Source organism: Cydia pomonella, chromosome 17, assembly GCF_033807575.1.
Source record: "Cydia pomonella isolate Wapato2018A chromosome 17, ilCydPomo1, whole genome shotgun sequence".
Classification (NCBI taxonomy): Eukaryota; Metazoa; Arthropoda; class Insecta; order Lepidoptera; family Tortricidae; genus Cydia; species Cydia pomonella.
Genome location: NC_084719.1, coordinates 11,970,047 through 12,242,546, shown reverse-complemented (window position 1 = coordinate 12,242,546; position 272,500 = coordinate 11,970,047). Strand labels below are relative to the sequence as shown.

The 272,500-nt window shown below is 38.0% G+C and overlaps 9 protein-coding genes and 1 long non-coding RNA gene across 19 annotated transcripts; 6 read left to right on the top strand and 4 right to left on the bottom strand.

Annotated features, from left to right (window-relative positions):
• Positions 1-12,942: 12,942 nt before the first annotated feature.
• Positions 12,943-75,899, top strand: LOC133527139 (bumetanide-sensitive sodium-(potassium)-chloride cotransporter). The gene is made up of 20 exons (XM_061864027.1): positions 12,943-13,298; positions 41,124-41,265; positions 41,446-41,749; positions 51,013-51,084; positions 51,464-51,644; positions 51,736-51,992; positions 54,439-54,547; positions 55,127-55,266; positions 65,283-65,504; positions 66,126-66,357; positions 66,726-66,847; positions 67,224-67,359; positions 68,342-68,553; positions 68,920-69,161; positions 70,003-70,223; positions 70,484-70,644; positions 70,781-70,938; positions 72,012-72,151; positions 72,615-72,748; positions 73,026-75,899. The coding sequence occupies exons 2-20, from the start codon at positions 41,252-41,254 to the stop codon at positions 73,137-73,139; spliced, it is 3,171 nt and encodes a 1,056-aa protein (XP_061720011.1). The 5' UTR covers positions 12,943-13,298; positions 41,124-41,251; the 3' UTR covers positions 73,140-75,899.
• Positions 75,900-77,584: 1,685 nt separating this feature from the next.
• On the top strand, positions 77,585-98,463 carry LOC133527157 (bumetanide-sensitive sodium-(potassium)-chloride cotransporter-like). Its single transcript, XM_061864051.1, is given in 20 exon segments — positions 77,585-78,815; positions 79,232-79,344; positions 80,256-80,342; positions 81,056-81,236; positions 81,881-82,140; positions 82,555-82,663; positions 85,259-85,398; positions 85,957-86,148; positions 86,679-86,910; positions 88,231-88,352; positions 89,002-89,137; positions 90,490-90,581; positions 91,164-91,280; positions 91,540-91,775; positions 91,962-92,344; positions 94,356-94,489; positions 94,997-95,148; positions 95,447-95,580; positions 97,265-97,398; positions 97,619-98,463. Coding segments are annotated over 20 exon segments (3,123 nt in total). The 5' UTR covers positions 77,585-78,757; the 3' UTR covers positions 97,730-98,463.
• On the bottom strand, positions 98,457-205,762 carry LOC133527141 (tyrosine-protein phosphatase non-receptor type 9-like). Of its 3 annotated transcripts, XM_061864031.1 has the most exons (15): positions 193,490-193,698; positions 193,017-193,238; positions 192,256-192,345; positions 190,069-190,209; positions 122,591-122,799; positions 119,896-120,008; positions 115,887-116,010; positions 113,226-113,302; positions 109,440-109,626; positions 108,258-108,421; positions 106,299-106,528; positions 105,926-106,080; positions 105,596-105,672; positions 105,287-105,444; positions 98,457-101,786 (listed from the first exon to the last, which is right to left on the bottom strand). In XM_061864031.1, the coding sequence occupies exons 1-15, from the start codon at positions 193,550-193,552 to the stop codon at positions 101,715-101,717; spliced, it is 2,082 nt and encodes a 693-aa protein (XP_061720015.1). In that variant the 5' UTR covers positions 193,553-193,698; the 3' UTR covers positions 98,457-101,714. The 3 variants fall into 3 exon arrangements, with proteins under 3 accessions (XP_061720015.1, XP_061720014.1, XP_061720013.1); XM_061864030.1 differs by lacking the exons at positions 98,457-101,786; positions 193,490-193,698 and adding an exon at positions 205,458-205,762 and having other exon boundaries at positions 105,074-105,444; XM_061864029.1 differs by lacking the exon at positions 98,457-101,786 and having other exon boundaries at positions 105,074-105,444.
• Positions 141,869-147,538, bottom strand: LOC133527138 (uncharacterized protein K02A2.6-like). Its single transcript, XM_061864026.1, has 2 exons — positions 147,084-147,538; positions 141,869-145,819 (listed from the first exon to the last, which is right to left on the bottom strand). The coding sequence occupies exon 2, from the start codon at positions 145,806-145,808 to the stop codon at positions 141,957-141,959; it is 3,852 nt and encodes a 1,283-aa protein (XP_061720010.1). The 5' UTR covers positions 145,809-145,819; positions 147,084-147,538; the 3' UTR covers positions 141,869-141,956.
• Positions 205,763-205,915: 153 nt separating the features above from the next.
• On the top strand, positions 205,916-207,921 carry LOC133527151 (large ribosomal subunit protein uL23m). Its single transcript, XM_061864045.1, has 3 exons — positions 205,916-206,139; positions 206,232-206,511; positions 207,692-207,921. The coding sequence occupies exons 1-3, from the start codon at positions 206,126-206,128 to the stop codon at positions 207,848-207,850; spliced, it is 453 nt and encodes a 150-aa protein (XP_061720029.1). The 5' UTR covers positions 205,916-206,125; the 3' UTR covers positions 207,851-207,921.
• Positions 207,922-208,528: 607 nt separating this feature from the next.
• LOC133527152 (uncharacterized protein CG13380) lies at positions 208,529-210,527 on the bottom strand. 2 transcript variants are annotated; one of them, XM_061864047.1, is made up of 3 exons: positions 210,479-210,527; positions 209,443-209,671; positions 208,529-209,085 (listed from the first exon to the last, which is right to left on the bottom strand). In XM_061864047.1, exons 2-3 carry the CDS (start codon positions 209,659-209,661, stop codon positions 209,008-209,010), a joined length of 297 nt encoding a protein of 98 aa, XP_061720031.1. In that variant the 5' UTR covers positions 209,662-209,671; positions 210,479-210,527; the 3' UTR covers positions 208,529-209,007. The 2 variants fall into 2 exon arrangements, with proteins under 2 accessions (XP_061720031.1, XP_061720030.1); XM_061864046.1 differs by lacking the exon at positions 210,479-210,527 and adding an exon at positions 209,744-210,462.
• Positions 210,528-213,153: 2,626 nt separating this feature from the next.
• On the top strand, positions 213,154-218,175 carry LOC133527153 (uncharacterized). 3 transcript variants are annotated; one of them, XR_009800829.1, is made up of 3 exons: positions 214,735-214,749; positions 214,851-215,049; positions 217,901-218,175. It is a non-coding gene; the product is annotated as an uncharacterized LOC133527153 (long non-coding RNA). The 3 variants fall into 3 exon arrangements; XR_009800830.1 differs by having other exon boundaries at positions 214,833-215,049; XR_009800828.1 differs by having other exon boundaries at positions 213,154-215,049.
• A 661-nt stretch (positions 218,176-218,836) lies between these two features.
• LOC133527142 (uncharacterized) lies at positions 218,837-246,292 on the bottom strand. Of its 2 annotated transcripts, XM_061864032.1 has the most exons (14): positions 246,046-246,292; positions 245,845-245,957; positions 245,488-245,633; positions 244,935-245,095; positions 244,293-244,360; positions 243,810-243,972; positions 240,937-241,127; positions 240,009-240,095; positions 238,812-239,316; positions 237,248-237,286; positions 232,432-232,637; positions 232,117-232,239; positions 231,859-232,015; positions 222,081-223,577 (listed from the first exon to the last, which is right to left on the bottom strand). In XM_061864032.1, exons 1-14 carry the CDS (start codon positions 246,134-246,136, stop codon positions 223,489-223,491), a joined length of 2,139 nt encoding a protein of 712 aa, XP_061720016.1. In that variant the 5' UTR covers positions 246,137-246,292; the 3' UTR covers positions 222,081-223,488. The 2 variants fall into 2 exon arrangements, with proteins under 2 accessions (XP_061720017.1, XP_061720016.1); XM_061864033.1 differs by lacking the exons at positions 222,081-223,577; positions 237,248-237,286 and adding an exon at positions 218,837-218,967.
• Positions 221,253-222,087, top strand: LOC133527149 (mitochondrial import inner membrane translocase subunit Tim29). Its single transcript, XM_061864044.1, has one exon. The coding sequence runs from the start codon at positions 221,399-221,401 to the stop codon at positions 221,966-221,968; it is 570 nt and encodes a 189-aa protein (XP_061720028.1). The 5' UTR covers positions 221,253-221,398; the 3' UTR covers positions 221,969-222,087.
• A 167-nt stretch (positions 246,293-246,459) lies between the features above and the next one.
• On the top strand, positions 246,460-271,343 carry LOC133527144 (protein groucho-like). 4 transcript variants are annotated; one of them, XM_061864038.1, is made up of 18 exons: positions 246,460-247,038; positions 247,176-247,273; positions 247,613-247,676; positions 247,760-247,804; positions 249,429-249,566; positions 250,048-250,080; positions 251,791-251,904; positions 254,346-254,459; positions 254,718-254,825; positions 255,276-255,329; positions 255,876-255,989; positions 256,311-256,447; positions 257,519-257,780; positions 258,000-258,179; positions 258,601-258,679; positions 259,135-259,299; positions 259,771-259,970; positions 262,382-271,343. In XM_061864038.1, exons 1-18 carry the CDS (start codon positions 247,003-247,005, stop codon positions 262,487-262,489), a joined length of 2,049 nt encoding a protein of 682 aa, XP_061720022.1. In that variant the 5' UTR covers positions 246,460-247,002; the 3' UTR covers positions 262,490-271,343. The 4 variants fall into 4 exon arrangements, with proteins under 4 accessions (XP_061720022.1, XP_061720019.1, XP_061720018.1 ...); XM_061864035.1 differs by having other exon boundaries at positions 246,460-247,044; positions 254,718-254,816; XM_061864034.1 differs by having other exon boundaries at positions 246,460-247,044.
• The last annotated feature ends 1,157 nt before the right edge of the window (positions 271,344-272,500 follow it).

Here is a 272,500-nt window from a genome sequence, read left to right as displayed (position 1 = left end):
AGGTGGAATACCACCCATAGGCGTTAACAATTGAATCCCTCACTACGCTAGGATTCTATTTTAGAATACCTCGTTACACTCAGATTGTAATTATAAAAACCTTCACTATTTCTTTTCTTAATTTATTTTTATTAAAAGCACTATTTTCAAAATGATCTGCAGATACATGTTTCAATAAATGTAACTTTTCTATGGGAAGATGTATCAGGTCTTCGTTCCCAACAAATTTAACCCACTGCCTGCATCTGAAAACATACAGCCTTGGTTATGTACAGTTTATATTCCAAGTGTTTGCTAATGAGATGATCAACTGATTATTTAGCGCTAATATGCATCTATAAATCAAATCAAATATGTTAAATAATGACCATTAATGCATAGAAGATAGATAATTTTCCACTGAAAATCTTCGACGAATTAATTTTGTGTCATATTGCATGCAAGTTCTCAGGAAATTTCACATATTTTATTTAATTACTTACACTAATATACAAATAAACATTCAATTATCGATAGTTTTAGTACATCCCTAGTTCACAACTAAAAATAATATAAAATATCAAATTTTCGATGTGTTTAAAGCCTGCTGCACCAAAATAAGGTCAAAAGTATCTAAAGCAATACGTACCGGTCTTTATCCAAGGGAAATTTCGCCATAAAATCCCTTTTTTCGTGATTTTCTCGAGTGGCTCGCTTGCCACATATTTCACACTTAGTAAACCGTTTTCTCGGTGGCATTGTAACAAACTCGTTCTTTACTCTGATCACGGTTCACTATTTTCGATATTTTCACTAAATAATAAAGAAATTGCACGAAATACCCGAACAAAACATTGAAGCCTTCATAACAAACAAAACAATTAGGCTGACAGTTGACTTGATGTAAACTTGACAGAATAAATAGCACTGACGTTTTATTTTTCTTCGTTGGCACAGATTTGCGAAACAAGTTCCATACAAAACTTATTTTGTTCCTAGTTGCGTCAGCCTGTAGTTACCCTTTGGTTTATGTGATGTGATAGTGCTGCCCTCTAGCGGCACAACATTGCATAATTTTATATCCCATGATAGGTACTGTACTGTACCTTATGGCAACTGCAAAAGGTTCAGTTTTATATGGTATGGAAATTCATAAATAATCAATTACTACAGTAAAACAAAATTTACAACATACAGCCAGCAGCGGGTCTGGTGGGCAAAATGACATACTTAGACGCGCTTTTGCCGTCTTAAAATAATTAGATTAGGTAAAGGAATTGGATTTTTTCACCACACCAGCTGGTAAAGACTCTCTTGCGACTGTTCGAAAGCTGACCAGAAAGTTGCAGTCGAGTTGTTTCCTTATGTTAGCTGGTAGAATTGACTTTTAAATTATGATTTTTAATGATAAATATTTAATAGCCTATTGACGTTCATTTGGTTTGATTTTATTTGATATCTTATAGGTAGTTGATATCTTCTTCGGATTGGTGTAACGAGAAACTTTGATTCACTCGGGGGGCAAAATTTGTTTAACTCTTGTGCCTTGAAACTCTCGCAACGCTCAATACTCCATTTTTATAACCACTCACTACGCTCGTTGCGCCTGAGCCCGCCAAAACTTCCAAACAGTGGAATCTTGAGCGTTGCGAGCGTTTTCAGGTAGGTGTAAGCATAGCGATGTGGGTAGGTATGTATGTAAGTACGTCCTATTTATTTGGTTTTTATACTAGGAGACAATCCTCTTTGTGATTATAAGTTTTTAAAAGCACCTACCTACAGAAGAAAATTTTGAAATCGTAGCTATTTAATATTAATGATTTCAGGGATGCCTAAAATCAGATGTCTTTGAAAAGGTCGCTTTACGCAGATCTCCCTCTTTCAGCTCAATTAAAATGTCATAGACCTTAATTAAATGCCAATTAGACATCGCCAGGGTTCGCGTAATCATATCGGTGGGGTTAATAGACGTGGCGTCTTGGCGTGGCGTGGCCAGCGCGACGTGAACTGGCGTGAACCGACCTACACCGGTGGATGCCGCACCGACCTCGACACAAGCTGTTACTTAAAAAAGGCCAGACCTGCTTTAGATCATTCATGCTCATACGACTTTTGACTCCTAAGAACGTATTCCGACAATTCGCTACGACAGCCCTTTTATGTGTCTTCCATAAATGGACTTACGAATTACTTGGACGAACATTTCGAAACGCATAAGGCCGAAGTGACGTTTCACACCTTATTTAATATTTCAAGAATTTTAGTGGGAGTATCTTGTCTCGCCAAACATTGTGGCTTATTTGGAATGGGCGCCAATTTTGGTGAGAAAAAGCAAATTAGAAAAATTCTAAAGACGAACAGAACTAAACTCGCCTACCTTCGGTTATCCTGAGAACTATTAAACACGTAATCGGTAGGTAACCATTCCTTTAAAATCCCAACTCATTCACCGCTGAGCTACGGTCGTTGCCAATAACATGGTTTCCCGGTATGTAGAGGAAATGCTTGGTAGAGGCAAAACGACAACATGTGATTAGCGCTGAATGGATTAAGGAAAGCATACTGTGGATTTACCCAAGTGATTTTTTTTTGTGGGGAAAACTTGTATTCCCATTGTTTTCCCGCAATAGCAGTACTCGCGTATACGCTATATATCTTACTCTTCTAGCGATACTTAGCTCGAGGAAAGGCTCTTTTTCATTTCATTATTTGAACATCCTGTTTTTTGCGGGTACGGTTTTCTGCAGGATCCCGATTTATTAGTATATGTACGTGCAGTATCCCACAAACAAACGGATCCTGCTGAGAAAGAGATCGAAAAAATCAAAAGAAACCTGGCATAATATATGTACCAGATACTATAGTACTTATCCGGCCGAAGTTTCGAGTTGAGCATAAATCATGTGTTGGCGATGGTTCGGCTTCTGCGGAAACTGGAACAAAATTGAACCTTGGGGTCGGTTTCTGTCGGACACTACCAAATAGCGAATAAGTAACCACATTGTGGTCTGTGCCAATAACTCAAGGCGACAAGATTGGCCCGATAATCCTAAGATAAAGTGACCAAATCAATTCAAAAAGTCTTCCTAAATAGCTGATAAGTAATAACTGAGGTTGAAGACTCTTAAAGCCATCATATAATGAAACACTTCCATTGTTCCGTTTCCGCCAGTTTCCGGCGGCCTTAATCTGTCGATCATTTAGTCCACCTGACCGGTGTCCTTTCCGACTGTTCTTAGTAAGTATTTAGATATTTCATCCGAGGACGTTCCGAGCATATATATACCATAAAAGATTCTTAACTTTGTCTACTCTTTTACCACTTAAAAAAAAATCCGCTATTTACATGTGTGTTAGATCAAGTTAGCTTAGTGTTAAATCAAATTCTGAATGTCCAGAGCCAGAACTTCTGATTCTGGATGTCTTTCAGAAAATAAATAAAAAAGATCTTAGATCTAATTATTGCACTTTGTACCAGTAAAAATCGACGAAGAACAAAAACAATGTATTAGCATCTATCATCTCCATACATTTTTAGGGTTCCGTACTAAAAAGTTACAAAAGGAACTGTCTGTCTGTATGTCTGTCACATCTCTAAATATCTCGGAAACCACCTAAGGCTTAGGTCCTAAGCTATCGATTTAAAATTTTGAATAGTCAAGAACAACGTTAACCCGGACACAGTTAAAGTATTTTTTTTTTTTATAAACGTATATAGGCTGAATTATTATTATTATTTTATGGAAAAAGCCCAATATGAAGAGGGGGCAAAATTTCTAAATCTACCCTATATTTAGTGGTCAACTGAGCCCGCGGGCTGAGTCGCCCCCGAAGGGAAAAATAAGTGGCACTCTAAGCAAAAGCAAATGGATTTTTAGAGGACCGGACTGTAGGGGAATCGACGATGAGGGAATAGACATTCGAGGAAAATAGGAACAGACATTCGGGGACGGTTGAGGAATGGACAATAAGTGAATTAGACCTAATGGACCGCTCCGGGGAATTGACGATGAGGGACTGGACATTCGGGGAAAATAGACATTCAAGGGAATGGACTTTCAGGGAACAGACATTCGGGGAATAGACGGTTGAGGAATGGACAATAAGTGAATTACACCTAATGGACCGCTCCGTTAGTGACTAGGTCTAGTGTAGGGGAATATTTGAAAGAGCTCAAATTGGACATTCCAACATTTTGTTTATTTCGTTATCATAGTGAACAAGATTTATAAAGGAAAATACCACCCAACCAACTATATGTGTTTCTTGAAATTTCTATGAGATTACATTAAGGACACCTTTATTCAAATAAATAAATCGTTTCACATGATAGAGAATTATCCTTGAAAAAGCAACATACTTACTCTTTGGTGAACTTCGCGCAAATTCGTTAGACAGTTTGCGGATAGATGGCGCTGTATACAATTATACTTAGTATAGGTACTTCTGATCGAAAGTCTTTCAAGTTTATAGTTACACGAGATAATTCAAATTTTGTACGGAACCCTCGGGGCGCGAGTAAAAGGAATTCGCGCTTAGCCGGTTTTTTTCTTTTCGTTTGGCGCTTGTTGATCTGCGATTATCAATTTGACTAAAAATCTAAGCAATCGAGAAAAAAATCTCAGTTGTTACCATTGGCACCTAACAACTTGGTTGTAGGTAACTAGAATAACCCGAACTCATCTATGGCATATTTTCCTTTTGAAAGCGAAAGAGATGAGTTTGTTATTAGACAAACATGGGCCTGACTTCATCGCACAATTAAGAAACGTTATTAATTTCCAGTGAGCAGCAGTTCCATCCGCGGCTTCTCTGACTCCTTAAAGAGTCGCATAAGTTGCTAATTTGAATGTCATACATCATAATTAACATTATGCCCTGTTTACACGCCAATGGCTTATTAAAGGCTGTGGGCAATCTAGTTGTGGCTAATGAACAAAATGATTGATACCAAAGATTAGACAGAAATATTGTAAGTAGGTTTTATTAAACTCTGTTATGTAAGGGGTATGGCTAAGTAGGAACATTTAAGGAAATTGCATGGCATAGTTAATTTTCGTATTTTTTTTTCATAATAAATAATTAATAGCGTTGTTGTAGCACGCACATTAAAATCCACCAAACAATTGAAAACTATGACATCAGTTTCGAATATCGATCGTCCGGACATTATATTACACAAATTAACTAAGTCCCACAGTAAGCTCAATAAGGCTTGTGTTGAGGGTACTTAGACAACGATATGTATAATATATAAATATTTATAAATACTTAAATACATAGAAAACACCCATGACTCAGGAACAAATATCCATGCTTATCACACGAATACATGCCCTTACCAGGATTTGAACCCGGGACCATCAGCTTCGTAGGCAGGGTCACTACCCACTAGGCCAAACCGGTCGTCATAGGTCGGTAGTTATGTATGAACTCAGACAGGCCCCAAGGTAAGTGTACACGCTCTTAGGAGCCTCGACAGATTAAAATAAATCATTGGTTAAGAGCAACGCACGGATTGCGGAGGTTGCGGGTTCAAGTCCTGCCGGAAGCGTAACTTTTTCCATTTTTTCCTTTAATATAAAATTTGCAGTATCGCTCGCAGACGTATCTGATTGTTGTCTTGTTGTTGTTGTGTTTGTACTTTAGTATGGGTTAGCACATTGTTACTGGTGAATTCTCAATACAATTTGAGATTCCGGTGCCGTTAAAAGATGTAACCATCTTTCGGTAGATGTTGCTTTACGCCACCCCAAAGGCGTGTATACATAAGGGAAGGAATGGAAAGATTTGCGAGGTCCTGGTAGGCTTTTCGTAGCTCAATTGGTTAAGAGCAACGCACGGATTACGGAGGTTGCGGGTTCAAGTCATGCCGGAAGCGTAACTTTTTCCATTTTTCCCTTTAATATAAAATTTTAATCATTGATTATCTCCAACATTTAGTTAATTGGAATACGGGTTTCTTTGAGAACGTTATTTAATTTAAGCTGAGGAATTCACCCTTGAAAATAAGGGTCTTAAAAAAAACATAATGGCTACTTATGTTATTATTATTATTGATAATGTATTATGTCGATCGCACGATCGACATAAAGTGCATAATACAGAACGATGTGTCCCGCCGAGTTTCTTGCCGGTCCTTATTGGGATACCCTCCAATTGAGGGAGGATTTAAATCTTCTCGGGTTAGAGGTGTAGGGTTAGAAAGCCGGTGTAGCTTTATTTGACGTTCATAAGCGCATTGAAATATGCCTATATACTTAAATATCTTTATCTTTATCCGTGTAGTCTGCCTTAACTTTTTGAGCCATCTATGCTGATGCTGGTCCATTGGTTGGCGGGGAGTTGGTGGGCGGTTTCAAAATCGTAAAAAATGCCCGCCGTCCGCAGGGGCAGGCTACGGAGGGTGGCGCAGGCCCTACATTTACAGAAGACGCCAAAAATATGCTGCTGATTTTATTATATGGGGCGGACCAGTGTGCCAAATATTCAAATACGTCTCTGCATATCCTATCCTGCATAGGTAACCTGACACGGCTGGACTCTGAAGTAACTACAAAAATCTGCTCTTGGGCTACCACAACCCTGACCCGAACGTTCATGATGAGAACAGTCTGCGTACGCGCGTGCATGTCGTCTAAACAAGTAATTAATCGACACCAGACTGATTAGCGAACCAGGATTATCCTGTTTACGTTACGGCGTGAATGGGATGCGCATTCGCGACGGTTAGCGCATTATTTGTCACGAGATGGAAAAGTAACACGAGTACCAACCTATCGCGCTCATTTTGTCATAGCTGACATAGGGAGGGCAAGGTTTTTCAGTAGAGATATATAATAATAATTCAGTCTTTATACGTCCCGCTGCTGGGAACTGGCGTCCTCTTGTGCACGATGGAACTGGGTCAACTGGGGTATACCTAGTTCCCACGCTAGACCAAAGCGGGTTGGAAACTTCCCATACCATGTTTGTACGTGGTTTGTACCTTTGAATTCTTCGCGGACATACTCGTACTTTGCCCGTGATTTAAGAAACGGACACAATCCTGGTTGTTCAGATTTATTGTCATTGAATGTGCAATGTAAGTTACCTATTATTATCACCAGATCTGTTCATTTTCCCTAGGTAGGTAGATATTTCATAAGCGCTGGTGGCCTAGCGGTAAGAGCGTGCGACTTGCAATCCGGAGGTCGCGGGTTCAAACCCCGGCTCGTACCAATGAGTTTTTCGGAACTTATGTACGAAATGTTATTTGATATTTACCAGTCGCTTTTCGGTGAAGGAAAACATCGTGAGGAAACCGGACTAATCCCAACAAGGCCTAGTACCCTCTGGGTTGGAAGGTCAGATGGCAGTCGCTTTCGTAAAAACTAGTGCCTACGCCAAATCTTGGGATTAGTTGTCAAAGCGGACCCCAGGCTCCCTTGAGCCGTGGCAATATGCCGGGACAACGCTAGGAAGAAAGAAAGATATTTCATAAGTTGATAGATTGTGACTGCTCCTAACTTAGGGAAAACTTTTTTTCTCCTAATTGCTCGGAAATGTTCACCTTATTGTAGCAAAAATAGTACGGGAACTTCTTTGTTATGGTCAAACTCAAATTAAAAAAATTCAAACCATTATTGTCGTGTTTTAGCAGACGGGAAGTTATTACTGTATTGTTTTTTAGGGTTCCGTAGTCAACTAGGAACCCTTATAGTTTCGCCATGTCCGTCTGTCTGTCTGTCTGTCTGTCCGAGGATTTGCTCCGTGGTCGTTAGTGCTAGAAAGCTGAAATTTGGCATGGATATATAAATCAATTAAGCCGACAAAGTCGTACAATAAAATCTAAAAATTTAATTTTTTTTAGGGTACCTCCCCTACACGTAAATTGGGTGTGTTTTTTTTTTGCTTCAACCCTACAGTGTGGGGTATCGTTGGAAAGGTCTTTCAAAACTAATAGGGGTCTTCAATAAACATTTTTTGATAAAGTGAATATATTGGAAGATAATCGGTCCGAAAAAAAAAATGTGTCCCCCCCCCTCTAACTTTTGAACCATGGGTTCAAAAAATATGAAAAAAATCGTGGAAGTAGAGCTTAAGAAATACATTAAATGAAAACTATAGCGGACATGATCAGTTTAGCTGTTTTTGAGTTATCGCAAAAAGTTTCTCCTTCATAGTAAAAAGACTTACTTTAATTAGGTACTGATTATGCAAATTTGCCTATTTGTTTAACTCGGGTGAAAGGTAGTAAAAAGACGTACACCCACAGTTCATCCCTTGATTAACAATTTACTATATTTTAAGCTCCAGTTTAGCTTATTGTGACGGAAGAGTAACTACGCGGCTGCGTCTGCGGGCTGCGTCTACACGACCCGGTCAGCATCATTTCAAGCTACTTATATAATATAGTCGTGTAATACCATCGTGTATGATCGTGTGAATACTGCTTAATAAGATCAAAGACGATATAATGTACATATCCAGAACTGACGGCAAGAGACCGGACGGGATGTCCCTGATTCCGTGGAGTATGGGACGGGTGCTGGTGTGGGATGCAACGTGTGTAGACACACTAGCCCCGTCACATCTCCACTGAACTTCCGTGAGGGCAGCGACAGCGGCAGAGGCGGCGGAGAACGCCAAGGTAGGAAAGTACAGGGGTATCGGCGCCGAGTACAATTTTATTCCATTCGGTGTCGAGACCCTTGGTCCGTGGGGCCCTGGCGCTCTGAGTCTCTTCAAAGATCTGTCTAAGAGACTCAGAGACCCCACAGGAGATCAAAGAGTTGGCAGCTTCCTCGCTCAACGCATCAGTCTAACGATCCAGCGAGGAAATGCTGCCAGCGTCTTCGGCACTATGCCGCAGGGGCCATTTTTAGATTTATTTTAGATTTAATTTAGTCATATTTTAGTTTTAGTTTATATTATTAATTGTTTATAAGGTTATATTATTGTATTTAATATTCTAATAAGCATTTTTTAATTATTAAAATAAAAATGATATGTACATATATTTTGCAAGGATATCATGTGTGCAAATACAGTTTATATTTATTGTACAATTAAAATATATTCATTGAGCGAATATTGAATGGAACTGAATGACTGAATAGTTGTGCCTTTAACTTTTAAAAAATAATTAAAGAGGGAAATTGTTTTTGATGTGAAGGTTCGATTTAAGTGCTGGTTGATGCATAAATTATGATTATTTTACCTGATTTCCTCGCATGTTTGGAGAAAAGCACTATATATGCCTCGGCAGGAACAGCAATTCGTGGATTCGTCTTCTTTGTCAAATAAAATCGAAACTCATCCACAAATTGCCCTTTCCCGACCTCTGCAATAATGTACTTTTACACGACTAAAATGACAACCGGTAAAAAGTCAAGTACCTACTTGCGACCTCCAAAAGTTACTTTAGTGTTGGCATTTTCCAACATAAGTATTTGGTATCATCACTTCCGAGGTACCTAGGCCCTCAATGTTTCTCTTTTTCAAGCCGCACCAATCTAGAAGGTTTTCCCAATAAAATTACATATATTCCAAGATGAGTCACATTTTCCGAAAGTACAGTTTAATTTGAACGTTAAATCGGAATTCTGAGCTTGAAATTCTATTGACACATATGTGGTCGATAAATCGTACTATGCCAGGAAAATGGTTAAAATAGGTAGAAGGAAATCATTTGATATTTACCAGTCGCTTGTCGGTGAAGGAAAATTTTATGAGGAAACCGGAATAATCTCAATGAAGCCTAGTTTTCCGTCTGGGGCAGGCTTAAGGTCAAGTGGTGTCATATTCTAACAGTGTCTCTGTCGTGGCTCGATCTTAGAATTGAATAATTTAATGATGTGGGAATCATTTCATGAAAAGCTCGGTTGGTGACATCATAAAAAAGTCAAACCTAACCTAACCATTTTTTTTTACCACGACGGGGGCAAACAAGCATACGGCCCGCCTGATGGTAAGCAGTCACCGTAGCCTATGGACGCGTGCAACTCCAGAGTGACCAATTCTAAAATAATATTTCATGGAATGATTAAAATCTATGATCTGGCCACATCTCAAACCAATTCATCAACTAAATGAAGGGCATGCGTTATTGAAAAATAAAACTTAGGTCATCTGAGGGTTGTTTGTATCACAATCCCAACATTTCTCCAACTCCCATTAGGGAATAAGTTAAATTCACAAACTTATCATTAAAATTATTATGTTTATTAATTAGCAGGGCCAGATTTCCGCCTAGGCCCACTAGGCCCGGGCCTAGGGGCCTAGGCAACCTAGCAATGGTTTTGAGATGGAGAAGGGGGCCACCCTAAATTCCAAGTACTACACCAAGTGCCTAGGGGCCCGGGGTCTCTAAATCCGGGCCTGTGAATTAGTCTATTTATATTCCAGTCTCCCTGTGGACACACCCAAATTTAAGAAATATACAGCCTAATTTTCCGATTGAGCCTTTATCCGCATTTATTAAGTTGAACGATAAAATGACCCATTTGATGTGGCATTGATCTCAAATCTTGGCCTACACGTCTGCAGTAGCATTATTGGTTTCAAGTTAACATCCATTGACATAGGACTCGACTCGATCACTCTGTCGAAAGTCCAAGCTATCACGGCGTTGGTGAGTGAGATCATAGAGAAATAAGAAAGCTGAAAGTGCTCACTCCATACACGGATAAAAAAACATTCATAATACGAGTATGTTTAAGCGAGCTTTGCTGCGATAAGTTATTAACAATATAAGATTTACCATTCCTCCTGGTCATATAGGTAAGGGTAGTAGAGTACGGAGTGAGATTCTTATTTTTCTATAATGAAAGAAAACATGGTACAATCGCTATGAGATATATCGGAGCGTTAACGATTGTGACGTTGGCTACGCGGCCTGGTGTTAATCGAAAAAATAAGCTTTTTAAATTAGCAACGTGTGTACATTACGCTGTAGCTGCCTCAGTGGACGTATAATGAAAGCAATTCTCGATTTGACATACATGTGATATCTAATGATGTACAAAATATGTCTCTTTTTGACAGCACTCGCTTGACTCGGTATAACATACTCGTATGAATTAGGTAATGTGTTGCCTCTTTTTGTTAAGCATAACGTTTTCTTTATCACGTCGATATCGTCGGATGAAGGAACCTTTAGTGGAAACCTGCTGACTAAACTCATCCATTATATCACATTTAGGTAGGTAGATTATCTTCCTTTTTATGATCCGCATTACCTAGCGAAACGCATTTGTAAAATAAAAAGTGTACCAGTAAAAACTGACTTCAGTGGAGTGGTGAGTCAAATGAACGAGGTATTTTATTGTGACAGAGGTTTTTTTAACACCACAGTGACAGACAAGCCCATCGCTAGCCGATGGCCAGTGGTCCGATGCCCCAACACGCAACAGTCGTAACAATTTAGAATTTAAATAGTAAATTGGAATTTATTTCGCGATAAATCTCCTTGTCTAGAAATCCTAAATGATAAGGCAGAACGGCTAAAGATTTATTATTTCTTACAAAGGCTTATCAAAGTAGACTTATCTCAGAAGACTTAAAACCTCCTTACCTACCTCTAGGTACCTCTAAGTACCAACACAACAACAACATAACAACACATACAAGTAAGTACTAAACTAGTTAAACTACTTAGATACCTCTAGGTGTGCAGGAGCTATCCGACTAAATTAATAATGTGTTGTCTGGTCGCGTGAAAACAAGTGTAGGTACCTAACAAAAAAACTCACAGAAATCATAGGTAAAGCATGCTTATGACTTCTGACGGAGGATTGTTTCAATTGACTACCTCATTGGTTGAACTAGAACTCTTCTGAAATTTCAAGTGGGAACACTAGGAACAGACGCTACGAAATAAACTTTACGAGCAGTTCTCGTGGAAAGCCGGAACTTAAATCATAATAAACCAAAGTTTCATAATCGTACCTACGAGTTGATTTTGAGCTCGTGCCAGACCTATGAACTCATCATATTTAAAATAATGAATAGAATCAGACGTTACTTTGCGGAAATCCATACTAATTAAAACAAAAATGTTACTTTGGTAATCCGCGAAACGATAACGTGCTAGTCAATCAGTGGCGTTATACTTACTTGCATATGTTTTACATGCAATTATTGTTCCCTCCCTCTCACCGCAAAAATAAATACGCAAATAAATATAAAAAAAACACCACCAAAATGACAAAACTCGACACGTGTTTCGCCTCTCTGATAGGCATCCTCAGGAGATGTAGACGGTCTGGCGTCCGACAACTGAAAAGTCAGTTTATGGCGTGTAAAAATACGGAGCATTAATTGCATATAAAAATCGGCACTGATTGACTAGTAAGTTATCTTTTCGCGGATTATCAAAGCAATATTTTTGTTTTAATTCGTAACATTTAAATCTACTTCGTAATCGTTTCTACTCATAATAGAGCGATGCTCTGTATATAATTCATTCTAAAACAGCAGAAAACCATTTTATAGCTATAGTGTTTTTAAGAAATATTATTGTACTCGTATGTTAGTCTGTAAGGGCCTCACTTGCCTAAAAATATTTATTATTTTTTCAAAGGAATGCGAGTGCCCCCCTTACATAGGGAAGTACATAGGCGTGAGGGCATCCCTCTTCCATACTTGTGCATGTGCATTCCTCAAAAACATAGGTAAATACGCTCCGCGATTTTTGATCCATTTAGGTTCCAAGCTAAAATGGTTGTTTAATACTTACCTTATGGAATATCCAATTTAGTTAGAACCCTAAATGGCTCAACAACCACGGAGCGTTGACTGCTGCGTATTCAGTTAGAGTATTTACATTTGTTCAGCATTTATCAGCAAAGTTGAATGAGAACTAATTTTCTACTAACTTTCAACTGCTGGCGAATGCAAACGAATGAATTCGCATCATATCCCACCTCATAAATTGGGCCTTAGCTTTATCCGAAGTAAATATACGCTGGAACTAAAAATAAACATGATGGCTGCGGGAAGGCTCGCTGGAACTGGAAGAAATCTTGTCATAACTAGAACGAAGATTGTTAATTAAAAGTGTCTGGTGTAAGGGCGAGTTGTGGGCTTATATAGGGTCGCTGGAAGGCTGCGTCGTCTTTAGCGGTCGTCGCTAGCAGCCGACCGGACGCGCTGCGGTGCCGCTCGTTTTAGCCGCAACATCGCGAAACGGAACGCCGGTGCGCGAATAAAAACAATAGAACATCATAAAAAAAATACAGATTAATTATTTGATTTGTGACTGACTGTGTTTGTGAAGTGAGTTTTTATTGGAATCGGAAGTTTTAATTGTCTGTTCCCAAAAGATACGTTTTAAGGTGAGTTGTGATTGTTTGATTTTTATTATCTTGCGGTTGCGTCTATTTGCCTGGCACTTCTGAGTTTATAGCGAGGTATTAACAAACATTCAAGATAGTACGGCGAGGCACATAACTCACATTAGACACATACATACACATACTTTAAAAAAAATACAATTGTTACAAATATTCAAAAAGTTGGAAAAAAAAATCTTGATTAAAACTGAAACTAAATGAAGATTAAAAACACGTGAAACTCAACCATCCATGACAATAGGCGAACGTCCTTCTGAATCTGATAAACAAAATGACAGCACCTTGAAAATTTTAACCCTCATTTGGCTAAATTAATGAAGAATATAAACAAAATGTACAAAAATGTGGGTTATACGTTATACAAATTATAACTTCGATAACTTGGTGACAGATCTTAATTTAATCCTGGCCAAAGTACCTAGTATGGAAGCGGCTCAGCTAATAAATTTATGGTAGGTACAAGTCCTTAGTGAGTTCATCATAAAATAACATTGGCAAAATGATGTAGATACAAGAACCGGTAAACGGTAAGCGATAGGCTATTTACCTAAGGCTTCTTATCGCTTTGAACGATACCTATTCAGACATCTTTTGAACATCATTATTTCCAATTATCCTCACCTATCCTCGATCGCTAAAGAGGTTGAGTAGGTAGGTTTATTATATTTTTTTCCACGTTTTTCATATCTTAACGTTAGCATTATTTTGGTGGAATGGCAGCATATCTTAGTAAACAGAATCGGTACTGGCATTTTCAAGTGGTCAACTAAAATCCGTATTATAAATTTTATTAACTCCAATTAATTATTTCAACTAAAAACATACATATATGTAAAGTTCCTCCAAGTTAACTAACTAGACCACTATAATACTACGATGATGAGAGCGTACATACTCATAAAAGTACAAGTTAAAACTACATCAGGCATTTAAAAAAAAATGGTTTTAAGTAGTTGCCTTGATAAAAAAAATTAACAGATGGAATATTGGACATTTTTGTAGACAGACTGTTGTACTTATAATCTATTACCTACCTATATAATACCTCTTAAGTATCCAATATTCATTAAAGGAAGTCTCAGAGAGACTATAAATACTTTCCTACATAGATATATTAATATCGCGATCGCGATAATGCAAGATGGCATCAAGATATGTTATCAATTAGGTACTGATAGCTTAAACCACTTAGGATAATTCAGATCACTATAAACACCAAAGAGTATAAGAATTGAAAAGTCTGAGAAAAAAAGTGTTTCGATTTAAACAGCTAATGTACATAGATGGCGCTTTATAACTCCGTACAAGTTATGCAGCATTATGTAGCATTAGCTTTGATTACACCTAACGAATAGAGTAGCGAGTCAGTCCTCTAGACCAAGCTCTGCCAATGTGCAGGAACTCGCGCTGTCTGGCGTTTCCACTGGAACGGAGATGAGAGAAGGCGTGCGGGAATCAACCAGTAGCATTAGTTCTCTTCTTTTGTAATCCTGTGGAGCGCCACAGGAGTATGCACGTCAAAATCAAAATATTATTTATTCAAATAGGTCTAGCATAGCAACAAACACTTTTAAATTGTCAAGTTGTACAAATATCATCTTATCTAAATATCAGAGAAATTTATTAATGCGGTTATTATTGTTCTTTAAAAGTATTGTATTATTATAGATATGTCAAACATAATAATACGAATTTTAGAAAAGGATAGTCAAACACCAAAATTGTATAAAACTTACTAGTCTAGAACCTTTCTAGAGTCTTCTTCTTCAACCTAGCGTTTTCCCGGCCTAACGCCAGGGTCCGCTTTCCTACTTAATCTTCTCCACTTTGCCCGATCTTCGGCATCCTCAGATGTGAGATTGTTCTCTTCCATGTCCGCTCTCACGACCTCCAGCCAGCGCTTCTTAGGCCTACCGCGGCCGCGTGATCTAGGGCCTTGGACAGTGAGGTTGAGGCATCTATTTCCGACGTAGTCTACTGGTCTGCGGCTTATATGGCCATCCATACCATCGGAGGCGACTTTCCTGCAGCTTATCCGCTACGTCACGAATTCCAAGGCTGCCACGGATGTGTTCGTTACGTATGCGATCTAATCGCGTAACGCCACACATCCATCGCAACATCTTCATTTCGGTGACGTGAAGCTGCTGGACATGTCTTCCGAGGACAGGCCAGGTCTTGCTACCATATAATAGGACTGGGCGGATGATGCTCTTGTACACAAGGCCCTTTAGCTTCACCGGTATCCTAGGGTCGCAGATGACACCGGTTACTTCTCGCCATTTTGCCCAAGCAGCACTTATTTGGACTTGGACGTCGTGATCGATTTCACCAGATTCGTGCAGCACGGAACGGAACCAAGGTATTTGAATTTATTCGTTTTCACGACAAATTCGTCTCCTACCTTTATGGGGTCGGGGTCCGTGCCGCCACATGCCATGTACTCGGTCTTCGCAACATTTAGTTTCAGACCGCCATTCTCTAGCGCACCCTTCCATTTGTTCACTTTATGCTCCAGTTTCTGTTTGTCCTCATCTGTCAGTGCAATGTCATCAGCGTACATCATAAGAACCTTTCTAGAGTAAAATAAATAAATCTAAATCTTTCTAGAATAGAATTCAGTTATAAATTTTATCATTATTACCATAATAAATAATTAATTATTTTCAATCACACTAAATCCCACGGTGTATCATCATTCATGTAGTCTTGTGTGCTATAACTATAATAGGCTTTAGAGATAAACTTACGTTTTACATAATTTGTCCTCTCATCTACGCTCTATTCATTTGTTAAAACATGGCGCAGTACAGTGCCGTCTAATTTAGCCATCAAATTCAAATCCACGATTTTCTTAGAATTTACAACTCTTCTGTAGTCAATAATTCTTTGCGGATAAATTACCTACAAGTAATTAAGACGGTTGCGAAGATTTTTCCAGATTGTACCGTTTCTAGTGAAAGATAAGGGATATACTTACGTAACATAGGCAACTATTTTCAAGAGTGGCAGAAGCATGTAGATGCTTTAGAGTCATGTCATGTCTCTACTTATAGTTCGACAATGTGCTCCTATTTTTTTTTTTTATATTTTAAATACCTTAGATTTTCATTCTGTTGCAGATTTTTTCTGTCATATTTCGATAAAATTTGGTTGATAGATAGTTACCTACCTTACCTATTCTATGCAATATCCATTTCAATGTAGGTTTGTCTTGAAAAATCTCCCTCTGTGTTTTGAAAACGTTTGGTATTTTCGTAACTCATCGCAAAAGAAAATTACGTGCCTATAATTTTTTTCTCGACAAGTTTAAATTTATTTATTTATTCCGACCAGAATGAAGCTCTTCACCAGCCAAATTTGACCCAAAACTAACAAAAAGAAATCGACAACAAAATAAAATCGGCCCGTGTATATGCACGGCCTAGTATAAATAGGTACTATACTTAGATCAAGCTAAGTTGGCAGCGATTTTGATAGTGCAAACTGTGGAAGTGTTATTTAAACGTCATAATGTCATAGGACTTTGACCTTTAAAGTTTAACTCTACCTAACTTCTGCCAACAAATCCGCAGTACCGAAAGGAAAAAGCCCCATTCTTAACTTAATATTATAGCTCATTTATTTTGTTATTGATATTTGATGTTTTTTTTCTATCTTGACATTGTATAATTATAATTAGTTGACGATCATAATATAACTTTATGTAGATTAGCTTAAAATAATTTATTTTGTAATCGAATATTATGAAATAATAAATCTAAATCTAAGTCAGTGGTGGGCAAAGTACGGGCCGCGGGCCAGCTCCGGCCCGCGCAAGGCTTTCATCCGGCCCACCGCCGCCGGTCCTTCGAAACAATTAGTATATAGCTCGAGAGATAACGGTTTCAAATCAAAATGTATTTATACTGCAGTTCCAGCCCTCCTCGGATTTTTTAAATTTTCTGACCCCCATGAAAAAAGTTGGCCACCACTGATCTAAATCATACATTTCTCGTAAATACCTAAATATTTTTTTACCAAATTGAACCAAGGAATGAGGCTAAAACAATTAATGTTGACTCTCAGTCTCGCTTCGGTCTAGTTTGCTGACGATTTTCCGCTAATATGATGATGATGAACCACAACTTACTGAGTTATATTGTTATATATAGTAGGTATGCGAAATTTCACAGCGAAAAAACCCCTTGTGTGTTGTCAATGTCATTAGACATCGCACACTAAACTTATGATACAACCGATTCTTTTAAACAAGGAAACACACAAGTTTAAATACCTACCTACTGTATCAACCCTAGGGTACCTATGTTGTAAACATTAAAGTTTAATATATTATTATTTGACATGTACTGGCATTTCTAAACTTTAAGGCCAATCTAGACGGAACAATCAAATTACCAATTAGATCATAAATTAAATTGGTATTTAATTGTAAATTTTATCTAGCCTTCCACGCGTAGGTTTACAATATAGGCACAATTTACAATAGTAGGATCGGCAAGCCTTGAATTTCATGTTTTCGTTCGCACTGTACAATCAAATTGTCCATTTTATCAGATTGTCCTAAAATTGTTATGTGACCTGTCGCACGCACGCTTAAGTATTTAAATGCAGTCAAACTGAAACCTTCAACAATGATCAATATTTTTATGCTGTTTCAGTCGCACTGATGCGCCTTAGCTTGATATTTGATATTTGCCTAAAATGCAAGAAGCTCAGTTTCTTTAAGAGCAATTCCTAGCTGAGCAACTTTTCAAATCTCGAATTTTTGAAGCTATGTTTCTGTCGCGCTGCGGTGAGCGGGAGCGGGAGCTATCTAAGTGTGAGTGCGCACACACAGACGCGAGACGTAAGCGCTCACTCATTGCGCGCCGTTGCGTCGACATGTCGACGTCGCCCGCGAGCCAGACGGAATTCATCCTGCGCTGCCCGAAGCAAGTTGTTTTTGGTCTCATATCACAGATCTCATATTTTGATCACATAATATTGTTTTTCATTTTTATATTATACTGTATCTATTAATTACCATATAGGTAAAAACTGCAAAAAAGAATGATGTCCCTGCTTCGGTCGTCGTCGTACAGTCAAGTGCAAAAATATGTATCGAAAGAATCTTCTCATAAATATGGTACTACGCTCTTATTACACTGGTATAAGATGCTATGAGACATATTTTTGAGTAAGATGTGTACACCCATATTTTTACACTTGACTGTACCTATCCGTGACAGTAAGTTGGGTGTGATCATGGTGTGTTGTGAAATTTTGTAAGTAGGTATAAATATATGGTTAAACTACAATCTATTTTACTTGTAGTACGATGGGGCTAAACTTGGGTCGCCTTATTGAAGAACGTATCGCAATGACAATCTGAGTAAAGTATGTTGGGGTAATGCCGGACAATTTTGGGACCAATTGAGAGAACTCGTGAAAAAACGTTTTTTCAAGATCTTAGCACATGATAGATTCTTGAAGTATGGAGCAAATCGTTAAATAATAACCGTAGATTCGGCCTGAATTTTGGTAATCTTCAATATAGAACGGTTTCAGTTTTGTACCTGTGTAAAGATGAGACATACTTTTTTTAGGGTAACGAGTGTTTTGCCATCAAGGGAGAACATAGGATGGTGAAATAAAAGTTGCTTCTAATGGAAAGAGAATAAGATATCACAAAAAAATAGGTCCGGTTTCTACCCTTCTCGAATGTATATAAATTGCAGCCACCAATAATTACAAACTTAAAAGTTGTCATCGAAAGTTTTTAATTCGTATTTTTGAATCCGATCTTAACCCTGATACAAAAATTGGTAAAATTGTGGCTCTCAAACTTTGATACTTATGTCAGAAGGAAATTGTGGCTCTCAAACTTTGATACCTAATATAAGGCAATTTGATATGTAAGCAATGTGCTAAGAAACCTCTTATTGTAAGGTTTACCCGAAGTAATAAAATAAGAAAAACGACTAAAATAATAGATAGGTTTCGAAGTTTTGACAATTTAAGATCTCGTGAACTGTACAGGTTTAGTGAAAGTGTAAATGTATTGTTTATTGAAAGGAATGTACTGGAAGATATTACGTGCTTAAGTAGGAGGGACAAAAATCTAAATAAAAAAATAATCGTGCTCAGTCATTTCATTTTTAATGAAGGTCGCCAAAAAAATAAGAATCAAACTTAGAAATCAAAAAGACTAAGTAGTTCTTTAAAAAGGTCAAAGTCACTGAGAGCCCATCTTGAAGTATGGAAAATAAGTAAAATTGCGATTTTATTGGTATAATTTTGAAATTATATATATAAGTAGTTGATATACAATCTTTTTTTTAATAAAATGTAAGGATCGTATGTAAAGAGTAAAGTAAATATACAGGAAAAGGGAGCCCTCTTGAAGCATTTTAAGGAAACTAATTTCGAAGCCCTATCTCTATTTTGTATCCGAAACTAGCTATGTATGTATGCGTGCACATCTACATATGCATCTGTATGTGTAGGTACTTTATTGCAAAAAATTGCTCATTTGCTATCTATTTTACTCGATTTTGTTATAAAATTCAACATGTATCATCATCTCTATACAATATAAATACTCTTTATTGCACACCTCAATAAAAGAAAACAATACAAAAGAAAACAGAAACATAAGCACAGGTAAACAACATGCGGTCTTATCGCTAAAAAGCGATCTCTTCCAGGCTACCTTTGAGTTGCGGAAATTAAAAAAATGACATTGTCCGTAAGTAGGTGTACATACACATACAATATACATACATACAAAATAGACTCCCAAAATCTCTTCGTTTTGATTTACCGTCGCGTTGGTAGTGGTACTGGATAAAAATAATGGTACGAAAGTGTGATCAAGAAAACAATAAATGTGATAATTAAGTAGGTCAGTAGGTAAATTGAAGAAAATTTAAAGTTTGACAATCACTGCTGTTTTTTAAATAGGTAAAGATCGGGTTGTTTCTCTCGGATCTTTACCTGGAAGGGTCAAGATCGGATATCGGTCTGCAGCAGTCCTAGGTCTGTTTTGATTGGATAGTTATATAAAAAATATCGAAAAAGAAATTATACATTAAAACAAAAACAGTTTCGTCACAATACGCAAAATAAATTACAGGGCGAAGATCGGATAGAAGAAAAAAATTGCGAAAATATCTTGCTCCCTGTGATTGCGCATAGCACAAGCCCGACGCCCTGAGCGACGCGGGGACACTGGCAGTCGAGGCGTAATGAAATGGCATCTTACACAATGTTGCCAACATTAAAAAAATAAAGCCAAATTAGGGAGACATGAATGTCCTACGTTCTTCACCCGCATCCGGTATTTACCCAACATACCTACCTTAATCGTTGAACCGCCGCATTTCAAAATGGCCCTTATTTTGATATCGGCTAGCCGTATTGTAATACGGTGGATTATACAATACGACTGCGATACTTATATTATATATAATTTCCCTCGTTAATGTAATTTCATTTTTGCTATCTAGTGGCAAACATCAAAGTAAGTAGTTATCTTTTACTTGTGACGCACAAGTGTGAGCAATGTAAAATACTATAAGTATTTCTAAAAAAAATTGCCTTGTTTATTGTGATCATACGTAGTAAAAGAAATTGTGATTAATTGATTATTAAATTCGCAAAATGCTGTCGTTTTATTTAAAATAATGAAATAATTAGACCAGTTCCGAAAGTACCGGGAAATCCCTGTTCCTATTTCCACCAGTACCGAAAATCCCGGTTCTTTAAAACAGTACCGGTTCTGCAATCCCTAATAAGGATGTTATGCCCATCACTAATCCTTCTGTGTACGTATATTTATAAACTGTCTCCGCCTCCAATTCGTGCGATAAGGACAACTGCAGCTCGGACTAAAATTCACTCGCAAAAAACTCAAAAATCGAGGTTTCGCTCTCGACTGTTTCCTCCTCCAAAACGCAACCAATCATTATGAAATTTTGGAAATTGCAAGAGGAAGAAATAATCTATGCCGCTATGTTTTGATTTTTTGGATATTTATTGTCATATTTGTATACTGTGCCTTTTTTTACAGCCAATTCAATTGAGCCGTTTTTGCGATTTTTGAGGCGCTGTAAGTTTCTTCAAAATAAAATAATCCAAAAAAGCAAAACATAGCGGCATAGATATTGATGATATTGATCTTATTTGAAAAAATCATTGCTCTAGGTTCAAAATCCAGGGAGGAAATAGTCGAGAGCGTTTGTATGGAAAAATCACCACTAGGAATTCCTCTTAATTTTCGAACCACAGAAGGGAGAAGTGTGCGCCGTCCATGCACGTGTTGTGAGAATTGTGAGACGAAAGAACTCTTCCGCAATTCTTTGAAGATCGTATGCAGAGTATCGGTAATCGATTGTCCGATTGATGACTCAACGTTAATTTAATGATCATTGGCTATTGACAGCCTTTTACGTGATTTTTGCGTACTCCTTGAGAAATTGATAGACGTCATGATGGCTACTCGTGTTCGATGCGGTCGGTGTAAATCATCTAACCGCGTCATGGCACCGCCGCAACAACCGCACTGTAAATAATACTGTCGTCATATTGTCTACCCGGAACACCCTGCGAGTCCTAGGTGCCTTCTCAAAGAAGAAACTGGTTCAACAACGCTTGCCTGGGCTTAATTTAATTTTAGTAACATTACACTCATTTCAGATGAAATTATACTTGCCTAATTTCGGTAACAGTACAATTAAGTTCAATTAATTGCTTATTTTGAAAAGTCTTGTATTAATGAATACTAGACATTTAATATCATATTAACGAACCAATTACAATGACTTATCGTTATTATACTTACTCAAACTCGTATCTGATATACGTATCTTATATATAGATACGAGGTGGAGTAAGTAGGTATAGCGATGCTGTCATAAAATTAAGTCCCTCGTGCAACAATGTAGTAAAAATAGTATTTATAAAGTGTCTTTATTATTCTTATTAGTTATTAGATGTAGGCTGGGGACAACTCGGTTATTTTATTACATAACTCATAATAGTCATAATAATACTTAATAGAGTCATTAGCGACATAATATACTGTCACTTACGTGAAGTACTTCCATTTTGGGTCATGTTCAATGTTATTATGCGTAAATCTCCTATTTCTCTTATTCCTGTTACCTAACATCTTACGTCACCTTTTGGGGTTTATCAGGTTCATAGCGTTCGAAAGGATAAAACGAAAACGAAGAATTGGCATGATAATTTCCTCACTGCACCGAAGAGTGACTAGATTACGATCAAGATATACTTAATATCTAACGTTACTGCAAAAACACCGTGTTTTTTTTTTCTGTTGATATCAAGGGTGCATCCCTGACCCAAGTAAACTTTCGCAAAGACACCGGTATTCTAATTAACTCCATTTCGGGGATAATCAATAATTTATTTTTATCTTATAAGGCCCCTATGAGCGTGTACACTTGCCTAAGGGGCTGTTTACATTACATTAATATAATATCCGTGTTACAGCAACGTTATATGCAACTTTTAATTACTTTTAATGAAAATGAAGTAAAAAAAAAAATATATATATAGGTATATTTTTTAAATTCACTATGCCATTTAGTTTCCTTAAACGTAGTTACCGATACCCCGCAGTTAACGGAATTTAATAAAACGCGGTGTATAAAAACTGTAGAGTAAAAAGTATTAAGCCTAAAAAGTTTGGCTTGCCACCTCTAGAACCTCCCGTAACGGATGTCGAGGGGCAAATCGAAAGTTTTAGAATAGAGAAAACTGTGTTAAGTAGGTAAATGGGTGTTTTAACTCTTTCAAGCGTAATACAAATTTTCATTATTATATGATTACCCTGAAACGCACACGGCTCATTCTTCCAAATTCCTTTTTGTATGGGAATTTAAGGTCCTTAGAGAAATGGTGAGATCGATCGAAATTAAAGTTTTTTTACGCTAAAATGTTCATGCATAATTTTTTTACTGAATGCTGAGGGATTTTAGATTCTGCTGATATGCAACTTTTTTGTCAGTCTTTTTTAGGGATTTTTTATTAGCCACAAAAGTGCAACGTAAACTTTTAGCGTCGCTATTGAATGGCATTCTTCTCTATGATCATCCCTTAAAGAACTACAAATACTAGCATGCAATTACATTTGAAATTTTAAGTGAAGTTAAACAGTCGTACGAGAACTAGGCATCAATATAAAAATATAACTGAAGCTTATTGTAACTCTATTGTTGGCTGAGCCTATGATGAAAATTGTATAAAAATAATAGGTTACACGAAAAAACCAAAACAAGTCCGCAACGATTTTGATAGCATTCGGAGTGCAAGTGTTGTTTATACGTCATAATTTCATAGAAGTTTAAAAAAAACACTTGCACTGCGTGTGCTATCTAAATCATTGCAAACTTATTTTGGTCCAACTCTATTAATTTTGATCAGATATGCCCGCAAATGTAAAAAAGAGAGAGGCAGATAAACGGAGAGACAGCGGGGGCTTAGTTAATATGAATCTCTTTTTCAGCCTTCGGGTACTAAGGAACCCTAAAAAGAACACAGCCTTGATGAACTAACTACGTAGTGCAATATGTCAACGTCAGTACGGAATCAAGGCGCGGTCGCAGTTTAATCAAGCTATGGGTTCATATTACTAATGAGTCTACTATTGCATTATTACTGAAACATCGCATGTACCCTAGAACAACCGTTATATTAGGCTGCATAATAGACTGTTAAATAAAGCATTGAGGTCTATTCTAAGTGTGTATCTAATTCTAAATCATAATTTATACAAAAAAAAAAAACAAAAGCCACGTACGTTTTTAACCAACATTTAATTTAAATGAATACAAGTTTTGATCGCTAACTGTATTTTTTTTTGCACATCATCCCACCATCACACCTCCAGAAAAAATGGCCAGTAAGGTTCAAATCCTGACGAATCGATTACTTTTGCAATCTTGTTGATGTTTGTTTGATTACTAACAAGTGATAGGTAGGTAGTGACAGGCAGAGGGAAACATCCACGTGTTTCGTAGAATTCAATGACTTATTTACCAGACGCCAAGGGCGGTGTCCCGCCCGCCCACATCACACATATTTTCTGTAATAAAGGCGGCTTTCATCACATGTGACGGGTCGATTTATCTTAAAAGGAGAGCTTAACATATTAATTAAAGATAGCTTAACATATTAATTTTCATACGGTCAAGTAAATTAATTTTAGTACCATTTCATACCTCCCTTCCTCCCTCCCTCCTCTGTGCCCTCCCGACGAATCCTGTGTTGCGGATATGAATGAATTTGTAATTATTTTACAAATACTAATATTGATACCCAAGCATGCTAAAGAATCTAAAATTGAACCACGAACGTAGCGAGTGGTTCGAGTAGTGGCATCTTCAGCTTTGCGAGTTACTCCGAGTGAAACACAAAATTTTCTACCACAACAACGCGAGGAAAATACTAACTATGAAATACCAAAAAAATCAAACCAAATCAAATCCAAATGAACGTAATAAAAAAAATATCATTCAAAATCATCATTTAAAAGTCAATTCTACCAGGTAACATGTTGTGCCTTCCCAGTTGGTGTAGTGAAAAAATGTATAAAGATACTTACCTAAAATGCTTTCGGTACAAGAATCTGCTTCCCTTTAAATACTTTTACAAGCTTTAGCCTACTGTTAATACAGTGGCTACTGCGTCCTGCGACCCCGTGCCTCGCCCTCCTCCTATCAACAGGTCAGCTTCGTCGTGGATACATTTTAGAACGTATACCTCGGAATTACGATTCGTATTTGTATACCTTTGCTTATTGTTGCCCACTGAACGTGCACCTGTTGAACCTTGTTATTCCGAATATGATGAACGGGTTTCTTAAGTGCTTACTGAAATATACGAAACGATGAATAGGCAATTAGGGGTTGAGGAAAAAACGTGAAACAAGGAAATACGTTATGATGAAAGAAAAAACCCGCGCGAAATCGCCCTTTCATACAAAAGTAATACCTAGTCCTCATTTTCTTTCCTGGATATTAATATAACTTTAAATTTTAATGCAATTTGATGAAGATAAACCACAGGTAGGTAGATATGCCCGCTTCGTTTGATTTTTTTTTAATGTTTAATTATTTTAAGAGTTGGGAGCATTTAAACATTTGTATGAAACGTATTTTTCGTTCATATGTCTAAAGCCCCATGGTACCTACATCAAAAACGAGAATTTACATCGAGATCTCCAAATCAAAACAATAAACCAAGAGGTGTCAGACACCTTAGACAAATATAGTAAAAGAATGGAGAACCACCCAAACTTACTCGCGAGAAACCTGATGAAGGAACTACCTAATACAACTTTTACAAGGCTGAAGAGAAGAGCACCTCAAGATCTTAATCTAAAAATTCAACGTCTGGTACTTAGACGACGGAACCCTAGGAGGCGACGTGAATACTGTGCTCTCTGATTTGTCTTTTGTTAGGAGCAGTTTCGAAAATATTGGTTTAGATTTGAATTTCAGCAAATGCGAACTCTTTATTCACAAATCTTCTTGTACTTTGACCGACTTAAAACCCAAATTTGACGATCTGGCTCCTAATATAAAATTGGTAGACAAGGATTCTCTTTGCCTCCTGGGTTCTCCTATATTTGAAGAATCTTTTCCTGATTATGTTTCTAACTCTATATCTAAATTCAAAAGTCACACGAATAGTTTACTCGAAATTAGCCCTCATTATGCTCTTGTGATTCTGAAATTCTGTCTTTTTGTCCCTAAATTTACATATGTGCTCCGCTGCTGTCCTTTTTGGAAACATCAAAATTTATTGTCGCCTATAGACGATTTGATCAAAATTAGTATAGAGACGATTCTAAACATTCAGCTGAGTGAGCCTTCCTGGTCTCAAGCGTCCCTCCCTATTCGGTTCGGAGGTTTAGGAATTCGCAAAATTTCCAGTGTGGCTTCCCCAGCCTTTTTGGCATCCATTAATAGCACGTCTGGTCTCATAGGAAATATCTTAAGGGCTTTGCCCACAAACTATGAGATTACGGGCTTTGAGGATGCTAAAAATGCTTTTAAAATTGCTTGCCCGGGCAAACAATTTCCAGACAACCCAAAATCACAAAGGAGCTGGGATAATATTTACTGTGATTTAACTTACAATACTCTTCTAAACAACTGTACGGGTCCAGATCACGCGAGACTTTTGGCGGTCGGAGCCCGGGAAGCCGGCTACTGGCTACATGCCCATCCTTCACCTAATACTGGTACTTTCTTGGATCCGACCTCCCTAAGACTGGCGACTGGTTTGCGACTCGGGGTTTCGGTATGTACGCCACATATATGCTCTTGTGGCACGGACGTGGACCGACTGGGACACCACGGATTATCTTGTCAAAAAAGTGCAGGTCGTTTTTCAAGACATGCGTCGCTTAATGACATAATCCGTCGATCTCTTGCCACCATCAATGTGCCTGCTCTTCTTGAGCCAACTGGCATTATCAGGGATGATGGCAAGAGGCCTGATGGGGTGTCCTTGGTTCCTTGGAGCTTGGGACGGATGTTAGTGTGGGATGCTACCTGCGTAGACACACTGGCACCGTCCCACCTCCAACGGACTAATGTAAAAGCGGGCGCAGCGGCGGAAAGCGCCGAAATTTTGAAACGTAATAAATATAAGAGCCTCGGTAGAGAGTACCATTTTGTACCTTTTGGCGTTGAAACTCTAGGTCCATGGGGTCCCAGCGCGCACAAGTTTTTTGGAGAAATCGCGAAACGTCTGGTTGACGTAACTGGTGACCGAAGAGCTGGCGGCTTCCTCGCACAACGTATCAGTATTGCGATACAACGAGGAAATGCCGCCAGCATCCTTGGTACAATGCCTCAAGGGCCTCTTTTAGATATAAGCTAGTTATAGTATTCATCTGTATATATCCATTATGTATATTGTTATTGTCAATAAATAGATTTATTATCTAAAATATATATAAGATCTTTTTTTAAATTGATGGGCGTATCAAAGGATATCGCACCACGCACGACCTCCAGCTAAATGTCAAAGATAGCTTGCAGGATTAAAAAAAATATCAAAAAAAAAAATGTCTTATAATAATAATAAACCGGTCAATTGCGAGTCGGCCTCGCGCTAAGGGTTCCGTACCATTATCTATAAAAACGGCAAAAAAAATCACGTTTGTGGTATATGCCCCCTTAAATATTTCACTTATAATCAAATGTTTGCCGACCATCACACACTCGTATCGACGTTGCGAAACTTGTTTCATAAAAATAAAGTTCAAAATGATGTAGATATTTTTAGAGTTAACCGCTACTGAACACGAAGATGAGATCATTAAGGTAATAGTCACCATTCACGTGCTCTTACAACAATAAATTACTTGTGCTGTCTGCTGTACTTAAATGTACCTACGCTATTAAACACTTGTCGTTTTCTTTTATACTGCCAAGGTATTATGAAGATTCGTTAGGACAGATTCGCAATTTCCATTACAATAACATTGAATAGTGTGAAATAATCACATTGAATATCATGAATATCCTTATTCCGCTCTAACATAACATCTCGCCAAAGAAGGAACGCTTATCTTCATATAGGTACTTATTTACGTGTTAGACCAAAAATAAACACTTGCTAAGTGCTATTCTTTTATCCAATAGATAAGACTATAACAATAGGGCCTCTGCGCTGTTGGCTTCGGCCCCACGCACGCCTCACAAAACAAATAACCTTACGAAAGTCGAGGACGTCGTAAAGTATGTGCGAGTAAGTCCGGATTCACCCTGAGGGTCGCGAAGTTGGATTTTCAATTCTTTTGTGGTGAGCGTTCCGACTGAACGTCTAGCGACCTTCACAAACGAGGAGTTTTGTCCGAAGGGTGTCTAGTTTCGGCGGTTCCGCGGCCGACTCCCTGACACAGTGGAATTGCAAAATGCATCGCAGCCATAGTGTGTCTTTTAGTTCTTAAGATATATTTTATAATACAGTGAAACCTGGATAACAGAGACTTCAAGGGATCTGCCAATTTGTCTCACTTAAAGAGGGAGACCACTTACCCAGGGTCTCAGTTAGCCAGGTATAAATAAATTCCTGTCTCATTTACAGAGGGTTCCATTAGTAGAGGTGGAAACAGAAGTTATTTCAGTTATAGAGGTGGTTAGAGATAGTAAGTTATTTTGTAAACATCATGTATGAGTTGTAATCTTTAACAATAAAAATAAGGTAAAATATCCTTCAGAACATTGAGTGAACTTGTAAGTCTATTTAAACATTTTTTTCAATTTATTTTTAATGATTCTACAAAGGATAGGTTTTGTCATATTAAATTTGATACAGGCTTTATTGCGTCTCACCATTTTAATAAATCGTAATTAATTTTTGGTTTTTCATGTTACTTATCACGATTTTATCTTTCGTTTCTATAGTGTTAACTATTTAAACTGAGTAAATAAAACTTGGAGACCTTTAGACACAATGCGGAATTTTTGGGTAAAGTAAAACTAGTAAAAAAACGAGAAATGATCTGGAATAGATAGTCCTAGTTAAAGAGGTCGTAGATGGACGTTATCTCAGATACAGAGGTCGATTCCTATAACATTCTAGAAAAACTATTGAGTAAAAGTATTATTACAAATATAGTCTTAGTAAAAGAGGTAAATACACTCTCTGTCTCAATTATAGATGTAAATGTGGTCTGTTTTGTCTCACTAATAGAGGTAATTCAGTGCTAAAGTATCGGGACCGCACCATGACTCCCAGCTATGGAGGTTTCCCACTTATCCAGGTCCCACTTAACCAAGTTTCACTGTATGTATGCTATTTTTATGGTTTTTATCTATGGGCCCATAGTTGCCTGAAAACAAAGATTTTTCATTTCATTTCAATAATTATTCAGCCTATATACGTTTCACTGCTGGGCACAGGCCTTTTCTCATGCGCGAGATGGCTTAGGCTATAGTCCCCATGCCAGTCCAAGACGAATTGAGGACTTCACAATCTTCACATACACCTTCAAATTTCTTCGCAAGTGTATGCAAACCTGCATTCCTCACTATGCTTTCTTTCACCCAAAAGCTAGTAGCTAGCTTAGCCCTTTCTAAGAGGGCAGTATATCAGTATACCACGTACCCGTCCTTACAATAAATTAATAGTTTAAAAATCACTAGAAAAACACGCTTTCATGTTCAAAGTCCATTACGTGACCTTTCTCACAAGTGCAAACACGACTATGATACGATATTCCATCATGGAATTCCTGTGCCTATCTTCTGGCTTCATCATCAGACCTTAAAACCTAATCGTGGTCAAACTTCATTAAAAGACTTTTCTAACAAATCCAAACACAGCTATGATACGATGTTCCATCATGAAGTTCCAGTTCATATCTTCCGGCTCCATCATCAGATCAGTTCGACAGTACCATATTATTGTATTGTCATCAGAACTACATACAGCTGCCAATTTTCATGACGCTACGATCCTTGGAAGATGGTTAAATTAGTTACCTTAGATTCCATTACATAGTTAGTTTTGTTAGTTGCATACAGGTGCGGGGCCTAATACAAGTTCGAAATATTTGGATTCTATTGTCTTTATCCCTTTCATGTCATTAGCAAAACGAAAGAGACAAAAAAAGTGCATACGTAATTCAACGGTATATTGACGGTTTATAATAGACCCCCGAAATAAGTCAGACCGCATCGTTCCAAAACACCCTACGAGTCTTCATTCGTAATAATTAATTAATGAAATAAAAGTTTAAAATTTAAAAAGAGAAAATGTTTTTTCACGTCAGCAGCTCGAACAAGGATAATTTGCTGCTTAAAAACAGTGAGCAAAATCGCATTTTGCTCACCGAGTGAGACAAAATAACATTCACGTGACCTTTAGATTCGAATGTCATTTCAACGTGCGGGGCCTAATACAAGTTCGAAATATTTGGATTCTATTGTCTTTATCCCTTTCATGCCATTAGCAAAAAGAAAGAGACAAAAAAAGTGCATACGTAATTCAACGGTATATTGACGGTTTATAATAGACCCCCGAAATAAATCAGACCGCATCGTTCCAAAACACCCTACGAGTCTTCATTCGTAATAATTAATTAACGAAATAAAAGTTTAAAATTCAATAAAAACACCATATTTTACTTATTTTATTATACAATCAACACAATGAACTTATACAAATTTACGCAATTGTTACGCAGTAAATAATTCTACTTAACTACTTTTAACGATCTCTACTATAGTTGACAAATAGTAGCATCCGCAATTCGGACCGGATCTTACAAAGTTTTTTTTTTACAAAAAAAAGTTGTCGATTGAACTGTCAATTGATGTTCGTTAATTCATTATTTTCGTATTATTTTATTGAAATTTCTTTCGTTTTGTTTTATTGCGATAATTAAAGTTAATTGTTAGAATAACTTGAGAAAACATGAGTGAAATAGTGATCCGTCCGTCTGGATTACATTTTTTCAGGTTGTATTTTTTGATGGCTGACTGACGTGAAAAATTTTGTGTACTACACGAGATCAAAGTTATTTACATCTCGTGCGCTTTTGAGTCTACGCTCAAGATTCTAAGTTAGATTCACTCGCTACGCTCGTGAATCTATTATAGAATCTTTCGCTTGCACGGGACTCAAAACAAGCACTCGAAGAAATATCAAACTTTGCTCTCTTGTTGTACAAATAACTATTCCACTACTAAATATTTTCCATCCTCCATGATTCTTTAAGTATGTTATTAACACAATGAAAACTAGGTTTATAGGTTTTTTGTTTTCAAAATTAGCAATAATATTTTTTTTAAGCAAACGGCCCTATTCGAAGAATGAAATACGGAAAAGATAAGATAACGATAAGCTCTGGTTTAGATAAGTTCTCAATTAGATATCGTTTGTATGTCCTATAATTGACAGAAGCAGCACGAGTCGGGCAACCAATGTCACTTTGACGTTAGAAATATCTTATTGAGATCACAGAAGAATCGAAATAAACGTCAATTTTGACATATCGTTTAGTTATCGATATTTTCAATCTCTTTCCAAGATCTTAAGCATCTCTTAATCATTCTTCGAATTGGGCCCAAAACCTATAAACCTAAGAATATATTATGCTGAAGCGATAGACATCAAAATCAAAGCGATTTGTTAAAATTTAGTTAGTGGAAACCGTTTTCTCCTGAAATGGAAATTTCATAGATAGAAAAAGTACCGTTATTTCGTTAGGATAGCAAAGCTATTCTTTCCTCTTAAACATTGATCTGGGGCCCGATTTTTTAATTTTGAGCGCTCGATTTCGACACTCGAAAATCTATGGAAAACTACGCAATGTTATTTTTGAAGTACGAGCGATAGAAATTAGTAATCTAGTGGTATTGACCACTCGTTTTCAATTCTATTAGTGGAATTTAAATGTCTAGTATTGGAAATAGCATTAAAGGGAGAACATGAAAGCGAGCGATCGAAATTCAAAAATCGGTTCCTTGTTTACGCTGTAATGTGGAATAGGAAGTGGCATAGCATTACGCGATTCTTATTTAGGCTCAGAACAAAGTGGTATTGCATACATAGATACATATTAAATAAAATAAATATTATAGGGTCATTCCTACACAAATTGACTAAGTGCCCCGGTAAGCTCAAGAAGGCTTGTGTTGTGGGCACTCAGACAACGAAATACATAATATATAATACCTAAATACGTATAAAACGCCCAAGACTCATCACACAAATTAATGCCCTTACCGGGATTCGAAGCCAGGACTATCGGCTTCATAGGCAGGTTCACTACCCATAAGGCCAGACCGGTCGTAAAATAAAAATGACATTCAATTGTATGGACGAAAATGAATTCTAATTATATTAAATTCCAGTTGGTCGGTAATTAATTAAAGTAACGATATCAAATAGATACGCGTCCGTAAACGTCAGTTTATTTCAAATATAAAGAAACAATAAGTAAAACTATGTCCAAAGAGCATATTATTATAATCACTACGTTCTATTATCACTATGTCATAATCGTGCATGTTTTAAAAAAACACGCGCTCCGCGCTTATTGGCATTATATTATTTATTTATTTATTTATTCCTACAAGAACGGTTGCAGTATATCAATTACACTTGCTAATAATCAATTACATATATTTATAGAATCTAAATGACATCATTAACAACAATAGAATATTATACAATTATATTAATACAATCTGTCATTAGAAAGAAGAAGAAAGCATTCATAATTTACTCGTATGAGTACATCAACATCACTCACTCCTCTCACAATAAGCGAGACACTGGACATTAGGCCAAACACGTGCAAAAGTTAGAGAATATGAATGACGTATGAAGTGACGCTTAAAATTTTAGTACATACCGAACCGCTCTATGTGTTCGATGCCTTATGCAAAAGTACGTAAACACATTAGACACCACGCTCGTGTTCGTTTTGTAAACTATGGAGTTATGCCAATCCCTAAACAAACTGGAGGGAAGGGAACTACAGATGGTGGTTTTGTAGGCGCACTTTATTGAACTTAGCGATAAAGCAATGGACAAGGCCTTACGTTTTTTTACACTTTACACGTCTAAGAATGCTTAGTTTCTGCGAGCTTTAGGTACCTACCTTTTACAAGCTTTTATTTAATTTGCCCTGTTAGTATGTATGTACGTTGGCGTGGGTCAAATCTTGGAAGCTTGCTTTGACCCACTTCCTGATGTCCGAATTAGCTTAAAATTTGTACCATCGAGCTGATCTGATGATGGAGACAGGAGGTGGCTATAGGAATTCTGTGATGAAAAAATCATCCTAATTGTGTTTGGAGTTTTTGGAATTGTCTCGATGAGTATTAGTTGTTTGTGGTAAGTTACAGTCAGCGATAAAAGCTTTTACCAAAAATGATTTAATGCCAAGAGCTTATTATAACCCTATTTACCTTAAACACTCTTGTCTGTGACCTTAAACTACATATATTATGTATAACTGCCAAAGGCCAGTCAAACATTGGCAGGGGCCAAAGCATTATTAGATCAAATTGTACGGACACATCTGAAAATATAGATATGGACGACTAAGTGCCAAAAATATGTATACATCTTAATATATGGGCAATAAGTTAGTGTATACATATACATGTTTTTGGGACTTTGTTCGTATCGATATTCTCAGACGTGACTGTATCAGGGATGAATAAACTCTGACATAAGAATACGAAATGTTTCTAATTAGCTACGCTAGAGCAAAGACGATTTAATGCAGAAAACCCTTGCGTTGGAATGTCGCGGGACGGGTTATAGCTGGGAATATGTGTGAAAATGTTTAATACAATGCAAACGGTAATTTTACTTCAACTAGTCACTGAAACGTTACAAAGTAGGGAGGAAACAACAATGTAGAAGCCCAAGCCATCGACCGACTTTTTAAATGTTCTGCCTTTTAACGGTCTGGTGATTGATAAGACAATACGTACCTACTTTAAACATATAGTAATAGTGATATCGTCAGATGACAACCAAAACTCACTACTTAATTGCAAAAAAAAAAAACTGATTTGGTACTAGTTCGGTTCAATATGGCTCTTATCTTATGTTAGTAATTATGAGCTTTGGTTGTCACCTGACGGTATTCGGAAATGAAAACATGCCTAATGACTGTAATGACTCATCGGCATCATAATGAATTTATGCCGTTAACCTCCGGAATTTTTTTAATTAACATTTTTTTAATTAGAAAGAAAGTAAACAATCTTAATATGTATTTTTATTGAAAAACGCTTTTTAAAAATCAGTAACTATTATTTATGAAAGCAAATAATGTAAATGATCGTATACTCGTATGAATTATAATTGTTACAAATTTGCCGTGTTTTTTTTTTCAAAAATGTTTTTCAATAAAAAGACACGTCAAAATCGCTTACCTTCTTTCTGATGCTAATAAAACGGACAATAAGTAGGTACCTACTTAAACTACTTTTCGTATTAAAAGGAAGATTTTGACTTGTCATAGACAATACTTGATTGTTATATCACATCAAAACATAATTGTATTTTTTGTAAGGGAAATCAAGGAAGTTAGATGAAACATTTATTTAGCTACTGAAATATTACACAATATTTTGGCGGGAAATTCAAAAAACGGAGAATTCTTGGACTTTGTGTAGTAGGAAGTATAGTTTTGATACTAGAAAATATTTTTGATTTTCTATGCACACGTAAGGTACCTAAGGAAATAAGTTAATATAAGTTGACGTGCACTCTAAGTCAGCTCACGTAATTTCTACCTCTATGTAAAGTACAAAGACATATATATATAAGTACAAAGACATGTTTCACCAAGATATTTTTATATATTTTATATCAATTTATTACCGCAATCCTGACCAGTCATTCCATAGATTTTTTCTAAACATTAGTTTTCAGTAACTCGTTACGTTCCAATGTTTTCAATTCAAACAATCAATTCAATCAAAAGTGAACATAGAAACTCTTAAAAATAAAGCCATATAGGGTGTGTATGTTTGTAGCTAAAATCCCAAAAAATGTGCACTAAGGTGAGCTATTGAATTACTTAAGTAATTCAATAGCTTTTCTAGCGATGTTCTACCTCGTTTAAGGTCAACATACGTAGCGTAGTACTGAATACAAATTAAATACCATAGATAATTTCCCATTCCGACAAACAGCTGGCAGAATTACAATATAATTTGCGTTTCCGAGGACGAAATTGCGTAAAGATTTAATCAACAGACACCTACTCTCGTTAATGGTAAGGCCTTCTCGTCCAATATTTAGGGGTGTGGCGGGGAAGGCCAAATTTACATATTTGGCTAAGGTAACCGTTTTGGAAGTTGATAAACTATTACAAATAAGGTTGTTTCCTAGCAGATATGTGCGAGATCGCTAAACGGTGAGATCAAACTAAATATGAAACTCGTTTTTAAAAGCAGGACTAAAGATGGCTACGGTGGGCACGGTGTTCACAAATGTCTGAACAAGACCTAAGCGATTATAAATACCTTAGCTTCGCTGATATATCTGATGGCGTCAGTACCTATAAGGTCATGAAGAGTTTTCAATTTAAGTTTATGTTGAGCGGCTTCTTAGCCAAGATCAATGCTTATTCAATTTCTCGGACGCAGTTCCAACGTATACATCTAGGTATGGCAATTGGCAAGGCAGTTGACTAACTCGATTGATTCAAGTTTAGTCGATATTTCACCTTTCACCCAAACCACTCGGCGGACAAAAATCAAGCTATTCCTTAAGTATCCATAGGTCGCTGGTTCAGATCCTTCTTGAAGGACTAATTGCGCATGGAGATTACAAAATGAATGATTTTTAAATGAACTTGTATTGAGTTTTAAATAAAATAAAATCATAAAAGTTATCGCGGGACGTGTCGTTAGTTCGGATCGAGAAAGAAGAGAGAGAGAGAGAGAGCTGCCACATAAAAATTATCAGGCAACCACAAAATACGTTGCTATATAAAAAAATATTTAAACTAAACTTATACCAAGTACAAAACTTATACAAGTATTAAACAAGTAATGAAAGCATAGAACAGTAGAATGCTAAAGTTAGCAATATGGTCCGTCTCTTTTTTAGGAATTTCGCTATATTTTTAACGACGCCGCTTAGCTTGTGGTAAGTACAGCCCCAGTGATGACCAAATCAAACTATCTATATGTATCTAAGACATAGACACGTACACAACTATAGATGGTAATGATGATGACGTCTCTAGCACTCTCGTGATCTAATTGAACAAACTGAAGGGCCACTGTTTACGAGTAAGCTCACGTGTTGGAAGGTGTGAACGAAGCACACGGACATACTCAAGTTTGAGCTGTTGACATACTAATCAGTTGTCAGTAGTAAGTTATGTTATAGACACAAGTCTTAAGTAGGTACCACGTCTCTAAGAGGATAGGACGTCCACTTTTCAATTCAAATGTAGTGCCCATTTCCTTCCAGGATACCTATTGATTTTATGGAAAGTATTTTTAAAGATAGAATACTCTTTATTTGCAATTGTAAAGTTGTCTATGGCTGATACGTATGTTTTATCGTCTTCAATATATTTTTGTTAGGTAGGCACCTACGAGCTCATATTTTACGAATTTACGACCTAAAGTAGAAAGTTGCAGATCGAAATGCAGAGAGCAGAATCTACGGAGCTGCATATTTAAAGCTGTACTCGTATTATTGGTCCCACACGCAAACACAGCGGTCACGCGAAGTTCCCCACCGTTATAAACGTAGCGTAGGTAGCTTTACCGTGCATAAAAACTTGAACTTTTTTGCCAAGCTTTAGAAAAAAGCCGTACAAGTGTTAAATAATAAGACGTAAGTATATTTTGTATATGTATAGTTACTAAGCTGTTTTCTAGACTACAAACCTTGCTATATAGAGCAAAAAGTCTCATGCACATACGAATTAGTTTTTATATATGACCTTCTGCAGCTCTATCATATTAAAAATCGAATATGAAAACAGACACGCTACTCTACAAAAGTATTTGGAATAAGTATCGTTAATTGTAAATATATATTTTAATATAATTTCCATTCAAAAATTTCTGAAATCACCCCGGCGTAGCCAACATGTCAAACGAAACGCAACTGTCACTGTTGCACTAAAATTGAACTTATAGAAGAGTGATAGAGAAATACAAAGCGTTTCGTTGTCGTAGCGATTGCCACCTTGGCTAGCCACCCTGCCAAGGATCATGCGCAACGTTGTTATATATCTAGTCTCTCGTCTCGTCACATGGCGCGTCTATTAAGTGTGAATCTGTGACCAGCCGGCCTATGATGGTTTTGTCATTATATCATTAATCATTTAATGCTTGGATTGGCGATTATCTGATAAGTGACTTAATTCGGTATAAAGTCGCGAGGGTAACCTATAATTGACTAATGATAGCGCGACATATTTTGAGGTTTTGAAAAATGAATTTTAAACTCTATGCCTTAAGGCGTATTTTAAAGAATAGATGATTAAATCACATTCTACCACTTATCTTCATATGACATTAACAGTTAAAAATTATCCATGGTTTGTGCTTTTGAAAAATAAATTGTAAACAAGTATACTTAAAGCGTATTTTAATGAATAGTTGGTTAAATGACATATTACCACTTATCCACATTTGACATTGATAGTTAAAAGTTATCCATGATTTAAGAGTTTGCAAAATAGATTCTTATTGTGTTTAATTAAGACGTCTTTTAATAAATAGTTGGCTTAATGATAAGTTGTGTCTACAATTCATACATAGCAAATGGGGAATCATTGCTCGCTTAGATTTGAAGGCACGTTTTAAGGTTTGAAAGACAGGCAAATGTAGTGAAGCGTGTAAGGTGTTCAAAATTAAGCGTGTAGATCATTTCCAACACTTCACACGATGAGTTACTTGTGGTACGGACTGTGCCTATTGAGTGAAATTAACGTAAGGCGGTCTTCACACTGGCGTTGCACCGCATTCCATTGCGATGTGGATGATTTAGTATACGGCAGAGTTCGCTATAGTTTTCCTTCAATAGTTTTTCGCCCGGAACTGAGAACTCGCGGTTTGCCAAAAATTATGTATAGCGATTGCATTTGTTGCACCTACTTACTGATAGATAAGAAATGATATCTTGCCATCCCTGAAAAATGTATTGATAATGTTATATGTAAATAAATGAGTTTGATTGTATATATAATGAAAACACAGATACTTACTGATATTTAACTCCAAAAATTTGTATTTTGCACCATTTATATAGCACAAGAGCACTTATCGTGACCCAGTGAGCACTAGGATAAAATAATCAAAGTCTAGCCGTCAAAACTCGACTATATATTTAATTATTCAACAAACGTTGCCATTTACCGTCTATCGCTGTCAAAAGTAGACAAAACGGTATAAATGCTATAAAACGATATAAATCTAGACAAGTGTCATTTATATCATTTAACTTATCCACTTATCAACTAAGTTTAAGTCAGAAATTTAGACAAATGACAAATTATCCACCGACCATGTTATGCAGTAAATCATTTAACATCTATCGCTGTCAAAAGTGGAAAAGACGTCAAATCAATAAAAACTGGATAAAATGTTAGTTATATTATCATTTATACAGCCATATCATTTATAAAATCGACCATAATAGCCCTGCTGAGGCTTGACCGCCGATAACCGGCGATAACCGCCTCGAGAGCCTTCGAGCTTTCACACTCCAGCGGGAAAATACGCTTTGGCTATAGCGTTAGGGTAAATTGAGCCGAAATCATCAGCATGATTCAAATTTAAAACTCTACATAAAAACAAATGCAGTAACTTCATTTTAAAATAGCCATTGTTATTTAGAAAAATCTTTGATTTTTTGAAGCCCACGATTTCGCTGTTATTTGGTGGTATCCAGGCAAAAAGTCATTCAGAAACACTAAAATTCCTTTAGGCAAGTATGCTCTATAGAACATAATAAGTTGAGGATAAAAATTATTTTACACCTGTCCATTGGGAAGTATATTTTCTCCACCTGATATTATATGCAACTATACATATAATGTATGTCGCATTTTACTAGTATTAAACATATATTTACAGTTATTGCAGCCATCAACGCTTTGTAGTAGAAATTGCCCCAGGAAGTCGTAGATTTATTACACATGTTTCACTTTTATGCAGCGTTTCGTCCATTGTTGTGGCAATTAAGTATTATTTTAATGTACATGTTAGGAAAATTGTATGTACAATGGATGTCACCTTCAGTTATTCATTTAAAATGACGTAGTTTGAGGTATGAAGGTGGTATGCGATTATTTGCGCCAATCGCAGGGAATTAATATATGGCCACGTGTTCAATGTTGTATTCTCGGAATTACTGTTTTAATAGAAAATGAAGCGCAGTTTTAATCGCGGGGTGTATGTACAATAAGTTTTTGGATAAAAAATATTTTTTGGTACAAGCTTTTATCGCTAACTGTACTTTTCTCACCATAAGCAAATAATACTCATTGAGACAATTCTAAAAACCTCAAACAGAATTAGGTTGCGTTATTTCATCCCAGAGTTCATATGGCCACCTCCTATCTAAATCATCAGATCAGCTCGATGGTACAATAATATTGCATTGTCACCCGACTTACATATGTATGCAAATTTTCAGCTTAATCGGAAATCGGAAAGTGGGTCAAATTTAACTTCCAAGATTTGACTCACACAACCAATAAATTTACATAATTAATAACACGACAAGTTAAATAAAAGCTTGTAAAAATAAAAAGAATACTCAATTATAAAGGAAATCAAATGTATGGCTTTGAAATTAAGCTGGAGTTTAGAATGTTTTTTCTTTTAAACAGCTGGTTAAATATTTTTTATTATAACGTAAAGCCTTGTCATCAAGCATGGCGAATTCGAATAACAAACGATTAGAAATACTTATTATGTTTTCATTCGTTACTCACAGTTTACATTTAAATGTTTACAAGAACAGCCATTTCAATGAAAGTAGGTTCTTTACTAGGCTCTGTTCATTTTCTTCCTAGATAAACGCACCGTATTAAAAGGCACGTGATTCGCGTAAAGTACCCCGTAAAGGTACCCGAAAAATTACACCTATGAGCAGAAGCATATACCTAGACAATAAACCCGAATTCCTTACACGAGTTTCTCTAGTCACCACGATCAATGAACTACGTGTATGAAAACCATGACCATGACCGTGACATCGCAATATCAAACTACTTAAATGTTGTTTGACTACTTTGTTAAATGTTGACCTTGATAAGGAATTATCCCATAAAAACAACGAAAAGTACCAATCAATAAAAACTTTGGTGGCGCATCTAATTAAACGGAGTTTGCACGTATTTTTATTTACTTAACTAAACTCAACTGAAAAAAAAATATTTCGCACAGCGTATAAATATCGTGAATCGTTCGTGATCTGGGTTCTAGCAGAATTATCAGTGCTTCACCCGAAAGAGTGAGCGTATTACTGAGCCAGAACCCTTTTGTTTTGCTGCAACGCACACAGTACACATTACCTTTTATTGATGCTTTTTGATCTTTATTTAATTTTTATTTTGGTGTTACTATTGTTTGTATTATTTTTTTGTTTAGTTGTGTGTATTGTGGCAAGCGAATAAATGGTTTATCTATCTATTTATCTATATATCGTCATAAAGCGGGGAAATATGGCCAGCCTTCTAGGCACCTTGCCCACTGACGGCGATTTGGGCCAATTTTTTTATCTTTTGTTTAAGTACTTAGTAAGTTTTATTATGTTTGTTTATTTCTTTGTTTTTGGATATTAAAATAATACTGAAACTCAACTGTGAGTATTGTGACGGGAATTCCCCGAAGTTATCTTACCTAATTTGGTCTCTCGAATCTAATTCAATCGTGTAAAGAAAATGGTACACCCCGATAAGCTACTGAACTCTATTTGTACATTCGCATATTAAATTAAGTTCAATTATCATTAATTTCAGATCTTTACAATCCATAGATTTTGTTAGTTTACCTAAGCCACGTACCTAATAACTAGTGTTAGTACCACATAAATACCTAGAGCTTCTGACATAGCTTTGACCTGGGACAACGAAACACTTTCATACCTAACTTAACTAAAAAGGGGATATTGGTAAAATAGGACGTGTATCGTGTATTGATGGTTTTGAGTGTATGACCTTATGAGTGATACCTGATTCAGATCACAATGAAGAGACAATTAAAGTAATGAACTTTTAATTATATTTTTACGGGTGTGTTTATTTTCCTTAATTATTATTTGCAGGTTAAGGGATCAACGAACTATGTGGTTGCACAAGGCTGCTACTGAGATCTTCAAACTGTACGCCCTTAATACGTACATAACGCCTTGTCGATAGTCCACCGGCGAAAGAGACTATTCAAACAGTCAAAATGGAAGAAAACAGGTATCTAATCATCCTATTACCCTTTATTACTTTATTTCTAATTTGTCAGAAAGTTTTTTTTTTAATTCTGTACATTTGATTTTAATGTAATTTTGAGTTTTTGAATCTTAAATCTTATTAGACTTTTCCCTCATCCAGATAAAACAATCTCACCAACATTACAAATTAGACTTTTTCCAGTCCTAGATTTACAGTATCGACCGTGGAGCCGGAGTCAAAGAAGAATGGCATCCACATGGGAGCTAGCATCATCTCTCGACCCCTGCGATCCTCAGCGGAGACGGCTGAACGTGGAGTTGCTGTGGTCGCACCTAATAGCCAACCAGACACATGGCTACATGATGCCGGATGGCGTCGGAAGCGATCTTTGGCGCAGCTCACGAGGGAAGCGTTGCCAAGAATGGAGAACTACAGGAATTCAAAAAGGGCGCTTAAGAGGCCGAGCTTGGGTGAGCTACACGGGGATCATCTCATTACTGAAGAGGTAAGTCTCTGCCAATTTTTTTTCCTTACATTTTCACATGGATTTTCACCGCTGTAGTCACACAGTCAACCAGAGACATAGCTGCATTTTACTATATATATATGCCGATGCCGGATGGTATCGTAAAGCGATCTCTAGCGCAGCTCACGAGGGAAGCGCTGCCAAGAATTGAGAACTACAGCGTGCTTAGCCAATTGCCTTGTGGCAAATAATCATTATTAAGATACAAAATACAAATTTTAATATATTTTTATACTTATTTAATACTTCGGCAGATCTAGTAAGTGTCATGACTTGGACTTGACTAAGTATCTGCATTTCGACCTCATTTCGAGTACCTAAGTACAGTCAGCTGCAAAAATATGTATCGAGAGAATCGTCTCATAAATATGGTACGCGCTTATTACACTGGAATATGATGCTATGGGACATATTTTTGAGTAAGGTGTGTAGACCCATATTTTTACACTTGACTGTATGACATGATTACTTTATGAGCAACTTTACATTGGAGCTAAAATGTTAATTAGACATAACCACATTAATCACTGGTTTGTAATCTTCAATTTTTTGGATATTTTGCAAGTTTTTAAAAACATGATAGTGGTATAATTCTTGTTTACTCAACCTTGCTTCAGTGTCGATTACGGACAGTTGAAAATTGTGGCTTCCCGTCCCTAAAGAGTGTTATTAGCAATTCCGGGTATCATACGACACATTTTCTATGATTAAAAAGTCGTTAAGCAACATTTATGCATGGCAAAGGCCATAAATCTAAATGCTTAACTGATGCTAGTCATTGCAGCTATGTTCTGTTTATAAGTAACATATATTATGACCGCTATGGACATACAGTTGTGTGCCTGTGCAGTATACTTGTAATAGCAGTACATAAGAAAATAAAAAAGCGGCTAAGTGCGAGTCGGACTCGCCCATGAAGGGTTCCGTACCATTTATGACGTATTAAAAAAACTACTTACTAGATCTCGTTCAAACCAATTTTCGGTGGAAGTTTGCATGCTAATGTATATCATATATATTTTTTAGTTTTATCATTCTGTTATTTTAGAAGTAACAGGGGGGGGGGGCACACATTTTATCATTTTGGAAGTGTCTCTCGTGCAAACTATTCAGTTTAGAAAAAAAATGATATTAGAAACCTCAATATCATTTTTGAAGACCTATCCATAGATAACCCACACGTATGGGTTAGATGAATTTTTTTTTTTTAATTTTATGACGTATTAAAGAAAAACTACTTACTAGATCTCGTTCAAACCAATTTTCGGTGAAAGTTTGCATGGTAATGTACATCATATATTTTTTTAGTTTTATCATTCTCTTATTTTAGAAGTTACAGGGGGACACACATTTTACCACTTTGGAAGTGTCTCTCGCGCAAACTATTCAGTTTAGAAAAAAATGATATTAGAAACCTCAATATCATTTTTGAAGGCCTATCCATAGATACCCCACACGTATGGGTTTGATGAAAAAAACATTTTTGAGTTTCAGTTCTAAGCATGGGGAACCCCCAAAATTTATTGTTTTTTTTTTCTATTTTTGTGTGAAAATCTTAATGCGGTTCATATAATACATCTACTTACCAAGTTTGAACAGTATAGTTCTTATAGTTTCGGAAAAAAGTGGCTGTGACATAAACGGACAGACAGACGGACATGACGAATCTATAAGAGTTCCGTTTTTTACCATTTGGCTATGGAACCCTAATTAGGGGAAAACTATAACTTTGGATCATTTATATTGTATATTTTTTTTTTTTTTATAATAATTCTGCATTACTTGACATTGTTTCAAAATTAACTGTAACATTTACTTAAATAATTATGGAATTAAAAGAATATATATAGTCTGTATCTTTAGGTATTTAAAAAAAGGTAAAGGACCGAACGACCTGACTTTAAACCTACTTTATTTGATCATGTAATGTTTTCATCAACCTTCAACTGCCTTAAGGAGCCATTTGAGGGTAGATTTTGTTTACCTTTTTTTAAATACCTAAAGATACAGACTTATAGTGAAAACTAGCTTTTTTACTAACTCGCTGAAATTCATATAAAAACGTAAAACGTAATATTGTATCTTGCCTTTTATTTCCAATAAAGCCATGTCATCGAAACAAAAAAATGTTTTTTTTTCTATAAAACGATCTTCGTCTCAAAGTGTACTAGTAGGGCAGTGTCGCGGCCCCTCAGGCCCCGTCCCTGACCCCACTCACACCACAAGCTGTTACTGGCCCCAGGCGCGGCCAAACAGTATAGCCATGTTAAAAAAAAAAAAAAAAAAAAAAAAAAGTGTACTAGTAGTCCATCATTCGGACTTTGTTGTTGATTTTTGACCGTAGTCGGTCGGTACTTGGTTTGTCATGAGCGGCAGTATAGTAACATCATATAGTGACATGAAAAATACATAAAAACATTTATAAATACAACGGCCAATACCTGGGTAAACATTACATTATAATAATCTTAAAATAAATAATTACTACAATACAACACAGATGATTAGTCTTTATAGTTAAAAATACAATTAAATCTGGGGATGTAATCTGACAATGGGGATGGGGGTCCCCAATGTCAGAGTACTAATACTTATAAGATTTGGCGTTGAAACTCTAGGTCCATGGGGTCCCAGCACGCACAAGTTTTTTGGAGAAATCGCGAAACGTCTGGTTGACGTAGCTGGCGACCGAAGAGCTGGCGGCTTCCTCGCACAACGTATCAGTATTGCGATACAACGAGGAAATGTCGCCAGCATTCTTTGGTACAATGCCTCAAGGGCCTATTTTAGATATAAGCTAGTCATAGTAATCATCTGTATATATCCATTTTGTATATTGTTATTGTAAATAAATAATAATAAGATTTGGAGGTGTAAAGTCTCTCCAAGTGTCAAAATGAAATTTATACTAAATAAATCAATCGCGTCTAGACTATCATTTAGAGCCTCAAGCAAACTAACAAAACCAAGTACTTATTTGGTCCTAATCAACAACAAAGTCCGAATGATGAACCACTTGTACACTTTGCGACGAAGATCGTCTTAGGTATAGAAAAGTTTTTTTTTTCGGGATAATAGGATTAGGACTATTGGAGATCAAACTTTTACCTACTGGTCAAATTGTGCAGAATTAGTCGGTAGGTACGGTCTTCGTGTGTGTGTGGGGTTGTGACAATGGTTTACTCACAGGGGTCACAAGCTTTGTCACAACAATAGTAGTAAGTAAGTCATAAGTGTATAACGAATACACGCCTTTGTAATTAATATATGTAAACAAATCTTAACAGTTTTCAAAAAACATCGCCACAATTTCTATATAAATTATAAATGGTCACGACATACATAAATTCTACATATAACTGTCCCTACAGATGCTTGGCTCTTTATCATTTGTCACCATGCCTGTCACGTTCTAACAAGTATGTAAGCGCGAAAGTGATAGGCATAGTGACAAGTGATAAAAATGGAACCATGCTGCTACCGCTGATTGTAATATATTATGACTCTGTCAATAAAATTCGATGACAAATTTTGCTCCTGCCTGTCTGACAGGTGAGGCCGTCGAAAGTGGTCTACTTAGAGCACTATCGATAGATAATTATCAAAAGTACTTATTTAATAGGTAGCACAATTAAGATAGATTGGTTCCTTACCCGTCTAAAGCAATTTATAAATTACGTTGATATCTACTCTTCTATTTAATCTAATTATTTAATAATTGTAAAGGAACGCATTATAATCAAACTTTATTTACCTAAAATAATAAAGCATTTGCATTTATAAAGGAATGCCAGTAGGAGCACACACCACCTACCTCATTTAAAACTAGTGGAGTGTATGTGGGTATGAAGAATCTATAAATTGTATATACAGATGTCAGTCACAATGAGGAATGTGCGGAAAATAATAAATAATAAGTTTTTTGGCAAAAAAAAAACATTTTTAAATTTATTCTAAGCTCAATAGCATCGTTCGCAGACGTTTCTGCTTGTTAAAAATTAATTTAGTATGGGTAGCACGACATCGTTACTGGTGAATTTCCAATATGACTTGGAACTCTAGCCGTCGAAGTGTAACATTATTACGATAGATGTCGCTAGGGTCCCTTAGACCCATATGGTGGAAAAAATGTCCGCCTATGGATGAGGTCTTGGTGGCACATATAGCAGAGCGCTGGAGTATCGATCCAGAGGCCGTGAGTTTAAGTCTCACCCAAGACAGTAATTTTTCCACTTTTAAATTTATTCTAAGCTTAAATCATTTTTGGTACGAGCTTTTATCGCTGACTGTATTCTTCTTACCACAGATGACTAATCAAGACAATTCTAAAAACCCCAAACACAATTACACGTTGTTTCCTTACAAAGTTCCTATGGCCACCTCCTGTCTCCAACATAAGATCAGCTCGATGGTACCATAATATTCATAATATTGCATTGTCACCCGAGTTACATATGTATGCAAATTTTCTGCTCAATCGGAAATCAGGAAGTGGGTCAAATTTAGCTTCCAAGATTTGACACTTGATGATGGAGGGTGCATAGACAAGAAGCCAATCGTTAACGCTCCGTAGCGAACGAAACGCAACTGTCTTTGTCGCACGAATATGTAGATAACATACGCTACGCTACGGAGCGTGAACGATTGGCATCTTGTCTACGCACCCACGCCTTAAATAGCTGAGTATACCTTTAACAAGAAGCACAGGACATGAGCAACAAGCTTCCTCGATCTCTGTATATGTATACGTATAGGTAAGCAGCATGCGGATAAATGTATATACTGGACAGAGTCCATACCTCAATACTGGTCAGAGTTGTCAGCCATGAACGCGATGGCTCGTGTTGCGAACAGACCCTGCCCGAGTGAGCGGCGCGCGCCGCCCCGCAGCAGCCTACACCGGTTCGATCCGGTTGCCCCCAGCAAAACTACTCTGCCTCTGAATCATTAACCCGTTTACAAATGATATCATTTCCCATTGACTTTTTGATTCAAAGTTTGAAGTGTTATTTTTACGTCGTTTGCCCATTTGCGTTCATGAGTCAAAGTCAATAGAAAATTGTCACATTTGTTTTTTGATTCAAAATGTATTTGTTTCTGCGACCCTGCCATTTAATATACGTGCACGAGAGCAAACGCGTTAAATAAATACAGAATTAAATGAACTAGCATGAATATGAATATTGATAACATTAAGAGTTCGCAGCAAGCTCGGCCGAATTTCACCTTCCCAAACGGAGTTTCGTTCTCATTTTAAAACTACGTGTTGAATTATAATAAAATTATGCACATACAATAACATAAGGTATATTGTATATACAGATAGATAGCTATGCCTATAGGTAATTAGTTTATACAGCTCCAGCTTATAAAACAAACAATATAGAGCAAAAACTAATTTTATATGAAAAAAATATATTTGCTATATTTTTAGGGTTCCGTACCAAAAAGGTACAAAAGGAACCCTTAAGGTGCGACTCTGTCCATCCGTCCGTCTGTCTGTCACATCGCTAAATATCTCGAGAACTACTTAAGCCATCGATTTGTGGAATAGTAATGAACAACGCTAACCCAGACACATTGGAAGTATCTCTTGCCATATATCTTGATAACTTTTTTTAATTAACAAAAAACATCTCCGAATTCACTTTGCAATTTTACCAACTTTACGTGTGTTTATTAGGCTTGAAATTTGTATGAGATTACATTAAATACACCTTTTTTATACTTAGTACTTTATACTTAGTAGGTACTTCTGATCAAAAGTCTTTTGCCTTTATAGTTATACGACATAATTCGAAGTTTGTATGGAACCCTCGGTGCGCGAATAAAATGAACTCGCATTTGTCCGGTTTTTAACTATAGTATCTGAAGCTACATAAACTAATTACAGGCAAAGATATACCTTATCCTGTTGTTAATACAAAGTTTCAGAGCAATCTAGCTATTCGTTTTAAAATGAGGGCGTAACTACGTTTGTATGGAGAACAAAGCTTATAAGCTGCGAACTCTTAAAGTATACCATATTAAGCTTTCAGAGGAAATAACGGTATTTTTTTAAAGAAATTTAATTTCGGGAGAAAACGTTTTCCACTAACTAAATCTTTGAATTTTTATGTCGATCGCTTCAGCATATATATACATTATATATATAGTCATATAGGTTTAGCTTTAATAAAAACCTCGTTTTTCATCTTGTCTATAACACACTAAAAATAATGGAGAATGGAAAATATTTAGAAGTGAAATACGATTTCTCTTTTTGTATGGACGATCACGTATATATATATATTCGATCGGGTTACGGTCGGATATAGATAAATCGACAATTTTTTTTTTGTTGTGACACAATTCAACATGTTTCAAACATTATTTATTAGTTAATTACTAGCCAGGTCGTAATTTTTAGTAATTCATATAATCCTACGGTCATCAATATTCTGTAAATAAACAGGATGCCATTTTAAACTGCCCTTCAAACACGTTTGCAGTATTTGCTCTCACCAAGTAAACAGATGGATAGATACACCGTAAATAATCATGTGATGGCACCTCACATTACACCGAGTACCTCTGATTGTTGAGCTTCAAATTCTCCTTACCACTGATCCTGCTTCTTAACAATAAGAATAAGTATTGCTACACTTAAATCGACCGGGATATAAACCGTGATTACCTTTTATATTGTTTTTATTGAGCTCCCGATATTTCGACGCAGTTACATGCATCTTGTTCACGGGTAACGGGGATTGAAGTGTAGTGAAACTAACCGACAATCATTCAAAACTGTTAAGAATAAGTATTGTTTTATTGCCACATATTAAATACAGGTACATAAGAAAATTAAAAATTATATAAGTACTTCATAGAGAAAACAAAACTATTATTAATTTATAGAAATCAAACAAAGTAGAAATGTATTAGGCAAAGAGTTCCAGTCTCAGCTCGTATTACTGGTCCAAGATGCCCGGCGCTGGTTTTGAGACCGGACCCAGACCAGGACCGCCGGACGATAGCATAATTATATGAATTACAAAATAAATCCGTGCTCGTAATTAGATACACTTAGGTACTTCCTAATTGATTACTTAAGATTTTGTTTCCGCCTATTAAAATACCTACCTATGCAGTTTACATAGCTTCTCATATGTATATGTATAAATACCGCTATTACAATACATTTTCTTATTGTAGTACCAAAATATCTCAAACACAAAAAGTACTTAGATACTTTTAAAAAGCTGCAGACCAAAATAAGGATCTTGTCAATCTGATGAGTACCTATAAGAAATCCTTTCATTTCACGATTCACTGTTAAAAGCACCCATAATATGCTTGCACTAAGCAACCATGTAGACAGACCTTATCAAAACTAAATAGGGTGGTATGCACGCCAGGGAGTACGCTCTTCTCGTCTCGTCGATGCTATAATTATATCAACATGAGTGTTGCTATACTTTACAGGTGTCGGCTTTTGAGAGCTACAATACAACACCGTAGTCAAGTTCATGTCTGTCAGATATGTCAGCTAGTAGTTACCTATAAAACCCAATTACCTATAAAATAATTTGATAATGATGGCTTCAAGCACTGCTGGCACTGTCGCCTGTCAACTCTATGTAGAGACGACCTTAGTTATTTTAATAGGTAATAATTAAAATATGTCCACGGTAAGGGTAATTTTCCTTTTGTCTCGTTTGCCTAATTTTCAGCGCCAGATGAATATTTAAACCTTTGCGAAAACAAGTTAGAATTCTAGCAATCCTGAAAATACCTAATCCTAAAATTGACATATGGAAGTCATCACTTATACCTATAGAGTCTTTGCGGATTTAGGATTCAAGAATAAATGTGTCTTGATTTCCTACTTTGCGTATTGACACGAAATATTTACTCATTTAAAAAATCAATATTCCTACTTATTTCAACTTCACAATATTTAACGTAAAATTCTCTTGTAATGCTGAGCACGCCTAATACGACAATTGTGTAAATATGAGTCTATGACTAGACCGATTCGACACCGATGCAGTACAATGCAAAAACATGTGCCACGTAATAAATCTACAGTAACCGATTCTTTGCTGGAAAACGTATTATATGTGCGTCCAGTTCACAAAAGTGCCTACCTTATTACTTCCAGGGTTCCAGATAAAATTGAAAAGAGTATACGCACTATTTGTTCTATCCGGGCTTTATATTTTTACTTCTTTACAGTAGACGGGCATGCCGTTATGTATCACAGAATAGGAACTGCCACCTGTCAGTCATCAGAACTTATTATAGTGCCGGCACGTGCCGGAACATGTTTGCAATGATAACAGCGGTACAGTCCATTTGATAAAATCTATTGACCTGTTCTGATGATTTACGATGCATGGGAAAGCGCAATCCTGTGGTAAAGGTTCCGCTACTCTTTTTCATAATAGAAATTAAGCTGTTGGCCCGATCAACTTAATGTGCAATCCCCTCCATTGAAGCGCTGGTGGCCTAGCGGCAAGAGCGTGCGACTTGCAATACGGAGGTCGCGGGCTCAAACCCTGGCTCATACCAATGAGTTTTTCGGAACTTATGTACGAAATACCATTTGATAGTCACCAGTCGCTTTTCGGTGAAGGAAAACATCGCGAGGAAACCGGACTAATCCCAATAAGGCCTAGTTTACCCTCTGGGTTGAAAGGTCAGATGGCGTCGCTTTCGTAAAAACTAGTGCCTACGTCAATTCTCGAGATTAGTTGCGAAGCGGACCCCAGGCTCCCATGAGCCGTGGCCAAATTCCGGAACAACGCAAGGAAGAAGGAAGTGCAATCCCCTCCATTGACATGGACACAACAATAAGGTCAATAAGTGATCCAAAAGTTGTGTCTGTTTTAATGCTCGTTTATATTCTACTTATAGACAAATTTTGGAATAAACTCTTTTCTAATGGGTTGGTGCAGGGGTTCCCAAAGTGTGCGCCGCGGCGCCCTGGTGCGCCGTAGAAAGTAAAGAGGGGCGCCGTGAGTTCTATCATTATCCGAAACCACAAATATTCGCGGGTACCTATTTGAGCGCTCGCATCGGTAAATAATATAGCGTCGTGTCACTCTTTTTCGACCGTGATTTTAAATTTACAAGGGCGCCGTTGCAAAATACTAAACTTGTAACTGCGCCGCATGTTGAAAAAGATTGGGAACCCCTGGGTTGGTGTAATTGACGCTAAATTGACACTAAAGGAGCTAAACGATTTGCCTTGTTCACAGGACGAGAGGGACACGAAGCGCGACACCAAGTCACCGACGCCGGCTATCGGAATTAAATTAGGATGGATCCAAGTGAGTTTCGCCCTCAAATTCAATTATTACATGGTTTTACTGTTCCCTCATTGTGTATTGTTACGTAGGTATGACTGTGTACATTTTTAATACATATAAAATTCTAGGTTTATTTGCTTGTTAAATTATATTTTCACTATCAACCTCTCACCCGAGCAGTCCTAAAATAAAGATATTGCTGTGGGGAAAAAAATGCACGAATTTCTGCTGACAACAATAATGCGCCTTATCTATATATATTTTTGCAAATATTCATGGTGACGTCTTAAAAAACATTAATGGAAGAAAAAGATTGAGAATCTCTCATTAAGCGCCAACCACGCCTTTGCGTTGTCTTTTAAGATCCATTAATTGTATTGTAACTCTGCTTTTATCTCAGGGCGTACTCATACCATGTCTCCTCAACATCTGGGGCGTGATGCTGTTCCTGCGCATCTCGTGGGTGGTATCGCAAGCGGGCATCGGCCTGTCGCTGGTCATCATCGCCATCTCAGCCGTCGTGTGCGTCATCACAACACTATCCATGAGCGCTATATGTACCAACGGCGAGGTCAAAGGAGGTTCGTATCTTTAATCAGGAAATTCAGAAAAACCGAAAAAGAGCCAATGTTACATTACAAACATTACTTCGATTTTTGTAATTCACTTTAGGTGGCATCTACTACATCATCTCCCGCTCTCTCGGCCCCGAGTTCGGCGCGTCCGTCGGCATTATCTTCGCGTTTGCCAACGCAGTAGCGGCTAGCATGAACACCATAGGCTTCTGCGACTCACTGAACGACCTATTAGGCCCGGGCGGGGGCATCTTCTCGGACAAGATGAATGATACAAGACTGATCGGCAGCATAGCTCTGCTGGTCATGTGCATTATTTGCGCGGTTGGCATGGATTGGGAGAGTAAGGCTCAGGTAAGATCAGTCTATTTTTTGCTGTAAAGTAATGCGTATATATTATTATGCAACTTTGTCTTCTCTTCAATATATAGTAACTAAGACACAATAAAAAAAATCCATAATAATAAATCAGGATTTTTTGTCTCTACTCGTAGTATGGTGTGCTATGTTAATTGATAACATTTGACGTCATGGGACTGGTAATCCGATGCCACACAAACGAAGGCAGTAATGACCGGGGCGCGGCCACTGTTTTCACTCAACGTTATTGGCTATTTTTATTTAGGTCATTTATTATTCAAGCACACTAACACTATTTAAGCATATCGGAGAGCTATAAAGTTACACGAACCGCACGGGGGCCTAGCTATTTATTATAAAAAAATAGCTAGTCACGTGAATTTTCGCAGTATCTTTCATCCCTTTGTCACCTTGGGTAGGCTGCCAGATAAGTTATGCCTAAAATAAAGTTTCGTCAACGCAGATGTGTATTTCCAAAATTGCAATGAACTTAACATATCCGTAAATCAAAGGAAACCCATCCCGTTGAGTTTAGGCCCGTTTTGGTTTTAATAAAACAAATATTCCATTAAGCCCATTTTTCACGAAGCTTTTCCATAATTGTAGGTATATAAAGTAGGTACCTAATATCATTAATAAACACCTTTTGAGCAGTTCCAACATAGTATATTAGTAGGTACCAGATTGAATAACCTTGATAAGCAGTAGTTGTCCCTGTGCAGCTGTGCAAAGAAAACTTGAGTAGAGTTAACATAATAGCCACTGATTGATACTTTAATAACAATGTCAAAGGCTTAGTGACTAGGAGTAGGTTCTAACTGTTTGTATGACAAACTTTCTGGGGCGGACGAACCTCCCGGAAATGACGCTTCTGTTGACGTGTTCGGATGAGTTAGCTGTTTCATTAAATGACAGTAATTAAGGCGGACACGCGTTAATGGATGAACCGCGAGTATTGTTCTCTCATATCAAATTATATATAATGGTTGTTGAAATGAAACGAACATAAGGATGACTCAAGTTGCACCTTGAGTAGTTCCCAGTACTTTCATGAACTTGAGCTAATTTTACTATGTTCAATTTGAAGTTATGATAAAGGATGGAAGAAATCGAACGTACAGTCAGCATCAAAAGTAGCGGATCAGCTTACGCGTCAAAAGTAACTAACAATCTCTAATAGCTCAAAAAAAAGAGATACGTCTCTATGTATAATTTTTTTTTATTATAACAGATACTATTGAACGCGAATTGTCAATTTGGAAAGGTATTTCCAGAGTGGCAGACTTTAGGTGCGGTGTTTCATCAGTTGCTTTGCTATTAAAGCTTATAAACGGTGGTTAGTGTCAGTTTAAGCTAACTCTGCAGCGTTTCTGATAGTACACAGTGTGCTGCTTTTATTTTAAAAGTCACACTTCCATGAAATAATAATGTTTAAAAAATACTTTCACATTATGTGCTATCAAAACGCTGCAGTTAGATAAACCTGACTCTATTCAATTCATTACCCGTAAATTTTCTAGTGTCATACCAAAATTAAGCCGCAGTGTTTCTACGATAAATTAAGTTAGTATATGTCAGTATATGAATGATATGTTACGTGCCGTGCATTTTTTATTTCATTGCTAATAATATCAATTATTTTTTCTAAAGATCGTATACCAGGAATAAATAATACTTACCTATTTGTAACATTACGATCTCAAAGAAAATTTATTTTACATAGCACGTTAGAGATCTTTTGTTGTAACTGCTATCATTATGATCTCGAAAGATAACTTCCAAAGATTATTCTAAATAAAAACCAAGGATTTGTAAACATTCTCATGTGAGGTGATTCAACTACAGTTATGAAAAGCATTTGGGTCACGAGTTCGATCCGAAATGCTTTTATCGGCTTAGAAATAAAACTATAATTTATTATTTAGTAAATATGTTTCATAATCATAATAATCATAATCCATATTTACGATTGGTATCCAAAATGTTTACCTAATAAAATCAGGCCTTGAATAATTTCATACAATGCTAGTTCATATGTAAAGCTTAGAAAATATAGAAATAGAAAAGTGGAAAACTTCGCTACCTCGGGCGAGACTCGAACTTGCGGCTCTGGATCAGTAGCCCATCGCTATGCCAACTGAGCTACCGAGACTTCACTCGATGACAGCGAATATTTCAACCATATTAATGTAGTTCATAACGTGTAGGTTCCTTAGTTTTTCTTTCCAATGTTTCTGATTCATATTACTCGTAAAGAATTAACACGCGGTTTACAACCATAAATCACTATGCAAGTTAAGAACTGAAGTAGTTACCTCCAATTCAATCCATCGATCAAATACCGTATATAATGTTACTCGCATTCGAGTTCTCGCGCCGTCTAAATGTAACTCATGATATTATTTATGTGGACAGTTTAACCGTTGGATTTGTTTGACAGAACTTCCTGATCGCAATCATCATCGCTGCAATAGTGGACTTCGTGGTCGGGACACTCATGGGACCACAAGATAACGTGTCCATCGCGCGCGGCTTCGTGGGACTCAGCGGTAAGTTTTACAAACAATCGACAAACAATCATGGTCCGTCTTCTGCTGGAAGTCCATCACTCGTTAAGATGCCACTTTACTTTGATTCCCAAACTATTTTTATTTATTTATTAGGCTATTTTTGTGTCCCAATGCTGAGCAAAGGCCTCCCCTCTCCCTTTCCTATCCTCCCTGTGTTGAGCAAGATCCCGCCAATTCCGCTGAAACGCATCCAAGTCGTCCCGCAATCTCTTTCTCGGTCTGCCTCTGCCACGACTACTCTGGGGATGCCAGCTAGTGGCTATTCTGGCCCATCTGTCATCATTCAGCCGGCAGGCGTGTCCAGCCCAGTCCCACTTTAGCCTGCTTTTAAACAAAATATTTTGTAAATTTGTGTTTTTAAGTAGTCACACTACTATATATAAAACTATATTTATATAGCCTTTTAAATATTGCAGATACTGAATATGGAACGGGTACCGCCGTGGCCGCGTGGCCTAGAGAAATTCCGGCCTCGGCAACTAGAGAGCTTGGTCACTTTTTCTTTAGTATATATATATTAACATCTAAATCAGTTTATAACTGTCCAAGTTCTTTCAGCGCAAACGTTCAGCACCAACTTCTACCCGGATTGGCGGTTCAGCGAGGGCCTGAACCAGGACTTCTTCAGCGTGTTCGCTATCTTCTTCCCGTCGGTCACCGGCATCCAGGCCGGTGCCAACATCTCCGGCGACCTCAAGGTACGCTGTCGAATAGATACTTCTCAAACTCATTAGGTGGATAAGTACCAACTTTTATCTGAACTGCCGGCCTAGCCAAGGTGACTATCGCTATCGCTTCGACAACGAATCGCTTGGTGTCTTTCTATCATTCTTCTTCATAATTTTACAAACGTCTTTTACCTTTTTTACGCAAGCAGTTCGACTTTGGAGCTCCTTACCTTCGAACATTAGATGTCCTCAATCTCTTGCTATATTCAAAAAACTAAAGAACATTACCTATCACTCCCTTAGTGTTTGAAATATACAGTTTTTTTTACTCTGTGGTTGATATGTTGCTGTTATATGATGCTATATTTTGGTTTGTGTCTTATATATTTATTATGTATGTCTCTTTTTATTTTCTTATACGTTTTCTGTCTAAGTTTATTTACATAAGTTTTGTGTATGAAAGTAGGTTTCATAACATTTTTTTGCAACGCCTACTCTTTTTGGTGTCTCAAAGGTTAATCTGGAAGAGATCGCTTTTTAGCGATAAGACCGCCTGTTGTCTGCCTTTATCACTATTAATTTTGTTTTTCTTTAAGCTGTATCTTTTACTGAGATGTACCAATAAAGAGTATTTTATCTATCTATTGACGCATATAAAAACTGTGATCGAACTTCGAATGAAACAGGTTCGAAGTAGGTGAGAACCTAAATTACCTAAATACAAAAGAGAGCAATGGAATTATCTCTGTTACCACAGAGTACCTGCTGCTTCGGTAATCAATTTATATTCGTAGAACCTAGAAACTAAACTCCTAAAGTAACCTAATTCATCGTGCCTCTGTGCGGACTGTGCGTATATAGCTTCGCAATACGAGGAAATTAACCATTAACTGTAAAAGAAATGTAACAAAATATAACATTATGTTTACTTTGTATACACTGTGTACATTGTATAGTGGGCGACGCCAATCGCCAGTTGACGTCAAAACAAAATCAATTAACTGGCCGGTGGGCGAGTCCATTTCAAAGTCGTTGTTGGCTTTCCTCAAGTCGGGGAAATTACCTATTAAGTATATACTTAGCTTTAGGGTTATTGGTAGAAATAATATGTCTAAGTGTTGCACTCTTTGCCGTTGGAACTTTAGCATTACAACTTTCCTTTTCTAGTCTAGTAAGTAAATGACTCAGAGAAAGACTACGAAATCAGATAATAATGTTACCTACAGTACAGTAAGTCTTTCTTGACATCATGCGTTGGCTAAGAGTGTAAACCTGCCAAACGCATTTTTGAAAACATAGAAATTTGTGCCTTATTTTATACACATTAAATTACTTAAAAATAAAACAATTTCAAAAATGGATTTAGCACGTTTGCATTCTTACCCGACGACGTTGGCTAAGAGTGTAAACATGCCAAATCCATTTTTGAAAACAAAGAATTTTGTACCTATTTTTATAGACATTAAAGTTCAAAATAAATGTTTGTATTACTAGGGTCTGACTGAAAACCAGCGTTGCAGTAAATTTACGGAACATGAATCGAGACCCTTTTTAGGGTTCCGTAGCCAAATGGCATAAAACGGAACCCTTATAGTTTCGCCATGTCCGTCTGTCTGTCTGTCTGTCTGTCTGTCTGTCTGTCTGTCTGTCTGTCCGAGGCTTTGCTCCGTGGTCGTTAGTGCTAGAAAGCTGAAATTTGGCATGGATATATAAATCAATAAAGCCGACAAAGTCGTGCAATAAAATCTAAAAATTTAATTTTTTTTAGGGTACCTCCCCTACACGTAAAGTGGGGGTGAATTTTTTTTTTCGCTTCAACCCTAGAGTGTGGGGTATCGTTGGAAAGGTCTTTCAAAACTAATAGGGGTTTTCAAGAAACATTTTTTGATAAAGTGAATATATTCGGAGATAATCGCTCCGAAAGAAAAAAAAAATGTGTCCCCCCCCCCTCTAACTTTTGAACCATAGGTCCAAAAAATATGAAAAAAATCGTGAAAGTAGAGCTTAAGAAAGACATTAAATGAAAACTATAGCGGACATGATCAGTTTAGCTGTTTTTGAGTTATCGCAAAAAGTTTTCCCTTCATAGTAAAGACTTACTTTAATTAGGTACTGATTATGCAAATTTGCCTATTTGTTTAACTCGGGTGAAAGGTACCATTTACTACACTTTAAGCTCCAGTTTAGCTTATTGTGACGGAAGAGTAACTACGGAACCCTACACTGAGCGTGGCCCGACATGCTCTTGGCCGGTTATTAACATCACACCACACTGTTTAATTGTCAACATACCTACTTGTAAATAACACCTATGTTAATTGTTAGGTAGTTTTTAAGATTTATTTTTAAATTCGCTGTACCAATAATGCAATGTTTGTGGTGTTCAATAAAAATAAAAATAACTGCTAGCATTATCATGTTGTTAACTCCGTATAACTACGATTAATTTACGATTACGGAGTGGTTAGACTCCACCGCATAATTGATTAACCACGCCACCTTATATTTATAAAGGACTTTTTTTGTAATGTAAAATAGTATTTTATACTATCGTGATATAATAGAGCTTTTCAGACGAGTACCGTGATTACGCAACAAAGCTCGCTGAGTTGCCTAAGTGAGGTACGAGATTGAAAAGCTTGATTGTATCACTATTTACAACACTTTTTCTACGAGTCATCAAAAATAATATATGTTTTATTATAAAACCTACATAAGTAATGAAAATTGGTAAGTATTTAAGAAGTACAAAAGACATAAACGCGCGAGCCGCCGCCCGCACGTCCCCCGTTCTATGCGAGCGCGGCGGCACGTGATTGTTATTTCTTTTAATAGTTGAGTTGGGAGTCCATACATGAAAAGTTCGCCATTACAGTTTGGTATACGTAACCTTAATGCATCCATTACAGTCGACGAGTAGATAAAAGTCTTATTGCAAATCGAGCATTAGGTAACATAATTTAATTATATGTGAGTTTTATAGTGCCAATTTTTTTGACCCGAGATTCGTGGGTTAGAACAGAGACGTTGAAAGCGGACTGATTAAAACCAATTGGGCCCTTTGAGTCACGGCTATTCCTGAAAGCACTTTGCTCGCTTTTGTAAATAAGGCAAAGTGCTTCTTGGTAAGTGATCAGCTGTCTTCGTGAATCTTAATTGTTGAGTGCAATAACGTCTATATTTCTGTATGTCGGTTAGTAAAATTATTAAACAAGTGTTCATAGTTAATTTCAGTACCACTCATTTGACATTTGAAATCAAGTTCAAAATGGAGTTCACCAATCAAAATACAAGGTTCTAAAAAGTAAGTAGGCATGCTCAAAATATCCGTGTGTCAATAAATGTATGTAGATAAATAGGGAGGTAACTTAAGTAAATATTCTTTTCACGTCAGCAGCTTGATCAAGGGTAATTTGCTGCCTAAGAACAGTGAGCAAAATCGTATTTTGCTCACTGAGTGAGACAAAATAACATTCAAGTGACCTTTATATTCGAATGTCATTTCAGCGTGCGGGGTCTAATACAAGGAAATATTTGAATTCTATTGTGTTTGTCCCTTTTACGTCATCCAAAAAGGAAGAGACAAAAGAAAGTGACCCCCGAAATAAGTCAGACCGCATCGTTTCAACACACCCTACGAGTCTTCATTCGTAAATTAATGAATGAAATAAGTTTAAAATTTAATAAAAACACCATATTTTACGTAGTTTTATTATACAACCAAAGCAATGAACTTAAAAACAATTACGCAATTGAAAGTAAATAATTCTACTTTTAACGATCTCTACTATAGTTGGCAAATAGTTGTATAGAGTTTTGGCTTGCACGGGCCTCCAAATAAGCACTCGAAGAAATATCAAACTTTGCTCTCTTGTTGTACAAATAACTATTACTGCACCGCATACAAAAGAAATTCAAGCAATATAAATTAAGGTAGTAACAGGCGGTCTTATCGCTGTAAGCGATCTCTTCCAGATAACCTTAGGGTAGCAAGATATGAAGAACAAAAAACTTTTAAAACAGGTAGTGCACGAATAAATTAGAGGAGTAAGAAAGAAAGTTACACACACATTAAGCAATATATTAAATAAATAAATATAAATATACATATATGCATACAGATACTGGCTATAGCTTAGAACTTGTACAGTAATTAAGAATTTCTAGGATGCATGTTTAGGAGAGCTGGCGGCTTCTTCCTACAACGTATCAGTATTGCGATACAACGAGGAAATGCCGCCAGTATCCTTGGTACAGTTATAGTAATTCTCTGTATATATCCATTATGTATATTGTTATTGTAAAGTTTAGAAGATAAACTGAAAAGGTTGTAGCCATCATGTTCGGAGCAGCCGTAACTCATAGTAAAAACTTTTTTCCAATAGACACTAATAGAATACAGATGTAGTGAATACTCCTTTCCCACCGTATTTTCTCGGAATCGTTCGTATTTGTCATGTTACTTCAATCAACCTCAGTACTTTTTGTATCGAGACTGACTGAAATAGCAAGACACGTTCGTGCGTTTCCGTGAAAATACGATGGGAAAGGATTATTCACTACATCTGTACCTCTGGTTAACGCTGGCCACCATACTTGGTCGATAGATCAGTAAGAGTAGGCAACTATCGATTTCATTGCGGTCGTGACGTCATACTACTCAGGTGCTCAATTAATCTGCCCAAATTTGACAAACATGTGGTCATCACATCACTCATCATTGCTTGTCTATAACTTACCTACCGCCATCGCCATTAAGTTAATGAACTATGTAGCATGCCGGTATTCTCGTCACTTTGATTAGCGAGTCCGATTTGTAGGTGCGTATAAATAAAATATTCATTGCTTGTATAAAGATGCGATAAGACAAATTTGTGCTGCGAATTTGACAGCTGATGTATGGCGCTGTACGGCTCCGTATATGTATGGTCAGTCTGTATGCAATACTACCTTCAGGCTTAATTAAGTATGCGCGGTCGAATGCCGCGTACGCTACGTTTTACCTTTACCTGTGCAGTTGGCAAAACTGTGCAGGCATACGCCAGTGTGCCAGTTTTAACTTTAACCTGAACGCATCTCATAAAAATATTTTGTTTAAATTTGAACTATCATAGCTGTCAATAGAGTTGAATATTATTGTATGTATTTATGTATGTATGTACATACATGTACGTGCGTAGTATGGCCAGCTTTAAGAGAAACTTTCTTTGGCATTTAATCTCATTTTTTACAAGCACCATTATCCTGTATGTGAATGTAAGTGTGTTTGAACGTATGTATGTATGTTTGTGCGTATGTAGTGTGGCCAGCTTTAAGAAGAAGATTCTTTGGCATTAAATCACGTGGCGGGGCCGACAAACAAACAGATCGATGGCAACCACGTGTAGAGCGACGTTCCCCGCGGCTAATTTCATCGCATTGTTGCCATTTGGCCAGTCGGGGTGATCGCCTGGAGTGACCTAGAAAGGTCGTACACTAAACAAAATAACGCCCATTAGTGAAAGTTAGGAATTACGCACACAATTTACGTGCGTCATTATTTGTTTTTAAAACTGGACTAGGTACCTAGCCTACTTACTCGTTACCGATTAAATCGTCCATTTGTACACCTAAATTAAATACTTCAATGCAATAATTAATTTTCTTCGATTGTCTGAACATACGACCGTCTTTGACCTAATAAAATTGATCTAACTGTTTGATAGTGGCTTGATTCATTTTTAGGGTTCCGTAGCCAAATGGCAAAAAACGGAACCCTTATAGATTCGTCATGTCCGTCTGTCTGTCCGATTCTGTCACAGCCACTTTTTTCCGAAACTATAAGAGCTGTACTGTTCAAACTTAGTAAGTGGATGTATTCTACGAACCGCATTAAGATTTTCACACAAAAATAGAAAAAAAACAATAAATTTTGGGGGTTCCCCATACTTAGAACTGAAACTCAAAAAATCTTTTTTCATCAAACCCATACGTGTGGGGTATCTATGGATAGGTCTTCAAAAATGATATTGAGGTTTCTAATATCATTTTTTTCTAAAATGAATAGTTTGCGCGAGAGACACTTCCAAAGTGGTAAAATGTGTGTCCCCCCCCCCCGTAACTTCTAAAATAACAGAATGAAAAATCTAAAAAAAATATATGATATACATTGCCATGTAAACTTCCACCGAAAATTGGTTTGAACGAGATCTAGTAAGTAGTTTTTTTTTAATACGTCATGAAATTTAAAAAAAAAATTTTTTTTCATCATACCCATACGTGTGGGATATCTATGGATAGGTCTTCAAAAATGATATTAAGGTTTCTAATATCATTTTTTTCTAAACTAAATAGTTTGCGCGAGAGAACCTTCCAAAGTGAAAAAAAGTGTGTCCCCCCCCTGTAACTTCTAAAATAACAGAATGAAAAATCTAAAAAAAATATATGATATACATTGCCATGTAAACTTCCACCGAAAATTGGTTTGAACGAGATCTAGTAAGTAGTTTTTTTTTAATACGTCATGAAATTAAAAAAAAAAAAATATTTCATCATACCCATACGTGTGGGGTATCTATGGATAGGTCTTCAAAAATGATATTAAGGTTTCTAATATCATTTTTTTCTAAACTGAATAGTTTGCGCGAGAGAACCTTCCAAAGTGAAAAAAAGTGTGTCCCCCCCCCCTGTAACTTCTAAAATAACAGAATGAAAAATCTAAAAAAAATATATAATATACATTACCATGCAAACTTCCACCGAAAATTGGTTTGAACGAGATCTAGTAAGTAGTTTTTTTTTAAAACGTCATAAAATTTAAAAAAAAAATTTTTTCATTAAACATATACGTGTGGGGTATCTATGAATAGGTCTTCAAAAATGATATTTAGGTTCCTAATATCATTTTTTTCTAAACTGAATAGTTTGCGCGAGAGACACTTCCAAAGTGGTAAAATGTGTGTCCAAAGTGGGAAAATGTTGAACAAGATCTAATAAGAAGATTTTTTTTAATACGTCTTAAATTGTACGGAACCCTTCATGCGCGAGTCCGACTCGCACTTGGCCGCTTTTTTATCTTCGTCTCGGCTGATTAGATGCGATATGCGATCTGTATTTTTACCAAGATTATCATAATCAAAGTTCTGTAAGACATCAGTTCATCAGTTAATTGAGGGTCTAATTACTTAATTAGATTAGCTTTGATCGCCGACTGTCCTTTTCGTTCCAGACGCAACTAATACTCATCGAAACAATTATAAAAGCCCTAAACACAATTACATTGCGTCGTTTTATCACTGAGTTCCTGTGGCCACCTCCTGTCTCCATCATAAGATCAGCTCGATGGTACCATAATATTGCATTGTCACCCGACTTACATATGCATGCAAAACTTTAGCTCAATCGGAAACTGAGCAGTAGGTCAAAAGCTTCAAGGATTTGACCCCCACAAATGTACATACATACATACTAACACGGCAATAAAATCAAACCTTGTAAAAAAGATAGCTCTATTAGCCTTACTTTACCTATTTCAAAAAGTTATTACATTTGACAGCTGAAATAGATGACCACTGTATAGCCAGTGTATAGCAGTGACAGCGATGTATATTTTGTGGTCACTGGATAGTATAGCCAAACTATGTATGAGCCAAACGTTAACTTTTGACAACCAGTGTACATTTATTCGATAGCGAAACGTGACGTACGCGTTTGCGTTAAGTCTAATTTTGTATGGGATTTAGAAACAGTGCGCCAAGCGGGACGTTGTGGAAACAAAATCCCATATAAAATGAGACTTAACGCAAACGCCGTACGTCACGTTTCGCTATCGAATAAATTTACACTAGTGGCACAGATTTGCAACTACACAGGATAAAATCTCAGGACTCATGTAGTTGTTTATTATAAAGAAGATGCTGAAATAAGTAGTTCTCCAGATATTTAGCAACGTGACAGACAAACGGACAGAGTAGCGCCATAAGGGTTCATTTTGTACTTTTTTGATACTGATAACCGATGATCAATCGGTATTGGATATGGGTCTCATCACTGTAGCGCGTTAAGGACAAACAAACACAAACAAAGGACAGATGAATATCACTGCAATGACGGCGTCATAGTGGAGTTTCCCAAGTTAGGTATACTTATGTCTGTTTTTATTGTATTAAATCCTCTATTTGATGATGATTGGTGTATTTAGTTTAAGAGTACGGAACCCTAAAAATAAGTTGAAAAGAAAAGCGTTGGTAGTCTAGCGGTATGAGCGTGCGACTTTCAATCCGGAGGTCACGGGTTCAAACCTTCAAACCCCTGGTCGTACCAATGAGTATTTCGGAACTTATGTAATATATCATTTGATATTTATCAGTCGATGCTCGGTAAAGGAAATCATCGTGAGGAAACCGGACTAATACCAATAAGACCTAGTTATCCCTCTGGGTTGGAAAGTCAGATGGCGTCGCGAGTCGCGTTCGTAAAAAATAGTGCTTACGCCAATTCTTGGAATTATTTACTTATAGAAACGGAGCTTAATTGCATATCCAGTTTTAAATTTAGGTAACTCTGACGTTTCGAGGACGGCGTTGTCCCCGTGGTCTCAGTGAAGTTAATAATGTATAAAAATCGTGAAGGTTTAAGGACAAGCGGACCCAAGGCTCCTATGAGCCGTGGCAATAAGTCGAGACAAAACGCTAGGAAGAAGAAGATTCATTTTTCATTGGTTTCTTGCGCACGATTACTCGTATGTATTAGACTTGTTGCGTCGTAGAATTTATTTAGTTTCTCGTAAAAGACGCATTTGCAGACGTCACCGAAAATGACGTAGGTCAATGATGTAGGTAGGTAGGTAAATGATGTGACTCTACACATGATTAGTAATCGTACATGAGCAATGCATCAATTTCGAGCGACCAATACTAAAATACCCGCTCACGCGGGACTTCCATGACTCTTATATGATTTACTCGATTCATTCATGCCATTCTTGATACACCTTAGTGATTGATTGATTACTAAATGGTATTATTTAGGTACTTTATTTGTGTGCGCGTCAATTTTTTTTATTTCGAGTAATTTACCTCCCAAATGACGCCTACAGGTATTTACTAAAAATACAGTAGATATATTCTACATTCAATTTTTAGGTCCCTATCGCGCTTTGCGGTTGAATTTTTATTGCTCCTTGCCTATTAAGGAAGGTCAATCAATATACCTAGGTATTTTATTCAATTGGCGTGCCTTAAATACCCCACATGAACATATTCAAATTGAAACAAATTGGGTGAAACATAAACATCTCCTCCAGAGAGTCAAATATTTAACCCCTAAATTTGCAAACGCCTTCGCCGAACGTAATTATACGACATCGTATCGATTGATTAAAGCCAATTGAGTCGAAGTGGCAACGAGTGACTCATCGCAATACAATCTATTTCAAGAGCGCACAGAAATAATTCCTGAAATCGACATCGGTTTCCGGATTATTGGGACGCTTCATCATCGGTATGATGTTATGTTCTCCATGACATACAAACTGTATTTGGGTCATGGCTGTAAGTGTGGATCAGCGTCAAATTCACAGGAGGGACCAGGATACTCAAATACACTGAAACACAGTCTGTGTTGTCAAGGGCGTTGGATAGATTGTAGTTCTTTAATGTTTTCTTATGTACCATATGCCATGCTAGAGTGCTTATTCTTATTTCAGTTTTAAATACATAGTATTACTATATTGACACACAAGCTTTCGGCCTATCTGATGGTCTTAGACATTGTAATCTATAGCCACTTCAGTTGTACACAGACTCTCTATGTAGTTTGAGCAGATTACTAAAAAATCCATGTATTGACTGCAAAGAGGTATATGTAGGTATTTTCAGAAGCTCTGGCGTTTGCCAGACTCCAGTTTTATACTCATACCTAGTGAGAATGACAATAAATCGCATCATACGTCGTCATCGTATTGATATTGGTCTTTGTTAGGTAAATGTAGACTCAACAAAAAATTGCAGCGTATGTAGAGTTTTCTATACATAAACTATAACAAAATCCTTTATTTTTGCCCATAGGATCCAGCGTCAGCTATTCCGAAAGGCACGCTGCTATCCCTGCTCATTTCCATGATAAGCTACGCCCTGATGGTCCTGTTCTCCGGCGGTGGCGCACTGCGAGATGCTAGTGGCAACTTAACCGATCTTATTCTAGAAAATGACACATTTATAGACCTGGGAACCGTCTCTGACTGTGCCAACACAGGTGGATGTCCGAATGGACTACACAATGATTATTCAGTAAGTTATGGTTATTTATTATCTTATTTTAAGAGCAGAGCTCTTGTCGGTGCAGCTTGATGAAGTTGTCTCCACCTTGGTCGATCCGATGCCAGCCCTTTAGTGTCCTGGTACGACACGGCTCCTACAAGCCCTTTACTTGGCTCATATAACTTTTTCTTGGTTTATATTTGTTATATGATATGATATCTTTTCAAGTTCACATTTATACTTCTTGTCTTAAATATGTTTTAAGTTCAAGTTAAATGAACTCTGAAAAGGAGTTGAAGGAAGGAAGGCTGATATTACTGTAGCTCCGACTTGAGGTTACCGCATAAAGGTACCTTAATAATACATAGAATAAATAAGTACCTACATAAGTACTTACGTGTATTATTAGTATTATTACCTACACGTAATATATCTATGAGTCCCGATTTTTCGTTAGCTAAATCGAAGTTCCATCAGCTATCAGACGACATGATTGTTTGTGTATAAATATAATTGACTACATCCGCCCGACACTGTCGGCAGCACGTAAAATATTATCTGATATAGTTGTCGCGAGTTTGGTTCCGATAGTATCTACTGGGTTTAATTAAACTGGTTATTAATTGCGTACTAATTTGCTTCTGCTGCCAGGTTATGCAACTGATGTCAGCATGGGGCCCCCTGATCTACGGCGGCTGCTGGGCGGCGACGCTGTCCACCGCGCTGACGAACCTGCTGTCAGTCCCGCGGCTGATCCAGGCGCTGGGCGTCGACCGCATCTACCCTGGCCTAATCTTCTTCTCCAAGGGCTACGGGAAGCATGGCGAGCCTTACCGAGGATACGTGCTCACTTTTTTGGTCTCACTTATCTTCTTACTTATCGGTGAGTTTCGTATGACAAGATACAATGAAAACCAAATACATAAATGTATAATAATTACGATTACCAGCGAACGGTTGTGGTATGTACATACATACTATCGACCCTAATATATTGGTAACGCCATTTCTCTAAGGGTTGCTTCACTCGTACCACAGCCACACGACAACCACACCACAACTACAACACGTGGTCGGGCGCATATTTTGTATTGAAAGTGAATAGTATAATTCACACGTACCACATTACGGCAAAATGTGGTTGTCGTGTGGTTCTGGTATGCGTGAAACAACCCTAACCTAACCATCATAAAACTTGAAAATATAAAGTCTGCAGTTTTTCTGGATTTTCATGTTATATTTGCTCTTCAGCTGACTTGAACACCATCGCGCCGCTGATCTCCAACTTCTACCTGGCCTCATACGCGCTCATCAACTTCTGCACCTTCCACGCGGCACTCGTGCGCCCGCTGGGCTGGCGCCCTACTTTCAGGGTAAAAATCTCTAAACAAACCTATAAGTGCATACTTAGGTTTTACACGCGATGTAGGCACTTAAGTACTAAAATTGGGTCGAACAATCGCATACACGAAGGTAGTTCTCAGAGACATTTGTGACACTGGATCTAAAATACTTAAAGAATTACATCAGCAATTTTCATTGATTCCTATTTGGATAGACATTCGATAGTACGTTACGAATTACGTTTATGAATGTGAGTCACTCGTGTCATGTGCTTGCGTGAATCAATTTTATGTTTACGTCTTATGCTATGTAATACCTACATATTCTAAGCGTATAATCTGGTACTTGCGAGCCTTTTCTCACAAGAGATGGAGAAAAATAATTACCAAATTCTCTCGGTTGCAGTTCTACAACATGTGGATATCGCTAGCCGGGTTCCTGATGTGCGTGGCCATCATGTTGCTCATCAGCTGGAAGATGTCTCTCATCACCTTCGCCATCTTCCTGACGCTCTATCTTATCGTACATTACCGGAAACCAGGTACGCCCTGCTCTGAACGTTTTAAAAATGAATTCGACGTTTATAATCGTCAAGTCAATTTAATATTGCCAGTTTTTGGAATTGTTATTAACTTATTACAAAGGCATATAATGAAAATTGGCCAAACTAATAGGGCGGCAATAGTTCTACCGATCAAGCTTCGACTTTTTCTTATACCTGCAAAACAATACAAATACTCTTTATTGCACACCTCAATACCTACGTGTAAACTACAGGAGGCAAATTTAAGTAAACTTTGTATCTTGGCGTTTCCCATATTCGAGTAGGTAAAGAACCCGTCAAACTTTTGACTGATTTACATTAGACATGTTTATCTGCGGAAAGCCCACGAATACGAGAATAACTTTACTGTTGACCAAGTCTATATCGGTTTTCGAGTAAACGAATGACTTCCTAAATCTTATAATACACTCACTTATGAAATTACAAATAAAACTCTAAATTCAGTATTGTAAAGTTCAATTTAGAAAAACCTCAACTTACAGAATTTGAGAATGCTATACCTTGTTGGTACGCGCAACGTGCAATTGAACGTCAATGCTCTGTACACCTAATTACCTATTGGCATTAGCCTATTCATTCTAGTGATAGTAGTGATACTTACAGCTAGGTATATTTCATTCAGTATTTCATTGTGGCCATAAATTTTTTTGAGCAGTGAACAAAGGTGCCATGCCAAGGTGTTTCAAAATGAATACCTACTTATTGCGCAGTGGGCCAGCTTCTAGAATGGTTTCAGTTGTAGACGCCATTACGCCATTTACAGTCCTGTCCCATCTTAGGTTAGATGGTGCAGAGTGCACCGCCATTTCGTACCACCTCGGGTTGCATAGCCCTATTGCCTTCACCTTAAACGCTTCTGAATGCTAAGATTTTTTAGGACGAACAATTGGCTGTTGGGGGTACAAGGGTATTATAAAACTTAGACAAACATTTTGATAGCCTTAACTACTTGTTGCAGACGTAAACTGGGGCAGCAGTACCCAAGCTCAGATGTACAAGACGGCGCTCTCGAGTGCGCACAACTTGGCCCGCACCGGGGAACACGTGAAGAACTATTGGCCGCAGCTATTGGTGCTGGCTGGTCGGCCGCAGGCTCGCCCGGCGCTTATAGATCTGGGCCATCTCATTACAAAGGCTGGCTCGCTGATGATTGTTGGAGACGTAACGCAGGTTAGTATTGTACGATCTAAAGAGGCTAGCGATACTTGCCGGATGGTCTCTGGCACCTAAAGCTGGCTCACGGGTTAGGGTAACGTTAAAAAACAACTGGCATGACTGCTGTTTGCTACAAGTCTGCGCATCATTAATAAATGCAGTAATACTGTCATCAGATATATGTTTCTGGAGCTAATCCACCCGGCAGTAATTACTGTAGTATTAGTAGCCTTTTTAGGCGAAACGGCAGGCCAAAAGTCGTAGTCCTGCAAAATTATTAAAATAAGTTTATTATATTTTTAGAATAAGTTATTATTAATATACCAAGCCTCTTATGTAATAGTGAAACATTTGATTACAAAAGCATTCAAACCATTCCAGGGTAAGCTATCCTATAAGGAGCGCAGCGCGCGCGCCCACTCCAACGACGAGTGGCTCCGAGGGCGCAAGATCAAGGCGTTCAGCGCCAGCGTACACGGCTTCAACTTCGAGCAGGGTGCGCGGGCACTCATACAGGCTGCTGGAGTTGGCCGGCTGTCTCCTAATGTCATGCTCATGGGGTACAAGGCGGACTGGGCCACGGCGCCCGCCAGCGATCTTGAGGCTTACTTCAATGTGCTACAGTAAGTTATTACTTAAATTCTTGGAAATCTTAAACATCTCTGAAAATATCAGAGGCTTGCAAGAGATACCGTGGGGACCTTATACACTCCAAACTTAATGTATTAACCGTGGAGACTATACGTCTCAGTCATATTGTATAATATACTTGACTTGGTACATACTAGTTATGTATTCTGTAGCATTAGTTTATGACTGCTTGCTTAACAGTCCAGACCAGACGCAATTTATTTATTCAGTATAAATTTTATTTTGACACTTGGAGAGACTTTACACTTCCAAATCTTATTAGTATTAGTGCTCTGACATTGGGGACCTTTTACATCTCCAGATTTAATGTGTTTTTAACCATAGAGACTATACATCTCTATTGTATTGTAGTAATTATTTATTTTAAGATTATTATAATGTAATGTTTACCCAGGTATTGGCTGTTGTATTTATAAATGTTGTATTGACTTGTAAAAGAGCCCTTGAGGCCTACTTGCAGAATAATTTTTTGAATTTTGAATTTGAATTTTACCTCCCCGTGATATGGAACTCGAGCTTTCGCTGAAAATAAAAATAAATATTGGACTTCTTGGACATAGAAATCAACAAAAAAGTCTTATGCACCCTTGGATAGAAGTGTCAATCGTAATGGGAAGGAGCTAATTTTCTTTGCATTTGTAAGAGGCAACCTATAGGTACAGTTAGAAAAAACTATGTGGAGTAAAAAACATTATTTCCAAGACAGTTACAGAACACAATACAGATTATTACAGATATCTTCAAGATTCAAGTTTTATATCTATAGCTATACCAGATTTACCGGAAGTTATAAATGATTATTTGTTTTTACAGCACGGCATTCGAGAACCGTCTAGCCGTTGCGATCCTTCGCGTGGCCGGCGGCCTGGACTACGGGCCGGTGACGGCGGAGGACGCGCCGGTCACAGGCCTCACGGCCACTTCTAGCGGCAGTGGCGACCTCCGGGTGCGCTCGCCTAATGTCATGATGCACGCCGACTCCGACCTCGACATACGGGGGGATTCACAGCCTTCCAGCAGGCATAATCTGCAGAGTACGGAATTTAACTACCTTAGAATAGCAAATGACAAATGTATCTTGGCCCCTAAAATCTACAACACACACGGTCATATTTTTCAAAGAGAACTAAAAAAATAACTGCGTGCTACTCTTGTTCCTTTTGATAAGGATTTTTAAACTGTCATTAAAGACTGGGATGTCAGGATAAAGTTTTTAACCAAGAACAACGAAATTAAGTCTTATGTTATGTACACGGTAACAAGGTAGTTTAAGGAGGTTAACATCACATTGCAGGTTTGTTGACTATGACAACTTCACGATCGTTCACTATTTCGGAGGGCAAAGAGAAGAAGAAGCCAATGGATATCCATCGGCAAATCGTCTACAAGGCATCCAACGGCGTGGAGCTCTCTAAGGATCAGCTTTCACAGATGACCATTTTCCAGAAGAAACAGGTTAGGATTTGTAAATTGGTTTTGACTAGGTATAACACACACACACACGTGTACACACACGCACACACACAATAACGCGTAAACACAATGAGTACCTACTTTAAGAAATGCTGTCTGTAACAAGTTGATTTTGCAGGAATCAGGTACTCTGGACGTGTGGTGGTTGTACGACGACGGTGGTCTGACTATCCTTCTGCCGTACATCCTGTCGCAGCGCACGGCGTGGTCGCACTGCAAGCTGCGAGTCTTCGCGCTCGCCAACCGCCGCCACGAGCTCGAGCTGGAGGAGAGGAAGTGAGTGTGTTGCAGGGGGCCTAGCCAAGATGACCAATGAGCGGAATTCTTCATAGCAAAAATCAAACTGTCAGAGGGATTGACCTAACTGTTTTATCGACTTATCGATAAATATTTGTCACTTAACGAAACACAGGTATCCCTAATTAGCTGACCGCCACTGTATTTTGGTATAATAGTAAAGAATAAAACAGAAAATACTTTTATGATGTAAATGAACGTAACATTTAGAGCAATATATTGTGGAAGAATCTTCTTTGAAACTGAAATAAGAATCTTTCTGTATCCATTTTTTTTTGTTTTCTTTTAGGATTAACCATTTTAGTAACACGGCACGGAAATCACTCATGAAAACTCAAGTGACATAAATGACATATGTGACACTGACATGATTTACTTTAATACGGAGATGCAAGTTGCTTATCAAAGAGGTCAAATGTTACAGAATAATCTTTAAAGTTGTATGGATACCTAATGCGATATTATTCCGTAACATCGATAAGTCGATAAAACAGTTAGGTCAATCCCTCTGACAGTTTGATTTTTGCTATGAAGAATTCCGCTCATTGAAGATGACAATCGTACATTAACCAACGCCAAACGAAAAGAAGAAATGTATCGGGATGACAGAAGCTAAGAAAAGTCACGTGACTATTTCCATACGTTATAGAAGTTTCGATTGGCGTTTTCTATCAACAATTGTCGTCTTAATAGGCTAGGCCCCCAGGAGTGTATGTATGGTGCCTGTACGATGGCGAGCTAACGATCCTGCTGCCGTACATCCTGTTTCAATGTTAATAATATTATACTATGTAGTGTAGGTTCGTTTGCTTGGGATTTTTTCTGGCAAGTCGGAAGAGACTAAACAGTCTAACAGAGTAGCTTGGGTCATGTATGGGGGATGGCCTAAAATAAAATCGATTTATTTATTTCATTTTAATATTTATTTATTTAGAGCGTTGCGAAGTGGAAAATTCCGTCCTCACCTAGTAGGAATACCACCTTATCAGTAAATCTAATAATTAAGCCCAATTTAATCAATGGAACGCTATTGAAAAACGATCCATTTTCAGCATGGCGAACCTGTTGTCGAAGTTCCGTATCGACTATTCATCACTGACGATGGTGCAAGACATCACCGAAGCTCCACAGCCGGAGACGAAAAAAATGTTTGACGACCTCGTCGCCAAATTCGCTGACAACACAAACGAAGGTACACAATTAAAATATTCCTTGTAGATGAAGAAGAGTTTCATAACGACATCTTCGACAGCTTCTCTAGATTGCTCTTACATGGGAGCATATATGGTTTAAAATCTTGGATTTTCAAATGGAAAAGGGTATGCGGCCACACAGCACAATAGGGAGCTATTTTATGGCGCGAAACATAATGTCAGGTTTTTATTTTTAGATTTAAGTTTAAGCTACTATATTGCAGACCTTACTAGTCTTACTACGCACAGTAGAGCGCGCAATAGAACTATAGGAGGCAGAATCTGCTTATAAGCGTTAATTGCAAAAGTTTTCGATTCAGGTCTCGAGGTGGCAGACCCTCCAATGTGCACGGTCTCTATAGCGCAATGTTAAGAGTTAACCGTACCGTCCAATTCCAATATTTTTTATTAAACAAAAAAGCCTATGTTAACTGCGGTATACCAGAAATTATAATGTTTCAGAATCTCAAATAAGCGAAGTGGAACTTCTAACTTTAGCCGAGAAGACGAACCGACAGCTGCGGCTACGGGAGCTGCTGCTGGAGAAGTCCAAGGACGCCAACCTCGTAGTCATGTCCCTGCCGATGCCTAGGAAGGTTAGTTACCTTTCAGGAATATTATGTCAATGAACATTCCATATTTCATATACTACCATTTTGTTATACCTGATGGTGGAGGAGGAAATAACCTGGTTCATGGCGGTAGCGGTTCCGCTGTGCGCCACCTTTCTCAAATATTTCCATAATATATAGTAATGGTTTGAGCGGGCGGAAGCTATCAACCAGTAAACTATTTTACGTTGTTTTATGTTGTTACCAGAAATGCTTGGCGCTCGGTCATGCCACAAATAACGTCGACTTCTTATTTTTCCAGGGTTCGGTGTCAGCTCCGCTGTACATGGCGTGGCTTGAGGTGTTGAGCCGCGACTTGCCCCCGATGCTGTTCGTGCGAGGCAACCACACGTCCGTCCTCACCTTCTACTCGTAGACGATCAACGCACAAATTTTGTGAAAAGACATAATAATAATAATCCTTAAACCTCTTTATTGCGCAAAAAAGTAAAGATAATGAATTTTTTAAAGAAACACTATCCCAGTGAATATTTAATGTGGGAGGGGTTTACACGAATGGGCAGAGCGTCTTTTATAGAATAATATGTCCTTAGCCTCGAAATCAACTCTAAAATTAAGTCAACGGCGCTAGACGTGGGCGACGTGGACGACCACCTAAGGCCTCGTGGTCCAAGAGCCTCGCACCTCAAATACGTATAACTCGAACGCAACGTACAAATTATTCGTTATTTCTTGTGTCACTGAAGGACCTCGCTAAATGTATATAATTTGATGTGGGCCACTGTGACCATGCTCACAGTGGCCCACGTCAAATTTTGGTCTTGCCTCGCCGCTGCCTGTAGGTAACCATCACTGGAACCGTTTTAGAAAAATTATTCGCTAGGTACACTGATGCTGCCAGTTTTGTCGGCTTTTGTACGTTAAATCTTATGGAGTAAAATTAGTTCCAACAGCTGTCGATAGCATTAATGTTTGACATTCCATAAGATTACGTGTGTTTGTGACAATCAGCGCCACTTGTCCCTCCAACGACTTCGCACCTTGCCATGATACTATCAGTAGCAAACTTTAAAATGACCTTTATAACTACGTAGGGGTATATTATACACAGGTACCCTACAAATTTCACATAATACGTGTGTTTCAAAGGACGTTCTCTTTTCCTTTATGTTACTTAAAAAGTACAATACGCGAATAAACTCTATATATTTTAAGTGTTTTAATTTTAAGATACACTTAAGTATTCGTTGTGATTGTAAGTGTAAATGTTAAATGTATTGGCCTATTACTTTTGTAGGTATGTACCTAAATTAAAAAAAGTTCATAACTTTCGTATTGATTATATTTTTATACGGATGCATATGTAAAGAATTTATAAATTTAAAACCTAAGTAGCAATGCAAAGCATCAAAGTTAGGTTCCTGCATGTTTTCTGTATACTTAGTAACAATCAACTATTATGTTGAGATTATTTTCAATCAAAACGGTATTTTTCGTCTGTAGTTAGGTAAATGATTTAGTTCCTAGTTACCTATTTTTATGTTGTACTGTAAAACAAACGTCAAAGAACAAATAAAACCCCAAACTAACTTTTTACAGATCCAGGAAAAAAAAGTTAGATTTTCTTTTCTTCCGAATACTGTTGGTAAAGGAGGCTAAAGTTTAAAATGTAAGAAAGTCCACCTTTTGAGTTTATTCCAATATGACACATATTTTAAGAAAATAGACTATGTACAAGTTTTTTATACAGGACTCGTTCTAAACAACAAAAAATCCTCAGTGAATTTTGGGTAATAATGGATTCTAAGTTCATGTTATTGTAGACCAAAGATTATACTATACTTAATAAGTATGTAATTTATTATCTTATAATTACATCAACTGACAAACTAGATGTGTGTGATGTGTTAATATGTGGAAACGGCCGTATTAGACTATGTTAACGGCACTAATCATGGAACATATAAGAGAAAATTTGGAGTCTTTTTGATATTTCACCGACACCTGTAAAATTTCTACCACTTTACGCTTTCAAAAGTGTCCAATTCATCCTTTATGTTTTCTATGTATTTAATGAAAGCTACTGCAATTGGTTTCAATATTATTAACCAATTAAAACTGTGGTTTTATGCTCCAGTTATGGAATGTATGGCGCCATTCATTGTCAAAATAACAAATATCAATGAAACATTTAACTTAATGTTGAGGTAAAATATTACCAGCGATTAAAAACTGATGGTAAATACTTGTTTTACAGCATTTGTCTATACCATTCCATTACTGGTGCCTGTTCCATTATGGGGGTGTTTACTATAGTTAATTAAATAGCTTATTTAATTCGAACTTTCATACCATAAGTCATCGCAAGTCAGACCCCATATGGAGTATTGCTGTCACCTTTGGGCAGGAGCTCCTGCATGCCAGCTTGGACCCTTTGACTCAGTCCAAAGGCGCGCTGTGCGAATCGTTGACGATCCCAAACTCACAAGCGGTATTGAACCTTTAAGTCTAAGGAGAGACTTTGCCTCCTTGTGTGTGTTCTACCGCTTGTACAATGGGCTGTGCTCTGAGGAATTGTTTGACATGATGTCAACGGCCACTTTCTATCACCGCACCGCTCGCCGTCGGCAGGGAGTTCACCCTCACACCTTAGAACCTAAATGGTCGCGTACTGTGCGGTTCAAGAAGAATTTCCTCCCGCGGACGCTCCGGCTGTGGAATGAGCTCCCTTCCGAGGTTTTCCCGAGGGTCTACAGTATGGGGTTCTTCAAAAAAGGAGTGTACCAAAATCTATTCAGATAACTGGACTTAATTACTTTAAAGTTTTGAACTGACCAAATATACCTACTCTTTAAGCTTTTTAAGAAAGGTACTAACAAACGTAGGTTTAAATAACGTGATAAAATAGTTGAAAACCAGACACACTTTTATTTGCATGTTTCTTATGAAACTGTGAAACACCCAAAGAATATTAATATAATAAGTAAGTAAGTACATATTTTACATGCCCATGAACAATTTACGGATACGCATTTTAAATATTTTATATATAGTACAATGTGATTTTAAAAGTTAGTTAATTAATGATCTTATAATTATAACTAGTTTTAACAAATTATGAAAGAGATAGCTATAATGTGACAATGTTTTTTAATAAAATAAATGATGAGTTTTATCAATATCTTGTTATTTTACCGACCACCTCAGTACTTTCTCAAAGAAACCGGTATTCTAATTATCTCCATTTTGGAGATAATGATTTTTTTTAATCTGATAAAGCCTCTACGAGCGTGTAAATTTGCCTGAGGGCCTATTTACCATATTGATTAATGATTCGGTAGTATGAGTTTACATCGTTTACATTATACACTTACATTTCTGTGGGTTACATTTGCTACAAAACGCAAATACTACGTACTCCTTCCTTGCCGTATCCGGCAATGGCGACTCCATCAACAATTCTTATCCGGATTATGAAATGCCCTTATGTGGCTCGCAAAACCAAACTTTGTTTTGAAGATGCGGTCACACGATGCGCAATGGAGTTGTCCAGTCGAGTTGCGGGTGTATGTGTAGGAGGGCTTAGGTCGCGTCTTGCGGATATGACGCTTAGCATCTAGGTCTTCCAGACGCTACAAACGCAAATAGTGTATCGGACGATCGATATTCGAAATGTTATTGATATGTCATATTATTTACCCAATTAATTAAATTTTACGAAAAAAATATTCATATGCCATTTAGTTTCCTTAAATATACGTACTTAGCCCTCACTTAGCCATACCCCGAAGTTAACGGAGTTAGAAAAATACCGTGTATAAGTAGTAATTTTGCGTACCTTACCTACCCCAGTGGAATGAATGAAAACAACTTATATTAAAACCGGCCAAGAGCATGTCGGGCCACGCTCAGTGTAGGGTTCCGTAGTTACTCTTCCGTCACAATAAGCTAAATTGGAGCTTAAAGTATAGTAAATTGTTAACCAAGAGATGAAACGGTACCTTTCACCCGAGCTAAACAAATAGGCAAATTTGCACCTAATTAAAGTAAGTCTTTTTACTATGAAGGGAAAACTTTTTACGATAACTCAAAAACAGCTAAACTGATCATGTCCGCTATAGTTTTCATTTAATGTCTTTCTTAAGCTCTACTTCCACGATTTTTTTCATATTTTTTGGACCTATGGTTCAAAAGTTAGAGGGGGGGACTCATTTTTTTTTCTTTCGGAGCGATTATCTCCGAATATATTCACTTTATCAAAAAATGTTTCTTGAAAACCCCTATTAGTTTTGAAATACCTTTCCAACGATAACCCACACTCTAGGGTTGAAGCGAAAAAAAAATTTCACCCCCTTTTTACGTGTAGGGGAGGTACCCTAAAACAAAAAAAAATTTAGATTTTATTGTACGACTTTGTCGGCTTTATTGATTTATATATCCATGCCAAATTTCAGCTTTCTAGCACTAACGACCACGAAGCAAAGCCTCGGACAGACAGACAGACAGACAGACAGACAGACAGACAGACAGACAGACGGACATGGCGAAACTATAAGGGTTCCTAGTTGACTACGGAACCCTAAAAATTAACGGGATCACATGAATAACAATGTTACTCAGCCCTTCCCAACTATAATAGTTAATGTCTATACGTTCCCAACTAAGTAGCTAACTAACTAAGTAACGTGAGTAAGTATTTTAGTTAATAACTTAAATAGTTCCAAAGATAATAGCTGTTAAAAATAAAGTATTTCAGCAAACTCAGTAGAGTTTTACAACCCGGCTTTTTTGTCTCTATTACATTACCCATCTTTCACCATAGTTTGACTGCTGTCAGAAAATGTTGTCTTTTGTGTCAAAACAAATATCGTTTCCAAGACTTACGAGTAGGTACCGAGAGCAACATAATAATAAGCATAACAATGTGAAAGAAAAACAAATAGTCTACTTATAGACTTATTTTATAAAGTTAAAAATATTTCAATATTTCGAAATGTCTGATAATCATAGCGCAGACGGCGAAACAAGTTGTAAGTACTCAGATCGAATAAATATCTTTACTTATTTCTTTATACCTTTTAAATAAAATGAACAAGGTTCTCACTTGAGAAAAGAAGAAAAGTTTAGGGGCATGAGTTCGGTTTTTAAGCAACTTGAAACTCGGGATGAAAATGAACTTGAGCATTCACAATGTGTAAGTACCTGACCTACGTGATGTTTGGTTCGAAAATTGCAAGCATTATTTAATAACTTTCTTAATTGTAATTTACATGTTGTTTAATATCACAGACCGCCAAGATAAATTATTGATAGTACTCGTTCCTCGTACAGTATTAAGGTACTTTCACTCGTGTTGCACATAAACAGAATTATTGAATAAATGAAAGCGGTAGATCGATATCTACTTATATTGTAGGTATGTTGAGGGAAAATTCAGTAAAAAATTAAAAATGAAATTTAATATTAATACCATCACGAACGTTTGTTAACTTTAAGTTACAATATGTTGCGTAAATAATCTGTAAAAGCATGAAATGTTAAATTTAATAAAAAACAATATCATCACGAAAATAAAACTAAAAGGTTTTGTATGCCTTTGTTATCTTTTATATTTTTCTGATTAAGTTAGGAGCAGAATTATTTTTTTACTCTACCGCGAGAATTGCACTTATCAAACAATTCTTTAAATGTTTATATGTAATCTGATTATCAGTTACCTATCGCTCAAAACTAACTTTCCGAGGATGTGTAGTGCATATGTACCTTTAGGACGGTCTGACAAATGATCGATTGTTCCGCACCCATCTTAAGAAGACCCCACGTATTCTGAAAACGAACATCAAGTCTGCACAACAAGGATACCCATCGGGTCTGGCTGGACCGGGCGGCAGCCGCCTGAAGCCGCCGGGCGTCGCCTCGAGCCAGTTGTATCGTGTTCTACGCAAGTGTAGTCGTTAATTACTACCAGCTAATTCGAATGAATTGAAACGGTTCACCGTTTCGCGCGGAACTTGTGGAAAGCCGTTTAGGGTAATGGAAGTAAAACTGCTGCATGATAAAAATACAATACGTGAAAACTCGACTCGCAATGGTAGGCAAGGTCAAGGAGTCCATGTTGTACACTAAGTTCCTATATACCTATTATGTACACATTTTACTAGTCCTCTTCCTCTACAAAAGTTTAGTAAAGTCGTTCTTCGCGCGAGTGACTAAAAACACGTGAGCGTAAACCGTAAAATTAGCTTAAAGTCCTTCTTCTCAGTATTTTCTTCAGTAATTATTTTATTAGCACAAAAATAATTTAAAGTCCTTGTTTCTATTACACTTCTCTATCTCGAAATTAAGAGACTGTAAAGTGTGGGTAGGTATATGTAACTGCCTAAGCAAAAACAATGCCATGTAAAAGATAATGATTTTTCCCATAAATAATCTTGTCCTCTAAAAAAACGCCTTAATATTTAAATTGCTTTGAAACCGTCTACTATAGTAAGCCTGTAATATTTTCAGTTTCAAGAAGTTCAGCGTGCTATCATGTGCAAAAGATAAGAAAGAAACAAGATATTCCGATAGAAGAAAGAATAAAAAAGGGGGTTAGAGTAAAATGGTCGCGATCACAACAGGTAAGATACCGGTCGAAAGAATTTATTGGGAAACTACTCGTACCTTAAAAGTATTAAAACGTTGAGGAAGTTCAATTAATTGAAAAAATCTTATTTTTAAATACTAACGTACGTACGTCTATATATATCTATCTACATTAACCGATTTTCTAAAATCACATATTGTAGGTATAGAAATCTTTTTTGTGGCTTTTGTTGTTATTTAAATGGTAAGAAGTTTTGTAAGCAGATCAATGAAAATGAACTGATAACATTATTTGTTGGGAATAATTCCTCTAGCCTCCAACGAATCGGCACGGTATATGTATGTTACAATTCACAATGTACCTTAACTTGTTATTCTTCTTCCTACCATTTGTCCCGGCTTATTGCCATGGCTCATGGCAGCCTGGGGTCCGCACTTGTCGTAGGCACTAGTTTTTACGAAAGCATTTTCCATCTGACCTTTCAACCTAGAGGGGAAACTAGGCCTTACTAATAGACGGAAAGCTTATTACTGCATGTTGGTTTGACCTAAAGTTCCAGGAGAATTTAAACCTTTTCGTCGCCATCGACTTGATATAAAATCAGTACATTTCGTGCCCGTTTCGTTGACCTGGCGGCAATAGGGTTAATTAACATTTTGTTTTCCTTACAAAATGTTTAAAGGGGTTTAGACTATTGTGCAGTAATTGAATGCCTGAAAAGAAGGAGGACCGAATTCAAAAAATGTCCACTACATTTTTAATAAAACAAAGTTTATGTCGTTATGCAACATTTAACAATGTCACTAGATTGAAAATTAAACTGAACATTTACTACACTACATATATTGGGACTATTGGGAGTACTCGTAAAGTTTGGAATTTCCTTAAAGTAGGTAAATAGAGTTTTGTGAAAAACTTTGGTAATGTTTCTTCATTATTTTGTAGCCAAACGAACCTCAGGGATCCACGGTGTCGCTGGAACCCACTCCCGAGCTGACTACCTATGGAGGAATCAAGTTAGGATGGATCCAGGTTTGTGCCACAGTTCTTATTTCCAAAAGTTTTACTGTGTGGACAAAATAGTATCTACAGGAATAAAAATAAAAATAGGAGTAAAGTAAGAAATACCAAGGCGTAGCCGACGTCGACAAACATGTTACTTATCTGAGGCTTTTCTTTTTTTGTTCGACAGTTGTGACGATCGGTTTGGCCTAGTGGGTAGTGACGAAGCTGATGGTCCCGGGTTCAAATCCTGGTAAGGGCATTTATTCGTGTGATGAGCATGGATCCTGAGTCATGTTTTCTATGTATTTAATTATTTCTATATTATATATATCGTTGTCTAAATAAGTAAACGTAAATTTTTTTTTGTATAATTATCGCTTACATATCCCGTATGAAAAATATACTAGTAGCCAAAAGGTCGTACTGGTTCATATCAATAAGCCATGATCTGACTTGAATGAATTGAATATTTCCTGTATTTACACATTTATTTGAACCATCTTCCACATTGTTAACTGACAATTCTTAAACCTACCGATAGTCAGATAAAAGTTGCTGTTAGTTACCGGTAAACTGCGGTTACTTTGATTCGCGGAGAAACATGGTCATCGATTTTTGTGGAATAGGCAGTGGACTTTCGAACGCTAGCTTAAGAATTTTATTATGCGGTTGGCAATCTTGACAGAAATATATCTGAGAGCTGCTATCAAAGTATATTTACGCTACAATCCGTTCTTCAGGGCGTACTGATCCCATGCTTGCTGAATATCTGGGGCGTCATGCTCTTCCTCCGCATCTCCTGGATCGTGGGCCAGGCTGGGACCATGGTCACCATGGCGATTATCCTGGTCTCTGGCGTCGTGTGCGTCATCACAACGCTCTCACTCAGTGCTATATGCACGAATGGACTATTGAAAGGAGGTAATTATCAGAAATTTTGCTTAAGACCTGGCATTGCGCTCACCGCGGCAATCGTCCTTGTCGTTTCGATAGCACCAAATAAATTACCAAAATTTTGATAGAAAAAAAATCATCGACTTTGAGCTGTACGTAGAAAAGAATTTCATTATATACCTAATATCCATAGAATATTAAATACTAAAGCATCCATCAATGTACACGTGAAATGACGTGGTGAGGCTAAGGAAAAGGCAATAAAAATGTCCTATTATAAGTTTAACAAGCAAATTGTTTTTTTTTTGAGCAAATGTATTAGGTTGAGCATGAGCATAACAGCAAATAATTTACAAAAGTATGTATATATATAGGTAGATAAGTATATTATTACATGTAGATAATGACCATTACGCAATTAGAATAAATAGTGAGCATCTGCACTTCTCCCGCGCGACTCCGTATATCGCAACTTCAAGTATTGAGTCGTGCGCGAGAACGCAAGTTCATGCTAGCCGGTCTGTTATTTATCGACTAATAGCGGCTATATGCTTGTCGATCAGGAAGTGAGTTTACAAATGGTGAGTGTGGAGAGTATAGGAAACAGAACACCTCAAATAGATACTGCTTTAAAAAGTCCGAAAGCTGATAAAGCCGGACATATTTTTCAGGAGGCGTGTATTACCTCGTGTCGCGTTCCCTCGGCGCGGAGCTCGGCGCGTCCGTCGGCGTGATATTCGCGTTCGCCAACGCCGTCGCCGCCAGTATGAACACCATCGGCTTCTGCGACTCGCTCAACGACCTGCTGAGAGCGCACGGCCTCAAGATCATCGACAACAGCGTCAACGACACGAGGATCGTCGGCGCCATCGCTCTGTTGGTTATGTGTCTCATATGCGCTATCGGAATGGACTGGGAGACAAAAACGCAGGTTCTTACGTTCATGAGAATCACAATAATTGCATGTTCGAGCGATAAAGAGGCCAGATATCGTAATTTTAATTTTCGCGTTTAGCGATAGGCCTCTGTAAACAAACCGCTTTGATGCAACAATGCAAACAAAAATTGTTTTAAGGCATAGTATGTATAAGTTACTTTATGGTTTATGTGATGTGATAGTGCTGCTCTCTGGCGGTAGAACATTTCAGTAATAATCCTTATTAAAAGGCGGCGGTGTTATTTTTTAGTGTATTATATATATATAGTTAGGTAGATATTTATTGCGCTCTGCATGCTGTTCAAATTCTAGCATCTATTTTAGCTTTATTAGATGTTCATAAGCGCATTGTAACATGCCTACTTGAAAAATAAACTATCTTTATATTTATTATCTACTTTCTTTCAGAACTTTTTAATCGCAGTTATCGTCTTAGCGATCTTCAACTACGTCATAGGGGTCGCCAAGGGACCTGCGAACGACACTGAAATCGCCCGGGGCTTCGTAGGAGTAAACGGTAAAGATATTTTACAGTACATATGGTACTTCTTTCCCGCACGCGTGCGGGAATGAGCACTTTCCGTGCATATGTCAAAACTTTAAAGAGATAGGTAATTCGCAACTCACCGTTTATTTATCACCACTCGTTGCGAATTTTCTATTTTCTGCACTTGTATCGTAAATAACTAACTTTCCCTATACTTGGTGGAGATGCATATTGGTGGGATCGCCAATATTATTTTTTTCTGTTACTTAAGTAAGTACCTAGTAAAGTTTACACATTTCGTATTTTGGGCGACGTCCACGGTACAAGACGGCCTGATTCTAGTACGAACTGACGTTTCTTCAAACAAAAATATATCTTTTGTGAGATCCGATCTATATCGTATCCAGATCCAATTTTTGACGTAGGGTCAGTTGTCCTAGGTTGAAACAAACGGACACAGTGAAACTTTGCAATATCTCGGAAACTAGGTGTTACCAGCTAGTGCCAGCTATCAAGCAAGGACGGGCTCAGGGACCCCCCGCACCTCCCCAATACGCGAACACGCCTCGGGGAAAGAGCACGTTGCTGCGCGCGTTAATATAAATTGGTGTGGCAAAAGTAAGTTGTTTTATTTATTTTTCTCGATTTTTAACCAAGAAATAGAAACGAGTTTGGTGTTATTCAATTTTTTGTTGTGTTCTATGTGTATTAAAGTTTATTTGGAGCTAAATATTTTTAAATATCGTTCACTCTTTGGTGCAGTTTTGTTAAATTGTTTGAATAAACATCCCGTTGTCTCACAATGAAACATGTGTATGTAGTGTACAATGAAACAGGTCTCATGTTCCATTGTATGCTATGTAGTTTTATTGTAGACCGAGTGAGAAATTGCAACAGGTTTCCATTTTTACAATAGTCATAAATTGCAATAGGTTACCATTTTTACAAAATTATCTTAGATTGGTTTTTAAGTTTTTGTGAATATGTTCAGTTCAAAAATTGTTTGTCAAATTCGTTTTATGCCAATAATCTGGAAACCACCTACATACATTGCCTTGAAAAAGGCGGAGTAGTCAATGTTTTATAGAGTGGTTATTAACCCTTTACCAGGCTAAGGGAGATATATTTCCCACATACGGCACTTCAAACTTGTGTTCTATTTTCGATGAGTAAGACTGACATTCGATTTTCATTTTTGAACTGTCAGCCTGATAAAGGGTTAAAAACCTATACCAGTAGAGGGCAGTAGAGCGTTGGCTGCCAACTAGGGATTAACCGAAAACCGGTTAACTGAGATTTTTGGGCTCGGTTAATAACCGGTTTTGCGGATCCATAAACCGATTAATAACCGAAATTTCATTTCTTTCATAATTTGTTTTTGACCATTCTACTTTTGTTTTTTTTCTACACTTTTATCTAAATGATCAACCTACTTGGCCGTATAGCATTGTTTCACTGTTGATTACCAATGCCATTTTTTGTTGACAATGAAACGGCATTGTAACAGTCCAGGTGTTTCACTGAACACCAAGTTCCAGTATACAATGAAACAAAACCATTATTTTTTTAAATAATTAAAGAATTTATGCGAAATTTGTGGAAGTAAAATACCATGAAAGTTTATGATAATTTGTCTATCCTATGGCAACATAATATAAGATACTTAACTTTAGCAACGACTGATATAGGATGGTTTATATGTTGAATGTTTCATTGATGGCAAGGTTTAAGGTCACATGTCTAACATTAAAACAGTCGTACACAATGAAACTTCACGATATTTATAAAACACTATGTTGCCAGAAAGTGTATGATATCAAGCATGGAGATGCTCAAAACCCTCCCGGGCCCACCTAGTTGGCAATAATGCTCCGTGGACATAAAAGGCGTACCTTTCTTGCATCATGCCGTGCACGCCGACCAGATTCTAGATTCACAATGAAACTTTAGTTGTGTACAATGATACAAATCTTTCGCTCTTATATATTTCGGCAATCTTATAAGCGTTCCATATGTCGGAAACCTCTTAAATAACCAATTTCAGGGTAGCACTATTTTCTCCTTTCCTTTCTCATTAATTGATTTAAATTATATGTATTAATGTCACGAATTTATAACACTGTTTCAATGTTTATTAACGATGTTTCAAGGTAGACTAAAATTATTACATTTGTTTCACTGTAAAAATTGGAGTGTTTCATTGAAAACATGCATAAGTTTACAATGAAACAAAACTCATTTTTTTTAAAAAGGTTTATAATACAGAAGCTGTTAAAGATAAGTAGAAATTAAGAATTTCATACGATAGCCAACTAAATTGTTTATGTTCATACGAAATATCATACTCATAACTTTAAAAACAACAGAGATAGGAAGGTTTGAACTTTTGGTGTTTCATTGATCAACAACTTACCCTATATTAAAACTAGAATCAGGCTGACAGTCGTCTGTATATTATGAATAGAACCTATTAAAAAAACTTACAAACAAAGGTATATTCTGTATATTGCCATAAAAGTAACTATCAAGTAACAATCAAGAGACTCACTTTTAAGCTCCATGACGTAGGTAGGTACTAGCCATGCTAAATCTAACTATGATCTAAACAATGTAACCATGTTTCAGCGGACACGATGAAGCAGAACGCAATGCCAGATTTCCGCTTCAGTGAAGGCGTCCACCACGACGTGTTCACCGTGTTCGCGATGTACTTCCCCGCCGTCACCGGCGTGCAGGCCGGCGCTAACATTTGTGGGGACTTGAGGGTATTTATACTCATCTTTAGTAACGGAACTGTTGTTGGCAGCGATATAATGATTCAGCGGATACGATGAAACAGAACGCGATGCCGTACTTTCGCTTCAGCGAGGGTGTTTACCGCGACGTGTTCACCGTGTTCGCGTGTCCCCACCGTCGCCAGCATGCAGGCTGGCGCTAACATTTGTGGCGACTTGAGGGTAGATTTCTATACTAAATTTGGTGCCGATTAAATTATCCCAAATAGGCACATCATATTTAACAACCATTGATTGATTTGTGTAATTTATGCTATTCTATTTTTACTAACCCATGACCCTATGACATGAGCCATGGAATACTGAAACATAAACAAAACAAAAGTAGTCTCAATAGTCATCGTAGTAATTGATATTGTAGTCGTCTTTTCCAAATTATTCATTTTTCCCAAAAATTCAAAGTTATGTTAGTAGCGGGAAACTGCTATATGAGGGCTTACGATGATGAGTGTAGAGAGCCTTGAGACCTTTCTCCAATAAACATAATTTAAGGTACTTTACCTGATTAATCACTATGATGTTTCTCAGGATCCTGCCTCCGCCATCCCAAAAGGCACATTACTGGCGCTTTTAATATCCATGTCGTCCTACGCGCTAATCGCATTGCTCTGCGGTGCTGGCGCCCTACGCGACGCCAGCGGCGACGTCAAGAACCTCACTCATGCTGTGTTGTCCGCCTGCACTCCTAAGTGCGATTATGGCCTGCACCATGATTATGAAGTAATTTACTCAACAATACCAGGTTTTCTCCGCGAAAGTTTAACTGTTCTCGTCCGAAAATTTTGTCCACTTCTGTTCAGCCAAGTTTGCTCGACTGAGCCACAAAAATCTAAGCCTACCCGATTTTTTCACATTTACGAGTGTAATATAGTGTAGGTGGCCTAGCGGTAAGAGCGTGCGACTTGCAATCCAGAGGTCGCGGGCTCAAACCCCGGCGCGTACCAATGAGTTTTTCGGAACTTATGTACGAAATATCATTTCATATTTACCAGTTGCTTTTCGGAAAACATCGTGAGGAAACCAGACTAATCCCAACAAGGCCTAGTTTACCCTCTGGGTTGGAAGAGCAGATGGCAGTCGCTTTCGTAAAAACTAGTGCCTACGCCAAATCTTGGGATTAGTTTTCAAACGGACCCCAGGTTCCCATGAGCCGAGGCAAAATTCGGGTACAACGCGAGGAAGAAGAATATAGTATATTGACTAACTAGCATTAATTATAAACATCCTTGATTAATTATAGACGCTTACAGGTAATGCAACTAATGTCCTGGTGGGCGCCCCTGATCTACGGCGGGTGCTGGGCGGCGACGCTGTCCACCGCTCTGACCAACCTGCTGTCAGTCCCGCGGCTGATCCAGGCGCTGGGCGTCGACCGCATCTACCCTGGCCTCATCTTCTTCTCGAAACCCTATGGCAAGCACGGCGAGCCCTATCGAGGATACGTGCTCACCTTCTTTGTGTCACTGCTGTTTTTGCTCATCGGTAATTTATCTGAAGTTTTAAAGTAATTAGGTGAAAATGTTCCACATCAATACCTACTTAATTAATTGGAACGAAGGACTGCCATGTCATGTCCCCAAAAACCATGAGGAATGTCGTTTCGAAAGGGCTTATTTTTTTAAACTATCAATGCAACTCTGCTTATAACAATAAATTACGCATTTTAATTTAGATTAAAGTTCTAAAAAGTCACTTCTTGTTCTAAAAAAAAAAAAGCTTCAAATGTCGAAGTTAGGAGCAAAACGGCTTATTTATTCCAAATTGTATGTACACAGTGTTCCTAGGCCTATAATCTTATTGCACTTTGATTATATTCTGACTCAGTACCACATGTTTACTTAATCATGTTTATTTATTATGAAGGTTCATTTGAACCATATATATCATCAAAATTGCACTTTTTATTTCATCATACATTTTGTATAATAATTGTATTATACCTGAAATTAAACACCAACATATCATTACTCTTAGTACCTACTTAGTTCTAATTTCTGAATAATAAGTTATCTATTTCATAAAAGTTTATTTCTGATTTTTTTTCGTATCTATCTATCACAAGATTACAACAAAACAACTTAAAAGCGAAGAATAGCTTTGCGATCCTATAGTGAAATAATCTAATTTTTCGGGAGAAAACGTTTTCCACTAACTAAATATTAACAAATCACTTTAATTTTGTTGTCGATCGCTTCAGCATAATGTATTCTATAGTTATAGGTTTCGCTTAAAAATTTTTTTTTTTGTTTTGCAAATTGTGAAAAATAGGAAATCCCATAAACCTAGTTTTTCATTGTGTCAATAACATACTAAACAATCATGGAGAATGGCAAATATTTAGAAGTGGAAAAACGATTTCTCTTTTTGTATGGACCTTCACGTGGTACTTCCCTCTTAATTCCTGAAGTTCGCATCAAATGTAAAATAGTAATTAAAATCATTATTTAGATAGATTAAGAAACGTACACAGTACTATAGCTTTTATGTCAACTTACGTCAGTACAATATCGAAAAGAAAATAATAATTACGAAATAGAAACGGTTTATTTATCATTTTAGTTTATAGAAGAAATAAGCCCTTTTGAATAGTATCGTAATAAATATCGTTTTTAGTCTGGTTCGGAAAAGTAAGTTTTAGTTAGTTACGTTTTACTCTTCTGATGTCTGACCTTTTCGGGGACAGGACTGAAACTGCGATCACTAGCAATTTCTTCTTCCATAACATCGTATCCTCATGTTTGAGTTATGCGATCACTCCCACAATCATTTGTCAACCGCTTCAATGTAAAGTGTAATTCACAGCCGACCTGAACACCATCGCCCCACTGATCTCCAACTTCTACCTGGCCTCGTACGCGCTCATCAACTTTTGCACCTTTCACGCGGCCTTCATTCACCACATCAGCTGGCGGCCCACTTTTCGGGTAGGTACGCAACCCATTTAAACTTGCCTGAAATGCTAAATGCTAATATTGCTAAAATCCTTTTTACTGACCAGTTTACAGTGTTATGCAATGTTCAGTCTCACAAGGGCTAACTACAACTTCAAGAAATAGATGTATTTTTGCCAGTTGGTGCATATCTCCTTCAGTTCAACGAATTTAGGGGTATTCCACGGGAAGGTCGTTTACGTAACGCTTTTGTCTTGTATATGTATGGCAGCAAAGAGAATTGATTATAATAGGGGGTAAAGTCTAAGAAAAAAACATGCCCCTTAGCTTGACATCTAAACCAGATGGCACTATACTGCGCCATATGCTTTGCGGTCACTGAATTGTCAAACGTCAAATTTTGGCAATCAAATTTACCGCAAAATGTATGGATATGTACAGCACCATCTTGTTTACCTGTCAAATTCGAAGCACGAAATTGTCTAAGATTTTACGCATCTTACTCAATCTATGTATCTTTGATGGCAGCTACCTCAATCAAAACCGTAAAGCTAAAATATTACCAGTATAGTCATGAAATATTACCAGACCCAATATCGCTTTCTTAGCATTTTTAGAAGTATTAGATGAATGGCGTTACGTAAGCGACAATTTTAGGAATATGCCATTATACACTTTACAGTTTTACAACATGTGGGTGTCGCTGCTGGGCACGGTGCTTTGCTGCGCCATTATGGTGCTGCTGAGCTGGTCTATGGCCATGACCACGGTGCTAGTTTTCCTCGTGCTATACCTGATCGTGCACTACAGGAAACCCGGTATGATGTGCCTTTATTTATCGTAACTATAAGTACAACCTTTGTCATAGACGATCTCGAACCTGGCCTTCCGTCATCCTATTTGGACTAGTGTCTTTCTACAAGAAATCATATACTTGATGGATACATACTAGTTATGTTTATGTAAACTGCTAGCTTAACAGTCTAGACGCAATGATTTATTTAGTATAAATTGCATTTTGACCCTTGGAGAGCCTTTACACCTCCAAATCTTAATACTATTAATACTCTGACATTGGGGACCTTTTACATCCCCAGGCCCCAGATTTAATGTTATTTTTATTTTCAACCATTGAGACTATACATCTCTGTTGTATTGCAGTAATTATTTTTTTTATGATTATTATAATGTAATGTTTATCCAGGTATTGGCTGTTGTATTTTTTTTTATGTATTTTTCATGTCACTATATGATATATGTTACTATAAATGTTGTATTGACTTGTAAAAGAACTTGCAGAATAATTTTTTGAATTTTGAAAAATATGTTCCCTGGCTTAATATATTTTCAACGTCATCTGGAGGGAGGCATCTGGAGGATTATAGGTAATCAACATCAATATTTGTGACATTATCTATGAAAAGGAACCTTATTGTCGGTGGCGCTTACGCCATTATCAACGATGCTCCCATATTATAAACGCGCTACGCAGTGCGGCGTAAGCGCCATCGACAATAAGGTCCCTTTTCATAGATAATGTCACATTTGATAACGAAAGTTTTTTTAATGGATTTTTAGGGTTCCTTAGTCCACTACGAACTATTTAATAGTTTTGCCATGTCCGTCCCTGTCCGTCCGCGGCTTTGCTCCGTGATAGTTAGTGCTAGAAAGCTGCAATTTGGCAGGGATACATACATTTTGCCCCGAAGGTACCAACAATAAATGTTTTTTTTTCTTTTTATCCCAATGGTGTTGGATAACGTTGTGCAACAACTATTTTTTGATAAAATATATATTTTTGGAAATAATTGCTCCGAAAGAAATAAATATTCCCCAACCCCCTCTAACTTTTAAACCATGAATCCAAAAATATGAAAAAAAATCTTAATACAAAACCTTAATAAATACTTTCAATGCGAACATGATCGATCAGCCGTTTTTTAGTTATTGCAAAAGTCTTATCTTCTTAGTAGAAAGACGTACAATCGCTGCGTACAAAGCGCTGCGAAGGTACTCCCTTATGCTTGTAATACCCCCGTTTAGCCTAATCTGACAGAATGGTAACTACGGAAGCCTGAGCATAGCGCGACATGCTCTTAGCCGATTTTTTTTATTACTCGCCACGAGTCACCTATTGTATCATGTCTGTCTGTATGCAATGCATATGCAGACGCAGACTGGGGCAGCAGCACGGAGGCCCAGCGCTATATTGACATGGTGCAGTCGCTGCTGGAAATCAACCAAAAACACAGGTAAGTCCAAGTAACCCATTTCTTTGACAATAAAAATTTACGTTTTCCGCGGCAGCTGTCAAATTAACTGTTTACTTACTTTTGAATAAGTACCTACACTCTAAGTACTAACCAACAGCCAATCAATAAGCCGTAATTCTAATATACGACGACGATAATTGACGACCGGTTTGGCCTAGTATTACCCTGCTTACGAAGCTGATGGTCCCGGGTTCAAATCGTGGCTAGGGCATTTATTCGTGTGATGAGCATGGATATTAAATTTGTTTCTAAGTCATGGGTGTTTTATATGTATTTAAGTATTTATAAATATGTATATATTATATATATCGTTGTCTAAGTACCCTCAATACAAGCCTTATTGAGCTTACTGTGGGACTTAGTCAATTTGTGTAATAATGTCCTATAATATTTATTTATTTAATATACATTTTGACCTAGTCGCGCGACTATGGAGGTACCAAGTGCAACGGAGTTTATTTCTTGGTAAAAACTGTCCTGTCCTGTGTTTCCCAGTGAGCACACGTCTTAATAGCTACGCTGCCTTTCGTTTATTCAAACAACCGTAAACTGTTATCGCTGCAGTGTAAAGTCGTACAACCCGCAAGTCCTGGTGCTATCCGGGCCAGCGGGGCGACGGCCAGCGCTGATACAAGTAGCCGGCCTCATCACTGGCGGCACTTTTAGTCTGCTGGCGGAGCTCCATGAGGTATTATCACTCACACTCTGTTGCTTACCTAGCTGCACTAGCTTGGTCTGTCTCTGAGTAGGCAACGCATTTTATTAACAAAATGAACAATACATTATATAACTAGAACTAGTCATATAACATATCCGTTTCTAAAACGTACCAAAATTACCACAGAATACTGTCAATATTTGGTTTTGTAATTTGACTATAAAATAAATATATCTATTACAAAATAACTCCAATATCAATCCTACCTTCCACAATTACTCTCCAACAGTACAGGTTATCCTCGGCGGATCGTGAAGCACGCATCGCGTCATCCTACCGATGGCTGCGCGCAATGAACATACGCGGGTTCGTCACGCTGATGGACGACAGCAAGTTCGAGACCGGAGTCCGAGCGCTGCTCCAGGCCTCTGGGCTTGGAGGCCTCGCACCCAACATCGTGCTGCTCGGGTATAAGTACGACTGGACGCAGGCGAGCAATACAGAGGTCTATGTCAGGGTTGTACGGTAAGTTACGGTATGTCATCTGCGCTTTGAGCCTCAAAGCTTGACTATAAAAAATGTTGAAATCTCAAAACCTTCAATATATGTACATCTGAAATTCATACTCGTAAGAACCACGAACCCTGCACATACAATTTGCAAACATATTATATTATGTAGTAATTTGAATAATAAACTGAATAATTGCAGGCTAGCCTTCGAGCATAAGCTTGGTGTGACGATCCTCCGCACGCCGGCCGAGCACCGCGCCAGCGAGAGCGTGCGCCTTGAACCCACCAGTTCATCGTCTCTTACGCGGCCCAGCATGAGGGAGATCCAAGAGCTCATGTACCAGGACTCTGACTTCTCCTTCGTCGATACATTGCATGAAACAAGTACCTATTTACTTTTCAAGTTTACGAATCTTTCTTTAGAGTATTCCAAACAAACAAAGGTATTATTTCAAATGGAATGGAAAAAAACATCGAGGTACAATAAGTATAGAGATGAAATGGTAGAGCCGGCAGATGACCGAACGAGATGCTCTTATGGAACTTTCAGTAGGAGTAGCAGAGAAAGTGCTATGATTGTTTGATCTTGTCACAGTTTCATTTTTTTCATTCCCCACCGTAAATTTTAGTATAGCTTATGGTGGGCCCGTAACCCGACTAATTTACGTAGGTTGTTTTTGAATGTTGTCAGGAATATTAAAATGTATTTGGCGCATTGCGTATGTTATGTCCCTTACGGGCGCATGCGTGTAGCACACCTATTTGATCCTCCCATCTACGTGAAAAATTGAGTTTTCTCCGTCATTTTATAACGATTGTAATTAGTAAATATAGTTAGGTACCTCTCTGACATGTTTTAGGACCATGATATCAGTTTATTTTTTTTATACTTATACAGTGCTGTGCTGTGTAGCATCAGTGGCGGATTAACCGAACAGCAGAAAAAGCATATGCTAAGGGCCCCGCGCCTAAGGGGGGCCCCGCGCTCCGACCCTGACCATGCGATTTCGGCACGCGGAACCGGCCAAGTTCAAGTAGAACTCGCACTCCGCGGATCCTGTATTATCACATTATATTTACAATGTATTTGTTTCGTAAGTCAGTAACAATATTGATCAATTATTATTATTTGTTATTATCCTGTAAATTTTTCTTTATGACGATACGAAATTTAAATAATTTTTAGGCTTACGCAAAGACCAAGAGCAGAGTTTAGCATAAAACCGAAGGTGCAGAGTGTCTCAAAACTTTTGTGCATGGCTAAGCTGCAGGAAACAGCAGAGCTCGGAAACGAACAAAAGAAGATACTGTGTTAAAAAACAAACATATTAGTGAAAAGCAAGGAAGGACGATTTATTTATTATTTCAAATAACAAATTGCACCTTACAGCTAATGCCTATAATGATGATCAGCTTTGAACCCGTAGTAGGCCAAAGGACGCGCTCCTCTACGGCTGGCCGGGCGCCCGAAATATGCAGAGTTGCTGCAAAGCCGTTATAAAAAGAAAACAGCGGGGCCCTTATGCAGGGCTTTGCATTCGCGTAGGCCGGATGTAAAGCCCTGCATAGGGCCCGATACCCAAAGTATCCCAGCAAGTCGTACTTTCGAGCAAGAACTAAGGCCGAGCAGCAGGCGAGCCGAAATCTAAAAATTCGCATACTAGGGAAAAAATCGGTGACAATACAGGTAAGGAGGAAACCTATGTAAAAGATAGGAAATGTGATAAGATAACACATCTTCATTAAGTTTAGGCTTTTTGAAAATGGCAAAAAAAGAAACAAATAAAAAATCGGAATTCCTTAAAATAAATAAATAAGAAAAATACTCCGGATTTTAAATGACGTCATATACCTATAGTTCGTGTCATCCACGAAGACGCGCCCCGCCCTTCTTCCTAATCGCTTCTAGTACAAATCTGCAACTTTTTGCCAATGTAGTATAGTTATGTCTACTAATTAATGTGTATAGACAGAACTACTATAGTAGTAAAAGGTTGCATACCACACTTGTAGGTACTATAGTTTTCTATAGTTTTCATTGAAAGTATATATTAAGCTTTAATTTTTTCTTTCGGAGCGATTATTTCCGAAATAATAAATTTATAAAAAAAAGGTTTTGAAGACCGTTACTCGTTTTGAAAGACCTTATCCAACCATACGCCACACTGTAGGGTCAAAGCAAAAAAAAATTAAGAAAAAACATTTTGTATGGGAGGTACCCAAATTTTTTTTATAAGTAGTTTTTATTTTACCGTACTGTCGCAATGCATAATTTATGTATCCATGCCAAATTACAGCTATCTAGCACTAACGATCATGGAACAAACCCTCGGACAGACGGACATGGCGAAACTATAAGCATACACTGCATAACATGTTACAAACTAATCGAGAACTAGTCAATAAAAATTAAGACATCGTAAAAATGTTGTGATGGTACTGAATTCTCGGGGTGCGAGTCCGACTCGCACTTAATCTTTTTTTTTTTCAAACTAGGGGGCCCCGCCAGCTATTGTGCTAGGGGCCCCGCGCCTTCTTAATCCGCCCCTGTGTAGCATATAGCTCTGTGTTTAATATTATTTACGTTAAATATTTTCAGTAAAAAGAGAATCGACCCATGGTAAGGATCTGAAGACCCCAAGCGACTCATTTAAAATCCTTGAAGCAGAGAGTTACATGACGCCGCTGTCTGCTTCCGGACCCTATAAACCCATGCAACTTCAACAAGTAGGTCTTACTGCAAAATAAATCGTTAAGAAAACTTTCAATTGAACATTTTGAAAGAAATTGGCTCTCAATGTACCTACCAATTTATTTACTGGATTGTTTAACGTCCGCGCTTATCATTTTTATCAACCTATTACCCTTAATAAAATTTACCATTACTGTTTAGAGTGGCGCTCCATATCCCTTCAAGTGGCGGCAGTGAATTCGTGAAAAGAAGTAGCCTGGCCCCGTTAGGTGGTCAGCGCGGTTTTGGAGAATATTACAAATTCAACTATTTAGACCTAGTTTATCTATCAATAAAAGTATATTGAAGCATATATCGATAGAATCATCATTAAATACGCTATTCGAATAGAACAATTAAGTGATTGTATTTTTTATGCATTTCGCCCCGTGAGTGGTGGGCCGCCACTTGAAGGGATATTTTGTCACTTCAAAATCTGTGTATAACAAGCAACGACTAGCTTGGACGGGCTATTACTACGATGTATGTGTGTTCACTTCCAGGGAATGTTGGACGCGTGGTGGCTATACGACGACGGCGGGCTGAATATCTTGCTGCCGTACATCATCGCGACCCGCGGGGCGCACGCGCCGGTCCAACTGCGTATTCTAGCGCTCACCCGGCACACCCGCGACAGAGCCGACGCCGAGAACCAGTAAGAACTCGTGAAAATTTGGTCTTTATACTCGTACATAGGTATCAGTGAGCGGATGCGAGTCCAGATATAATATTGGCAGGGACATCTTGCATGCACTCGCTCGATCATTCGTTTGCGCAAGAAACGCGTGCAACCTATCTATATTACGCGCGAGAGAAATCATTTAAGAAGAACAGAATAGAAAAATAGGTATCTGGTTGTTTATTTGTTATTCGTATACACGTAGGCTAAAAATCACCGATGTGCGATTTTGTACGCAACAGTGTTATAAATGTGTATGTGTTCATGTCTACAGGTTAAAGAGTCTCCTGGCGAAGTTCCGCATCAGCTACGCGTCGCTGACTCTCCTGAGCGGCGTGGGCGACACGCCCGCGCCCGCCACTTGGGACCTGTTCCACTCGCTCATACACCGACATGCGCCGAGTAGAGGTAGGTATCGCTGTTTACCTATTCTTCTAACAGGAACATACACAGACTGGGTCACTACCGTGAGCATCAAAACTCGATAAATGTATCAGCCATCTCCCTGACACTCGAATAATGTAAGTTGTCGCTTCGGCCCCTGCAATTCTTCAATCGTATTTGACTTTAAACATCCCGTGAGCAAGATGCAAGGGCAGAAGCGACAACTTACATTATTCGAGTGTCAGGGAGGTGGCCGATACCTTTTTAGGGTTCCGTAGCCAAATGGCAAAAAACGGAACCCTTATAGATTCGTCATGTCCGTCTGTCTGTCCGATGTCACAGCCACTTTTTTCCGAAACTATAAGAGCTATACTGTTCAAACTTGGTAAGTAGATGTATTCTATGAACCGCATTATGATGTTTACACAAAAATAGAAAAAAAAAAAACAATAAATTTTGGGGGTTCCCCATACTTAGAACTGAAACTCAAAAAATCTTTTTTCATCAAACCCATACGTGTGGGGTATCTATGGATAGGTCTTTAAAAATGATATTGAGGGTTCTAATATCATTTTTAGGGTTCCGTAGCCAAATGGGAAAAAACGGAACCCTTATAGATTCGTCATGTCCGTCTGTCTGTCCGATTCTGTCACAGCCACTTTTTTCCGAAACTATAAGAGCTGTACTGTTCAAACTTAGTAAGTGGATGTATTCTATGAACCGCATTAAGATTTTCATACAAAAATAGAAAAAAAAAACAATAAATTTTGGGGGTTCCGCATACTTAGAACTGAAACTCAAAAAAACTTTTTTCATCAAACCCATACGTGTGGGGTATCTATATACGTGTGGGATAGGTCTTCAAAAATGATATTGAGGTTTTTAATATCATTTTTTTCTAAAATGAATAGTTTGCGCGAGAGACACTTCCAAAGTGGTAAAATGTGTCCCCCCCCCCCCCCTTAACTTCTAAAATAACAGAATGAAAAATCTAAAACAAATATATGATATACATTGCCATGTAAACTTCCACCGAAAATTGGTTTGAACGAGATCTAGTAAGTAGTTTTTTTAATACGTCATAAAATTTAAAAAAAATATTTTTCATCAAACCCATACGTGTGGGGTATCTATATACGTGTGGGATAGGTCTTCAAAAATGATATTGAGATTTCTAATATAATTTTTTTCTAAACTGAATAGTTTGCGCGTGAGAACCTTCCAAAGTGAAAAAAAGTGTGTCCCCCCCCCCTGTAACTTCGACACATAATTAAAACTATTAGAACGCCAATTGACTTTGATCCTTATTCTTTCACTGATATGTGTTAAATTTGTTAAATATCAAAAAGTGGCGCCATCTTACCAGGCTTGCTCGAAACGATGCACTTTTCGATATTTAACAACTTACAAAACCGTACAGAAATAACACTTCCTACAAAACTGGAGTTGTACAACGATTCAGGGACAAATCATGCTGTCTCTTTCTAATGTATGGCACAATCCCTTTCGGTTATTTAGGGTTTTCAAAATTCAAGTTAAGTCAAGAGCTAGAGCGAACAGAGCCAAGAATGCCCGAATTGTCTAGTGTCCCCCCCCCCCCCCCACTTATAATTACTATACTAACACATAATATTCGCACGTTACAATGAGCATTGCATTGAATGGAATCAAGGGTTAAGTAGCTAATATATCGAAGTTTTTGTTCTAGAGTGTTTGGTAAACGAGGCTGATCTGACGCGATGGGAAGCGAAGACGAGCCGACAGCTGCGCCTGCGCGAACTACTGCTCGAGAACTCGAGCAAGTCTTCCTTCGTCGTTATGAACCTGCCCGTGCCTAGAGAAGTGAGTACTAGAATATTTTAGTGTGGTCGTTTGTGACAGACATTGTTTTTATACATTTGTTTTTATTTATTAGATTTTGTGCCTTATTGTGATAGGCACCTACCTATACCTATCATACACTACCTGATCAAAAAATTTAAATTACCTGCAGAATTGACATATAACGTTGTGCGTTCCTAAAAAGTCGATTTCTTTAATAAGCCTATTGGGTTTATTCCAGGGCCTCCCGGCGCCTCTCTACATGGCGTGGCTGGAGATGCTGAGCCGGGACATGCCGCCGATGCTGTTCGTGCGAGGCAACGACCAGCCAGTACTCGCACATGAGGCTTAGTCAATGAATCCAACCGTAAACTGTAATGTAAGCGTACTCTCTGTCTGAGTCGGAAATCACAAAAAAAATGTAATTTTACTAGCCTGATAATAAAATTATAATTAAATGATAACTTGAAAGTCTAAACAGACAGCTTATTTGAGAGGCATAAATATTGCGAATTAAAAAACATCCTTGTGATACCACTCGCTGGTCAATCTAGCATAGGTAGTCAGGACTACGACTGACCAGGAACAACTTATTTTTTTTTTTAATATGTTATTGATTGATATGATATTAGATACATAAGCGTGTGCGAGTATTTATCAATATTATTGAAAAATATAAATAGAAGATAAAAAATATAATAAGACAATGAATCCAAATCTAAACTGAAGCTAACGTATTGAGTGGAATAGTATTGATGTGTACTTTACTGATCAAAAAATGCGCGGTCATGCCAAGTTCTTTCTAGATTCCTAACTGCTGCCTTGTAGATTCAAGTTTTCAATTCGGAAAACATGAATCTAGAAGACTTGGCAAAGAGTAACGTAAGAGGCATGGTTTGAGTATTTTTTATTATTTTCCGTCCGATAAAAAAATTGTTCTATGGAAATAGTAGTCAGTCGAGACAAGTGCGTCCATAGAGGCAATTGCGCCGACTGACTTTACCTGCCTAGTAATCTGTGATATAAAATAAATGAACTGTTAAATGCTTTGCAAATTGTGATAAATAAAACTACATAAGTTCAATATATTACATTTTTTTTATTTCACACGTATTTCACAAGGGTTTTTAATTTAGAATAAAAACAGAAAATAAAATATTTACAAATACAAGAATCAACAGTGGCTCCGAGTAACAACTATAATAAGGGTATATTAATTACTATAAGACATGGAAGTTCATAATGCTCCATACATTTCATAAGGAAGTTTACATTGAATGACACATCAATTAAAAAATAATGGCGAGTTGTCTATGTTAGACATGATACAGGACTGAGACGATTTCGAATCCAACTAACTTGTGTGCTATTTTATTTACATCGTGTCTATTTTATTTGATCATCGACTCAATGGAGTGGTAAGCTTGTCGACTACCAACCGATTGTCATTTAAATCTCAAATTTGATTAATTGAAATAAAATCAAAATTCCAACTCGAAAACGACATATGCTGACATTATCTGACGTTGCAATTGCATTGTCTTTGCATGGTTCACAAATTAACAGTTAGCTTTGTGGACAATGGCACATGGTATATACAATTATTATCATTTGTTTGAGGTAGCAATGCTTTATTCTCTTCTCTCTTCTTCTTTAGCCCTTTCTCAATTTTAGAGATCTCTAAATTTTTGCCATTCTGGTCTATTTTGCGCTCGTATGTACCCATTTCGATGCAGCAAAGCATTGCAGTATAAGTAGTATAACTAATTTAAACGCTTTACATGATAAATATTAAATGGGCGTCCGTTAGCTAGCGCGGTTGCACAGAGCGGATGGGAGAGTTAACGAAAAATAGCATTAGCAACGCTGACGCGGACGCGTGCAAGTGCGACTCATTTTACCTACAATGTCACCTGCGTGCGTGTGCCCGCTCCGTGCGTCCGCGCTAGCTAGCGGACGCCCTATAATGTTGAAACTGTTGTGCTATTAATTCTGATTATGAATAAATTTATAGCATATAAGTTAGTTGGACTGAAACATTTTGCTTGCCACCTAGTATAAATGAAGACGTCTACTGCGATATGTAAGTTACGTGAAAGGACGGCGATTTAAAATATAAGTACGATACCCTTGCAACGCGCGTAATCGAAAAGCATGTTAGTATTGTTAAAGAACATTGTAACTTAATTCGTAGTCATTAAAGTGTATTCTTGTTCCAACAATATGACAAACTTTATATTTATTTTAACATAACTTGCCTTTTGGTTTTACGCGTTTTAAAGGAACCGTACGACTCTTTAAAGATATGTTGTAGCATTCCGTTGGAAAAATAAATACTATTTACTCCGATTCACTAAATGCAATTCAATATACTGTTTGCGAACAAAACCAATATTCGATTTACATGGGGATGCAGTGCGTCCCTAGTCCGGGTCGTCTATAATTTTGGAACATATCAGATACATGGTACTCAGTCTATCTATATAATTATTAAGGTACATTACTCGATGATGCTTAGTACGGTGCGTAGCTACGATGGAGGCATGAGCTGCCAGTTTTCGTGCGTAGTGCATGGAGACAATCCGGATTGTCGAGTCATGAATGATTTAATTCTACCAGCACCTCGACGTATAAAAATCGTATCAAACGTTTGATAACTCGCTGGTGTCTGTTGATCACACGGCAGGCGGCGCGGCCTCCGGGGCGCTTCCGTGCTCGGCCTCGGTCTCCAGGACACACTGCTCGCTGCGTACAGTATGGATACGATACTACTATCCGTTAGGCCATGACACTGAAGACCAAGAGAACTTCCCAATAATAAGCAATAAAGTGCAAACCAATTTCACGAAACAAAATAACTCATTTAATGAGAACTGATATTGACTCATTGTGCATATTTAAATTGGCACATTTCATTTTTTCTGTAATCTAACAGTGAAGAAAAGATATCTATCTATGTAGATGGAATGGAAACTACGAATTACTGCACGGTCTCTCACTGCAAACTTCTGTAGGTAGTAATCTTATAAGTCTTACACTGAATCTCTTATAGGTTTATAGTCCGTTTGCACCGACTTGGTAATGACAATATATGAGGACTTGACAATATATGACTACCTGCATTCGGTTAACGGCCTTCCTGGATTTGTGCTCGGCCGTTCAATCACATGACTATTTTAATTAGCCTGATTGCCGGAAGCGCCCCGCGCTACGACAGGCGAGTCATCCATGCCACGACCGCGCCGCTAAATATTTATCCAAACAAATAAACATACACATACATAACTAATACATAAATTACAGACGAAAAACTTCACACAGCCATACATCATTTATAAATAAATAATCGTAATAAAAACCCTAAATAATTATGGAAATATTTTTGGTTACAAAGATTTTTTAAATATGCAAAATAAATACTCGATTCACGAGGTTTCCTTTCCAAATACAATATTGATCTAGTTCAGTTCTTATTCGTGCTAAAGGAACGTTCTCAATCGTATGTATATTTTTGTAATCACTAGAACTTATGCTAGAAGGCAGCGCTCGAGTTGATCACCGTCGACTGGAGCTGGAAACTTGAGTCGTTTTGTTATTAGGGCTTGTCCCGCGCTTTCGTCAGGCAAGCAACTCGCGTACATCCTGTATAACTTTATTTGGCCAAACTGGGGCGTACATACAGTCAACAAACTCTGAGCCCTCGGAACTACGTCACACTGACATTAAAAAACAAATCGTAAGGCATCTCTTACTACCTGTCAAATTTGACATGGTTCCGTGATTCACAGAGTTCCATTTTACATCAAAAGACGTGGTTCACATCTATGGCGATATCACAACGGTTTTAAGTCCGGTTTCAGTTCCTTGAGAGCACATAATAGTTCACTTCCACGTAATTCTAATGAACACAGTTCACTTTTGTGCTAAGATTCCACTACATATCCGGATGGAGTCTGTTGCAACGTTGCAAAAATACGAAGGACGAAGTAGCACCACACTTTTAAACGCACGGTTTGCAGTACACAACGTAGACAATATCTGAGTAACCGACAATTTCCAGTCATGTGCCTCTCAAAATTCACACAAACAGGAAATACGATAGTGTAGGCCACTTTTTGAGCTCTGACACGGTAGGGTCGTCCGAAGCGAAGGCAGACATTTTTGCAATCGAGCATTCACACGGCATTGACAATTATGCGATTCGAAACGGCGGTTCACAATCGCGATTGAACGGCTCGAAACAGGATTGCGCGACTCGATCCTGCGACGACGCGACTCGAGTCGGCGTGGAGTGCGCGCGGCGCTCACAGAACGGCGCAGGAATGGTGCGACAGTCTTCATTCGGACTCGTCTTCGTTGTCGTCGTCGAAGCCGGACAGGTCAGCAGATTCTAAGTAGCCATTTTGCACCTGAAATATAAAATATGCATGGTTGCAATGACTCGATTTAAAAGTAGTGGAATAGGCAGACTCTTGGGGTAGGAATTGGGACACCAAAACTCCGTGTCAGCGTTTCATAACTGCATTGTATTAACTTATGTATATACGTGTTACACGCTACTCACAATCTCCCCCATGAATACAATTCTTAACTATATATATACTTAACATACGTGTCAAAAGAGTGAGTCTCTTAACGGGTGGAGGCGCACTATCTCATTCTAATATGCTGGCCACTTAAGATCTACAAACGTGTTGATATGAGTGCCTATCGCAGTAGAAACCGGATGGCACCTACATGTAACTACCCTCTCAATTTTGATATGTCAAAATAAAGATTCAAAAGCATGGAAGGCCATTTTAGGCCTCTACAGTGCGGCTAATGGTTAGAAAAAATAAGACAACCTGTGGTACGAGTACTTAAAAAAAGAATAAGTTAAGCTAAGGCTAAGTATACATAAGAATAAGTTAAGCTAAGGCTAAGTATATACTAACCGCGTACTCCAGCACGGCCAGGTGGCAGAACACGTACTGGTCGGGCATCTGTATGGAGTGCGCCCGCTGCGCGCGCACGCGCTCCACCGTGCCGCGCACGTCCACCGTGCGCTCCGTCGCCGGTCGCATGGCTCACATGTCTAGCGTCGAGCATGTTCCTGTAGTATATACTAACCGCGTACTCCAGCACGGCGAGGTGGCAGAACACGTACTGGTCGGGCATCTGTATGGAGTGCGCCCGCTGCGCGCGCACGCGCTCCACCGTGCCGCGCACGTCCACCGTGCGCTCCGTCGCCGGTCGCATGGCTCACATGTCTAGCGTCGAGCATGTTCCTGTAGTATATACTAACCGCGTACTCCAGCACGGCGAGGTGGCAGAACACGTACTGGTCGGGCATCTGTATGGAGTGCGCCCGCTGCGCGCGCACGCGCTCCACCGTGCCGCGCACGTCCACCGTGCGCTCCGTCGCCGGTCGCATGGCTCACATGTCTAGCGTCGAGCATGTTCCTGTAGTATATACTAACCGCGTACTCCAGCACGGCGAGGTGGCAGAACACGTACTGGTCGGGCATCTGTATGGAGTGCGCCCGCTGCGCGCGCACGCGCTCCACCGTGCCGCGCACGTCCACCGTGCGCTCCGTCGCCGGTCGCATGGCTCACATGTCTAGCGTCGAGCATGTTCCTGTAGTATATACTAACCGCGTACTCCAGCACGGCGAGGTGGCAGAACACGTACTGGTCGGGCATCTGTATGGAGTGCGCCCGCTGCGCGCGCACGCGCTCCACCGTGCCGCGCACGTCCACCGTGCGCTCCGTCGCCGGTCGCATGGCTCACATGTCTAGCGTCGAGCATGTTCCTGTAGTATATACTAACCGCGTACTCCAGCACGGCGAGGTGGCAGAACACGTACTGGTCGGGCATCTGTATGGAGTGCGCCCGCTGCGCGCGCACGCGCTCCACCGTGCCGCGCACGTCCACCGTGCGCTCCGTCGCCGGTCGCATAGCTCACATGTCTAGCGTCGAGCATGTTCCTGTAGTATATACTAACCGCGTACTCCAGCACGGCGAGGTGGCAGAACACGTACTGGTCGGGCATCTGTATGGAGTGCGCCCGCTGCGCGCGCACGCGCTCCACCGTGCCGCGCACGTCCACCGTGCGCTCCGTCGCCGGTCGCATGGCTCACATGTCTAGCGTCGAGCATGTTCCTGTAGTATATACTAACCGCGTACTCCAGCACGGCGAGGTGGCAGAACACGTACTGGTCGGGCATCTGTATGGAGTGCGCCCGCTGCGCGCGCACGCGCTCCACCGTGCCGCGCACGTCCACCGTGCGCTCCGTCGCCGGTCGCATGGCTCACATGTCTAGCGTCGAGCATGTTCCTGTAGTATATACTAACCGCGTACTCCAGCACGGCGAGGTGGCAGAACACGTACTGGTCGGGCATCTGTATGGAGTGCGCCCGCTGCGCGCGCACGCGCTCCACCGTGCCGCGCACGTCCACCGTGCGCTCCGTCGCCGGTCGCATGGCTCACATGTCTAGCGTCGAGCATGTTCCTGTAGTATATACTAACCGCGTACTCCAGCACGGCGAGGTGGCAGAACACGTACTGGTCGGGCATCTGTATGGAGTGCGCCCGCTGCGCGCGCACGCGCTCCACCGTGCCGCGCACGTCCACCGTGCGCTCCGTCGCCGGTCGCATAGCTCACATGTCTAGCGTCGAGCATGTTCCTGTAGTATATACTAACCGCGTACTCCAGCACGGCGAGGTGGCAGAACACGTACTGGTCGGGCATCTGTATGGAGTGCGCCCGCTGCGCGCGCACGCGCTCCACCGTGCCGCGCACGTCCACCGTGCGCTCCGTCGCCGGTCGCATAGCTCACATGTCTAGCGTCGAGCATGTTCCTGTAGTATATACTAACCGCGTACTCCAGCACGGCGAGGTGGCAGAACACGTACTGGTCGGGCATCTGTATGGAGTGCGCCCGCTGCGCGCGCACGCGCTCCACCGTGCCGCGCACGTCCACCGTGCGCTCCGTCGCCGGTCGCATGGCTCACATGTCTAGCGTCGAGCATGTTCCTGTAGTATATACTAACCGCGTACTCCAGCACGGCGAGGTGGCAGAACACGTACTGGTCGGGCATCTGTATGGAGTGCGCCCGCTGCGCGCGCACGCGCTCCACCGTGCCGCGCACGTCCACCGTGCGCTCCGTCGCCGGTCGCATGGCTCACATGTCTAGCGTCGAGCATGTTCCTGTAGTATATACTAACCGCGTACTCCAGCACGGCGAGGTGGCAGAACACGTACTGGTCGGGCATCTGTATGGAGTGCGCCCGCTGCGCGCGCACGCGCTCCACCGTGCCGCGCACGTCCACCGTGCGCTCCGTCGCCGGTCGCATAGCTCACATGTCTAGCGTCGAGCATGTTCCTGTAGTATATACTAACCGCGTACTCCAGCACGGCGAGGTGGCAGAACACGTACTGGTCGGGCATCTGTATGGAGTGCGCCCGCTGCGCGCGCACGCGCTCCACCGTGCCGCGCACGTCCACCGTGCGCTCCGTCGCCGGTCGCATAGCTCACATGTCTAGCGTCGAGCATGTTCCTGTAGTATATACTAACCGCGTACTCCAGCACGGCGAGGTGGCAGAACACGTACTGGTCGGGCATCTGTATGGAGTGCGCCCGCTGCGCGCGCACGCGCTCCACCGTGCCGCGCACGTCCACCGTGCGCTCCGTCGCCGGTCGCATAGCTCACATGTCTAGCGTCGAGCATGTTCCTGTAGTATATACTAACCGCGTACTCCAGCACGGCGAGGTGGCAGAACACGTACTGGTCGGGCATCTGTATGGAGTGCGCCCGCTGCGCGCGCACGCGCTCCACCGTGCCGCGCACGTCCACCGTGCGCTCCGTCGCCGGTCGCATAGCTCACATGTCTAGCGTCGAGCATGTTCCTGTAGTATATACTAACCGCGTACTCCAGCACGGCGAGGTGGCAGAACACGTACTGGTCGGGCATCTGTATGGAGTGCGCCCGCTGCGCGCGCACGCGCTCCACCGTGCCGCGCACGTCCACCGTGCGCTCCGTCGCCAGCCGCATCGCGCAGATGTCCAGTGTTAGGAACGTGCCTGTAACATAACATCCATAATCCGTGCGGGAAAGTAGTACCATATGTACTGTAAAGTATAATGTTCAGTTAGTTTCGATTCCGTTTATAAAAATTCATTAATAGTGACTCGCGACATGATATACTTATCACACCTAAAAAAAAACACATACCCGTGCGACCAATGCCAGCAGAACAATGCACCACTATGGGCGGCCCTCTACTGTGTCCCGCCCATGCATCTCCAAGTCTGAAATATAAATAAATAAATTTAATAAAGACCCTTATCATCCCTCTCTTTTCAAATAGCTCATTCGATAGCTTCTATGCTTTTTTACTATAAAGGTACCCCTAGTTGCAAACCAAAAGAAGTGAATCGCAGCTTAGCTTCGATCCTACGTACTGAATTTTAACCGGTCAAATAACGTAAGACAGCGCATGGTCACGAATCATGCCGCCCCTCAAACAACAAACTAAGAGCAGGTACACGACAATATACTCACTCGGCAAGCGCTCGAGCTTGGGCCCGGCGCACCAGCTGCAGGAAGCGCAGCACGGGCGCGGCGCGGCCGCCGCCGGCGCCGCCCGCGCCGCCCGGCACGCCGTAGTCCGGCCACCGCGTGTACTGCCCGTGCCACACGCGCCGCGATTGCTCCGTCTGCAGATACATTAGCCATACCATATACCATAGACATTAGCTTCTAGCGAACTATTCTATCATACATATACACAGTTGGTGAGAACGTCACGAAGACACCAAGCACACAACATACAGTCGAATTCTCAAACGTCTTTACAAGCCAACGTCACAAAAATATATTTACACGCCTCTAAGACACTAACAATAAGGTCGACTGTACATCATAGCCAACTCACCCTCAGATCGGTGAGCACTAGATGCGTCACAGTATAATCATCCTCCTGCTCAATGGCCTCAGCAGTAACTGCGAAGCCGCCATGTACCGCTCGAGTGTCGACGGCGACAGGGAAGTACTGGCCGCACTTGACGCGGCCGCGCTCCACGGCGCGCGTCGTCATCACGATCACGAGCGTGCCTTGCTCCCACACCATGCGCCAGAAGTCGCCAAACGTTTTGGGGAGGGGTCCTGAAAACAAAATAATATTAAGTCAAAACACGGGTTAAATCAAAGACATACATAATTTTTAGAATGTCTATGTCCGTACAATATGGTGAATATTACTCGCCAGTGCTAAGTGTGGACTGCAGAAGAGACAACAACTTCAACTTCAATATGCAAATAAATAGGGATCATCCATAAATCACGTCACACAAATTTAAAGATATTTTTTCACCCCTCCTTGTCACAGCTAGTCACATTTGGCAAACGCATCCCCCTTTTGTGACTTCACATTTTTAGCAACTTTGGTTTCTACGAAATTACAATTTGGATTAGGTATTATTATTTAAATACAAAATATTTTCAATAAAAGCAATGTAAAAAAAAAATATAACACGAAACAGACCAGGAATAAAAATCATATATGTACATAACAAACGATTGTCATTACAAAAAGTAATTATTTAACTGCAGAGCGAATAAAGAAAATCGAAACAATTTTCGGTTAGAGATAAAGTTAAAGTGACGTCACAAAGTTTGTGCTTACCCCCTCCCTGTTGTCACATGTCACATTTCGACCCCCTCCTTCACGCTAAACATGGGTCGTAATTAATGGATGATCCCAAGGAAAAGTTATAATGTATATAATATGTAAAGAAGAATTTAATTTGACACATAAGCGCGATATTTCGCAAATTGAACTTACTCGTATTTACACATATTCAATTAAGTAAAACACACAAGTTCACCCGTATAATCAAAACGAGTGTGTATTTAGGCAACTTGTAACATAATGGGTATGTTTACCGCGGATCATTTGCGTACGTCACTCTTGTTAGTAGGCGCCGTTACGGCTATTGGAAAACTATTAACGGTAGACATTACAGGCACTGGAGGCATTTATTACGTCTTTATGACTAAGTACGACTGCGAATTATAGGTACTCTAAGTTGTACAATGTTAGGTACGTACCTACTTAACTCTTCATTAAATACCATCAGAATATCAGTCGCTTTCATTTAATAAACGTTCAGAGCATTCAAGACGAGTAATGCTAAAATTATTATTTTATATTAAAGGAATGATAAATGGGTCTCTTATACAGTACCTATTACAAATGATTTTTACTCTCCCGCATCTCATAATACCAAAGAAGAGCGTTAAGTAGCATATCTACCGTCGAGACCGAAAATAACCGCGTGGAAAATTCATATGAACCAAATAATTGTTTCATTACCGATGAAATTTCCTGCTCCGTTCATCCGTTGACGTAGCTTACCGGTGGAAGTACCAGTATTCACCTATTCTAAGACTCAGAAATTCGTGGAAATTTAATTTCCCGAACAGTTGAAGCGCGAAATTTGCTCAGTGGCGATAAACCGGGCATCAATCACCGCTGACCGAACGCAGCCGATGGCAGCGCGCCAACAGCACCGTCTCCTGCCAAAACGCTACTGTTCCAGGGTTCCAAGAACATATCGTTGATGGAATGACAAAGTAAGTGCTGATTCGTCTTGTAAAGTCAAACTTAGCAAATACGGTTACTATACAACTATATTTCGATTGCGAAGGTTGCCAAAAATTTACATTGTCCGAGTCTCGGAGATAAAGAAAAAGACAGAGATGTTCCGGATCCTTATAAATCAAATGCCTTCCGACGTCACTTTCTTCAACAAACGTTACAATTAGATACTGTTTCTTAGCGGGCCTGGTCAATCATTCAATCAATAATTAAGTATATGTAATATCAACTTACCCTGTGTACATATGAAGGCATTCTTCTGCTTGTACCCGTCGACGTAATTGGCATTGATATAATCTGTGGTAGGGTCGTCGGGGTCGGTCTGGGAGAGCAGCACGCGCGAGTGGTCGAAGCACAGCACGTCTGTGTAGCGGTTCTTGGCTAGGTTACTCGGCAATCTGGATATCAGGTATAACGGTTTTAAATGTTGGCTATTTTGAGAGAATAATGCGGGTTTTATTTTTAATAAATTGCACTAGTTAACAATCCTGAGACTCAGGACTAAGACTATGTTATCTGAAAACTGTACTTAATTACCTACCAGAACTGCGAATCTATAAATAGAGAACTCCAAAACTGGGTTATCTACTTGAAAGGTTTTCTTGGCCCGCAAAAGTTGTAATTTTCTCATTCGGGCAGTAGTAGTAAGATAGTATGACGAAATAACACTAAATATGAAACCTTCATCGCTGGCGTGATTGAACATATATTTTTAATATGTAAAATAATCATAATAAATTTTATGTTTTCAATATCTTTCCAGACAAGGTCAAGTTTAAGTACCTACATTTATTGATTAGGCAAGTTTCTATTCTGTTTTAGAAGTAAGTACTCTATTACATACTCATAAATATACTGCACTTTTGTTTATACTAATCCGCCCTTGATGTTGCTATGAATCCGGTAATTCCATGAAACGGATACCTTCTGCGTTGTTTATTAGTGATGAATAAACATTATCTTACGCGGCAAGGCTCGATTAATACTATTAGTTCCATTATCGTCCGATCACTAAAGCATATTGCGGTAATAATTGAATTGGCGTGAGCATAGAATACATAATACTCGTAGTATAAAAGGATCACAATAGAAATAATTTTCTCTGTCACTTGACAAGGGTAGGTACTTTTGTGCAGTCTAAGATCACTGTTACGTTAGTTATCTGCATTAACCAGATTAAAAAACAAAAAAAAAATATTTTCGCCTCCTTAGTGGCATAAACAACAGGGTGTTACGAAGTGACGTCAAAATGATTTGTGCACGACTGGGGTTGTTAGTTTAGAAAAAAAATGCACAATTATTTTTGTAATTTGGTAGGTAGGTTCTATTTCAATGTAGTGCAAGTAGCAATATTTTTATTAAATTAACAGATCAGAATGGTCGCTGTAGCAAAGTTAAAAAGGATGGTAAACTCACTTGGCGTGGTGGAAGGTGCCGGGAGGAGCCCTGGCGCGGATCTCCTCGTACTCGGCGTGCAGGCCGCGGCGGCCGAGCGCGCGCACCCGCGCCAGCAGCGCCGCCGCCGACTCGCCCACGCCGCCGCCGCCGCACTCCTCGTCCGACAACCCCGGCGATGCCTCACCCGATGACCACGTACCGCGCGCTTACAACAAACAACGAATACTTTGTACAGCTGTATGTTTCCTCTAAATTTTATTTTGTATTGCTGATTCTAGAAGAAGTTGTTGATCTGTGTTATTCGAACAAAGCTCTTGATTGTAAACACAAACATGACAAACTTAGATAGAGCCGGTAAGACCGCCCGCGGTTACTATATTAACATTGAAAATACCCACTTATAACCTATGATAACTCGACTGTTCAGTATCAATTGCATTCACGTTTACAGCGGTAACACTTTGTGTAAACAAAAGAAAACATAACGTAATAGCAACATAATAAAATAATATCAACTAAACCATATTAAATTACCACAAAATGATGCGAAAAAATATCAGAAATAAGTGAGGTAGTAGTTACTAAGAATAATTACTCATTCCGATGACATACCCCCTCATCATCCTACCGTGATTAAGCTTCCGCAGAAAATAGAACAATTAGAGGTTCCACTGAAAAAAAAACACCTGTCACTTAAACCTACTCAGAAAACTATAGCGTTATTAAAACTTTAAGAGCTAATAATATCCCTCGCCTGGAGTAACAAAACAGAAAATAAACAAGTGTTCAACAAAAGAACCTATGCTTCAATGCTTTATAGAATTTTCCAGCGCCCTTACGAGTAATAAAGGTTAAAGGTATATAATCTATTTATAAATGTAAAGGCGGGATTCATGTGCGACACATGCTTTCTTGTACTGAATATGCTTCTGTCGTACAGTGCCGCACACTGGTGGAATACCGCCTTTAAAAAAACAACTCAAGTCATCAAGTTTTGTGTTTAACTCAGCTTGGTTAATTTCTTTGTAATATATACAAGAATGTCATCTAAAATTGTGGCGGCAGTTTCGATTATAAATCCTAAACGTCAGAAACAAACAAAATAACATAGGTATATCAGCTCAACTGGACGCAAGCCAGTTTAATTTTTTTATGGAAATACATACTAGTGCAAGTTAAAAAAGAGCTTGCAAAAACAAACGAATATAAATAGAAACACGTGCCACACGTGTTATGTTAGTTATTCCGATCACTACTGGCCGCAGTCGACCCAGCCTATTCAAACTAATACCCTGGCTAACTGCTAGCTCAGCCGTACATCAGGTAATATTGCGGACTATTACCTGCCGCATAAGATATATTTTATTTAACCTAATCCTTTTGCCCAGCTCCAGTACTCATATCGAGGATTACTAAGCTTTAAACGGACTTTCCGGACACATATATGTCATTGTATAATAACAATAGTGTCCTGCGGTATTGAGTCGTAATTGAATATCGATTTCTATACAACTAACACAACAAATTCGATATAGGTCACCATAGTAATATCGGGTCGAGGGAAGGTCACAGTGTAATAACAAGGTACATTAAATTTAGGTTGCAATTATGCTGACTGTAATGATGTAGCTATTTCTGGAAGGCTAACAAGCAACTAGCCTTTTGAGACCTGATCGATTAGTTAGAAATTAGAAACCTTTGAGCTCCCGGCGCCGAACACATCAAATATTTCCTCTAGACTCCAGAGGAAATATACACCTAATATTCCTGTAGCGTTTAAATCCAGCCTTTTTCTTCAAGTTGATATTAATAAATATTACAAAATAATCATATTATTTAATATCAATAAATATATATTACAAGTAGCTATAAAGGTAAAACGAATACTTGTAGAAGTTGATAGATATTTCAGTAGTCACTGGAAGTTTTTTGCGCTCAAAAGCGTAAAGGTGAGAACAAAACAACAATAATTTTCACCTAAAAGGTAAAGCGGTTTAGCAATTCTATTCTACGAACGGATATTAAATCAAAGCGAGCTCTTTAATAAAATGATTGAGAATTCGAAATCAAGACAGTGAAAGTTCAAAGACGAAACGAAATGGATCGAAAGTACCTTTGATTCAGGAGACAATGGATGTTTATGAATTGACAAAGTAAAAGGGTACTTGTGACTGAAACACGCTTCCGAGGCGCCTCCTTTTAAATAATGGCGACTTACACGCGCGGCTGATCAGCGCCGGGAAGCTGTCGTAGGAACGATGCCGGCGAGTCTGAACAGGCCGTTGCGTAATCAAAAAGACATCGGACCTTGTACCGACGGATTGCGTAGACGATATGCCTTTAGCATGGCCAAAAACCGCCATGCCTCAGCTCCACGAGATATGTAATTATGGAAACATTATCAGTAACTATTAAAAATATCATCTAACGATCAAACGGGGTTAATCTCGTTTCTAACAAACGGAAATGTCAACGGCAGAATCAAATAGTTATTCAACAATTTAATAATTATTGAAAATCTATAAAGTTAGTTTAAGGGTATATCACTTCTCGTTGATTAGGGTGCAGCAAAAGTGAACCGTTGGACTAGTTAGGACGACTGCTCTGAAATACATAGTTTGCCTTCTTTCTCGCACTATTGTATCTAACTCAAGACCAAAAGGGAGAACCGAACTGAACTTCCCAAAAAGTTTCGCTTGTGAGCATCTTGCCTTATAGTTGTGAATTTGTTGCATGTAACTACATGTGCAGGTGTGCACTCGGGGGCATATCGTGTATACTACACGCAAAGATTTGCAGCTTTCAAACACAACTTCTACCATTTGGTTTACGACTTTATTCAATAGTACGCCCAAAGTAGTTTTTCATTGAATTTATGGGTAATAGGATATTATTGCAAAGTTTGCAATATAAGCTTTTTCCACTCTTATATTGCTAGGACTGAAATATTATAGATACTTATTGCATCTTACGGTGACTTGCAAGACCTTGTGCAAGACAATAAGGAAGATCCTGTTTGGTAAAACCTTAAAAGTAGATCAGCCACCCACACGCCGATTAAAATCTAGTTTAATAAAGAAACAATGTGTTTAAATCCTCCAAGAACAATTACAATTATGATCATACGACTTACTTATGAGAAAACATATTATTGCACATTGTTTTTGTGTCATCGTTTTTTGCGCAACGGTCGTAACCTTCCTGCAATGGTACTTGAAATTCACAATAATCATAAAAAGATTTATTGTTTTGATAACCGAAACTTATTTCAAGAGTTTTATGGTGTACTTTCAAATAAAATTTAGGGTTACCTTTTGGCGCGATCTTGCGAAAACATTGACCCATTGCATTTTGTTATGAAAATTATATGCACAAATATTAGATCATTTACGTAATTAACATAGCTAATTCAACATTTGTATTAACGTACCAGCAGATTTCGGTTCTGTACATTTTTTCATTTGGAAACAAATTAGCAAGTGAATAATGAGTAGAGGAAAGGATGTTTATTTACTTATGTTAATAAATGTCATCACCAAGTAAAACGTCAATGTAAAATTCTAAAATACTTGTGTTTTTTTTTTTTCAACTTCGTGGAGGTTGTTACTATTGTTAAAATGGAAAACTCGTTAGCTAAAGAGCTAGTCTGTGGGAAAAGAGATGAGGCGTGGAATAGAAGGGAACCAATACATTATGAATACATTCTATAACTATTCTGTTTCCGCACACAAGACTTTAACCTAACTTTTCAATGTGTTTATGTTTTTTTATTATTTATAATTATACAAATGAATAGTTACTCACTGCTTATATCTAAATCGTCCTCATCGCCGGAGTTTATATGCCTGCTCTTCATGTCGCCATTGTAGCCGTGAGTGTGCCTGCAAACCAAAACATACAATTTTTTTTTTTTTTTCATTTTAGCGCCAAACCAGCCGAAATCGGGGCAAACGAATTGTGTGTATAAAAGCTTTGCGGCTAGTAGCATGATGTTTGTTTTGTGCAATCATTCGATTCCGTGATACGTTCGATATGTCGAAACATATTTTTGCATCACAGCGTTTGCGTTTCAATTGCAAATTAAAATTCCTGTCACATTCGTTGAGCGTTCCTCGCGCACCGAGGGTTCCGTAAAAACGTTTAATTTCCTCGTGCAACTATAATTACGAAAAACTTTTGACCAAGGTATACTAAGCATAATTGTGTACAGCGCCATCTATGGGCAAAGTGGCTAAATAATTTGCGCAATCTGTATGAATGTTAGTTTTTCATGGATTTATTTATCATGTGAACCGACTTAAACAATTTTTGTTTTATTTGAGAGAGAAACACCTTTGTCTTTAGTGTAATCTCATAGGAATTTCAAGTATAATAAACACCCGCAAACCGGATTAAACTATAAAATGTTTTTTGTTAATTAAAGAAAAAGTTATCAAGATAGAGGACTGTTTTCATTTCTCCTGTAATCTTTATGATAATGTTATATATTATGTAAAATATATATATATGTAATTTTCCTTGGTAAAGATCGGAGATAGGGGGGAAAATACCAAATAAGGGGGCGTCCATAAATTACGTGAGGCTTTTTTGAGAATTTTTTTATATGAAATTTATAAAAAAACTTACACATCTATTGAAAGTGCTTGAGTTTATCTGCACCGCGATCTTGAAATGTTTTGCACATAGAATCAAATTTATAATATAAATTTATGAAGATATTAAACCTACTATAAAGAGGAACGCCAGAGTATTTCGGGCCTTTCTTTCCTCTGCTTCTCTAAGAAGCTGATTAACCTCATGTTGAACAAGTTTAACCAAATCCTCTTCATCGGGAACTTTTGTTTTGCTGTATTCCATAATTTTACCATTTCTTCTTGACAGCATATTTTTGTCTTGTAGACGTGTCTTTTAACGTAAGCATTATAATATTCTCGGAAGTTCATTCTGAATCATTAAAAACGTCTCTAGAATGGTTATTAAGTGAAATATTTACTCGGGTAAACGAAGCAGGTCAAAACTTGTACGAGCATCGCTATTACTCGGCTCTTTACGCTGCGTCATTTGTCACACGTGTCGATACGGCTGGTCGATAACTGTTAAACAATCGAAGGGCTACTGTGCTGCTCTGCGGGGTCCCGGCAGATACGGCAAACACTATTTTGTGAAATTTGCTATTTTTTTCTAAAAAATTTTTTATTCCGATTCAACTTTACTTCCACGCAAATTTACACTTTTGTCCACTAAGAAAAAAATTACGTGATATTTGCTAAAAACGCCCCTCCCCCCCGAGTGAGATTTGGTAAGATTAAGCTTAACCCCCTCCCCCCCCTTGAACGCCTCACGTAATTTATGGACGCCCCCTAACCCATTTGGTATTTTTTTTCACATTTTACTTCATAAGTCAATTTTTTCACTATAAAAAACATAACAATTGTTATGTAATGTTCAATTTAAGCTGTTTCAAATAATAACCCATTTGAGCTAGTAACTGGACTTTGAAAATTTGCCCCCTCTTTCGGATATTTTCCATAATTAATAAAAAATAAATAAATAAAAATTACACTTCCAATATGTCTGGGTTAGCGTTGTTCATTACTATTCCAAATTTCAAATCGATAGCTTAAGTACTTCTCGAGATATTAACAATATGACAGACAGGCGGACGGACAGAGTCGCAATATAAGGGTTCCTTGAGTACCTTTTTGTTGCGGAACCCTAAAAATGTTGTATAAGGAACGTCAAATATCGTCAAATGATATAAAACTAGATACCATACCTTAGTCATTTTCATGTAACGTTATCTTCACGACCAGCATTAAAATATAATTTTATCGAAAAATTATTTAAATACTATTTAATCGGTACTTATTTCATAAATAGGAGGTCCGAGGTACCATACTGGTTAGCGACATTACTTAACACTCTAGCCCACATATATTATTATACTCTTTGCTCTAGCCTTAAAGTCACAGCCTTAGTATTTCAATGTAATTTTTGCCCTCAATTGCCGAGCCGCAAACAATGCCCCGCCGGGCAGCTAGGTCAGGTACCAGCCCGGTGAATAATCAAAGCGGGCATCCCCGGAGATGCACTCGATTCACTTCCCTAGCGCTAATGTATTGCTCGACCCAGGTCACTGGGATTATATACGTTACATGAGACGTCTATCCATAAATTGCATATTAGCACCAAGTGGCACTATTTCATGGATAACACATGGATATATAAAATAAAATGTACACAAAAGCACTATCGAATGCAACACGCGTGACGTCGTCATGTAACTCTTCTACCTAATATACTTGTAGTATATCGCGCCGTATGCGGCTTCTTTTGCTGCTCTTTAAGTCACCCAAACCACTTTAGTAGCTATTTAAAATACCTAAAAATAATTCACCGCACTATATAAAATAATTCCTGAAGCAGAGAGATCGTACCTATGACTATGACTTTAGTATGACATACCTGAGGGGGTTGGGGTCGCAGGTGTAGGGCGGGGTATCGCGGTCGCTAATATGCATGGCGGAGTCGTCGTCGATCCTTGTCGCGTGGTCGCTGGTCATGTCACGCTGCTCGTGCTCGATTATACCTACAACAATTAAATGACGTTCAATTTACGTTGTTATTAAATCAAAACCCTAACAAGCAAAATGGAATATAAGAACACCCTAACGGTATAGGTTAAGTGTCATGACCTTTCAATAAAAGGCACCAAAGTTACAAAATCTGTGGAGGATGAAATACTCCTTTTGTCGTCTCACCCAGTCAAATTCGATATAAAAATGTCATCTATGTAGTTATTGTTCAGAATAAGTTTTACTTTCAACAATTTCAGATACTAAGACGTTGTTTAATAAGCCTCCGTATATGAAGACAGAAAAAACCGGACTCCTGTAATCCAGTTCAACTGATCACTGCGTCTTTACTGTCAGACATTTACCCAAACATGGCTTATTGATGAGACGTGTCTGTGTATTATAGTTAGTTATCAAAATATGTGACAACTTGCCTCAACTATTAGCAAGTTAAGGCTGAATGTCCCATCAAACCGGATGGCTTGGAAACTTCGGGCCACAATCTCTATTTAATATTACCAATAGTTTAGCGCCTAATCTCATAGTTTAGGCCTTTGTAAACTTATCGGGCCGAGAACTAAGTTTGCGTACATGTGGGGACGTTTCTAGTTCGAGTGGAATATTAGTTACAGTTATAATAGATAGCCCAGTCGGATGGAAACTTGAGCGCTAAGTTGTAGAAATTCTAAGGCCTGAATTTTTAGGAATTAAATTAATTTTATCCAGAAACACAATTGCATATAAAATTTAAACTAATTACAAAATAAATTAATTAAACAAAAAAAACATGTCAAATAGGGCCTGCGTCTCGGGTCACCTGGACCCCGTTACGACATGCTTGTGGTATGTAGGCCGTCCAGCGCTCGTGAAGCGGGCTGGCGTCCCACTCTCTGACAGCCGACAGTAGCGTGTTAGAGCAAGCATAGATGGCCTTTCTGGCGGTGGCGATCCTCGCACGCAGCAGCGCGTCCCAGCACGTCTCTGACCGCCGCGCTGGTATAATCTTACCAGAACTCCACGCTAGGGGGTCTGTCCACGGGGGGAGTGGGGGGGTATGAAACATCGAGTACGAAAGCGGGGTGTTTATTTTAGTCACCTGCAATAATTTTCACTCGCACTTTCATTTTCAGCAACTTTTACTATGGGACCAAAATCACGAAAAATATTGGCTGTTTCATACATTTTGGTTGTCTGAAATTGTCATTTTCTATGAGAGAGTAATTTTTTTTCGCGATTTCGGGGTAATATTTGCTCAGTATGACCTGTATATTCACCCCGAAAATGATTGCAGGTGACTAAATAAACATCCTGTAGAGAAAATAACAAGCTTTCCGAAAGCGGAATCTCAACATTTCATTAATCTTTATATTACGCAGACAAACCAAAGTTGAATGACTAATTTCTGCATCTACAGCTTATTTACATGATAAACCATGATAGGTAGGTACATAACCAATCTTTGAGGTTTGTTGAATTAATTATTCATAAAATTCCCTAGTCTACTTAACTTTGAATAATAAGTTTTAACGCCCCAAACTCCAAACTTATCTAAACGATTAAGCATCGCCATTTACTTTTATGCTCTAGAGGTTATCCGGCAAATCAGAATAAAAGGAAGAAGGCCTTCAGATATAAAATAGATCTTCTCGAACTTCTACACACACACTCTCTCGACACACCACACTTAGATCTCTCGAGTCGACCGTCCGACAGACCGGGAATTGTGTTTTCTAATAAACCAATTAATTTCTGCATAAATCAGTATATTAATATTGTTGTCCATGGTTGTCCTACTTATTCCCCAATTTTTGATTTATGTGACATAGTTTTATATTATGTATTTAGTTTACAGATGTTGTGAATAATCCTTTCCCGTCGTATTTTCACGGAAACGCACAAACGGGTCTTGATATTTCAGTCAGTCTCGATACAAAAAGTACCATAGAAATAGGATAGTATAGAACGACTGTCAAACTTCGAAAGTGTGACCAAAAATGAAATGTAAGTGTGTGCGTAAATTGTCTATGTGCGAACAAAAATAGTGATGTCATGTTACAACATATTAATAATCTATCGATGTTTAACTGCTTTATCGACTACTTTTTTAAATATGTTTGAAAAGTTGAAAATGATAAAGTTGAAGTTGTTTGAAAATGTGTTCGCAAAGAGTTGACTTACCAAAGAAAATTTGAATTTCGCGCCTTTTCCTGCCGACAAGCTGGGTTGGGTGTGTATACGCTGTGTACAAGTATACGCTGTCTTGTGTTTCCTTGTGTTGGCGGCAAAGCCGTGAAAAAGTGGTTAAAATGTAAGTACTGTGTTGGAAAGTGAAGTTTAAATGTATCGCTAAACATGTGCACCTTCAAAAAAGGTATTATAACAATCGTTATTATTTTAAGTCGGTTATAAAGGTAATATCTTAATGATATCTTGTGAACAACTAATTCCATACCTACTAATATACCGACAAGTTATCGATACAGTCATATGAACATTTTGTCAAGCCCTACCGTAAAGTAACAGTTTAGGTTTTTACACAAAATATTCTAAATTATTGACTAATATGATGAAATATTAACACACAATTGAAGAAAAACTTATAATGAACTGTATAAATTGGCTTTTTACACTTTTTATGCTGTTAATTTGATAAAATATCGTTACGAAAATTTCGCTAGGAATATCAAAATTACCTGTGAAATGAGTATTTTCCTGAGTTTTTTGGCCCTGAAACACTACAACCCGGTACACAACAGGACACCATCGTCACTAAATTACTTAATATATATTTTTCTTTATGATTCTCTTATATTTTTCACGTTAAAAAATACGGCAATATGATTTTGGCCGCCTCGGCCGCCTTCGAACTCAAAATTGGTTACGTTTTCTCATATGTAGTCTGCCTCTTTCGCACTTATGGCTTGTTCATATACGTCATGGCTTCCCTTTCGCACACTTCATCTGTCTGTCAAGCGAAGCGACTGACATGTCTCTGAAAAGTACTGAGGTTGATTGAAGTAACATGACAAATACGAACGATTCCGAGAAAATACGATGGGAAAGGATTATTCAATACATCTGTACATTTGACTTGTGACAAATACCAAAAGTTAGGAAATCAGTAGGACAACCAGGACAACACAATATAATTAATTGGTTTGTTAGAAAACAATTCCCCTAACAGTTAAAAAATTATTCGCCAGATACATTTTATCTGGTTTACGTTGGAATATGTTACGTTTTAAACGTTACGTTAACAATAATAATGAAGGGAAATTTAAATTTTATAAGCCAATCAAAAACATCGGTCAGCCCAAGGATGTTATTGTTACCCTTACAGGCTCACACTGCAAAACGGGCCACTGCCCTTAACGAGATAGACAAAAGAATGGCCACTTCTCACGGCTCAGCAGCCGCGTCGCTTCATTACCCGGCGTCATTCCGCTTTGCCGACACCAGAAATAGCGTAACGTGCAACCGACTCGCCCAAATTACACCCCTTTTACACGAGCACTTTCACATTACCTCGCGAACTCTGACATATTCGAGGATGTCGAGAGGATTTAATCACCAGATAAACGGCTTCCCGGCTACACAAACGTACAACGCAGCGGGGCTTAACATTTTCATATACACTTCAGACTTTTCTCGCTCGCGCAGCTCTTCACGCTCTTAGCCCTTGCACACCCGCTTGACATAAAATTATTTTTATCACCAACATTATCCATGTTTTTCTAAATATAAGTAAACCTTTCATGGGCATCGCCACGTTCCATCGTTGAAAGGGGAGTCGGTTAGGTAATTGATTGGTTTGGATTAATCAATCACTCGAGAGACTAATGCTGGCCTGTAAAGGTCGCGTCGATATAGATGCATATTTATTAATAAATGCGACTCACCATTTTGCGGCTTGACGGGCGGTATGTGGTTGCTGATTACATATTCGTCTATAACGCCATCTAGTTTTGCGTTCTGCAGATTGTTTAGGTAGCAGTTTTTACAGTGTTCCAACCTGCAACATAAACAAGCATAAGTATACAACCTAAGCTACACAAGATAAATATGGAAATATTGTAGTGATCTTGATCTCAAGTTTAAGTGTCAAGTACTTTATGAAAGCAGCTATCTGGTCGTAAACCTACTCTCGGAGTCTCGGCACATTTATCTGGCCTAGCTTTACTATCGCATCCTGAGAGGCTGTTAGTAAAGGCTCGAGTGCTCGTCCCAAAGGCAATTTCGTTTCGTACAACAAGCCGATTTAGTCCAAAATGACATATAGCTCTCGGGTCGAGTAGTTTTCACCAAATAGTCGTTTTGTGCCACGGCCTTTCACAGTACCGGAACTTAGAACTCGCGTGTTCGAAAGGGGATACAGGACCGAAAATTCAATAGGTACCAAAATAAAACCTACCAACTATTATGGTGTTATCCTAAAGGCTATGCTTTTAAAGCAAAGTAAATAGGTAGATTTTTGATATATTATGTAATGGTTTCAATTCTAGAAAGGCCTCGTAGCATCGTAACTAGGAATCGTAGCTAAATGACGTTACGTCGTCGCGAGGACGGTGCAACTACGAAAGGGTGTAATATGTATAGGTATGTTAGAATGATGTAATTACTCCTAATAATTATTGCATTCATTTCAAACTTTCGTAGTTTAAAGTCTCTCGACTAAGAAAAGTACCCCTAGTGTAAATAAATTCGATTTCAAAACGTGACGTACGCGTTTGCGTTTAGTCTCATTTTGTATTGGATTTCGAAAGAGCGCGCCAAGCGGGACGTTTTGGAACCTCAAAATCCTATACAAAATGAGACTTAACGCAAACGCGTTCGTCACGTTATGATGTCGATCAAAGTTACACTAGGGGTACAGATTAAGTCGTACCGTGCTCTAGTACAATAGTAAGCTATAACAAAAGGTAAGAGCTGTAAGGATACCAGTCATTAATCAGCTCAAGAAAGGACGCGGACGTTAGAGAAATGCTACAGGTGTCACTTTCGTTATTGCCTTAGTCCATTTATTCCAAGTTTTTGCTCAAAAAACATAGTAGAAAATTTGAGCTTCTGTAAAGAAAAGTCGCGTGGGGTTATGTGTAACAACTATGCGATACATAATTATAACGGTCTATAAAAATTGTTCAAACTTTGGCAACGGTACGAAATATTCATCTCGAAGTTTTCGTTTAAATAGATCCTAATAGAAACTCCATGCGACAGTTTAATTCCTACACTCTACTACTCTCCTCGTTGTAGATAAATTTAAGTAAGAATCATCAATGGTAGTCTAACAAGAACGGCATTTTGTTTTTCCATTTGTACATAATTCAGAATTCATTTATTTTCTGTAGAACACGGGTAGATACAATGATGGAACATAATAATATAGAATCACCATAATCTTGTCAAATTACTTTCTAATTATCATTATTATGACTTATGGCATTTCTTATTACGAAAAAACAATAAACTGTAAGAAATATGCACATGTCTTAGGTACACCAGATGCCGACACCCACGACCACGACTGTTGCCGGGCCATACTACCCACGTATGTAGGGTAGGCAATGTTATTGACGGTGTCAATAAAGAGAATCCCATTCAGTGCAGTGCTTTCGATCGAGTTTCATTAATGAAAATCGGTACAAAGGGAGTACCTATTCGATGAGGTTCTGATTCTGACACATTCCTATATATTCACGCAAATAAATGGGTTGGTAGGTAAACGTAGAATCGCCTATAGATTTTTTTTATTATTAATAGGTAGTAACTTTATCCTGCGACTTAGACTCGTTAATCGCACTCTTGTACAAGCTTTCCTTAATTTCACCTTATAGAATGAATTCATGAATCCGAAATTCAGATTTAATTTGTTTGCCAAAAGAGAGTGTTCATTTTTGCATGTAAAGTATCCTATGGTCATGTACGGCGGATGTATCTTAGCCTTTTTAATCGTATTTGCCTAAATGAATGTCTGATTGGGTTTTACTTTGCGTCCTGTGTAGGCATTATTGTATAAGATTGAAATTAGAAAATGAAGAAATGTCAGGAATCACTATGTTAGAGCAAGATATATGTCACATTTCCGTAGGTAGCAGACCATCGGCTCGTTGGTGAAACTATATTTGGCATTTGGTAGGAAAATCGAGGAAGGAAGTTGCGTGCCTGGCCGTGACAGGGCTTAACGGACGTCAGACGAGGGCGTAAAAATAAAAAGCTTTTTACTCAGAGGTGCAGCGAATGTAGGTCAAAATTGAGTATAGGAATTGGGGTGCCTTTTAGAAAGCGAGGTATGTTTCGTTGTGAGACCATGATATACGTTTTTGTTTGCAGCTACTTTCTTAGTAAATAGAATAATGGCGATATTTTGTGGTGGCTGCTTTTCATTTCTTAAGAATTTAAGGAATTAGTACAGAATGATAAGGAGTTCCTCTTTTATTGACCGTAGGCAGATATGACGCCTGCCAAAGTGGACCCCTTTTGCCAAATCACTACAATTTTGGTATGGTCTTGATCCCCGTTGACGTCGTACGTTGCGAACAGCATGTGCACGAGCTCACGAACCGGTGCAGGATGAGGGAGGGTCACGTGACTCACCAGGCGGCGTGGTCGGGCTCCAGCAGGCCGCCCAGCTGGCGCGGCAAGCTGGCGCGCGGCACGTGCGCGCCGAGCTGCGGCGCACTGACTGTGTGCACGCGCTCGCGCAGCTTCTCGCGCACGAACAGCCGCAGGATGCGGAAGGGCGCCTTGAACCACAGCGGCGCCGTCACTATCAACACCTTCTTTAACTTCGCTGGGTAGCCACCCTGCAACAAAAAATTGATTTATTACATAATCGGCTCGTACCTTGCTCGTACACAGTTACACATCCATAAATAAATCTTAAGGGAGAGGTGGGACAATCTTACACGGATCAACCCAATCCCAGAGTAAGCTCATTTGCATGAAACGGAAAGTGATACCTTCAGTAATTGAAATTGTGCTCTATTTTTGGCAGAGCATCTGGCATAATTTATCACATTCATATGCAATATTTCTAAATTAAATTACGTTACAGATCAGCGCCCGCGTAAGCTCATAAAGGTTTGTGTTGAGGGTTTACCTAGATTAACTAGATAGTAGTAGATAGATATAGATAAATAATTTAATACATATAAAACATCCGTTACTCTAGAACAAATATTCATAGTAAATACATAGTAATCACGCAAAAAAAAAACACCCTTACTGGGATTCAAACCTATGACATCCAGCTTCGTAAGCAGGGTCACTAATACCAATATTTACCGAATAGGCTAGAAGGCCTTTAAAAAACGGTCATTCCAATTTTTACCGGTTCAATACCAAAATGTATAAAAACAGACTAACATCGGCTTCTGTCTGCCTGTATGACACAGAGCTTTTTTGCATTTCAAATATGCATGTCCACAAACTCAACACTGGCAGTTCTATTATCAGTTGGCTGCAGTTCTGCAGAGGTTACAACTACAAAGCACGTTTCTCTTCTCCATTTGATTAGTTGTGTTAAGTAATTACGACCTATGAATAAATAAAAAGAGAAAAAACCAGGCTGTCTTGGCTGCCACAGGCTTGACGGATGGGAAAATAACCGTGTATAGCCGATTGACTGATTTTGATGGATGAGAGGGATTCCGATATCCAAGTCAAGACAATAAATAAACCGACGGTGGGTTTCGCATTTTTTTAGCCCTATCTAGTGGCAGCTAAGTTAAGATGAAACTGGAGGATCCGCGCGCAATCGCCTTTTCATACAAACGTAGTTCTCATTTTCCTCTCTGGATATTAATTTTATTGAAAACATTTTGACACAATTTGTTGTACTTATATCAACCAATAGCTATGGCCCTACGTTAGATTTTTTTCGATTTTTTTAATTATTATAGGAGTTAGAAGCATTTAAAATTTTGTATGAAATCTCATCAAAAAAGTCAAATGTAGGGGCATAGGTATGGTTAATATACATCAAATTATGTAAAAAATATTTTCCAAAATACATCATCCAGAGAGAAAAATGGGGACTACGTTTGTATGGAGAATCGGCCGACCTCTTTCCTCTTAAAATAAATAAATAATTAAAGTTGAATACGTAACTAATCATAACAATTTTTACGTGAACATAAACACAAAGAAAACATTACAATATCAAAATATCTAGATTTAATAAATGGGACATTATAAGCTGAAGGCAGATTTACTAAAATAACTTATCCGAGATTTAGCGCAATAATTAATAAACCCACATAAATTTAGGAACACGACGATGTTCCCAAAAAGCTATTTTAATTAATGCCCTAGTCTTCAATAAATTGTTAGGTAAGATACAGGCTGGATTCCTGGAAGCGTCTATCCGTCATGTTAATTTTGTACTATATGTACTATACTCAGTTGAGCCTGCCCTGAATAAGGATGAAATTTTAACCACCGTTCATACTCTACGTAATGACTTTATAGGTTTTGTATGACCAAATTTTACAATGGGACCAATGCCGAAATTGCGAAAAAAATTTAGAATTTAGAAAAAAAAGTTTCATACATTCCGGTTGATGTGATGCCGCTGATTTCTATGGGACAGCCAAATTTTTTTCGCGATTTCGGCATTGGCCCCATGATAAAGTTGTTCAGTATGACCTATACAGTCACTAAGCAGATTATGAACGGTGGTTAAAATTTCACCAATGTGCCAATTTCATGCGAACAATGCGAATTTTTATTCATTTTGAACTTTTAGTATACTGATAGTTGCGGAAAATAGGTATACCTATATGATATGTCAATCGCCACATTTGAAACACTCGCAGAGCGTACAAATTAATTACACCCACATAAATGTCGAAATTGAATGGGAATGTCAATGTCAGGAGAGCCCGCGGTTGGTATTCTTGTTGATGAGATTGAGAGAAATTAGCGGCAGAATGATTCTCTTGAAGGCGGGCACCCTAACTTGATTAGCCTGTCATTACGCGCGAGTGGCGTTCGGGTGACTGCCGTTGACCGCCATGTGTCACGAACGAACAAGAACGACTCGTTTCAAAAACAAATACCAAACCCTACACGGCAAAACCTACATGGTGTGGCCTGTTACAGACTAATATATAAATTGTATCGAATTTTATTACCAATTGTATCCAATTATTGCAAATAATGAATGAGTTTGTTGCAGTTAACCTTTTGGCCGCCGGACCCTGTCCGCCAAGACGCTCACTTACACGCCAGAGCAAACTTTAAGTAAACAACTAATAAAAAGTTTAGGTATTGCAAATAGTGATATCGATATTTATAATGAATGGTGGAATTCTTCTCAATTTGGCTTATTTATTTCCAAACTTTGATTTCTCTCAAAAATTCTAAACTAAACAGATTTACTACACAAGTAAATGTTGAAAATAAAGGACTTTATCATGAAAAACAACCGCTAAACATTATCGATTCATGAAGTAATATCTCCGCACTAGTCTGTACGAGTAGTCTTTTATACATGCCAACGGCGCGTATGGCTCGTCTTTAGTTCAGACTGACAAATACTGTTTACGCGCGAGCTAAGTAATAATAGCGTCTGGGTCAACGGCATAAGCGCTTGTCGGTACGTAAACTTTATAAACGTAAGATTAGAGACGCGCATCGTGTGTCGATAAATTTACATACTTACCGGAGCGTTTTCGGAGAAAAATAACAGGTGGATTGAATTATTTCAAAGAATAAAAAACAGTAATATTTAATCAGTCATTTAAATCAGAAATTAAAAAAGAAACGTGAGTCAATGATGCGAACTTTTGTTTAAAGCAGCAACAGCTTATCATTATCAACCAACAATCACGAGTTCGTTTACCATCCATTGTAACTTCTTATCAAAAATAACCAGCTGTCCTGTTCGGTTCCAGTAAACAATTATATTTTAAGGGTTATAAACCGTCGCATAGTAAACGCTCGGCGCGCGGCGCGTCCTTTGTTCCTAAGTGTGAATTGAAATACCACGCTGTTGTAACAGCGAAGCGTGGTATTTATGTACACGTGTGCATGAGTAAAAAATATGCAAGTAAACATTTTTCTGTTCAATATAAAATATACGTATGTACATTGAGCTGCAAAAGTGCATGGAGAATTTATCAAAGAATTCATTTATAATTTCTCCGTGCAATTTATGTAGGTACCTCATTTTTAAAACAGTATTATTATTAATTACATTTTTAGAACAACACAAAATCTTACTACAATTACTACATACCTATAAATAACGGTTCTAACTCTCTCTTCTATCGAATATGTATATATATTTTCATATTGGAATTAAGAAACTATTAACCGACGTCGCACGGGTATTTCACATATAAAATTATTCGGCAAAAAAACCGAAATGGTCGATTTACCTGTCTGACTCATTTACTGAAGAAGCTGCCTAAACTTTATCTATAACTATGCCTAACTTTCTCGACATACTTATACCTAGTTACTACGAGTAGTTACCAACAATGACAATAATTGGCGATTAAATGTTTGAACGATTAAATAAAACTAGATTCGTGAAATCATATTTATTTACAAAAATTGCACATCGATTGAACTTTCCCATCCCTAGCTGTCTTTTATACATGCCTACGGCGACAGTGACACCGAAAAACGTAGAAATTATAAGCATATTTTTAAATCCTTTATTATGAAACAATTGAGTCATATAGCTGCTTAAAAAGTAAATGTATGAAAAACAAAGGGTCAACAAGTTGACATGAGTACAAAAGAGTTTCCAATTTCTATTATTTTACCATTTAGTAAGCGGTTGAAACTTTGTCTTGTATACAAGACGACGGCGCGAGTGAATCGTACTGTCGTTGTCTTGTATACCGGACAACGGCAGCCAAAGGGTTAAGAATGTTAAGGTGCAATACCTACGAATGTTTGGGCATATACAAGGTGATACAGAATGATTCAGGAGACGTAAGCAGGATCAAGCCTGTGCATTCAGTAAATTATAAGCAACTGTTTCGTACGAGTATTTGTGAGATTAACGTCAATTTAAATTTTAATGTTAACAAGAAAAAATACGACATTCATGGTCCCCTACAATTAGAATAAATCCGTCAAATACCGATGCTCTTTGTTTTATCGATGACAAGTGTCAAACTGAATGTCATCGGAGTCTGGTTACTTTTAAAAAATCTTATCTTACTCAAGTGTGACATTTTATTTTTTCATAATCAAATAGCTGTCATAAGGTTTTATCTTTATTAATTAAGTGTTGTAGGGTGTCCATGATTGTAGACAATTAAATTTGTTCTTACCAAAAAGTTTAAAAACAGGAGAAAACGGTGATTGTTTAACTTAAATATGATGGTGAACGATCCATTAACATTTATTGAGTGCGTAAGCTTAGTCCTGCTTACGTCTCATGAATCACCTGTATGATCATGGCTGTTTTGACATTAGGTATGTGTCAATGATTTTCCACATAGGTATTTGGAGATGGTGGATTACCTACTTATTTTTTTATTTTAGATGTTTCGTTCCAAATCCTATAAATTAATTTTATATATCACTCGTTCCGTAGATACCCTCCGATAAATTATTTTAAAATAGTGACCATTTAGCAACGGCCTGGCAAGTGCTTATAGGAAACAATAGAGCAGTTTGCCCTTGCTAAAATATGGTAAATGCTCTATTGTCAGCGTCCTCTAATTATAAACAGAATAACTTAAGAGGTTTATAGGAAATACCTAGTGTCAGTAAATAGGTACGTTTTATGTAACTTATTATTAATTTATGAATAAGTGTTAAATAGTTGTTTATAATAATATCGGATGCACGGCTGTATGCCAAATGGGTCTATTATGCCTCGTTGCTTTACTATACATAAGTATATGCTCGCAAATGTTATGAAAAACCTTGTGTACCTTCGGAGGGCCTTTCTGGCTTTTTAAAAGTCGCAGTTTATTTTCTTTAACGCGTAGTCGGCAGAAACTGGCCATGGAATTTGAATTATATAGTACTTTCATAACTTGCCAGGCTTTAATCTGAAAATATCTGGAAAACCATGTTACCCAATTTAAAAAGTTGTCAACGGCGTACCTTGTTAGTCTATATTTAGTAGGGCTCCTGATATCCGTGATACACGCCGATCCGTAGCTACGGGTTCTAGACCAGCGGTTGAACAAAAATGGGTTTCGATAATATTAAAGTTTTTTCTTTTTTGATATGTCATTGGGAGTATGTTAAATAATACTTTGGTAAAAAGTTAGAAATTCTAAGGTTGAGCTTTCGGTTATATTTAAATATTTTAATTTTTGCTAATAACTAAGTAAATATAGAATTAAAGTTACAGAAAACTTTAGCATATCGAATAACACTTCAATTTATGTACAATTTTCAGTTTTTAGAAATCTGGAACAGCTGCTTTCTGGTAAACGTAAAAAACACGAGTTATTTTGTAAATATAGAATTAGAGTTGCTGATATTGCAAAATTACGATATTATCGATCAACTTAGTATTCTAGTAAAAAGTTAGACATGTAGACAATGTGCTTGTCTAGATATTGATTTCAGGTTAAGCAGTATAGCTAATATTGAATTAAAGTTTGTAGAGTTAATAATAATCGATCATCAACAATGATCTCAGTTACTAAACAAAAATTTAGAAATATAAAATCACGGCGACACTCATTACTGATATGTATGCATTCCTTGCTTATATAAATACGTTACGTTTCAAACGCGCGGCAAGTTTGCGCGCGCCGCGCGTTGTGGCAGGAGGCAGCGAACAACGGTAGTGGGGAGCGGGGTGCCCTTGACTGCGTCTACGGTCCATCAAAAAAATTCCTAAAGCGTGTTTTAAATTAATTGCAATAGAAAATTGTTATTTTGTTGTTACTACAATAGGTATTGCCCGCGGTTTCGTTCACGTAGAATTCGTTATCGCGTTACATGAATATTATTTATTTCACAAACAAAAAAACACAAATGGCGGACTTAATGCCAAAAGGCATTCTCTACCAGTCAACCATTGGGTCAAATAGAGACAAAAAAAAACACATTCTCATACAGATGACCACCCTTCCTTGTACCATTTTAAAAGCCAGTTGCAGCTTTTCTTTCCCGATTTTTTTCAGATGTTTGGGCTTGGTATTTTCCTCGCGATAGTTATTTGTTTTAAGGGGAATGTTGTTGTTAACCGCTAATGCTAATATTGATAACCGATAGTTATATAGAGATACGTTATAAGGTATATGCACCCTCATGTTATTTATTTCTGATAAGAAATAAATGTAAGACAAAATTCACAGTGATACATTTCAAGTTCATGGTTGCCTTGTAAGATTGCGTACGGATAGTTTTTTTGTTTGTTATTTCATCGTATGATATATTGAATGAAAGCTTATTTGAAAGTTGCCGTATTAAAAAAGTTGGTCCAGTTAATGGTCGCCTAGATTAACCGATTTTTATATAAAATGTAGGCAACCATGGACTGGACCAACTTGTTAAAAAGGCAACCTAGTACAGTTAGTAATATAGTACCTGGGCGACCGAGCTTTGCTCGGTTATAACTATTTATTGTAATACGGTGGTGATAATCTACATAAACTTAAAAAGTAAAATGTGAACTGACAATTATTATTATTTACAATCGATTTTCACCTTACAGCACTTGTCACAGAGTAACGCCATCTATTGTCGATTTCTCTTATTACATAGGTCATTTTTTTTTACTAAATTAAACTTGTGTAAAACAATAAAAATTAAAAAATTATATATAAACTTGAACATATAAAAAAAAAACAAAAGTTAGTCACCGGGCGAGATTCGAACCCGTAACACTCGTTTAGCAGTCCGCGTCTTAACCCGCTGGACCAGACGGACAGTGGCCGGCAACACGAAATTAGTGACCATATTCTGCGTCGAAAGAAAAACGCATGAAAACTCGAAAACACGCGTTTTCCCAAACATAAGACTAATCTAGATAGATTGTATACCCCCAAAAACCCCTATATACCAAATTTCAGCGAAATCGTTAGAGCCGTTTCCGAGATCACAGAAATATATATATTTATATATATATACAAGAATTGCTCGTTTAAAGGTATAAGATAAAATAACTTTCTTTTGATATATCATGTGACGTTTTCGTTTACACACTAAAAGAACAGTGTAACAGTGGGCCGACGCCTTTGATGTTTGCGTAAATGCCGACACCGCTCAAGGTCTCCGTACCTACCTAGGGTTATCACAGACTTACACAACTGCCCAAAAGAGGATGGAAATGTTTTTAGTTTTCATGTTGTATGATGTATGTGTACTAATTTTACAAATGACGTCCATTTTGGAAATTAAGATGGCGGACGTCACTTTTTTGAAAAAGTCGTCATGGGTGTTGTTTTCTGGGTTTTTAGGGGTGTGGATTTCAAAAATGGCATCTATTTTGAAAATAAATATGGCGGACGCTACTTTTTGAAATGGGTGTTGATGTGTATAGCCGTGATATCAACCACCTTTAACTCTAAAATGGTCTCTATTTTTGAAATCTGCACCAACAAGAACCGCCAAAATTGACGTCATTTTTGTAATTGGAACCCCGAGGAACCTCGGAGATGACACCCATATCGATTTTTAAGAAAAATTAATGTCCGCCATCTTGGATTTCAAAACAGACGTCATTTTCGTAATCGGAATCCCGAGGAACCTCGGATATGACACCCATATCGATTTTTAAGAAAAATTAATGTCCGCCATCTTGGATTTCAAAATGAACGTCATTTTCGTAATCGGAACCCCGAGGAACCTCGGAGATGACACTCATATCGATTTTTAAGAAAAATTAATGTCCGCCATCTTGGATTTCAAAATAGACGTCATTTTCGTAATCGGAATCCCGAGGAACCTCGGAGATGACACTCATATCGATTTTTAAGAAAAATTAATGTCCGCCATCTTGGATTTCAAAATAGACGTCATTTTCGTAATCGGAATCCCGAGGAACCTCGGATATGACACCCATATCGACTTAAGAAAAAATAATTTCCGCCATCTTGAATTTCAAAATGAACGTCATTTTCGTAATCGGAACCTCGAAGAACCTCGGAGATTACACCCATACCGATTTTTAAGAAAAATGAATGTCCGCCATCTTGGATTTCAAAATGAACGTCATTTTCGTAATCGGAACCCCGAGGAACCTCGGAGATGACACCCATATCGATTTTTAAGAAAAATTAATGTCCGCCATCTTGGATTTCAAAATAGACGTCATTTTCGTAATCGGAATCCCGAGGAACCTCGGATATGACACCCATATCGACTTTTAAGAAAAAATAATTTCCGCCATCTTGGATTTCAAAATGAACGTCATTTTCGTAATCGGATCCCCGAGGAACCTCGGAGATGACACCCATATCGATTTTTAAGAAAAATTAATGTCCGCCATCTTGGATTTCAAAATGAATGTCATTTTCGTAATCGGAACCCCGAGGAACCTCGGAGATGACACCCATATCGATTTTTAAGAAAAATTAATGTCCGCCATCTTGGATTTCAAAATAGACGTCATTTTCGTAATCGGACTCCCGAGGAACCTCGGATATGACACCCATATCGACTTAAGAAAAAATAATTTCCGCCATCTTGGATTTCAAAATGAACGTCATTTTCGTAATCGGAACCTCGAAGAACCTCGGAGATGACACCCATACCGATTTTTAAGAAAAATGAATGTCCGCCATCTTGGATTTCAAAACGAACGTCATTTTCGTAATCGGAACCCCGAGGAACCTCGGAGATGACACCCATATCGATTTTTAAGAAAAATTAATGTCCGCCATCTTGGATTTCAAAATGAACGTCATTTTCGTAATCGGAACCTCGAAGAACCTCGGAGATGACACTCATATCGATTTTTAAGAAAAATTAATGTCCGCCATCTTGGATTTCAAAATAGACGTCATTTTCGTAATCGGAATCCCGAGGAACCTCGGAGATGACACTCATATCGATTTTTAAGAAAAATTAATGTCCGCCATCTTGGATTTCAAAATAGACGTCATTTTCGTAATCGGAATCCCGAGGAACCTCGGATATGACACCCATATCGACTTAAGAAAAAATAATTTCCGCCATCTTGAATTTCAAAATGAACGTCATTTTCGTAATCGGAACCTCGAAGAACCTCGGAGATTACACCCATACCGATTTTTAAGAAAAATGAATGTCCGCCATCTTGGATTTCAAAATGAACGTCATTTTCGTAATCGGAACCCCGAGGAACCTCGGAGATGACACCCATATCGATTTTTAAGAAAAATTAATGTCCGCCATCTTGGATTTCAAAATAGACGTCATTTTCGTAATCGGAATCCCGAGGAACCTCGGATATGACACCCATATCGACTTTTAAGAAAAAATAATTTCCGCCATCTTGGATTTCAAAATGAACGTCATTTTCGTAATCGGATCCCCGAGGAACCTCGGAGATGACACCCATATCGATTTTTAAGAAAAATTAATGTCCGCCATCTTGGATTTCAAAATGAACGTCATTTTCGTAATCGGAACCCCGAGGAACCTCGGAGATGACACCCATATCGATTTTTAAGAAAAATTAATGTCCGCCATCTTGGATTTCAAAATAGACGTCATTTTCGTAATCGGAATCCCGAGGAACCTTGGATATGACACCCATATCGACTTAAGAAAAAATAATTTCCGCCATCTTGGATTTCAAAATGAACGTCATTTTCGTAATCGGAACCTCGAAGAACCTCGGAGACGACACCCATACCGATTTTTAAGAAAAATGAATGTCCGCCATCTTGGATTTCAAAATGAACGTCATTTTCGTAATCGGAACCCCGAGGAACCTCGGAGATGACACCCATATCGATTTTTAAGAAAAATTAATGTCCGCCATCTTGGATTTCAAAATGAACGTCATTTTCGTAATCGGAACCTCGAAGAACCTCGGAGATGACACCCATACCGATTTTTAAGAAAAATGAATGTCCGCCATCTTGGGTTCCATAATGGATGTCATTTTCGTAATCGGCACCCTGAGGACTTTCAAAAATAATGAAAACATCAAATACTACATGATACATATACAAACAGAAGCAAGAAACAATTTCTTGCTTTTTAAAGTCTTAAACTACTCATAATTTCTTAAAATAAGTTATAAAACATGTCCGCCATTTTGAATTTGAAAATTGATATCATAATTATGATATATTTTTGTTTACACTGAGACAAATAATTAGCACATGTCGTATGAAATATTTTAATTGTGTGTGTTTTTTTTTTTTTTTTTTTATACTACGTCGGTGGCAAACAAGCATACGGCCTGCCTGATGGTAAGCAGTATCCGTAGCCTATGTACGCCTGCAACTCCAGAGGAGTAACATGCGCGTTGCCGACCCTAACACCCTCCCACCCTTCGTTGAGCTCTGGCAACCTTACTCACCGGCAGGAACACAACACTATGAGTAGGGTCTAGTGTTATTTGGCTGCGATTTTCTGTAAGGTGGAGGTACTGCCCCAGTTGGGTTCTGCTCTAGATCTGGAATGACATCCGCTGTGCTGTGCCCTACCACACAGAGCCAGATGACATTTACAATGCCCATACCTCTCTTATAATGCCTGTGCTAAAAATGTGATTGCGAACTACCTGCAATAACTATACAGTACCTGGGCGACCGAGCTTAGCTCGGTTATGTTATAACTAACTATTTATTGTAATATGGTGGTGTATAGGTGATAAATCCAGGCCTCGGAGTATTTTTAGCACGGTAAGACTATTTTAATGCCTTTTATTATGTAGCAGTAACATAAACTACTAATATATGTTGAAAGTAAGTACAGGCGGCTAACACAATGGTAACAAAAGACAAAAGTTTTGAAAATGTAATTTTCATCATCGTCACTTGGCTGTACATTTGAGGGCCTATCGCGAACCACGTTCGACGTGTTACCTCTCTGTCGCACTTGTAAATTCGTACGTAAGTATGACAGGGAGGCAACACGTCGAACGTGGTTCGCGGTAAGCCCTCTGATGCCACCTCCATTAGTCTTTTGTACGCCGGTATAGCCTTCGACTCAATGTATAATCTACACTTTTTATGGAAACGTAGTTCCTCCTTCCCGTAGAAATATTTAACTTTCCCATCACCAAGAAAGATTATTTGCTCGCAGTTTTATTAGCTGCTCAATTCCTCGTTTTATCTCTGTTTCTAAGACAGTACAGTACACATATCAAACATTTTTCACTCATGTTGAAGTCATAATAACTTTTATTCTATAATTAAATTCATGTAATGTCCGCATCTAATTTACGTGCACGATAAACATACAAATGAATGATTTGAAAGAAAAGACAAACAGCGCTTGCGAAGCTGAGCGGGGGGCGCGGGCGGGGCGAGGTATCTATCGCTCACTAGGTCGGCTACGATAGGCTCCCGCGCGCCGAGCCGACATGTTGACGGACCAGCGCGGCGTGGTTATAAATTTCGCGCCTTTTTAAGTTGATTTTACTATTACAATGCAAGCTACACACAGATATTTCTTACTTTCCATAAAATGGCTGCATATATTATTTTATGGTAATAGACTTATCTCTACGGACTTTAATTCAATATTAGATCTTACAGGACAAAAAACGCATCTTAATTGTAAAGCACATATCCTATTCTTCTAATTTTTTGCCTTGCCTATTAACTTAAGAATTTAGATATGATATTGTGGATTTTTCAAACTTTAATTCAATATTGACAAAATAATAAGCTAATTTGAGTTTGACAAAGTAGCACATTGATTTTTTTTCTAAAAATTTGATAGCATAAAGCCTCATACATATTATAAAAGACGATGCTTAAATTTTGTACTTTAATTCAATATTCAAAATTCATCAATAAAAATACATAAATACCTTATTTATATCTAACGCTCGTTCTAAATTTTCTTCATATATTACAAATATGCTTAAAAATATGTCCCATACCAGATAAACATCACTTTTCACTCTTTAGAATTATCGAAACTTATAGGGCAAAAATCCGGTCCCACTATTGGTCTATTCTTAAGCCCGGCGGTACTAAGATCACGAATTTCACGAACACGGCAAGGTACGTACCTCGTACCTGCGTTCGCGACCGGATTCACGTGACACGCCATGATACGTAGCCCGTACCTGCGTTCGTGTGCGGAGCTTCGGGCTCGGTTCAGTTGGATAGGTACTTATCGCACGTCTCGCAGGTTCGACACGCCCGGGAGAAAAATAAATAAGGACTAGGTATTATTGAATTGAGTTACCACTTAGTATATTGAATACGGGACGTTCGTCGGACAAACATTTACGTGTGAATTAAACTTAAATTGTATTTTTTGCATCAATTTGAATATAATGGTTATATCTAAAAAAAAATTTGGGGTTATCCTGTTTTTTGTATAACCAGCTAATGATTAATAGTCAAAACTAGCGACCTGCTCGTTGCATAGCACTAATATAAATATAAGGTGTAAAACTCCCTAGTAAGTATCATTATAATTATGAACTTAAGCAACGCTGTGCTGTCATTATTAAATCAAGCGAAGACATTTTTTTCTGTTAAGTATTAATGAAATGAATGAAACATACTTGTAAAAGCTTGCTACTATCAAATATATAACGTAGCCTAAATATAAACAAGGCAATCCTAATTCCTTTTATTGTATGACTAACAAGCTAAGCCAACATACCGGGTTTTTTTTTTGTAGATAAGAAGTGCAGTTGCACGTGCAGACAAAGATAATAAGATTTGCGAGCAACTTATTAAAATGAAACAAACAATATACATAAGTAGCTGTGGGCTTTACCTTTTATTCGTGAAGTTGAAAGAAGTGACCGCGATGTTTTGTTTTACAAATTCGTGGTATTTTTTATTTAATCTGGAGGGGGTAGTTTAGAATTTTGAACTCACATTAATTGTCATTAGTTACTCCTGACATCACAGTTGGTTTCCTGACACACAGTGTTGTTGTATTATTTTAGCAACTCGTTTATTAAAGTAGCTATTCATTGTAATTAATGTTTGGTTCTTTTCATTTATTACTCATTAATATTTAAAAGGCCTTACTATTGGAAATAAATTTTAATTGAAAAGTAATGAAACGGAATTAGAGCTATGAATAAAAAAATCATGATAAATATTTATTCGTAGCTCTTATAGACCGCATCGTATCTTCACTCAACGTCGCGGGCGGACCGAACCGGCGTGTTCTTAAGATACGTGAAGCCGTGATCACGCCTACACGAATCTACACGGATTCACGTACCCTAATTTCACGTAGCCGAATGTCACGTGCGGAACGGACCCGAAAACCGTTGCCGTGAATCACGAAACCGGGCGCACGGCTACGGGTTCACGAATCACGGACACGACCGCGAGCCCTAATATTTAGTCCGTGCGGCACGTTTACGAAGGTGTCTGTTTCAGTCGCGCGCTACTTGTTCTATAATGGAAACAGGAAGAAACAATAATGGACGGAACAGCTGTTAAAGGTCACATTAGAAAGCAGGATTTAGTGGCAGTCTAAACATGGAACTACGAAAATAGAAAGTTCATGGGCTCTTTGTTTTAAATGTTGTTAATATTCTATTCCTGAGTTGTATGATAAAATAAAGGACTAAAACGGTCAACTAAACTATTGGCTATGTGACTGATAGTAGCACCCGTCTGACGGCTATGGGACAAATTGTTAAGATACCTATTTGAGAATTTACATACCTAGGTGCCCTTAATTACAAAGTAAATATGAGCCCGCAAAGTTATATATTTTTATTACTGACATTCCATAAATGGTCTAAAATACGCACTCACGAACTTCCGTACACAGTCCATAGAAAAGTTTTATACAAAATTAACATGTATAATATCTAAGAGCACTTAAATTACTCCTTCACTACGGGACTAACTGGCGAATATTGGGAATAAAGCGAATGAATTTAAAAACTAATTACAGAACAAACTCCCAGAAAACGAGGCCCGATAATAAATCCGCATTAGAGGCCCGAGTGCGGCTGCCGGCTCGGCTTCATAAATATTCACGGTCAAATCTCAAGTGATGTGCTGAATGAAGTGGCCCAAGTGGCCTGAGCGCCGAGTCTCCATCTTGTCTGGCATCTGAAGCGACATGTTGGTATGCCGATAGCGAAAATATCAAAGCTACAGTCATCTGAACTTGTTCTAAGTATTTAGCTGCGCAGGCGTTTGTGAAAATGTGTGTCGCAACGTACGAATTGCTTACAGCAATTATTTAGATACACGGAATAAATGGAGCACATATTTCCAATATCTGATGGATAAGAAACTTACAGGATTCCGGTTTGCTAGACCACTTAATTTATTTAAAGTCAGAGTCGTAGCGCCGCTACTATAAGCATAAATATTATTCTAATTTCGCTCTAATCTTTATGAAAAACTGTATAACGAATAAAACGCCAAACTGAATACACTTGACATTTTTTATAATCAGGCAGCCTTGGTGAGGTCTTTGTAAATATGGACATCAACAGCAATTCATTTGTAATGTTATATTGAATTGATAATGATCTGTAATTATTTTTAAATAACCCAAGCGTTTTGAGACGAAATGATCGCGGAAAATAGGTCAAGACCACGGTCCAATCACTCCAAGCCTATCCGAGCATCTCAATCTTAATCTAAGCGGAAAATTTTCAGTATTCAAATGTTTTATTTTTATTCCTTCGCAGAATGTCATTTATTCACGATGTTCATATTTCAGAATCACTTTCATGGAAAGGAAAATAACGAGTTTCATCTGCAAACAAAGTACCACTCGATTTAATTGAAGCCAGTAATTTTGTAACGGCGTCAATAATAATAAAAATGTCTGAATAGGTAGTAAAATTGTAACGGCGTCGGCTGCCGGTGCCATTTTGTAGGTCATAAATCGTTATAAGGGTATTTGCATGGTCCGGTCGGTTCTGTAGCTACGTGTTTAGTTACTGGCAAGTTGGTAACGATGAACAAATTTCAGAGGTACGAACAACGACCCAGATTATACGCACTAGATATTCAGTAACCTGTTTCAGTACTTGCTAGTAGGTGACGTGACTTAGTGGGTTGGTATGGTATATTACCAGTCTGTTATGAAAACCCATACACAGTACAACAATTAACTGTGTATCTCTCTCTCTCTCTCTCTCTCTCTCTCTCTCTCTCTCATCAAAATCCCTTGCACTCTTGACTGAGTAATCCTGGTTATATGTTTGAGTATCCGTTAACAACACGAACGCTAGTGAGTTTAATAAATTCGAATGGATCCCTGAGAATAGTAAGGACGTGACAAACTTATAGGTAAAGGATAAGGAAGCGATTCCCTAATGATATGAAATAAAGTAAGCCTAATGATGTAACATTGTATATCTATCTCTTGCGCTAGTCCAGGAGTGCCTCCGGAAGTTCTCGCGACGTTTCCGGTGCGGGGTCGCGCCTTGCACCTATTCTAATAACTGTTATGGTAAATACACCAAAAACGGAAATAACGTATCCCTTACTTTAATTGCAAAACTTTCACATACGTCACATTAGTCCATTATTTGCATACGGATATAAGTACAAAAGATAATGACAATGTTGTTTGAGTGTACCTGGGTCAACATTCTTTTCGTTGTCTTGTTTTAGTCCCCAAAAAATGTGACGGAGTATAGCTTATTGTATGGGATGATTTCCAGTTTTTTTTTTTTTTTTTCAAGTTAAATATAATTCAGCTATAAAGACATGCAATAGCACTCGACTTTTTTATTTACTTGATAGAAGACACCAATACAAGCATGACGTGGTCAGAAACAAGACAATGACAAGAATTTTAGACCCATCTATGTATGTACTTATATGTTTGTATGTATAATTCTTTGGCACACTTTATATTAGGCATAACAAACAAATTAGTACGTGTGACCTAGGCCTTAGCCTAGCGTTCTTAATATTTATTTATCCGTTGGTTTCCTTGTTCAGTTTTAGTTGTACCCCTCTGTACTAAGATTATTAGTATTAGTACTGCGTTACACTGTGACTAATGCCAATTAAACATTCCCTAAGGTAACATACTGATGTTACCTGTCGCCGGAGAAACACAATTAATCGCAAGCGACGACAGCTGTTTGCTGCATCTTTAAACAGCTGTAGCTCGTCAGAATTACAGGATGTCTCATGTCTGTCACCGGGATTACATTGTTCAGTAGATACCGTAGTAACTTACGGTTTGAGCCGAAATTATGACAAAAATGTTCACCTGGACCCGGGTATGTCCTTAAACTACGTCCACAAGAGAGGTATGGGCATTGTGAATGTCATCTCTTTCTGTGTGGTAGGGCACAGCACATCGGATGTCATTCCAGATCTAGAGCTGAGCCCAACTGGGGAAGTACCTCCACCTTACAGAATATCGCAGCCAAATAACACTAGACCCTACTCATAGTGTTGTGTTCCTGCCGGTGAGTAAGGATGCCAGAGCTCAACGAGGGTGGGAGGGGGTTAGGGTCGGCAACGCGCATGTAACCCTCTGGAGTTGCAGGCGAACATAGGCTACGGATACTGCTTACCATCAGGCAGGCCGTATGCTTGTTTGCCACCGACGTAGTATAAAAAAAAAAACTTAAAGGGTCGGTAACCTTGACACTCCTGACGGTGAAAGTTCATAACAGGCTGCGGTGACCTTTTATAGACAGCATCAAATAGATAGTGACAGTCAAAGTGGTCAAATATATTGTAACACACCTTTGTTACCATAGAAATAAGGATGTGTCACGATATATTTTGCCACTTTGGCCGTTACTAGTCACTATCTATTTGATGCTGACTGCACCATCAAGCGGACTGCACGTTTACTTTCCATGTACAAAAAAACTCTCGAATAGCCTGTAAAACATGACCTCCGTAATTGGGCAATAATGTCAATAATTAAACATCCAGTTCAATACTTCAATAACCCTCAGTCCAATTAAGTATATTAACCCTTAACTTTGAAGTTTATTAAAACTACTTGTTACACTGAAGAAGACATGTGGCCGTATTGGAGAATTTCATGATCTTCATGATGACATAAAGGCGATCATTGGGTAGGTACATACATACCGGTATGTAAGACATCAATAATTACTCAACTAAGTGCAGTTGTTAATAACTTACACCTGAAATAAATTAATGATCAAGGTAGAAATGGAAAGTAACGAATCGTCGGAGCCTCGGGAGGCGTAGCGAAATTAATATTGCATGTGAAAAGGCTCAGCACAAATCTATACGCGGCGCGCATATAAATGCCGTCCTTACACCAATCGAAGGGAGATTTGTGAACTCAATTCGTTGGAACGCTTTGAAACGCTTACGGCTACCGAAGGCAACGCTAAATTAAGGCTCGTTGCAAGCCCCCTTCGTATTTTAATCAAAAATCCGAACAATGTTTTTTGAGATCACTTAGTAGAAATATCGCGATGAGGCAGAATTGCCATTTTCACATGTCAAAATATCTTCAAAATTCCTACATACTGCAAAAGTAAGTAGGTATATTTGTAAACAGAGATTTATGACCAAACATGTGAATCGCTCGCTAGCAATTTGACGTCGTAACGAAATTGCTAAATAAATAATTAATTACATAGATAAAACTCCTAAAATAAAGTCAGAAAAATAAATGTAAAATTACGTGTTTAATTAATTAAGTTGTTTTGCGGATCCGCTAATCGACAATGACACGGGTTCTCATCATTTAAGCTTTGAATGTGTTTTACGTATTAGCGTCATTGAAAGTGCTCATCAACGTGTGACGATGTACCTGTATAATCCGCAGTCCGTCATGACTGTTAACCAAATGTGTACAGGGCGGGACGTCAAGACGACCATCGTAAATCGAAAAGCAAAATATGTATGAGAATGATAAGGTGCAATCTAAAAGTCACAAACTTTAACATTTATTCAGCAAATAGGCCACAAAGGCACTCCTACACACTGCAGGTTTTTATATCGTTTCATCCTCGAGATTTCGCTACCGCTGTTGTGAAGTTAAATGATGATCTGAAACGACTCTCAGAGTGGTCCTCTGCAAATTGCCTGGTCCTTAATCCTATTAAGTCTAAATGTATGGTACTTGGAACTTTAAATCAAACTAATGCCATCATTTCAAAACAACCAAACATTAAGATTAAGGATGTGAAAGTAGATCGCGTCGACGAAGCAAAAAATCTTGGACTCTTGCTAGATACAAATCTGCGTTTCGAGAGGCATGTAATAGACATTGTTAGAAATTGTTTATACCGTTTAAAAGTTCTATATAATATTCAAAATTTTCTTAGTGTCACCCTACGAATGCGACTTTGTGAAGCTCTTGTTTTATCAAAACTTAATTATTGCCTTGCAGCTTATGGTTCCTGCCTTCTAGCACGATCGTGGCGCCTTATCCAAAGAGTGCAGAATTCATGTGCCAGATTTTGTTTTAAAATCCCTCCTCGTACTCATGTCACGCCTTTTTTTAAACAATGCGGGTATGTTAAAAATGGCCGCTCGCCAAGAACTCATGTTCGCTTGCCTGCTCTTTGATACTATTCAATCCAAGCAGCAGTCTTATCTCTATAAGAAACTCCTATGGTTTGGAAAAAGTAGCATTCATCACCAAATGAGAGCCTCGCGAGCGATAGTGTTACAGGTCCCCCAGCACCGGTCTGCCGCTTTTAGACGGAGTTTTCGGTACCGCGTGTAAAATACACAATAACTGTAACATCACAGAACCACTCTCGACACAACCGCCCGGCGCCACGGTTAACAGTCAACTACCCCCACTCCTGCAGGTGCAGTATACTACATCCCTTCCTTATTAACGAAAATAAAAGAGTACTGATTCGATCTGATTTGTAATCATTCAGTTATTTGAAAATCGATACATTTTTTATATTTCAGCTAATTATAGATTCAACACAACAATCATATTAATCTTCATTTTGATCTTGGTCCGCGTGAGGTGCATTGCTGCTGTTTTGATTTATAACAGCCCATTCACCAGTTTCAGTTTTCTTGAGGTGAACAACATTTCTGCGATATTCTTTTCCAGTCACGTCATTCCTTACTCTAACATCACCACCACTTACATCTGTAACAGTGTGCGATTCAGGATTGAAGTTGGGAGTAAGTTTGTTATCTTTTATCAAGTTTTTCACGTAGACCTTTTCACCGATTTCTAGATTACTATCTTTTGCTTTCCTCTTCGTATCAGTGTATTCCCGTCCCTTTTCTTTCTTTTCTTTATCCCTATCTCTTACATCTGAATCGAGTATTTTGCACTCCATATCAGCCACTGTGGGTATTTTGTCTCGGAACTGCCTTCGGAAGAAGAGTTCTGAAGGTGTTTTACCTGTAGTGGTGTGTGGAGTGCTGTTGTACATAATTAAGTATTCTAGGAGATCATCCTTCCAGTTCTTTTTTTCTACTTGGCTGATTTTCAGCCGTTTAAGGATATCTCTGTTTTGGCGTTCGACTTCGCCGTTCATTTGTGGCCAATAAGGGATTGTATTGTATATAACAATATTGCATTCCTTACAGAAAGTCTTGAAGGTCTCACTGGTAAACTGGTTATCATTATCGCATGTCAGAGTCACAGGATATCCCAACCGGGAGAATATTTCTTTTAGGACTCTAACCGTGTCTACAGCTGTGATACTTCGCATAATCTTGATTTCTTTGTAGCGACTATAGTAGTCGATGAGAACCAGTAAGTAATCATTTGATGGCAGAGGTCCTAAAAAGTCAACCGCAACATCGATCCAGGGTTCGACTGGAAGCTCTCGTCTCTTAATAGGGTGTGGGGGGTTAGGTGCTGAAACGAGTGTGCATCCTTTACAGGCCTTAACTCTGTTTTCTGCATCTCGATCTATCTTTGGCCACCACACTTTAGTTCTGAGACGAGTCTTCATGGCTACTATGCCAGGATGACCTTGATGTGCAGCTTCCAGTACTCTGTCTCGAAGTTCTTTGGGGATAATCAATTTGTTCCCTCTTAAAGCAATATTTCCTTGAAAACAGATCTCAGTTTGGAAAGCTTTATAAGCGCTAATAGATTCATGCCATTTGTTTTCATAGATTCCGCTTTTAAGCGCCATTATTTCTTCATCTGTGGCACAGACGGCTTCAATTTCTTTTAATGGTACTGCTGTCGGCCTGCTGTATTGTACGATCGCATTAATATAATTTTCATTGTCAAACGGTTTGGGACTAATTGATTGGCAAAGCCGAGAAATGGGATCGGCGATATTGTCCTTGCCTGGCCGGTAAATTACTTTGTACTTGTAAGCCTGCAAGCGGAGAACCCAGCGCTCAATACGTGCGCATGGTTTAGATCTGGGACCAAATATGGTTTCCAAAGGCTTGTGGTCGCTTATAATCTCAAACTCTTTGCCGAACAAATACGTTTTAAAATGTTCGACTGCCCAGACGAGGGCCAAAGCCTCTTTCTCGGTCTGGCAATACCTTTTCTCACAATCAGTTAGGCTCTTATTACCGAACGCTATGATACGAGGACCATTTCGATCTATTTGTATCAGCAGGGCTCCAAGACCCACGGGAGATGCATCAGCCACTATTTGCGTTCTGTCAGCTGGATTATAATAGCCCAATGTTTGTATATTTGACAGACTCGCTTTTAATGTATCAAACGCTTGTTCTTGAGAGCTAGTCCAATATTTACGAAGGTCCGTCGTTTTGCTCAATTTAAGTCGTACAAGCTGACGAAGGGGCTCCGTTAATGATGCCAAATTAGGGATCCACTTCCCCACATAATTCACCAATCCGAGGAAACTTTGAATCTCTTCAACATTGGTTGGTCTCTTCGCCGATTGAATGGCTAGGATATATTTATCAAGTGGTTTTACCCCGTTTGCAGTGAGTTCATGGCCAAGGAACTCAATTTTATTTGTCTTGTAAATACATTTAGCTTCATTGAGTAGGACATCGTTGTCCTTCAAGACCTGTAGGACTTTCTTGAGCCGTGTATCATGTTCTTTTTCATCAGATCCGTATATAATGATGTCGTCGATGAAATTTGCAGTACCTTCACATCCTAACAACATCTTCTCTAGCACCTTTTGGAACATTTCCGGCGCGCATGACACCCCAAACATTAATCTTTTGTACCGAAATAATCCTTTACTGGTGCTGAAGGTTGTAATGTGTCTGCTGTCTTCGTCAATCTCCAGTTGATGAAAAGCATTTTTTATGTCAAGCCGAGAAAAGAATTTCGCTTGTCTGAAATGGGGTAGCAACTCATCCATCGTAGGAAGAGGATGATTCTCCCTTATAATAGCTTCATTAGCCCTCCTCATGTCGATACAAATCCGAAGGTCGCCATTTTCCTTGAGCACAGGTACCATGGGCGATACCCATTGCGAAGGCCCGTTGACCTCTTCGATGATGTCGGCTTCTAGTAGTTCTGTTAGTTTTGAATTTACCTTTGCTTCCAAAGGTATCGGTATTCTTCTATACGGTTGGATAACCGGTTTTACCTTATCATCGATTGGGATTTGAATTTTAACACCTTTGAATTTGGGAAATGTACTGATGTTGTTAACCGGTATGCCAGTCTGAAGGACGCCGAGTTGTTTTGCAGTAATCCTTCCCAAAAGGTTACGCGACCCGTTTCGAATGACATATAGGGTAGCCATTGTTTCAAGTCCATCACGAATATATATCTGCGCCTCGAATTTCCCCGTCACATCTAGTGGCGTTTGACTGCCGTAAGCCACTAATGTCTTGTCAGGATGTGCGATTTGATTTGCGGTTTTCACGTTATGGCTCTTTAAATACTCCCACGTTTCATCAGTAATGATATTGCATCTACATCCAGAGTCTATCAACATCTCAATAGTGACACCACCGACCTGACAGTTGATAACTTCGTCGTTATCTAGATGGAATACATAATCCACTTCTTCGGTATCCTTTTGTGGGTGGTCAAACCTTTGCCTTTTTGCATTATTAAATTTATCATCTTTTTTGTGTTCAAATTTCCGCTTCAGCTTTTTAGTTTTACAGTAATCTTTAAAATGTCCGATAATCCCACATTTCAAACATTTTTTGTCCCTAGCAGGGCATTCGGGTGCAAATGACAAGTGTTTATTGCTACCGCATCGATAACAAGTCTTTGAGGTGCCTCTTGCTGGTAATTTCCTAGTATCAATTTTATTTATGTCCGATTTATCCATGTCACCCGCCTTCATTGACCCAGTTTTTCCAAACGTGTCTAGTTGCCTATTGACAGTCTCCAGTGTGGTCGCTATAGTTATCACTTGCTGTAAAGTGACACTATCGCCGGCCGACAAAATCTTTTTCCGCAATTCGGAGCTATTTCCTTTTTCGATGATTTGGTCAATTAAATTTTCGTCCCTTGCCGTAAATTTACATTTGTCAGCCTGTTGCCGAAGTCTCACAAGAAAAGCTTCAAACCTTTCCCCTTCATCTTGTTTCATAAGCCTAAATATGTAGCGTTCATAATATCTACTCTGCTTAGGGGAAAAATAAGCATCTAATTTTTCCATAGCCACATTATAGACGTCGACGTCAGTAGCTTTTTCGGCGTGAGCACCCGGCAAATTGTAATAGACTTCTTGCAGAGCAAGCCCACCGAGATGTAGTAAAGTGGCCCGCTTTACCACATCTTCCTCGATATTAGCGGCCAGGAAGTATATCTCCAGCGCCCGTTTCCATTTTTCCCATCTTACACCGACGGAAACCGGATCGCCTCCACAATCGAAATTGTCTAGACTTGGTATAGTTGATGTTACTTGGGTCATTTTGGTGCGATCTGCAACAACACGCGATTCTGTATAGTCTAATTTGCAACTACACAGGATCTATTGACCACCAATTAATAGTCACTACATGACTAAATCACACATGCCTACCATAGTAAGCATCCACTTCCAGGGTCTATCATATTGACCTTTCATATAAAAGTCTTTCAAATCACTTCTATATACGACCTGTCAAATTAGCCTCTAATATAAAGCTCAATGTTAACATTAACCACAGCAACCATGGTCTATCATATTGACCTTCCATATAAAAGTCTTCAGAATCACTTTTATTATTATGTGGTCTATCAAATTGACCTCTCATATATCAAGTTTAATCCAGGCAAACCCATGGCCTATCATATTGACCTTTCATATAAAAGTCTTCTATAACACTTTTAATATCCACATGGTCTGTCAAATTGACCTTTCATACCCGTACAACAATACAATAATAACAGTGAAATTATGGTCTGTCATATTGACCTCGCATGTACTAATATACTCACAATACGTTGGTACCGACATGGCCCGTCGTATGGACCTCTTAAACCAAACATTTAATAGTACCATACCTATTATGAGATCTTATTTACTTAAATACATACATTTATGTATACGCCAAAATACCGTTAATGACTTACCACTTAATACGAGTAACACTCGTCAATATTTCTTACTAATGAAAGCGAATATCATTCTATTATTTAGCCGTTTAGTAGCACGCGTAATCATAACAAAGCCATATACTTAGCTGTAATAATTATGTACCGTAATTCATTACAACGCTGTCAATTTAATCCGTACTTTAATTTAGTAAATGTTGCAATGCAATACATTATTAAGGTGTCTTAATAGCCGTTTTTTAGCCTAGGCACTAAACAGACTTAGTTAAGGAACTCAATAATATTTATCAAATCATTCATTAACGGTACTTCCGTAAATAAAGAAACTAAGCTGATTTCCATCTAGGTACTTATGGATGCGAGTAAAACACAAAGATGCAAGTGATCAATGTTATCATCGCGCCGCGCTGCTGGCCGGCCGAAGCACGTAAACAAGGCATATATTTACCACATTTAAGTCAAAGGAACTATTCGTAATGGATAAAGGTCGTTGTTTACTGTTCATGTATAAATTTTATAGCCATTAAATTACACCATGATTTAAAGTTCGCTATCACGCTTCCATTCGTACCTACAACTTTTTTTTTTGCAAAGTACTTAACATTCCTCCCCTTTCTTTTAAAAAATTGATATTCCTCAATGTACTTACATTTTCCTCGTTCGCCACTTGTAAAATACACAATAACTGTAACATCACAGAACCACTCTCGACACAACCGCCCGGCGCCACGGTTAACAGTCAACTACCCCCACTCCTGCAGGTGCAGTATACTACACCGCGCAACAAAATGTTGGAATAATATACCACCTCCAATTCGTCAATCAAATAGCAAAGCGATTTTTAAAGTAAAATATCGACTTCAACTTCTTAATCAACAGAAACAACAATGTCAAGTCTTAAACTCCTTTTCGCTTCACCCTCCTATAACTAAATACTTTGCCAACCGCGTTTTTATCTTTTTATCTTCATTACAATTTACCAAAAGTCCATAAGATAGAAAAAACACGCACACACGCATATATATGTATACACTCACTCACATAATACTTATAAAGTACACGGCACATACACAAATTGCACAGTAGTTTTTCTTTATTTCTTGTACCAACTTAGGTGTTTAAAAAGCGTTGCCCATTTTTGTGTAAGGTACTGGCAAAATACCAGCGATGTGGCTTGCTGCATCATTATGCTGAGTCAGCGCCTTTTCTGTGCCACGACACATGGCGTATTAATTAACTAAAAAATGTTTTTATTAAATTAAGTTTGCATGTTTTTATTTTACACTTTTCTTTTTTGTTTGTTTTGATGCTAATGCCATGTATGTTGTGGGTATGAATAAAGAATGTATCTATCTATCTATCTACACGTCAACATGGAATTTACATACAAGTAAAAAATAAAAAAAAACCGGCCAAGAGCATTGCGGGCCATGCTCAGTGTATATAGGGTTCCGTAGTTACCCTTCCGCCACAATAAACTAAACTAGAGCTATTAAATGGCCTCATCTCAGCATGTTGCTTGCGACTTCCAGCGCTGATCTTCCGATGAGACCATCGAGTGAGAAATCATATATTAGTATAGTAGATTGATAACCAAGGGACGAAATGGTACCTTTCACCCGAGTTAAACAATTAGGCCAATTTGCCAATTTGAAACTTAATTCTCAATCTTGACATAAGTTATTATGTGTGTCTGTCGGTTTGTTACCTTGGCAATGACACGCTTAAACCAATTACCTAAGCATCGATTTATCTAGCTCTACAATGAAGATGTCACGGGCAAGAGCTAGTCATAATCTTCCCTGCGTTGTCCCGGCATTCTGCCTCGGCTCATGGGAGCCTGGGGTCCATTGGCGTCTAATCCCATGAATTGGCGTAGTAGTACATTTTTGTACGAAAGCTACTAATAAATAAATATTATAGGACATTATTACACAAATTGACAAAGTAAGTTAAGTAAGCTCAATAAGGCTTGTGTTGAGGGTACTTAGACAACGATATATATAATATATAAATATTTATAAATACTTAAATACATGGTAAACACCCATGACTCAGAAACAAATATCCATGCTCATCATACGAATAAATGCCCTTACTAGGTGTCGCGAACGTATTGCGAACCGGCTAATATTTGCCAACGTCATGGAGTAGATGGCGCTAGTAGTCACGTTTAAGTTATATAACCGCTTCTAGGTTATTGGTATTTTTTTGGCTGAAGTTCAGAGGGTAGATGAGAACGACAGTAGGAAAAAGGAGGTTGTGTGCGAACAAATCTACGGGTAGTGATATTTGCTTTTAGATCAAGTCAAGGACGTTTATATGGTGTTATTAGAATAATGATGTGTCTCTTGTAGATTGAGACCAACGTTATCAGTACTCAGAGTGGACAGTAATCCAGTGAGGCTAATATGAAATTAAGGTAAACTTTGCGTGAGGAATGGGGTCGCTATAAGGGGAGGTTTGGAGGCGACTATTAAGCTCAAGAAACCAGGCGGATAATCATGTGAAACTCATGTTATATGTAGGTAATAAAGTCGGACACCAGCACAACTCATATCGTCATCTCACTAACGTCCAGGCCTCGTATAGGTATGTAGTACATTTACATATCGCTTTCCAGTATCCGTAAAAGTATTAGCTCATTCGATAGGTTAATAAGTATGGTGAGCTTGACGACACTAGGATTTGACCCGAGGCCATTCTTCGGCTTCATAGGCAGGGTCACTACCCACTAGGCCAGATCGGTCGTCAAAACTACTTCCATCTAACCTCCGAACCCAGAGGAGAAACTATGCCTAATTGGACAAGAGGTAGTATTGAATATAAACGAAACGGGTAAAATTCCCATCCAAAAGCTTGCAAAGGGTTTTGTGGTATAATCAAAATGCCAACTAGAAAGGGTGTTTAAATACTTAAGTAACAGAACAAAGCTCACCAGAGCAGAGCCGGCTCCATTAATACTCAAAATTACACACTATAACCATTTATTTTGTTAACATTTCTGGATTTTAGTTTAATTAATAAAGTGTTTGTCTTTAAGTAATTGCTTACTTTAATTACCGTTTGTGCTTGAGTTGAGACCGGACTTCTAAGGACCACAATAAAATTATATTCAGATTCCTAAGAAAGTGTTCTCAATTCCCATGAATTGTTGTGTGATATCTCGGTCTTTACCTAATCAATTTGCAACATTATTTTTATTCAATAACTCATATAAAATTAACTAATTGGTTTAGAACAGTTTTTTACCAGCTATTTTACAACTTTTTTTAAAGACTGTCAGTGAAATTAATTGTGAATTTCAAGGATATTTTTTTATGGATTGGCAAGAGATTTGATTGTTCTACACTGTAAATTAATCATACCGCCATTCCGTGTTCATTTATTAAGTACAGTAAACAATAATTATATTCGCAAACACAAATATTATTACCCAAGCGCGCAACTGTACTCGTACCTAACACTGTTGTACATTTTCTTCTAGCGTATCATAACGCTTTTCCAAGTTCACATTAAATGGGTAAACAATATTTGAAAGGTTACTTAGGGCGAGCGGGTCCCGGCGATGCTCAGGGGTGACAGGTCAATGCCCCCGCTATTTCAAGCCCCTGTAAGAACGACGGCCCTCAGCTCAGAAGCACCGTACGAATCTTTCGCCTACGCTAGTTGCATGCTGAGCGATGGTCGTGTGAGGCGACTGCTCGTTAAATTCGGTCGTAAAATGGCGACATACGGGAAATTATGATTTTAAAAAGTTGGATGTTTTCCTGTTCGTTTCATTAAAGCACCGACCACCGATACTATGCATAAAAGGCATTAAAGCATCGTTTACCCTTTATGCGTTTCGTTTTTGCAAATTTGAAACGCATATGACACTTAAATGTTTTATATTATAAGTAAGTACCCATTCCTAAATGTTTTTCCTAGAGTATACTTAAACCCTACCAAAAATATTACCCTCGATACCTTAAATACTTAAATGTTTTACGGTTTCCTACCCAACATCAAAAGGGTCTCGCTGTAGATTTGGTCGAGCGCGTTAGGTTTAGCCACTCTGCATTTATCCACCACGTAGTGATCGAAATGATCGCGTAAACCCGCTCAATCGCATGGAGGAACATTATCACTGCGTGCTACTAAGTCCCAAAACATGGCCGTTCAAATCGTAGGGCTCAGAGCGGATTGAACAAGCTCCAACGGACTTAACCCCGATGATCGGCGGTGCGGCGAAAAATAAACACTAGTGTAGTTCAATTCGTCCGTCCAACTTCTACAAACTCCAAGCTAAAGATCGACGTAACCTACTAACTTTTGACAAAATACGATGAAACCCGGCGAAATTGGATAGAGCAAACAAGTGCCAAGCAGAAATTTACGAACATGTTGCAGAAATTACTGTAACTTTGTAAGTTGTAGCGTGTTTGGCGCAGGATCGCTTACTCCATAAGGCTACTTCGTCACCTACTTGTCATTATTGTCAAATTTTCCACGGTTTTGATTCGTCAACATTCCTATCTTGTATACATTCCTATATGGTTCACAGTGTTGGCATTGGTGGAGGTCAAAATAACAGGCCTACAAAAAATATCAGTTGGAAAACAGCAATGCAAAGCAAAAGTAAACGAAGTATTTTATTTGTCTTTTTTATGGAAGGCAGCCAGAATAATGGATGATTACAATAATGTTCACGATCTGGCACTGGGGTCGAAATAGGAATGTCGACGGTCTGGGACTGTAGTCAAAATAGTAATGTGGACGAGTTAGGAAGGTGACGATTTAGGAATTGTATGCTGACGACACGCCACGTGTTTTCGTATTCTTCATTATATCTGTTGTAAATTTGTGTGCACAGATATTCAATTCGGCAATAAATATACTCTTTGTTATTTTTTCTGTTTTACCGGACTAGTACACAAGTGGGGAGAAATTCCAGTAAATTCGTTCGGGTTTGGGGGTCTAAATCCATTGGAATGAAGCTTTATAGCTCAAGGTTAAATTGTAAATGTAAGGTAATGTTTCGTTCACTAAACTATTAAGTTCACTCTCCTCATTTATCCATAAACTGTGGGAGCTGGTAAACACAGAGCAACGTCCTACAGCTTACACTGTCTAGACGGCCCATGACGTCAGGAGTCTATGCAGGATAATGCTCAATGCATTACTCTACCTACTCAAATCAACTTGGAACAGTGTATCTAATGGAAAGGTCTGCTTAATGTATCAGCGGACAATAGGCAGACTTATGATATTTTATTTAACTTACAATATTTGAAACGTTTACTTTTTCATCTCGTAAGTGAGAGACTTGACTGTTATCAGTATTTACACCAAATAGCTTATATTAGACAAGATATTTGTAGGATACTGATGTGTGAACAACGCGGCTCCGTATTTGTTTGAGCGTTTTATATTGAAGCGCTTAATTTTGTGGGCATAATTGAAGGGGCAATAGATTGAAGTAAGTTATCAGATAGGTTGTTTTTATCAGCTTTACAAATAAGAAAAAAATGGTTTTACGAAAATGAGCGGTTGAATGAAACGCTCGAATACTGGAATAGATACTGATCCTATTGCAGGAACTGCAGTTTGGTAAAAGCACGCCAAACGAAACCCTAAAAGTAGTGTACAATTTCTTCTCTTTACCATCGAATCGAAACGTTTGGATGTAGAAGGCTAGACTGTCTAGTCGGCCCATGACGTCAAGCGTCAGTCTATACATTAGAATAATACACTCAATGCATTAGTCTGCTCACACAAATTCAAAAAATCTAATGGATATATTAACTCCAAGTATTAGGCATTCCATACAGGTCGTTATTTGACGTGCCATACACTTCGACAAGGTATGTGGAATCAGATGTCGCTACAACAAATTAATAAAACCTTGTCTTGTAATAGTCTTGTCAAGGAGACTGAAAATCCAGTGCTAAAACCCGTTTAAAAGCTTGCAATTTCAGTCAAAATTAAGGTTAAAGCAACAAAGCTGGTGCTAAAGCAAAGGCGTTAGTAAACGGAGCAGCAACCGCCGAATTCATCAGAGCGGGGAAAGTTCAACAATGACTCGTCGCTAAACAAATGCCATTCGGCGAAGTAGGGCGGGTCGAGTCCGCTAGACAAACCCGGCTCTTGACTTTACTGGCTCCCGGGTTATTTCCGACGCTTTGGCGACCGTAGGCGAGCGTTTGAGGCAAACGCGGGCCCAATTTAATTCCAGAAAGTGACAGGAGTTGACATGGCTTACATATCATATAAATCACATTATTGTTTCTTGTGACCGAACAGATTTTTTTTTTAAAGACGAAGACCATTAAAGACTTTGAGGCGATATCGCAAATTACAATATTCAACCGTCGTCACATCGTCATTCATCACAAAAGTGATAAGGTGGGCATAATTATGAACTTGTCCTTTATCACTTTGTTGAGTGTAATAAAATAGGCGGGGTACGTCCGAAATGAGGACCAATTTTATTGTAACTTCAGTAAGGGTATGCGCATTGCGCCGTAGCAGCAGTAACATATCTTATGCGTTGCGTATTCTTTTCCTGCGTAAACTGTTAAATCTCGTTGACGTTCATCATAATTATACTGGTTCGTCGGAGTCAAATACTCGCTTGCACTAGGTTAACAGTAGAGCTAGATCCACCACTTCAACACGCGATGTAATTTACTTTGGAAAAATTAAATTACTGAGGATCCGGTTTCTTTGAGCTAACAATACTTATAGAGAGCTAAATAGATACCTATTAATTTTGTAATAAGAAAAGTAACCGTTCTTTTTATTAGGTACTCACAAGTAGGTATGCTTTTATCAAATTCCCTGCATTCCTAAACCCCTACAAAATTGTAACTTTGTCCAGTCTTATCTAAGAACCGTAGCTAGTCTATCGCCTGTACCAAAATCCCCAACTATATCTGCCAAGCCGTTTGCAAGATGAATAGGAACATTTACTTGTGTGCACAAGCATACACACATACAAACAAACAAACAACCTCTCACCCTGAATGCATATACCACCCTGCATTTAATTTGGACATACCCACATGTTTATTTTATATGCAGTACATATACAGCTTTACTTTATTGAGCATGTTCGTGTGCCTATTTTTAGATGTAATGCTCGTAAATGACATGTTCTAGTTTTAGTTATTAGTTATTTTAATTTGTTAATTACCTGCATGCTCACTCATATTTTGTATTATCTTGTATTTTCTCTATTTAAGTGAAATGTTAAATTTCTTTTGAGAAAATAAATTTCTTTAACCACATATACCATATACCGTCTCCGTTCTGTAGGTAATACCATCATTGAGGATGGTACCCATCCGTCATAATTAGCTTGCACCGGCCTTCTTCACTAAAAGATTTTTAACTCATTAAAGCTTCATGTCATCTAATAGAGACCTAGACATCATCCGATAAGTGATCGCATTTCTACATCTTAAGGCCCCGTGGGTTCAGGTTCCTCTCACACTCGCCGAGTGTAAGTGCGTGCGAGATGGATGTGCGTGCCCGGGATCGCGGATATCATGTTTATTTTTTTACCTTTATTAGTGCAAAATTGTTACAAATATTTATAGTGCATTAATGTTCGTGATTTATTATTCTGTCAAGCGAAAATCAAGAAATCAGGTTTCGAATCGATCATGTTACTAGATAGAGTAAGGCATCTGTTCTATTCTATCTGCTATTAATGTAATATTTCAGTTGATTATATCTCCTAACACAGCACCTAACAGAACCAATCTTAAAGCTACTTTAGCTAACTCGAAAGATACCATAATTATACAAACACACTGAAGTTTTTATGTTATTTAACCCAGCTTCACAATATTCAAAGACAATATTCATACACAAAGGGAAAATGGTTCAGTAAAGCGGAAAATTCTACTTATATTCCGCTAATAATATCTCGAAGCAATAAACCTATACGGAACGTTTGAAAGGACAAAAAACATGGGGTACCTATTTACTTTCGCCCTCGCTATCTTTACATCAAAAGTATCTTCACCGAGAAAGAATACAAATCGCTTTAATTATACCTTAATCGAAAAGAAATATGGACGAATTAGCATTAAATTAGCTGACGCTGACGCCGACACTGTTGAGTCAGGATAATAGCCAGATACCTACGCGATGTTAATGAAATAATTGGTTTCCCTGCGGCGTTGTCATAATCGATCCGATCGCGTACGTTAATTCCTAATTGAACGCAAACTGGAGGTCAATTCTCGTTAAAATTTTAGGTATTCGCCGTTTGTAATGGTATCGGTCGCTACGAGTTCACATTCGCTTCCAATAACGCAAAAACAGAAACGAAAGTCTAAGCGTAATTGCATTTGGATTCGATTAAGGAATAGAATTCAGGTCAGTATAACACTAAAAGTGACGCATCGTAAAATACGGCGTAAATATGTGAATACGGAAAAATTGCAGGTGTTCGGAGCCGTGAGCGCTAAAAGGACAGATTTATTCGCAATCTCGCAAAGGGTTGCATTTAACTGCCTACATTCAGCCCGCCTCCGCATAGAAATACTTTCCGGACCGTATTCTCTAATACAGCTACGGAGAAAGTACTACGTGTAGGTACTGAAAAGAGTAGTCATAGTAGAATGCTATATTATTAATCGTTTACTTTGTCGTACTTAATCAATGATAATTTTATTAAAGCAATTTTGATGTCTGTCGTTCGTTTAAATCTATGTTTACGTGACGTCACGGATATTTTATGAACCCATATCATTTTATAGGTTCCACGTTCCAAATCGAACATGAAATGTAAATGTTTGCTGTCGAACTCAACGTTGTCAGAATAAATAACGTATTTGGGGAGGTTTCATTAATTGAGTCAATAAATTACTATTGTTTTATGCGCTAAAGGCATTATAAAAGTTATTCCCGGGCGTATTCATGCCGGGTCATTTGTAGAAACTATTTCAATTCGACAAATATACATATGTAAAATGTTATTTCTTCATCGAACCATTTAGTTTAGTTAGGCGTAGAAGTTTTCAGAATCCGGGTGAATAAGGTTTGATTGGATGTGTACTTAATCAAAAGGGCCGTCGTAATTCGATTTGGTGATTCAACAAGGGACTGAATATTTATAGAAACGTTATTTATAGTGAAAAGCAGCTAAGCACGAGTCGGGGTTGAGGTACGTATTTAGATATGTTTACAGTACCTTACCTGGGCAGGTACATCATGATTCATAAAAGAAAAAAAAACTATTGCCTTCTAAACATATAATTTGTTATCATTAATCTGTTATTCGTGCTAATGCTAACTAACCACTATTTTGAATATGCTCTACAATAGAATCAAGGTTCTACAGCTGGCCAGACGTACCTTAGCGTTGTTCTATCCTGATCTTTTTTGACAGAATAATGAAAATCTTTAAGGAATGCAAATATTTTACCTAATGCCCAAAGCAAATGGTTATTCCCGGTTGTATAAGCGTTTGCCATAACACATTTGTGGTGCGTACGACATCAGTACGCTAGGAAAACTTGCTAGGTAGCCACTTTTATAGTTATAGGAGGAAAAAGCACTAGAAGCGTCGGATCTGAAAGGGTCAAAAGAGTATTGCCGTCATTCCGGGCAAAATGGCGCGTATTCACGCGGGAAATGAGAAGCTTCAGAGTTCGCTGATGATGTACAGTGTACACAGCCGCAGACCACTAGGGTTGTCGGGGAGCTGGTGGCTTTTTGTGGATTAATAACTCATTTTAATGCTACTGATGTCTAGGTAGAGTTAAGTACCTAATTGTAACTCGATAACTTTGTATCTACATATTTGGGATGACTTATATGTACTAGGTACAATAAATCGGGGTTATTTTGATCCAACAGTATGGAACTTACATATACAACATTTCTTTACTCTCTGAATATTGACCGAGATCCCGAGTAGAGTTCCTTCTCAGGAATTTTCTAATATGGTTAATTATTTGATTAGATAAAAATACAAAAAATACTTTAAAAGTTACATTAATTCAAATAATTCATCAATAAATAGGAGCATACTGTATTTAGTCGTTCACAATGACGATAACATTAAAGTGACACTAGTGACATGACATACTCTTTAATTACTGTGTATCTACATACAGGCTGTTCCGAAGTATTAAATCGTAAATCATTAATTTCTCCGTTAATATTGTGGCGTTTGGAATGAGTCTTTGTACATAGGTTAGAAATACCCTAATCAACACGTCCTATTCATTTATGTCCAGAGCACGTCCAGAGGGTAGAGACACATGGTATAAGAGCCTAATGAAAAATATAAATTCCTAGTCGGTAACCAGACGACAATGTTGAATGAATCCCGATAGCCAAAGTTACCCTCCAAGGCCGATGAAACTCCACTTTATAGTATACAAAGCATAATTTCTTGGAAAGCATGGAAACAACATTACGCATGAATTACCTACATAAAATGAAATCAAATGTAGGTAAAATATATTTCAAAATAAAATAAACATTTAACAGATCATATGTTATTATTACATTTGACAAAGACTAGACTTAGTAATAAGTATATCTCACTACTGCTGTGGCACAAATAAAGCCAAGCCAAGGGGATAGATGAGTATTAACTAAATGAACGTGACAACAATTTTGATAGGACCCCACTTAGAATTAGGTTTCAAATTTAAACATAATATGCCACTAAGTATACATATGTACTACACTAGTCGACTTGAGAAACGGATAACAGGTTACGTGCCTACCGTATGACTTCTGGGACATTGCTGAAACATCATGCATTCGACATGAGGACATGACACATGCCAGGAGAGTTAAGGTGAATGAATACACACACACAGCTACACAGAGTACTAATCGCTAAAACAGTATTGAATGAAGGAATGAGGGAATGTGCTACGAAAAAAGGACACTATACGTGCCGCTAAACTAACTGGCGACAGGCGATATCATAATGCTATCTCCTTTACCCTTGTTAAGACCAACCAAGAGTGAAAGAGACGGCATTACGATCTGACTTGCCTCTTAGTTTTGCGTCAAGTATAATTTCAAATCTCACTGTCATTACATGACTTGTTGTTGTGTGCGTGACTTCAACTCTAGTGCCGATAGCTATACGTCCTTAACAATTTGACGGTTGGGCCATGAAATCGCCGCGTACAACCTGTATAAAAATTACGATATTTGGTAGCTGTCACTTTTCCGAGACAAACAAGGTCCCAGATCGGCGTCACTGAGGTCATTTTAAATGTAACAGTCTCTAATTAAGCAAAAAAAAATGGCACAGTGAGAGAATGATATTCCCTCGTGTAACTCTCCTTGCTGCTTACAAAATTAAATGATTCCAAAAGGTTTTACTGGGACGTTAACTGAAAATTACTTATCATTTACGCAGTAATTTCCCTACGGGACAAGAACATTTAAAAAATGCTGCAAACCCAAATAGAATTGGAAACGATAAACTTCTTTGAAGTTCCAGGCATTGCGATTGTAATTACTTTGGCATTAATATTTAATTAAATACAAGAAAGTTTTCGTCGATTTCCAACAAATAATGTGAGAATATCAAAAGTACATATATATACTCGTATTTTGATATTTCAAATATAAAAGAGAAAGAATATTATATTAGGATTAGCTCCTATTATAAAAATGGCGTGTACCCACTCGCATCTAGGTAGTTGATTCTATGTCACTGTTAGAGACAAATACGATTGACTCGAGTTAAAACCAGGATCACATTTATGTTGATACAATGCTTATAATGGATGAACGTCATCAACCCCCTCCCTTGAACTGTGTTCCATTTAATAAAATAGAAAAGTCAAAATTAATAGAAAACTAAAACCTATCTATAGGTTGAAGTACCTTCAAAAACATCAAAGACTACTATTAATGTAAAACAAAAACAGGTTGAAATATTAGAAGCAAAAGCGTCTGTTACTATGGAAAGGAGGGGAATGAAATATTCATCCGTCAAAGTTCAAGGCTGCCAGAATAAACAAACATCAGTCTTGAGTCGGCGACGCTGAACGATTTGCAACTTTAAATTTCGGAGACAAGCTTCTGTTACAGTTATTACTTACCTATTTACAGGCTAACTTGAACCGCTTTCAAAATTTTAAGATCTCGACTTATTTTATATTGATTTAACATTCTCACAATACATTTCGCGCTTTGAAAGTAGGACCTTGAAACATGTATTCTAAACGTAGAAAACACTATAAAAGGATTTTTTGCAATACAAGCGCTAGGAGGATAAACGTTGGATTAAGAGTTTTTAACAACTTCTACCCAGACTAAATCACGGGTAGGTGTACACCTACATACAAGTATTAACAAGATGCAGATAATCTAATTAATATGAGATCAAGTTAATATTTGTGAAGATTGAAAGCTGTTCCTGGCTCTGCGCCAGCGCCCGGCGCCCGCCGTCTGCATGAAAGTTGCGGTAACGAGACGAGTATTCATAACACTTGACTTATTTTGATATTGACACGCGATTGATATTTGTCATATAATAAACACCGTCAAGCACGGTAACTTTTATCGGCAATATAAAATTGCTCTTCGCTATTTTAAAGACTTGTTCTACAAGTTTTGCGGTGTATTCTGTATATTAGAGCAACTGTTTTAGATAGCGGTTGTATTTCTCGCAGTAGCTTAAATAATTGTGATTTCTTAAGTTACTCGTAAACAAAACGTAGAAGACCTGATGTAACCAGTTCTACACCGCAGCCGATATTTTCTCAGTCCACGTTTTGTTAACAATATATAAAAAAAAATGATAAAACGAAGTAGTGGTTAGCCACTAATCACGCAGAGCAAATTACACTACAATACATTATTGCATTAGATACAATGCAATAATGGACCGAATTATTTTGAAATGCCCGCGTGGGTAATAATAAAAGAATTTCATATAAACGAGTAACAATACAGACATTGAATTTACCAGTTTAATATGGATTACGAATGCTACAGTCGTCAGCAAATGTAGCCAAGGGCGAAGAGTTAAAAATTATCTGGGTACCACATATTTGTCATGAAACGAAAGTGCGCATGCAGACATTGCAGACGCAATGGTAACAATTCGCCAGGTTTCGTTACTTCTGTTACTGACATAGCTGACTGTACCTACTGAGTCGATGATTGTACCTACAGTATTATAAAAGCGCGGGTTAGCCTCGCGTTAATAAATGCAGCTAAGCGTATCGCAGCCATAACGCAGCATGTCCCCGATGCATAAATTTATCCTTATCACGGGCCGCGACAAGTCCCGAGGTCGCTAACAACGGATATGTCACTCAGCTGAGAAGAACCTTCGTACAATTGACTTTTTCGTTTTTTTTTTCTATTATATAAGGATTGGAGCATGTACTATTTTAAAGGAACTGATAGTATGTTTGTTATTGTTATCTTTACACATAATAACGGCTTAATTAATTTAAAACTAACATAATTTAGAACCCGGATTATCATGAAATATTATTGAAAATCCCAGAATTCATCCTCTTAAGGGTGTAATTTTGTAACAACTCTAATTTTGTCAAGGATGAACTTGCGAAATGCTAGTCGTTGAATATGGCGTGACTGCCTGATATTCACTAAAGCCATAGAAAATTTGAAATATAGGTGGATTTGAATAAAAGTTTTCTTTGACAACCTCTATTTCAAATAAAAATTGAGTGACAACTTGACAAGATACACCACTTCAGCATAAGAAACCAGCTCGCGATATACACGCCCTCCCAAATAGGAATGATAACCATAAAGTTATATTTCAACAATCTATGTTATTCTAAATACTACCTTTACACTATACAAACAAGGTTCTAAATTGTGTACAACGTGTGACCTAGGTACTCTAGCCCTGGATATGTTAATCAACGCGACCAACAACTACTAATAGGGTTGTGTCTTGTTAATTAGACATCTTGATAACCCCTTAGTGTATTGTCATCGCTTGGCGAGCACAGTGCGCGAGTTGAGGCGAGCCAGTCAGTTTAAGGTACCTATCTAGGATTATATTTGTATTGGAACTGAACAGCAGACGAGCATGGGGTTTCATACAACATACAAAAGATGCCTGTTCCCGAAGAATGAAATTTTGTATATTCCTATGTCCTTAACTTTCGCAAATTTGAGCCTAAACTCTGAAAAGGTAACATTAATCAATGCTATTTCCATCTGACTTTCCAGTTGTATCTAAATTTCAAATAATTATGGTTTATATAATATATAAGAACACATTGGTATGACAATGACACAGAATTTCAATAAGTTGAATTGTTCCGAGAAAATAACGATAATCCTCAGCTATAACGTGAGGGAACTAAGACAAGGAAGAAACTGCCAATAGTTATTTGAAGTTTATGCCAGATGACCTACTTACGAACTGTGTTTTTTGTTTACCTGCAACAAAAAAAAACATGAGTAGTTTTACGACGGCTGTCATATTTGCTCATTGCAAATGGGCATTTACAAATCGTTTAAGCAGACGGGCGCGCGGTAATCGACAATCGATGATAGTGTCATTACTGTCAATAGCTGGACTGCGTATATATGTATAAAATTAACATGCTAGCTGATACAATCCAGTTGACCTACAGTACTGGTAAAGTTAGCTAGATGCTGTGATGAGGAGATGATACAGTCGGTACACTCAGGTACAGACGGTATATAGTGCACAAGACCTAACAATAACCTAAGAAACCTGAGAAAGAGAGGGTGCCTAAGAAGTGTAAATTTACTGCCTATTCAAGTTATGTGTATGATATAGTCAAAATAACATTAGAGAACGTAAGTACGACGATATTTGAAAGTAATACATACACACGCCTATTTCTCGGAGGGGTAGGCAGAGCCCACGGATTTCCACTTGCTACGATCCTGACATATTATACCTCTTTCACTTCCTTCACTTTCATAACATTCCGCATACACGCTCGTCGGTTTAGGGTGCTCTTGACCTGGCCTTTCTTCAGAATTCCCCGATTAGATCAGAGAAAGTCCGCCGAGGTCTACCCCTTCCAGCTCCCTCTTCTACTTCTCCCTTATACACTCTTTTTGTTAACCTTCTTTCACTCATTGATGCTTTTTTAGGGTTCCGTAGTCAACTAGGAACCCTTATAGTTTCGCCATGGCCGTCTGTCTGTCTGTCTGTCTGTCCGAGGCTTTTCTCAGTGGTCGTTAGTGCTAGAAAGCTGAAATTTGGCATGGATATATACATCAATAAAGCCGACAAAGTCGTACAATAAAATAAAAAATAAAAATTTTTTAGGGTACCTCCCCTTTACGTAAAGTGGGGGTGATTTTTTTTTTTGCTTCAGCATTACAGTGTGGGGTATCGTTGGAAAGGTCTTTCAAAACTAATAGGGGTCTTCAACAAATATTTTTTTATAAAATAATTATGTTCGGAGATAATCGCTCCGAAAGAAAAAAAATAATGTGTCCCCCCCCCCCCCTAACTATTGAACCATAGGTCCAAAAAATATGAAAATAATTGTGGAAGTAGAGCTTAAGAAAGACATTAAATGAAAACTATAGCGGACATGATCAGTTTAGCTGTTTTTGAGTTATCGCAAAAAGTTTCCCCTTCATAGTAAAAAGCGTGAAATAGTGATTATGCAAATTTGCCTATTTGTTTAACTCGCGTGAAAGGTACCGTTTCATCCTTTGACTATACTTTAAGCTCCAGTTTAGCTTATTGTGACGGAAGAGTAACTACGGAACCCTACACTGAGCGTGGCTCGACATGCTCTTGGCCGATTTTTTTAAAAAGTAATATCGATCTTATAGCCATATTAAGTAAGTAATAAGGCGAAATATAAACGGTAAAATATGATACATAAAAGTGAGATTAGCACAACTGGCCCGCTCTCCAAAATCAACTGCACAACTGGCGGATACAACTTTAAATGGATTTTAAAGCAAAATAACTGCTCGTTCCGTGAAAGTGAATCAATTTTATTGACAACCGCCGATGCAACAATTTGTAATTCAAATGTCGTGCGACGCGCCCCGTTGTGGACAAACTCATTCCCATTTAATTGTCCGGGGTATTATTTGCATAAATTACGGAAGTCGATAAAATTAGGTTCCTGGATTTCTCCAAAATAATTCCTGTAGAACAGCGTCACATGCTTTACAAATGCCGATGTGCTCCCCTAATAAAATGTGACGCGTGCGCCGTCAACATTGAAACTAAAGCCTAATGATATTTAGAAACTGACAAAATAAATGCTTGTTACTGATTTCCAAAATACCAGGTGAAAATCCAGTATTCGAGTTGTTAGCGTCCGAAATGTCCGGATGCATCTAAACATCTTGTTAATAGAAATGTTGCGAATAGTTTAGAAAATAAAATAAGTATAGCAGATGCACTCCGGAAACAGGATCCTTTAGAATGAACAAAACCGCAAAAGTGAACTCGCATAAAATCGGAACACGCTGACGTCCCTAAAAAATAAAATGATGTCCTTATTAATATGAACACCGTGTCCGCAGGTATTTTAATGTAGTTGTCGACCGCACGACAAACCACAAACAGTTTGAAATATAATACGCTCGAAAAGTTTCGTACTGAATGGTTATGCGACTTTCGAGATGAGTTTTTAACAATCGCAATCGGAACCAACGTAGAATGAATTTTAATTTCAACGCCTTGGAGATAAAGCATCGCAAACGCCTGTAGGGTGCACGGTTCAGTTTTGATATATCCCACTTTTCCGCATTATCAACTATGGATCCTCCATTGGCTTTCTTGACGTATTTGTTTGATATTATTTTAATGCAAGTGAGAAAATTAATCGATATAATTTTTTAAGATTTATGAAACAGGTTTAGCTTGCTTTGCTAGCAACGCTGCCACGGATAGATGAGACGTTATGATTCTCAAAGTGCGCTAGCGAGAGTTGGCGATGTCCCAGACCTCGTCGCGATATAGGTCAGGAATGGCGCCGTGTCCCCGTTCGACGGGGACCGCACCACGCCACTCCTTGTCACGTCGAATTAGATTGCTTTCGGTCGGGTCGTGGGTGATGGTAACTAAACTACATCGTCGGCGAGCACTCTAGTAGGTGCACATGTGAAATCGAAGTAGAGGTGTTGTCATCAGGAACTCAAAAAACCACTAACTGAAGAATTTGACGATTACACCCTTAATGGGTAACCTAACCTAACCCCGTTGATGGGCAGTCTATGTTAAAACGGAACTTGCGGATGCAACAGCGGACTTAAACAAAAAGTCAGTAATTATTTTGTACCTAAGGGGTCATCCACATATTACGTCACAGCAACAGGGACGGCAATACACACAGTACCCAAGCGATCTGATGATTTAAGCGGGATAAGAACACATGTACAATTGAAGGCGTTCAATCGTGTTACACGCGGTACACGTATAGGTAAGTGGTGCGAGTACTTAAGTATTACGATCACGGAACCGGGAGTATCACCAACAACCAGTATAAGTTCGCCTCCGTTCCCTGTAGCTACTATGCGTAATCGAAGATTACACATATGCTGGTTTAATTAGACTCTAGCCAGCCTGCTAGACGCTATTAAACCATGAGCAATAACAGGACGACTGACAATCGACGACACCCGTGTCAGAATTAGCAATCCACCATAAAAGGACCGAACTCACAAATAAATTCTGCCAAGATCCTCATCTCGTCTTTATAGTTCCACGTCCCTAGAGGTATAATCCGATAACGCCCGTCTCTCAACTTTGTCGCGCTAACATGTTAAAAGCGATTAAACGTGGCATGATTGCATAACTTTTACAACTCAAGCTTTTGCGATATGGAATTCGGCCAAGTTTTAGACTTGTAAACATGTTTTACAAACGTTTTGGCACGAATACTTGTAGCAATAGCTTTGCTAGTCATATTCATTATAATCTATAGATCTGAGGTTGGTTAAATGACTTGCCTGCCAAAATTAGAGGAAAACAAATGAGATGCATAATTAATCGCATTAGTGTAAATACGGTGAAGTGAGTTGTCAGCCTAAAAGGTATTAAGAAAAAAGTGTAGTGTGTTTGAAAAACTTACAACTCTTGGGTTATTTCGACTCAAAATCATGAGGACTATTGATTAAAACAAAGAAAAATAATGTCCCCCTGTTTTTCATACATCTTGGGTGTCATTTATGTGACGGTTCATATAAATAAAATGTAAAGTCAAGTGTAAAAATATGGGTGTACACATCTTACTCAAAAATATGTCTATTCGTTTTTAAATCGATAGTCCTCGTATTTCTAAGTAGAAATAACTCAAAAGTTGATGGTTTATCGAAAAAAAGGTAAATGGTACACGTTTAAGTGAAAATGCATGCCCATACCTATACAATTACACATAGTAGGTACGCATTATACATAGTCTATAGTCGCAGTTAAATTGAAGAAATGTAAACTATGACATTTTCAAACGGATTTGCGCTAAAGGAGACGTTTACGTCTTCGCTATATACGAGTAAGTGTGTGTGTGTATACAATACGTATAAATCGTAAACAGTACATTATGTACACGACATGTCGTATTTATCGTTTTGAATAATATGAAATAGGGGAATGCACGCATTGTGGTCGAAAAAAACAGCTGCCGTCGCTCCGTCTGCCAGGGCCAGGTGCGATCCGCGGCCGAATAAGATCCTTACAAAAACGCATGCACCGGGGGAAGTAGGTAATCTTTATCCTTACATTTGGGTGTGTTAGTATAGACGGCACACATGCTCTTTAAAGAAACATCTTAAGGGTATAAAGCATGTATAAAGTCAGGCTTTTGTGTCTACTCGCTAAAGGGAAAAGGAAAGCTAATATTTAATGTAGAGTTTGTATACATAATACAATTGATTGACGTGAACATCACTGTTTTACTAAACAATGAAATAACATAGGTACGGCTCAAATCGTAACGAAAATAATTGGCTTGTTGTAGGAGTTAAAACCTAACGTAATTTAATATTACCTTTGGAATGGATTAACTTTTCTATTGTGTGAATGTGGAAGAAATTATTGAAATAAAGGATTGTACTTTTTAAAGTTAGTATATTGTTGTATCATACTCGTAACTTTCAGCTGAAAAGCCGCAGTCTTTCAACCCTTTTCAATACAGCCCACGTGCGCGTGTACAAGTGCCGCCAATAAGACACGTTTTCCCAAGTCGCTTGTCCTGGCTCGCCCACGGGTTTCCTTTATATCGCCAAACCTCTCAGCCGGGATAAAAGTAGCAAAGCCACGACCAAAACTGACAACAAAACGAAATCCAACTTTAGGTAACTGGGATTAAATGAAAGATAAAACTCCTGAATTAAAATCGATACTTTGTATAAATGGGGACAACAACGTTTAGTCTCTGTACGACTTCTCGATGTATAACGAATTATTTTTATCTTTATGTTTGTGTATACAAACATTTCGCCTAAAACTACATACTTATTAGCTATTTCGAAACTAGCGGTAGCTTACGAGTATGTATAGTTACCTCATTATATATGTCGCAGTGACATAAAGCGGTTTCGCTTAGATTTTGCAGTGTAGCGATGCGGCCGTTCGAAGTCCGCAGCTTGTGTTGCATAATAAATTGCCCGAGGTGAACCAGCACAAGTAGATGTCCGATTACATACAGTTATTATAGTCTCGAGATCATAGTTATACTGGATGGCTTGAGTCAACAACATGGGACAACATGGGGCTGCACGGCACGCAGCCTCGCCGCATCGGTGAATGCACTCATTATGCCCAGCGTTGAAAAGCGCGGCACTCGATATCTGGGTCAATCTAATTGTTCCACTGCCCTACGTATCTGCACTGCACTGATAAATTCAAAACTTCACAAATGGGGCGCCCGGAGACATTTGCATGACTGACTATCAACTTCAGCAAACTTGCTTTATGGCTCACGATAAAGATCTCTGCAAGATATCGCTTTCAAATGGGGACTATCATTATCATTCTATGTGGTTTTACTATGTACAGTCAGCGTCAAATACTTTTTAGCAGTCAAAGTGGCCAAATAGTTCGGTACACCATACTAAATATATGGTGTACCGAACTATTTGGCTACTTTGGTTGCTACAAAGTATTTGACGCTGACTGTACATGCTGTACATAAAGTGTGCGGACACCTACAATCGCATTCGTAGCTTTATTTTTGACGCCTCTCATGCAATTTTGACGATCTTTATTTCCCGGTCAGTGCTCGGGCGTGGTCAATGGCTCGTACACTTACGAACAAACGTATGAAAGTAAAGAACCGTTACCGAGTGCTAGAAGACGACTCAAAGAGCGTACTCCCATCTTAAAGGCCGGCAACGCACTTACAACCCCTCTGGTATTGCAGGTGTCCATGGGCGGTGGTAATCGCTTACCATCAGGTGATCCGTCTGCTCGTTCGCCTCCTCTATCATAAAAAAACTCCCGTTTCGGGTGTACATATTAAAAAGAACGATAAAAAGTTATAAATAAACTAACCTGATTCCGACCCAAGCCAATTTACAAAACTTTCTTCTAGTCCCGGAAACATTAATGTACTCTGAATCCAAAGTGAGAAAATAACCGACTGTCAGCTAAGTACCTACGACATACATCCGTGTGTGTACTTATACGATAGGTACATACGTACATCACTCAACAAAACATGCGCAATAGCAGAAAGTAATCAATTTAGCTGCCGTCTCTGAATAATTCACAGGCGAGTTGTGTATTACGACTACAAACAAGGGGTCAAGGGTTGTATCGAAAAAAGGGTAAAGTGAAAATGTTTTGTCTCGAGTAGGGATGGAATGGAATTCTTGAAAACGGAGCCTTTGGCGTATGTCGATGTAGGTGTAGCTACTTATATACACATGTACGTATGTGAAGTACCTGTTCGTCCCGATATTGATTGTGTTATGGTTGTATTGGAATATGCAAATCGTGAGGTTCCGCGAGGAGACTTCGACGACTAGTTTCAAGCTCGCCGCAAGATATATTCAACATGCTGTTACTTTTTAACAAATTGAATATGCGCAGAGACTATATTATAATAGTTCTGGTCACAGAAATATGAAAGTATCTATTCAGCATATTATTATTTATTGCATTATTGTAATAAAAAGTAAATGAACCCCACAAGTCGTCGAATAAGCTATAATAAAATATGATATGAAAGAGGATTGAGAAACTATTAATATTATTACGATACGATACAAAAATAGATATGTCGATAGATAATAGGTTTTAAAATTCAATTTGAACTGTTTTTCTTTGTGACCAGTGTTTCTAAGGATAGGATATGGTGGCCAATATCCCTACGGCTACGGCATACGAATGGCAGCATGCCTCTGTCGTGCCGAACAGGCCTCACCTTGCGTAGTACCAATTGCCATCGCACACAGAGTTAAGCGCTCTGTGACACCAGTATAAAGCGCTCTGCGATTACTCATAGTTTACACTCACCTCGGAAGTCACAGTCACTCTAGTTCGTTGAGCATTCGGCTCGTACTCTGAGGAAATGACGGGAATACACGGCCTTGGCCATCGTAAAGTCCGTCACGTACGAAGGAAGCAGAGCGCGTGACGTCACTTCCCGGCCCGCCGGATATTATTCATCCCGGCGAGCATTTCGGCTAATTGGAACCCGAACGATGAGCTTGAGGAAATCAATTTCATGGACGTTAAGGTGTGATGACAAGTTATGTTCATATCACTTCACTTAATGGGGATTCGAGTTAATTCAGAAGAATTTTGTCTATGGCAGCTAACACACTTTTGTGGCAACACCATTTTGGACACACCGTTCTGGGACATAATTTAGTTATCAGATGTTGACTAATACAAATAGGTACTATACCTATTTAATCCTTAAATGCATGATTTTTCTTTTTGCCCGAAATGAATATTTGTCACGTAATTGTTTGCCGATTCTGGGAAAAATAGTAAAAAAATATAACAACGGTTTTTACTACGAAATCAGTGTTAAAAGTTTCATAGGCTAAAACATATTTATGTAAATGTATCATTTACAGTATGAGATATATGAAAAACATATACTATTTGACACATTCTTATGATAACGTTTTTAAATATAAAATAATTATAAACCCCGAAAACAACGCCCTAAATCACATACTAATAATCATCAACTTCTGGGTTTTCCACGTTTTCCGACAGTTCGTCTTAAAACAAACGTGATTATAAATTAAAATTGTGCGTAAATTTAAGTAAGACATCGGTTAATTTATTAGTTTCACTATTGGAAGAATATACAGAAACAAATAGATTTTGTCTAATTATGTATAAAATTAGATGTTTTTGTTGTGTAGCCTGCATCCTACACTATGCATTTATTAAGGGTTAAGTTAACTATTGTGCATATTTTTGCCTTTAACTTAGCAATTTGCATAATTCTCGTGATAATGATAAGTAAATATGTAATTAGGATGCGAAACGATGACTGCATACCGGAGATGACAGTCATTATGAAACTCATTAAATTAAACAAAACAGGACGGATAATTAATTCGTATGATGTCAATGTTCTAATTTGTTGCCTGTAATACAAATAAGAGGAACACAAAACACAAAAATGATTATTTGTAATACGTGTAAACTTTTTGTCAATGCGGAAAAGATGAGGCCGCAGCATACGTAATGTGATGTTTTGATGTTACCGAGCGAAAACCGGATTATTTAAGGGGAATCTCTAAAGTCCCTCTATGTATTGACAGCAAGTTTTCTGTTATACTATGTTACATACTTATGTAACTAGAGTAAGTGCCGCTGAATGGGACACTAAGAGACCGCTGGGAAAATAAAGCTTTAAAATTTTCATTGTTGCTCTACATCTAGAGTTCCGAACCAATACATTATGCCGGCAAACTCAGCTAACGATGAAATAGCTGACCACGGACACGGGACTTGAGTCTTGACCTTGGCCGCATCGATCGCCCATATGCACCTACATGTGCACAGACACGACCAACATGACATCGATATTGCCAAGGTTTCTACAGTTGATCGCACATTGTGCTGGGTCTACTCAGAAAGGGCCTTAGAAAACGCACGTAGTGGCAACTAGCCCTTATCTCTCGGCAATAAGGTTTGGATGATCACTTAGATGTCGCTTTACATAAGCCATTGTCAATATAAACTTGTTTAACACGCCCGTATAAGAGTATGGAGGTCAAATGTTAGATCACCTTAGATTTTTGCTCGACATACGTCTTTATCAAACCAGTTGATACAAATATGGAGGCGCGCGCGCAGTGAATCAGCTCCCACGTGACTCCAAGGTGAGGCGACCGGTCATTCCCAAAGATTATGGATCACTCGTCTCAATCCATCCATTTTACTGTGACCTAGACATCCATAACAAGTCTGCGTAATCGCAGATCACACTACCGGTTGAATATACTGTTTTGAAGCGAGTCCGGTAAGCGATATAAATGCGATGCCAGAGCAAAAACAACCGCGGCCATGCTGGTAAACAAGTACCCCGCATCAATAATCTTGTACGGAAAAGGTAGTAACAGTATACGTGATCCGTATAATCTTCATTCATAAAAAAATTGAGGAGGTAAAATACTTATAGATAAATAAAATTCATCAATGATCATTGACGCGGTTCCGAGTAAGATAAGGTAGATCGCGATTCTTAAAACTAGCACGCAAAATGGGCCAACAGGATAATTTGGCGTAAACACGTGGCCGGATGTAAACAATAACGGAATGTTGTTGTTGACTTTTGACATTAATTGCCAATGGAATTTCTCGGAACTTTATAGCTCCAAAAAGTATTTCAAAGTTATTAAAAAAGAAATACTTATGAACATCAAATATTTCATGATTAAATAAACGCTGTGTGTAAGCGTCTAAGCGGAAACCGGACGCTCCGATCAATACGAATCCAAATCCAAATATATCAGTCGATCATCAAGCCACTTTGTTCCAGAATAGTTCTAGAATATCAGGGAACTAATACAAGGTTGCGTGATGTTTTTTGTGTTATAATAGTACTGAGACTATTGAGTTATTATAATTGTTCAGACACAGTAAAACACCAAGAAAGTAAACCCAAGAAAGCCAAGAAAGGAGATTGTGCCTTTTTAATTTAATTATCTAAGTTTGTAGATAGATAACTTTTAACATTTAATATATTTATGGATAAAAAAATAAAATTATCTATAATTTTCTAACTTTATAACAAATGTTAACTCCACCTTTTATTATTTGTATGAATAAATTTGACCTAAATGGCCTAAATGGATGGATTTGGTTTAACTGAGTGCCTTTGCCTTCTAAAAGCATAAACCTTTTACCTTCATTCGCAGTCATAATTTGCTATTAAAAACCACGCCAATTAATGAGTGAAACCTTAATTGATTGCGCGAAACAATGAATGAATCTCAATTAAACGTCTATATAATATAAATGTAAATTAACTACCAAGAAGGTTAAGTAATTAATAAAGAATGGTCGTTACTCGTTAGGTCTGACTGATTTACGTTAATCTTCCGTTTGGAACTACGCAAAAGATGCAAGTTGAAAACAAACGAATGGCGCAATCTTAAGTTCGTAATGGAATTTTCTAAGCAACGCAATAAAAATCATGAATGAAATGACGCACAGAGACATAAAGAAAAGTATTCTTCGTTTTAACCTTTTGAACGCTTAATGTCATAAACACAAACATCACTCAAACGCCAAGGTCCGGGGCGCAAGGCAGCTAATGTATACCTTACTTTAAAGTGTGAAGGTTACTTTGCCAGCGTCCGCCATAACACAGATGCATATACTTGGAAAAATTCGACCAATGCTACCGTGACCCCGGTGGCAGAGTGGCTCAGGCACCTGCCGCGATAGCAGAGGACGCTGGTTCGATTCCAGCCTGGGGCACTGGAGGCCTTGGTCACTTTTTCTTAGTAAGTATATGACATTTATTTCAGTCTATTTCACCTATTCACTGTTATGAAGTTTTTTAGAACCTTTCGATGCTGTAACGTCAAATATTTTTATTACGATAACTACGTGATTAGCTTAAACAATACCTATCACGTGTTTTTGAAAGCTTAGAAAAAATTTGCTCTTACAGAGGGTCACAGACAAATTGCCTCTCACTGATAATTACCTTTTTTCAAAAATTAATCGTCCTTATTAGCAATCGTTTTTACCCACCGAAATGAGTAGGTAAATACGGGTATTTATCGGGTGCTTTGAGTAAATTGAGTAAATACTCAATATTTACCCACCCCTACCCATTTCTATACACGACAGACATAAAACTGTGTCTGTTGATCTGTTTTCAAATAAGACTGTGTCAGATATTTATGTCCGTTTCATCGCTCAAAATATTACATGTAATTGTACTAGATACTCGTAAAATAAAACACGCTCAGTGAAACAGGACAAGTTGGAACTTTACAAGATTCATTACTGCCATCAAAAATACCTCTACTTGAGCATCTAAGTGTTTTTCTACGAGTACGCAATCTTCTTTATTCGAACCAATGCCGTTGTTGGTATGCGCGCCTATCAGTCAAGTGTCTTATTTTCCGTAAGGAATGGCCTGCTTTCCTCGGAATGGAATCTAGATGCGACAGATGGTAGCCCTAGATAGCCCTAAATATGTCTGTCTGTCATTCATATTGAAGAGGAAGTAGTAATGCGTGCGATACGAATACACTTATTGCCTTATTCATTTGAGGCGGAAAGGTAGATTCCACAGAAGGCGCCACTCCGGCGATGCAACCTTGCTCTTGAGAATTAAGGCAGTAGATAGCCTTATTTTAGTGAAAATGACAAGTAGAGCCAACTCCTAATGAAATGAGATAAAGCTAGGCAAATAGCGAAACTTGGGTTTCTGGAAGCTTGAGTTCGAATCATTCTAAGATTTAAGTCTCAATGTGTTCAAAATTAAAAAGAAGTAGTAATTGTAGTAAGCGAGACCACAAAACAAAAACTAGCTTATGTGGTATATGACCATATATGTAGCTAATTGTGCAAGGAACTCACGGTCTAGGGCTAGTTACACCCACACACACATCTCACACCGCTTCGACGATTTCTACGAGATCGCGAACTCGACCGACATTATAATGCATTAACATAACGTCGTCGCTCCACATATCGCCCACTTCTGTTTATAACTCAAAGCGGCATAAGTGCTTTAGAGAGAGAACTACCATAAACCTTCTGACTTAATCAAGACAAGTTCTATAGTTCTTGGACATACTTATCCAACTTGTGGTGGAAGGCTCTATCGTCTAATAAGGTTATGCGTCTACAACATTGTGCTGATACTGCTGATTCAATACATGACGTCACCAGTATTAGCAAATCATTACATGAATAGATCGTAAAGACATTATTAGATTTATAGTCTTTTCGTAAGAAGACGCCTAGTTTTGTAGTAGGTAGGTACGGCGAATAATCGGTCAATTGTTTTTGTAGCAGAATAATAAAGCTAAAGGATTTAGTTCTTCTTATAATGAACAAAATTTCCACTATTAATATCGTAATGCGTAGGCAAAATTGGCTAGCAATGACTAACATAATTAGCTATTCCTTCCATGAGCTCCGTGAGACCATAAATTCTGGCCACTCTCTAAGCGACGCGTCAGGCATATTGTTAAGAATTTCGTCAACGCTTTGATATTCATAAAGGCACAAATTAATGGCCGCGTGATTTGCAAAATCAGTGACAACCTGCTGCTAAGCAGGGAGCCTAAACTTTCTTCTTCCCAATGGATATACGGCTTTTTGGCTTTGGTGAAGGGGTGTGATTAATAGCACGTTAAACAATAAGTCTTTCCGGAACCACCGTTTGGCAAATAGCTGCGCGATGCGATGCCCATTAGTGTAGTTACACTGGGTATAGACAGGCGTCTATTAATGATAGGGACTCCATCGAATTCCTTGATTAATGTTGTCATGTCTCAGTAAAAAATACTTACAAAACCGGCATCGACAATCATTATCATGTTACGGTTAGAAAAATACTAAATTTCTTTATAAAGACGATTTGTTTCTATAAATAATAAACCGCTGGGGATAAAGGAAAATTTATGTAAGACGGCAAGTTTACCAATTTGCCGCTCCATGGATTACTAAAGCAAAAATTGAATATTTTCCTCAATTTAACCCTTCTCCAGTAGACATTGAACGATTACTGATTAAAGAACCTGACCTTTAACTCGGAGTTCATAAATGAAGAAGGGAACATACCTAATACTGGTTTTACTGAGTGTACAATTATAAATGTAGGTAACTAAGCGGTATCATACGATTCGTAATATCATGTTCATGTTCAACATTTTAACAATGTGGATTTAAGTAATGCCTCGCAGCCATTTATAAATATATATATATATGTTTTTTATTATATTTTATTGAAGATATGTATTTCATTTTATTTTTTTCATTTTATTTAATATTGTGTCATGAACCTGAATATAATAAAACATAAATAACCTTTGTTAAAGCGTGGTAATATTACCTGTAATTTTCACTCTCGTACCCTGAAATCGGAAAATAGTTGATTCTGGATTTCATAATTCTGCGTATTCTGGGAGCGTCACGCTCGCCCGACAGACTCGATCGATAGTGATAACGTGACGCAACCGTTCAAACAGTAGATACATGCACGTTGCACAATCGTAATCCACTCAGCGGGCTTCACGCAACTAGCATGACTGTTTACGTGAACACACTGAGCACGCGATTTCGGATTAGTGATGTGCCGGAAAATCCTGCCAAATTAATCAGGTGTAAATAAAGAAAACGCAATAATATCTTCTCCTATTTTCATTACGACATATTGCAAGGCAAAACATTTGTTTTCCTAAGCTTAATTTCAACTTTTTTTTTATTAAGTTGTAATAAATGCTACCTATACTGTTTACAAGCAACTGCGACTGCCAGACGCAAAATCAGTTTAATCACAGACTCGTGTTAGCTCAGGAATTCCATGAAACTGATACTTTTTGGCAGTTAACCCTCTCAATGCCCCAGCCACGAGACATCACTAGGTGAGATTCAAACTCGATGTAGTTGGAATTCGAGTCGCCCACCTATTGTCATCATCAAATGTTCGTGACATTTCGCCAGAAAGTTTACGACGTGCACTTTACTGCTCAAAGTTAACGTTCATATGCTGGATATGCATGCTTAAAATTCACGAGTTGCAGTCACTGCAACTGCGTTTAAATCAAAAATTCTGTTTACGACGGACAACTTTTATTGAAATCTAAAATAATTTAGAATCAACCAGGAGCGAGCATTTAATTATTGTTGCTTGTTTCAGGTTTTAAAGGTCAGAAATGCAGTATTTTGGTTAAAGTAAATCATGCAACATTGTTTCTGGAACCGCAATGCGCGGTTTGTTCCATCAAAGCCTTTATCTTTGATCTTCCTCACCAAACGAAACTCGGCAACTTCCTCACAAGCTTATACATTATTCAAACATTCTGCTTTATTTACTTAATACACTCATATTTCAGTACGCCTTGAATTATGACAAAAATCAAATATATTTTATGAATCGTGTCGTCAAAATGGAACATAAATAATAATTGCGCTGTTGCCAAACTGTCACCGTGGGTATAGCGACAGTCGAGGTGTCCGTAAATATCCAACTCACTCTTGTGTCGATGGTATGTCAATTTTCACGTGACAAACTACGTGACACCTTGATCCTATAAGTATCATACAAGACGAGTGAGAACCTGAGAACACAACACCTTGTGATAGTTGTGATGGAATTCATACGCTGTTAGTCCGTTTATCGGGATTGTGATTACCAGTCTGTATTCTTTAAGGAATATTACAGGCAGTGTTAGAGTTGTGATATTGCTAAACTAATTCGCGACATGTTTATTCCACTTGTCAATGATAAATTTGTAATAAACTTCCTTGACTTTTCCATACAATTACTGTCTTTACAATAGTACATATAAGGAATTTTAGTAATTTATCTATTTTGTGAAATTGCCATGTACAAGTACATACCTAATTATAATTATTGTATTGTCCCTAAGTATCGGACACACCGTACAATGCAATGTTATAGGAAGATTTCTCACATTTTTGCCATTGTTTGGCTACTTCAATCGACGTCCTTACATGCTGTATGTATTATTATGCATGAGTCAGCTAGGGACGCCCACGACTCAAGGCAATAAGCGTGTTTACTCATACATTGTGTTTTTTACTGGCTAATCGTGTCTGCACCCATTACGTAAAAGCTGTAACAAACTGAGGTCTACTTATGTGTACGCAACGTGGGGTCTGTTTCAATTAAATAATTTACATTGTTATATGTAATTGTATGTTAAGATAATGTTCTACATATCAATAATATCATGCTAATCTAAAAACGTTTAAGTCAATTAATTTTAAAATCTTACTCCAACAAGATTTAGTTTTCATGTATTTTAATGTTATATTTACAATACAAATATTCTTTATCGCTCATCAATATGAAAAAGAACATGATATATAAATTAAGCAATATAGTTATTATAAGTAAAGGAAGACATTAAAAAAGCTAGGTGCTCTACATTTTGTAAACCTATTAACTTTGTACTTTCCTTTAACTTTTCTCTTAATTTATTTGTCAATAAAGCTGAATTCCGATTAGTTATTTATAGCAGGCGCGGCTTATTAATAACCGACAATATTTACAACAACCTTTGCTTAAGAATAATACAATATTTGTTATTTCAAATCGTTAGTGTTTAAGCCACTGTTTGTTTTTTTTTTTATATTACTCAGACAAATATGCGACGTACCTTATACCAGTTTTTTTAAGTTACCCTGTATGGCTACTGGTTTTGCCTTCTAATTGTCCAATCCAGACGATGTGTTTGAAGATGTGATTAATGGTCCAAAGAACACAAAAAACCCACCTCCGGCTTGAAAAAAACGACAAAGCAGCAAAAACTCAACAAGGTGTCATTACTCGCATTGCAAAATATCTTAACGACAACTACACCTACGTCTTTTGAACAACTTATAAACACTTGAGTTCGTATATTTGACGATAAGAATGTACTTTATCTTTACTTGTACAGTCAGTAGCAGAAGTGGCTAAGCGAGTCATGTGCCATACATGATCAGCACACTCTCATATTCTCTTAAAAACGAAATTATGTTGAGATCATTTTAAACATATCTCCGCTTAACTGCTTTTGCTACCGACTGTATGTATGGCTCATGTATTTCACGGGTAAAATATTTACGAACAACTGTTGAAAACGAGGCGTAAATTCCATTTAAAGTTGTAATGAACTCCGTAGGTGTACATACAAATGTGACAAATCAAATTGAAACAAGGATTAAATTCCTAAGAGAATAATTTTAACATCTTACGCAATGAGTAATATTATAAGAGATAGAACTGATATTGCTCCACGAGGATGATATATTACAGAAAGGATGATATGCTGTGATGCGTCAAGTTTGTCCCCTGTCAATATGGACATCAACATATTACTGGATACTTTTTCCAGTAGTGGTTTATTGAAAGCTGACACAGACTTGTTGCCCGATAACAACTCAAATATTTTCATATCGAATACTCCAAATATGTACTTATTTGATACCTCCCATACTAGGGCACCTTCCGAGGTTTTGTTTATATGAATTACTTTGAATTTTATGTAAATTTGAATACCAAAAGGAATGTATTACAACCTCTAAACTACTAACTCTACCAACTTACCAAGTCAGTCGATAAATAAAATATTGTACCGCTTGTTGTTTCGCTAGAGCAGGGGACCGATATTCGCAATGACAAGCTTGGAGGACGATCTGATAGCGTGACACACATACACAGCAGTGCGTGACGCGAGAAATAACCCGGGCAGCCAGTTACGATCACATTTGTGATGGTTTAAAGCAAAATATACCACTTAGCCGGTTGTCAACGACGATTGGTCAGTTACGATTGGTTAGTTGGTAATAATATAATCATTCTTACGCGGACATGAGCGGTTTTTTAGAGGAACAATTTGCTTTTAAATGCATTGTAGTTGCAATTTTATGCCAGTATCCGCTTAATTTTTGACTGCTGTAATAGTGTTCATGATGAAAATGACACAATTGCATTTCACTGTGATAAGCCATGTAATACTATGCCGGAAAATCTACATTCATCATATAGTTAACCGGCCTCAGAATTTATTTTAGTATGTTAACTTTGTTGTTAGTACAAATAAACAAGCCGCTGCTTAGTTATGTCAATGTTATTGATAACTGGCGTTTGCGCATCGATGTCGCGGAAAAGTGATAATGCGTATTGCACCAAAACAATATCCGCTGTCAGTTTACCTTAGATAAGCCTCAGCTGTTGCCTATCGATCGGAAATGTTCACAATACACAAGCCCGGTTAGCACCGCCAATATAGACACTGCACTGCACTGGCCAGCAACAACACCTAATAATAACACGATCCAATCCACCTGTTAGCTGCGCGCGGCGAACTTATACTGGTAGATTCAACGCAATAGTCGCAGTGTGACGTTGTCGGTCAATTTCAACGTATTAACGTCGCGTATTACGGAACGTAGGGGTACACGTGCAGTCGCGGGGCGCGCTATGGCTCGACTGACGTAGGTACTAGGGCGCGGGCCGGGCGGCGCTACGGGCCGTAGCCCGCCCGAGCTACGAGTTCACACTTCAGAACCTCTACGACCACTTTCTTGTTTTGTTTCATGCACTATGAAAACACTTCGACTTTCTTTTGTCTAACTTTATGCAATAGGGCGGAGACTGCTTTATTACGTCCATAATAATGCTGATTAAACATAATGAAACCAATGTTTGCGATGGCCGTATGGCTACGAAAATGTAAAGTACGTACGCTGTAGTATTCTGTAACTTTGTAACGATCTATAAAAACGATTTTTAACCGACATGGTTCGAAATAAGTTTAACAATTTTAATGTATACATTTTATTGAACTTTTAAATATTTCTTAATATTTGGTGGGAGATTCCACGTCATTATGGATGATTTAACAACTATATATTATATATTAAATTGAAACTGAGGTGGTGCCGAGCTACAAACCCTGATTTCACTTCACTATTCCCTACCAGCAAATACGTAAGAGAGGGACAAAAGCTTTGTTTGCCGCAAAAGCGATCATGCTGCAACGGCGCGCTGCGAATTTCGAATTTGAAATTCGTCTATCTCCATCTTTCTTAATTGATTTATGCAAGAGCGATAGAGATAGATGATTTTCAGATTCCGTGGTTATAGCCCGGAACTACTTAGTAAGCAAACATTAATTGCGCTACAATTTAAATGCACCTGACTGAAAAGCACTTCCCGGATAATACCCGTTTAAAACTTGTGCCGTGCCGGATTAAACATTTAATTTCCTATGAACGTGTAGTGGTGTTGATGTTTTTCTGGGAAAGCCGTTTTCGTAAAATATAATTACTTACGGATTTATAGAAAACACTGGACAAGCGAATTTCATTGGAAATTGTAGGTTGCGTAGGTACAGTCCGGCGCGGGCTAAGTCTTTTATGATTTTACTAGTAATAAAAAATTACTAGTAAAAATAAACAAAGCAGAAAAGATATTTATTCATTGCAAGGTCAGGGCTATATGACGGATAACCAAGCTCTCAATTTTTGCTGAATGGCTAAAGAAGCGTGTGATATAAATCCATACAAGATTCATCAGGTTTCTTTCAGTGAGGCCGTGGGGCACCCAAATATCGAGGTATTTGTATTTTTAGGGTTCCGTAGCCAAATGGCAAAAAACGGAACCGTCTGTCCGATTATGTCACAGCCACTTTTTTCCGAAACTATAAGAACTATACTGTTCAAACTTGGTAAGTAGATGTATTCAAACAAAAATAGAAAAAAAAAACAATACATTTTGGGGGTTCCCCATACTTAGTATTATTATTAATCGTACTAGTACTATGTATTAATGGTTGAGACTATACGTCTCTGTCATACTGTATAATAAATTTGACTTGGTACATACTAGTTATGTATTCTGTAGCATTAGTTTATGAGACTACTAGTTTAACAGTCCAGACGCGGTTTATTTATTTAGTATAAATTTTATTTTGACACTTGGAGAGACTACACCTCCAAATTTTATTAGTATTAGTACTCTGACATTGGGGACCTTTTACATCTCCAGACTTAATGTGTTTTTAACCATAGAGACTATACATCTCTATTGTATTGTAGTAATTATTTATTTTAAGATTATTATAATGTAATGTTTACCCAGGTATTGGCTGTTGTATTTATAAATGTTGGTATGTATTTTTCATGTCACTATATGGTGCTACTATAAATGTTGTATTGACTTGTAAAAGAATAAATTTTTGAATTTTGAATTAGAACTGAAACTCAACCATTTTTTTTTCATCAAACCCATACCTGTGGGTTATCTATGGATAGGACTTCAAAAATGATATTGAGGTTTCTAATACCATATTTTTCTAAACTGAATAGTTTGCGCGAGAGACACTTCCAAAGTGGTAAAATGTGTCCGTCCCCGTCCCCCCCTGTAACTTCTAAAATAACAGAATGACAAAACTAAAAAAATATATATATGCAAACTTCCACCGAAATTTGGTTTGAACGAGATCTAGTAAGTAGTTTTTTTTTAATACGTCATAAATGGTACGGAACCCTTCATGGGCGAGTCCGACTCTCACTTGGCCAATTTTTTTTAATGATATGGGAGGCAAACAAGCAGATGGATCACCTAATGGTAAGCGATTACCGCCGCCCATGGATACCCGCAACACCAGAGGGGTTATAAGTGCGTTGCCGGCATTTAAGATGGGAGTACGTTCTTTTCTTGAAGGTTTGAAGGTCGTATCGGTCCGGAAATACCGCGGCGACAGTTCATTCCACAGTTTAGCTGTGCGAGGCGGAAAGTTTCTGGAGAAACGCACAGTTGAGGACTGCCAACTATTGTATATCCAGGCTTTCAAATATGTCAAAATTGTTTTGTTAGCAACACCTCGTTCTGCAGCTATGTTGTAAATACTAATATGCCGATCTTGTTCCACTTTTTCAAAAATAGTATTGAATTTGTCTGTAACAGGGCGGCCAGAACGAGCGATCTTTAACATCAAAATTCCCAGACTCTTGAATCATTTATTTTCTCCTCTTACTGACACGCATGTCCATAATCCATAAACGTCAAAAATAAAACTAGACGCATTTTTCCTCTATTCATGATCTTCCTGGCGTTGTCCCGGATTTTTGTAACGGCTCGTGGGAGCCTGGGGTCCGCTATGCAAGTTATCCCAAGAATTGACGTAGGCACTAGTTTTTAAGAAGCCAGTCCAGAGAAGAAGATTATGCAGAGCGCAAACTAGACCTTATTGAGAATAGTTCGGTTTCCTCACGTTTAACTTCACCGAAAAACAAAATGGTAAATAATATTAATATCATAAAAACATAAGTTAAGTTACCGAAAAACTCGTTGATACGAGCCAGGGTATGACTCTCTCACCGCTAGGCTACCAACACTAGCAGCTAGCTAGCTAGCAGAAACTATTTTTATTATTATAAGTTATTGAAGTAAGACAACAACACCACAAACTGCAAGTTAAATGAATGCCTATAATATGTAACTTATAAAGTAGGATGTTTATTGTAGATGTAATTAATTCTGACTCGCGTTCGTAGCGATCCGAAGTTATTCAGTTAACCAAGTCGGAACTCCCGAGTTTGCAACTCGCAAGACGGTAGAGTGCAGCATAGGCAACTGAGGGCCAGTCAATTAAAGTTACAGTGCTTATTGCAGACGTTTTGAGATTTATATTATAACTATAGTTTGGGCAGGGACTATCTCATTTTAAGCATAGACACAGAGAATCATACTGTCTTTGTCTGACGCTAGTACTAGCTCCCAAAGAAAGGGATGAGTATAGTTTTTTTTGTTTACTGACAAATTGGGTTTGCCAGATTATACTAATATAAAGAGAGAGAGATGTATATATACATTCTACAGCATTACACGTATATTGTCAACCAATATACCAATAAGTAACGGAAATAGTACATTATGAATATTATGATACAAGTACGAAAAATAGGAAATTCGCAACGAGTGGTGAACAATTAAAATACGACCGAAGGGATTCGTATATAGAATAACAAAGTGTGGATAACTAGTACTGATGCTGAAAACTTTTAATTTGTTAAAAGATTTTGTACTTCTTAGGAGTTAGTGAATTCTTCTTGCCAAGCTCGCAAACAAACATCGTAAACTTCACAAATCGGGTCCTTCAGAAAAAGGCATAAACCAGCAATGCGACGAGGGCACTCATAAAAGTGCAATACACGGGGGATTATCCCCCAAACTAAAGCTACAGGCATTTTCAATGCAGAAACACGACTATAAAAAGTTAAGACTGATGTTAGTCTACAGAGATCTAGCAGTCAAAGCGCTGCTTATTTCACGTTCGGTAATCGTCATGGCTGAAAGCACGTGCAGACGTCTCGCATGACTTCCAACTTCTGTACCAGAAGTTTTCCGTGCAAAGGCGGGATCTGATTTATTTTAGTACCCACCCTCGGACATCTACAATAAAGCGGACATTACAAATTGCGTTTTGAAGCAAAATCAATAAGGATACAACATAAGATAAACAGATCTTTGGGGCGAAACTGGAGCCGTCGACCGACACAAGTCATGGCTGAAAGCACGTGCAAACGTCTCGCATGACTTCCAACTTCTGTACCAGAAGTTTTCCGTGCAAAGGCGGGATCTGATTTATTTTAGTACCCACCCTCGGACATCTACAATAAAGCGGACATTACAAATTGCGTTTTGAAGCAAAATCAATAAGGATACAACATAAGATAAACAGAGCTTTGGGGCGAAACTGGAGCCGTCGACCGACACAAGTCATGGCTGAAAGCACGTGCAAACGTCTCGCATGACTTCCAACTTCTGTACTAGAAGTTTTCCGTGCAAAGGCGGGATCTGATTTATTTTAGTACCCACCCTCGGACATCTACAATAAAGCGGACATTACAAATTGCGTTTTGAAGCAAAATCAATAAGGATACAACATACGATAAACAGAGCTTTGGGGCGAAACTGGAGCCGTCGACCGACACAATGAAGTTAAATTGGCTCGACTATAAAAGCGATTTAAGATGAAAAGGTTTACAAAATTCCTTTCTTCAGTTTCAGTTTCCACGAAGCCTTATCGCCTGTTTTAGTACAATTAGGTGTGTTAACATTTATGTATCGTGCCCTCCCTTTAGAAATAAAAATAGGTTAGGCCAGGTTATCTTTTATAGGTTGCATTCTTCATAGCAATATATAGCCAGTAGGAGCGAAAGCAAACTTTGAAAACTACTCAGCGGCTGTAGCAAGGTCGCATTTATATCACTTGTCACTATGCCGATCACGTTCGTCCAATTATGTAAGTGCAAAAGTGACAGACATAGTGCCAAGTGACGAAAATGCGACCGTGCTAGAGCCAGAGAACTTTACACTGCTTTCTGCAGTAACCATGAAAAACAATCGTGTTGTTTAAATATGCACTCGTTATAGTATTTAAAACCCGACTTGTGAATTTAAAGGGTCAGGATGAAAATTAAATGTATTTATTATATTAATATATTTAATATTGGCGATAATGCTGTGGACATAACTTATTTCCAACCTCACCTCATTACCTTATAAACATGTTTAAACTTCACGATGATTGTCAGTTACGTTCTTACAGAATGGCAGGAAATAATAAGCAGGAAAATGAGAAAACCTGATAAACATAAGACTATTCGCTTTTCCCATTACAGTATTTGACTACATTACTTATAGTAAACTTCTAACAAAAAGAATGTCCGCAGCGCTCCGTTTAGTTCCCGTCTTGATAGCGTTACCTGCACGAGGTAATGTTGATTGCACAAAGTCGGATTCGTAAAATTCAGATTGCCGGGGCATTTGAACAGGGCCGGATGATGCGGATGTAGCAAAATAAGTGCTTGGATCGCAATAGTTTTTTCGTGCGTAGCTTGCGCCGCCGTGAGTTACCGCCTTTAAAAACTCAAAAAAGTACGTACTAAATTTTGCTATTTCGTATATCTCGACTTAAAATTTGATCGAGCAGTTGTATATGTATCAATTGTATATATTTGGGAACAATCTAAATAATCAACCACCTGCCTATACAAAATCTAACGAGAGCAGAACATGAACTTGCACTTATTACCGATTGACAATGAAAACCCCAGAATATTTAATTTATTTATGTGTCCCACTGTTTGGAATTATCCTTCCGCCTATCACTTTCTTGGGATGTTACCGACCAAGCATAGCATAATGGGCAATAAAAACATTAACAACTAAAAAAAAAGCACGGCAAACTCGCTACAGACCATCCTTCAGTGATTCCCATTGTTCTATTAAAAATAAACTGGGAAAATGTTCAAAGTTTAACCTCGCACAAAAAAGTTCTTTAACTACCTTGGCTCGCACGAGTAAGTAACATTTGGGCGCCCACCGCCCGCGCCCTAGATCCGGCCCTGGCGGATGTAAACCACGGAAAAGTGTGAGCCGGCACGTCCGCGCTCCACTTCGCGGTGTTTTGTGCGAGCTACGATTGTTTCTATTCATGTTTCGGTTTCAAACAGTTGTAAGGACTTTTGGTATTACAGGGGATTTATTTGAAGTCGGTTAACAAGTAATGATGGAACGGTAACAAGCTTGCAGTCGCCATTTAAAATGTATGAGTGACAGCAATTTTGAACGGTGTCACTGTAAATTGTTTCATTGCAATATAGGATAAGATATATTTGACGTTGACTGTACTGTACCCACAGCCAAACCCTGTTTGATACATGTTTTATTTGGGATTGAAAAATAATTAACCTATTTGTATTATGTAACAAGGCCTTGTGCAAATCATACTTTGAGAACAAGGCACGTGAGTGAATTACTAGCGGCAAGGAGCAGAAAAGGATTACTGGCGGGAAGTGTTAATGTCAAGTTTAAGTTTCCGATTTAGACCACAAGGTGGCCGATCGTCCAACGCGTACATTCCTATATAATTCATGTTTTTTCTGGCTGCAACAAAAGGGAGTCTGTTTTTCAACAAACAGGGTATGCATTTTATGCGCATTATGTACCTACGTGACTAGCTAGTCCAGTGGTCGGCAAACTTTTGAGAAGAAGAACCAAACTTTGCAGTAAAAATTACCAGTTTAAGGAAGCCGCAAATGTTTCCGTTCTGAAATACTCAAGGGTTCATTTTAAAGGTGACGTAAAGAGCCGCAATTGTACCTCCAAAGAGCCGCATGCTCATTTTGGTATTCAACGTGTTTTACACATTTAAAGAGCCGCATGCTAATTTTGGTATTCAACGTGTTTTACACATTTCAATGTTCGTAACTTTGAGCAAGCTGATAATTTGAGAACGTCCTTATTACCTAATCTTAATCGACTTATTTCTCTTATTAGATAAATGCGCAATATCCCAAGGTGTGATTTATATTTTCTACAAATTATTTTCTACTCCTAACATATTGTTTTCAACAAAAATCTGTTCCCTATCAAGACTTGAATTTTATCAATAGAGATCAATATTGAAATGCCTCGACTTTAAAGGACTAAATGCTAACCATTTGCGTCGTACACTACAAGAAACATTTCTAGAACGTTCAGCGGAATACGAATGAAATTTTATTAGACTTCAATAAGATTTCCCATCGAGGCCAGGCCCTGACCGGGTTAGGAATTTGCGCCAACTTTAAAACGTTTTCTCTTAGCGTCAACTGCACTGCGAAAACTAACTTCCCCCAGTTCATCCCCGGAGATTCTTCCGACCCAATTTTTGTATTATTCGGTTGACCTTGTTTTAACTATAAAAGTGCCATAAAGACCGTATACAATTAGGGATGTTATAAGTGCCTTAATTTTTCAAGTCTCCATGCACTGGAGTTAGGAACTCCAAGGTATCATTATAATTTCGATGTAAAACGACGTACAGTATGGGTTTACCATAATACCATTAACTAGTATTGTTAGTAGGTATTTCGTATAGCATTACTGGATAAAATTTCGATATGCTGCACCTACACCGTTTTTGTCACTTTATCTCTAAGCGAGATTTACATCGAGCTCCACATGATATCTCCGCCGAGGTTTATCCATTTCAGGACAGGTTGGTGCCGGTAGCCTGTGTTAGTCTTTTTAGGGTTCCGTACTTTTGATTAATTTATATAATAGATTTATAATAATTTGGATAGCTTCTTTTTATGCAATCTGCATTTTATTGATTCCCCATACAAACTTCTTTATTTGAGAGAATTGAGATTCAACTATAGCGCCTAGATGTGTAAATTCATTCAATTTGAGCACATAACATGCTTACATCAATTATCAGGCGACGCATCAATTATCTCACTTCCACCCCGCTTTTCATCCTCTTACTCTTACGGGATTCAGGGATGAAAACTATCCTATGTACTTCCCTGAGACTCAAAGTATCTATGTATACAAAATTTCAACTAAATCGGTTCAGCGGTTTAAGCGTGAAGCGGTAACAGACAGACACACTTTCGCATTTATAATATTAGTATGGATTTATTCGCAAAACGTGATCCAATATTTGTAAAAGTGATCACAAATGAGTGAAAGTGATGAACAATGACATTGCAGACAATGAACATGCCTAATTTCTAGTGTCCGACTGAAGTTTCGATTTGGTTTCCGCATTTTTCGGCATAAAAAACTGCCGAATGCACTTTCGAATCGCGTTTGCCTATTTTTCTATAATGATAAGTGAATTCTAATTGTTTTTTTAGGGTTCCGTAGCCAAATGGCAAAAAACGAAACCCTTATAGATTCGTCATGTCCGTCTGTCTGTCCGATTATGTCACAGCCACTTTTTTCTGAAACTATAAGAGCTATACTGTTCAAACTTGGTAAGTAGATGTAGTCTATGAACCGCATTAAGATGTTTACACAAAAATAAAAATAAAACAATAAATTTTGGGGGTTCCCCATACTTAGAACTGAAACTCAAAAAATCTTTTTTCATCAAACCCATACGTGTGGGGTATCTATGGATAGGTCTTTAAAAATGATATTCAGGTTTCTAATATTTTTTTTTTCTAAACTGAATAGTTTGCGCAAGAGACACTTCCAAAGTGGTAAAATGTGTGTGTGTGTGTGTGTGTGTGTGTGTGTGTCCGTAACTTCTAAAATAACAGAATGAAAAATCTAAAAAAAATATATGATATACATTACCATGCAAACTTCAACCGAAAATTGGTTTGAACGAGATCTAGTAAGTAGTTTTTTTTAATACGTCATAAATGGTACGGAACCCTTCATGGGCGAGTCCGACTCGCACTTGGCCTTTTTTTTTTATTTGAATAGGCGGAGGCCAACACGCACATGGCCGATTTTTATACCACTTGCACGAATTATAGAAATTTCATTGTTGATATGTCCAAAAAGAAAGGTCGCTGACATTTTCGGTATCGACCGAAACCGAGTCAAACCGAACCTTCGGTTTCGGCAAAAACTCCGGTTTCGGTCGGACACTACTACTAATGGCCTATTATTCATTTCCAAACGTGAAAAAAACATTTTTACCAAAATTTCGATAATGCAATTAGGGTGGTTAACAAAATGACTATGTTTATTAGGGTGCAAGCAATTAGGGTGGTTAACAAAACACGAGACAACGACCGTGCTGCCACCTCCTTACGGGAACCTAGTTCTGGTTTAAACGGAGCCACCTCCCGCGGAGATTTGACTCATTCGCGGCAGATGGCGCTATTACAAATAAACATAAGAACGTGTCCCGTTATCGAACACTGAGAACACTGGGTCTTAGTTTTTTTATGTCGGTACCCTACGTGATTTTGGTCTGTATTACTAATTCTGGTACCCTAACCTAATACTGACTTGTCGCCAACGGAAAAGACAAATGGACACCTAAATATCTGTGTAGGCTCTCTGCGCTATTTACGAGCCACTTGTTACACAAACACGCTTTATTGGCACTTTAGTTAACTAATGTTCGGGGACATGCGGAAAGAACGAAATGGGAACATTCCGCAGGTTACTGCAGGAACTTTCGCCTGGTAATTGGTTATTATGTACTCGGGGAGTCATTTAGTAAGGCACGTGTAAACGTGCAGCGATATTATGGCAGTATGTGGCTGATGATACGGGCAATTTTGTAAATGTTTACGTCAACAAATTGACTACATCATTATGAATATTATGCATTCCGCAAGCGTCACTTTTTAACATTGCACGATTGAAATAGTCAAACCCTGTCATTATTACGTTGTCACGACCATCCTAATCATACCGTTTAGTTCCTACGATCTTCAGTTGGTATAGTAGTGCCACTGATTTATTATGAAGGCACATACACGCAGTATGTAAGGGTAAACTACCCTATCAACATAAGACAAGCCCTGAGCAAATTATCTTTGAAGTGGTTGCTACATAAGCATCTGCTAAAACAAGGGTTCGTGTAGGATCCATGGTTTATATATACATTAGTAGTGTATCGTATATGTAGTTTTTCAGTTGTCTGCAATAGTTCCAAATTAAATTCCTTTACTTCTTCTTCGTCTCTGTTTAGCCGAGTGTACATATTTTTGTGTTTTGTGTAATAAAGTTTAAATAAATATATATAAAGTAAACAAATTCTATAAAACTACTGTTTTAAATTAAATTAACCTTTTTATATTGACAATCCAACTTGCGTTTCAAGGGACAGTAAAGGAATGAAGAGGTTGGCAGTGAAAGGGTTCCATAAGGTCTTGCGGAAATATACACATTTTGAGGTCAGGGTGTAAACAAGGAACAGGCGGTCTTCAGGGAACAGGCGGAGGTCCAAACTGAAATTATACAATTTATTTTATTTAATACGTACTAATGTATAGGTCAAAAATAATCATTTTCATAGCTCAAGGTTTACTTATCAAGGCAATACTCGGGCAAGCTTATATCGGTACTTTTCTTTAGACATTCAACTTATCAAGCCCATTATGAATTGCCCAATCTCAATTTACGTTGTTTCATCACATATGGTCTCTTATATAACATGAGCTTCATGGTACCACATAACATTGCATTTTCACTGAACATGTATGCTTAATTTCAGACACCCAATAGGAGATAATCAAAGCTAAAAGCTCATAATATAGTAATGTTACCTCTGGAGTTGCAGGTGTCCATAGGCTAGGGTAACTGCTTACCATCAGGCGGGCCGTATGCTTGTTTGCCAACGAAGTAGTGTAAAAAAAATGTACTTTCAACTCCGATAACCAAGTGGGCCAGTTAAGAATGCAGCATAATGTTATTTTCACCACACCAACTGGTAAAGGCCCTCTTGATTGTTCAAAAAGTAATGAGAATGTTGCATTTTAACCACATGTGGGGCAAAGTAATCAGATACAAATTTTGAGTTGTTTTTTATGTTAGCTGGTAGTATTGACTTTTAAATGATGATTTTGAATGATAATTTTTTATTACGTTAATTTGGATTTGATTTGGTTTGATTTTTTTGGTGTTTCATAGTTAGTAGGTCTTCCTCGCGTTGGTGTGGTGTAAAATTTTGTGTTTCACTCGGAGGCAAAGTTTGTTTAACCCTCGTGCCTTGAAACCCTCGCAACGCTCAAGATTCCACTTCACGAACCACTCGCTACGCTCGTGGTTCAATTTTGAAATCTTTCGCTTACTCGGGTATCAATATCAGCACGAGCGGTTAAACAACAACTTTGCCTCCGAGTGAAACACAAAATTTTTCACCACACCAACACGAGGAAACTACCACCTATAAAATACCAAAAAATTCTAATGAAATCAAATCCAAATGAACGTAATAAAAAAATAATCACTCAAAAATCATCATTTAAAAGTCAATTGTACTAGCTAACATAAGCAACTCAAAATTTGCATCTGATTACTTTGCCCCACATGTGGATAAAATGCAACTTCCTCATTCGTTTTTCAACAATCAAGAGGGCCTTTACCAGTTGGTGTGGTGAAAATGACTATTTCAGCGTTAGGAGCGGGACGGGAATGGGGTAAATTTGTCGGTTGATAACAGGTTGTCGATAGGGTTGGAGGTAGGTTGGCGATCGTACTTGCAATTCGAAAAACAGGAAGATTGAAGATTACGGCTAGATACGAAGCCTATTGGAAAGTTTCCACTAAAAGCGCATTTCTCAGGTAATAGTCAGCATGAGAAGGCGTACACAAGCTTGTTATACTACACACAGCTGCAAAAGAACATAGTCACTTTTTTTATGGAAACGATTCACAAAGCGGGCATGCACTTATGCAGCTCTCTTTACGTAGTACGTCATAACATAACACTTATGTGGCGTAAACTTATGATGCGATGTGACGTATTTGATTAATGAAACGTCATAACCTCTAGCGGCCCATCGAACGAGAATAATTACTATAATTAGCAGTAATTATTATAGTTTATACTTAACTTGTACTAGTATTAGAACCGTGAGACGCGAGAATACATAACTTTATCTTAACTAACCCCTGAACAGGCATAAGGAAGAAATGATACAAAATTGAACTTTATCACATTGTAAACAAAGTTCAGAATCATCGTGTTAGGAATATTTTCCCACCGCCTTATCAATAAATAGGACTGACCTTGAGCATGGTGAGGATCTTCTGCGACAGATCGTAGTCGAAGTTGGTGTACTTGGAGTCGGTCATGTCGTAGATGAACACCAGCCCCGCGCGCTGCGTGTCCGCGCTCTGCAGCGCCACGTCCAGCTGGTACACCACGCCCTGCCGACAAACGGAACGGAACGTCTACTTATATGGCACTCACAATCGCATGCCATTTAGTACAATGTCTGTAGATTAGAAGCATTATTTTTAAGGATTTATTTAAAAGATTATTTGTCCCTCCTATTCGGAAAGTTCACCATTCATAGGCTGATAGCTGGGTGGAAAGTTGCATTTCCCACCCTAGGTAGATTTTTTTTTGCTTCAAGCTGTTGCTCGACTATGGTTGTATGGTTGTTAGCTGTTGCTAACAACCATATATGCCATATTATTCAGTTATAAGCTCTCATATTAGCTTCCGCATTTTCAGACCAAGTATTATCGATATTTAATGTCAATTGCATTCCATTATTATTAAAAAAATAACCATAAATATTTCTTAATAAATCAAATTTAAATGATGATGAATGTTTAAAATATTATCATACCATTACATTCATTCATTCAGTTTCAATTTTTTAAGGCGCGTATACATTAAGGTCGTTTCAGACACATTCCAATTTATAATCCGATTGTCTATGGTTTTAGAATTTTTTTTTCGATTACACTGTAAATGACGGCAATTCCAGTCATCATAACCTACATTTATTATGTTTGACTTTCCTCATAGCCGAAATGAAAAATAGAGTGTTTAACTCGGGTAAAAGTAACCATCTCACCCTCGAACTATTGGCGCTCGAACGAAGTGAAATATCTTGGGTAATATGGTTCACTTTCCACCCTTGGTTAACAATCTACTATTGTCTAGTACCAACAAAACAAGCCTTACCGAGTCCACGGTTGGAGTAGGTCAATGTGTGTTAAGTATTTGTTTAATAATTTACGAGGGAACTCAATCTATCAGTTGCCATACACGCATGGACGGTTGCACATCATGAACTTAAATATGTGTTGTATTGTATGCACTCGTGCATGTGGCTAATGGGATAATAAAGCACGAAGCTTATCAAGTGCGGGAAGCGATGACCCGTCTCGTGATATACTCGTATTGCAGCCCGCTTTTTAACTACCTTGATTAATTAACAGTACAAGTACAAATGTAAACATTCTATTTTGTTGAGATAGAAAAATCAGTCAGTGAATAGAAATGTGATTCATTCTTTATTTTGTGTTTATGCGACGTTAGTATAAATTCTACAAAGCTTTTAGAGCAATTTGCGCGACTGTAATGCAATAAGCCCTCGCTATGGTAAATACTATAAACAAATTCCCGTTTCGTGTACGTTTCACAGTCAGAGCAGCTCAGAAATATCATGAAACTTATGTCAAGCCACATAATAACTAATAGTACTAACAAACTTTGAAATTATCCTTGTTTTTATTTCGGAGAAACACTCGCTGGAGGCTTTATTTTTTCCGTTAAGGCCCCTTTGGTTCGGGTTCTTCACTCGCTCTCACTGCGCGTAAGCGTGAGCGAGATTTTATTTTATTATTTGTTTTAATTTTAATTATTATTTTGATCGCATGACATGATAGACTATAATATTTGCATGCTCAATATACAAATTATTTATTCAGAAATCAGAAATTTTATTTGCTTAAAACATGGTCAGTACAAAGGTATTATAACAGAGGTATCAAGTTTCACATGCTTTGTCAGTAAAGACATGCAAATATATAAACTTATTCTAAACTATTATTACCAAACCATAATCAATTTATTAATTAACATAGCCACGGGCAGTTTCAGATATTTGTCAGAATACAGGGATTGTACATGGTGACATAACGTTTGATGTACAGTGTTCTTGAAAACTATGTCACCATCTACAATCCCTATATTCTGGCAAATAAATAATTTGTATTTGATGGATATGCATGTCCGGGATCGCGGATATCATGTTTTTCAATTATGTATTACTTTTTAAATTTGAATAAAAAAAAGTAGTCGATGAGTTCGATCAAACATAATATTGCTCTTTATAGAAGCAATTTTCATATTTTTGGCTTTTTAGTTATGATTTTTTCCGCTCTCTCTGAACCTACGGCACCTTTGACTGTATCCTAGTATTATACGGCTTTGTAATGTGATATGTGTTGGAGTACCTGTAAAGTAATCTGGTGCGTGGTCTGCGCGGGGAAGTGCTTGTTGGCCGTGAACACCGCGATGGCCGCGCCCGTCGCGTCGCGGGTTGGCTGCGGATCAAACAAAATACAAGCTCATTAGAATGTACGAGTACATAGAAGAATTTGTTGTAAGTGAAAATGCGCGAATACATTGCACAAGTGGCGTCGCTAAATAGACAGGTAGTATTAGGTATAAACGTCATAGTACTATTAAACATCACTATAATCTCTCACCACACATTTTACTGCTTTAGAGTGGAGTTAGACCTTTTTTTAGAACGTCGCGCAGTTTGCGGCGTCGCGTCTGTCTCCTCATTAACCAGTTATAGTACAAATCTTACAGTATTGTAAAGATGGTAACGACTCTCACCACTGCAGTCAGATGCAAGAGCTTGTATTGTAAGCCCCTTCATCATTTCACTATGACGCCTGATAGTTCCATGTTGCCTTAACAGCTAATGAGCTAATGCAACCTCAAACTTGATGATTTGTTACGCAAGCAAGAAATTGACGACTGTAGAGTTAAGCTGTGGATTTCTAAAAGTCTCACCAGTATAATAAATTTTCCCATCTCCAATGCGCTTGAGAGCGGGTCTTCAAACGGTTCCAACTTGTTAAGACTCTCTCACCGCTTCATAGCATCGAAGTTGACTTCACAGTTCATAAGCACGCATGACATGGAACTTGCACGTGAGCTACCTTGATGACTGTGGGGTTTAGCAGTATATTAAAATACTCACCAGTATAGTAAACTTCCCCGTCTCCAATTCACTCTTGAGCGGATCTTCAAACGGCTCAAACTTGTTAAGCCCCTCGCGCCGCCTAGTGGCGCCATGCTGCCTCCACAGCTCGTGTGCGCGCGCAACATCGAATTTCCGCGCAAGTAGAAACTTGATGGCAGTCGCGCGGGACACGCACGCCGCGCCGGATTCGCTCAGGGCATCAAGGAATGCTTTCGTCGCCTGGAAATTAATGAAACAAGGTTGATAAAGTGTACAGACAAATGAAGAGGTAACAACAGCCAAGTGCCTTCCCAGACGTGATGTAGTAGAGAGTTCTTTTAAAGGCTGTTTAAGTTGAGATTTTTTACTGAATCAATGTGTTTGGGAATTAGGATACGTAATAACTTTAGGTTCAAGCAGTCTATCATATATGTAATAGCAAAATAAATAAAAAAAAACATAAACCAAAATAAGAAATCAAAAAGAAATACCCTCGATAGTCGTAGTCTGAATAATATAAACGTCGTCTCCATTTTGATCAGCGCCGGCCGCATGATGACTAAACAGATCCTCACTTTGTCTAATCGTCAACCATAGTTTATTACTAAATACGAACTGATTTCACTATTTCGCCACACTTTCATTGGCAGTCGAGCCTTAACGGGCGTTCGCGCGACTGAATCCTAAATGGGTATTAATGTCGGTGAAAGATAACTTGGTTTCGTATAGATAAGAACGGCAGGACACACTGGCAGTTCAAATAAAATTGAATGCAAACAAGTTGCAGTAGGCGGGGCGCTAATTCTTCCGGGATGTGTTTCCTGCGCTCGCGCCGGTCGCATTAGTATGAGCGCACACGCACCTCACCGCCGCTCCAAGATGTCATATGCCATACATCGTAAGTTTTGAACCATTTTCGTTGCAGCGTTGCTGCTAGTTACGTTATATAAATCGGTGTAGACAATTTCAGTTGAAAGCATTGCGTGATTAGAATTAATCGCGATTATATCGTCCTTAATTGAACATATCCGATGGTTTGTACCAGAGACCAGTGAAAAGAGTCTATATGGCTTGTACCGATTTTTTTTACTCAGTTACGCAATAAAAATGCTACATACTAATTGTCAATGCCCGACGACTAAATAACTGCTAATATCGCGCGCATTGGGGAAAATTTGAGTGAATTTCAATAAATCAACTAGGTATTTGTCAGGTAATGAAACTAATTATGTTACACATCAAATTTCCGGATGTTTTGACCCGCGAAGTTTGCCACGAATTTCGCGATAGTTACTGATTTCTGCACATGATTACCTACTGAAGCTCTCACACTAAAACGATACCTATACAGTAGGCGCTCGGTAATCCGGCACCCGAATTTTTCCCCCTATGCCGGATTGTTGGAATTCGCGGATTAGTGAAGATGTAATAAAAGCACGAAAACAAACACGTGGCACTACTAAACAATTCAACCACTCTGTGATCCGACGTTCGGCTGATGTGTAAACTGCCGGATTACAGAGCGGGTCATTTAAGAAGCTGACTGCCGGTTTACTTGATGTGCCGGATCGACGAGCGTCGGATTACCGAGCTCTTACACCCATAGCCATTTCACAAGATAAAGTTCTGTATTTTGATAACACTTTATTGCAGTGCTGCACTAAAGAAATTGAACACAACGAACCACTTATTTAAACGGGTGTTTAACTATTCTGAATAGAAAGTTATAATATAGGTACTTTTTAAGAATAAACACACACAATAAACTTGCAGTATAGCATGACTGATGTGAAGCATCTGTCAATAGGTTTTATTTAAGGAAACGAGACCCCTCAACTTAAACAACTGAACCACATGACGTTGAACACTCGTTTGACGCATGAAACAACGCAAAACATGATATTGCATGGATAACCCCCTTTGAATCATTTAGCAAAGGAATTATTTTAGATGTAAATTAATTTACGAGTACAAACGCCGAAACACTTTAAGACTGATTGATACGCACGTCGCAAAACGTCTCCGAAGTGCAACTGTGGGCTGCGCGAAACAATCGGACTTACGCTACGTCAATGCTTCCAAACATAGCCTCGCAAGAATTATAATAATGTCATTTCAATATAGCAATGCAATGCTCCCCTTATAAGGTCCGAGCAATTGAATAATCTTCTTATAACCTTCGCAAGGGGAAATTGATTTGTAAAATCCGTTAAACAAAAGCGCTTGACGGTAATATGCACAGTGGCAGCATTTCGAACGTAGTATATATTTTTTGTAATCATTTCAGCTTTTCCACATTTATTGATAGCCTATTAGAACTTCGTAATATGTACGCAAATGACAAATATGACGGTTTTGAAACTGACCAAAATGTGTTTTTTTTTATTAGGGTTCCGTAGCCAAATGGCAAAAAACGAAACCCTTATAGATTCGTCATGTCGTCCGTCTGTCTGTCCGTTTATGTCACAGCCACTTTTTTCCGAAACTATAAGAGCTACACTGTTCAAACTTGGTAAGTATTCTATGAACCGCATTAAGATTTTCACACAAAAATAGAAAAAAAAACAATAAATTTTGGGGGTTCCCCATACTTACCAACTGAAACTCAAAAAATATTTTTTCATAAAACCCATACGCGTGGGATATCTATGGATAGGTGTTCAAAAATGATATTGAGGCTTCTAATATTATTTTTTTCTAAACTGAATAGTTTGCGCGAGAGACTTCCAAAGTGGTAAAATGTGTCCGTCCCCCCCCGTAACTTCCAAAATAAGAGAATGATATACCTAAAAAAAATATATGATGTACATTACCATGCAAACTTCCACCGAAAATTGGTTTGAACGAGATCTAGTAAGTAGTTTTTTTTTAAGACGTCATAAATGGTACGGCGAGTCCGACTCGCACTTGGCCGCTTTTTAGGGTTCCGTAGCCAAATGGCAAAAAACGGAACCCTTATAGATTCGTCATGTCCGTCTGTCTGTCCGATTATGTCACAGCCACTTTTTTAATAGAGATAATTTCTCGCTAGAATTCGATGGCGGCAAGCCAGTCTAAGTTAGATTAGGTATGATAGTAGGTACAATACAATATCACACGTGTCTATGCCATCAAGTCACATATTACCGTCTTCTTTCAAGTAAGAACTAATGATGAACAGGCGTGGGCGAAACATTTACCGTAATGCGAAGTTGCCGAATAATATCTATGATTAAAAACGTTATACGCCTAGCAATAAATTTCTATCTATACCTGTGTATTATAAGCATTGCATGAGCATGACGTCAATGTAATCATTTAAATATGAAAAGTTATACCACTATAACAAGCAACATGGTAACAGGCGTATAGGTCGATTCTTAAGAGCTTCCACTATATAGTAGACTATAGTATAGGTCTCCTTATAGTCTACCACCTATCTCGGGCGGTTCGTAAAGAAGTTGCGCAGTGATTTTCTAGTAGAAGGTAGCTGTATTTTAGTTTAAATTAGTTTATATACGTAATACAAACCAGCTTCATACAGCCAATGTCTGTAGCTGACCATACCAGTTATTGTCGACACGGTGCGCAAAATTTTATTAACATCAATAACCTACCTATATTAATAGTAGAATTTATAATTTCCTCTTCCCTAGCAGTACCTATTTAATACAGGACAGGAGGAGGCAGACACCCCCTGCCACAATGAATTCAATACGCTTGGCGGAGCAGGCACGTGGAATACTTGGTTTACCTCAATGATGGGGTTAATGAAATGCGGGCGTTTTAAGTACAGTAACTGGACGGGTTATCACAAACTGTACCTAACTTTTTGAAATTTTGAGCCATTCAATGTCGCCAGACAGCAAACATAACAAGCATTGCCAAATTCACTCTTCGTTGAAGAAAGCCTAGTTTTCGGAACTGGCGTCCAATCCTCACTAGTTAGAGAGGATCCTATCCGATAAATTAATTATTATTAGTAAAAGATTCGGTGTATTTTTTTGTCTAAGATTCAAGATCCTTGTGATCCTACTTACGTCCCGTCCCAGTCAAGTCATCCAACTGATAAGCACAGCCTCCTGTCATTGTTAGGGTTTAGTTTAGGCTATATTACCCAGTGTTTGCCTGCTATTATTAATTTACCTTCAGCGAGGCTTAATTCGGGAATTCCGTATTTACTAACACCGCGAGTCCGCGACCAGGATGTTGACGCTCGAGACTGTAATTCCCTTCGCTGTCGCTGTCAGATTAACCAATATATCTAGGGCTTCAAGATCCTTAATAAATGTAATTACTTGGAGGTCACACTTAAAATGTTTCGCACAGGATGCATTCAATCGAAATGAGAATAACTGGTCTGGAAAGCCAGCCAATCCAGCCATACGTCTCGAGAAAAGTATACTTTGCCGGTTCTCAGACAGGGTACCGATTTCCTGTTACTTGTGAGTCAGACCAGTCAGACCCTTGTTTATACCTTTTAGAATTCCTTTAAGATCAATAACAGCAACATTAGCTTGCTTATCTTGTTTGTTGCAAGTGTTGCAACCAAGCAATCGATGTACAAGGTTTTTATGTATAATCTTATACTTTAAACGAGCAATTCTTGTGTATATGTATATATTTTCGGGGATCTTGGAAACGGCTCTCCAGATTTCGATATAATTTGCTATATGCGGGTTTTCGGGAGCGAAAAATCGATCTTGCTATGTCTCATCTCTGGGAAAACGCGAATTTTGACTTTTTATATATGCGGAAAAGCTGAGATGATCTTGTGAGATGTGAGACATTACCGCAGAATAACTAATAGTACTATGACATTGCATGGGACGAATGTCTTGTCACTAGTGACTCTTTCATGCTTTCAAGTCATTTTTCACAGTTAACTAAAACCGTTGCTGCCAGATGACGTAACATTCCTACTAACCAAGCGAAATCGCACGTTGCAACATCCAAAGGAATATAAAGATTCTATACTTACTATTTTGGAGCTCTTCGCGACCACTAGTGGCGTCATTTAAATATACATAGTTCCATGTAACCACGATAGAAGCTTCAGATTTGAGTTAGACTCTCGCAACATACACTCGGACTCGGCTGGATTAGTGAGAATCGGACACAAAGCAAAGGGATATATAATAACATATACCTAGGTAGAGACAGCGTTATATAAGCTTTTAAGTTTTATTTATTTGTATGTATGTCAGTTTGTAAGGTATGTATCTATGGGCTTCATTTGCCTGATAATATTTTTTATTTATTAAAGAAAACGTTATTCTAAACTTCTTTCTATTCTACTACACAGTCATGTTCAAATAAATGCAAAACTGGCAGGTCTCCGAGTATTTATTATGTAATTTATGTAGTCAAAGTAGTCATATTTGCCTACAAAATTAATTGAATGATAGAGACGAATAGGTTACCTAACTCGTGGAGGAAAATACCGCTTGGTTTTGTTTATTCAACGGAAATGAGAATTTATTCAGAAATGTCAAATATTATCTACATAAGTAATAAGTATCTACATCATTATTTCCGCGAAGATCTATCAGGCCCACTGTCACTTTTTTTTGTATTTTTTTAGGGTTCCGTACCCAAAGGGTAAAACGGGACCCTATTACTAAGACTCCGCTGTCCGTCCCTCCGTCCGTCCGTCTGTCACCAGGCTGTATCTCATGAACCGTGATAGTTAGACAGTTGAAATTTTCACAGATGATATGTTTCTGTTAGTATTTGTGTATAACAACCAGAGAGCGAAACTGGTGCTGGTGACGTCATAATGACGTTAAGTCGCATACAGGATGTTTTTTTAAAACAACATTGTAACACTTCAATGATTCTTAATAATGATAATATATATATAATTGTTTATTTATAAAAATGCTTGATAATTTACACAAAAAAATAACGTAAACATTAAAAAACGATACGAGTAACATTTTTATTGAGTAATGACTAATTCTAATCTAATGTAATTCAAACAAAAAATATTATTCCGCGTGTAAATAAAACAACACAACAAAATGTTCCTCGAATGACGAAGTTTTTTCTTAATATTTAGATATATACTTACATTTCACACATACATTCAGGGCAAAATAATTCTTGAACCTCTCGCCGGTTAACAAAATTGGCGTCGCACTGATCATAACTCCTATAAGCACACCTGGAGCTAATGTTTTTGACAGTCAACCATTTTTCATTTAAATCAATTTCTTTTGATGGGAATAACGCATATACGGGTGCATAGACTCCATTATGACTTCAAACAATAATATTTCGGTTACATTTTACTAATAAAAATATAAGTAAACAGAAGTTGATTGTCATTTCCAACAATATTGTTATTAACATGATAAAGACAGTTAGTTATGTTTTTATACGTGGCCAGTGCGTATAAAAACTATCAACTTAAGTTTCAATATCAGTAAACTAAAGAGGCTAATAAGTTGTTATTTGATTAAGTATCTATAATCTAGATAACAACACTCTGTATTTAGCTTGACGTCATACGTCTGTCATCGGCACCAAAGTTTCGCTCTCTGATAAAAACAAATTCATTTGATATTTACCAGTCGCTTTTCGGTGAAGGAAAACATCGTGAGGAAACCGGACTAATCCTAACAAGGCCTTGTTTACCCTCTGGGTTGGAAGGTCAGATGGCAGTCGCTTTCGTAAAAACTAGTGCGTACGCCAAATCTTGGGATTAGTTGTCAAGCGGTCCCCAGGCTCCCATGAGCCGTGGCAAAATGCCGGGACAACGCGAGGAAGAAGATAAAAACAAATATAAAAATACTTATATATTTATGGGGGCTCCCATGCAACAAACGTGATTTTTTGCCGTTTTTTTGCGTAATGGTACGGAACCCTTCGTGCGCGAGTCCGACTCGCACTTGGCCGGTTTTTTTTATACTAAGTGAGGTGTGCAATAAAGAGTACTGTATTGTATAATTACATAGAATTTAGAGAGAGATGTTAATAACTTGACAATTAATTAGGTATATACCAAATAGGTATCTTATACCTTTAAACGAGCAATTCTTGTATATATATATGTATATATATTTCTGTGATCTCGGAAACGGCTCTAACGATTTCGCTGAAATTTAGTATATGGGGGTTTTTGGGGGTATACAATCTATCTAGATTAGTCTTATGTTTGGGAAAACGCGTGTTTTCGAGTTTTCATGCGTTTTTCTTTCGACGCAGAATATGGTCGCTAATTTCGTGTTGCCGGCCACTGTCCGTCTGGTCCAGCGGGTTAAGACGCGGACTGCTAAACGAGTGTTACGGGTTCGGATCTCGCCTGGTGACTAACTTTTGTTTTTTTTTATATGTTCAAGTTTATATATAATTTTTTAATTTTTATTGTTTTAAACAAGTTTAATTTAGTAAAAAAATGTAGTTAAGATTATCACCGATAGACCACCATATTACAATAAATAGTTAAGCTCGGTCGCCCAGGTACTTAGGTATTAATTAAGTACGATATCGCAAACATAAAAAAAAAATTAAGGGTATGATTTTATGACATAGATTAATATAAAAGGAGTGCCCCTTTATTCGGGTAGGTATAATCATCGGGTATTTCTTTAAAAAATAACGAACATATTCTGAAGTAAGTAAAGTACATAAGTCAGGCAATTTTTTTCTAGGTCAATCACGAAACGAAAAGAGGAAAACTAACATTACTTCAAATAATTTTGAAAATATTTCCATTCCTGGTATGTATCTATTGTTTAGTTTTGTGTTTATTCTGTGCTAGACTTCTTTTATTGCATCTGGAACACCTACTGACATAACATATATATATTTTTTAATTCCGCTACCTAAAGGTTGTCTGGAAGAGATCGCTTTTTAGCGACAAGACCGCCTGTTGTTTACCTCTTCTTTATGTGTGGTATTATTTGTACTGTTTCTGTATTGAGGTGTGCAATAAAGTATATTAGTATTTTGGTAAAAAAAAACTCATTATTTGGTGAAGAATACCTACAATTTAGACCTTTTTGGTTACAAATATCGACATTTATAGACCGGACTATTTAACTATTCCAGTGCACAGTCTCTGATATGCCTGAATTTAGATGAGAGTGCATAGCCTCCAGGTAACAATTGTGCAGTGAAGTTCCGAAATAGAATGCTATCGATTGTGGGTCGTCGACCGCGCATCCGCCGGCCGGCTTTGTCACGGGCTTATTACACTTTTAAATGTCACACTAGTTAAGCTATTCAGCTTCCGAGCTCACACCTTAACTTAACGGTGAAAGATAATTAATCATGTCTAATTACCATTTTCAGAATTTCACTGACCGGTCTACATCTATTTAACAGCTGAAGACACACATAAGGACAGGATCCGAAACTCTTTACACGAGTGTATTATAAGAAACAATCAAAGAAGGCAGGCGGCATATCAGAAGTGTAGTCTTATCTCAAGTTATTCTAATCGTAACGACCAAACATGTAGAGAAGGAAACTGACAAATACAGAAACGCAGGACGCAATGACCAAAAACCCAGCATAGGATAAAGCCAGCGTAAAAACAACACAGCATACGTAATAGTAGTGGGAGGATTCATTGACAAAACCGTCAGTAGACAGGTAAGATGACATTACGTTCAGTATGATTGTTTACACTTGGTTTACACGCGTCGGGCGCCTAAAATAGCGGCGGGGGACTGACGTCCGCACGTTTCATGGTAGCCATGTTTACGACACTTCCGCTGAAATGTCTATAAATACCAACAGGTATTTGGTATTAAATTTGCGGTAGTGTGGGAACACCGGATCGGAAATCGGCGTAATAAATCAGCCGTTAAGTTTGAGTGACGGAGAGCGGCCGGACGCCGCGCTCGCTGATAGAGTGCCCTCAATTGCCCGACCGATCTGATGGGATTTGAAGTAATCGGCGATTCACTCCACTCACTCGCTCATTCTAAATAAGTTGTTTATAATCTAACTTTGTTCAAAAATTAGATTTAGCAGATTTACTCAAGTTTCTAATGAAGCAAATATGCCTAGGGAGAGGGATTAGCGGTCATGAGCAAGACGATTTCAATTTAAATTATATCTTATTTAAATTCTAATATCGGTCCAATAAGCTAAGTAGTAAATTAAGTAGTAGTATTGTATTTTAGTAAATTGGAATAACGTAATTTGCGTAATATAACTAATACATCAAGAATTACACGAATAAAATCATCCCTTTCATTTCATAGGTAGTTGCCGACGAACTACGAAAGCAAACTCATTATTAGCGAACAATAACTTGCTAAATGCTGCTAACTAGCATATTAACTTACATGATAAAAAGCGCAGTTACACGCCAGCTGAACAGCATTCTATTAGGTGTTGCGAGGGAATACCTGGCAGGTTTTTGCGGATTGTTGTTTACGCTACACCGCCTACAGTGTCGTATGTAGGGTAAAGTCACACAATTTCGTAATTATTTTTTCTTCATTAAATACCTTAATACTGAGTTAAGTGGAAGAGAGGCCTTTACCCATCAGTGCCATCAGTGGGACTCTCATAGCTCTGAAATAATACTAAATTCCATAAGAGATAACCAGATGACGAGGTAAAGCTAAAGTCGAAGCCTCAAAGGAGTCACAGGAACCAAAACGGAGGCGCATTTTTCGCAGATCTCGTAGCCTAAGTATACAGCGGGATAATTCGGAATGATTTGTTGTTGCCGGATGTAACTAAGAGAAGGGGGAGGGGGACAGTGCTTTATTTAGCATTTGTTTGGGACACAATCAGTAAATATTATAATAAATAGCCCTCCACATGGTATCTCGAATTTAGCGAGTTACCAAACGCCCAACTTTACCCTACTAAAAAAGTAGGTGGAAGGTTTTCATCGTAAGCGAGATGTGACGGACATTAGTGAACTTGGCGAAATGTGACACATGTGTCCAAGGAAGCGTGCCGGTAATGGTGGCGTGCCTTCTCACACACTAACATTCAACTTTACTGTGAATTTACTTGGAACTATATCATTTTTACAAAATGATGTAGTCAACTGGAGAGGTGACCCCGCCCATGTAAATAATTTATATACAGGGGGGGGGGGGGGGGGGGCAGTTGTCTCTGTAGCTGACGATAGTCTGGTGCGAAAATAGGTATCTTCTTAACAGAAAACTTGTAGAAATTTCTTGCACAGAAAACTATAACTTTAGATCAATAATATTGTATCTTTTTATATAATTATTCTGCGTTACTTGATATTGTTTCAAAATTAACTGTAACCTTTACTTAAATGATATTGGAAGTAAAAAAAAAATATCATGAATATCGGCTGTTTTTACTAAGTTGCGGAAATTCCTATAAAAACGTAAAACCCAACGAAAAAAATAGAATTGTGTGCTATAATTGTAATTTAGAATCTTTCCTATTATTTCCAATCAAAGCTTTACTTCTAAACCCAAGTCATCCAGAAAAATCAGAGTGTACTGCTATTATATTGCACACAACTGTACAGACGGACATAACACATCTGATTGCCAGACCTTGCTGCAGTGTCCTTTATGACAGTCAATAATTTTTTTGTCATTAATGGTACAACCAGCATCAAAAGAACATGGTGTAACATGGAGAACTGTGACCGAAAATGAATTTCTGAGTAAAACAAGGGTCATGTTGTCAAGGGGATGTAGGTAGCTCTTGAGTGACATCTCTTATGACAGGATGCAAAGTCTTAACATGGATACATAAGGAAGTCAGTTATCAGAGTGAGAAACTACTATCAACTGAAATTAATAAATAAGTATTATGGGCAAACAAAAATACATAAATATGTAAATATTCTGAGGTTATATCTTATAATTAATGATTTACGATTTAATACTTCGGAACAGCCTGTATGTAGATACACGGTAATGAAAGAGTATGTCATGTCACTAGTGTCACTATAATGTTATCGTCATTGTGAACGACTAAATACAGTATGCTCCTATTTATTGATGAATTATTTGAATTAATGTAACTTTTAAAGTATTGTATTTTTATCTAATCAAATAATTAACCATATTAGAACATTCCTGAGAAGGAACTCTACTCGGGATCTCGGTCAATATTCAGAGAGTAAAGACATGTTGTAAATGTAAGTTCCATACTGTTGGATCAAAATAACCCCGATTTATTGTACCTAGTACATATAAGTCATCCCAAATATGTAGATACAAAGTTATCGAGTTACAATTAGGTACTTAACTCTACCTAGATATCAGTAGCATTAAAATGAGTTATTAATCCACAAAAAGCCACCAGCTCCCCGACAACCCTAGTGGTCTGCGGCTGTGTACACTGTACATCATCAGCGAACTCTGAAGCTTCTCATTTCCCGCGTGAATACGCGCCATTTTGCCCGGAATGACGGCAATACTCTTTTGACCCTTTCAGATCCGACGCTTCTAGTGCTTTTTCCTCCTATAACTATAAAAGTGGCTACCTAGCAAGTTTTCCTAGCGTACTGATAGACGACCGGTCTGGCTTAGTGGGTAGTGACCCTGCCTACGAAGCTGATGGTGGAAGCCGGGTTCAAATCCTGGTAAGGGCATTTATTCGTGTGATGAGCATGGATATTTGTTCCTGAGTCATGGGTGTTTTCTATGTATTTAAGTATTTATAAATATTTATATATTATATATATTGTTGTCTAAGTACCCTCAACACAAGCCTTATTGAGCTTACCGTACCGGGACTTAGTCAATTTGTGTCATAATGTCCTATAATATTTATTTATTTATTTATTTATATCTGTGCTGAATTGCTTACTGATATTCGAATTTTAACCTCCACAATACCACTGCCACATATCTGCATTCTAAACACATGAAATTTGGAGAAGCAGATCAGATTAAAGTACCTACACTCCACTTGTAATAACAACTTTCCTTTACTCTATAATCATTGCAAAGAAATCCAACACATAACTAGAGAATTTCACTAACACATACAGAATTTAAACAATTCCAACAGTGGAATAGGTTTCTGGAACATTAAATTTATACTGAATAAATGATATATGAAAGCTAAAAATAATACAGTACCGGCTTTTTAAAAAGAAAACAAAGGAGTTGGTAGTAAGTATCCTAGGTAGCTAGTAAGCTCCACAAAACCCACATCCACTTTATTAAGGTCCTACTTAAAAAAGTTGATAGTTTCTTATTATAAAGAAGAATATCTGTACGTGTTATTCCAAAAACTGTATATTCAATTGGGATAGCATATGTTTACGACACGAGTCAAAGTAATTTTTTATCATACGGGGAAGAAATAAACGCGAAAATAAGCGGACACGACTGAATCAAAACAAACATTGATGACATGGTAATGGTATGACGAGAGTAAGAATTCATTTCCCGTCTAAAGTATGTGCCGTTTGTATTAAATAAGTAGAGGATCTCAACACTCAGACATCTACACCTAAGCTAATAAACAGTCATTTCGTAAAATCATTTATTATATTAATTTACTTACCACCTCCTGATCGGGTGACAGAGCCACCGCCATTTTTCTTTATGACAAACAAGCTCAATGGCTGGTTGGTGTCCTCTCCGACACACATTCAAAAGACAGTAGTAGCAAGCGAAAACGATCAGAAGAGCACCTCGAGCACTGCAACTCGCAGCTTCACTTCAGACTACACACTACACACAAAGAGCATATAATCACTACGTTCTACACCATAGAACGTCGGCAAACGTCGTTTAAGCACACGTTCGTTGAACAAAACAAACATTCACGACTGGACAATTCTAAATTCTGCGAAATATCATTCTACTCTATATATCTATTGCATTCTAATATAGCCGCTCTGCTTAATGAATAAAAGAGTCAAGAGACCTAAATAACATTTTGGTCAGATCGCAAACGATACGTGCAAAGCAAGCCAATTCATCTAGCGTCTATGAGCGTTGAGCGCCAAAAACAAGATTTTGGGCTGTCAGTCAATGTGTTTTGACAGCTTTTGTCAAAATTTTGTAGGTTATAATTGATTGAATCTACCTTCTCAGTCTCATCTTTAATAATAATAATTATCGAAAACCCAGTTTATTTCTAAACTTGTTCTTTTATAAGTGTTTTTTTCTGCCCGTTCGATTTTTCAATCTAGTCATTATTAACAGTAACTGATTAAGTCCAGAAAAATGTCGACCCGATGGTAATATTTATTTTCGTATTTTATCTAATAAAATATCTTGTGCATTACATGTACCCTTATTTCACATTCATAAATTCTTTACCTTTTTCCAGGTATCCACTATACCAAAGAGGGAATCCCCAATTGAGAGTATTTTTACCAAATTTTTGGATGAAACTTGTTAAACCTCATTTAAAACAGCTACCAAACATAGTTCATTTCCAATGTTCTATGGAAATGACAAAGCATGACATTAAAAATTATCTGGAGAAGATTTACAATGTCCCAGTTGCAGATGTCAGAACGAAGATTACCATGGGGAAGTTCAGAAGGGATGTGGGAAAGGGTTACATTATAAAGGATGATGATATCAAATATGCCTATGTTACCCTGGTAAGTTCGAGATTGAGTGCTGCTTTCGTGAATGGTACAGTAGTATGTTGACACATCTTACTTTTTTTATGCTATGAAGGTGTATTTTGAGGATTTCAATAATTCCGAAAATCCTTATATTCATTTAAATAAATTTGACAAGTTGCCAAGAATGAAGAAAGTCTAAAAAGAAGGAAATATATAATGCCAAAGCAGAAAAAGTAATGTATCAACCTAATGCATCAAGAGTATCTACCATTCTTCAATAGGCGGGTCCACACAGAGTGAGCATATGTGCATGGCAATTTCCTCACACTTATGCTCACTCTATGTGGACCCACCTAATAACTTAACAAAAGGAGATATGTCTCTATATGTAGAACAATTAAACTGTTACATATACCTTTGATCGTAAACTGTAGAGATATATCTCTATTTGGAAAAGTATTAACCTTTTCAACACCAAAGACCACTAAAACAGTCATCGTCTGTTGTGCCCGCGACGCCAATGACCATTAAAACGGCTATGGCGGACGTTGTCAAAGCGACTTTCCTACTGTCAGTTAAGCTTCATATTCGCTCTTCACCAGTTAACTTTTTGGTGTCCATAGCATTTCTTGACACGTGTGGAAAAGCGTTGAAAAGGTTAAAAAAGGATGACAGTTACTTTTGGTGCATTGTTTCATATATTGATGCTGTACGGTCACATCTGAAAATATACGAAAAAAGTGCCTAAAATATGTATACACGACTTTAATGCCCATATATTAAGGTAGTGAATACATATTTTTGGCACATTTTTCATATCAATATTTTCAGATGTTACCACATATAAACCATTTTGCACATGTCTGGTCTATGCCATACTCCCACTGCTGCCAGTAAGGAATATCTGCCTGTCTGCCGGTGTCCTCGAGACAATGTTTAGGTACTCCCTCTTGCTGGGAAACCAAAAATTGGTTCTGGTTTGCTATAGCATATAACAACTAACTGCGAGATCATTAGAAAAGCTACTTGGCCAGTACTGTCAACAAACTTAGGTTTATAACTTCATTATTTTGTGTTTTATTGCCTGCCCAACCCCCAGATGTGGCAAAATGGGGGCTGGCAGATATGGCCATTTTATTTGCTCACGTCTGGGAATTTGGCACACAAAGGGGTAAGGATAAACCATACTCATTCCTCATGTTATATTTTCCAGCCAAAAGATATGAAGTTTGAGTACCCCAAGTTATTTGTGGACCAGAAGGAAGCTGAGGATGAGGATGCCAAATCCTTGGATGAAGCCAAGAAAACCTTCAAAGGGTATTTGGAACGGAACAAGGACAGATCTGATGTTCCAAGTTGGTTCTCTATATAAAATATACAACATAGATAAATATTAGTTTTTTACTGGAATAAGATATGTAAATAAATGTAGAAATGTAGTAAGCTTAGTTTTTCATTCAACAGGAAAAGTAAACTTTATGAAATGGGTCATGGTCATAGTCAAGCATTTCAGTAAAATATTTGCTTCAATTTAGTTTTTCTTATTCTGAATATCATTAGTTGTTTGTAGTAATAACTTAAATTTTTATAATTTATCTATGGAATGTAGCTTTCAATTCATACCGTAAAACGCCGTGTCTTTCATAAAAGTTGAAATTCCCGCCTAGTTTTTAAGGCATGCGAAAAACATGTTGTACTGACCCCACATAATGTGAGATAAAGGAAGGAAGAAGGCAACTTTATGTTTTGTCTATAATTGACGCTCCGGCAGTATGTAGGCGAAGACAAGGCATTTTTCCTATACTTCAACTATTACCTTTGGAGTCCAATTGTAGCCATTCTACAGCGAAATTCAGACCTTATTAAGTTATCTTACACGATAATTAGTTTATCTGTGAGGAATGTTAAAAAAAGGGCCAAAACCCAGGCGAAGTCATGGGTTTTTTTTTACGGTATTTAAATTTATTTATCATCCACATGCCTATTTTCAAACTTGTTTTTAGGTATTTCAGAAGGTATAGCAGTCAAGGTTAAATAAAAAAAAAAACCATTTACCTAACTTTTCATATTTAAAAAATAATGGTTTGTTTAGTTGTACTACAAAGATTACAAATATATGAATGTATTTTGAAACTCAAAACTGTTTTTACTATAAAAACTATTGGTTTCATACATTATCAACTCAAAATGTAATCTGTGTAATAATAGTCAGATTACATATTATAACTTAAAAGCAGCCTTTCCTCTGGTGTGAATTAAAAACAAAACAAAAACTTAAACATACAAATTTTAACAGAAGTATACTTGTTTTTAACCACTTAGAAATCAAATTAAGTGTTTAAAAATCACCTCTAACTATTTCAACATTTAGTCAAAGAAAGTGGTAAAACCTATTTCTAGATTATAAATCTCACCAGTTTCTTATTCAACAGCAACCTTATATACCTATTTTATAAGAGAATAATAAAATCTTACAAATGTTAACATAGTAGTAAGTGTCAGTAGCTTTAATACTTCAAAATCTGGCCTCTAAGCTTTAATATATTCATCCAGGAACGCTGAGCAGTGGCATCGTGGGCACTCGGAAATGTCTAACAAGAAGGTTACCTGAAAAAAAAAATCTAATCAATGAACTTTAAAACTGGTAAGACTGAAAAAAATCCTCAGTTCTAGCTTCCTTGCCAGTCTATTGACTTAATTGTAATTCTGTACAAAAAAAGAAAAAAAGATGATGTTATAGATTGCTCTTAGAGACTGTTGACCTTTAAAGGGTTAATTAAACCAATCCATACATATAGAACCTCATTGTCGAGACAATAAGATTCAAATTGATTTACTATGTTCATTAATATATAGTCACCTGAAGTAACTTCACTTAAAATCACTCACTATGACTTAAAATAAATTGTCATGGTGACTCGAAAACTAGTCTACAGCAATAAATTCTCATATAAAAGTACTTACTCTTGGATGCTGTTCGCACTTCAGCCGAATGCGACCGTTGCAGTAATAGCCACATGCTCTGCAAAACACGATGGTCTTATCTCTCTCGCAGGAACACCTCTTCATATACGCGTCAGCGATGTCGGGCACGCCACGCCCGACGCGGCTTCCAACCTTGTAAACTTTACCAGCAGCCGCCGCTGCTACTGGAGTAGCTTTCTTAGCAGTGATAGTTTCCATTGCTGGTTTCCTACGAACATAGTTTTTGTAAAGAAGCCCCGAAACAAGTTATTATAAGACTTTTATTTTTAATATCACTTACATTTCTTTGGTCCTGAAATAAGCTCAAAAGTTTGGTAAAAGCTAAATTGCTGACACACTCGAAAGTTTAGCGGGTAGACATAACGAAGATCACAATGAAAAAAAAAAATTAAGACGTTTTTTATTTTCGCTTGCAAGATGCCAAATGTCTTAAGGGCTCTATAAACGTCCCGGTAATTTCATACGATTTTCGACAGCAAATTCTATTAATCAACTTTGCATTGTATAAATTGTACATTCAGATGTCAGACACAATGAAAAAAAAAATCAACCATGAGCAACTCTGGCCAACGTGGGAAAAACGAAAAAATATTTACATTTAACTTTGCATTGTCACCAAAATCTAAGATGACGCCCTTATGACACTGCTGGACACGTAAGCATTCATAGGCTACGATGCCCATAGGCGATCTATTTGCATGTTTGCCAGTACCAGCAGTTTAGCCATTAGATAAAGCTGCAAATTTGAAAAAAGTAGGTGGGAAGGATCGATTGATCATATAAATAAAATTTCACGCCTTTTTAGGGTTCCGCAGTCAACTAAATAAATAATAATAAATAAATATGATAGGACATTATTACACAAATTGACTAAGTCCCACAGTAAGCTCAATAAGGCTTGTATTGATGGTACTTCGACAATGATATATATAATATATAAATATTTATAAATACTTAAATACATAGAAAACACCCATGACCCAGGAACAAATATCACACGAATACATGCCCTTACCAGAATTTGAACCCGGGACCATCAGCTTCGTAGGCAGGATCACTACCCACTAGGCCAAACCGGTCGACTAAGAACCCTTATAGTTTCGCCTGTCTGTTTGTCTGTCTGTCCGTCCACGGCTTTGCTCTGTGATCGTTAGTGCTAGAAAGCTGAAATTTGGCACGAATATACAAATCACGCCGATAAAGTCGTAAAATAAAAATCTAGACAGTTGTTTTTTTAGGATGGCTCCCCTAACGAAAATTAGGGATGAATTTTTGTTTTCGCTTCAACTCTATAATACGGGATGTCCTCAGGGTAGGTCTTTCAAAACGAATACGGGTCTTTGAAAATATTTTTTTGATAAACTTAATATTTTCGGAAATAATTGTTCTAAAAGAATCAAAAATTTTATCCCCCCCATCTAAATTCAGAACCAGGTGTCCAAAAAATATGAAAAAAATCGTGAAAGTAAAGCTTAGTGAAGACTTTCAACGAAAACTATAGCAAACCAGATCGGTTTAGCCATTTTTGAGTTTCTGGAAAAAGTCTATTTTGAACATGGCCCGACATGATCTTGGCCGAATGTTAAATTAACAAGTTATTTTCAGGCAACATTTTATGCATTAGGCATCTTTGAACGTTTGAACTCTTGGAATTACGAGAAACAAAAACCTTATTTATCCCTTATATAGGTAATAGGGTAGGAGTATTTATTATTAGTCAGCCTCAAATGGAAAATAAATTGATAATATTAATAGGTATTTTTTTTGTTGTTGTTTGCTAAAATATTTAAGAGCCCATCAACGTGCTCACTAGCGCCACTGCTAAATAATTGTGATTATTTAAATTTAGCGATAGATATTTTTAAAAGGGGGCCGCTATGTACTGTATTTTATATTTTACTTTTTAGGGTTCCGTAGCCAAATGGCAAAAAACGGAACGCTTATAGATTCGTCATGTCCGTCTGTCTGTCCGATTCTGTCACAGCCACTTTTTTCCGAAACTATAAGAGCTGTACTGTTCAAACTTGGTAAGTAGATGTAGTCTATGAACCGCATTAGGATGTTTACACAAAAATAGAAAAAAAACAATAAATTTTGGGGGTTCCCCATACTTAGAACTGAAACTCAAAAAATCTTTTTTCATCAAACCCATACGTGTGGGGTATCTATGGATAGGTCTTCAAAAATGATATTGAGGTTTCTAATATCATTTTTTTCTAAAATGAATAGTTTGCGCGAGAGACACTTCCAAAGTGGTAAAATGTGTCCCCCCCCCCCCCCCCGTAACTTCTAAAATAACAGAATGAAAAATCTAAAAAAAATATATGATATACATTGCCATGTAAACTTCCACCGAAAATTGGTTTGAACGAGATCTAGTACGTAGTTTTTTTTTAATACGTCATGAAATTAAAAAAAAATTTTTTTTTTCATCATACCCATACGTGTGGGGTATCTATGGATAGGTCTTCAAAAATGATATTAATGTTTCTAATATCATTTTTTTCTAAACTGAATAGTTTGCGCGAGAGAACCTTCCAAAGTGAAAAAAAGTGTGTCCCCCCCCCCTGTAACTTCTAAAATAACAGAATGAAAAATCTAAAAAAAATATATGATATACATTACCATGCAAACTTCCACCGAAAATTGTTTTGAACGAGATCTAGTGAGTAGTTTTTTTTTTAATACGTCATAAAATTTTAAAAAATTTTTTTCATCAAACATATACGTGTAAGGTATCTATGGATAGGTCTTCAAAAATGATAGTTAGGTTCCTAATATAATTTTTTTCTAAACTGAATAGTTTGCGCGAGAGACACTTCCAAAGTGGTAAAATGTGTGTCCAAAGTGGTAAAATGTTGAACAAGATCTAGTAAGAAGATTTTTTTTTAATACGTCTTAAATTGTACGGAACCCTTCATGCGCGAGTCCGACTCGCACTTGGCCGCTTTTACGTTCTGGATTCGTCAATCTAGGCATCCAAAGTTAAAATGGCCGTTTTTGTTTTAAGTTCATAGATCGATGAATCCAGCAACATAGAAACTAGTTTGATGTATTCAAAAGGTACTTAAATACAAAATACAGTACGTAGCGTCCCCCTTTTTTTTTTAAATATCTATCGTCAAATTTAAACAATCACAATTATTTTCCAGTGGCGCTAGTGAGCACGTTGATGGGCTCTTAACATCAATGCGGTACGAAAACTAACGCAAGTTTATGTAGACTTGATTTGTTATAATTAGGTACATTAAGAAATAAAAAGTTTTAGTATAACTTGGTCTCAGGTACTGTGCTACCAAGTGCCATGCATTGCGTGTCACTAATAGGTCAGCATTTTCATGTTGAAACGATAAGCATCTCTGAACTGTTAACAGACTCGTTGTTTAAACTAGCTTTAAGTGTTTATGAGAATTATGAGGGGCATTGCACAATGTTTTTTTTTTACTTGGCATTATTAATGCGGAATGCTAATTCAAGATTTAAGGTCAGGTGGGGTAACTGGGTCTACGGGAAAAGTGAACCTATATGTTAGAAATCAAAAACTAAACATTGTAACGTGATGTTACTCAGTCGGTAAATAGTGCTTATAGGCTGGCAACATTTTTTGAAAAAAATATGAGGGGTAGATCGCATATGTGAGAAACGAGGGTATACCAAAAAAATCAGTCAGCTTCCCGTCCAACACCGAGTTGTCGGAAGGATATTCCTGCTTCTGTAAAACTAATAAATAAAAGTGTTTAGGAGCTGATGTTCAAGGTAAGTGCAAGGTTATACTTAATGTTCCGTTTCCATGGCGTTATTTATTTGAAATACCGTTCATTTGTAGTTTTATTGATAGTGGAAAAAATATAACCTAAGATATGTCAAGTGGGGGAAGTGAGTCTAGTAATATTGGGTCAAGAGAAACATATGTCCCTCTTTCCCTGTATCAGATGTCACAAACATTTTCATTGCCTGTGAAACCATAATAAATTATAAATTTGTTTAAGAAATAATTTAGAACTTATAATAAATAGGGGCATTAATTTAAAGATTGCGTAGCTTACTGTCCCAATTGGATTTGTAATGCGAAAAAAATATTTTACCACTTAATAAAAAAAACGAAAATATGCTTTAAAGCTGAGTAAAATCGTTTTATATTTAACAACAAGTAAAGTATGTTTCTCTTACCCCACCTGACCTTATCGTAATTTCGATTTTAGATACCTACTAATACAACGTGGGAACTTAAACCTAATTGACAAAAAAAACACACATTATTCAAAGTATTTATATACATCATCTAAAATTTTGCGAAAATTACTTAATCATATTTTCATTTGTCACCATCCATTCACCGCCATCAACGGGGACAAGTGAGACAAAAAGTCCGAACTGTTACCACTGGGAACAATTGGAACAAAATAATTCCCACTAGTTACAGTAACTTGTAGTGGAGACAACTAAGAATAAACCTATCCAGAAAAGCCAATGAAAAATTATGTATTTATCATAGTACATACCTAATTCATTATTTATTGCAATAAACGTAATAAACGTGCATTCATAAAAATAAACTAACGTATCTAATAAATAAAACTAAAAGCGGCCAAGTGCCAGTCGGACTCGCCCATGAAGGGTTCCGTACCATTACTACCATTTATGGAAAGCCTTAAACAGACTGCGTTCCCAAGTTGGCCGCAGCAAAGACAATTTCGTAAGGTGGGGCGGCCTACGCAGCTCAGGGGGCCTATCGCGAAAATCGAAATTCGTCAATTGCGGGCATTTTTCTCTGTCACTCTAATTACGTCTTAGTGAGAGTAAAAGAAAAAGATCCCCGCAATTTGTGAATTTCGGTTTCGCGGTAGGCCCCCAGATACTCAATGGCATGCGCATGAAGCACGGCTCACCAAACGTTGACACACATGCTGTCCTGCCCAGCAAACCCGCACACATGTTCCGAGCAAGATCTACGGGACACAACAGACAGCTTAATATAAAACGATATATAATATATACGACGATAAATACAAAACCATCGACACGAGAAGAGACGATCACGTTTGACTCTGTTGACTGGGTTGTTGAATAATCCTGTCCTATCAATACATAAAGATGTTATCATTTTTGAAAAAACTAGTGCCTAACTGCCTACTTCTATTTTATTCTTAGGATTAGTTGTCAAGCGGATCCTATAAGGCTCTCATGAGCCGTGGCAAAAGGCCGGGGCAACGAGAGGAAGATGATGATTGTAAATAAATCTAGTATAAAGCTGCTCCATATAAATCTGTGTGGTGCCCCTAACATGTAAGTGACACGTAATTAATTATAATCAGCACTATTATTTCATTTTTATCTCGTAAATCTCGCGCGTTCATCACAGGAAGTAGTTGTATTGTTTGTCAAAGGTTTCCGCTGCGGGATCATGCAATGGGCCGTATAAAGAAGGAGCCAGGTGGACTGGACGCAATGAAGCAGTGACCAGTAAAGATGAAACACTCGTTTTGTTTGGCTGTCTTTGCCCTGTGCCTCTGCCTAGTGATGGAGCCAGCACTCGTCAGTGCTGCGCCCTCGTCTTTTGCTGAAGCTGAGATGCCTTTGAAGCGAGTGAGTATCGTATAAAGTGCCGATTACATCCAAACTTTATCAGGCCTGATATCAGACTCGATTTCGGGCCCGAAAAAGAATATTTATCCATTTCACCAAATATCAGCACATTGTTGAAATTGCCAGTCACTTTTTGGTGAAGGAAATCATCGTGAGGAAACCGAACCAATAAGGCCTATAGTTTACTCTTTAGGTTGGAAGGTCAGATCAGATGGCAGTCGCTTTTGTAAAAACTACTTAACACTTGCATAGGCTGGGCTATCAAACTCGTTGCCAACTTAGTTTGAGCTGACTCTAGAAGTCTGATTATATTTTTCCTGTAAAATTTATAGATGCACTAGTTACGAATTACCTATTCGCACATGTATCGTACGTTTTACAGTATATATGACCCTTTCAATTTTCGACATAGTTACGTCGTAATGTGCTAATTATCGCACTAGTGCGGTAAAGTAGCACCATATGTACTGTAATAGTACATTACGATACAAGTGCGAAAAATAGGAAATTAGAAACGAGTGGCGATAAATTAAAACACGACCGAAGGGAGTGTTTTAAATCGACACGAGTTGCGAATTACCTATTCGCACATGTATCGTACAACGTTTTACAGTACATATGGCCCTTTAAATGTTCGACACAGTAACGTAATATGCTAATTTTCGCACTAGTGCGGTAAAGTAGCATCATATGTACTGTAAACGTTCATAATTAATTTCATTGAAGTTTGACGTTTTAAATAACCCTTGCACTGTCTGGGCTGTCAAAATCGCTGTACAACTTATCTTGGTCTGACTCTATCTTGGTAACTTTGTTTTTAATTACCTACCAAAAACATTTCTCAATTCAGTTTGTAATTTAACCATCTTTACATGTGTTTATTACACCTGAAATTTCAATGAGATTACATTAAAGATACCATTTTTAGGGTTCCGTACCTCAAAAGGAAAAAACTGAACCCTTAAAGGATCACTCGTGCGTCTGTCTGTCTGTCCGTCTGTCACAGCCTATTCAAATAAAAGATCAATTTTTGAAATCGGTTCACATGAATCATCCTCGAAAACCAACATACGTGCATTAATTACATTGCAATTATTTAGACAATTTGCCGATAGATGGCGCTGTACACAATAGGGTTGTTTCCAATTTTTTGAAACGCTTGTATTACGTTCTATATTAACTAAAAGTTGCCCTAAAATTCAACTTTTATACTAAAAACGGTTTTAAATATGTTAAATTAACAAAATATATTTTGACAGATGCTTTCGCGCCCAAAACGCTCTTTGGAAATTGTGTGACGTCACAGTTTACGGTTTGACACATAACTACATACACACGTAGAAGATACGAACTGTCAACTGACATTTGTCATTTGTTGTTTATCGCCTAACTGTCAACAGTGTCAATCCGAGAGTTGTGACGTCACCAGAATCTTCAATAACGTTTCGAGTTTGGTCACGTGACGTGTGCCAAAAGATATTTTAAATTCAATATTTACAAAAATATGGTCATAACAGGTCCCCTAAAAGTAGTTTAACATGTTCTTATTTAACATATCTTATTAAGAATTTATTGGGATACAATTCTGCCCTAAGATTTGTAGATGGAAATAACCCTATTGTACTTAGTATAGGTACTTCTGATCAAGTCTTTCGCCTTTATAGAGTTTATAGTTACACGAGATAATTCAAAGTTTGTACGGAACCCTCGTACCCATGTACCCCACCCCACAAGATGACAGACCCTACCATGCACAAGAAAACGTACTAGAACGATAGATGGCAGCACGTGCTTTGGCGTAAAGTGTCAATGCACATGTTTATGTGGCCTGAACCACAAGATGCCAGACCCTCTAACGCGCAAGGTCCCTATAATCACTCACTATCTCCTTTACAATTAATTACACCCCTTATTCCATCCTTATTCATAAACGCGCTACAAGCCTCAATTAGCTAATCGTGTGTCTTAATTTGTTATTTTGATTTATGTATTTATAAGAAGGAATAAAACATAAATTGACATTGACGACCGGTCTGGCCTAGTGGGTAGTGACCCTGCCTATGAAGCCGATGGTCCCGGGTTCAAATCCTGGTAAGGGCATTTATTCGTGTGATGAGCATGGATATTTGTTCCTGAGTCATGGGTGTTTTCTATGATTTAAGTATTTATAAATATTTATATATTATATATATCGTTGTCTAAGTACCCTCAACACAAGCCTTATTGAGCTTACTGTGGGACTTAGTCAATTTGTGTAATGATGTCCTATAATATTTATTTATTTATATTATATTTATTTATAACTAATTAGGGCTTGTAGTCCGTTTATGAATCCAAGTTTGCCCTATTTTGCTGTGATTTTGCCCACGGTTGTTGACTACGAGTATATCAATGCTGGAGTTAGACCAAGCTAAATTGGCAGCGATTTTGATAGTTCCGACTGTATATGCAATTGTTATTTTAAACGTCAAACTTCTATGAAATTAAGACCTTTAGATAACCCTTGCACAGTCTGGGGATATCAAATTCGCTGCCAACTTAGCTTGGTCTAACTCTATCTTCCATCCAGTGAGTTCCTCGTAGTTTAAACATGTGTATTTAAAATCGGCTCTATCGCGAATTGATTTAGTTACCTTTATTTCCGACGTTTCGACGCAGGTTTCACTGGTCGTGGTCGCGGATAATTGTAATGTGTGTATGTATGTATTATATTATATGATATGTTTTATTTTAATAATATGTGTTCAAAACGCGAAAGTTTTGTTCCATAGTTGTTTTAATTCATTATTAATACCATTCTGTGCCTATATAAACATACACGTACAAGATCTAATATAACATATTTAAACAGGTCGCCCGACAAATGCCGCCACCACCGCCACCACCACCAGAGATGCCAAGTGGTATGCCGGGTATGTTAGAACCCTCTTTTATGTACCAAAACATCGCTGGCATATTGGGCTCCACGCGTAACAGACGAGAGGCGAAAGGCGGCGGTGCCATACCCACAAGAAAAGGATAGTTTTGTTGAACTTGAAACTATAAATTTATTTGATTTAACGACCCGACGACCATGCATGTTTGGATTCCTAATTAACTTTTATTAAACTAAGATTGAGCAAATTATATTGTGTTTTTAATTTTAACTTTGGTGCCACTGGTAATGTACAGTCAGCATCAAATACACAGTGACGGCCAAAGTTGCCAAATATACCGTAATAAACCTTTGTTACAGATGTAGTAAATAATCCTTTCCCATCGTTTTTTTACGGAAACGTACGAGCGTGTAAGGCTATTTCAATCAGTTTTAGTACAAAATGTACTGAGGTTGACTGAAGTAGCATGGCAAATACGAACGATCCCGATAAAATACGATGGGAAAGGATTATTCACTCACTACATCTGCAGGTCAACCGGGAAAACCAAAGTTCGTCAATTGCGGGCATTTTTCTTTGTCACTCTAATTTGGTCCTAGTGAGAGTAAAAGAGAAAGATCCCGCAATTTGCGAATTTCGGTTTTCGCGGCAGGCCCCCTGCACGTTCGTTACCATAACAAGACTGTGTTCCGATATATATGGCCACTTTCGCCGTCACTATCTATTTGATGCTGACTGTACTGATGTAATAACAGCATTAAATGCATAAACTGTATAATCAGTACCTACTGATAATTGACGGTCACTGATATGTCGTCTTTTTGGCTTCTAGAAGCTTTGATAGAAGGAAGTAGGATACTTTAAACGCATCTATTACTTAATCAGTATTTTATAAGCATTATTGGGATTCATAAGAGTGAGAAACCATTCAATCACTCAATCAGTTCAAATGTTTTGTAGTTACTGCGGACCTCGCCGAGGACTCTTCGTTTTGTCGTCGGCGCGGTTAAATAAAAATTGCAAGTGGACTGGACAGCAATTCCTGAAAATTAAATCAATATTTATAATGACAGCCTTTTTCATTTTTTTGGACGACCGGTTTGGCCTAGTGGGTAGTGACCCTGCCTACGAAGCTGATGGTCCCGGGTTCAAATCCTGGTAAGGGCATTTATTCATGTGATGAGCATGGATATTTGTTCCTAAGTCATGGGTGTTTTCTATGTATTTAAGTATTTATAAATATTTTATATATTATATATATATCGTTGTCTAAGCACCCTCAACACAAGCCTTATTGAGCTTACTGTGGGACTTGGTCCATTTGTGTAATAATGTCCTATAATATTTATTTATTCATAACAAAAAGGAAAATAAATTCTTTTAAGGTCTGTACCAGTTATGAGTGATCTTACACCTATTTAGTCCATGCTTGCGACTTCGCCTGTGTAGAAGTAGGTAATTATGGGCCAATTACATTCACACTTCCCGATATCGGGCCCGAAGTCAAGCGCCAATTACATCCTTACTTCCCGATACCGGGCCCGTTTTTCGGGTCCGATGTTTTTTCCGTTTCACGAAATATCAGCACATTGTTAACAATATTTGAAATGTTAAAAATATATTGTCTCTAATTGCCAAAAATGTTTTTGTTTGATATTTTTGCATATGAACCATTTTTTTACATTTCAAATATTGAAAACGATATGTTGATATTTGGTGAAACGGAAAAATATTCTTGCTCGGGCTCGACGTCGGGTCTGATAACAGGCCTCATAAAGTGTGGATGTAATTGGCACTTTAGTCCCGATGTAGGCCTGATATTGGTTTTCATACATAGCAAACAAAGTATGGAGTGAAACAAAGTATTTTTTACATGTCAAATATTGTGCAGTATGTAATCATATTGCGTGAAATGGAAAACGATTATCAGGCCCAACATCGGAACTGACTCCGGGCCCGATATTAGGGTTGTTGTTTAACCAAACGTTGCCCTAAAATTGAACTTTTACCCTAAAAACGGCTTTAAATATGTTAAATTAACAACATATATTTTGACACATGCTTTCGCGCCCAAAACGCTAAAAAACGAGAAAAAAAAATACTTAAGCCGTAGCCACCTAAATGGCTACGGCTTAAGTATTTTTGGGTGGGCAAGCTGTGTACGCGTGCGGCTGGGTTTTTAAACAACTAATAAAATACGTTTTCTGCAATAATTGAGTTATTTTATCATATCATAAAGTATTCATTATCTATTATCATTTCTATGATGTTAATTTTTAGTGAAGATATCGAAGCTTCAATTAATTGCCCACGATCAAAATAGCTACGGCTTGAGTATTCAATTTTATACTGAGAATAGACAACGGGGGGCCTACCGCGAAAACCGAAATTCGCAAATTGCGGGGATCTTTCTCTTTTACTCTGACTAAGACGTAATTAGAGTGACAAAGGAAAATGCCCGCAATTGACGAATTTCGATTTTCCCGGTAGCCGCCCTGGATCTTTTGTCAAGGACGCTTACGCTTTGCTTACGCTACACTGCGTTGATAATGGCGTAAAGTGCCATCGACAATAAAGTCCTTTTCAAATCAATAAATAACGTCACAATTACACGAACGAACAAACAAATCAGTCAAAAACGACTTTTTAATCAATTTTAAGGCAATTTACTGAAACAGTTATCGACTTATAATGAAACGAATAACTAATTAACTTATAATTAATTAGACGTTTAATTAATTATTGATTCAGGAACTCTATATTTATAGTTTTTTATTAGTATTGAATGCTAACCAAATTTTGGTGGTAACTACTGGGAAAAAAAATCACAATAAATACCACTGGTAACAACTTGGTGGTAACTAGTGGGAATAACCTGATTTTCGCGGTTATAACCCAGGACGCAATCACGCCAGTCGCCACGCAGTCCGCGACGCGACCCCATACCCAATCCTACACAATGAGGCGGACTGCAATGTAAGAGTGTGAATGGGGGGCTTAATTTGGGTTTTTTCTTTTGAAAAATGCCTCTTTTCATTACAAAATTCTGAACGCTATATGAATGAAACGTCATAGTACATTACGATACAAGTGCGAAAAATAGGAAATTCGAAACGAGTGGCGATAAATTAAAACACGACCGAAGGGAGTGTTTTAAATCGACACGAGTTGCGAATTACCTATTCGCACATGTATCGTACAACGTTTTACAGTACATATGGCCCTTTAAATGTTCGACACAGTAACGTAATATGCTACTTCTCGCACTAGTGCTATAAAGTAGCCCCATATGTACTGTAAATATATTTTTAGGCCTCGCATCCAGGCCATAATTGTTCAAAAAATAAAATAAACGTCAATATTTGACAACAATCAAATGTCAAATAGAATTAACCTACAATATTTAGTTCGAATAAAAACATTATCGGTGGCTTAGGCTTTTGCCGCAGTATAGCCTCAAGAACCATCAAACCATGTCGATAAACAGATTATCTAGATTACCAATAACTTTTAATAAAGTAGGTGACAAAGTCAAATTTCCTGCGAAATTGAAAGGAACGATTGTGGAAAAATGGGCAGACTATTGGAAGAATCTTTTCATCGACTATCGACAAATGCTCCAGGACCTACGCACAGACATTCAGGATGATCCGATTAAAGCTCTAAAATGGACGATAGGACTAACAACAGTCTACGCCTTAGCTAAGAATAACCCGGATGAATTAGACTTTAAAGACAGATTGAGGAAAATACACAACGAAGTTGCTTTGGTCAGTGAAGAATGCCTAAACCCAAAGTCCTACGCGCACTTACGACACCTTGAAACTAGCTATAACCAAGGCACTATCCATTACAAGAGTTTTGGAATAGCTTCAGTAATGTACACCTCAGATATAAGTGAATCATGTGATATGTACAAAGCTCACTGTTCTTATATGCAACCTTCAATATTTAGTTTTCCATCAAGAATAGTTGACTTTGGATTTATGGGCAACTGGTGGAACATTTATATTAAAATGACAAATTACGATGTGAACTTCTGAAATTATTGTTCTTGGATTGATACTTAGTCAACTTAGTGTGGATTTAGTTGTCATATATACAGCAATGTTTATTAGTAAATTTGTTAAATGTTTAAGAAATAAAAGTTAATAATTCCAGATGATAATGTTTATATTTAATTTCTTATTGATAAATTAATGTATAAAAACTAAGATCTTTTCACAAATTATCTCATGCAATGAGCTTTATCCTAGACACAAAAACAAATCATTTCTAATAACATTTTAAAGTAAAATGACCCAGTTACTATATAAAAGAAAAACAAGTTCATGCTAGTTACCGACATGTATTACACAATGCTTTTACTAAACCAATAAATAAGTAGATAACTCAACAAAAATATTGCAAAAAACAATGCCTCTGTTGTAATTCAAGGGTTCTTGTGTATTTATAACAAAAACCATAGCTGAGCCACTAAGTTGAAATTATATAATCCAATCAGAATCAACAAAAAGGTTTTTCATATGAAATCATTAGCAATTCACCAAAGAATTACACCTTTTAAATTAAAAAAATAAATATAGTATATAAATTAGAGCACTGATTATTATTCAACTGATGACAAATCACAACAACTTACCACATTCTCTCTATGAAAAATAAAATCATCTTTGATTGCAATGTATTAAGATCTTAAAAAGGAAAAATATAATAACATAAAAAATCCTGAAAAAGGAGTCTAAACTTAAAACGATGTCTAAATTGGGAAATAAACATCACATTCTATAGATATAAATTAGAGAAAATTGACTGTTCTTCTTGAATTAAAATAAAAGTAATCCAAAATGATTCATACAAATAACATAATAAGCAAGTTCTTCTCAATTATGTAAAGAGATTTAGTGCACAGGGCCTCATAAGGTTGGATACTATAGCAATATCTTGACAAATATAACAAATTCTGCAAGGCATAAGGGCAGTAATAATTCTATTTATAATGTTATTAACTATTATGTAAACAAAATTTCCCTGCTAAAATGGTACATTTAAACTAAGCTGCTGTTACAAGGGAAATCAAAAATTAAATAGTATTCTATCACAATTGTTTCAGACTTTACTTAACATATTTTACATTAATATTTTTACATAGGCATGTAGGTAAATAATAATGACTTCAAGGGCGCTGTGAAGGACTAATTAACAATACAAGCTCCGTCCATCACAGGTTTAAGGTATCAGTTTTTAACTAAAATTTCACCAACATTCAACAACGGTGGATGTGAGAAATAAACTTGTTTCCTATTAACCTTGATATTAAAAAAATAGATATGATTTCTATTATCTAAATATACATGGAAATAATAAAATAAAAACAATCACAGATAAAGACTTCTAAGTTGACTCCATTATCCTTTTGTGGAAGCTAGGTATAACCTGGAGCTGGTTGCATAAAATCTTATACTTTATTATGCAATTGGGGACTGATTGTGTAAATAAATAATAAGCGTAGAACACACGTTAATATACATTCCGTGAAGCCATTGGACGGGGCCCAGCCATGTTACATGAGCAACAGGTTCTGCGGGTTGAGTCCGTACGCGTACATCGCGTCATCGTAGTCGAGATCTTCCCACCCTTCCTCGTCTCCATCTACAAATTGAAATGTAATGATATTCATTGCAATATTGAACAAAAATAAATGTATAGCTTTTATCAAGTAAAATTGTCTTGTATACAGGCTGTCCAGTAAATAATGGTATAACTTTCTAACCGCCAACACTTATCTTTCTTTTTTTAAAGCCAGCACCTTACTTCACTTTAATTAATAATGTAGGTAGGTTTGATTATCTTGAAAACCACGCAACATAATTTACAAATGACTAAACCGATATGTCCATTTTCTCGACCAGCCAAAGGTCCTGTCTGTGTTAAAAAGTTTATTATTTACCGGACGCCCTGAAAAAGACGTTAAAGTGATATTGTGAAAAGTTTAAGACCAAACACAATTTCCAGTTTCATTTTTAGGAACATGTTTGATCGGTTACCCATTTGTTTTGCAATAAGACAACTATCTCAAACATCTGTAGAGGCTATATAGGTCATAAAGAAGAGCAAAGTATTAAAAAATTGTATTTTATACAATCGTGATATTATAGAGAGCTTTTTATTCGAGTACCGTGTTTTAGCAACGAAGCTTGCCGAGTTGCCAAAGTGAGGTACGAGATTGAAAAGCTTGATTAATCACTATTGTATACAAAACTTTTTCTACGAGTCAATAAAAATAATACTTTAAAGTCTTTAAACTAATAAAATCATACGTTTACCTGTATGATTTTATTAGTTTAAAGATAAACATAAAGCCAAAAGTACCTATACAGCTATTTTTTAGCTCTCGTATTTCATGCGAATGGGGCCTTACGGTCAATGAGGTTGTCTATGCTGCTCAAAGAAATATAGTCTGACAAGCCATTTCCGTCTGTAGAAAAAAGCGGCAAATTTAATGTCGGCTGTACACACTCGTCGAGAGCCGCTCTCGGAGAGTTTCGGCACCGCTAGGATCCAATCGGAGAAGTGCGAGAAGAGACGAGTAACGGCAAGGCGAGAAGAGAGCAGCATGTAATTACACACTCGTTCTCGGCCTGTCCCGGGGTCTCTCAACGAGTGTGTGTGTTGAAAATATTATTAATCCTACTAATATTTATACTGATAGTAAATTGATAGATTGATAATCAAAATTTATAACAATAAAAAATAAAAATACTAAATCTAAATATTTTCGAAATTCCTTTATTGGGGTTAGATATGAGGATATTAGGTATTATTTGAGGTATATTTTACAAAAAAATAATTAAACGGTATTGTATCTGGAGGAGCTCAAACTTGGTATTTTTTTATACAACGTCGGTGGCAAACAAGCATACGGCCCGCCTGATGGTAAGCAGTCTCCGTAGCCTATGTACGCCTGCAACTCCAAAGGGATGCATAGCTGAATGTGCAAGTCGCAAAATGTGCAGGTTAGGTAAAATGAGCAAATCGCAAAATGTGCAGATCCCACAATGAGCAAACAGCAAAATGTGCAGATCTCATAATGGGCAAATCGCAAAATGTGCAGATCTCATAATGGGCAGATCGCAAAATGTGCAGTTCTCATAATGGGCAGATCGCAAAATGTGCAGATCTCATAATGGGCAGATCGCAAAATGTGCAAGCAGATAATAATATAACTAACTATTAACTAACAACTGTCCCTTCCTATCGTATTGCTATGGCTACCGTGTTGGTTACAAATTAACGTTGATTAAATATTCAGATGTCCTTGTTTATTCTATTATTTTCTTCGCGTATTTTATATAATATATTCACCTATCATAGATTATTCTTTTTAACCAATGACTACTTTTAGAAAAGGACAGTGGTCTCTTTTGCTCTCTTTTTCGGCACGTTTTCCTCCTTCAACCCTGTCAAATGAAAATGGACCTTAGTGTGTTTTAATAGAGTGCTCTTATTAACATTTTTGACAGTTAATCTTCCTCTGTATGGAAAAACTTCTTATTTTAAAGTCGTACTAACAACTACACGGGCCCGCCAAGAATCGTTTCCTCTAGGACAAGGTTAAGGTCCAGGTTAAGTTCACGCCCGGATCTGCGGTATCAGCTCTACTCGGGTATTGAACACCCGTGACCCGCCCGGATGAAGAGAATTCAAGAAGACTTCTCATTCTCATCTACGAGTACAGTGTGATCTGCACATATTGCGACCTGCACATTTTACGAATTGCACATTTTGCGACCTGCAACTTTTTACGATTTGCACATTTTGCGACGTGCACATTTTACGATTTGTACATTTTGCGACCTACTCGTTTTACGATTTGCACATTTTGCGACCTGCTCTTTTTACGATCTACACCTTCTGCGATTTGCATTAGTGCACATTTTGCGACTTGCACATTCAGCTATGCATCCCTCCAAAGCAGTTACATGCGCGTTGCCGACCCTAACACTCCGCACCCTCGTTGAGCTCTGGCAACCTTACTCACCGGCAGGAACACAACACTATGAGTAGGGTCTAGTGTTATTTGGCTGCGGTTTTCTGTAAGGTGGAGGTACTTCCCCAGTTGGGCTCTGCTCTAGATCTGGAATGGCATCTGCTGTGCTGTGCCCTACCACACAAAGCGAGATGACAATCACAATGCCCATACCTCTCTACACAATGCCCATACCTCTCTATATTTATGAAATTATATATTTTGAAAAGTATTTTAATTTAATACAAGTGACTGAAATGTAATATATTGTTTGAACCGGCTCAGAATGCTCTTTCATTTAATACCGCACACGATAGATTTCTGAACAAAAAAAAACGATGACGTCATAACTCCACAATTTTTTTAAATTTCTTTTGGTGCTACGCTGCTACGGGTCAAATTGATCAATCGTTATTTCTTTGTCAGTTTCCGAATATTGTTAACTTTAAGTAATAAACTTATTTGTAGCCAGCGGGGTAATTCGTGGGAAACGTTAGGATTCGCCATGTGCGAAACCGTTATAGGTTCTGTACCGCTATTCCTATTGCGTACCTGATGCAAGGTTATAATCATCGGGATCGCGGGAGTCAGAACATAGTTCGTAGTCAGACGTCAACTCGACAAGTTGTCTCGTACTTACTATTGTGATGTGCCTGTGGGTTGAGCTTGATATCGTATCGCTCCCTCGTGTACTCTTGGTGTGTAACTACCTATCTTTAACGGTCGAGCTCGATTATGTATATCGTTCCCTATTTATTGTTGTAATTTGTGTTAGTATAGTATTGAGTTGTGTTAATATAGATTTATTGTTACAGCGTCTGAACTTTTTATTTTGCAACAATCCCAAAATCTAAGTACATATACCAAACCCCACTGCCAAAATTATGATTGACTAAACTGTTTCGAAATGAATATTATAGTTGAAGTTGAGTTGGGAGCCCATACATGAAAAGTACCCAGTTACAGTTTGGTATACGAAATCTTAATTCAACCATTACAGTCGACGAGTAGAAAAAAAATGTTATGGCCACCGTAATCACCAGACCTTAACCAGATCGACTTTTTTTAATTTGTTATAAAAAATAGAAGTTACATTCATTTTCATCACACTTGCTCGAAATAGATCTTATTTTAAGAGAGGTATGGGCATTGTGAATGTCATCTCGCTTTGTGTGGTAGGGCACAGCCAGTGGATGTCATTCCAGATCTAGAGCAGAGCCCAACTGGGGAAGTACCTCCACCTTACAGAAAACAGCAGCCATATAACACTAGACCCTACTCATAGTGTTGTGTTCCTGCCGGTGAGTAAGGTTGCCAGAGCTCAACGAGGGGGGCCGGGTTTAGGGTCGGCAACGCGCATGTAACTCCTCTGGAGTTGCAGACGTACATAGGCTACAGAAACTGCTTACCATCAGGCGGGTCGTATGCTTGTTTGCCACCGACGTAGTATATTTCATGCGGGTGTACTGAAGGGCAAAGGCCTATTTTGTTCCCGCGGAAGTTATGGATTGTGAAAAAAAGCTGTAACTCCCTAGGGAGTTATAGCTTTTTTAAATTATGTCACTTTATGGGGTGGTAATTGGTCCGAAGGGGTGGTAATTGGTCCGAATCTACCTCCTCGCGGTCCACCCCGGGCAACGGCTTCGTAAAGAAGACGGCTAAAAGATTCCGACTGTTCCTGGCAAGCTGAATTTGCTCATTACGAGCCTCCCAGCTAATATATCCTTATCAATCTTAGCTCTCGATTGCTATCTCTCCGAATATAAACATGCGCTCAAATGGCGGCCCAATTAAGGGCCCCTTGACAAAAACTTTGGGACCTTCTGTCCAAATATTGCAAATTAATATCGAGGGTATGTCCCAATCTAAATGTGACTACCTCGCTAGAATAGCTCACGACAATGACGTCGACGTGATCTCCATCCAGGAACACCATCTAGATAATTTAACTAAATTTGACACCCGTGGTAAAATCGCGGGCTTCGATATGATAGCCTCCACCCTGTCACCTGTCTACGGCTCTGCTGTGTACGTAAGAAAAACACTCACTGACGTCCAATCCCTTGAAACAACAAAATTGGATGACGTTGAGATAATAACTGTCAAGGTTTCGAATATCAGCATTGCCTCCGTTTATAAACCCCCAAATAAAGCCATTACGAATTCTCTTTTTAAAATTACCCACCCAGCTGTTTATTTGGGTGACTTCAACTGCCGGCACGCGGCTTGGGGATACTCATCAAATAACTTGAACGGCGAAACGTTATACGACTGGGCACATAAAGAGAGCTTACACCTCATTTTTGACCCAAAACAGAAGGGCTCGTTCCGGTCAGCGCGGTGGCAGCGAGACACAAACCCCGACCTGTGCTTTGTATCAGAAGACAGACACGGAAACATTTTGCCTACAAAACGCACTATTTTACACGACTTCCCACATAGCCAACATCGTCCCGCCCTGATCCGAGTAGGTCTAGAGGTGCCATTAGTTAAATCTGTGCCAAAATCACGCTGGAACTTTAATAAAGCCGATTGGGAAGACTACAAACAAAAAATGGACGCAAACATCCGATGGATTAAACCCAGCGTGGCGAACTACAAGCGATTCTGTGGGTTAGTGCGCAGCACAGCCAAGAAATGTGTTCCCAGAGGCTTTCGCAAGGAATACATCCCCGGATGGACACCTGAAATAGAAAAAATATACCAGAGGTTCCTGGCTTCGCAGGATACTGATACAGCGAACGACTTGATTTCAAAGCTAGATGAGTGCCGCCGACAAAAATGGCTGACCAACGTCGAAAACATGGATTTCACTCACTCGAGCAGAAAAAGTTGGGCATTGCTTCGCAAACTCGGGGGCGCTGCGGAACCACAGAAGCAAGATTTCCCTATCAGCCCGGATGACATAGCGGAACGGATGAAACGTATCACAAAGAGTGCTCTTGCCGATAAAGCTTTTACTAAAACCATCCAACGAGAAAGCCAAGCCATCATGCAAGAACAACATCGATGTGACGATTTTGAAGTCCCTTTTACGCCGGATGAAGTATTTCTGGCCTTAAAACAGATGAAGTGTGGAAAGGCAGCCGGTGTTGATGAAATATACCCTGAATTTCTGTCTCACCTGGGCAAACGCGCTATCCGCTGGCTGGCCGAATTTTTCAATGACATCTTTAACACCAGCACTCTACCATCAATCTTCATGAAGTCAAAAGTGATCGCAATTCTTAAGCCGGGAAAATCCCCAGACGACGCGGCAAACTATAGGCCGATATCTTTATTGAGTGTCACATACAAATTGCTTGAACGCTTGCTGTACAATCGCCTTAAGGACACTGTTGATAAAGAAATCCCTATCGAACAGGCGGGTTTCCGCACTGGGCGCAACTGCACGGATCAAGTTCTCGCGGTCACTACCCACATAGAAGCTGGCTTTCAACGAGGAGAGAAGACTATGGCTGCGTTTGTGGATCTCCGAGCAGCATACGACACTGTATGGATAGGAGGCCTCTTGTACAAGGCCAGCCAAATAATAAAATCATCCAAAATCCTACGTCTTCTGAAAAGGATGCTTGGACCACGCGAAATTAAAGTTCATCTCGGTGAAAAGGAAAGTCGCTATAAACTATTAAAAAATGGACTTCCTCAGGGCTCGGTCTTGGCTCCTCTGCTTTTTAACATCTACACTCGTGATATGCCACCGACGCAATGCGATAAATTTGTTTATGCTGATGACCTTGCCCTCACCACCCAGACCAGGGACTTCGAAACTGGCCAAGCGACGCTCACGCGAGATCTTCAAGTCCTAAATGAGTACTACGTGAAATGGAGACTCTGCCCAAATCCCACTAAAACGGAGGTAGCCGCATTTCATTTATCCAACAGTTTGGCAAGTAAGGAAATTAATGTTACTTTTTGTGGTAAGAAGCTTCAGCATAACTTTACCCCGAAATACCTGGGAATTACTCTGGACCGGTCACTTACCTACAAGCCCCACCTAGATAGCTTAAGCCAGAAAGTGAAAAGTAGGGTAAACCTAATAAACAAACTCGCGGGAACGTCATGGGGTGCACGAGGAGGTGTACTGCGTACTTCCAGCTTGGCCCTCGTCTATTCTGCAGCGGAGTACGGTGCCCCGGTGTGGTACAAAAGCGCACATACGAGCAAAATCGACGTACACCTCAATAGAGCTATGCGTACAATAACTGGTAACCTAATGCCCACACCTTCTCAATGGCTGCCAGTATTGTCCCACATTGCGCCACCAGAATTAAGAAGAACTTACGCCGCCTCTAGAGAGTGGGTGAAAGCACAAAAACCGTCGCTCCCCATAAGGAGAACGTTAGACAATCTCCCTAATATGAGGCTGCCATCTCGCAGACCATTCTGGTCTAACCGCAAGTTTCAGGGTCCCGAAACGTACAGTATTTCCACAGAATGGAAAGACCAATGGGATGCACAGAGTTTAGGCAACGCTGTCCTGGATCCAACTAAAGAGCCACCAGGATTCAATGAGCAACGGAAGATCTTTGTGTCTCTCAACCGCATCAGGACGGGAGTTGGCCGATGTAATCATACTCTGCACAAGTGGGGCTACAAGACCTCGCCTGGTTGCGACTGCGGTGCGCCGGACCAAACAATTGCGCATATAGTAGAAGAGTGTCCTCGGAGACGGTATGCTGGAAGAGTTGAAGAACTCTATGAGCTTACAGCGGGTGCCAGGGATTGGCTATTAAACTTAGATATAGATTTATAGCATGCATGGTGGGGAATTAAAAAAGAGACCTTGTGACAAGGACAAACAATAATAACGCTTTCTCTGCTACTCCTACTGAAAGATACATAAGGCTAGGTTTACACAGCGTTATTTTTTCGCGTTCGGTCATTTCCCTCCACCGCTCATCTCTGGTCCAGTTATACTACGTTCATGGATGAACGCGACCATAGAGTCCGAAAACAATGTCCAACATATGCAACAGCTCTATAGAGAGAGAAATACTGCAATATGAGTGGAAATCCTATGATCCAAAAAACACTGCACATTTGTAGATATGCCAAGACTGCTCTGAAGAGGAAAAGCGTCGAGGATTATTCGATGAGAAAAACGTTTAACTTTTTATTATGATATTATGATTATACGTCTTTTTTAATAAATTCTGTTTAATAAATTGTTATACGCTTTATTTTTTCCATTGTAGGTACCCCACTGCAAAGTAGTATTTTCGTAAAATTATTATTTGCATATTTTGTGTTTAGTCTTTAACTTTTTGGCTGTAGTGTATACACGGTGTAACACGAGGAAACCGACAGATTTTAACCACGCACTTTTGAGGCCAAAATAAGGCAAGAATGTTATAAGAATTTAAGTAAATTAAGGAAAAAAAAAATTTTGTAAATATTTTTTTAAATTTTTGAATGTATTTGTACATAAAAAAAATAATGTTATAGTAAAACTGGGGCTGAAAATGAAATTTTACGATTTTGTTTGTAAAACCTAGTTCTTGCAAAGGTTCCTTGTCACTTTTTGACATCAATAGGAGGCAGCGCGCTCGGGCGAGGAAAACGCACGCGCCGCCTCGGGCGAGGCACGTCTACACTGGCCGGTTTATGCTCGCTCTTTGTGGACCCGCCGGCTTATCAATAAGGATATTTAGACTACGCCCCATAATGGCATCATCGCCATTATAAAGGCGTTTTCCACTAAGTTACAATAAGATGTTTTTGTTAACTGCTATTAACTCTGAAACTAGGCGAAATCCAGAAAATTTTATATGACATTTTAGTCTCTAAATGTGATCAGAAATACACTGTTAAAATCTTTCGGTTTCCTCATGTTACACCGTGTATAGTTTTTGAACATCCAGACTCTGAAATTTGGCTGACGTGAGTGCTAAGTATAGGTACCGGATCCGAAGAAGTCGTCGAAGTTGTTGTGGTCATAGGGGTCGTCGAGCGAGTCGTCGGAACTGTCCTCGAAGATGCGGTCCACGAAGTCCGGCCGCAGGTGCGGGTTGCTCAGGTCCTCCGTGCTCACCACCAGCAGCTTGTGCGACGGGTAACTCTGGACATACTTGCGATTAGCCTCTTCAGGCTCAGCCATACAAAAAAATATCCAAAAGTTCAGTAAAATTCGAAGTTTAAAGTTGGTGTTAAGGTATGTACCTCTGTCATGGCCGCGGTGCCTCCCATGCGCAGAACGAGCGGGCGCGGCGCCCGCGCGAGCGCCGCCGTGGCCGCTTCGACCAGCTCCTCTGACACGCTGTCGCAGCCGCACACGTCCAACTCCTGAAAATAACCACATCTTGAGAACACTGATAGTATTAAACTACCGTGAGACTCGAACAAAATTATTGAAATCGTCCAGCACAGCGGCGAAGGGTGCGGCGGTGAGCGAGGCGTTGCCGCGCGCGGCGAGGCCCGCGAGGCGCGCGCAGCGTCCCTCAGCAGACGTACGAGACATACAGCTGTGACACCCACCTGCAGCTGGGCGCAGCCGTCCAGCACGGCGGCGAAGGGTGCGGCGGTGAGCGAGGCGTTGCCGCGCGCCGTGAGGCACGCAAGGTGCGTGCACCGCGCGGCGGCCGCGGCGCCCGCGTCCGTCAACAGCGCGATATAAGAGATGTCTAGCTTGCTTAGCGCCGTGCATGAGCGGCATATCGTTAAGATGCCCTCGTCGCTCACGCCTGAGGGTTTACAACTCAAGATTAATAAATTGCATATTATTTTTGGTGTGTATGGCACTTAGGCGAACGCTCGCAAGGATTGGTAAAATAAGACTGTTTTTGAAATGTGATGTTTTTAATAGGCGGATCCACACAGAGCGAGCATACGAGCGAGGCAATTCCCTCGCGCTCACTACGGCTAGTGCAGACGTTCCTCGGCCGTTTTGTGCGGGAGGAAGTTGCCTTGCGCGTATGCTCGCTCTATGTGGACCTGCCGAATCAGAGATGTTGCGACATCCGCAACCGCGGACCTTTCGCATTTTTTGAAAATCCGCATCCGCATAAAATCGATGCGGAGCTTAATGCGGACGCGTATGTCTATGTGAAACAGGTCGGTATAGGAACAACTTAACGGCGGCCAAGTGCTAGGTCATTTCGTCATTAGCCAATACAAATCTCGTTACGTTTTTGTTATTCGTCAATCGAGTACTTTAGCCTATAAATAACGGACAGCGACAAGAAATGACGAGTTTGTTATATTTGGACTTATAGTAATGCGATTGTAGGGCGAAGGGTGTTATACGAGTAGTGTTGTGAAATTATAAATGGAAGTTGCAAATTACGGATACTTTGTGAGAGTTTCGTTTCGAGTGAATAAAACCAGTGGCAGTATTATATTATCGCAAGGAACTTACAACCACTTCATAAAAAAAAAAACACCATTAATCTATGCACCCACACCGCATTCAGCGGTGAAGTGGTAGCACAAGGAAAAAGAAACATCACAGGTATTTTATTTTGATATATTTATTTTGTTATTGAATATTGTAGACTTAGAATAGTTCAGTAAATAGTTATTATTACCTATAACGAGATCGTCTAGATCCAGAAAACTCGGCCACGGCCTTACTGTTTATTAAATATAACCCACGTTGTTTAGTTTTTTTGTTAAATAAAAATTACTTAAATGTAATATTTGACGTTTTGTATGTACCTAATCTTGACAGCCGCATCCCCTTCCGCGGATGTGAGGCTTTAAGTATCCGCATCCACGGATGTCAAAAAATCGGCATACGCAAAATCCCTGTTTTGAATTGCCTAAAATATTAGAATTCACGCAAAACTATCTAGACTAAAACTAACAATGCTTATTGAAAAGTGTCTGATAAAAATTATAATTTGGTATCGACGCATACAAGCTTTAAGTCTGCTATTATTTGAAATCACGTGTATGTATTTCCCAAATATGCGTAGAACGCATGGGCTTCTTCATATATTAAGTATGTTGTTTGATCCAATGGTTGACTGGTTGAAAATGCCTTATTTGCCTGCAGACTTACTGCCATTTGTACAATTTTATATCGTGCAATAAATTTTAAGTAAATAAATAAGTCTGCATGCTACCAGGGTCCACGATACTTAGCAAGTGCACACATTCTTTTTGTCACGTTGTTTTTATTTACACAAATTTCTGCGGTGCTGCTGTACACACTGCTGCCACACAGTGATTCAGTTTCTATTCTAAGGATTGGACCTCCGATTTGAAAATGGAATGGACGACACCAATCCCACCTAAAATTAATTGTAGGAACATTTGTGGGTCAATAGTGCACATGCAGTGTTTTACTTTACTAGTGTGGCAGACCTACAAAATCTATATGATCGTCCGTTCTATCAGTATCTGTTCAGTGCAGGCATTCCTAAAGCACGTATTGCATTTGTATTAGATATTGTATTTCGATAATTCGGACTTTGACCAATATTTCACTGTTTCACTAGCTATTTGAATAGAGATTCAGTCGGATAGATCAATGGAAGTTCGGTTCAGAAAAGTTTAAAATTTATGACAATGTGCGCTGCGCTGTGATCACTTCACGTATAGCCAATAAAAAATTACATTTTCTCAAACATGCAATGAAATACTGATGTTATGTTCCTTATAATAGGCTGCGAAATATGACGTTTTAGGTGCGGCTAGGACAAGAGGTCGTTAATGGAATTTCATACAAATCTAGCAGGCCTAAGGCCGGCAAAGTCCTCTTTTTTAATTTCCATTCCACATAAATTTGTGGCACAGGCATCATGACATTCTGCCAAATACGCATAATTAAAAAAAAAAGCGGGCAAGTGCGAGTCAGACTCGCCCATGAAGGGTTCCCTGTGGAAGGGCTCCCGTAAGGCTGGCTGCAAACTCCCTTTGGATCGCTATGCCAATCCGTTGGGCGAGGAAGGAGCCAGCCCTACGGTCCCCCGTGACATCAATGATTTTTTTTGAACGTTGCCGAATTAATTTATGAGCGCTTGGGCACCACGGTCCTAGAGTTTCGACTGCAATAGCCACAAATATACACAAGTATATACGGTCAATAATTTAGAATATTTTGTGTAAAAACCTAAACTGTTACTTTACGCTAGGGCTTAACAAAATGTTCATATGACTGTATCGATACTTTTCGGTATATTAGTAGGTATGGAATTATTTGTTCACAAGACATCATTAAGATATTACCTTTATAACTGACTTAAAATAATAACGATTGTTATAATACCTTTTTTGAAGGTGCACATGTTTAGCGATAAATTTAAACTTCACTTTCCAACACAGTACTTATTACATTTTAACAACAACGCGACAACGCGAGGAAGAAGAAGACTTATTAATTTTAACCACTTTTCCACGGCTTTGCCGCCAACTCTAGGAAACACAAGACAGCGTATACTTGTACACAGCGTATACACACCCAACCCAACTTGTCAGTAGGAAAAGGCGCGAAATTCAAATTTTCTTTGGCAAGTCAACTCTTTGCGAAAACATTTTCAAACAACTTCAACTTTTTCATTTTTAACTTTTTCCAACACATTTGAAAAAGAAGTCGATAAAGCAGTTAAACATCGATAGATTATTAATATGTTGTAACATGACATCACTATTTTTGTTCGCACATAGACAATATAATTTACGCACACACTTGCATTTCATTTTTGGTCACACTTTCGAAGTTTGACAGTCGTTCTATACTATTCTATAGGGACCGTGCGCGTTGGAGGGTCTGCCATCTTGTGGTCTGAATCGGAACCATAAACAGACACATTTACACGTCAAGTGTTTTCTTGTGCATAGTAGGTTCTGCCATCTTGTGGGCTACATCGGAACAAAAAACATCACATTTACGCCTCGCGCCAAAAATCTGACGGCTCCTGTGCTGCCTCCTATAGTTCATGCACGCTCCCTATTTCTATGATTAAAACAGAGTTAAAATATTGGGACCGTGCGAAGTGTATGGTGGGGGTAAGTAAATTAGTAAAGCGATCCCAGCCCATAAGGTGGTAAAAATTAGAACTAACTGCGGATAGCGTCTTTAACATTTCGTACAAGTTGAAATGAAACTTTAATTTACGATTACTCCTGAAATATTCATTTAAAGTGTATGGTGTAAGGGACCATTGTATTCTGTATGAAATGCTTAATATAACTAACGTTATTAATTTGATAATTATTAATACTGTATCCATATAAATAGCTTTGCAGATGCCACATACTATGTGATCTTTTTCTAGAAGTTAAGAATGGGTATAGTAAGTTATTCTTAAAAGATAGACATTCAACATCGCGGACTTTTTTATAGACCCATGAAAAAGAGACAACCCCACCATACATTGTGTCGTTATAGCTCAAACGGATTAGGCAGCGTTTTCGATTAAAGCTCCTAGCCAGCGTGATTTTTTCCAACATCGTTATATTTCAACCAATTTACACAAAACCTTAAATATACCTAAACCTTCCTTGAGAATCACTCTATTGATAGATCAAAGTCGTATCAAAATCTGTTGAGTCGTGTTTAGTTTTGGAGTAGTTTTATAAGATTTAGTGCGTTTTCCCCTAGACTTGCGGACGCTAGGTTGCGTGACAGTCGTGCACATAGCGAATTAGTAATATTCGCACATTAGTTTGAGTTTTTGTCTTGTTTACTTATAATTTCTTTAAAAATAATACTTTGATTTTTTTGTTGTTTATTTCATTGCATGTTTGAGAAAAGCACTATACATACCTCGGCGGGAAATATGGGGTTGCCCGCCTCAGACCTATCCGTCTCCGGCCAGCAACCCCTTTTGTCCCAGCCTCTGTAGTAATGTACTATTACAAGACAGATACTATTCCTCGTGATCCATATCATGTAAATCAAAGCGCACATACACCGCCTGTATGGCATCTGTAGTCCAAAACGTCAAACACACACTCGCATAGCAGTTTTAGCACAGCTACCTACTTTGATTACTGAATAGAGTAAGCAACGTAAAAAGCGTATGTACACAACGCTTCTATACTAACAGCAACACATTTCACTAATCATAGGCAGACCTTATCTCGTGGTAATAAGTTCTACGTCCAGTCAGCTGTGTTGCCGATGAAACAGCGAAATGAGTTATGAATCGATGATACAACGAAGGCTTTTATGTATGGCCTAACATATGCTTACATTACAATAATACACATCGTCTATAGGGCCCTAAGTAGTGTACACTAATCATTTCAGTAGATACTAGTTTTGTGTAGGTATTTTCATTACAAGGGGTTATGGTTTAAATCATTAATGGATTTAATAAAAAAAGGGGTGTGGGTTAATAGGTACCTTCCTTGGAACTGTGATCCCTCCACGTGTACAAACTCACTTCGATCGCGGGTCATCCAATGGCAAGCCACAGAAAAACAACCCATTTTATTATAGAGATTAAATATTTTATATCAATTTAGCAAAGAGTTTAGTAGAGAGGAAGAGAGCATGCCATTGTCTATTAGAGTATGTACACACTAGCGTTTTTCGTTGGAAAGACGACGGCGGTTTCATAAAAAATTGAACGCCGCGGTCGATCTTTTATGAAATTGTCATTGCGTTTCCTGTGAGAAATACCAGTGTGAACAGGCTCTTACAGTATCGTAAAGTGAGTGCAGGTATTAGATTGAGATTGGGTATTGAAGCAGCGATACGCAAGAATATATTGGTAATAAATGAAAGTTGGCATGGATAGTGCCATAGTGCGACAATACATTGCATAAAACACATGCCAGCATGCTTACACACATGTACCTACGTTTATAGCCATTTATAGCAGTAGTAGTAGGTAGTTTAAATAAATAAATTAAGCAATGTCTTTAAAACATTAGGCTAAAGGTACAAGTTGGTTCCGACCGCAGACGACGAGTCGGCGAGCGGCAGTCGACACTTGTCCCCCGACCCGGCGACCGCAGATCAGAGTTATGTTGTGCCTCTCTCACTCTCACTCGGAACCAACTGCATACAACGCTGCCGTTCCGCAGTCAGATTTGGAATTGGAACATAGCGACATGACGCGACGACGTATGATGACATTGCGATGCCACGTCGTCCACTGCTGTCGTCTGTGGTTGGGTCCCAACTTTTACCTTATGTGTTGAAGAATTATGAAGGTGATTGTAATCTAAGGTGAAACAACACTATTGGCTCTCAAAGTCAAAACGTAAGAGTGATATAGGGACACCACACTTGCCCGAGCATTATCGCTAATTTTGTCGAACTCAGCGACCAAAGTGTGCTATAACCCCTGAAGAGGGCAATCAACTCACGAGGTAAAGAACATGTCCTAAAAGGTGTCCGTCGGAGACGTTTAGAGCACCTTTGCTCTAATTCTAACGATTTATAACTTAAAGAACTGATGCAGCACATTATTATAAATATAAATAACTAACTAAACATGTAGTTCGTTATAGTTTGCAGCAGGTAAAACATGTATATTTATTTTAATGCTACCTACCACAAGTGCAATCTTCAGTGAATCAGAAAATGACAACAAGCAGCCATGGGATAAATATCAAAGATCTGCAACACGGTTTGACAGTTGCCAGACAGACAGATATAGATAACTGATAACAATAGCATGCAGATCAGTCATCAGTATTGATTCCTTTCTAACTTTATATAAATTGTACAAGGTAAAATATTGTACATTTCGTCCGCTGTGTAAAATGTTTATTAACCAAACCATATTAGATTTTATTTAAATATGCTCATACATATGTTATACTGTAATTGGCTCTGTCTGTATTACTATCTAAAAAGTTTAATGTATCTTTTATAGCTGTTGGAATTGCTTGTATAAATAAATAAATATCCTTTATACAAGAAATATAAGAAATGAAATGATGCATAAAGGAATTACCTGGCTGAGGATTGATCTTCCTAGAATTACAACTAGAGATGTTCAGAGACTCCAATTTGCTGCACGTCTGCGCGACCGTCTTCAATATCGCGTTATTTATGTAGATATTTCTGCTGAGGTTCAAAACTTTCAACTCAGTCATCTTGGACAATGATTCGCAAAAGTCAATATTGACTTGTGGAGTTGAGCAAATATCCATAGATGTGTATTCGCTGAGGGATAATTCTTCTAGTTGCGGTAGTTTGATGAGTATGAGCGGTATGATTTTCCACATGGTGACGGGGCATACATCTAGCCTGAGCGTTTTGAGGTTGGGAAGCGTGTCTATGGCGGCACAGATGACGGTGCCCTGCAGGCTGTAGCAGTTGTAGAAGGAGAGCGTGTGCAGCCGGGGCGGGTTGGCGCCGGTGAGGAAGAGACCGGTCACGTGCGTGTTGTTGGCTACTGTTATGCTTTCTATACTAGCTTCGCTTTTCACTATTCGTACTAAACTTGAGTCCGACAGCTGAAACAAGTGCGTCAATTTGAGGGACCAAAATCTGATTACTATATGATGATGATAATCAATGAGCGGAATTCTTCCTAGCAAAAATCAAACTGTCAGAGGGATTGACCTAACTGTTTTATCGACTTATCGATGTTACGGAATAATATCGCATTAGGTATCCATAATCAACTTAAAAGATTATTCTGTAACATTTGACCTCTTTGATAAGCAATTTGCATCTCCGTATTAAAGTAATTCATGTCAGCGTTACATATGTCATTTATGTCACTTGAGTTTTCATGAGTGATTTCCGTGCCGTGTTACTAAAATGGTTAATCCTAAAAGAAAACAATAAAAAAATGGATACAGAAAGATTCTTATTTCAGTTTCAAAGAAGATTCTTCCACAATATATTGCTCTAAATGTTACGTTCATTTACATCATAAAAGTATTTTCTGTTTTATTCTTTACTATTATACCAAAATACAGTGGCGGTCAGCTAATTAGGGACACCTGTGTTTCGTTAAGTGACAAATATTTATCGATAAGTCGATAAAACAGTTAGGTCAATCCCTCTGACAGTTTGATTTTTGCTATGAAGAATTCCGCTCATTGATGATAATCATAATCATAGAAGTCAGTGATGAACAATACATTAGGATAATAATGACGTATGTATTTAATTAAATTCACTAATATGAATGACTTACCTTGTTGCAAGAAACAAAGGAAAGGGCTTTTAAATATTTACATCCATAAATAAGTGGATTCCAATTTTTAGTATACATCCCGACAACCTGTAATGTGAAAAAAGAAAGAAATCAATATGGTATCTATGTTCCTCTTTGTTTACAATGAAGCTTTTTTAGGATTCCGTAGCCAAAGGGCAAAAAACGGAACCCTTATGGATTCGTCATGTCTGTCTGTCTGTCCGTTTATGTCACAGCTACTTTTTTCCGAAACTATAAGAACTATACTGTTGAAACTTGGTAAGTAGATGTATTATGTGAACCGCATTAAGATTTTCACACAAAAAAAGAAAAAAATTTGGGGGTTCCCCATACTTAGAACTGAACCTCAAATTTTTTTTTTTCCATAAAACCCATACGTGTGGGGTATTTATGGATAGGTCTTCAAAAATGATATTGAGGTTTCTAATATCGTTTTTTTCTAAACTGTACTCTAGTAAGTAGTTTTTTTTAATACGTCATAAATGGTACAGATCCCTTCATGGGCGATTCAGACTCGCACTTGGCCGCTTTTTGTAATGAAACCTGGGTGAAAAGTTTAAAACATGTGGCAAAGTGACCAAGTTTTTATAAATATGTATAGAAATTATATTTTCTTTAAGTAAATCATGTAACCATCACAGATTTAATTTTCTGTGATAGAATCAGTCAACGTAGTATCAGCTAGCTAATACCACCCTGCCATCACGTAAAGGGACCGTGTATGAACTATAGGGGCTAAATAACCTTTAGGCATTAATTGTTAAGTTTTCGATCCAGGTTTCGAGGTGACAGTCCGTGTGCGCCGTTCGGTCGTTGAGCGCCGACCAGTGGTGGTCGATGTGCAGCCACGTCAGGTTCCGGCCCAGTAGCTGCAGCCTGCCATGCATGTTACCATACAGTACATCACCTTAAGCTCCTCCAGGTTGGGACAGAATTTGCCCACTGTGTGCGCCGTTCGGTCGTTGAGCGCCGACCAGTGGTGGTCGATATGCAGCCGCGTCAGATTTGGGCCCAGCCGTTGCAACACCCGCCGTAATACCGCTGTCGTTAGAGTCACCATACCGTGTTGCCACCATGACGTCTTGAATTTCCGAATACCTGGTAAAAATAACATTAATAAATAAGTAAATGGATATTATAGGACAATTTTACACAGATCTACCTAGTCCCAAGTAAGCTCAATAAGGCCCGGCGCCCACTCTCGGCATGGCATGACAAGAATCCCCCTTCGGCATATTGCCGAGGCGTCCTCAGGCATGCCGAGGCATCTCTCAGGCGTTCTCAGGCATACCAAGACGTCTTAGATATACAGAGGCGCTCTTAGCCATGCCTGGACGTCTCTAAAGACGCAGCATCCTTAAATATGCCGAAGCGTTCTAAACAAATTGCCTAGGCGTCTTTAGTCATGCCAGGTTACAACCTCGCCCCTATAAAAGCGAGTAGTTGAGCAGAATTGAACAAGCGAAGAGGCGGGTCCGCACAAAGCGAGCAGCCTCGCGAGGAAATTTCCTCGCGGGGCAAACGACGGGCCTCGCGCGGCCGCGTGCTCGTGTAAGTTTTGTCTTTTAGCGAGCGCGACCTTGGCCGAGCCGCTGGCCAAGGTCGCGCTCGCCCGAGGAAAACGTGCGCTCTGCCTCGGCCGAGACATGTCTACATTGGCCGTTTTGTGCGCGAGGAAATTGCCTCGCACGTATGCTCGCTCTGTGTGGACCCGCCTAATAGATGATAGATATTCAGGATGTTAGATTGTGACGGGACCTAGTGCTCATTCTCATTCTTGCCGAAGAAAAATAAAAGGTCTTTGTGATCAGTGACCTGACGGAGTCTTCAAGCCCATGGCATTGCCCGCTGGGTGCCGACGATTCTAAGTTTTGTCTCGGTGTACCGAAGAAGCTCAGAGTGCCGAGGCTTGCCGAAGGCTGCTTGGCGGCTTTAGGTACGCCTTAGTCTGCCAAAGAAACCCAAAGGCCAAGGCGTCCTTAGGCATGCCGAGCCGTGCCTTGCCGATATTAGTGGGCGCCGATCTAGGGCTTATGTTATTGGTACTAGACAAAGATATACATTTTATTTGTACATAGAAAATAGCCATAACTAAACATACCAATATCTATATACGTACTCTGTATATCTATATACGTACCAAGATTCAAATCCTGGACCTCCTGCTTCATAGGCAGGATCATTGACGAATAGGCTAGAAGCCGTCAGTATCCTTACCATGAGTTTGACTCTGACATATTCGCTAGCGATTGCGTAAAGCAACTCACAGTGTATCTCCCTCGGTGCAAGCGAGATGCACTACGTTTGAGTTGACGCAGTCGCTACCGTTTAAGGCCGCGAAAAACTCATAATGAGGGTACAGAATATTGATCACATAGGGTCTTTTCATGTGCTACGGCATTCAAGCATCCGATAGTAACCGAAAGAGATCCTTAGTTACAAGATACTACAAATGTTGCCACTAAATCTAGATCCTAAATGACGTCTAGTCGTTCATAGGAAAATCAGAGAGAATTGCATAATAAGTTTCAAAACTTTTGTTTAGTTAACTTTAGTCTAGTTGCTCATAAATTTCACAATTTACCTAAGATTATAATATCTTTGTTCAATAAAAAAATCAGTACCTATTGTTCTCCTAAATTAGTCTAACTTCATAATACATATTTAATGACAACTAAATTATGTTTTATGCTACAACATTAGCATACAATCAATTTATTAAACAATGAGTTTATGTTTTACGAAAATTCGTATCCCTACTGAACACAAATACATGTTTTATATTTCATCATTTGTGTAAAGTCCAATGACTCATTTCACTCGTCAAGTCATCAATAATAATAACTTTTACCCTACAAATTACAAGAATTTCCTTTCTTATTCAAATGTTTATACAAAGAATATAATCTTTTTTTTAAATAATTTTTTAAGGAATGGGGTTTCGCCACGCAGTGACGATGTCACCCCTGTATTGAAATCTACAAAATCACCTACACTACTACTACATTATTTTTAAATATAAATTGCACATCATCCTGGCCTCGTCCGATAAAGGCGATGCCAGGAAGATGTTGCAACTACCCATGTTATTCGAATTGTAACATGCCATATCACTCCTCAGCACCTCGTTGCGGACACATTCCATCAAAACATGGTGGACATCTTCTACTTGAATATAATCTTTATCAATTTAAATGTTAATATTTTTTTCCTTTTTACTGTGGAACGTACCACATTACAATCTATAAATTGTATACATGTACAGATGTCAATCACAATGAAAAAATCAATGACCTAATTCACCTTTGGACCGGCAATCCAAAGATGTGGGTGTTCGAGTCCCATATTGGCCAGAGTTGACCATCGTTAATTTTTTTCATTGTGATTGACCCAATTTATAATCTATATTTATATTAATATTAGAAATGTGGAAGCAACTCTGCCTGTGTGTTATATATTCGCGGCTTAATTTTCGAAACGATTTTAGCATGTAGAAATAAGCTTAAGCTAAGGCCTTTAGATGGACATAGGTTACTTAATCATTTTATGAAAATCTAATCATGTCTTCTTCTTAGTTAGAACCTTTACTGGTGAACTCGTAGGTGACTGATACAACAAATTTTTGCAGAAAATATGTGCCCTTAATACTTGCTGCAAGTTAGCACCCCTCTGACATGATTACATGGTATGGCCGCTATGGTTGATATTGGACTGTAGCCTCGCGTATCAGTTGACGTCTCTGATGGTAAGAGGGTAAGGATATTATCAAAATGTACAAACCATTAATATGTTCCTGGACCAAGCTCTGCCAGCGCTTGCTCACGCGCTCTGACCGGATCAAGTCTATGATGGGGACGAAGTTGAGCACGTGCGCTAGACAGTCTCTGTTCAGTATGTCTAATATTGTGTATGTCTTTTCTGTGTTTTCATTTTCTTCTGCATTCTAAAACAATAAGGTTTTGAGAACGTAAGTATACTTAGAATCCATCTAAGCTAACTGCACAAATTTTGCAGCAACAATGTGAGAAACACCACATGCCACCACAAACATCATATTTTCATAGTAATGTAATCATCAACATAAGTTTCATTTATGGTGGCGTTCCCACACTATTGCTTACCAAGTTGCTGCAAAGTTAGCTTGGTATGAGTCTATTATGTATGATCATACTTTAACCACAAGTTAGTAGTAAAAAAATGATATTGTGCAATAAATTTTTAACAGATAAATATAGCAAGACAAAACTAAAATAGTTGACTCACTGCCTCTGCATTATTTTGTTGTGTTCCAGCTTCACAACTATCAGTTGAAGATTCCAGGGGAACTTGACCTGTAACAAAGAATTAGTTTAAAGTGCCCCAATCAGTCCAAAGGGCCTGCACAAAAAACGCTGGTTTTTATCAACATGCCCGGGATTTTGATTTCAGGTAGTTCAGACAACTCTCATAATGAATAATGGGGTGGAGCAAATAATTTTTTTTTGTGTTTATTCCCACTATCATTATTCAAAGATCTATAGTTTCCGAAGTTTTAATTCAAAATTTTTATATTTAATTGAGTTTGTAATTTTGGAAACTTGGAACAAAACTGAAAATTTTAATTTGAATATACATATATTTACTTTCAATGTACATGTTGATTTAGAATATTGAAATTTTTCGTGAAAACTTCTGAATCCTTGATTAGGCGGGTCCACACTGGCCAGTGTAGGCGGCGCGCGTGTATTCCTCGCCCGAGCACGCCACCTCGTGTGAGGCACGTCTACACTCACCATTTTGTGCGTGAGGAAATTGCCTCACGCGTGTGTTCGCTCTTTGTGGAGCCGCCTAATGATACAGGAATGAGCAAAATAAAAATTGCTTCACGTTATAAAAAATAAAACAGAAATTTTGAAAGATTTATACCATTCTGTTCAGGTGCAGGACTATTGCCATATCGCCGGTTTCTAGATTTCCACATGACTTGGCCATCAGCATCCTCGGCAGGTTGGTGCCAGCTGTCTGCGGGAGATGTTTTGAGCTTGTAACCTTTGAGTATCTTCTCTTGATCTGGTGCCATGAGGGCTCTGTAACAAGTATTATTTGAAATATATGAAACACCACAATTTGTTTAATTCTTACATTGAATTATTTTCTTTCTCACTGAGGATCACAACCACATGAGGTAGCTAATGACTGATACTGAACCAGCTAAATCATAGCTGTTTGAATCTCTTGCTTTACAAACATTTAAACATTGTATGGCATACATAACAAAGGAAAGTCAGTAAGGAAGGTTTTAAACCCGCCTATGCTCAGACAAATCAGTGCATGGGAAATTAAATCTATTGTTTTAAATGTCAAGGTCACTTTTTCAATGATCAATTTTGACAGACCACATATGAAGGGTTAATATATGGCGTCTCCGTTAGTTTTCTTATATGTGTTGACTGAACTTATGTTAATCAATGATACTTACTTGTGTGCATCTGCAGGATCACTGAAGGTAACAAATGCATATGTAGGAGTAGGAGTTCTGGCAGAACCCCGTTCTCCCATCCGCAGCCAACAGCTTTTGATGAACCCATATTGAGCAAACACACCAAACAGTTCTGTCCGTGAAGTCTACAAAGATATTATTAATTAGTAGAGAATTTATCTGGGTTAATTTTATACAGTAATTATATAATAACAGTTACAACTGTACTCGGACAATTAATAGTATAATGGAAAGTTTGTCAACAATAACAGTTAATTTGGATTGTTGACATTACAAAAGGTAAAAATTAATATTAACTTTTTGCAAACAAAAGAGTTGTAACTTTAGTTGCATTACCTTTGGGGGTAGGTTTGAAACGTACAACTTCCTAATAGGTATACCATCTTCCGTATGAGTGGGTACACTTCGTAAACCGTATGGTGTAATATCAAGATTCGAATTTAGGGCATCTGAAAAGAAACAAGTTCTATATTCCAAGTCCAAGCCAGCTGGTGAAGAAGATGCGTTAAGGATGTTTCATATAAGTTATTGACGTACAAATTTCACGGCGAGCGACGTGAAGTAACTCTGGGCCAAAGACTCGAGCATCCTCGAGCGCCTCTTCAAGCACATCCTCGAATTCCCACATGGCGAACTGTCTACGATTAACAGCTAAATCGTACAGTTACTTTCAGATTTAATAAGTAAACATTATAATACTGGTCTTGCATAAACACAAAAAATTTGAGGAAATAACACGAAATAAAATTGATAATCGCAAAATGCAGTCAGTCAACATACAACGGTCTCCGCAGTTTTTTTATAATATTGCCAGTCTTTCAATCAAAATACTACCCAACTGACATGCATGAAAAGAAATGAAGAAAGGAGAAAGGAAAATCTTGTAATAAGCACAAAATTGAAACCGTTACCATTATTTATGTATATTTTATTAAATTATAATATTGTAATTTTAATTTAACTGAGGAAATTATTAATTGAAAATTTTATTGCATTTGCAAACAGTATAAAATTCTATACAGGTTCATGCTAGCCAATACAACAAACCTTAATTACTCTATTGTTACAACAAATAAATAAACGAACGAAACGTAACGTACGACGAGCTTCGTTTGGTTTGGATGAATGATGAATGACAAATTGACAGCCGAATAAAAATTACGGCGTGGATTTATGGGTTAAAATTTTAGCAAACTGTCTGTTGCTTTTATTATGAACTAGTTACGAAAATGAGATTTTAATACCTATATATTATAGGGATTTTAGTAAAGATAACTTAAAGTTTTTTTTCCTAAGATAATGACCGATATTTCAAAAGTTTTGGAGCAAAGTTTGTGCATATCATCGTTAGTAGCACCGAGTGTTTCTCTTGTTTTCATTGAGTTATAGCAGTGGTGGAAAATATTGAATGAAATGGTGCCATTAGTGCTTACTTTATTAAAATCGAAACAAAGTTTCATTTGATCGAAAGTCTGAGCAGTTTTTGTTGTCAATATGTATCCAGCGCCGACGCGGCACCCGGCTGCCGCGGTAAGGGTTTGTGTTATTTTCTACCTTTATGATGCTTTGTGTTTGTTCACTATCATAAAACATCCCACTTTGCTTTTTGCCGTTTAAGATATCATGAGTTTGACGAATTTATTATTGTGGCTATTTTTCTTTTGCAGGGACCACCACCTTCATCAGGCCCCATTAAGTTCACAATAGCTGATACTTTAGAACGTATAAAAGAAGAATTTAACTTTTTACAAGCTCAATATCATAGGTAAGTGTTGCCAAAGCTGGTAAATAGATGAAATAAACAATAAACTCAGATTCAAATCCATTTTTTACAAAACATTGTGAACCAGCTACGTACTCACTGTATCATTGAGGAGCATCCTCTTAATTACCTGCTTGCTGGTTTCGTACATAGTCATAGTCATAGTATCTTTATTCATGAACAATACAAAATTGTGTTTGAATATACATTCAGTGTATGTCTTTAATTATTTGCAAAATATACAAAAGAACTGAAATATTTACTCAAAAGATACAGACCTAATGTAAATATGGAACATAAAATAATATATATTAATTTCTTAATATTATTTCTCATTTTCAGTTTGAAATTAGAATGTGAAAAGCTAGCTAGTGAGAAGACAGAAATGCAGAGGCATTATGTTATGGTAAACATTCGTTTTTACAAATAATTTCAATGTAATGTATACATTTACATATCTGTCACTTATAAAAATTGTTTTTCTTTCAGTATTATGAAATGTCCTATGGCCTTAATGTAGAAATGCATAAACAGGTATGTCTTAAACTGTATGTTAGTTTAGTTTTAAGATTACTAGAATTATATAGCACTCACATCATCATATACATATATTATATGCTAATTTTTAATTGCATTGTTATTAATAGTAGCACAATTTATACTACTCATTTCTATACTGTATATCAGCAATACTCAACCTGCATCCCCCCCGGGATTATTTAACCTCCTAAGACCCTGAGTACAAATTTTTGTACATAATCCAAAATCTATTATGAACTTTTATTATGTAACTAAGAGTTCCAATTCAAAAAACAAATTATTGGTTCTCGGTCTTAGGAGGTTAAGTGGCCCATCAGGTGATCCTGGTCACCTTTAAGCAAATTCATCTTGTGGCCTGGAGCTATAAAGCAAAACCATATTTGTGGCCCTCATAAAAATAGTATGTAGATTGTTAACCAAGGGATGAAAGGCACCCATTTCTTGCCGAGGTAGTTGGGCCATTAGTCTGAGGCTAAAATGAAGCCTTTTAAACACTACTTTTCATTTCGAATACATGTGTATAAGGATAGTAAAATTCACATGCTTTTTTTTAAACATAACTAAGTATAATTTTTTTGAGAATTGGTTGAGGGTACTTTCATTTAACCATTTAGGTAAAAGTATTGTTAATTGTGACCCAAACCAGCAAAAGATCCTACTTTGTTGCTTGCTATAAGGACGAGATTTCCTTGTATCTTTATACAAATAAGCAGCTGTTGAGGCATCCATATGGCAAGCAACAGAGTGAAACGTTTTGCGGGTTTTGGTCACTTTTATGGAATGGGGCATTAAATATCAGACTTGAAATTGTTTATACAATTCTATTTCAATTCCATTTAAAACCAAACTTCAATTGCTTATAGTAAATAAAATGGTACTTTGAACGTAAAATGCTCTAGTGCAGAAACATATCACTGTCTGCAAATTTTTTAGAACAACAATGACCCACTTTCAGAGCATGAGAAATGAATAAGGTTGAGTATGGCTGCTGTAAATGGACTTACAATATTGTTGGGTCTGGTCTCACTCAACAGCCCTAAAATTTCCTTAAAACCATATTTTTGTAGCTAGAAGTTGTTTTAGAAAGCTAGAAAGCTCTTTCTTCTCAAACTTAATTTCATAAGCTAAGGCATAGAGAAATAAGTAAGCATAGAGTGCTCACTCCATAATACATGAATTTTCTTACTTAATAATATTTATTTATTTATTTAACCTTTATTGCACAATAAATGAAGGTACAAATGGCGGACTTAATGCCTTAAGGCATTCTCTACCAGTCAACCAATGAGTCAATATTATTGCTAATAAGTTTAAAACTTGCTTAAAACTTAAGACTTAACTAAATACTAGACTTGATTAAATTTTCTTATAAATAAGTTTTTATCTTTTTATGGAGTGAGCTCTCTATGCTTACTTATTTCTCTATGGCTAAGGCAAGATTTTAATACAAGTGTTTCCTAGTATATTAAGTATTAAAAGAGTAGCGTTTGTATGCAACTCTCTGGTGGAATGCTACGATGCCCCCAAACAAATTCAGACTTTCAAATCTATAGTATAGAATATATGTAGTTACAGATAGTCACAGCCTTAAAATATATTGTTTAATTTTTTTTTCAAGACGGAGATAGCAAAGAGATTGAGTGCTATCATAAGCCAGGTGGCACCATTCTTGGCTCAGGAGCACCAACAACAAGTGGCCACAGCCGTCGAGAGAGCCAAGCAGGTCACTATGTCTGAACTTAACGCTATTATTGGGGTATGTTGTATTTTTTTAATTCCATACACCATAGAGCTCTTCCGGAAGTAGGTCTCATGCAAAGTAACATTGGATTTCAAATCTCTAATATGGAATAAAAAAAATAACAACTGGTGTTATGTTATAACACCTTATAATTTTTTATACAATATGATTTTTTGCTTTCATTACTTTTGGCCAAGATATAAGCTACATAAATTATTTGACTAAATATAATTACTTGCTAATTAAATATTTTGTAAATTGATTATTTATAATCATCAAATTTAAACACAAATTGTACCATAAGCTTAAATAAAAAATTATAATGAACAACAATTGATATCAAGTATTTAGAAAAAACATTGCTTTAACTTTGGAATGCTGTAAATTATCTGCAAATAAAATTGTGGAAAAGTGCCTGCCCAACTTTACTTGGGAGGCACATTCAAAAATCTGCTAGATTCATGGACATTCAGCATTACTTGTTAACATTTCACAGCAACAGCAACAACAAGGTCTACAACAGCTTCTTGTAAGTTCAGATCATCTCCGCTACATGTATGTTGTGATTAACCTTAATTTTTTCACTAGTGGAGTTTAATTACTGCACTGCACTGCACTTTTTGTGTTGCTCATTTTGATGTTTTGTTCTAATCATGCTTATTTAGCATTTAAGACGAAAGGGGACGACCGCCCCGAAACCGCCTTTCCATACAAACGTAGTCCCCATTTTCCTTTCGTTTTTTTTTTAATATAATAAGAATTGGTAGCATTTAATAATTTGTATGAAACCTGTGTTTCGCTAACTTTTATAATAATTAAAAAATCTAAAAAAATCAAACGCCGGGCATAGCTATGACTAAAATACATAAAATTCTGTAAAAATATATTCCATAATGTCAATATCCAGGGAGGAAAATGAGGACTATGTTTGTATGGAGAATCGATCATCCTCTTTCCTCTTAAGGTTAGTTGGAGTATGCCTTCTCTAGAAATACAAGGTGAGTATAAGAGGACAGATGCAGGTCCACAATGCACAAACTGTGAGTACACTTTCCGTGTGTGCAAAGACCCGGAAAGTGAACTCACAGTTTGAAATGACTGTGGTGTTTACCCTCCTTCTTGTATTCCTAGCCATACTGTCTTATGGGTATTTGCTCCAACTAACTTTATGGTAGATCTCTTCACCTGTAATACTGTGTTGTGTTATTAACAATTCATAGATTAATACAAGGAATACCGTTATAAGTTAAAATTTACAATAAATCGATTTAGGTAGGTTTCAGTCTTGAGAATAATTCGTTTCACGATGATTCGTGGTCAGATAAAATAAAAGTTCCCATATTTTGAACAAGACAATCAGAAATGTACTATTTAAAGTTAAAAACAAGTGTATCTATACTACTTATAATAAGTTGTATTTAAGCAAAAATTTGATTTTTGATACACACTTTTATCGCTGACTGGCCACCTCCTCATAATATTGCATTGTCATCCGATTTAAATACATATCTATGCAAGATTTCAGCTCAATCTGAAATCGGGAAGTGGGCCACATTTAACTTGCAAGATGTGACCCGTACAATACAAACATACATTGCAAGTCGACTAAAAGCTTGTAAAAAAACAAAGTTTACATATATAGGTATTATTAATTAATAATGCGACGGCAATCAACATAAAAACATAGAATAGGGACTGGAATTAGCCCAGAAATGTTTTTTGTTTGTATATTTGCATGAACACAATTTAGTTCACATGTTATGTTTTTCTTCTATCCTGCACTTAGCGATGTGAGTTAAGTTGCTTCACCAAATTGTTTAATAAAGAAAAACAATGACATTAAAATAAAACACGTAAAAGGTCAATGATGGCGTTAGCAATGTGGGGAAGCTTGTTAGTATTTTAAAACGGGACTTTTAAATCCAAAGTCAACGAGATTTTACTCTGGTTCCAATTCCCCCTCGCTCGCACCGAGCATATTCAAATAAGGCGCTCTCTTATCGGCTCCAAGACGCTAGTCTGAAGTACTGTTTGGTGTCAGCAGCAGATGCACGCGGGCGCGGGCCTACCGCACGGCGCGGGCGCGGGGCTGCTCGGCGCCGGCCTGCTGGGCTTCCCGGGCGCCAACGAGATTTTACTCTGGTTCCAATTCCCCCTCGCTCGCACCGAGCATATTCAAATAAGGCGCTCTCTTATCGGCTCCAAGACGCTAGTCTGAAGTACTGTTTGGTGTCAGCAGCAGATGCACGCGGGCGCGGGCCTACCGCACGGCGCGGGCGCGGGGCTGCTCGGCGCCGGCCTGCTGGGCTTCCCGGGCGCCGCGCCGCCGCCGCACCAGCCGCCGCAGCACAAGGTACAACAATAACAACAAACTAGTGGCTCCGCCATTTCGAAACAACACAAAAAGCTGAATCACAAAACTTCACAATATTTAAAATTGCAAAATTTAGGAACACACAAACTAAAGATATCAAACATAACAAATACATAAGAGACTCCACAGGATCACTGCTGACTTCCGATAAAGATATAAACGACCGATGGCACGAATACTACAACAACTTATTAAACGAAGAGTTCCCACAAGAACCTATGCCAAGCGTGCCTTCAGTACATGGCGCAATAGAATCGATAACACAAGAAGAAGTGAAAGCTGCGCTCACTAAAATGAAAAATGGCAAAGCAACGGGCCCTGACGAAATACCATCAGACCTCCTAAAAATGACTGGTAACGCAGGTTTGTCATGGTTAACTAATCTTTTCAATCTTGTGCTTACTCACGGGAAAATGCCTGATAGCTGGAGACAAAGTAATCTAGTTCCATTCTATAAAGGTAAGGGGGATGTAGCTGAATGTGGAAATTATCGTGCCATCAAGCTAACCTCACACGTGTTAAAGATCTGGGAGAGCGTAATTGCTAAACGATTATTAAAACTAACTACAGTTACATCAAATCAATGCGGCTTCACTAGTGGAGTAGGCACGATAGACGCTATCCATACTGTTCGAATCCTTCTTGAGAAATACAAGGGGCTGAAAAAGGACCTCCATCTAGTCTTTATAGATCTCGAAAAGGCATTCGATCGTGTCCCAAGAGAGCTAATATGGCAAGCGTTACGAGTACAACTAGTTCCTGAACACTACATCAAAATTCTTAAGGACATGTACTACAGTATCAAGACCAGAACTCTCTGTCCGGCTGGTATTGGCCCAGAATTTGAGTTGAATGTAGGGGTCCATCAGGGCTCTACTCTTAGCCCGCTGCTCTTTAACATAGTCATGAACTATGTCACTGAAGACCTTCAAAAACCTGCTCCCTGGTCTCTTTTATATGCTGATGACATAGTTCTCATAGCAGAAACATTGCCAGAAATCCAAACCGACTTAACGGTATGGTGCACAGCACTGGAGCGCAGAGGGTTACGAGTAAGTCGAAGCAAAACTGAATATATGTACTGCAACTTTTCCGGAAAAGTATCACCTACCAATGCGATGCAGCAACCATACCTTGACCACACTCCATTAAAGCAAGTTGATCACTTTAAATATCTAGGATCTGTCCTAACATCTACAGCCTCCATTGACAAAGATATCGAAAACCGCAAAGCGACTGCTTGGTTAAAGTGGAGATCTTTAACAGGAGTTCTGTGTGACGTAAAGATGCCTATAGAAGTCAAAGGAAACATATATAAGAGAGCAGTAAGACCAGCTTTAATGTATGGATCCGAATGCTGGGCCACGCGAAAATCTGACGAACAAAAACTCCATGTCACAGAAATGAAGATGCTAAGGTGGTCTGGCGGTGTAACGCTCAAAGATAAAGTCAGGAACGAGCACATAAGGGGAACTTTTAAAGTAGCGTGTATTACTGACAAACTCCAGGAAAATCGCCTACGATGGTACGGTCATGTCATGAGGCGAAATAAAGAGCACATGACAAGGGTCGTCATGGAAATCGAAGAACCAAAAAGAGGTCCAGGTCGCCGTCCGACGACCTGGATGGGAACCATTTCCAAGGACATGAAGACGACGGATTTAAAACCCGAAATTGCACAAAAACGCCCAGAATGGCGTCTTAGGACTAGGAGGGCCGACCCCAAGAGACATGGGAAATAGGCTCGGGAGAAGAAGAAGACAAAACTTCACAATATTTTTCATTGACAAATAATCTACAGAAAACAATCAGACATACAAAGTAGGTACTTTTGCCAGTTTTGCCCAAGTTGAAACGAGGTCGCTCTGCGCTCGCTCGGCCAATAAGTGTACTAAGGTCAATACAGGTAAGTGTGGCTGCAGGGTAAAGTCTAGGTAGGTAAGGCTAGCCTTAACATTGGGAGCCTGTTTAAGTGTTTACACATTGATTACTGTGTAATGCGAGGTCATACATTTGATTTGCTTGTTGCGTTCAGTAGCCACCCTTACCAGTTGACCTTATAGGAACCGTGCACGTTGGACTCTGCAATGCTACGTAAATATTCGATTTATTCCATCTCGGGGCATATATCAAATACTTGACAATGAGTAGGTGCTATCCCCTACAGTTTACACACGATCCCTATAGCCCTCATTAAATAATTCCATCTTCTACTCAACATCTTCATCTCTTTCACCACTTTCCTTCTTAGCATTTATCCAAGTCGTACCCTCATCTACTGTCGGAGCTACGGGTTCGCAAAACTAAACCCGTTTACATTAGTTCATGAAATGGCAGGCTTCGCTTATTACCTGCTTACAAGGATTTAGACATGCAAAGAACAATAATCATGATTTTTCACATAACAATTTGTGCCGTAGGTGGAGCTCCCGCCGCCGGCGGACATAAAGCCCCCCGTGCTGCCGGGCGCGCCCCCGCTGCTGGCGGGACCACGCGAGAACGACCGCCTACTGGACTCCAGGGTGCTGCCAAGGGTAAATTCTGTAGACCTGTGCAGTCTCTACCTATTTTCATGATCTGTTTTGTGTATTGACCACCAAAATTTCCAATATGTAGGTAGTGGAAAAATATTAACTCTGTATAAGCGCATTATGAGCTATTACCAATTAACGTAACGACCAGTGAACAATATAAGCTACCTAATGTAAGACGCCAACATTATATGAAAAAATATTGTATGCCTGACCTAGTATTATAACTTACTCTGGTAATACCTACATTTCTATCACTAGCGACACTCCGTATCCCCGCACGAACGCGAACAGAAGTACCGTCCGCGCTCGCCGGCCGAGCCGGAGGCGCTCGACACGAAGCGACGGAAGGAGGAGAAGGTACAACATGTCAGTCTCTGTAGTGTATGTCGTGTCTTTTTATACCGTCCGTTCTTAGTTGCCTGTCGTGTGACCGTCAATAGTGATATAATATCCCTGTATATATATTTTTTAAATCTTAACGACAAGTGGTTACACATCAGGTAATTTTAAACGGACTATACACGCTTGTTCAGTTTTTTGCATGTTCTGCTCTTACTACCAAGAAGGAGGATTTTTGGCCCAAGTTTTAAAAAAGTTGCGTTTTTTGTGTATTCTTTAATAGTGATTATAAAATCTTAATTGCCTGTGACGCATAATGCTTTTAATATTAGATTTGGAAATTTCATCGTAATTTATTTTATCGTTGGCACTATTTTTTTTCGCTAAAATGTGTTAAAATTTCATATTGCTTTATCACTTTCTGACAAAAACTGTTTATGTAGTTAATATGTTTAACGTTTAATTTACTTGTTATAGGACAGTGATGCGGAGAAAAGTGACCAAGACTTAGTTGTTGATGTAGCAAACGAGGTAAATGTGCAATTGATTGTATTTTCACTGACATCGGACATCAGTGATTCACCGCCTGAGAATTGCAAAATCAATTGTTGTAGTCTGTTTGCGCAGATTGAAGTCAATTTTATTTTCCGTAACTTAGCATACTAAATATAATAAATATTAGATACATAAAGTTGTATTATTGGCTGAGAATATGCTACGGAACTTGCATCAAATGCTACTTCTCGCTAAGTATGTAAACTGAGTGGACGCCCAAGCAGAGCGTTCAGCATTCATAGAAAACAAAAACAAAAAGTTGAAAATATATGTCACTGAGGACAGTGTATGCTTATCGCTGCCTCGTCCGACTTAACGCTTCGTTAAAAGCTCGCTACTGAGGCCGTACTCTGTCAAGACCCTCGCATACCAGTGTACGAAATTCTAAGCATTTGGTGGTCCCACGTTTTTGTTCCACTAAGGACCATACTCCTTGGTTCCACATGAGATGTTGCAATGCTGACGGTATGCACAATGCAGTTACCTACATTATGGTAATATAACGGTACCGGTATTGTGCAGGAGGAGCGCGGGTCGCCCAGCGTGCGCGCCGACGCGGAGCGCGCGGAGAACGGCCCGCGCCCGCCCTCGCGAGGATCTTCTTCCAGTCGCTCCACGCCCAAGAGCTCCAAGGACGTAAGTATCTCTATCTCATCTTAGAACATTCCAGGTACCATTTCTAAAATAGCCCGGGAACCGACTTCGATAAGGTCACACGAATTGATCCGGCAAAGTTTGAAGATTTTCTGACTCTGCAAATTTTAGTATACATCCATGCTCCGTCGCATCAGTGACAGCGAGATTGCTTCATATCGGCAAGCAGGTCTAATAATCGGATCTGAATGAAAACTCGTTAGAATCGTTTTGATCATTAGTAAAACAAGTAAATATATGTGTATCAATAATACTATTTTAGAAAAAATCTTTAATATTTTTACGAACGTTTTCTGAGGACAGGAGAAGCCAGGCACGCCGGGCGGCAAGCCGGCTCGGGCGGCGACGCCGACGGGCCGCTACGGCTTCCCGCCGCTGGCCGCCTACCGCCCGCCGCACCTCGACCACGCCAGGACCAACGGCCAGCCGCCGCACAAGCCGTGAGTGTTGTTCTCTTATGGCCGGCAGACGCCGACGGGCCGCTACGGCTTCCCGCCGCTGGCCGCCTACCGCCCGCCGCACCTCGACCATGCCAGGACGAACGGCCAGCCGCCGCACAAGCCGTGAGATATTTGATTCCATGTGTTATTCGAACGATGAGCAACGTTACGGCAACAAAAACTGGGGCTAACTTTTAGACTCAACTATAGCCGGTCAAACAACTGTCACTGTTAGAAGAAAAATGCGCGATATTAAAATTTTCAATGGGATAACTAAAGGAATGCAATCTCCGTACTCCGTAGGCAGAACTGATGCAAAAGTGTCCAGTTGTCAACTATAAATAATAGTTCCAAATCTCTCTTTCTTTATTCTTCCTTTATTGCACCATGGTAATCACAAAATGGTATTTACATGCGAAAGAGTGAGTATCTCATGGACCCAGAATGGGTATGGCAATTTTATCCTTAAAACTAACTTAAGTGCTAATACATACATAGGTATTTACATTTACATTTATCAATAAGTATCTGAATAGGAACATAATAACACTGATTAATTTACATGTCATTATCATTTATGAAATCCTCAATATATATCTTATATAATAGTTTTTATGGATAAGAAATGTCTTCAACATTTTTGCGTAAGTTTTCTCGAGAGTAGAGCTAGAGTAGCTAAGAACCTAGGCGTTATTGACGGAGTGAAGTGCGCTGTCTGTGACCTACTATGAGGTACTATTCTTTGTCAACAAACTGCTTTGATGCATCAATGTCATACTAAAAACTTTTTAAAACTGTTTAACTGGTTAACTTATATTGCCGGGATCTTTCTCTTTTACTCTCACTTAGACGTAATTAGAGTGACAGAGAACAATGCCTACGAACTTACGACCCCTCTGGTGTTGTTGGTGCCCATGGGCCGCGGTAATCGCTTAGCATTAGGTGCTGACTGCTCGTTTGACTCCTATATTATAAAAAAAAAACTGTCGGAAATGGCTGGACAGACTATAATTGATCTGGCGAGCCATATACCTCGAGCTGACCAGAGTTAATGTCCATTCTATATTCCAGGGCATACTCGTACCACACATGCGGCGGGCCGCTCCAGCCGGTCCCCTTCCCCGCCGACGCGCTGGTGGGCCCCGGCATCCCCCGCGGCGCGCGACAAGTCGCTGTCTTACCTCACGGAGAAGTCGTCTGCGCCGTGGCGTTGTCAGTCAACAATGGAACGAGACACGCCTATACGGGGGGAAAGGGATGCGTGAAGCTGTGGGACATATCGAATCCGGGGTCGCCTAATACGCTAGAGCCATTGTCGCAGTTGGACTGTTTGGTAAGTTGACCTAAATTTTATACTTTTTATGAGTTTTGTGACCATTATTACTATTAACAGAAAAGTGTGTCCCCACTACCTCTTGTCGGCGCGGTACCAGTTTCCGTCATATCTCACGTTGTAATGTAACTTGTACTTATGTCAACTATGGCATGAAACACGCGTATGCAGGCGGAAAGACATGTGTAAATTACTTAATAATTACTGTTTTTGTTACAGCAACGTGATAACTACATCCGTAGCGTGAAACTCCTCCCTGACGGACGCACGCTAATAGTAGGAGGCGAAGCGTCAAACCTGTCAATTTGGGACTTGGGCTCCCCCACACCGCGAATGCGTGCCGAGCTGACATCTTCTGCGCCCGCCTGCTATGCTCTCGCCATAAGTCCAGACTCTAAGGTTAACAGCCACTTTTCAATTAAACGTTCTTGAGAATAGAGGAGGAGGAGAGTAGATAACTAATAGATGTAGCCGTATAAAACACCCATTAAACCAAAGGACCGATTTCACACGCAAACATACCCGGTTCCAGCGATTCATCTCTCTCCCTCGAATTGTGAATGTGTGCGTGTGCCGCGTAAACACTAGCCCCCTTATTCATAAACGTGTACTAAAGTTACGATGCCGCTGATCATCGTTTGTCCCTTTCCATCATACCAATACGTCGGAAAGGGACAAACGATGATCAACGGCATCGTAACTTCAGTACACGTTTATGAATAAGGGGTTACGAAATCGGAGTGCTATGACATTACAGTGTTATCTTAGCGATCTTATCTCTGGTAACTCTGAGAATTAAACGAAATTATTTTTTTCACAGGTGTGCTTCAGCTGTTGTTCAGACGGCAACATCGCTGTATGGGACCTTCATAATCAGACCTTAGTTAGACAATTTCAAGGTGCGTATTCTGTACAATACCGATATTACCGATTTGCATGCCAAACGCTGATTCAGTTAGGCTAGGTTCACACGGCGTTAATTTTTCCTGTATACCGTATACGGGATTTTATCGAATATCGTAGTGGGAGCAAAATTTGTATAGCAACTTTCAAAATTGTTCACACGGCGTGTATGCGGGAAAGCCGACCCGTGTAAACGATTTTGAACGTAGCCAACTTAGAGTCTGTCTAAACTGCACCGATTTTAATACAACGAAGTGTGCCGTTGTTATTATAAATGACATATTTTCATAGTCATTGACATTTATGATGACATTCCCCAATTTGTCATCACAAATGCCTCGCCTTGGAGAGTTAGCCTGCTCCGAATTTACGCGCTAGAACAAAGAAAATCTTGTAATTGATATGGTGATATGAAAATACTAATTTTTTGAAATAATTTTGTCAATCTCAGGACACACAGACGGCGCATCATGCATCGACATCAGCGGCGACGGGTCCCGCCTGTGGACGGGCGGGCTCGACAACACGGTGCGCTCGTGGGACCTGCGCGAGGGCCGCCAGCTGCACCAGCACGACTTCAACAGCCAGATCTTCTCGCTCGGCTACTGCCCCTCGGGTACTTGTCACTTATTACTCCACATGTCGAACCGTAAGAGGGCGCTTTAGATACAAAGCCGCAATTCTTGTGACGTCATAATAGCAGTGCAGTTGCAGAGAAACGACAAATATGCATTGCAAACTTTTCGCCATTGTTACAAATTTAACACTTGTTTCCGATATAGTGACGTTACTCGCAAAAAAAGTGGGGTTGGCGTTTTCGGTAACGTAATATACGATTTTAATTTTGAAATTAAAAATAAATGTCATGATTTTACAACAAAAGAACATTGTACGCTGATCTTTGTACGACTGCCTGAACGCGACACGCTATTGACGCTGTAAAGAAATCGATCACGTTCTTGCGGGATCGAAAGGCAGGCTAAATGCACTCGAATATCAAGGTCACGCGTGAAAACTAAATTTCCGAAATGCTTATAACTAAGCAGATATAAAAACCACTTAATTTTTTTATCTTTTGTAATTCCAGGATCATGGTTAGCAGTAGGCATGGAGAACTCGCACGTGGAAGTCCTTCACGCGGGCAAACCGGACCGCTACCAACTACTACTGCACGAGTCGTGCGTGCTCGCGCTCAAGTTCGCACACCAGGGCAAGTGGTTCGCGTCCACCGGCAAGGACAACCTGCTCAACGCGTGGCGGACGCCCTACGGCGCCAGCATATTCCAGGTACACAATAACTGCCCCTTTGTAACCCTTATTGCAACGAGATAAGGCTAATTACTGGTCAAAACCGGACCACTACCAGCCAGCATATTCCGATTTCCAGGTACAAACAAACGATGAAGTGAATTAACTATAGATATCCGACTAGGGCTCAAAATCAAAAATGATCCCGGTGTATTGTGCCGCGAGCTTGGAGGATTTAACAACTGGAGACGCTTTGTCTGTAATTTTCTGTACTAAACAGTCAGCCGATTTTTACGGGAGAGGGGTATGTCAGATAAACGTCAGTCCATACAATACATAAATGACCATTGGCCGAGGTTTTCGACGGAGGGGTAATATGTTAAAGGCAACTCCGGTTGTTAAATCCTCTAGGGCCGCTCGCGGCATAAGTGTACTGCGCGCTGCTTGACAACGTCACATAATGTACGTCGTAACGTCAAGGGGTTTGACATAGCGAGTTTCATGGCCAGACATAGAAGTTTTTGTGGCAAAATAGTGTTTGACAAAATGAAATATCGACTTGTCTGTTCGCTGTTACCTTAACGTTACCTATATACCTATATTTTATGAAGTGAAGATAACTACCGCAAAAATACACAACACGTTTAATATCTTCTTTAATATATTGGTCGTTTTCTATTCTTATAGCATTGTTTATGATTTTATTCTTAAGTACAAAATAAATGTAAAAAAGAAATTATGTAAAGAATTGTAATTAATTTTCATTCTTGAAATTTCTCGGTACTAAACAGCAAGGGGGGCGTCCACAAATTACGTAACGCAAAATTCCTAATTTTTTGACCCACTCATGTAACAGGACCGTCACGCTTATCTGGGACCCCTCCCCCCCTTCAATTCTGTTCAATATTATACAATAAATGATTATGATTTTCTCGCCTAGAACATATTCATTCAAGACTATACATTTTGATGGAGTTTACAGTGATTTCGCTCCCATACAAGGGCGGCCATAATAGTACTTTACGATACAAGTGCGAAAAATAGGAAATTCGAAACGAGTAGCGATAAATTAAAACACGAAGGGAGTGTTTTAAATCGACACGAGTTGCGAATTACCTATTCGCACATGTATCGTACAACGTTTTACAGTACATATGGCCCTTTAAATGTTCGACACAGTAACGTAATATGCTAATTTTCGCACTAGTGCGGTAAAGTAGCACCACATGTACTGTAAATACCTTTACCGCGAAATAAAGGTTTTTTCTGCTCAAAACGTTATTATACCATGAAAGCAATTTGAAAAATGGAAATTAAACATAATGGGTATATATATATATATATATATTAATAAAAAATAACGTTTTTTTTAGTCTAGAAATGCCTCGCTGTAATCTGGTTTTCGTAAAATCGTTTGCATAAATTCTTAATTCTATCGCTTAAAATCGTCATGTCTATATTTTCAATGTTTTCGAAATGAAGTGACATTTCAGTCAAAGTGTGCCTTGTTTGGAGTGCTACATATCGAAAATAGTACGCCTTGGAATAGCACATTTCAAAATAGTACCTATAACAAAGATATAAACATGCTGGAAAAAAATCTCATTATTCTTGGCCAACGACACTTATTCGTTGACACCCCATTAACTAGAAAAGATGACATTAGACGGGAATGAAACTTACAGCTCCTATTAAATACACTTTTATCTTTAAAATGAGGTATGCAATGCCTCTAATTGAATTCGTAGTTACTAGTTAAGAATATTTTTTACGAAACGAATAGACCTCCCGTAGAAAATTTGTATAAAATTCAAACACACGTATATATACATTAAACGTATTAGAAAATAAAGTACATATCTTCTTCTTGGATTTCCATAATATCACCACGTGTTAATAAAGAAATAGTAATAATAATACACGATAACAAAGTGATTAAATTACAGCGTCAAAAGTGCACTGCTAATGAAGGTTGAGATGTTATAACTTTCGTTGCACAAATGTAAATGATAATTGCAATTTATTATTGTGACAGATTGTCTATTAGTGAACAATTTTACTTACCTTTTACGCCAGGGTACGCTCATGAACTTTTTTGATTTATGGCCTACGGCGGAATCACTGTGGAATCGCTCGAATGTACTGGTCGCGTCGGGCCGCTGGAGCGGCTTGCTGCAGCGGTCGCGCTGCCGGCCAAGTGCGCACAGTTCGGAACCTGCAGTTTAATGTAAAACTGATGCACTGTTATAGAAAATTGACTTTCGCTGGCTAGTTTTTCGCCTAACCTTTGCCTAGGTGACGCCTACTTGACTCTGCAATCAAAATTACTTGCAACTACTTATTTGACCGATGAATAATGTAATCTTATATTTTACTGTATTTTACGATTCAACTTTTTCGCATCACTGGAGGTTTTATTTTATATAACAAAATTTAACTTTTGTCCACAGTCGAAGGAGTCTTCATCGGTGCTCAGTTGTGATATATCAGCGGACGACAAGTTCATTGTGACCGGCTCGGGCGACAAGAAGGCCACCGTGTACGAAGTCCTGTACTGAACAACCACTGGTCTACAATAGGTTCATTGTATAATATGTTGTGTTCCTGCACAGGTTGGTAGAGTATGCCTAAGGATGGTATTCCACCTGTCCAATTTCTTTGTCCAATCTACATTGCGTCTCTGACTCTCATTAAGCAAAATGTGAGATGCAAATACACATTGGACCAAGAAATTGAACAAATAGAATACCAACCTAAACTTACTTTGCAACGATCTGAACAGAACAAAGTGAGGTCATATTTTCATAGAAATTTGTCATTAATGACGACATTGCCACTCTTAGTCACTGAGTGAGCTTGGTCAGACTATCTTGATACACAGTCAAGAAAAAACATCAGATGTCTTCATGTAGACATTTGTACAATTTTCCATTCAAGCAATTTTTTTTTTGATACTATTTATATCCAAGAATTGGCTAACATAGCTGGCATATACGTATGCCGGACTAGACACTTTGACGGCAAGCTTATGATCATTAAGCTGTACAGGGTGCCTAGCCAAGGTGACAGTTGTTTGCGCTACGATAACGAAACGCTTTGTATCTCTATCACTTTCCCACATTAGTGCCATAGTGACAGTTGCGTGTCGTTCGCCACGGAGCGTAAACGATTAGCATGTTGGCTACGCACCCAGTACTGATGATTCGCATGAAACATCCTAGGCTCTCTTTTGTCAACATAGTTATTTGTAAAAAAATATGTAATTAGTGAACATTGGCATTTAAATAAATTCCGAGCGCCCCCATTATTGGGATTTGGTCCTAAAGATTGTTAACTAAATATTTGTATTTAAACACATATCATACAAAAAAAGGAAGCTGGCAAAGTGGAGAAGACTTAGTAGGAAAGCGGACCCTGGCACCAGGCCGGGAAAACGCTAGGTTGAAAAAGGAGATACATATCATACATAAACCCTCTATGATGCGTCCATAAACCGCAAATTACGACCAGCATAAAGATAAACTGTTTTTTAGAACAAATTTCATATCTGAAATAAATTTTATTATTGCATAGTTATGAAAATGATATGAAAAAAAAATCATTTCAGACTTTTTAAATCCATATTTTTGTTAGTTACACATGTAAAAAAAATGGTTAGTAAAATTATGAATATTAATAAATTAATAAAATTAAAATTAATCAACAAACATAATCCTATAATAATATTTTCCGGGTGATAAGACTCGACTGCGTGTGTTTTCTCACCCAAAACAATAAGATATGATTGTCCCATCTCTCAGCAATGGCTTTCAGGATGCTGAAATTTTGACGACAAACATGGCCTAGTGGGTAGTAACCCTGCCTATGAAGCCGATGGTTCCGGGTTCAAATCCTGGTAAGGGCATTTATTCGTGTGATAAGCATGGATATTTGTTCCTGAGTCATGGATGTTTTCTATGTATTTAAGTATTTATAAATATGTATACCTATATTATATATATCGTTGTACCCGCAACAAAAGCCTTATTGAGCTTACCGTGGGACTTACAAGGAAGGGTACCCAACTGTCCGGTTCCGATTTGTTTTATATTTATATATGTCATAGAGTAGTCTAAAATAGCGGACACGTATTTTTTTTTAGCTGCCCAAACTCAACCTATTGGCTAGTTTGAGTATAATATACTTTATTTTTTGCTGCTTTCAAACATAATATGTTTGAAAGCAGCAAAAAATAATGAGCACGTGTTTTGTTATATCGGCTAAAACTCATTTTTTCCTAAAAAAATCGACATTCGAAGTTTTATAAAATCTTATCGCTAAAGTTATACATAAAGACGGGTGTTTTTTTAGGAAAACTTGAGTTTAAGCAGATATAACAAAACACGTGTACATTATTTTTTCCTGTTCTCAAACATATACTCAAACAAGCCATTAACTAGCAAGTTGCTTGAGCATCGCTTTCTATAGGAGTTAGAAGATTTAGTAACTTTTTAGTACTTTGGAGGACAATTTCTCCCAATAGGTTGAGTTTGGGCAGCAAAAAAAAATACGTGTCCGTTATTTTAGACTGCTCTATAACATATATAAATATAAATCAAATCGGAACCGGACAGTTGGGAACCTTTCCTTGTTAGTCAATTTGTGTAATAGTGTCCTATAATATTTATTTATTTATTATTAATATCAGTCGAGATAACGTTTTATTCGGAATGAAAGTGTCAATTGCAAACAGTTTTGACAAATCTCGCATGTTGCTTGATATCATATACGATATGGCAGTTGGGGCCGACTCTAGTTTGTCTATGAAAAAAAAAACGGTGAAAATGAAAACATTTATCGCCATTTGGCGTTCAATTTATCTTTTGATTAGTTTTAATAAATTCATTTGTTTTGTTGTATATAAAGTAACTATAACACCATTTTCGTGTAAAATGAGCAATCAAGATATTTGGGAGACGCCATCCGATATCGGCAACAGAGCAACGATGCCGCAATGCCAGTCGTAGCATGCGGTTCCTGAACACATCATAGAGAGCTTATAATATGTATGTAAATAAGACTGTACACAATTAGGCATTAAATTAAAACACTCGTGTGATCCTATTATGAACTCTTTTTTAATACCTTTCATTATGTAGCAGTCACATAAACTATTATAGGCGCTACCTGTATTGTAAGCATTGGCTTCGTGATAAACCCATTTTCACTGTCTTCAATCGAGTAAGATCTGTCAAATCGAGATTGTGATATTATTCGCTATTTGTATTTTTTTCTTTATTTGTGCAATAAAGATTAAATAAATAAATTATTATGACTCACGTGACTTTTAACCTAAACTTGGACATAGAACCTATTTGTGTTGTACAGACAGACTGAACGCTGCTGCTGATGCGAATTTCATAATCGGCATAACTATTAAAGTAAAAATTCATAAGATATATCAAATTTTAATTTGAGATTTTCTTACCAAACAACTAAAATCATCGAGAACCTATTTACAAATTTTATAGGTTTATCATTTATTTATCAAAAACTATTCTTTTTTTTATAGAAATCAAAAATGCTGTCGCAAGCCGACGCACTTTGATGGCGACGTATTTATGTTTCTTTTTTTCTATTAGAAAATTTAGAAATGTCAGTAACAAGAATTATTATACAAGAGACTAAGCAGCATCAAAGAGAATTTGAAATAGATGTGGCTTGTCAAATTACACTTTTAGTTATATAACTTTGTAGCCACAGTAAATTTACAGCCATCTTTCGACACATGATTAAAACTTTTAGAATGCCATTTTACTTTGATCTAAGGATCTTCTTTCACTATTTTTGCATGCTAGTACAACCTGTTTAGTACAAATAGCAGAATAAGCAATCAATTGTCACTTACCACCTAAGACACTTTTGTACCTACTTATTCTTTGAAAATAAATACATACATACATACTAAAAGTTTTGATCGTGTGTCGAAAGATGGCAGTAAATTTACTGTGGCTACAAAGTTTACTTTGACAATCCACCTCAATTTCAAATTCTTTTTGGCAGCATATATAACTATTTTTTAAGCATTTATTTAATTCTTGTAAAAATATTATAAGATTCATTTTAGTTTAAAGTACGATCATTTATCATTGTCACGCATATCACTCTTATGTATGCGAGTATATAGTGAACGCTTACGTTAAGCCACGGGTTAGGAATCTACACTCACTTCTATGTATTGTATAAAATGTTACTATTAGCGATTTTCGCTAATAATAAAATTTAAGGCTAAGTGTAGTTTTTAAAGTAACTATTAGATGAATGTTGCACGGTTACGGATATTTTAGTGTTATTGTATATTTTTATAATAAAATTAAATACCATTTATTACTTTTTAAGTTCAATCTAATGCAGTTGTATAAAAACGTCAAAAATATGTACTATTAAAGAGCCGGCTCTAATAAGATCCATCGACTTTACAGTACAGTCAAGTGTAAAAATATGGGTGTACACATCTTACTCAAAAATATGTCCCATAGCATCTTATTCCAGTGTAATAAGAGCGTAGTACCATATTTATGAGACGATTCTCTCGATACATATTTTTGCAGCTGATTGTACGAAGACGAAAAATAGACTAATCCGAATTTCATTGTGCGAATAAATCGTTTACCGAGTTTTCCCGGTTATATGGGCATTTATAAAATTAAGAACAAATGTGTATAAAAGTATAAGAAATATAAGAATATTTCATATCCTCTGGTGACAACATTAAAATAAAAGATACCTAACAAATTTATTTTTGGTTAGAGTAAGACCAAGCTAAGTTGGCGGCGATTTTGATAGCCCAGAATGTGCAAGTGTTAAGTAAACGTCATAATTACACAGAAGTTATATATTATTATATCGTCATAAGGACACTTGCACTGTCTGGGCTGCCAACATATCTTGTTCTGACTCTAGTGGCGTTTTTGCACAGCTGCGTTTCATTAGGTAAAATATTTTGACGTCCATTTCTTACTTCTATTTATTACAGATAGATATTTAGTTTGAAACGAGGTTATATGAATTCCAGACTGAAATAATTTTCTACATAACTATGTTTATTTTCGTAAGTGTTGTTTCTTAATACCAGTATAAATATTTGTATATAATACTTTGATCGAAATATTTCTGCGTATATTTTTCTTCATCTTGCCTTTAAATGCAACCTAAATAAAGGAATGTTAAACAATGATGTTATGTAACTGTATATAGACAGGTTATACTCATACATAAGGCAACAAGACAAACACGAAATTATACTTCCATATTTATTTCTATACTGACGACGAAATCTGTTAATTTTCATTAATTTACGCATTCCATTTATCTTTGTCATACTCGTTGTTAAACATCAGCTTATCTTTTTCTCTTTCGGTGTGCGGGAGCTCGTTAGCATACGTACAACATTTCTAGCTTGCTTAAGCGCGATTAAGGCGGTTATCACACGTTACTGGATGCGATTCGCACGTCGCTCCGATGTGCCCACAGGAAGGATGGCTTTAATACATGCATAGCGTCGTCTCGCTCGAACATCGGAGAGACGTGCGAATAGCATCCCGTGTGATATCCGCCTAAAGGAAACTTGTACAATTTTGTCAAGGTAAGCGCTTCAATTTTGCAACGCGTTTAACCTATCTTGAGTTATAATATCATTAAAATTATAACTATTTTAATTTAAGAGACATTTATATTAAATTGTGGCTACAGTCCGCCAGAAGATCTGGAAATGGCACATTGTATTTGATTTGTTGTATATTTAGTTTAAAGGCACGTAAGTTTTACTCTAGATTGCGTTTTTGTAAGAAATACATATAAGTGAATGGTTGACCTTTTTGACCGCGAGTACTAATAAACGTACATAACGAATCGTTTACCTTGTTCAGCTCCGTATATGTCTTTCTCGGTCTAACTGTAACCCAAAGCTGCGTCCTTATCGGACTTACAACGAACTAGCTTCCACACAATCGAACTTATCTCGGACCGCACCATGGTCATGGTTCGGTACGTACGTTTATTAGTACCTTTAGGCCTGTACAAAAACTTCATACCCACAAGAAGTAAACTCCTAAACCTTGCCACTTAAGCCATTTGAAGCGCTCGGGTGTTTTGTTCGTAAATAAAACGCGTTAAACGCATGCGATCAATGGAATGTGTTTGGCGCGTCTGCGCCCCGAAAACACGTCATTGTTTTTTGCGGCAAACGCATGCGTTAAGCGTCGCGGCAAGCGCATTGTGATGTTTCCTACGTATAATATATGTATATAAAAACATATGGCAACTTTGATTTATGCGTACAACGCTGCGCCTGTAACGCGATTTAGGGTCTACCCACACCTATCAGCGCATTTCTATTCAAAGTTACCCCCAACTTACAATAAAGATTTCGGATTTTTTTATATTATTTCCACTCAGAACCACAATTTCACCGAGAATCTCTTTCGATCCTAATACGAGAAAAAAAGTTGTTAATTTTCCATTGGAACTTAGTTCGTTCCGTAAAGAAATTGTTGAAATTTGTTTTTTTTTTTCAAAAAATTATTGAAAATTGCCTTGACCATATTTCTTTATGCAACCCTATTTATACTCGTATATGTTCAGGAATATACTTTCTTTCATAAAATATAACCTCATCCGGTAGGCAGATCGGTGAAGGTCTTAAATTGTTGAATTGTGTTAAAAGTATGAACATCGGTACGATTTATGTTTAGGTCATTAGAATCAATTTTGAGTCATCTTGTTTTGTTCAAAAACCTAGCGTGTTTGGTATTCGATGAAAGGGCTTTTTGAGCTGATTCTAAAAATATAGCACATCAATACATGTCAGTCATGTTTTTTTAAATCATAATAAAAGTAATTTTCAAATCATACCAAATTAGGGCTTGTCCTTTCAACATTTTTTTGCAAATGTAATGTATCTCAAATTATACCTAATATCCTCATATCTAACCATAAGAAAGCAATTTTGAAAATATTTACATTTTCTTATGGGTAAATTTCACGAGACTGTGACGTCAGTTCCCAATTCTTTCGTGTGTTCTTACATTAATTAAGCAAATTTAAGTGTGCAAATATCTACCTGTTGTGCTACGCCAGACATGCAGACACTTAAATTTGCTTAATTAATGTAAGAACATACGAAAGAATTGGGAACTGACGTTACAGTCACGAGGAATTACCCTATTTATTATTTAAAGTATATTTTCCAAAAAAATGTAACGGTATTGTATCTGGAGGAGCCCAAACTTGGTATATTTTGATAAATATTTTTATTTTAATTTTTAAAAAGTGAGTGTAATAGAATGACGAGATATATTTACAATTGGCTTTAAAAAGCCCTTTCATTTGATACACACGATATGTTTCTGAAAAAACCGGTCCAGTGTGAGTCGGACTCGCACAGGAAGGGCTGCGTACCATTATCTATAAAAATGGTCACCCATCCAAGTACTGACCCCGCCCGACGTTGCTTAACGTCGGTGATTGGATGAGAATTGAGAACCTCGAGATTGGAAAGAAATATTTATTTTATTCTGTTTTTAGTATTTGTTTTTATAGCGGCAACAGAAATACATAATCTGTAGAAATTTCAACTGGCTAATAGTTAGCCAGTTGAAATTAGTTACAGTCTCAGTAATAGGGTCCGTTTGACCCTTTGGGTACGGAACCCTAAAAATTTTTTTTTTTCCATACAAAAAAGATGACGTCATAACTCCTCTTTTTTTGGTTGTACGGGTCATATTGATTCAAATGGCCTTTTAACACCATTTGTAGCATTTACTGAATTTCGGGCTGTACCGCTAGGACTAAAACACAAAAGCTGTCACTAGGACGCCACGTCACCGAAGTGTCAAAGTTCAAATTGAACTTTATGAATGTGCACGTAGGTCTATGTTGCTCTGTGGTCTGTGACGGATTAATTCGTCTTCGGCATTGGACCTACGGTGCGGATATATCCGTCATTAACGTCAAAAAGGTTAACGCAGCGTTTATCGCATATAAAACAACCGCGCGCTTTAGTTACTTTGACAGTCTAAGTACCTAATGGAGACTAGTCGATATTGACACAGTGGGCACAACACCTAGTGTAGATTTTAGAGTGAAGTTGAAAAGGTAAATAATATAAAGTGAATAACAATAGTAGATTACGCAACTAGGGCATAAAGCGATATTTTACCGTATTTGTTCAAGACTAAATAAAATCATACTCGAGCCGCTCACGGGCGCAGGGCGCGCCGGCAGAGCAGGCAGTTCGTATGGCAGATTTTGAACTTTATTGCTAAGATAATAAGGGTCGTAATAGATAATGTTACGTTATGCTCTAGAGCCTAATAAGCAATTTTATGCCGCTTACTCGCGACTTAAATGTCAATATTACGAGCATGAGAAGTGAAAAATACCTATGCAAATATCGTTACAATTTAGAAGAATTGATTGGCGGCGTTAAATTGATTGTTTTTTCAATGGGTAACACATCAAAATAGCTGTTAAAATACAGTGAAATCCTAATTCGGGCAGGTAGCATGCGTAGTTGCGTAACTTATTTTTAAGTACAAGAAAATAGTTCCTTATTATGTTTTTTAGGTTCCATGAAGTACCTATTGAAATATAAAAATTTAATAAAAAATAATGTCTGAATTACGTAATTAATTTTGTTGTATATTTTACTTTAAATACATACTTAGCTACTGTGTACTTAAATACCTATATTCGCTTTTATGAATCAATGTAGTAATCTATGATCTGCAAATGTGATAGATTTTATATCCGTAAATGCATTTGGTTACTGTTCCACTGCTTATGATTTAAGTGAGAATCAATTGTTATATCTATGAACTGGATTGTATTCTTGTATTATATTTATTTGGATAAAATAATGCTTTTTTGCTTACTCTAAACCCATTCCGTGTACCTATCCAGAATGAAGAAAATCCCGCAAAGGAAAACAAATTGCAAGCTAAGTTAATTAGCGCTAAGCCGCTCACCTACACCTACAGCCACATTACATACCTATTAATATTTCGGTTTCTTTTGAAGTACATTATTTATTATCCTAGAGCAAGCTGGACGCCAAAAAACTCTGCAAATTGTGTTAAAAGCATGAAAATCGGTACGATTGATCTTTAGGCCATTTGAATCAATTTGACCCGTAGAACCAAAAAAATTGAGAGAAGTTAAGACGTCATCGTCATTTTTTTTCTGTATCAGACAAAAAAAAATAGTTCTGAAACCTATCTCGTGTGTGGTATTAAATAAAAGGGCTTTTGACCCGATTCTAAAAATGATCAATCAATAAGATTAGTTTTAAGTATAAGTACTTATAGTATAAGAATAAATTGCTGTGCCCTTACAGGGTCTGTATTCAATGTAATATATGAGCAATAAAGATGTTATGAGTTTATGAGTTAAACATTTCTGTATTTTTTTTATTGTAAAAAAAAGATGGCGTCACTCACTTATTATTAATAAGTGTGAACCAATGCGTCACGAAACTTAAACTACCAACAAAAATAATATAAGTACTTAAAACAAAACAGCAACAATTATAAAATAAAATAAAAAAATAACATACAAATTATATTGTCATAATTCCTGTCCTTTTTTCCTTTTTTGGTTCTACGGGTCAAACTGATTCAAATGGCCTAAATATCAATCTTACCGATTTTCATACTTTTAGCACCAATTTGCAGCATTTTACTGAATTTCGGGGTGTACCGCTAGGACTATCTGTAGTTTCTTGTTTGTCAAGTAGGTGTACATATAAGGCATTATAAAAAAGGAACTGATCCTTGGCAAACAAGGTGGAAAAGACAGAAATACAACGACCTGTTGTGTACTGAAAGCCAGAAACGGTACTCCTAAGGGACCGTGCGCGTTCTCGGTTCTGCTACTCTGATGCCTGTAGAGGCGTATTTTAAAGATTTGGAGCCCTGGACCAGTTAGATTCGCCACCCCGTTAAGCGATATAGTAATAATAACCCCTATAATGGAACAGGCACAAGTAATGGGATGGTATAGACAAATCCTGTAAAACAAGTATTTACCATCAGTTTTTAAACGCCGACAACATTTTACTATAAACAAGAGCCAAAGAGCTGCTCAAGTTTAATTTTTCATTGATATTTGTTAGTTTGAAAATTAATGACGCCATACATCCCATGACTACTTTCTATGATCTGAGCCATGACTGAAGAAAAAAAAACATAGTTTTAATTGGTTAATAATATTGAAACCAATTGCAGTAGCTTATATTAAATACATAGAGGACACATTGGACATTCAACTTTGAAAGCAACGGTAGAAATTTTACAAATGTCGGTGAAATATCAGAAATACTCCAATTTTTCTCTTAATGTCCCATTATTGGTGCGGTTAACATAATCATATTAATAATCTTATACCTTTAAACGAGCAATTCTTGTATATATATATATATTTCTGTGATCTCGGAAACGGCTCTAACGATTTCGCTGAAATTTGGTATATGGTGGTTTTTGGGGGTATACAATCGATCTAGAATAGTTTTATGTTTGGAAAAACGCGTGTTT

Excerpts from the sequence above, each read along its gene's own strand:
- LOC133527144 (XM_061864034.1), top strand. The coding sequence starts at position 247,003 with ATGTATCCAGCGCCGACGCGGCACCCGGCTGCCGCGGTAAGG. Across the intron at positions 247,045-247,175 it reads ACCCGGCTGCCGCGGTAAGG|GGACCACCACCTTCATCAGG; the intron begins GTTTGTGTTATT and ends TTTCTTTTGCAG. Across the intron at positions 257,781-257,999 it reads TGTCGCAGTTGGACTGTTTG|CAACGTGATAACTACATCCG; the intron begins GTAAGTTGACCT and ends TTTTTGTTACAG.
- LOC133527141 (XM_061864029.1), bottom strand. The coding sequence starts at position 193,552 with ATGCGGCCGGCGCTGATCAAAATGGAGACGACGTTTATATTATTCAGA. Across the intron at positions 109,627-113,225 it reads GGACGATTTAGATATAAGCA|CGCGCGGTACGTGGTCATCG; the intron begins GTGAGTAACTAT and ends GTTTGTTGTAAG. Across the intron at positions 106,529-108,257 it reads TGCCTTCATATGTACACAGG|GACCCCTCCCCAAAACGTTT; the intron begins GTAAGTTGATAT and ends TTTTGTTTTCAG.
- LOC133527142 (XM_061864032.1), bottom strand. The coding sequence starts at position 246,136 with ATGTGGGAATTCGAGGATGTGCTTGAAGAGGCGCTCGAGGATGCTCGA. Across the intron at positions 243,973-244,292 it reads AACAAAATAATGCAGAGGCA|AATGCAGAAGAAAATGAAAA; the intron begins GTGAGTCAACTA and ends TTATTGTTTTAG. Across the intron at positions 237,287-238,811 it reads GAAGATCAATCCTCAGCCAG|TGAGTTTGTACACGTGGAGG; the intron begins GTAATTCCTTTA and ends CCGCGATCGAAG.
- LOC133527151 (XM_061864045.1), top strand. Across the intron at positions 206,512-207,691 it reads AATATGCCTATGTTACCCTG|CCAAAAGATATGAAGTTTGA; the intron begins GTAAGTTCGAGA and ends TATATTTTCCAG.
- LOC133527152 (XM_061864046.1), bottom strand. Across the intron at positions 209,086-209,442 it reads AGTGCGAACAGCATCCAAGA|GTAACCTTCTTGTTAGACAT; the intron begins GTAAGTACTTTT and ends TTTTTTTTTCAG.
- LOC133527149 (XM_061864044.1), top strand. The coding sequence starts at position 221,399 with ATGTCGATAAACAGATTATCTAGATTACCAATAACTTTTAATAAAGTA.
- LOC133527139 (XM_061864027.1), top strand. Across the intron at positions 66,358-66,725 it reads ACTTATCTTCTTACTTATCG|CTGACTTGAACACCATCGCG; the intron begins GTGAGTTTCGTA and ends TTTGCTCTTCAG. Across the intron at positions 70,224-70,483 it reads CAGCAGGCATAATCTGCAGA|GTTTGTTGACTATGACAACT; the intron begins GTACGGAATTTA and ends ATCACATTGCAG.
- LOC133527138 (XM_061864026.1), bottom strand. The coding sequence starts at position 145,808 with ATGACCCAAGTAACATCAACTATACCAAGTCTAGACAATTTCGATTGT.